Consider the following 288,358-nt stretch of genomic DNA (forward strand, 5'->3'; position numbering starts at 1 on the left):
TGTTTGTTCCAGTGATAGGTGCTCAGGAGTGACATGTTCATGGTTCTTCCTGTTGAATGGAAATGCAACATGCAACCATTTTTGGAGAGGAAATACAGAATCCACCAATGCAGACCCCTTCAGGACACTTCACAAGTTGGAGAAAGGTGAGTTCCAGTGACGGTCTCCGCAGACAGGCGATGGCAGCCGTCCTTTCACTCAAGGCCATAGCAGCTGCTGCAGACAAGTTCCTTTGAAGGTGGAAAGCTGAAATTTGGGAAGTCTACTTCTGCAACAAGCTGGTTACCACCAAAGTGCCAGACTTTGATTTGGAATGGCATTCGTCCTGGCGGAGTAGCCCATGAGAGAAGTCGTCAGTCTGTGAAAACAAAATCAAAATATTGAGGCTGAGTACCCCGAAAAGGAAATACACCGAACAGGGGTTACAAAGGAACATACAAAGTACTTCATTTTATACTGAATCCAGTTACGAAGAACAGAGCAAAATCAGATAGCTATCGGCCCTCAGTGCAACACAACGAACTCCATCGTGGTTCAGTGTGTTCAGTGAGAGACGCTGTACATTAGAATGCATTGGTCTTTTATACTCTTCGTGAGCACGATGTCCAGCCCTACTTCGGGTTAATATTCAGCTAATACATCACTGATCTAGGGTTCTTGCCGAGTTTCGCACATCCACATGTAACTGGTTTGCTCTTAATGCATATATCAATAAGCATATACGGCAACTGTGTATTCTGGGATTTCCCATGCAGGTCTTCTCAAACATTAATACAATGTAGTTTAAACAAATGTTCTATGTTCAGTATTTGAATACATTGTTCTTAACATATGCTCGTGGATTAGTTTCATTGCACGAGTAATCCTTTATACACAGGACAACGAAGGACAAGGTCTCAGTTCACAACATCAACAAGTGGCCTGTAGGCAAGTTACATTTTAGCTATATACAGAGGTCAAGACAGCCATGCTGTATTTCGGAATGACATTGTCCACCATTTTAACTCACAGGGTGACTTTACAAAGCGAACCTAAAATGGCGGATTGACCTAGATTGGCGGCTTACATTGATTTTAAGGTCAGGACCTTGCAACACAGATTTCTTGGCAAGCGACTTGTTAGCAGCTTGGCGTAGGCCAATATACATATATTCATTGTAATAGGAGGCACGATATACTTTCTCATTTGACAAACCCTCCTTTTGGCCTATGCCAAGTGCTAAACTACTTCTGATCTCATTGCAAATAGCTCCATGCATCATTGTCCATGCACCTGAATCACTGTCGGAAATATCTATTGCCATTAAGTCATTTGCTAGAATTTCTTTCAACACATATTCTTTTGAAGTTTTATCTGGGGCATACACTTTATGTCCTGTCGTACCTATCGCTTGTCATGGTTTTGAAGTGCTCTTATCACCTTCTGTTCTAATGTCATATTATAGAGTATGTCCGTGGTCCGGTTGATGGTTCTCTCCAGTACTCCCGCTAGTCTTCTGATATCTTCGGAATTGGCTATCTGCCCCCAAAATGGCACAACTGATTTTGCTATATCTCCCAAGATTTTTGCTGGAGTGTCACCATTCTCGTTCCGTCATGGACAAGCCTTTGAAACTTCTTTTGTACTAGCTATAAACACCTCAGGCAACAGGATCCCTAAATAACAGGTTCCCTGCCAATCCCTGGACTACCATGGGAATGCTATATTACCGCAGACGAAGTAGACAGGTTCGCCTACAAACAAAGGTCTGTTTTCACCAGTCAAATTTGCAACGTTGGCACAACCTAGAAAATCTCCCATTAACTGAGTTCCATGCCTCTGTATGCAAAAAGAAACTGATTCGGGGCTATGATTAACAGTGTAAGAACGAGACAAAGATTGGAAAGGATGAGACAGTCTATCAGAAGGCCTGATAGAAGCAACGTTAAGTTTACTCCTGTTTACTCCTGTTTGCGAAAAGCGAGCATCCAAGGGGAGTCGAAACACGTTTCTCAAAACTATTCAAATTGGTGCCATCAAAGTTCACTGAGATGCTATCATTCCAACGGCCAAAGAACAGTGCTCTAAGAGAAGCATAACAAGCAGTTGTCAAAGGTAAAGGATGGATATACCAACCTAGCCCCTTATCCCCGTGTTGCAGTAAATGTGAGCAGACCGACAGTTAGACTTATTAAAAATGGCATGCGTAGCATTCATGATAAGTAGCAGAGTATTATTGTGGTACCTTTGTCTATGCTGAGAGTCCCTAGGGGACAGAGTATGCAAATGTACAAAGGGAGTAGGGACAGCAGGTACATTTTCAGTGGGCAACAAGGATTCTAAAGGATGCATTTCCTCAAGGTACCACAATCCTAAAACAGTGACTATTAAAAACCCAAATATCATTATAAAAACACAGCAATATGTTTTCGGGGCCCAGGCATATTGTCCATTGTCCCGGTTGGTCACCCCATCATTTACAAGTCCCATACGAGTGGTAGTGGTGGCAGGCATTGTAGTCTTCAAATGGAAACCCCAATGTTCATTGCTGGTGACCTCCCGGCCGCGCGACTTCTTAGTCCTTCCACAGCCTTAGCCAACAGAATCCCCTTTCTCAAATTTGGGCAAAAACAAGCCCTCAATGATCCTTTTCTTCTTTGTATGCACAGCCGAACCATGCCATAAATCTATCAGATGCACAGCAAAACCGTGCCGTATGTCTAATTTCTTGGACGCAGATTGCACCTTGCTTTTCCCGGTACTGATTGATCCGGAAACAATGTGTTGTCACTTCCCGTTGAAAGCAACTTATCAGAGACAAGTGAAGATGTCAAATTTGGAACAGCAGTCTCCGGATGCAAAACTTTTAGAGAGTGTGGAGACAAAAATGTCTGTTTCTCCAAGCCTCACGGTCTCAGAAAGATTCTCTGACACACTCTTGGCGCTATTTACTGCTTTGGGATCGTTGGTTGCAACATTACGAGGGGTTCTGTTTCTTCTGTAACGTGTGGTACTGGGTGAGGAAGTTCTTTTTTCCAGAGACCCGCACTGCTGTTTGGGTGACCAACAGGACCTGGAACGGGCCACGCCAGCGAGGTGCAAGGCAGGAAGAGCGCTCAAATGCCTTGATGAGCACCCAACTTCCAGGCCGTATACTGTGGCCCGGGCCCTCGTATCGCACAGGTAAAGCCTGTCATAACTGGTGATAAATCAAATACAGGTTTTTAGTCAACTGGCTGCAATAATCTGAAAGTAATACATTTTCAACATTTCTTAACAAGTTACACTTACGAAGGTTCCAGATATTGGCAGGTCTCCCCATTACCACCTCAAATGGAGAGAGCCCAGTCTTAGTTTGAGGGGTTGTACTACGCATGGATAATAACACGATCGGTAAGGCGTCCGGCCATTTTAGCTTAGTGCCGGCACACGTCTTAGCAAGCTTGTTCTTGATGATACTGTTGTGTCTTTCTACTAGTCTGGTGCTCTGAGCATGTCTGGCCGAATGGAACCGTTTGTCGATCTATAATGCCGCACAGATCTGCAGAATTACAGCAACGACAAAATGTGGACCATTGTCCGACCAGATAGCTCTTGGTAGCCCAAACCGTGGAAAGTGCTCCTTTAACCTGGTTTTCGCAGTAGTCATGGCTGTAGCATCTTTGACGAAGAAAGCCTCAACCCATTTACTAAAAGCACAGATGACCACCAGCACATATTTCATATTGTTGCACCGCTCCATTTCAATAAAATCAAAGTGGATAACTTCAAAGGGGACAGAGGGTGGCCCAAAACTTCCACTTGGAGTTGCTGTCCCCTTTCCCACATTCTGTTGTAGGCAAATCATGCAATCCTGGACGTAGCGCTGGGCAATTTTTGAAATTTTGTCATTTGCCCAAACTTTCTCTAACATTTTTATAATTTTCTGGGCACATACATGCGTAGGACCATGGGCCATGATGACCATCATCATTATATACGCGTCAGGGAGTAGCCATTTCCCTTCAGCTATGTCCACCCAACACCCGTCTTCATCAAGTTTCCCCAAGCCTTCAGCCCACCTCTTGGATTCTTCTAACGTGGCAGCAGCTTGGATATCCCGTACAGACCCAAAACCCTCATCCATTGCATAAGCATTTACAGTCTCCCTTGAAACAGACATCTCCGTAAGGGGATCGGTAGCAGTTTGTCTAGCTATCTGATCAGCGAAAGCATTCCCTTTCCCTATGTCATCTAAAATCTTTCTTTGTGCTGCAAATTTCATAACTGCTAACTGAGTAGGGAGCGCAAGCGCTGAGGGTAATCGTACTATTAGGGAGCCATTTTTTAGATTTTAGTGCCATGTGAAGTTAAGAACCCTCTCTCTGACCAAAGTCTCCCAAAGTTTTGAACCACCCCACAAAGGCATACTGACTATCAGTATATATGTTTACTGCAAGCCCTTCGGAAAGTTCACAAGCTCGGGTAAATGTTATAATCTCAGCGGCCTGCGCAGAGTTATGCGTGATTCTCTTGGTTTCAACGACCGTGCTTAATGTGGTGATTGCGTAAGCAGCTGTGGGTGTACCATCTGGAAGTTTGAAGCAGGAGCCATCACAGAACAGCTCTCCTTGCGGATTATCCAAAGGAGTGTCTTTCAAATAAATTCTACCCTTTGTTTCTTGTTTGGTAGTATACAGACAGTCATGTGAATCTTCATCGCAGCAAGTAGTATCTTGCGGGAAAGGTAGAAGTTCAGCCGGATTAAGAACACAACACCTCTTAATTTGAATGTGAGGAGCAAACAAGATCAATTCATATCTTGTCAACCGTGCAGAAGTGAGGTGTTGCGTTTGGGTTCGGTTCAGTAGAACATCGACAGAGTGAGGCACCATCAGGTTAGATCATGGCCTAGGACCATTCCCTCACTCTGTTTTACAGACGCAGCAGCAGCAGCGACAGCTCGCAAACATCTTGGCAAAGCGTATGCTACAGGATCAAGGGCGGAAGAAAAGTAACCGCACGGCCTATTCTTCTCCTCCATGTTCCTGCGTTAATACAGCCAAAGCACATCCATCACATTCATGCACAAACAACACAAAGGCCTTTTCATAGTTTGGTGTGCCCAGAAGAGCATAATGCAGTCTTAAGGAAGTCAAATGATTGCTGGTGTTCCACGTTCCACGGCAATGGCGAAGAAATGCCCTTCTTTGTCAAAGCCAACATCGGTTTGATCACTAGTGAAAAATGTGGGATCCACAACCTACAGTAAGAAGCCATACCTATCAAGGCTCTAACTTCCTTCTGTGTATTTGGGACAGACATGCCAGAAATGTGTTTTATTCTTTCAGGTGTCAATCTTCTTTCTTCCTTTGACAGGAGATAGCCTAAATAGGCGACCTCCTGGCAACAATATTGACACTTTTTAAGCAAAGCTTTGTGACCATGCTTAGCTAGATGGATAAGCAATAACACAGTGCCCTCCTTACAGGCGCACTCAGAGTCAGCAGCTAAAAGCAAGTCATCAACGTACTGAAGCAATGTACAAGTAGAGGGCAATTCAAGGGTATCAAGTTGTTCTTTCAAAGCCCTACTATAGATGCTAGGACTCTCTTTGTACCCTTGAGGTGCACAAGTAAATGTGAACGAGCGTCCCCCTAAGGTGAACATGAACAAGTATCTACTATCCTTGTGTATAGGAATACTAAAGAAAGCATTCTTTAGATCCACAACACTAAAGTAAGTAGCTGTAGCTGGAATCATGGTTAAGATTGTCGTCACATCAGGCGCAATTGGAAATTGTGGAGCGACAACTTTATTAATGGCACGTAAATCAATTATGAAATGGAATGGAATTGCATTATCGCCTTTCTTGCGCACAGGTAAAAGCGGACTATTACACAAACTTCCTGAAATTTCTTCAATCACCCCGCGATGCACAAAATCGGAAACAATGCCTTTCAAAGCTCGCTCGCCCTCAACTGAAATCTTATACTGGGGAATGTGTGGCAGCTCAATTCCATGTTTCAAAACTATCTTAACAGGTTCAATCTGTAAAACACCGACATCATTGTCGTCAACACCCCATAAGCTCTCTGGTACATCAATGAATTCTGGTGGCAAAGGTCTAGTCAAGAATTGCGAGACAGAAAATTGCTGTGGTGAAATCGTCAAGCGCACTCCATCAGAAGAACAATAAATCACTGCATTCAATTCTTTTAACAGGTTCAACCTCAGCAAGTTCTCTCCACAATTCGAAGTCAACAGAAATGGACAGTGGTCCATAAAGTGACACAAAGAAATGGGGACCCGCGAAGAAACCGGACAAACAACTGGTGTGCCAGAAAACCCTACAGAAACATTGGTTTGCCCTGACAGTGGAATGTTTGGAACCCGCAAATGATCAATGGAACACTTCTGTGCTCCAGTGTCTATCAAAAACTGTTGTTTCCTATTTCCCACCACCATTTCAACATAGGGACCTTTCTGATTGACGGGAATAGGTGTAGGTTCCAAACCCTGCTTCGTGCAATCCTAACGAAACAGAATGTCATCAAAAGGAAGCTCTTCAGATAAATATGCGCAAGAAGGATGATTAAATGTGTTCCTGGTGTCCACACTCAAAGTCTGATTATCCTGTAAAAAAGGTTGCTGAGGATCCTGTGTAAACTGACCTCTACCAGGGCCCCCTACACCCGGGCGACCTCTGGATCGCCTACCATATTCCCAAACGTGTTGTTCGACCTTTGTCAAAGGACGGGGCATTGTGCACGTCAATGACCCTCTTGATGACAATAGGTGCACTGGTTAATGTTCACAGGACCCAAGGGCACATTGCCTTGCGGGACATACTGACCTCTAATCTGAGAACTACCCCCTCTAGGGCCTCTAACAATTTGCTATATTAGCACTTTAGTCTTCAAATCACTTTTCGTTTTTCAACTCTATCTTTTTCATTATTGTCACGTTTCTTGTAGTACTGAGCCATATGCAGTACTTTCTGATTGGGACTTCGCCTGCCAAGCGTTCTCAGAAGACATCATTTGTGACTGGATGTCAGGCAGCAATCCACGCACAAATTTGTCCACAAATAACCTTTTCCCAGACTCTGTGCCTAGGTCTTGTCCACTGAAATCTGAGAATACCTGTTTGAACCGATTAAAGAACTCGATTAAAGAACTCAGTAGCACCATCAGACTTCCCTTGGACACAGGCCGTAAGTTTGTCCCAAATCATTCTTTTCTCTGGAATTATAGTTTTCAATTTTGCAATGATTCTATCAGGCAAAGTTAGTATCACCTGAGGCGGTCTTTCACCAGCTGGCCTTTCTCCATTGAGTCTAGTTATATTCACCCATGTATCTCCCAACCCTGGCACGTCGTCTATAGTTCTAACTTGTTTCCACAAATCTACGGGCAGGAGTACAGGGAATAACAAATCGATATCGCCTAAGGTGAACACTGAGGATTGCAAGACAGATTTTTCCTAATTCCAGGAATAGATTGCCTAATAGTATTCACTTCCTGTCTTGAGAACGGGACGTGAACGAACTGCAATACATAATGTGCAGGAATGTTCACAGCGACTACATTTGTTGCAGGATCAGCCGCAATCTCAACCTTTGGGACAAATGTCGGAGGAACCTCTCTCATAGGCAACTGAGAAGTCGGTGACTCCGAATGCTTACTAAGCAACAGAGCTAAGTCGAGCGCTAAAGCAGTCTAAGGAGTGTCAAGTGAAAAAGCTCTCTTATAAATACTCAATAACTCTGTGGGACAACTAATCTTTCTTTTTACACAATCATCCTCTAGGTACTCTATCATTACCTGTATCCCTTTCCTCTGCATTTCTGACGTATACTGACTATATGTGTCATATACTTCAACTGGAGTTATCAACATATCTGAAATCCATCTAAGCATGTCCTTCGTACAAATTCATGCTTTATCAGATATCGATTTACGACAAGGAAGGAACCGGTTCTGTACATACATACTTTCCCCCTCGTCATCCTCATTCTGCAACTTTTCCAACTCCTTTCTATACCCAAATAACCTCTCGACATGCTCATTTACTTTCTCCACAGTGTCTCTAGAAAACGCTAAAGTATTTAGATCCCTTAACCCTTGCGGGAGATCTGTATTATTTAATTTTCCCTACATTACACATAAATGAATCCCTAAACCTTCAATAAAAATATTTTTCTCAGGAAAATTATCCATATTACAAAGTGTGGCAAAAACATTAGCTTGATCATCCCTCTCCATACAATGCTTAGCCCATGCAATCAAATCAAGTTTTTTCTCTGGTGGTACAGTATTGCGAGTGACAACCTTCGACCCTGCACCTCGATCGACTACAAGCGGCTCAGGACCACTTGGAAGAGAGGGAGCAGGCAAATTTAATGGAGGTACTGTAACTGGTGCTATAAGAAGAAGTGGAGGAACGGGAGGAAGGGGAACAATAGGAGGAGCAGTAACAATGGGAACAACAGCAGGCAGAGCAGGAATAGCAGGAGGAAGAGGCAAAGCAGCAGGAAGTGAAACATACGGAGCTTGCGCAGAGGCACCAGGCCTTTGTTCATTTAACAATTTCTCTATGAATTCATCGGAAGCATGGAGGTCTTTGGAAGGATAGAATTTCTGAATTCCTAGTGAGAAAGCCCTATCCATATTCCTAGTCGATTCAGAATGTTTATCTTGGTCATACAATAATGCTTTTTCGGCGTTTGTCTTATGACGGCGCGCATGTTTTTCTCTACTTTTAAGTTGCTGCAATGCTTCTTTTTTCCAATTCTACTAAACATCAAATGCTGCAGGTCTAGCCTTTTTCTTTAATAGAATTGACTCTAAATACTCAATACGAGGGATTTCAAAACTACCATTGATTGGCCACTGAAGTTCGGAGGCATGTCTGGTTTGTCTGTGCCAAATGTCATTAAATGCTATACTTCCAATGCCATGCTTACAGTACATAGTACATGCCGGCGACCCCTCCTGTGGTGCGGGACGGCTAAATTCCAAAGATTGTCTATCGCTGCGGAACAACGCCCTGAAGCAGGTAGACAATTTCCCAGGCATATCAAATTATTGGTGTTACCTGGTCAATAGTTGTGTCTGCAGATACAATGCGCCAAATTCAAATTATCAGGAGGTCCGATCGGATTTCAAAGAATCTTACTAATACTTACCTTACTTACCTAACTAATCTTACCTCGTGTATGGTGATTTCGGTAAATCTGCCCACCTCGATAAGTGGAGCCTCATCAAGATGCCGTCTCGGACCACAAGCTAATCGTCCCAGGCCGATATCCTGCGTCAACCTTCAACAATCCGGCATCAATCTTGAGGGTCCCTATTCGGGTGCCAACTGTGAAAACAAAATCAAAATATCCATGCTGAGTACCCCAAAAGGAAATACACCGAACACGGGTTACAAAGGAACATACAAAGTACTTTATTTTATACTGAATACAGTTACGAAGAACAGAGCAAAATCAGATATCTATCGGCCCTCAGTGCAACACAACGAACTCCAGCGTGGTTCAGTGTGTTCATTGAAAGACGCTGTGCATTAGAATGCATTGATCTTTTATACTCTTCGTGAGCACGATGTCCAGCCCTACTTCGGGTTCATATTCCGCTAATACATCACCGATCTAGGGTTCTTGCCGAGTTTCACACATCCACATGTAACTGTGTATTCTGGGATTTCCCATGCAGGTCTTCTCAAACATTAATACAATGTAGTTTAAACAAGTGTTCCATGTTCAGTATTTGAATACATTGTTCTTAACATATGCTTGCTGATTAGTTTCATTGCACGAGTAATCCTTTATACACAGGTCAACGAAGGACAAGGTCTCAGTTCACGACCTCAACAAGTGGCCTGCAGGCAAGTTACATATTAGCTACATACAGAGGTCAAGACAGCAATGTTGTATTTCGGAATGACATCGTCCACCATTTTAACTCACAGGGTGACTTTACAAAGCAAACCTAAAATGGTGGATTGACCTAAAATGGCGGCTTACATTGATTTTAAGGTCAGGACCTTGCAACACGGATTTCTTCGCAAGCGACTTGTTAGCAGCTTGGCGTAGGCCAATATACATATATTCATTGTAATAGGAGGCACCATAGACTTTCTCATTTGACAAGTCACCTACAAAGGCTCTGAAAGGCTGAATCCTCGAGAAGGCCTCAAGACCATTTGGTTCCACTAGTGCAAGGGCTCAAGCACATCTCAGGGTCTTTGTAGGCAAGTCAGAGGAGAAGGGTTTAACCGTGCTGGCTATTAGAAGGGATGCTGGACCCCTTCAGGAGCTGTCTAGATCAAGGGATGTGGATTGGAACTAGACAGTTCCAACCCCCTTCCTGGGCCACACACACATAAAGGCTCATTAGCCCTCAAGATCCGCAGTTTTCCAAGGCAAGTCCATGATCTTATAAGGACTTTCCTGACCTGAGAGGGCAGGAAGAAGGCTAAACTGCAAATGCCCATAGAACAAGCAAAAATCTTGTGGCACAGCCATGTTATAGCACGAGCCATGTTTAGTAGCTATATGCGGTAAACACGAATGTGCACAAGAAAGACATTGGAACACATTTTAAATATGTAACTGCTTCCACTGTCTTGTCTTTAGGCACATGTAAACGTAACCAAAAATCCCATGTTTAAAAAGCTATTAGTGCCATGATACCCCTGTGGTGAACTTGCATTCTAGCAATTAAATTAACATTACACAACTGCACTCTGACGTGATGTGTATAATGTTAAAAAGTACAGTAATTAAAAAGGGAAACATAGTTTGCCAGTACTGAGAGTCTGAACGACTGATAGGTTTCCCCATAATAATGTGCAAAAGGCACAAGAAGGCTTCACTTCCGTCCAAAATGTTACAACAGCATTAAACCAGAGAAACAATAATGGCGTTCCATAAGAAACTGTGGAGAGAAGGTTGCAAAAGGGAAAATCTTTCCAAACAGTGACATTTAGTTCTATTTCCATCTGGACTTTCCCAGTCCACTTCTGAGTCTGATTGACTATTCTGTAGAGGTCTTTGGCAATGTATGCAAATCTCCTTGACTGATATGGTTTACCCCTTCTCTCTTGATCACAATGAAATATGTGTGCTTAAAATTGTGTACAGTCATGAGTTTAAGTATTCTGTGGGACATCCCTAAAGTGCATGATAGAGGCATGTGCACCTCGATAGAGAATGAGATACTTAGGATGATCAGGAGATAGGAAGAAAGGGGAACTGATGTTTTTTGGATGCTGCACACACTAACCAGAGACCTCTCATACTTGGGCAAATTAGAAATAAACAAGAAACAAATTGTAATTTTTCCAAACAAACGCTACCAGAGATAATAGATTCTCAGGTAAGAAAACATCTGTTCATCGGATGGAGATGGACCTGGTTAACCTTTAGCCTGGTCTTTCAGAACCATTACGAATGTGGTGATCTACTGTGCTTAGAGGCATATGGGTGCAAATAGATGAGGTGATATAGTGTGCAGTGATCACTTCTTCAGTCTTTGCATAGCTCCATAATTAACTCACTCCACCCTCTCAATTGAACAATTCCTATCTCCAAATTAACCCACTTTTCAAACTCAATTGACCATTAACTTGAACAAATCTCCCTAGCACGGATAGACACATGTGTGCGCAAGTGTTTCAATGTACCTTTAACAGCAGATTGTGTCATAGCCACCATAAACAATATGCTTTACAGTAAAGTCTGGACCCTGAATCTACTTGCAATGTGCGATGTGATGCTAAATACTGGAGTGTGTACCACCACCAACCGTGAAGCACTCAAGACAGTACTCCTTAAACCTATCACATCTCCTATTTATTGCTTGTCCTACTGGTTACTGTGCCACAGTAATAATGGTAATGAGTCATTAGCAAAACTTCTAGCTGTGTTTCTTTTCCTTACATGCACATGATCCCTGATGATCAATGATCAAGCAAGATTCCACCCAAGATAAACAACAAAGAGCAATGTATGCTGGCTGTATTATTATCTGCATAAGATAGACTCCAATGTGCCAGTGGCCTTGGTGAGCCTGGATGTCAAAAATACATTTGACTGTATAAAGGGCCCTGTCTCATTTCAGATCCTTTAGTATTCACCAGTAGGCAGTTACCATCCAACAGCAGTCCAACTGCTGTATTCTCAGACAATGAGGTGCATGCACACAGTTTGATCTCCCCCTCTTTTTTTGCCATTGCCCTTTGCACTAGCAACTTAACCCTGCCATTCCAAAATACAATAAGAGAAGTGATAATTGTATATGCAGATGACAGTTTACCATCTAGTCAATGAAACCCCAATTAGCGACGAGCTATGTAATGTTGTTGGATTTAATTACTTCTTCCTCATCAGGATAAAACATATGTTGCTGCCCCTAAAATCATGTGTGAGCCTGCCCAGTAAGGTTATTAGGGTCAAAGTATGTAACAATTCCATTTGATATCTGGCTTTTGAATGAGCTCATCCCCCAACATAGATCCCGCAATTTTGGAATAAGTGGACACACCCCAATAGGGAATGAGACCAGGAGATAGTTTTCAAGTTGAACAAAGTTTTTTTGTCAGATAAAAGATGCATGCAGAGAACTCTGCTGCCCGAGAGCGCTCTGCCAAACATTACACAGGCAGCACATTATAAGATTGAAATATGTCACTGCTGATGCTTCGATATAGGTACATAATAAATGAATATTAAAGGCTCAATGTGTGGATACAGTATGGGTACATAGGAGATAGTTGCACTGGATTGGATAAAGCCTTGGGTGTTTGTTGAGCAGCACATGGGTCAGCCGGGCTCATCTTCGTGGGGTGAAGTACAGACACACACACAAACAATGAAACATAGCTAACTAATCTATCTAAGCAAAACAGAAAATGAATGCATTCAACAAAAAACAATTGTAAAAAGTGGACAGTCATGGGGATGCTATGGAGTTCATTCTGTTAGATATTTGATCGATTTTGCCCTTTGAACCTTAGGACTATAAACCCTGACGCCCAGGCTTGGGAATTTTGTTCTGCTTGATGACTCATGATATAAGCAGACATGTGTTAAGTTTACCAGTGAAATACAATGGTAGGGGATGAGATCTGGGGTGGGTGGTTAGCCTGTTCATAAAAATGGGGGTCAGATGTGTATCTGCATCAAGAGAGGTTAGTGGACTGTGGCTTCTCAAGGTGGGGGTTGAGGGACCATAGACATATTTGTGGAGAAAGATGGACACGCAGGCAGAGGTTCTGCTCCAGTCACACACAGGGCATTGAGCTCAGAGGAAGAGAAAGAATACTGTATCTGTTTGCAATAATTTGCGTCTGGGCTTCTGTGAGAAAAGAGCTTGTGCAGTGTAAACAGAGGAGAAGATGGTGGTGGGGGCGGCTGCGCTTGCTGTGTGCGGCACTGGTCAATGCGAGAGATGGCTTTTAGAATTCGTTGTGCGGCCTAGTAAAAAGATGGAGTTTGGGGGTAGTATCAAATTGAGTCTTTAGGTGTCATCCAATGGATCCTGTCCTCTGTCTTCAGGGCACACAATGTGGGGATGTCTCCCAGAATTGGATGAGCATAAGATTCATTTCATACAGAATGTACAGGGGGGTCAAAGGACACTGATAGATCATGTTATGGAACAGGTGGATATCAGCCAACACTAACATTTGTTATTATTTTGCCCTCGGCTCAGGGCATTGACAATTCACTACTTAAAGCAAATCCTAAGTAATGCAGGAATCCATACTATTTCAGAAGCATTTGTGTTCTTCAGACAAACGGAGGAGTGGATATTGTTTGCATTTGCTGTCTTGTTCTTTTTAGTGGCACTTGGGTTAATGTTTATTTTTCATCTAGGGACAATTGACTGTTTTAAATTGATATTGTGTGTGGATTTGAGTTATCTCTCCTCTTGTGCCGTCCGCTAACCTTTCATGCACCTATTTGTTTGATGATTTCATGGTTATTTTAATGACTTTTTATATTGTCAAATCCTTTTTAACAGACACCTTTATATGCAACTAGCAGAACCACACCACCATCCCCACTAAACCACCCTTCAGTACACAAACAATACCAACCACATTCCTCCCCACCTGCAAAATCAGAGACTAGGCTGCCGTACCACCCACCTCTCAGCCTCCTCTAATACCGCCACTACTAAGCACCTCCAACGTTCACTATCACTGACTATCACTCCCACCCCAAAATCATCCAGCAAAACCAACACACCCAATATCATCCCTACTACAACTAAACAAAAAGACAACCAGAAAAAACAGTTCCAATGTGCACTCATCAACGCTTGCTCCCTCGCAGCACACGCCATAGAGAGTCATGATCTCATCACAGATCTAGACCTAGACCTACAAGCTATCTCTGAGACCAAACATTACCACCAGGGTACATCTTCCTATGCCAAGACAGAACATCCAGTGAAGTGGGAGGAGTATTTCTCAAAGAAACCCTCAACGCTAGACAGCTAATAACCTCTGAGGCTGACAACTTTGATTCGCTATCAATAAAAATATCTCCCTCACCAAATTACATTATTACAATACACATTGTCTACCGACCACCAGGCCCAACTCTCGACTTCCAGTCCAACATCACTCACAGCTTAGGCAAAAACCTTAAAACAAACTCAAGAGCCATACTCCCTGGGGACCTCAACCTGGGCTTCAAAGATCCAAAAGTTAAGAAAAGCAAAGCCCTCGCCAAAGCTCTCCATGACCTAGTATTCACACAACGAGGAAACAAACCAACTCATAACAAAGATCGTATTCTGGACAGAAATTGCAGACCACAACTGTGTAGCTGACATGTGCTCTAACACCCCTAGCCCATGGACCGACCAACACCTACTACATTTCTTCACACCTTCAAAAATAGAAGGGAGCCCTAACCTACCCGCACCAGCCACCATGACTAGATCTAAAAAACTGCTCACTGCGGACAGGCCAATGCCTCTCCTGGAAACGTTGGCACTGGTGCATCCCACATCCAAAAACCCCACAACACTAGTGGAGATCTACAACACTACTCTTAAAGATTTAATAGATGTTGTAGCCCCACTGGAAATGAAAAAAGCGAAACACAGACTCCATGCAAACTCCTGTTTCACCCAAGAACTGCAAAACACCCGAACTGCTAAAAGAACAACACTAACCTCCTGGCAAACAAATCCCTCCACTACCACAAGAGACACCTACCTCACAGTCGCTAAACAATATTATAAAAGCCATCGCTATAGCCAAAGCGGCCACTGACAACGCCAGAATTGAGAAAGCTAACTCTCAATCCAAAGAGCTATTCAACATCTATAACAAGCTGACCATCCCCCCACATCCACACAACCTACCGAAAAAGACACAACATGGGGTAACAACATCCAACATGACATGTTAGATAAAATCATAAAACTCCAGAACAAAATCAAATCCCAATTCAACAAACTGCCCAAAACGAATCCACCACCACCACCTAATCCTCCCACCATCATACCAAATGATAAGGCTGCACACAGCACAAACCCACCAATACCCTTCTCATTCAGGGAAGTCACAGTTCCTGAAGTCCTACTAATCATGAAGAAGACCAAACCATCTCTACGCAAAGGAGGCATTTGCCCAGCCAACATAATCAAAGGCTGTGCCACAGCATTGGCCCCTTTTATAACCACTTTCATCAACACCTCATTTGTCACCATCACTGTCCCATTCACCCTTAAGGAAGCATGGGTTCGACCGCTGTTAAAAAAAAACTACCCTGGAGCCTGACTGCCCAAACAAGTACAGTCCAATTACCACCGTGCCGTTCTTGCTGAAGATCCTGGATAATGCTGCATATCATCAGATCCAGACTTACCTGGAAACGCACAACATTCCTGGAAAAAGGCAATCAGGATTCCGTCCCCCACCATGGCACAGAGTCATCCCTACTTGACCTAAAGAACCAACTACTTGAAGCCATGGATAAAGGCAAGACCTCACTCCTCCTACTCCTAGATCTCTCAGCGGCCTTTGACTTGGTTGACATAAGATCCTGTGTAAACACCTCACCAACACAGCACACTTCTCCCAAAAAGCTACCGCCTGGATCACATCTTTCCTGGATGGTCGAGCAATGAGAGTCTTCTCGGACCAGGCATCCGCCCTGCCATCACCCATCAGTTGTGGAGTCCCACAAGGCTCATGCACCTTCCCCACCCTCTACACCTCTCCACTCTCCCCTTATTCAGTGACCTAGAAGACTTCGGCATAGGCTTTACAAACTATGCCGATGACACCCAAATTCTCCTACCTCTAACAGGCAACTATATGCAGGACCTCAAGACCCTCCAAGACAGATATGCACACATCCAGGCCTGTATGGCGGCAAATGTTCTTTGCCTAAATGAGGAAAAAACTGAAATACTGCTGGTAGGCCCCGAAGGTAGGCCTGCAGCATCGAGGACACCGTCATAAAAACCTCAGATACAGTCAAAACTCTCGGAGTCTATCTTGACTCCAACTTATCAGTGAACAGGCAAATCAGCACCATCTCCTCAGCAGCAGCACTCACATCAAAAATTATAAATGCTGTGAAACCCTACCTATCTCCTAATAACTGCCTCAACATCACGAGAACCACAACGGGCGCTAAACCTGACTACTGCAACATCCTACTCCTAGGTACTTCCAATAACAATATCAACAGATTGCAAATTGCACAAAACAGTGCCCTCAGAGTTGCGCTCAGCATACCCAAGAGAGAGCACATTTCCCAAGCAAGGAAAGATGCCCACTGACTCCTGGTCAAAGAGCGTATAACATTCAAAGCTCTCACAATCACACACAGATGCATCGCCCAGATGGACCCAGCATACCAAGTGAAAAGGATACACCAATCACCAGCCCACAGACCAACATGTGACCAATACTCACACCAACTCTCGGTCCCGGCATTCAACAGAGCTAAAGCAGGCGGTTCCAGCTTTGAGGTACTAGCTCCCAAGCTGTTCAACTAGACCGCTTTATATCCTGCACTGTCTCCAACATTATTTCCTCTGTAACCTCGGAACACATCTCCACAATGTCATTCAATGTCTATTCTGTTTCTGTAAACCAATGTATAACTTTTAATATATAACTTGTAATAAGTGAATATCCTGTAAGAGCGCCACGATGGCTCCGGGCCGCTGGGCGCTTTATAAATTCAAATAAATAAATGTACCTGTGCTTCGCGTGGTAATTCCTACTTCATTCCTAGTTTGAAATGTATTTAATGAACTAAACTAATGACTCTTTGAAGACTATATTGCTAGTCTTTCCTGTAGGAGCTAGTGTGAACAAACTTTTTGTTTCTAACTCTGGAAAAAAGCCACATAATGCTGATCATGAGAAAAAGCATGAATCCCGTAAATCAATTCATTCCAGCTGCTTTGAGTTTGAGTGCTGAGATTGCGTAGCAACATTATTGGTGTCCCGATATAGAGTGTGTAGGGCTGAAGCGTGTGAGCTTGAAGTGCCATACCCGTAAGTGTACGGCTGAAGCATGTAAGCTTTGTGCTGTAGTGATGGCATACATTCATCAACTTCTGTGGGAAATTAAGTTTCTGTAATTATCATGAAGTTTGCCACCATGTGACTGACAACATCATTGTGGACACCCTTGAAGAAACATGCACCGTTTCCTCTCACCCGCATTACTCCAAAAGCACAATTTTGTGTCACCTGCATGACTTCAAAAGTGAATGTCTCTAATGTCAGCTAGGATGCTGATACTCTGGTAAGTTTAGGAACAATGAACTGATGAAGTTTTCATGAACTGTTGAATTTTAGGAACTACGGCAGAACTACAGCACACAGAGCCATATGACAGGGGTAAGCAGTGCAGATCGCTTAAAAATAAACAAATCCAAAAAATGTATATTTTATACTTGTTACATTGTCTACATCTGCTCTTCTGCTGTGCTCTGCCTGCTGGAGCTTCCCCCTACACGCGGGACAGGCAGCTCTGCAGATGCTCTTACCTCCCGGGGGGGGAGGGGTTGGGGCTGGTCAGGGCCTGCCTTCTCACCCTCGCTTAGCTGGGCTTCCCAGAACTGACCCAACCCCTGCCCTCTTGCATGCAACTCATACTTGGGAGGGGAGAATCTGATCTCAAGGGCAGATCTCCCAGGGTGAGGCTTACCATTGCACATCGGATTTGCTGACCCCTGCTATGTTCCCAAATGCGGGATACACAACTGCATTATTTCTGGTAGTGGGGGACTGCGTTCGTGCTCTCCCCCTGATTTATTGGTGAAAGAAAAGGTAAAGTGTGCACTAGGCCTGCTAGGTTGCATACTTTAAGATTGTGCTCACATTGCGTTTCTTCGATTAGGTTCACCTTTGGGTGATCGCTTTTCCACATTTTATCTGTTGAATTGAATTATCCTTCTTTCATCACCACAGAAGTAATGTGTATTACAAAGATAAGCTGCCATATGTATTAGGCACACTGCACATGCTCAGGCTGCATCAATCATGCTTTGTACAGGACAATGCTGGCCTAAATTGGGAACAGCCAGCATAAACATGTTGCTACAGGGGCATATTTAGGGTACAACCAGCATGACAATGTGTTACATCAGTGACAGTGCTGTCTTACACTGTGTACACATTGATCATTAAAATGTGTTGTGTTGTAAAATGTTCTTTTCTGCTGTTGGTGACATGGAAATGTCATGTTCCCCTTTAGAACTGATTGTAAACTTATTGCTTTTTTGTTGCCTTTTCTGCTGTAAAATGCACCATTTGAACCCCATATTTGAAAAATAAATCTTGGGGGCAACCCCCAAACCCTTCCTAGAACCTTGAAGCACCCTCGCTACGCTCGGTCGCCTCCACTATTTCAGAAACATATTAACACATAGACACTGAAAGAAATCACAAGCAACTAACCTTTGATCACTGCCCATGACACCAATAGCTATCTTTGGGACTGCATGGCTATCACTGCCTGTGATGCTATTGTGTCAAAGGTCACACAATATCGCTTTTTAATATTCTGCTTTGGGTGAGGTTGTTGACTTTTGGCTCGCCGGCCCACTGGGTGACAAAAACGTAATGCTTCGGCCCCACATTCAAAAAGGTTGGACAAGCCTGGTCTACATCATGGAACCTACTCACATGCCAAATTTCAGGTTTGTATGTCACACAGGGGGTAGCCGCCTGACAAGGTTAAACCATACTATAGATTTGGTATGCCGTTTCTTGTATTAAAGTTGGTGGTGTTATCCTAAATTCACCAATGATTCGTAGTTGTGATGAAATCTAAAACCCCCCCTAAAAGGGTAAAAAAGGCCAATAGATTCAATTATATTGGTGAGCTCTATGTGATTAAGAGCAGCAGTTTTTATTCATAGAAGGTACAATTATATTGCTCATAGCTTCCTGTATCATAAACAGCAAAATAACAAAGTGCAATGTCCTGATATCAAGGAAGGACTAAGAAAACAGGAGCTGTAGACATTAATCTACCATAAATCAAAAACAAATAAATCAAAAAACAAAAATACAGACTAGAAATGCAGTACTAGGATTCTTAAAAACATTTCTACAGTAGAAGAAACTTTACAGAATTAGACAGGGGCATGAATGCTTAGAAATACATTTTCGTTAATTTCAAAACAAGAAAGTGCCCCTTTTCCTGGAGAGTTGTGGCAATTTCGGGTTTGTAGCATGTTAGAACTATGGCATCAGTACAGCGCAAAAAGACATATGCCAAAGGTAAGTATTGCAGACCACTTACAAGTAAGTAAGTCTGGAAAGGGTATATTTTATACTTTTCACATTGTCTACACCATGGAACCTACCCACTTGCCAAATTTCAGGTTTGTAGCATGTTGGGAAGTAAGCGGGACATTTCAAACAGACACACACACATATCCAAGCATTGCAGACTGTTTAAAAAGAAAAACACTTAAAAAAACAAAAAAAGAAAAATGTGTATGATATACCTTTTACATTGTCTACCCATGGACCCTACCCACATGATACATTTCAGGTTGTTAGCATGTTGGGAAGTACGCTGAACATTTCGAACAGAGACACACACACATATCCACAAATGTCCCCTTTATATTGCACGGCCACAGTAGTGGCCGTGTAATTATGGTTAAGTTGCTGTTTCCATAGGAAGAGCACTTTTTGGAAAAAAAGTGTATGGGCCACTGTGAATTTTTTTGCAAAGTTTGGTGATGTTTGGTCCAGGGGGGGAAAAGTTATAGGGGGGTGGTCCCAAAATGTCTTTTTTTCCCATTGACTGAATGGGGGAAAAACTTTGCGCATGCCTACAGCCCAAAACGCTGGACGGATTTTCACCAAATTTACATTAGGAGCGTGGTCCCTAAAGCGTGGTTTTGTAAATTTGGTGCCAATCCGTCCAGTAGTTTTTTTTAAAACAATCAAAAAGTAGGTCTCACTTCCCTGTTCGCTCGGCGGACAATATACCGATTGGCTAATCCGAGGCATCATGTCCGCAGACATGTTACGCCTTCACTGATTGGATGTTGAACAGCGTGAAGTGCGTCAGATTCTTTCGCTGCACCTGCCATTTTTCATTCGTGTTTTGGTGTACGCTGATATTGCCGCTAACACATATAAAACAACACACCACTGCACTTGTTAAAGTTATGAAATACTGTTTTGGAAGGTGAGGTTTAATGAGGCTGGGATGGGAAGTGGCATCAGGAAGTCAAAAAGTGGTGTTTTCTTGTCACCAAAGTCATACGGTAAAATGGAAGTTGCTGCGTCTGTGTTACAATGTATTTAAAATAATATTGCAGTCAGACTGGTGTCCTAGAGTTTGAAATCTGAGGCAGCCACCTTCACTGTTTGATGGCAACAGCAGGTCTGCAAGTGTATGGAAGTAGCAGTTCTCATGAATGCATTCAGATATGTTGTTGCAAAGTCAGAGTGTATTTTCATTCTGAGTGAAGGTCACTTGCTCTGCTTTTTTGTTTGCGAACTCAGTAGGTCCACGCATCTGACTAAACCCACAAGGGTCAATTGTTTTTGACCTTGAGCGAAAGGGAAAATTCGGTAAGAATGCAGGGAGTGAAAGTTTGGAAAAAATACCATTGGATAAGGTTATGTATTCAAAACGTTTGTAAGACACATGTAATATCAGTTCAAGAAGATTCTTTGGTGCAAGTACATTGCTGTCTGAGTTTAACAAAGACAATGGAGATGGTAAATATCGTGTAAGTTTACTTTGGACGACTCTACACCGGAACAAGTTTTAATTTATTATTACCATAACAATAATTTTGGCAATGTAACTGAGGTACTATCTGTCTGTGTAGTTGTCATTTTTTTTTTTTTACTTATGGAGAGTGCAGATTCTCTGCGTTTGTAGGCTATCACTAGATTCACCCATGTTCAATGCTAGTATTTCTTTAAAATGTCATGTATGACCACATCGATTTGTGTATCAGTTTCCACGTTCTTTTTGTCTTTTTTGAAATTGTTTGGTAAAGGTTGGGTATTGATACGTATTTTCTGTTATGTTTTCCGAACAGCTACATTCTGCCATACTTTGATTGCCATGGATTCCTGTTGCCAAGTGATGGCTTCTTTGCACGCCAGATACACGTACTCGTGACCGGCTGCCTAACCTCACTGTTTTATGGGACGACCGGGCTGGCCCCATTTGTCCATATGCTGTAGTGGCCATTAAGAGTAACATAACATTTACGGTGGTGTAGGCCGAAGTTCATGCCGACGTCTTGGAAATGACTGTGCGACCGAAGCGGTTGCTTTATCAAAAACGATTACTTTGTGTATGGGAAAAGAACAACGTGTGCATCGCGATTAACATTTTCGATGACGCCTGAAGAAACAAAGTTACTATTTGATTGAAAATGGGAATAGTCCAATGGTCTAGGATAGTTTATTGTGAAATAAAAGTACTTTACAAATTCTAAAAAGTTAATGTTTTCTTTTAAAAACCAGTTTATTATTTCAAAATGTAACGTGCTACGTTGTATGTCGCTGTGTGTTCATTTTCAGGTTCTGCGTCATGGCACGTAGGTGCTTATGGGTGCATTTGTCTACGATGGAGAGAAACATCATCCAAAAAAGGTGTACAATATCATTAGGATTGGTTATGTGACGAGATGTGGAAGTGTTTTCGTATTACACAAGTGTCGTAATGTAGTTAAAAAATGTAGCGGTATACGTTTATTGACTGAGGGGTAGGCTGCAGCCATGGGGAGTGGGCAGAATGTCAGGGTCATGGTATAAGGTCATGATCCGCACAATGTGGCTACTGGCGATGACCAGAAGGGAGAAAAGATAGGATTACAGTGGCCACGTCCACCTGGGACTGGCTTTGTGGTAAAGTTGTTCAACATTAGGATACATATGAAAGGGTTTGCTTTTTGCAGACTTCCATGGAAAGCGAAGAGGGGCCATGTATGGAACAACCGTCTTCCCTTTCTATGGTGGCGATCTTGGAAAAGGATTTTGTTTTCTAATCTGGGACGCCACAGGCGTCCCGGATTAGAACGACAAATCCTCTTTTTTAGTAGCACACGTTACTGCTTTGCAAATCTAGATTGTTAATGGCATTCATCCCCCTTTGTAGGGGTTGAAGGGGGCGTACTAATCCAGAGATTGCGTTATGCACTCTCGCTTCGATTGGCCTGATAACTTGGCCTGCTGGCCCTTTATTCACCGTTCCAGTCCCTGGAACAGAGGACGAACACTACAATATTCCCATAAGCATAACACAAACTGCAAATGGAAATGTTGAAAAATCTTATTGCGTCTATGTCCTTTGCTCAGAAATATAAAGTAGATGGAGTGTATGTGATTTTTTAAAAAATATTTTTAAACTGTGAAAGGTGGTTTCTTAAAGGAATGTTAACTTTGTTTACGGATGGCTTTTTTTTTGGAAGGACAGCTAAGAAGGAAAGTTGCGGACAGAAATGAGCAAAGAGGCACCAAACAGTAATATGCGGGGGGTAGGCAGACGGGGGAAAATGTTGTGCATATGTTATTTGTAAGGTAGGGGCTGTGTTTCTCATGCTCTTTCATTACATCAGTGTTGCTGTTTCTTGGGGAGGAGGGATGGCCTTAGCTCATGTCGTTTTGAGATAAATAGTACTTTTGCTAAAAGTATGTACTGTGTACTACATTGTCAATGACTGACTACGAATAAGTGTGAAAGGGAAATGTACATCAGTAAAAAATGTATTTCTATACTGTCCACAAGGCATACATCTTATTGTTAAGTGTGTACGGATTTTCAGACACGTCACCGTGCTGTGCGCCAGCATATTGTCATGTGGCATTCTCCACAAGGTGTGCAATGAATTCAGATGTTACTTTACATTATGGTTACTTGCGACTACTAGAAACTGATGAACTTTAGTAAAACAACTTTGTTAAAGGGACGTTATGGTTAAGTTGCGCTACTAAAAACCTATGAAATTCACTAAAAAAACTTTGTTAACGGGACGTTATGGTTCGAAGTAAAACTGAAAAACCCTTGAAATTCGCCAGTTATGGTAAGCTAAGCAACCATAACTCGCCCCACCACCGCGCACTGCTAAGACTAACACCCAGGACATCAAAGATGACATCACAAATTTGATGCAATGTGATGGATCATACCTGTTTTGAGCTAGAGGCTCTAAAGCATGACTGGGTTAAGGCTTCTAGCATTAACTCTTGTCATAGGGATGTGTCTTTTTGACAGGAACTCTTACCCGTAGCTGGGTACGTATAGGTAGGATGGTCTACCCCCATCAGGGAATACTTCATGATGAAATGAGGCACAGAAAAGTTGGAAAGGTGGAGTGTAGATTCCAAAAATACAAACAAATGTGAAGGTGAGTCACCTGCAGGATGGTCAAGAGCAGTGTGCTGGCACTGACAGTCTCTTGGTCTCCTTGCTAGCTAAGGGTCTTTCATAGGAATGTCTTCACTTCTGTCACAGCTAATTGATGGGACAAGGGCAGAAGCACCCATATTTTATTCATTCATATGATTTTAAGGGGTGTCCTTTCAAGTGTAGGGATGAGATGTTATGGATTAACATAGGCACAATGTGAGAGCTGTTTCCTAGAGGGGGATCTCCTGAATCCAGGGAATGTGCAGTCTCACTCATTAACAGCTATTTACACCACAGAAGAGAGGAATGAGGAGAACGGCTGCTGGGCTGTCTCTCTGACATATGCGGGGTGTTGACTGAATTGTGCCTTTACATGTACACCTTTTAAACAATTTGGTAAGATGTCTTAGGAAAATATCAGAGAAGACAGCAGAAAATAGCCCACACTCACTCCTAATGTGAGCAGATGCTGTTTGTGCCCTCTGGGAACAGAAAAACAAGGGTACATTGCCCTCCCTCTCCCTCAGGCTAAATATGTTAAGCAATCATGTTATGTTATGCTACATTGTATATTCTTACATTATGTTGTAATATGTTACATTACATTATATATATTTTTTAATGTTTTGTTACTGTGCATTATTCTGCACGGATTACCACCATAGTAGTTTCAAGTGCCGATCCACACACTTGGTGTATGTTGCCCCTTCTTTACAAAACAAATCTTAGCTTGAAGGAGTGCAAGGAGTAAGAACGAAGGAGAGAATGTTGGAAGGACACTGCAGATGCAGGAAAGGAGTTGGGTGGGAGAAATGCTTTGTATTACCGTGGATACAGACTAGGATACTCTATTTGGACTATTTTCTAAAGAGATTCGGCACATGAAAGTATGTGTTGGGTTAATATGCACATTGCGATAGCAGGGCAGTTTTTGCAGGAATTATAGCTTAGACATTGAGTGGTGTTAGCTATGTGAGGGGCTTGAGAGCATGCTCAAACAATACTGACAGATATGTAGGCTTAAAATACATGTGTATATTTATGGTACTGCAGGTAATTCCTTCAGTGATAATTCTGTGACTGCCAAGCCGACTACAAAATGTGACCTTGTCCAAAACCAGAACATTTAAGAAGCTGAATGTTTTTGGTGATAAAAAGCAAGGAGTGGGATTGACACAATTAGTGAAGTAGAATGTGATTTTCCCTGGCTTCTCGGTGTAAATGTAAATGATGTCCCTGTGCTATCTATTTTGTTCTTCTCAGATGACTTATGTGGCCATGCCTTAATGAACAGGTCCAAGTGTTAGTGGGATTTAGAAATGGATGTTTAGGATCTGCCCTCTATACTGCCTATATCCCAGTGACATGTATATAAATTAGTGATACTTAAGGGAAACAAATCTGAATGAATTCTAACCAGGTCCCTTATTTATATTATTACCTGGTTTTATTTCACAACCTACTTGCAAAGGATGTTCTTCCAATGCTAGGTCAAAAATTGAACTTTTATTTTTACAAAGTGTCCTGTACTGAACAATGGCCCTGTGCTGTACTTATTCGGTTCAATTCCCTAAAAACTGCAACCATTGTCCAGCCGCACTATCCTGATTTGCTAGATGGTGTGATATAATTTGTGCGAATCAGACACCATGGTAGTTTGCATACTGAAAGCAAGTTCTGAATTCAGAAAGGGTGATTTCAGTCTACAATGAACACCCTAACCTTAGAGATATAGCAATCTACTATAGAGAGTAGGGGCCTGATTCACGGAAGTGTTTTATAATGATGCAATCCCATAGGAAAACGTTCCATGAATCAGGCCCTGGATCTGCAATTAGGTGATTTCTTTGTGAAGCAGTTTGGAGGGGAAGCATGTTGCTAATAAAATACGTGTTTGGCTTTGTGATAGGCTTGGGATGTGCACAAGCTGCCCAGCTAACATATGGTGGCTTTTTGACCCAGGTTTTTAAACTACTCCACCAGAATATTCAACCAGGAAAACTCCTTATTAGTAATTCAGGAGTAGCAAATCAGGAGGACAGATGCACCCCAATCTAGGATAACCTGCATGAATGGTGAATGTAGTTGGAAACCATAAGGGTAGGATAGGCAGCTATGGACCTGTGGACACATTCTATGATATGTTGCCTGCTTGGTACAAAGAACGAGGGGGGATCACTTAATGTTCTGATAATATATAGTCAGAGAATACAGTCACTGCACAGCTCAGGGTGCCTTTGCAGGAAAGCTGCAGAGAGATGTATGTGTTGCATGACTGCTCCCATTAAGGCCATGGCATGCTCGCCTGCGTGTCCATTGCTTTATACCACAGTAAGAGCACCCCACATGTCTGAGGAGCAGGCAAGGAATCTTGTTATAATGAATGGTTGCACATCAGAAATGTGGATTCGTAATTGTTTGACTCACTTAAAACTAAGCAAAATGATCATTTTACATTTAGGTACATGTCGGTGTTTTTCTTTTTCTTTCATTTAGGTAACACAGATTTAAACCTATGCCAAATCACTGCCATATTAGTTGCAGAGTGCATAGGTTTGACCTGCTGTGCAAAATGTGCACAGACATAAGCACATGTTTGCCTCAGCAGTGGTCAGATTTTTAAGCATTCCATGGTATGAGGGTGTCAATGGGAACCTGTTCATGTTGAAACTATGCAGATGAAAACAAGAGAAAGAGAATCCCTCCTACTTCACCCCTAGACACTGATAGGTCCAGAATGGTCAGTTTCGACAGACAGTAAAGATGTGTCCTGTGCTTTTGAGTGTGGGTGGGTTTTGAACTGTACAGTTCTTGAAGCCTGCTTGGAAATCTATGGGGATAGTAATGGTGGTGTATGTTGCAGGATTCTGCTTGGACTGATATGCAAAAAAGAAAATCCCATGTGAAAAAAAAATCCTTGGCAGCCATGCAATTAACAATTTCTAATGTGAAATTGTATTTCATTAAATCATTTAAAATGATAGCATGTAAAATGCATCAATGATCAAACGAAATGTGAAACCAAATTCCAACACAGAACACTGTCCCACTCATGTCACAACATCAAACATACTCCCAAATATTACATAGAACAATCTGTGCAAATACAGCAATCTGTGCTAACAGCCAATATATACAATGTTGAAACACGACTCGTGCCAAATTCAGTCTGGTACTATACAAGTAAGCCTCCCATGTGCCACTAGCTTGTATGGCCAGGTAAACAATGAATCTGGCTCAATGTCATTGAGGTGCAACCTACTTTGTGCATTGCCTACTCAAGTTTTGGCCTACAGGGATACATTTCTGCAATGACCCAGCCTTCTTCAGTGCAGTACCAATGATTTATGACCACAGTGGGACATAGCATGCACATTTCTTAAAGTTTCTTCAACTGTGATTCATTGATAGAACGTTATCTCCCAATCATCAAAAGTGGTTGATTGCCGGTGGCCCTCAAGTGCACCACCAGCAGGGACCATGACAGAACTTGTACCAGCCATCAACTCCACTACAACACAAACATTTTATAGTCGGCACTTGATACCTCATTGGGTTACTAAGCATGGAGCCCTCCTTCCTTAACAAACCATGACCCAGATGTACGCAAATATGGTCAAGGAATCACAGAACAACCCTCAGGGCTCCAGAACTCATAAGTGCTGTGCATCCAGAGTATACATCCTCTTGGACTGAGGCTGAGCTCTTCTAGGAGTTAAACTGCTCCATTCCGTATTGGTCTACCCTTAAAAGATGGTATGCACCATTAAAAGATGGAAACACGGATGTGGCTCTTGCTTACCAGCTTAATTTGCATGTCTATTTTTAGAATTATGGCACTAATCATGAACTGAGAGTTGTCTCAAAAGTATAATTTGTTCACGTATTTGTAATATTGAATGGCTATTTGCAATATATTAAAAAAGAAAAATGTTGCTTACTGATTTGTTTTTTAAAAGATAGTGTCATTCAGAGGTACGCACTATATGGCATGCATGTCATATGCAGCCTTTGAGGGAATTAAATGTCCCTCTCCTAGTTACTGAGGTTTGACATTTAAGTTTGTACTGCTTCTGGCTGTGTGATCCCTAAGCTTTAGAGAGTTAAAAAAGCAAGAAGGCAATTAAAACCGGATGACACATCTTCAGTCCCTATGAATATATTGACATATGTGACTGAGGGACAACATTGTCAAACCAAAAGATACAGACATTTCCTTCAATGTAGGCAGCCATTTACTTGAATTAAAGCAAGCAATCACAATATTAGTGAATGAATGTGACTAAAAGAAAAGCCAAATATGTTTCATACATGAAGAATTCATTCACATTAATTACAAATGCCTTTTGGTAGAGTAGTTAAGATTATGAAAACACAATTGTTGTCATGGAACACGATATTGGTTAAACAGAAACATAATTCACTCTTGATAAATAAAACATCACAACATAATACAAAATACATTAGAACAATAGTTGAGTTAGTCAACAGTACAGCACCCCAATTTTTCATAACTGATTGTTGAAAGAAAATGCAATTTAGTAACACATATAAAGTATAGAACACAATGATTGTGTGTAGTTTGGTGTCAGATATGGTGCAGCGTTCTTAAATGTAGCTAGCAATGCCTTTTAATATTCACCCAATCACATCTTCAGAGCTTAAATATTTCTGAGGATGAAAGGGAAGCAATCAACACTTGAAAATGGAGGAATCATTGCATTGATGTCTTGCTGTCCTGGGCACACACCATAGAAACATAGCTTTCATCTTCCACCAGTTGGAAAGGAAATACTGGGATATAAAGTTACTCATTTCAGTGTGTTGTTGAGAACTGTGACCCCAACTATAATGTGTGCACTTTTGTTTTATTGGGAGGAAAGAACAGCAGTCAGCAATGGTAAATTAAAGTACTGATTACAGCACAACAGTGTGGCCATGTTGAAAGAGTATATTGCAAAATCTCGTTTACTCGTGAGTGCAAAGAACATGAATTAGCTTATAGAGTTGAAGGGATTCAATGGAGTGAAGTTCTGTGATACTTGGAGAACAGTGGAATTCGAGATTGTGTGTACCCACAATGGGGATGAATGCAATCAGCAGAACAGTGAGTAAAAGTGTTAGTGGGAATGAATTGCAGTGCAGCCATGCGATATTTTGTGAACAGTATATAAATATGTCTTGTTTTACATCCAAGGGGAGGAATCGAAGTACTCTTTACTGTAAAATGAATGCATGATTGCATAGCAGTCTTGTGATCAAGGGAGAACTGAATATTCGGATCTCCTATGCTCTGTTGTGGAAAATTGGGTACCACACTGCACAAAATGCTTTCAGAGCCCTTTATCTATGTCTGCAAACTGAATAAAAAACAGATTTGAAGTTGCAGATAGCTTCCTCACTGTGGTAAATCTTGGGCTTGTGGGTCATGTCAGTAGCATGTCTTTCTGTTACTCAAAAACAAACATCAACTAATCCATAATGAGGGTAGTACAATTTCTCTAAAGAAAATATAACATTTTTGATAAAGTGTTTATTTTAATATACTTACATAGTTAAAAATAGAGCTATAAACTGATACAATACACCTTCTCTTTTCTAGTTTTTTTTAAAAAAACGGTTTCTGAGGCAAAAGACCCACTTGTCTGTTGGGCGGAAGTGTGATGAATTGCCATCTGGCAAGGGTGCACAGCCTTAGATTTTTTTATTTGTATTAGTAAATAAAGTGATGAAGATAATTCCATCTCTAAAAGGGTAATCTGCTAACCAGATTCCTATTCTTCCTTCAACTCCATGCCAAAAGCAGCCATGCCGCATCAGTAGCCTGATCTGCAGCACCTGATCTACCCGTGGCATAGCGCAGGTTCAAAGGTCATCTAAGATACCAAGATTTGCTCTGCTGTACCAAAACTATGATGATCATAAGAAAACCATGACAGTGGCAGGGTAATCCATCCATTTATATGTATTAACTGAAAGAAATGTGTGGAAGGGACGTTATGGTTAAGTTGCACTAATAAAAACCTATGAAATTCAGTGAAAACACTTTGTTAAAGTGACGTTATGGTTAAGAGTAAAACCGAAAAACCTCAGAAATTCCCCAGTTATGGTAAGCGAGGGTAACCATAACTCGCGCCACCACTGTGCATTGCTAAGACTAACACCCGGGACCTCAAAGATGACATCCCAAATGTCATTGATGGCATCACTGATGACATCACATATCTGGGCCACTTGTTTTTGTTTATTGACATGATTAGGCTAGTTTTTGATTCTTACTGACAATAAGAATTTCCAAAATTTAGAAGGTGCTATATATCTACACATTAAACTTTTTATATGCTCTTAAAGTACTTTCCTTAGAGTTTAATCTGAGTTCATACTGCACATAAATGGGGCAATACGCACACCTGATACACACAATTTGTGTACATGATGATTAACTCTAATGTTATTGTCATTCTTTGGTGCTGTTTTTTCTTTCTTCCTTACTTTAATGTCCCTGTGTGTTCCTCTAATTTGCATTGTGCGTTTTTATATGTATTATTTCTACTAACACAAGGGTCTGGTAGGTTTTCAATTGTTACCTATGTATCCATGTTTAACATTACTCAAAACTAAGGTAGCATTTATTATTTTACTATTCAAAATTACCAGATTAGAAATATTGTACTTCTATTGTGTATGCTGCAGCCATTGCCTATGTTTGTGTATTTTTACGTTCCAGTATTAACAACAATACTCCAATATAAAGTTTTGTTTAGATGAGTACATTCTTTAATGCATTCATTAGTTCGGGATAGGTTTCTCGATCACCCCTAACATCGTGTTACCAACATTATAAACACATCCCCTTGTTGGGACTTTCCATCAGCATTAATTGTACATGTGATGTCATCAGTAATGTCATCAATGATATTTCTTATGTCATATTTGATGTCCTGGGTTTTAGTCTTAGGGGTGCATGGTGGTGGCACGAGTTATGGTTGCTTAGCTTACCATAACTGGTGAATTTATGAGGTTTTTCGGCTTTACTTGTAACCATAACGTCCCTTTAACTTCGTTTTTTCAGTGAATTTCATAGGTTTCTACCAGTACATGCTAATTTCCTACAACTTATTAATATCATACTTAACACAATATAGCAACATTTGTTTCCACTTTACAAAGTTTCACCTTAAAACTCTGCCATGTCCCACCTTCTAGCATGATTTTTAACACTTGTATACACCTTTTGCAACTTTTTCAACAGTTTTTGCATTCGTAATCGTCGTGGAACTTCTGATGTCATCGCAGACTTTTCGGACAGCGTCATGTGACCTTGCGCATGCGTGGCATGATGAGATGTCCACGAACGAGTCCACACTTTGTGATTGGGTTTGTGCTTTGCAAACAGTCCGAATTGCATTTTCTACTGATCTAGGGACTTTCAAGCTCAAAATGTACCCTTGCACAGCTCCTACACCTGTTCTTACTCATTATCCATTAACAATATAGCACAGATTACATACTTGGAAGAATACCTACTAGAACAGTAACCCTACTGCAGCATCATCCTCTATTCGACCCACCCAGGCCCTTTGCGGGGCCCTGGTACCACACTTCACTGCCAAAACACAGGACATCATTTCCTCTCTCTCCAATGCACCCACTAATGCAACATGATCTTCTGGTCCCCCCTCGGCTGCCCCCACCTCCCGCCCATTTCCTCCTGCTTCTCTCCTGTCACACCTGGGGAGGTTTCTAGACAAGTCCGGTCCATGAAAGCCTCCTCCAAACAGGTGGACCCCTGCCCCTCAAAAGCATCAAGGACATCATTGACTCCATACCTCCAGCTTTGGCAGACCTATGGAACCTCATTTGCCAATGGAGTCTTCCCCACTTCACTCAAGCACTCTCTTGTGCACCCTCTGCTAAAAAAAAAAAACCTCTGCCGTCCCATCTATTTCAGCCAACTATCACCCAATCTCCATCACCACTTTCCTGCAAAAACTCCTGAAGAAACTGGCTATCTCTCAATTTACCCTCTACACTGAATCTGTTGGTTGACTCCATGACCATCAGTCTGGCTTTAGAGCATCCAGAGTCATGGAAACTGCTCTTCTGAACACCCGTAAAGACCTGCTCTCAAACCTTGACTCCAACTCACCCTCTGTCCTCATTCTCCTTGACCTCTCCTCTGCTTTTGATAAGGTAAACCAGAATATGCTGATCTCCTATATCCTTGATACCCTGTGCATCTGTCAACTATGATAGGTTTGCTGTCTGAATTCCACCTCCTCCTCACCTGAACTTTTGGAGCTTAGACGGGATGTCTTATTCTGTCCTCTGCTTCTGTAGTCCTTTTTTATGAAGGTAGGGTCTACCTCGAGAGGAAGACACAATGGCCGCCTGTGTGACTAGCAGGCCAGTGACCCCGCTCCATAGATAGCCGGAAGAGGGGGAAAGCCAGGAGCGGCATAAAAAAAACCCTAGCTTCTAGGAGCTCGGAGCAGCCTTGAAGTGTCCAATACAGGAGCAGGTGGTAGTCCGGCTTGAAGCGTTCAACACTGGGGCAGTGGATAATCTTCAACACAAGGTACCCAAAAGGCGAGTAGGATTCCAGGTCTGGTCGTATGAGAAGGGATGCCAAATAGGGAGGTAAAGGATGATATCCCCAGGAAGTAGAGAAACTCCATGAGAAATGCCAAGCGCAATGGAGAAGCAGGTGAGTGGTAACCAAGGGAGTCTGTGATCTCCAGGCAAAAGACTTGCTGGGGTGTCTCAGCCGGGAGAGGTAAAATCAGCAGAGTGGACGAAGGGCGGACCAGGAGACAGAACAGAAGAGAAGCCAAAGGAGAAGGGAAGTAAGCAGAGAGAGAAAGAGAGAGAGAGAGAGAGAGAGAGAGCGAGAGAGAGAGAGAGAGAGAGAGAGAGAGAGCTCTGCTGTGAAACTACAAAGGGAAGGCAGAGTCAACGGTGAGTGAAACCGAGACAGAAAGCCACGCAGGGGTCTGGGACCCAAAGAGTAAAAAACACAGGTTTGCAATGTGCCGACTGCCGGTAGGAAAAGGAATAAGAACGCCCCGGCGTCAGCCATAATGGAAAAACAACTAGACTGCATGAAGCGGCATGAGAAAACATGGAGGGGAAATCAATAGAGGTGAGTCTGCCAACAATTCCACAAGCGCCAGCCATGGAGGCGCGTGACAGTATGCCCCCTCCAGCCCCGGGGGCTGCCCGGGGAGCCGGGATGGGCCCAATGGAACTTGCGAACCAACCCAGGAGCATGAACATAAGTTCTCTGAATTGGGGAAACCTTTCCAGCTCACCAAGTATTCCAATCACCCTCTTCTATACCAAGAATCGCAGATCTGTGATACCTCATTCTCCATGGGCATCTGCAGCGGCTTGATGTGCTGGCAGGGAATCGGAAGGGCGGTCACATTGGTATCCACAGGCCACAAAAGGGAAAAATGGAATACTGGATGAATGCGATCCAGGCTCTTGGGAAGCTTAAGTCAGTAGGCCACTGGGTTGATCTTAGAAAGGATCTCATAAGGTCCCAAAAACCGAGGAGACAACTTGCAAGGGTGAGCCCATCGGGGAAGATATTTTGTGGAAAGCCAGACCTTGGAACCTACCCCCAATCAGGGCCCTTATTGCAATGACGATCAGCCTGAGATTTGTATGTCCTTCTGCAGTCCTGCAGACTGACCTTCGCGGTTTTGTGTGCGTCCGAGATATCAGCCACAGTGGATTCTATAGATTTATTTGATTTATTTATTTTGCATTTTTAAAGTGCTCACACAGCCCGTGGGCATCGAGGCGCTGGTACAGGAATTGTTTTTTTTTTTCAGTTGCATAATTGTTTTTTTTTTCTTAGTTGCGTATTTATAACGCGATTAAACACCCAGAGGTTTCTAAGCGCGGACCCGGGGATCAAACCTGTGTTGCTTCGTGTCGTCTTGCTTCCAAGGCGCGCATGTTGCCATTAAGCTATCATCCCGGGACAAGATAGATGACACGTTGGTAGGCAGTGCAAAAACTGGAAAGATGCTGCGAGAATGCAAGCCATAAGTACAGTAGAACGGCTGAGGCCTAAGGCAGAATCAACATTGTTATTGTAGGAGAACTCTATAGTGGGCACTAGGGAAACCCAGTTATCCTGTTGTTGGTTGATATAACACCGTAGGTATTGTTCCAGGGTACTGTTGAGGGGCTCGGTCTGGCCATTGGTTTGTGGATGAAATACAGAGGACAAAGCCCTCTCAAAACCTAATCTGGAATAGAGAGCCTTCCAGAATTTTGAGGTGTATTGAATCCCTCGCTCCGACACAATCCTTTCCTGTAGTCCCTGGAGGCAGAACACATCTTTAACAAACACCTCTGCCATCACTGAAGTTGATGAGATACCAGAGAGAGGGGAGAAATGTGCTAACTTGGAAAAATAATCCTCTGTTACCATTATGCAGGAGCAACCTTGGGAGCATGGACGGTCAACAATAAAGTCCATTGATATGTGACTCCAGGGTTTGGTTGGCAACGGCCCCTGTTCCAACAGTCCGATGGGTCTTTGAGTGTGATGCTTGCTTCTGGCACAGACTGGGCACACCTTAGTATATTCTTTGACGTCAGTATTCAAACCTGGTCAGTGGAAATTTTGTCTAACCAGCTCCAATGTACTACCTTTGCCACGATGACCAGCAGTTCTGTTGTCATGGCACCAGGACAACACCTTCTGCCATAGGTTCTTCTTAGGTAAGTACAACCGTTGGTTAACAAAAAGAAGACCATCTCTCTTTTCCATGCTGAGGCCGATATTCCTAGGCAACAATGGTTAAAATTGGAGGGTGGCCTCCTTGATTTCTTGAAGAAACAAAGAGACCAGAGTTATTATCTAATTTCTTGGAAAAATTGAATCGGGCTTGGAATCCAAAGACCGCTCCACCGAGTTGCAGCAGCAGCATGCATCAGACAGGCTATTCTGACTCCCAGGCAGGTAGGTGATCGAGAAGTCGTATTGGGCTAAAAATGGGCCCATCTTGCCTGGCAAGAATTGACACATTCCATGCACTGAAGGACTTTTAGGTTCTTATAGTCGGTGCGCATGATAAAGGGGTGTAAACCGCCCTGAAGCAAATGCCTCCATTATTCGCAAGCAATTTCATGGCCAGCAGCTCCTTTTCGATAAGTGAGTAGTTAGCTTGGCTTGTCGTCAGGGTGTTAGAAAAGTACTCCACTGGGTGTAACAAGCCCTCGTATTCTTGTAGCAGGGCCGCCCGCACAGCAGCTGAAGATGCATTGGCTTCAACAATGATCGGCCTGGTCTGATCCGGTTGGCGTAGAATTGGGGCAGAACGAAACAGATTTTTGAGACGCAGTAAAGCAGTCTCTGCATCCTTAGTTCACTGGAATGGCATTGCATTTTTCTTGAGTAGGCTGGTAATGGCCAACATGACATTGGAACATTATTGGATGAACTTGTGATACAAATTTCCAAGACCCAGGAACCTCTGGAATTCTTTCACTGAGGATGGGGTTGACAAATTCAGTATGGCAGAGACTTTTTAAGGATCATCCTTGATCCCTTGTCCAGAAAGAATAAACCCCAAATAGGGGATGGCAGAGGTCCCAAACAAGCACTTCTCAGGTTTAACTAGAAGGTGGTGTGATTGTAGCCATTGGAGGACTGCCTGCAGGTGTGCTGAGTGCTCCTGTTGCGTGGAAGAGCAACATGTCGTCCAAGTAAACGATGATCGAGTGTAACAAGTGTTCAACACTGGAGCAGTGAATGATCTTCACCACAAGGTACCCAATGGGTGAGTAGGATTCCAGGTCTGGTCATATGAGAAGGGATGCCAAGTAGGGAGGCAAAGGTTGAGATCCCTGGGAAGGAGAGAAACACCCTGAGAAATGCCAAGCACAATGGAGAAGCAGGTGAGTGGTAACAAAGTGAGTCCGTGAACTCCAGGGAAAGGACCCGCTGGGGTGCCACAGCTGGGAGATGAAGAATCAACAGAGCAGCTGAAGGGCGGACCGGAAGACAGAACAGAAGAGAACCCGAAGGAGAAAGTAGGTAAGCAGAGAGAGAGAGAGTGAGAGCTCTGCCGTGAAACCGCAAAGCGAAGGCAGAGTCAATGGCGAGCACAACAGAGACAGAAAGCAACAGAGGGGGAATAATGAACGAAAGGGAGCTCAGCAGAGCGCAGAAAAATTACAAGCATGAAACCAAAAGAGGAAAAAATGCAGGGTTGCAACGCGCCAACTGACGCCAACTGACTGACGACCGACTGACGGGAGCAGAAGGAATAAGAACCCCTGGACGGCGGCGATGATGGAAAAACAACTAGTGTGGTGTGCAAGTGGAAGCAGTCATTGCAGTCTCCAGCCTTTTTGACTGAAACTCTGTGCAACAACCTGGTTTGGAGTCATACTTCACTGTCTACTACTTCTGGCTGTGCAGGGGTTAAAAACTCCCAGGACCGCGAAGCGGAGCGAAGTGGTGTGCAAGTGGAAGCAGTCATTGCAGTCTCCAGCCTTTTTGACTGAAACTCTGTGCAACAACCTGGTTTGGAGTCCTACTTCACTGTCTACTACTTCTGGCTGTGCAGGGGTTAAAAACTCCCAGGACCGCGAAGCGGAGCGAAGTGGTGTGCAAGTGGAAGCAGTCATTGCAGTCTCCAGCCTTTTTGACTGAAACTCTGTGCAACAACCTGGTTTGGAGTCCTACTTCACTGTCTACTACTTCTGGCTGTGCAGGGGTTAAAAACTCCCAGGACCGCGAAGCGGAGCAAAGTGGTGTGCAAGTGGAAGCAGTCATTGCAGTCTGTGCTGTCGGCTGAGGCAAGGCGGGGAATCCTGCCGCATTATCCATCTGTTTTATCGAGTAAACCCCCATTGACTCGAACTGTGACTGCTTCATTGACATTCTTGATTGCAATCTGAATCAAGTATAACGGAACTTTTGAGAACCGTCATTGTTCGCCACTGTTTGTAACATTTGGAGCAAGCTTTGGAATACTTTGGTGCTTCCTCTGCACGCTAGTTATAGTTGGGGGAGCCAGCGTGAGTGAGGAGCAAGAAGTACCTCGCGTAACGACGGTGTACTTCATAGCCCTTTTTTAGCCGCGTGTTCTCAGCACATATTCTAGCTCTGCGTGGGAAGCTAGAGAAGGGCTGAGAAGGGCTGAGCGGCGACTGCGGGCTCTGTAGCCTTTGAGCCGCTCAGCTGCAGTGTTGCTCCTCATCATCGTACACGCTGTGGGAGGGGCGCTATTTGGCGTCTGTTGGGGCTCACAATAACTGAGCTGGTCGGCTCCATTGTGAATTGCCTATCTGCTGCAAAAATGGGCGGAGGGTTGAGCAGCGCATTTGAGCAGTGTAGCTTGTGAGCTGCTCTGTCCTAAATACATTTTAGTGCTCACAGGTGGGGTTCGTTTTGATACGTGTAGGAAGACGCAGCTGCTCTCTTCCTTGGTAACTCCTCCTGCCTGAGGATCTCTGAACATTGTAGTGCTCCAGTCTTTGAGTGTGAAGCAGACTCATGAAATTGAGGAGTACCCCACTACAGGATGATCCAAGAGCCCCAGAATGGGAGGACCCAGAACTGAGAAGGATTCAGTTGAACAGTGGCGCTAATTGTCCTATAGATGAGCCTGGTAGGGGCCAAGTGATGGAGGTGGGGGACTCGCGTTTACAAATATAAACGTTAGTGCATATAACCCCATGTCTCCCCCTTGTCTCCATGCCTGTCAGATGTAAGGGGGCCTTGGATCCTGAGCCCACCCTAGCCGATAAGTGGAAAAAAGGTTTAGAATACACAACAACAACGACAAAAATTCAGAAAAAAATAGAAGAGCATTTTGGGGCAAATAAAGTGGTGCCTGATGAATTAACATATGGTCCAAGTAATATATCATCAAGCTCCCTAGAAGATGTTTGTCAACTGGCCAAATGTGTCAGTTGCCACTCAGCTCTGGACACAGGTGATCCAACTCTGAGTCATCTGAATCTTACAAATACAGAAGACAACCAAGAACTCAGAACTCCGGTACAGGCCCGCCAACCGGTCGAATTATCTGTTGCTATCAGTCCAAACGTAACACAGGAAGAAATTCTGGTTGAGGGGTCGGAGTCGAATGTCAACTCATTAACAGCACTCAGTTATGTGTTGAAATCGCTGGTCTCCGTTTTTGAACTTCTGAAATCCGAAGTGCAAATTCAATCTGGAACCATGATGGAATTAACAAAATAAGTAGCCACACTGGACAGCTCCGTAGCAGGCTGCTGCAATGCCGTTAATTCATGTGTATTGCCGAAATTACAGTTGATGCAATTGGAGTGCACTAAACAGGGTTTGGACATTTCTGCAATACAGAGGTCCATTGCAGACATTCACAAATCTGAAGAGGCAGATAGATCCCTTAAACAGGGTCTTTTGGCCCAATTGCAATTGTACAATCATAACTCACAAGAACAGTTGGGAAAAGAGCCTATAGAGGCAGATCTTACAATTGACTGTGAATCATCTCTTTCAGCGTCCACACTGGAAGAATTCATGAGACTGGCAAATGTGAATGTGGATCCCTTCCATGGAGTCGCAATGGAGAAGTCTTCAGCAACTAATACCAGCAGTCAGCTGGACTCCCAAGATACTGCATTAGAAGAAGTGGGTGTCTCAAGTCCACACCAAGACAGGAAAATATGAGAAAGAGGGCAGCAAGACGGGCCAAAAGAATCAAAGAAATTAAATCTCAAAGGAAAAAGGGTAACTTGGAGAAAAAGTCAAAAAATCAGAGTGGAACAAAGCAAAATAACTCGGCCACCAACTCATTCTTAAAGAAAATTGGAAATAACAATCCGACTCTGATAGAGGATGATATGGAAATCATGGAAATAACATCCCCCAACAGCTCATCTGTTAAGAGGGGGGACCCACAGAGGAATTGCAATCACATAAAATCCTCTCAACTCACCGATGAACACAAAAAAAAAGCAGGCATCACTAAAAAGAAGGTCGACCAAAGTATGTTCACGAAAGGATCCCAAACAGAAAAGATCCCTGACAAACCAGAGATGGCCCAAATACTGTCCAAACCAAAGAAGTCAATTCCTTTGGCCCCTATCTTTCTGAAAGCTAAACAAAAGACGAGAGGAAATGTGTCACTGAATGATAATGATCCTACGGTGTTGAGGAATCATAACATTAAGATTGCTCCTATCTTCTTGAAAAAAAAAAATAGCCCCCAACAGAACTTTACAGCACCCAGCGAATGTGAGTCAAATGACAATACAAATGTGAACAAGCGAGTCAGAGCCCAACCATATTCACCTCTAGACACCTTGGTAAAATAAATCTCTCATAGTGAGCTACAGGGATCACAGCGTCTGGAGGCAAATTTGGCAGTTGAAAAGAGCAACACATGTGACATTATGGATGCGAGCTGGAATAGTGGGGAGGATGTAAGAGCCCACAGATCTGAAATCAGGAGAGCAGTAGATGCTTACATGCAAGGCCTTTCTATTCCTCTACTCATAGATCCAGTGTCATCAACCACCCATTGCAAACTACTTAATGGTGTTGACAAAATCACGGGGAGTGCGAAACAAGCCCAGAAGGGGCCGGAGATGGGAGGGTCTGTCCCTATGATTCAAGCAACAGTAACATCTGTGACTCCAGCCGCAAGTTTGGATGTAAACACCCCTAGGGTGCCCACCCCTGTGGCCCGCTCTGATCTATCTTCACCCCCACAATTGAGCCTACCCATTGATTTTACAAAGGATGTATTGGCGCTGATTCAAGATGCTTTAGGGGATTTGGCACCCAACCTGAAAGAGAAAAGAAATAATGTGACCTCCACCAAGGGCATTAAAACACAAGGGACTGTGGAAATGGGGAAGGTTACTCGTCGAGTGGCACTGTGTTCCATGATTTTGAAATGTAGACCTGCTCCATGTACTCAATACGATCTGAACCGAAGAGCAATATTAGCCATCTTTTCGGATATACCATTGCTGGAAGATATATCTTCAGCTGACTTGACTTTGGTAGAATTCACATCCAATCAGAATTTAAATTCAGTACGGGTGTGGATGCAATCTAGAGCAATTCGTAATCTGATATGGCAAGTGTCATGATGCCTACCCCCGGAGCACCAGGCCAGGCCCAGCACCCCCAGGAGCAGGCATCACGCCCCCGGGTAAAAGCCCAGCGGCCCTTTATAGGGGCTCTTTGGACTCTGTCCTGACGCCAGTGGCGCCAGGCTCATGTTGGACATCAGTCCTGGCGCCATAGGCGCCCGGCTCATAAGGGGAAGTGTTTGGTGCACTTACCTGAAGCAGACCATGCTGCACACTCACTTGATGCAGACCATGCTGCATGAAGAACCAAGCCAAATGAGGCTTAGGAGGGACTATTTTTCTGAAGGAACTATTTTGTGACTTGGGTGGGGCTGTGGAAGAATACTCACCTGGAACTTCTTCCAAAGCTATTTAAGCCACGCCCGGACAGCCACACGTGCTTCGCATTGTTCTGCATCCCAGCAGCTGAACGCTCACCGTGTCTGCTCCTGCACCTGGACTCCAGCCACGCCCGCCTCGAACCTGGAACACCTGTAAGGGAATAAGAGAAGAGAAAGGTGAAAACCAAGAACTTATTCAACCTTCTTACCTGCATCCGGAATCTTCACGCCAGCATTCCTGAAAGAAGACTTCCATTTAAAAGAACCGCGTTGCTCGCTGCAGTGCCGCGCTTCACTCACCTGTTCCCGAGACGCAGCCCGGCTCCATCGCGGCTCTCAGCACTGGTCGCCACATCTCTGCACCCAGGGGAGAGAAGAAGAGACAAAAGGTGAGCAAGGGAACACAAGAGGAAAGCCGAATTTTCAGCCATATTACTTACCGGCTTTTCTTGGTGAACCATTCCACATCTCGGGTCGGCGCCGCACCTTTGGCAGGTACCGCACCCCGGCCCCTATGGGGAAAGGACAAAAGACATTACTGGGAAATGATAAAGAAAACAAAAGATACAAATGAATAGGTCCAAGGATGCTAGGCTCAGAACAACACCTCCACATGTATTATCAAACTCTGCATTGCTAAGGAAGGAATCACTCTTCAATAGTATGTTGTAGAGATACATCTCATTTTTTTATATTAGAGTTGTGTGCAAAAAGACATAAATCCAACATTTAGAGAAATTAAGACATCAAAATGGTTTGCTAAAACAGAACAATCAGACAAAAAAACAGAAAGATATTTACAACACACAGTGCCAAAAAAACATTTTTTGGAACAATCTCCAAATTGTGTGTGTGCAACAAACCAGACTCCTATTAGGATTTGCCAAGAAATTCACATATTACAGTGTACATATTCAAGTCAACATTTGTGGAAAACACATAGAACAATGGTGGGTACACAAAATTATTTTTCTTGCGTAAACAACATTAATGTGCTGTAGTTTTGGGGGGAGTAGTGCGTCTATACCAGGTGTTTCAGCCGTTTCTAGGTGGGCTAGGTGTGCCTCATCTTTAACACGGCCTTCATCAGGACGGAGTTCTGTGTAGATTGACGTCTGTGCTGCAGGGGAAGGAGACTACAGTCAGGGGGTTGTCTGAGCCAAAATTATTTAGTTTGAGTGAATCGCGTGTGGTTGATGTAAAATCAAAAAGCACATAGCTTACCTATGGGTTAATAGATTTCACATGCGCTAAATTTGAGATATGCTAGCCGCATGGGCTGGTCTCTGTATGATCCTGTTGCAAATAACAGAGAACGAGAGAAGCAAAGGGAGGTTGAAGCTAAACATGTCCCCGTTTAAAAAGGCATGAAAAAAAGTGGCTGTGGGCATCGACCGACCCATAACAAGGTCAAAATCTAGCTATAGTAAAATAAATTTCCATCTGTCATCTATGGATAACGTCAACGTAGTCTCGTATACCGATGACTATTTTAAACAACTTCTAGGGACCACCTCCACACTACGAAACGAGGAGGGTGTGCTCACTAGAGGTTTGTCTGAGGACCAATTAGAAATACTCAATCAAAAGAAAAAAAGAATAATTCGAACAGAGCTACATGGCAAGTTCATGCTCGAATACTTGAGGGCCGGCATAATACCGAAAGGCCTCCAGGTACGGAACATCCCCAGGGTATTTACAGATAACCCTAAGTTCACAAAAAACTTTAGTGGGGTTGGAAATAAATGCAGCCGCGATTGGTTGATTCTGGTTATAGACACGGCTAAAGAGGAATGTGAAAAACAAGGCGCTGAATTAATCGATTTGGAAAAAAAGTTTCTCGAAGACAAATCCATTCAGGATGCTAAGGATAAGCTGGATAAATTGGAGTTGGAAATCACCAAGTTCAAAAATCTGACACTGGACAGGAAGGTGGACAAGTTCAAAAAAGACCTAGCGAACTATTCAGAAGAAAAAACCTATCCTTTTCTCAGACCTACATACTACACAGATTTACAAGCAAGCCAAAACTACAATCGGAGAAATAGATCAGTCAATTTCGCAGGGACCTCCTCCAGTGGGAGTGGAAGTACCTCAAGCCTACCGGGATCTACAGCACAACAGCAACCACAACCTTTTTTTCCCTGGGGCGGACAAAGAGGAAGACCCAGGAGACGACCGACGCAACCAGGACAGCGAATGAGAACGCGCCAGTGGTACCAAAACCAAGGACAGAACCAGGGATACCAGTCTTCATCTTATCCACCCGCTTTATGACCCCACCAGAATTAAGGCTCCTCGCCAAGGGTTTATCCTTCGTCCCTGCCCAAAAGGCACGACCTTTTGAGATTGAATTAGAACTGCGGAAATTCTTCAGAAATGTACGTTTGAAACATTTTTTTGAAGTTTACTTACCTTCGTGCAGAGACACTGGACAACAACAACCACAGAATAAGTCAGACAACACCACAGGTTTAAAAGAACAATCCAAGTTCTATCCTCCACCTGGCTCGACTCCCGTCGAGATCATAACTTTTGAGAAGATAGTCACCAAGACCATACTAGCTGGTTTTAAAAAAGACAACTTCTACAGCGATAACCTTGACAAAGAAGAAAGGATTGCTATGAGAAATTTGGAAACCGACAGATCAATCACAATCAAGCCCGCAGACAAAGGGGGCGGCATAGTCGTTTGGGATACCTCTGATTACAACATTGAGTGCCTACGACTACTGGGCGATCGAGAAGCTTACCTACCTTTGGAATATAACCCTACCAAGGTCCTCCAAGACGAAATTGCAAGCCTCACTCAACTCGACCTCACGCAAGGTTGGATATGTGAAGATGAGAAGATGTTCTTGAACAAAACCAACCCACGCATCCCAGCCTTGTATATCATCCCAAAGATGCATAAAAATTCAGAAAAACCGTCCGGTAGACCGATTGTATTGGCGTGCGAATCCCTCCTGGAACCTTTGTCCCTTTACACAGACTATTTTCTAAAACCTTTTGTAATCAAAATGCCCTCCTACCTAAAGGATACCACAAACACTATTAACTTACTTGACGACATCATCCTCACCACCGATAGCCTCCTTGTCACAATGGATGTTGAGGCTCTATATACATCGATACCACAACAAGAAGGTCTAGAAGCCATTCGTGACATCCTGAACACCAGAAAAGACTTAGATTCTACCCCCACAAATTTCATCCTTGAGTGCACTAGATTGGCAATGTCTGAAAATTTCTTCCTGTTTCAGAACCAAATCTACAAGCAAACTAAAGGTGTGAGTATGGGCGCTACTTTCGCCCCAGACATTGCCAATCTATATATGGCCCGCTACGAAAAGAACCATGTCTTCACGCCAGACAACCCCTTCCTAGGAAACATCTCATTATGGAAGAGATACATTGACGACGTGATTATTACATGGCAGGGGACACCTTTGGAACTACAACAGTTCCACAGTTGGATCAACTTAAGAAATACTCACATTAATTTTACCATGCATTGAGACCACCACCAAATAGATTTCTTGGATCTGCATATCTACAAGACCGGGGATCGACTAAAAACTGAGTTGTTTCGAAAACCCACGGACCGCAACACTTTGTTGCACTTCCAAAGTTATCATCCGATGGGATTAAAGTACAATTTACCTTACGGACAATTTTTGCGTATACGAAGAAATTGTTCAGACCTGGCAAAATTCCATCAACATGCGGAAGGACTAACCCAACGACTTGCAGAGAGAGGCTATCCAAAAAAGGCCATCAACCAAGCCAAAAAGAGAGCCAAACATACACCTAGAGAAATCTGTTTGGAAAACAAACCAAAAAAAGATTTGGGAAGACTGGTATGTGTCACCACTTTTGGACCCTTGAGCCTATTGATCCAGAAAACCATCAAGAAGAACTGGCATTTGGTGAAACACCCCGGCACTCTGCACAATGTGCCATGTTTTGCTTTCAAGAAAAACAGAAATCTAAGAGACGCTCTAGTACACACCTTCATAGAGCCACCCCCACAAACACAGAACACACTTTGGGATTTACCTCCGATAGTTGGACATCACAAATGTGGTCAATGTGTGGCATGCACTTTGACCCTACAAAAGAAATCTTTCGAACATGCACAAGTTAAATGGATAATGAAAGATTTTACAAACTGCAACACAAAGGGTGTCATATATGTAATACAATGCCCTTGCAAACTCCGCTACATAGGAAAAACCACACGTGCCATCACAATGCGCATCTCTGAACATCGTTCCTGTATCAGGAAAAAGGTAGCAGACAAGCCCCTAGTAGAGCATTTTATCAGTAAGAACCATAGTGATACTGATTTAAGATGGTTTGTCCTCCAAAAAGTGAAACCAGCAAAGCGTGGGGGGAATCTGAACAAAACGCTGACCCAATTAGAACAACGGTGGGTCCACAGACTTAACTCCGTTCAGGCTGGTCTAAATGTGTCAGTTGAATGGAAGTCTTTCCTGTAATGACATGTGCCCAATGATTGAGTATGAGCTATGAACTTCTTAACACTATGATCATTTTTCATTTCATGAAATGCAGAAGTCAGTAGACATTATGGCAGTGTGTGTGTTTTTTTGGTCAATGTATGAAATCACCTACATGAAAAACTATACTTTCTTTGTTAATTCCAAATGTTTTCTGTCATTATGAAACTATGTATTAAGTTTCCAGGCGACACGCCCTAATTCTCACCCTCTCGGGCTGTTACAATACAAACTGTCCACTTACTTAATTATGGTTTTTCTCTGCTGAGGTTCCTGAGACACATAAACATTTTGTGATCCATGCCACAACATATTGAAATTAAGTATTTTCGGTAATCACAACCTCATGGGGCCATTAGCTATGTTGTTTCAGAGTATAAAAAACCAATGCCACTCCGCAATGCTTACGGTTGCCATGACAACCGTTTGTCAACAATATTGTCTAAATTAACTTTTTAGACACGCGTTGACACTAATCACACCTATAATTGATTGAGCTTTTTTTGTGCCCCCCGGATGGAGCAGAATCCATCATTTTGTTTCCCACTCGATCCTAGGGCCATTCCAAGATGGCTGACATATAAATAACTACAGGGACATAGCAACAGCGTTACCAACGCTTTGCAGTCAGGCCCCTGCAGTCTCATCTGTGACTCAGCAGCCTGAGGAGCTCCAGCTCGTACTTTTTTGCAGACAAGCTGCCCATGCTGCAACCCTCACAGGTACTTTAAAATAAACCCTGCACTTACTGCTATATATATGAGACAGTTGTTACTACCACACTCACCTTGAGCCATATATATTTTTTAGCTGTGCAAGCCGTGTCTGTTTCCCACTGATACCACCCTGGATCAGCATTTTTCGATCTCCACCGAGAGGTAAGACTTTTTTCCCTGAACTTTTTTTCATGCCTTTTTAAACAGGGACATGTTTAGCTTCAACCTCCCTTTGCTTCTCTCGTTCTCTGTTATTTGCAACAGGATCATACAGAGACCAGCCCATGCGGCTAGCAGATCTCAAATTTAGCGCCTGTGAAATCTATTAACCCATAGGTAAGCTATGTGCTTTTTGATTTTACATCAACCACACGTGATTCACTCAAACTAAATAATTTTGGCTCAGACACCCCCCTGACTGTAGTCTCCTTCCCCTGCAGCACAGACGTCAATCTACACAGAACTCCGTCCTGATGAAGGCCGTGTTAAAGATGAGGCACACCTAGCCCACCTAGAAACGGCTGAAACACCTGGTGTAGACGCACTACTCCCCCCAAAACTACAGCACATTAATGCTGTTTACGCAAGAAAAATAGTTTTGTGTACCCACCATTGTTCTATGTGTTTTCCACAAATGTTGACTTGAATATGTACACTGTAATATGTGAATTTCTTGGCAAATCCTAATAGGAGTTGGGTTTGTTGCACACACACAATTTGGAGATTGTCCCAAAAAATGTTTTTTTGGCACTGTGTGTTGTAAATATCTTTCTGTTTTTTTGTCTGATTGTTCTGTTTTAGCAAACCATTTTGATGTCTTAATTTCTCTAAATGTTGGATTTATGTCTTTTTGCACACAACTCTAATATAAAAAAATGAGATTTATCTCTACAACATACTATTGAAGAGTGATTCATTCCTTAGCAATGCAGAGTTTGATAATACATGTGGAGGTGTTGTTCTGAGCCTAGCATCCTTGGACCTATTCATTTGTATCTTTTGTTTTCCTAGTTAACCCTCCTGGGTAGAATAGGTTCCACATCAGGAGCCCTATTTTTTGATTCTTGGGAAATGATAAAGACATTTAGAGGGGTCGCCCTCATCACTAACTCACCTGATTTTACCACCGGCAATTTAACCCCTCAACGCATCGCCTTTGTTCTGCACCTGAAATGAAGGACAGAAAAAACAACATAAAAGGAGGCTCACACTTGAACTTTTGCATCTTCATACTTATGGCGTATTGCTCAGAAAAGTCAAGTGGATGTGCCAGCGCCATTCTGAAAACCAGTGAAGTAACTGGACGAACGCGCGCCCCTGCACCAGAAGCAGGATGGAGAGTTCATCCTTCCAAATCATAAGGTGAGCTTAAACCGGGGGTTTTGGAGGAAGTCAAAGAAGAACGAAGGGGGGAAGGGGGGAGCAAGCACACTATTCAGCAGACAGTTAATCACTTTCTCATCTGCAGAAGGATATTCCTACGGGCCAGACAAGCAAGATTTGGGGGTCCTGTTCAATCGGTGGTCCGAATTCTGCACATCACGCTTGAAGAGGCCACAGCAACCCAGACCAGACCAGTGCCTCCGTGGGAGCCAGGTGAGCGTTACAGCAAGCGAAAAACTCATTATTTGATTTGGGCTTTCTGCTCGACTTAGAAATCGACAGTGTTTTGGAGTCTGAGTTGTCAAGCAATATGGAATCTATGCCAAGGGCAAAAATTGTCACAGCGAATTGTCAAGATTTAAAGCAGCCATTGAAGGATAGGACTTCGTGTGCATGCAACTGCAGCAGTAATTCGAACTAGCTATCTAACCTGGCAAAGTTAACCCCTCTTACCTTGGTCAGCTGGAATTCGCAGGGTTTCAAACATTTGCTAAACAATGATGAGAGTGGCCTAGGCAAATTTCATATAATTCTTCTGCAAGAGACTTGGCTGCTAAGCCCCATAGTCTGGTCAGGTTATCAAATACACTTGAATCCAGCTCGGAAGCCCGCAATAGGCAGACCCTCTGCGGGTCTATTGGTGGCGCTGAAAGACGAACCGGGATCATCATCACAGGTGTGGGCCATGCCGAATGCATACATGCTACTTGTAAGGGCGGTAATTAATGGTGACAACTATGCAATTTTGAATATATACTGGAACCCAGTAGCCATCACAACTGAGTGTTTCTTTAGGGATTTGAATAAATTATTTGACATAGTATCTGCGGATGATAAGATTTTGTACTTCATCTTAGCAGGTGACTTGAATATGAATTGCTTAGCAACAAATGGGGCACAAAAGAGTGAAAAGCTGGTACAATGGAACACAATGGTCACTCACAAGAACTTGCAAATGTTGAATGGAGCATTTAATACAGACATCCCTCCTGCACCAACTTGGAAAAGAGGAAATTCTGTATCCACAATTGATTTCATCTATGTAAATTGTGCCTTATGGTCAGCAATGTGCTCCTTCTGTGTGTCTCCATCTGTAACAAGAGATCATAACATGTTGTATGCCACTTGGCAAGTAATGGCAAATGCGAATGATATCAAACATAAGATAATTGAAGGTGGTTGCTTTGTGGTAAATGGCGGCAAGAACAGACCCTGATGGTCGCAGAACGCCCTGTGGCATTTTAATCAAATTTTATATGACTCAAACACCTCAACTAACTGGCAAGCATCAGACATAGGTTTAACATATTCCAATACAATGCAATTATATAGCCACCAGAAGGCTGTGAATTCCAAAAGAAAAAGGCACATCCATGTTTTTGATAGCTCTATATCCATTAGGAAGAGAGCATATCGTGCTGAAGTGAGAAGTCTGGCAAAGCTTCCTCTCACCATTAGATTGACTCTCATAAAAAAAGTCCGCCTGAATTACAATAACTGGGTCAAAGGACATCGAGCCAATCTATATCAAAAAGATGGTGCAATTATGTTGTCGACTTTGGCTGACAAAAATATCAAAAAATGTGGGCAATAATAAATCAAACTAATAACACCCGCCAATTAAACCTTCAGACATCGACAGTTGAGGTACATCAGTGGGTAGATTACTTCCGATCCCTATATGCGTCACCCGTAAACACGGTCTCGACATTAAATACACGAGAGGTGCTGAGGTTCTGGCTACATACTGACCAAAAGGAAATAAAACACCTAATTATGACATCAAGCAACTCGAGTGCAGTAGGGCCTGATGGGATTTCAAACTCTCTGATGAAAAAACACCCTGAAGTCTGGAGCTCAATTCTCTACAAGATATTTTCTGCAATAAACAACCATCAAAAATTACCAAAAACATGGACGGATGCAATTACAATTCCGATTTATAAAAAGGGTGACCGTCAATTACCAACGAGTTACCGACCAATTTCTCTATTGGATGCACCTGCGAAAATATTTTGTAGAATAATATTAAAGGAGCTCAATGAGTGGGTAGATCAAAATAGTCTAAGAGACCCATTCCAGTCAGGCTTTGTAAGGGGCATGGACACAATACCGAATATCTTAGCACTCTCAATGATACAATCAGAGCACGTTGATGGTGGACTCCCCTTATATTTGGGGTTTATTGACTTTAAATCCGCCTTCGACTACATTGATAGAGATATGCTTATAGCTAAGCTAAGGCAAGATCAGTGCCCAATGTCCCTTATAAAGTTAGTGATCTTACTACACTCCTCTACCTCTATGCGAGTTAAACTAAACATGGGCGGAAGATTATCACCAGCTATCCAAACATATAGAGGAGTGAAGCAGGGCTGTGCTCTTGCCTCATTCTTATTTAACTTCTTTATTTTTGATCTAGGCCCTGAACTAATGAACTGCGTAGCTGATGCGCCTCGTATAGGATCTCAAAAGGTTGCTTACTTACTATACGCAGATGATTTGGTATTACTATCCCGCACTGCCAAAGGCCTACAAAACATGCTACACCAATTAGGTTCATATGCAACATCAAATAACCTTGTGATCAACACAGCCAAATCCCAGATTTTAGTGTGTAATAATAATTTTACAAAAAATTATCATCTGGAGTGGTCCCTTCAAAATTGTGTACTAACTAAAGTTGCCAGATATAAGTATCTCGGAGTATATATTGAGCACAAGAAAACCCTAAGCACCATGACAGCTGAAATTAGGGTTAAACTTAGTTCTTTGATCTCACAATCTAAAATCATGTTAAGAAGATATGGGAAGTTCACCGTGAAACACATTGTGCTCTTTTATAAGGCCAAAATAATTCCAATTCTGCTATATGTTGTCGAGGCTTTGGTACCATAAAACCACAAATTCTGGGATAGCTTACAAGCTAGATTTAGGAAAAAAGTTCTATCACTCTCCCCAGGTAAACCACTGGCCATGCTGCGATATGAACTGGGTTTGGTCTCCTTATATGCCCATGTATTATGGAAGCAGTGTGCGCTTCTACTGAAAATGTTGGATGGTTTAGGGAGGCCTACCTTTCTAAATGTACTAGCCCAAAATCTATTAACTGCAAAAGTTGGTATGTCAAGGATGTGGAGAAGTCACACGCTTAATGCGGCTGCTGATGCCTCAGTATCGATTGAGCTTCTTTTGACTAATCCGGATCATCCCAAAAATAAAATTTATCAAGCAGACTGGATTTTCAACATGGAACTTTGCACAAAACTTAAAGACTTTAACCTCGAAGCTTTTGGCATCAAAAGGTATGGGGTAATAGCAGAGTATCTGCTGAAATTCCCGTCACATGCATGCCGGCAGAAATATCTAAGATTCAGATTCAATCAATATGAGACAAATGAGATCCTGTCTAGAAGAAAGGTAATATCGAAGGATCAGAATCTCTGTCGTCACTGTAAAGTTAATGGACAATGTGATGCCCCACATTACATGACATCAGAGTGAAATGCTTCGGGGGAAAGTTGTCGGTTCAGAGTGGCACCAGTTCTGTGCAAATATGGAATCGTCTGTTTTCTAATCCAAGAATGACTATAAAACTTGCAATTGTGCAATTTCTTAATATAATTTTCCCCGGCTCGAATTCTGCATAAATTAATTCAAAGTGAATGATGATTGTCAGTTCTAAGTAATTTCAAGGAGGGCTCTCACTTTCACTTTGTATCATTCTGTTTATTTTGTTTTATGTGGTTTTATTATGTTTACTTGTTTCATATTTGCCTATAATGGGATGTAAATATTCGTTGTAAAGTATAAGATGTTTAAGTATGCTAAATGATAATGTGTATAAAAATTTGAAAAGTTGGTTTACCAGCTATAACAAATAAAAAAATAAAAAAAAAAAGGAAAAACAACTAGACCGCATGAAGCGGCATGAGAAAATGTGGCGGGGAAATCAATGGAGGCGAATCGGAGGCGAGACCGCCAACGATTCGACAAGTGCCATCCATTAAAGCGTGTGACAGGATCACCGATCAGGTCCTGGCAAGGCTTGTGTCCTTTCTCTCTGATCGTCCTTCCCAGGTGGAACTTCGCTATTACCCTCTTTACTTGTGGTGTCCGCCAGGGATATAATCTATCCTCCTGGTTTTTCAATGTCTACATGGCCCATTTGGCCCACAATATCTCTGCTTTCACCTCCAACTTTCATTGCTATGCGAATGACACACAGCTCTCTTTCCGGATACCCTTGGCTTCTTCCTCCTCCATGCTCTTTCCTGACTGTCTGTCCTCAAGTCAGTCCTGGTGTGCAGCTAACAACCTCTGCCTTAATGCCAGCAAGATAGAGATCATCCTTATTGGGACCCCTGCTCACACCTCCCCACTCTCATTCTGGACAGCCTCACTTGGTCCTGCGCCCCTACCCACTAGTGAGGCAAAATACCTGGGGGGTCATCTTCAACTCTACTCTTTTCTTCTCTTCTCACATCTTGAACATGTCCAAAAAATCCCACTACCAGTTACACCTCCTCAGAGGTATTCTGCCTTTTCTCAACTTCAGGCAGAGGGTCACTGTCTCCAGAGCCCTGGTTCTCGCCAGATTCGCCTACTGCAACAGTCTGCAGCAGTTTCTTTCTCAATCTGCCTACTTTTACTCTCCAACCTCTTCAACTGATCCAGAACAGAACCCCAAGACCTTTCTTTGCCCACAAGCCCATTGCCCACAAGGTGAGAGGGAGAGCCTACAGACCAGACACTCAAAGAAAGAGTAGGTCTGAGTGGGAATGGCAGTCACCAGGATCAACTCAGGGAAGGTCACTGCTGCTCCCACTGTATTATTTGCTCTAAGCACAGAGAGTATCTTGTAGCCTTCAGGGAGGAGTGTGTCAAAACTCATTACAGAGCTGTCCTTGAACCAGGTTTTGGTGTGGGCAAGGACATGGAGATCCAGGAGTTCAAGGAGGTTGCAGATGTCGGAGGTGTGTTTGACAGCAGAGTGAGAGATGCGTGTGGCAATGTCAAGCAGATTGCCATCTTTGAAGGACTTACAGGAGGGAGGAGGGAACAGTGGTCCCCCCCATAAGCGGCGCAAGTGCCTGGGGGATCGAGGTAGATGGAGGGAGAGTTGCAGAGGTCCAGAGAGCCCCAGGTGGTGGTGTTAATAGGTGTCAGGTGCACCACAGAAGAGGAGGAAGACACAGTTGTCAATGATGGTTGTGTCAGCACGGAAGCTGAGGAGTGGGCAGGAAGATGGTCGGGCGGTGGCGGGGAATCCAAGGTTGGGACGGTTGGCAAGGCAGTGGGAAATGCTAAAGGAGCACAAGGCAGAGGAGCTGGTGCAGAGGAAGGAAGGTGGATAATGCAATGGAGGAGCTTATCAAAGAATAGGAGGTTGGGTTGAGGACCCCATACCAAGATGGTCCCATTTCCGATAAGCATTGATGATGATCCTGGAGTTTGGGAGAAAGGTAAGAAGGACCTCCCAGCAGGTGCCACCATTAATGGGTGAGGAAGAGAAAGGAGAGAGAAGTGCGATCATGTGGAGGGTCCATAGATAAGGAGAGGGAACGACAAAGAGGATGTTGGTGAGTGTCTCTCTGGCAGAAGCAGTGACGTAGATGTCAGCAATAGGAAGGCTTTGGTTGTAGCCTTCGTCAGTTCTTCCTGCCAGACTTAGTAAGAGGTGAAGGATAGGAGATAGTGAAGCAGTTTGAGAAGATAGGCGAGATACAGAGTGCCATAGCAAGTGGCCGAGAGTGAGGTACACTTATCCAGGTTGAGGCAACTGGGCATGGGAAACTAATAAGAATATGTGGAGACAGCATACAGGGTTGGGAAAAAAAACACTGGGAACTGGGCAGGGCAAGGAAGCAGATAAAAACAGTCAATGCCTTCCAGCAAGGCAGGATGTGCACACACCAAAACGATTTTAAAATGGTAGCAACAATGCAGGATGTGCACAAACCAAAGAGCACTTTTTGTGGGTAATAGATATTACAGTAGGGCCAGTCAGAGGTGTAGGCAGTTGGGTTTTATGGTAGGAAGGTAGAATTAGTTTGATATAGGGCTTAGATGCTAGGAGAGATACCCTTAGAGGTGGATTATTTAAACATGTGAGTAATGGAACTCTCGCATGCCGGTAGGTAGCGGGCCGCACATACGCGATTGGCAAGTTGGGTCACGTAGGCCACAGGCACATGATGGCGTGCTGTCCTCCTGATGCATGATGGTGATGAGATGTTGCAAGGGGGGGCCCAGGGCCCTGCCAGGACAGAAACAGACAGAGCCTTAAGTTGTGGGCCTTCGGTTGCTGGTGTCAGCTCCCGCCTCCCAGTGACCCGGATTGGCAGAAGTAGGAAAAGATTGGCCAACCACAGTGGGCCTGGGGCTATACAAGGCAAACATCCCACCCTGAGTGCTGGAGCGGCCATCCTGGAGAGTGGTATGCAACAGAGAAAAAAACATGGCGTCCCACCAACAAAGTTTGAAATCTGCCTTTGGAACAGGATGTGCCAGAAGAGGCACCTAGTGTTATGCTGCAGAAAACAATTTGAAAGTGCCCATCAAATTCCTCACGTGTTGCACACAGAGATCAATAATTGTGCAGCTGACTCTAATTACAGCACGATTACGGCACTTCTCTTCTGTACTGGTTTTAATCTTGACATGGTATCAAAAAGTTTATTACGTGCAGCAGATTGCTTTCCTAGGGCCTGATGGCCTTGCCTTCAGTGTTGTATGAGTGCAGTCTTCATAGAGGTCAATGCATACCACACTACTCAGTTTGCCTCCTAGTGAATGTGAAGAAGGACTACCTCCATGGCCTAGGTGTGGGCCTTCGGGTGCTGGTGCCGGCTCCCCCATTCCAGCCACAATGGGGGAAGAAGGCCATTAGCACGCAGCGTTGCCAAAATGGTAGCCCAGGGTGCTAAAACAAAATAGGATTTTCCTTCCTACAGCGGGTTGCACATGGCGTCCTGCTGTTGGATGGAAAATTATTTTTCCAAGTTGTCCACCACGGAGCCCCTCTTCCCTTTTCATGGCGACCTGTGGGAGACAAACAGAAGGAGCATATGCTTCGGGGGCACCCGTTGCCGCCAAAATAATGTAAGTAGAGGGGGTGGGGTGTGAAAAAATAAATATAAAATGTCACGGAGGGCGGGGAGGAAGATGGCGCTGGGGACAGCCGGCTGTCAGGCAGCTTGAAAAGTGAACCCATTCCTAGCCACCTGATTGGCTGCCTCCCCTGCCCAGAGTGCTAATGTTCAATGTATGTTAAAGAAAAATATAAAACAACAGAAACAATTGTCTATACCAAATACTTTTCTTTAGGATACAATAAGGAGCATACTCAATGAACATGTATAGCTATCCATGGTTTCTACAGTCCCCTTTCCACACCATGGATCATTAAAATACCTGGATGGCATGTGCACACCATAGCACAGGGCAGCCCTTCTACCATTTTTAATTGTATATTTGTAACACTCCCTCAATGTCCCCTTTCAAACAGTCACACATTCATCCACCAATCACTTTCAAAAACTGTACAAATAACGCTATGAACATATTTAGCTTCCACACACCACTGCCACTCAACAATCTTTTACAAATCTTTTGCATCTGCATTTTCCTTACTTATACAAAGAAATTGTACACAATACTCCTATAAATGCACATATGCATTGTGCAGTGAGAGAAGTGCATACGTAGAATGGGCAGCAGTACAGATGGGCAAATGCTCATGAAAACCCCGGAGGTAAATGCCAACATATGCCATAGTAGGACACCACTGAGTAACTACTGAAGCAGAGGAGTTCCCAGGGTGGGCTGTTTCTTAACTATAACATCCCTTTAACACATTTTATTCTCTCAATTTAAGAGGTTTTTATAAGTGAAAAAGCACTATATGTAAGTTAATAATAATTCCTCTTTTCACACATATGAAAGAACTATAAACCTCCTTTAAGAAACATATTGTTTGCAACACGTACTTATGTCTGTCGTTATCAGCAGCGCATCCTGGGGATGGAAATCATTTCTCAATTGCCAACGGCATAAGGCTCCACAGTGTCCCCAGCCGAAACAAACCACCCCTATTATTCACTGCACCTACCCTGCATCCTAGCTCAGCTTCCGCTGTACCCTAATAATATAACCAATGGCCAGTGGTCATGGCTTGCAACCATGGCCAGTCTCCAAATCCATGGGGCATAGGCTTTGGCCATGCCACGTTCCCCACGTTCTCTCTCCACAGCAGGGGCCTCCCTCTGGAACAGCCTTCCTGCCTCCCTGAAACTTGAGGAGAACCATCTCCGGTTCCGGAAGCACCTCAAAACCTTCCTCTTTGCTTCTGCTTTCTCTCCCCCTCTCCCCTGCTAAATCACTGAAACTGTACTGAATCAGCAATTGGGCCATTCACCAATCTCGGTCCTTGGCCCAGCCACTCTCCCCTGCACTGCCTCCCTGGCAACCCCTGCACTGCGGGACTGTCTCTGTATCCCTACAGCCCCAGCACTTGTCTGCACTTATACTGCACTTGCCACCAGCTGGCCCTTACTATTTATCTTGTATTTTACTAATCACTTTGTACTGCACTTTCCCCTCTCCCTTTCCCCCTTGCACTTTTTCCCGTCCCCTCTACCCATGCACTTGCGTGATCTGAATGACACCTGGCCTAGTAGGATCGTTTGTCTGTCTCCCCTTGTTCCCCCCTCCCTGCCTCGTCGCGCCTTGAAACACTTGTGTATAGGCGCGTTACAAATGCCATATCATATCATATCATATCATATCATGTCATATCAATGAGCAAATCAGAGTACACATTTGTGTTTGCCAAGGACCAGGCCCACTACCCAGACACCAAATATATATAACTAGTTTTTCTACTTTCATTCTTACACTTTTGCAAAATAAAACATGTGACATATTTCCAAAAACATGATTTCAGGTCCTTACTAATACTCATCTCGCAAGTTTCTTATAGTCTAGTCCACCACTTCGGGCTTTAACCGCAAGCAGAATATTTTTTTCCCTTTCAAGCGTACAGCTTTGGCTATGCTGCATGCCCCAATAGGCAAATTACAGCACATGTATCTCCTTGCTGACAGCCAGGCCCCTTGCCCAGACACCAATGGTTTATCACTATGTTGTGTACTTACAATTTACACTTTAAAACAAATAAAACACAGGACGTATTTGCAAAACCATACATTCCCTTCTTGCTGACCCCCATCATGCATATTTGCTGCAATCCCATCCAGTGCGTCAACCTGTACCCACAAGCACATTTTCTTCCCCTTTCAAGCCTATCCCGATTTTAAAAAACGTTACCACATAGCAGGTCCCTTGTGGCCATGCTCCCTTTTACCCCATTGCGGGTCCCTCGTAGTCATGGCCAGTAGCCATATTTTCCGGGTCCTGGCATTAGGCCAGGACCCGGACAATCTGGCCACTACCAATGGCCACAGACTATACCTCAGTCACCAAAGGTAGATCACTATTTTTTGTATCTACATTATGGCACTTTTCCAAAAATAAAACATGGAAACATTTGCAAAACCATGCTTTTAGGTACTTGCCAATGCTCCTTACACGAGTTTGCTGCAAATCCGCCCATGTTTTATTTTTTCAAAAGTGTCAACCTGTACATTCATGCAATATTCATCTAACTTAGACCCCACTTGACAAAATCCATTCAGACTTTGCAAAAATATTCAAGGTTGGGTTTATAATTATTCTGAAAACTTTTGTTGACATTAGTCAAATGGCCACAAAGTTATAAGCCATTTAACATGTTGAGACTCCCCTGTAATTTTGCCCCCTCTTGACAAAATCCCACAAAACTCTGCAAAACCATTCATATCTAGATGTAAAATCTGTTTGCAAACTTTTGTGCAGATTCGAAACCTTCCACCCATCACTTTTGTGGTCAGTTTGTTTCTCCTTGTGAGAGAGGGTATGCCCAGACGTGGGTCCCTTGCTCGCTGCGCCACAGGGAACCAGGCTGCACCTCACTGAGGAGGTCCAACAAGGCCGAAACATGTCTGGGGTTGCTTGGTTTTCTGTGCAGAGGGGACTTGGCCTAGCAGTTTGGGCTGGGCTGCTACCTTTGGTGGCGGCAGCTGCTGACTGATTTGCACATGGCTGGTCCCCTTTTGCAATGGCGCAGACGGGCTAAAAAACGGTGGTGTGGAAGGTTGCCCAGAGCAATTGTAAGTGGTTTAGATTCATTTGAAACCTTCCACCCATCACTTTTGTAGTCAGTTTGTTTCTCCTTGTGAGAGAGGGTATGTCCAGACGTGGGTCCCTTGCTCGCTGCGCCACAGGGAACCAGGCTGCACCTCACTGAGGAGGTCCAACAAGGCCGAAACATGTCTGGGGTTGCTTGGTTTTCTGTGCAGAGGGGACCTGGCCTAGCAGTTTGGGCTGGGCTGCTACCTTCGGTGGCGGCAGCTGCTGACTGATTTGCACATGGCTGGTCCCCTTTTGCAATGGCTCAGACGGGCTAAAAAACGGTGGTGTGGAAGGTTGCCCAGAGCAATTGCCAGTGGTTTAGATTCATTCGAAACCTTCCACCCATCACTTTTGTGGTCAGTTTGTTTCTCCTTGTGAGAGAGGGTATGCCCAGACGTGGGTTCCTTGCTCGCTGCGCCACAGGGAACCAGGCTGCACCTCACTGAGGAGGTCCAACAAGGCCGAAACATGTCTGGGGTTGCTTGGTTTTCTGTGTAGAGGGGACCTGGCCTAGCAGTTCAGGCTGGGCTGCTACCTTCAGTGGCGGCAGCTGCTGACTGATTTGCACATGGCTGGTCCCCTTTTGCAATGGCGCAGACGGGCTAAAAAACGGTGGTGTGGAAGGTTGCCCAGAGCAATTGCCAGTGGTTTAGATTCATTTGAAACCTTCCACCCATCACTTTTGTGGTCAGTTTGTTTCTCCTTGTGAGAGAGGGTATGCCCAGACGTGGGTCCCTTGCTCGCTGCGCCACAGGGAACCAGGCTGCACCTCACTGAGGAGGTCCAAATAGGCTGAAACATGTCTGGGGTTGCTTGGTTTTCTGTGCAGAGGGGACCTGGCCTAGCAGTTCGGGCTGGGCCGCTACCTTCGGTGGCGGCAGCTGCTGACTGATTTGCACATGGCTGGTCCCCTTTTGCAATGGCGCAGATGGGCTAAAAAACGGTGGTGTGGAAGGTTGCCCAGAGCAATTGCCAGTGGTTTAGATTCATTCGAAACCTTCGACCCTTCACTTTTGTGGTCAGATTCGTCAAATGGCATCACGTTTATAAGCCTTTACAATATTTTGGGACCCCCGCTCTAATTTTGCTCCATCTTGACAAAACAGCACCACAGTAGAAATAAATTCCAACATGTCATGCAGTTTCATTAAGTGGCTCCAAAGTTATAAGCCATCCAAAAACTGCGTTTCACCAACCCTGTAATGCAGAAATAAGCATAGATGTCATTGAACACCCCAAGACTGCCTCAGACTGTTCACTGACATCGGAAGTACAAAAACGGCGTTCTTTTCGTTTTTTGGCTTTTTATGGCCATATTCTATCCCATCCTCATCACCCCTCACCTCCCCAGAGATTGTTTCATTAGTTTGACAAGTGCAATGTTGTGTTTTTGAATTATTTTTACTGTGATGTTCACGGACACCGGCGGCAGTCCATGAATCCAACATGACGGGCGTTTCCAAAAAATATGACGCACCTCACGCTTTTCACCATAAAGTCAGCGGGTGCGTTCTATGTTCAAGGACCTCATGCCAGCCCCTGGACCAATCTGAGGCCCGTCCGTGGACCAAATAGGGAAGTGAGTCCTCGGACTGAACTCAGATATCACAAATGTATTTTTTTCCTACTTTTTGGTCGTTTTAAAAAAGACCACTTGATGGATTTACACCAAATTTACAAAAGCATGCTTCCAGGACCAAGCCGCTGCTCCTGCCATAAATTTGGTGAAAATCCGTCCAGCAGTTTGGGCAGTAGTCGTGAGCAAATATTTTCTTTCCATTGCATCTATGGGAAAAAAAAAATGTGGGACCCCCCCTTTGACTTTGACCCCCCTGCATGAAACATTACCAAACTTCGAATAATCAAACTGATCGGGACATATACTTTTTTTGCAAGGTTTCCTGAGGGTTCGTCCATGGGGACAAAGTTATAAGCCACCCAAAAAGGGCTCTGCCTATGGGTTGAGCAACTTAACAATAATTACAGGGCATTGCTGCAGGCACTGTAATAAAAGTGAACATGTGTGGGTTTGATTGTGGCGTGATGAATCATTGTTCCGTATACAAATCCATACTGTTTTGCCATTCTTTACCAAATTTTGAATAGTTACCTGTTAGGACCCTCTGGACAATACTTGCTACATGAAATTTGAACACCCCACCCTGTGCCCCAGATTTCAGCAAAAGTGACAATTTGTTTGTGGGTTTGTGAGTTGGCAAAGGGTTGTTCCTTATACAATTCCACACCGTTTCACCAATCTGCACCACATTTTACCTTTTAGGGCACTCCGGACATTACTGGCTAACATGACATTTGGACAGCCCACCTCTTTCCCTGAATTTCAGTACCTTCATACATGAGATGGTTGCATGAAATCGGCGAAACATTAATGTGGTCGTAAAAGGACCGGTCTCAACGCGAGGAACAAGACTAGAGTTCCCTATCCGACCTTGTAAAACACATTTCAATGGCGTATAATACATGGTTTCTGGGACATTTGCACCTCAATGCACTGGAACAAAATGCACCACGCTAGTGTAAGGCAATAGGTGGGGAGAGGGCACAGTAGGTCCCAGTATGCAGCAGCAGACCAACTCTCGCCTGCCCCCAACGTCTGCTCATGGGTATCTTAGCCAGCCGCACAAAACTCTCCTCAATTCAGAGTGCAAAGCACATGAGGTAATAAGCAAATTAGAATAGGGATTTACAGGATCATTGATTTTCAAAAATTGTTGAGAGTGTTGTCATGTCTATCGACAGAACCCATTCGGAGAACAGGTACTTTTTGCTAGTTTCTAATATGATAAAAGGCCTGCGATTCTGCATTGTGCATGACAATACCTATGATCATAGTAACCCATCCCAATTGATATTGCACATGTGTCAGCTCCTGTGAGACAGTTCTGCTGTGAAAGGTGATGTACATTATGGTCAGCCAGGTGTAGACTGTCAAATGACAGGACAGCAATCTGGAGGACTGGGACTCTTCTTTGATCTTTTTGTTAGGGCAGGTAATGCCCTCCGCTGATGACAGTCACACAGCAGGCATCTGTCTTGTGACCGGCCTTTAAAGGAGCACACCCATTCAAAAAGAGTAGACTAACAACAGAGTCCTGCATCTTCAAAAGCCTTTGTTCTTAGTGAGAAGGGCAGGGAGTGGAATTAGAGTAGGAAGGAGTGTCCTGGTCAATGGTGGGAGACCTCTGCAAATGTTTGTTTTCTCTCTCTCTCTCTTTCCTGTCCCATCCACTTCCTGTGGAGCGAAGCGCATGAGTGTGACATCAGAAGGGCAACGTCCACTCCATTCAAGAGCAGGGATTGGACCTCTAAGGCAGGCTACCTTTAATCCAAAAACTGAGGACTTGCACCATTATAAGAAGGGGTATTCTACTCCTTCAGCAGATTCGCTCAGGAATCATTAGGCATCTGCACTAGAACCACACCTGAAAAGAGCTCATTGGACATCCCTTTGTAAAGTTTTACTTTCCAAAGTCCTCAGGCTGACGTGAAAAAGGAGACATCCAATGCTGAAAAGGGACCTACTCCCAGGGCACATCGGGAGTAAACTTTGCTGTGGACCAGGACCTGTCACTCTGCACCAGAATCTTCTAAAGCTGGGAGAGCAGACCCTTCATGGAACCTTCCAGCCCGAGTCCCTCTGAGAAGACCACACAGCAGCCACAAGACCAGACGAGCTGAAGCTCCCTGTTCTGCCGCACTGACCCATTCACTCTGTGTTCACTGTACCTTGAACTTGAGGGAAGATGCCGGTGCTGGCTTTTGCTCTCCTCCACCAATCTGAACTTGTGCATGTACTTCAACTAGCTCGATAGTGCATCATGTCCTAGAAGAGCCCTTCCCTTGTCAGGCCAAAATACAATACTCGATGCCAGGACTCAATCTGAGCCACAGAAAAGTAACACGTTGTCATGAGTAGCCGTATTCAGCCTTTCTAGACTTCATGGTCCATGATGCACCACGACATAAACACTGTAACTCATCCAAGATGGCCGACAAGTCAGAACCGTTGCAGTCTAGCCTTTGCATGCAGTCGCCATCTTCATAGAAAACCGGCACGCCCCAGGGGCTCCGCGCGTCTCAACTCTACCCCTACGAGTTACTAGACATTGTTCGAGTTCTCTCTCTGCTTTGTCGGAATTTCTAACTTCCTTCTTTGTTCCTGGAACCCTCACCCTTCCAATCCTTACTTTCCAATACATTCCTTCCTTCCTGGATTCATTGACTGTTGTTCCTGGAAATCGAAAACTACTGTCTTGGCAGCCGGCTTCCACGCTGGAACCCGAGGACTCGCGTTCCAGTCTGTACAAGTCACGGTCGGTGAAAAAGAAAGAAACCTTGTCCCGGAAGAACACAAGCAAGGAGAAAAAGGTGAGAAAGAAAGAGGCTTTTGACAGATTGAGTCACCCACAACCTGATATGGAAACAGATATGGAAGCGGCAGTCCAACAACTTATGCGGGGTATGCAGGAATTAACTACCGAGGTTCAAAATCTCAAAGCCGAAAATGCAGCTTTAAAACAGCTGGTCTTATCCCGGGATTCCGCAGTCAAAGAAAGCATTTTGGTAGGAGGTGTTGTGGACAAGTATGGTGGATCCACCAGGTCCCTGCGATCATTCCTAGATTCATGCTTAGTACACTTCACTTTCAAACCCTTCTATTTTTCTACACCACGAGCAAAGGTCGGATTCATGATTTCACACTTAACGGGCAATGCATTAACCTGGGCAACTCCGTTAGTTAATTCGGGAGATCAGCTCTTGGATGACTACGAAGGATTTGTGGAGGCCCTAAAGGCCATGTTCGATCGACCAGAGCTTGTCTACAGCGCACAAGAAAAACTTCTTGAATTTAAACAAGGGAGTCAGGATATGCTCACTTATGTGACTCGCTTCAAGCAGCTAGCTAAGGAAGCAGATTGGTCACAAGAAGCCAGTTTCACTCTCTTCAGAAGGGGGTTAAATGATGAAGTAAAGGATGAGCTAGCCAGAGTAGCACGTCCAGGAACCTTCCAGGCCCTTATGGATCTTTCCTTGCAGATAGATTTTAGGATCCAGGAGAGAAAGGCTGAGAAAAGAAAGGTGAAAACATTCCCAAAGACAACTACTGAATACCCAGTACCAAAGAGAGTGCTGCTCCATGTACCCCGGAACCCGAACCCATGCAACTAGGCGCTTTCAGGGGTCCAATTTCTCCACAAGAAAGGCTCCGTAGAATCGATACGGGACTCTGCATGTACTGTGCCTCTGACAAACATCTAGTTAGAGAATGTCATATAGCACCACCCCGGCATTCGGGAAATGCCAGCTCCCGATCCTAAGCGGAGCACAGCTTCGGGAGAAAGATGCCTGCCCTGCATCCATTCCTTCCTTGAATACTCCAGGACAGAATACCTTAATGATTCTACAAACTGTCCTGACATCCACCAAGAATGAATCTTTTCCCATCCTGGCTCTCGTGGACTGCGGTGCCATGGGGATTTTCATGGATCACGAATGGGCCACCACTCATAACATCCCTAGAGAGCTCAAAGAAGTGATACAACCCGTGGAAGGAATCGACGGTAGACCGTTGTCTTCAGGTCCCATTACTCACCAAACAAAATAATTGCAACTATCTATAAACAACCACCAGGAAAGGATATGATTTGACATCATAAAGACTGCCCACTACCCCATGGTTTTAGGCATGCCCTGGTTACAGAAGCACATCCCATACATCAATTGGACAGCAGGTTCATTGTTCCTTGGCTCAGAGTTTTGTATGTCTCACTGTCTGTGTTAGAACACGTCCTGGATTCTTCCAGTAAACTCCCAGAACCACAAGCCATCCTCCTTGAGCGTTTCCAACATTATCCATGTACCGGAACCATACCAGACATACTCCGATGTGTTTTCAACAGATATTGTTCAAGCTCTTCCACCCCACAGACCTGAGGACTGCGCCATAGAAACAGAGTCTTCCACCGTGATTCCATTTGGGAGAATGTTCATATTATCCGAACCTGAAAAGAGGGCTCTACGTGATTACCTGGATACCAACTTGGCAAATGGAACTATCCGGCCTTCAAAGTCTCCCGCCGGGGCCTCCTTGTTTTTTGTTCACAAGAAAAACACAAAAGAGCTACGACCCTGTTTGGACTACTGTGGTCTTAACCAATGTACCCTCAAGGACCGCTATCCGTTACCACTCATTTCTGATATTTTGGAAGCTGTGCAAGGAGCTGTTATTTTCACCAAACTCGACCTCAGGGGTGTTTACCATATCATTCGTTCAAGGAAGGTGACGAATGGAAGACTGCCTTTAGAACCCCTTTTGGCCACTTCGAATATCTGGTCATGCCCTTCGGTCTTGCCAACGCTCCCGCGGTTTTTCCAAGATTCATGGACAGGGTCTTCTCGGATATGTTGTTCCTTTTTGTTATCGTAAACCTGTATAATATACTGATTTATTCTAAAGATCCCCAGATCCATCAAGAACATGTTAAGGCAGTTCTGCTATGATTATGTGAAAACAAACTCCTGCCCAAGCCTGAAAAGTGTCTATTTCATGCTCAGACCGTTCATTACCTTGGATTTGTGCTCAGCCCTAATGAAATAGGAATGGATCCGGCAAGATAGATTCCATACTTTCCTGGCCTGCGCCTACCACAGTGAAACAGATACAATCCTTCCTAGGACTTGCAGATTTTTACAGAAAATTTATTCTGACATTTTCTGAAATTGTACATCCCATTGTGGCACTTCTAAAGAAGGATACACCATTTATTTGGTCTACAGAACAAGAGAAGGCTTTTCAACAACTGAAATTAAAATTCACTGACGGTCCAATCCTGGCTCAACCTGATACAGATCGAACCTTCCTGGTGGAAACAGATGCTTCTGACTATGCCATTGGGGCAGTCTTAAAACAAGAATTTGAGGACAAGATGGAACATCCTATTTCCTCCCTATCCCGCACCTTGACACCTAGTGAATGCCATTATTCCGTCCTGGAAAAGGAGCTACAGGCTATCCGACAAGCATTCACTGACTGGCGTCATTTACTCCTGGGAGCTAAATATCCAGTGCAAGTACGTACAGACCATCGAAACTTGCAAGTACTACAATCCCTGGAATGCAGAAACAGTCGCCAGGCCCGTTGGGCCTTCTTTTTCGCTCAGTACCATTTTCAAATTAACCACCTTCCTGGAATCAATAACGTCGTTGCAGATGCCTTATGCAGACGTCCTGACTACGAATCTGTTGAGGTCAGGGCCTTTCCCAAGATTTTTCCTAAAACCGTGTTTGTGGCACAAGCTAAATTTCTCCTGGAAGACATTCATATTCCTACCCCTTCCTCTGATCTCTGGTAAGATTACACCCAGAACAATCAATGGAACTTTAACACTAAGGATGGTTATCTCTTCAAGGACAAATGACTAGTCATCCCTACACAAGAACGGAGAAACAAAATCATGAATCTCTGTCATGACACCTTTCATGCAGGACATCGAGACATTACCACTACCCTTCATCTTATACAGAGGCAATTCTGGTGGCCAAAAATGGTTACTGACATAAAAACCTACATCCAATCCTGTGCTGTGTGCAATCAAAACAAACATGACAATAGAAAACCTGCCGGTCTTCTGCATCAACCTACATTACCGACACGTCCTTGGGAGATCATCGCCATAGATTTTATAGTGGAATTACCCCCATCCCGGGGATATACGACTATAATGGTTACCATTGACTTGTTTACACATACAGCACATTTCACACCGCTGTTTAAATTACCCTCCTCACTTGAACTTGCTGGGATATTTATCGAACACATATTTAGGCTCCATGGATTACCTTCCAAGATCATCTCCGATTCATGGACAGGGTCTTCTCGGATATGTTGTTCCTTTTTGTTATCGTAAACCTGTATACTATACTGATTTATTCTAAAGATCCCCAGATCCATCAAGAGCATGTTAAGGCAGTTCTGCAACGATTATGTGAAAACAAACTCCTGCCCAAGCCTGAAAAGTGTCTATTTCATGCTCAGACCGTTCATTACCTTGGATTTGTGCTCAGCCCTAATGAAATAGGAATGGATCCGGCAAGATAGATTCCATACTTTCCTGGCCTGCGCCTACCACAGTGAAACAGATACAATCCTTCCTAGGACTTGCAGATTTTTACAGAAAATTTATTCTGACATTTTCTGAAATTGTACATCCCATTGTGGCACTTCTAAAGAAGGATACACCATTTATTTGGTCTACAGAACAAGAGAAGGCTTTTCAACAACTAAAATGAAAATTCACTGACGGTCCAAACCTGGCTCAACCTGATACAGATCGAACCTTCCTGGTGGAAACAGATGCTTCTGACTATGCCATTGGGGCAGTCTTAAAACAAGAATTTGAGGACAAGATGGAACATCCTATTCCCTACCTATCCCGCACCTTGACACCTAGTGAATGCCATTATTCCGTCCTGGAAAAGGAGCTACAGGCTATCCGACAAGCATTCACTGACTGGCGTCATTTACTCCTGGGAGCTAAATATCCAGTGCAAGTACGTACAGACCATCGAAACTTGCAAGTACTACAATCCCTGGAATGCAGAAACAGTCGCCAGGCCCGTTGGGCCTTCTTTTTCACTCAGTACCATTTTCAAATTAACCACCTTCCTGGAATCAATAACGTCGTTGCAGATGCCTTATGCAGACGTCCTGACTACGAATCTGTTGAGGTCAGGGCCTTTCCCAAGATTTTTCCTAAAACCGTGTTTGTGGCACAAGCTAAATTTCTCCTGGAAGACATTCATATTCCTACCCCTTCCTCTGATCTCTGGTAAGATTACACCCAGAACAATCAATGGAACTTCAACACTAAGGATGGTTATCTCTTCAAGGACAAATGACTAGTCATCCCTACACAAGAACTGAGAAACAAAATTATGAATCTCTGTCATGACACCTTTCATGCAGGACATCGAGACATTACCACTACCCTTCATCTTATACAGAGGCAATTCTGGTGGCCAAAAATGGTTACTGACATAAAAACCTACATCCAATTCTGTGCTGTGTGCAATCAAAACAAACATGACAATAGAAAACCTGCCGGTCTTCTGCATCAACCTACATTACCGACACGTCCTTGGGAGATCATCGCCATGGATTTTATAGTGGAATTACCCCCATCCCGGGGATATACGACTATAATGGTTACCATTGACTTGTTTACACATACAGCACATTTCACACCGCTGTTTAAATTACCCTCCTCACTTGAACTTGCTGGGATATTTATCGAACACATATTTAGGCTCCATGGATTACCTTCCAAGATCATCTCCGATAGAGGTCCTCAGTATATTTCCCAGTTCTGGAAACAACTATGCCGAATACTAGGCATTCAGCGGGCATTGTCTTCAAGTTACCATGCCCAAACCAACGGAATCACCGAAAGAATCAACAAGACTATTGAACAGTATCTCCGCTGTTTTGCGAGCAAGGTCCAGGATGATTGGTCACTATTGATTCCTGTGGCCGAATTCGCTTACAACAATTCAGATCATTCGGCCATCAAGACAAGTCCATTCTTCTGCAGTCAAGGATTCCATCCTTCAGTTTTACCATCAGTTTTACCACATCCAACCCCGGACCCTGCAGTTGATTCCTGGATTGAAACGTTGGTAAACATTCATAGGGATGCCAAGGAACATCTGTAAAAGGCCAGGATAGCTGTTAAATGATATGCAGATGCCAAGCCGAGACCTAGCCCTTCTTATTCAATAGGGGATGAAGTCTGGCTATCCTCCAAACTCCTTCCTTGACATCTACGGGCCAATAAACTGGCTCCCAAGTACTACGGACCTTTCACCATCAAAGAAATCATTAACCCAGTGGCATATCGACTTCAGCTCCCAGAAGCCTGGAAAAGAATTAATCTGGTTTTTCACACCTCTTTATTGAAGCCATATATAGAATCCAATCAGACTATTCTTAGACCTAATCCTGTGCTCATCAATGATCAGGTTGAATTCGAAGTCTCCAGGATATGTGATTCCAGATATAGACGAGGCCAACTACAATATTTGGTAGAGTGGAAGGGTTACCCCCCCAGCAAGCGTACATGGGAACCAGTCTCTAACATGAATGCTCCTCGTCTACTGCAGAGGTTTCATCGAATACACCAGAGCAAACTAGGTGGGTCCGAGCTCAGGAGGAGGCATACAGTCATGAATAGCCGGATTCGATCCTTCTGGCCTTCATAGTCCATGATGCACCGCGGCATAAACACTGTAACTCATCCAAGATGGCCGACAAGTCAGAACCGTTGCGGTCTAGCCTTTGCGTGCAGTCGCCAGCTTCCCAGAAAACCGCCATGCCCCCGCGGCTCTGCGTGTCTCAACTCAACCACTACAAGTTACTAGACCTTGTTCGAGTTTGCTCTCTGCATTGTCGGAATTTCTAACTTCCTTCTTTGTTCCTGGAACCCTCACCCTTCCAATCCTTACCTTCCGATACCTTCCTTCCTGGATTCATTGACTGTTGTTCCTAGAAATCGAACGCTACCGGCTTGGCAGCCGGCTTCCACGCTGGAACCCGAGGACTCGCGTTCCAGTCTGTACAAGTCACGGTCAGTGAAAAAGAAAGAAACCTCGTCCCGGAAGAACACAAGCAAGGAGAAAAAGGTGAGAAAGAAAGAGGCTTTTGACACACGTCAACACTCATCAGGGTATGTTAATACGCTCCACTCAGCTAGCCCTCGAAGGGTTGCCTCACCAACGTGCACATCAATGCCCCCAAGATAACTACTTTGATGACCATCACTTGGTGACTCTAAATGCTGTAGTGTCACACATTGACCCATTCAAGCTACAAGAAGCTGGACTCAGCCTGGCCCAACTGTAAAGAGATCCTGAAACTGCCCCGAACCGCATCCTTGGGAATCCCCCTTTAACCGCACAGAGCAACTGCATTTGCGCCTACTTGACACCTGTTGCTGCTTGGGCCCACATGATCCAACGTGCCTGAACTGAGCTTGATCCACTTGCGTCAACATTCGACACCAGGTTCGACATCTGTTAACCCCACAAAGAACCGAAAGCAGGCACTGTTGACCACAAACTGCCACATTAGCCCACTGGAACCCTAGAAACTGGTTGGATCACCGCAGCACCGTCTTTCACCAAAGTCATATCCTTATGTGGTTTGTATTTGCCTATCACCTTTGTTCTCATGCTCAGAGAATGGGAAAGACCAAAACAGACTGGCCCTCATTACGACCCTGGCGGAATTCGGAAAACGATGGCGGAAATGCAATACCGCCATCGAATAGCGCTCGGTGCGACTATGACCCGTCACCGCAAAGTACGAAGCCATTAGCGACACCGTAGTGAACGCCAACGCTAACTGCACCAAGCACGCGCGCGCGCCATGCCAAACCGTAAACACCACCATGGCGCAAGGGTACGCTAATTCCGACCCTAGCGGACATGTACCTAACGCCATCAAGCATGGCGGAATGTACCATTCCGCCATGGTGAGAAGTACGGCATCGCGAATCAACCGTAAACCGCCCCACTGAGTGCCTGTACACCGCTCCCTGCCCACAAAGTACAACTCCCCGTAGGTGCAATGAAGTCACAATGCAACCAGTGAAATGTACAAGTCACCCATGCATGCCAACGAACAAAAGAAACACAAGAGGGGCCAATGGGAGCTGCAGGGCACAGATGGCACGAATACAGAAGCCAATCCAATGGACATGACCACAGTCCCCCCCCCGAAACGCACGCAAACACAGGCACCTGTGACCAGCAATATTCCGAAAATCACATCATGCCACCAGTCCACCTGGCTGACCGGCATCTGTTACACAAAACCCAATCCCCCGCCCCTGAGCATGACAACATTCAAACAGTCATATTGGCAGCCCCCATCCCTGACCTCACTGGGCTTCGTAGGCAAACGCGCCCAGTACAGTACCACGCAACTAAACTCTGAAGCTGGAACCCAATGCAGATCTCCTCACAATACATCGCTCCCCAAATAGGAATATGCCACATCACTTGCAAAGAAGAACGCTACACGGGCCAAATCAGAATAGAAATTTAATGCACAACAAAATCACCAAGCCCATACAGCCATTAGGCCATGAACTCCAAAACACATTTCACCATTGTGGGCTGCATCCGCAAGAAATGACCAGCCACTACTTGTGTGACGCCCTGTTCCATCATGGTACACAGAGCCACATTCACGTACGAAAAGGCAACATGGAAGCGCACAGAACCTCAGGGCCGTCCCAATGGGGAGGCACTAGTCCAGCTGAAAGGCCGAAATGTTGCTCCGAGCCACCAGTACTGCGTAAGGGCATGTGGCCCATTGGCGATCGTCCCATAAGATCGTAATGCTGCTCCACTGATTAACACGAAGCAGCAGGTGTCGGGAGTAAAAGCCATCTGCAGGAGTGGCATACAGATGGCAGTGGCAAAAGGGGAGGAGATACCTGTCAACCAAAAGAAAAGAAAAAGAATAGAATGGCCATCAGAACTACATTCGAACAACTCACTTCAATGATCACGCTAAATCCACAGCCATATGCATGCTAGCCCACTCCAAAGGATCGTCACCACCCAAAAACCACTTGCGACTCATAACTATCTATATCGAGGTGTAAACACCATCACAAACGAGTGTACCTGTGCATGCGTCTGTCAAAACAGAATCCATCAGATGGGATTGGTAACGTGCATGGACACAAGTGTCTGAGGGCGCGTCGAGACAGGGAGGGCTCAACAAGGCCAGATAGACGATGGTCCCACTATGGCAGCCCTGCATCACATAGCGCAGGGGAGGCGGATAGATTCCAAGAAGCCCTGTACATGGCAAACTCTGTATCAAATCACCTGCCCATGCATCCATTCATCATTCCCTCATCCCGGGATTAAAACGCCTGAATATTTACTCACATAACATTAGAAATATCCATTGAGTCTGTGCGTTATGCAGCCTGCAAAATCCACAGTGCCCCAGCCCGTAATTCCAGTGTAGTGAAGTAACATGTATTTGGGAACGTCCGGCCTCATCGCCCACGTCGCTATTGCGCATCCCAAACCATTCATATCAATCATTGCATCCTCGCCATGGCCCCTGTCTCAAGGACATTGAACAATAGAACGTTATATTTGCAGTCAGACCTGTGGGCATTTCCTCGCCGCTAGCTGAAAACCGAAAGCGCCGCCCTTCGAATTCCTCATTTGCAACATCACGTCGAAGAGGCATCTGTGGCCGTTTTAAATCACAAATTAATCCATCTAGTGCGGCTGTGTGTGAAAATGGCAACTGCCTTCACCCACAAATGGGACGCCCCGCCCGTCGTTGCAACTCGGTACAGTGATGCATGAGGGCCCACCGTTACTCGAGTACTACGTACCACTGACCCTTCACAAGTCTGTTCGCGACTGCACAGATAGTATGTGAAACAATGGGACCACAGCAGAATGAACATATCAACCAATGTTACACGGCCATCGGGTACAAATACATGATTGCAATAGCAAGATGCCATTCCTCGAATTGCAGCGTTGTGTGCGGGACGTGCTCGGCCAAAGGGGAGAGCAGTTTGCACAGGTGGAATGAATCACCACAGGTGGAGGCCATACAGCCTGAAAACACATAAATTGCGCACCCAGTCTCCTCCCACAACCACACCCACTCCGAAATGCTACCGGCAGGACTCGCGATGTTGGCCCTGGGGGACCTGATAGCACTGCAAGTACTCCAACTCCAAGAAGAAGACGAACACCAACTACAACCGGCCGCACGGAGGAGACGCAGGAGGAGGAGGAGGGCAAGGCAGGGCCAGCAAGGGCCGCCAGCACAGCCACTACCACCACGCAGGCAGCCCGCAATCCCACGCCTCCGAGCACATCCGTTCAACCTCACTGATGAGCAGATCCACACCCTCTACCGTCTGGACCGGGACACCATAGCCGCCATTGTGGACATGACACAGGCTGACCTTGTCAGCATGATAGATAGCCCAACCGCCATCCCACCCCTACTGAAGGTGGTGTCTGTACTACACTTCCTGGCCACAGGCACCTACCAGCACACAGTCGGACAGTTGCATGGCATTTCTCAGCCACTGTTCTCACGGACACTATTGCAAGTGCTCGATGCCCTCCTGCAGCACGCAGACGACTACATCTCTCTACCACGCTCGGAGCAGGAAATTACCAACACAAAAGTGGGATTCCATGCACTTGCCGGCATACCGGGTTGCATTGGTGCCATCGACTGCACCCATGTGGAATTGGTCGTCCCACATGCCATGGAGGCCCAGTACCGCAACCGAAAACAATTTCATTCCCTGAATGTACAACTGGTGTGTGACTCCAACAGGATCATTACACATTGTTGTGCCCGATTCCCTGGATCAACCCATGATTCTATGGTCTTGAGGAACTCTACAATACCACGCTACATGGAGCGACACGCAGGGAACAGATCCTGGCTACTCGGTGAGTCTCATTACATGCATGATAATGTGGGGTATGTGATTCGGCAATGACCTGGCAGGAAGGGGGGGGGGTGTGCGTACGTAGCAATGGCATTCCACATCATACGTTTATCGTCCACATACAGGTGATGCTGGATATCCACTGAAGAGATGGCTCCTCACACCAGTCCGGAACCCACGGGACCAGCATGAGGAGGACTACAACCATGCCCACTCACGTACCCGTGTAGTCATTGAACAGGCATTCGGCCTACTGAAGGGTCGTTTCCGCTGCCTCAGCAGGTCTGGCGGGGCACTCCTGTACCGCCATGAGAAGGTTGCAAAGATGGTCATGGCATGTGTCATGCTCCACAACATGTGCGTACGTAGAAATGTGCCCATGCCCCCTGACACAGAACTGCAAGCACCTGATGATGGTCATGATGAGGGTGGGGATGTGGCAGCACCTCAAGGAGTCTGCGAGGCACCGGAGGGCCGTGACATTCGTCAGCATCTCATAGATGCATGCTTCTAGCACTCACGCCTGGTGGCTGATACATGGACACGGGACTCGTGGCACTGTGTGTGTCTGGGACATGCACAATATGGACTGTACGCCTATGATGGCCTAGTACACAAAGATCAATGTCCACACATCTCATTGGTTGATCGTGCACTGTTTATGGCATATGTGATATCATGTTGAACACCCTATCGACCCGCCACCCAAGTGAGCCCAACACAGCCCCTCCACCCTCCTACCTCCCCCCCGAACACCAGTGTCCAAAGATGCTCATTGTCAGTGGGCAGTCGCTATTGCAAGCCCCCTCTGCGGGTGTCAGGGGCACCCCTGCCTGTGGAGCGCAGGTTCCTCCCAGATCTACGTTGGGGGCTGCCCTGGACGGAACTTGCAACGGATGATGACTCTGCCTGCTCACGTCCATGCATGTCCCTGAGGGTTTGCGAGAGCTCAGTGAGCACACGGCGCACTGCGGCAAGTTCGGCACATACGTCTTTGGACGTCGCATGCAGTTCCCCCCTCAGGCTCTCGGTGCTTCTCTCCATTTGTGCCCTTAGTGTCTCTGTACCTCTCTCCATTTCTGCCCTAAGTGTCTCAGTTGATGTTTCTATGTCTGCCTTAGTGCCCCCACATTCATCGGCATGGTCCTTGAGGAGCGTGGCCAGTTGCTGCTGTTGCACGATTAACTGGTCGAGGGACTGTTGCCTCTGCTGGGCCATGGCCATTTGCGGGGGTGTCACAGAGGGGCTGTGGACCTCGTGTTGCCTTGCCACAGGGCTTGTGGGGGATGGCCAGTCGTCGTCTTGTGGGTGCCCCTGCGTGGCATCCTCATGTTGTACGGGATGGGACAGACAGGGGGATTGGGACAGGTCATGGATGGATCTGACTTCGACATCCCCGTCTTCTGTGTCGGAGCATGCTGCCATCAATGGGGTGTCACCTATGGTGCTGCTGCCACCAGAGGCAGTGCCTTCTGTGGCATCCGTTGGGGGGACCTGTGGTGGTGGTGTTGTGGGCATGCTGGCTGCTGGGGTGCCTGTTGATGTTCCCTCCTCTGTGCTGCCACCTGATTTGTGCTGCTGCCGTGTCTTGATGCGTGCAGCTGAGGTGGAGGGTCTTTGGCCGTTGGTCTTGGCCCTCTTTGCAGGTGTGCTGGTAGGGGTGTCCTGATGCTCGTCGTTTGGATCGGACCCTGTGGTGGAGTAAAGGAGGGCGAGGGTTATTGATGGGTCTGTGGGAATTGGAATGGCATTGTATCACATGCATTGGGGTGGTACCTGAGGGTGATTTGGTTCGGGGCCTTGGAGGTGGTTTCATTTGTGTGTGGAGTGAGGGTGCAGTTGTTTGGCAGCCTGCAGTTAGGGTGTGCCTGCTGCACGTGTAGTGCGTGTTTTAGGGGTTTTTAATTAATTATGTATTTATTGTGGGTTTTAACGTGCGCTATCAGGCCGATGTGTGTGGACGTTCTCCTGGACATGTGTTTCTGTTGCACTATGTGGACACATGGTACTTCACATGAATGGACTTTGTGGATTTGGCATTGTTTTATCTGGCCCACCTACCTGAATCTTCGGATGTCTGCACTCCTTTCTCCATCCCTCCGACTCCCTCTATGCTCTCCATTCCGATGGTGGAGGCACAGATTTCTTCCCAGGGGGTCAACTTGATGGGTGATTCAGGACCTCCCCGGGTGGCTGTGGCAATGTTGCGGTTGGCAGAGAGTATGCTGCGGACGCGTATCCGCAGGTCGTCCCATCGCTTTCGGCATTGCTGTGGGTTGCGGGGTGCGGTCCCCACCGCACTTACCCGCTGTGCCACCAGAGCCCATATGGCCTTCTTGTTTGCAAGTGCCGTCCTGGTCATTTGCGTGGAGAAGATGACGGCTGCATTCTCCTGGAGGGTCTCTGTTAGCACGGTGAGTTCCTCACGGGAGAAGTGGACCTGCCGCTTGCGGTCGCACGCTTTCTTCGCTACTTTTCCCATTTTTCTTGGTTTCGCTAGGGTGGATGACGGGTTGGGGTGTGTCTCAGGGTAGTGTTTTTGGTGGTTGTGTGGTTTTAGTGGTTTTATAGGTGTACGGCGGGATGTTTCCCGTTCCGGGCCCATGTTTTTACTTCCGTTTCCGTATATTTCCGGTCACCGTACTTTCCGGTAGGCGCACACTGCGGTGTCCGCTGTGATGGGTGGCGGTATTGCACCTAGGGCGCCGTACGGCGGCGGTGTGGGCCGTTTTGGGGTCATTTCCGCCATCGCGGACTTTGCACTTCCGCCATGCCGTGGTGCTCGTGCCCGATGGGTCGGAATGGGCCGCACTTTGCTCCTTCGTGCAATGGCGGAAACGCTATTTACGCTGTGGCGGTCCGGTCAGTCACTTTCCGCCAGGGTCGTAATGAGGGCCACTGAATATAAAAGACTGAATGGGACATTGGGTCGAATTTCAGCCGAACAAAAATTTCAAACGCCTGAAAAAATCGACCAAATGCCCCATTCAGTGTCATTATAGTGAACACGGAAGCAGGGGCTGCAGGGATGTCCCCTGCACCCTTGTTCACTATAATGTGAATGGGGGCTGTGGGGGTGTCCCCTGTATCCATTCACGTAAAGTAAAATAACAATTAAACGAAAAAAGAAAAGGACCCTGCGCTGCCGGTTCCCGATCACAGAAGTGAATGGGAACACGCATTGCAGGGACACAGTGAGTCGGCTGCACACAGCCGAGTGTGCTGCTGACGGGTAAGTAAGAGGGTGGGTGGGATCGAGGTATACAAATGGCTGCAGGAGGAAACACCTAATGTTATTTTCGTACAAATATAATTCAGTCATTTCTTCCCCCGTCATTTCGATTGCAACCAATTCAGCAAAATTCTCATTGAGCTACTTTCTTCAGTCTGTTACTTCCTCTATGTTCTTCCACAGGGGTGGACTATTGTGTTCTGTTGCAGGTGATGGGTTTAATTAAGTATATTTTTTTTACAGAACCTTGATTGGACATTTGCTTTATTTTGGACTCTGTTACTGTGTTTTTGGGTCACTACTGGATCACATTCGCACCCCTTGTAAGAGCAAAGCGAAGGAGGTATATCTCTTAACTGTCCCTGTTTTATCTTTATGAATGCTTTAGGTTTTGGTTTGTAGAAGTGTGAGGACTGAGCCGGCCATTTTACCCCTACTCATACTTGTACTCCTGTTGAGCAGAATCAAATTCTTCACATGAAGATAGAAGGAATATACGATTAATGTCTGCCTTTGACAGTAGCACCAGTTCATATTTAGGTAGCAATATTTCTGGAAGATGCCATCATTCAGTGAATACGTTTTTTTTCACTCAACACTGTCCATTCAAACAATTCTTTGTTATACATTTTATCTGAAAGTAGAGCATGATTTACAAGAAGAAAGTAGAGGAGTCATGAGTATTCAAGTGCTTGATTTCTCAAACACTCAGTAATCTGGCAGGCATTGTGAAGCGGAAACATTTGGAATTCTCTCCAATGGCACACCTGCGATATGAAACATTGCTGAATCCAATAGATGTGACTTTGGAAATGTGGAGTGGATATGTGTCTTGTGGTAGCTTTAAAGACACAAGTTACTCGCTACATTTTTTTTAAGTCAGGCCTACTGGCTTTTCCAATTCATGTTTAACCAATGGGCATCAATTTCAAGAGACTTATGAGAGGTTGTGGTAGATATATAAGAATACAAATGCATAAGGACGCATGGGAACGCACAGATAGTTACCAAAGGGGCAATAGTGGCACCACGCCTTCCGTATTCTAAGACGGTACTATCATTCATAGGAAAGAATTTTAGTGTTGGTGCAAAATGGCCATGTAGTTTTGTTAGTGTTATGTTTCATAGAGTGTCCACAAAATTAATCATAAAACATTGCTTAAAATACGTTTTGCTTCCAGAATATAAAACAGAGCTAATTCTAGCAATGTTATTATCTGCAACCATTCAGAGCATGGCGGGTGGCCAGCACGGCACTCTGAGGATGTTCCTTCATCTTTCCCTCCATCTGGCGATTCCTCTATGGCTCCCTGGCTGCACAGTTTCCATCTGTAAATACTATGGCTTAATCATACATGCTACATTCTTCTCGAGACTGCTGAATTCAGTATGTCAAAATGTGCAGCTATAATATAACAGCAGGAACTCCCTTCGGAACGATGCTCCTTGTTCTGTCCATCTGCTTCCAAAACATGATTTGCTATAAGCAATGCTTCCTTTTAGCTGGACACCTACAACTGAATGACACTACTCCTGGATAATCATAATTACAAATACTCCTCTGAACAGCTCTGAGCTTTGCAATGCATGTGTCACCCCATCATTGAAATGCGCTTTCTGCCCTTTATGTGTGTATACATTCTAATTCCAAGTCCTTTTATTCATTGAAATATTGAACGGGGTAAAGCAGGACTTGCAATTTGCAAAAGCAGAATCATTCAAAAGCAGTTTCTGTCATTTATATTGTTTTATTTATTTAGTGTGTTTCAGTTCTATTGAACGTTTCACACATTACATTCATATCGTATTCCTCTTTAAATACTTGATATCAGTACATAACATCCAGGCAAAATCCAACCGTTAATTTTCAGTTCTCATTTAACAATTAAAAAGAAAATACAGAGTTTCCTATTGCACCCATTTAAAAAAAAATCCATCAAGAAATCAATTTAAACTATTCCACCGTTGTCTGACAATACTCCCACCTGCAATATTATATTCACTATATGACTTAGTCTACACCTGAGTGGTAATATTATACACAATTTAATTTCTTCTATCGTTAATGGCAAGTGGGTGCCTGATAAACCTCTCTTCCAGAATCATAATGATTTAAAATAGTCTAGATTGTGGACACATTTCCCCAAACAGGATACATATTCATGCGCCAGTGTAATCCATTCGATAAGTAATAAACAAGGGTGGTCCTGGGAGTTCCTCTGCCGGACATTAGTCCCGGTTACAAGAGCCATCCCCCCTTGTTTTTTGCATAACTTAAGTAACTTTGGGTCTCACCCTAAGTTACTAGGGGAATCCAGACGTGGACCCCTTGCACACTATTCTTAGCGAGGCACAGCTCAACCCTACTGACAAAACCAGTCCAAAACATGTGTCTGGGGTTGCTGTTGGTACTCTTGTTCAGAGGAGAATTGCATAGCATTTCAGTGCTGGACTTCCCCAGGACAAAGACTGATATGTATTGGATAGCTCTCCTATGTGAAATATAGTGAGCTAAAGAATCTGGGTAAGGCTCTTGTTACTGGGACTAATGTCCGGCAGAGGGACTCCCAGGAACCTACTTCATTTTGCATAATTTGTGTAACTTTGGGTCTCACCCTAAATTACTAGGGGAATCCTGACGTGGACTGCTTGCTCACTATTCTTAGAGAGGCGCAGCTCCACCCTACTGATGAGGTCCAACCAGATTGAAACATGTGTCTGGGGTTGCTGTTGGTAATCTTGCTCAGAGGAGAATTGCCTAGCACTTTGGTGCTGGACTGCCCCAGGGCAGGGCAAAGACCGATATGTTTTGGATATTTATCCTCAATGAAAGATAGTGAGCTAAAAAAATCTGGAAAAGCCTCTCTTAACCGTGACTAATGTCTGGCAGAGAGACCCCCCAGTACACCCTTGTTTTTTTCATAATTGAAGTAACTTTGGGTCTCACCCTAAGTTACTAGGGGAATCCAGACATGTACCCCTTGCTCACCATTCTTAGAGAGGCACAGCTCCACCCACCTGATGAGTTCCAACAAGCCCGAAACACATGACTGGGGGTGCTGTTGGAACTCTTGTTCAGAGGAGAATTGCCTAGCAGGTTGGTGCTGGAAAGTCCCAGGGCAGGACAAAGACTTATATGTTGTGGATAGTTCTCCTCTGTGAAAGATAGTGAGCTAAAGTATCTGCATATGGCTCTCATATCCGGGACTAATGTCTCGCAGAGGGACCCACAGGAGCCCTCTTATATTGAATATAATTTAAGTAACTTTGGGTCTCGCCCTAAGTTACTAGGGGAATCCAGACTAGGACCCCTTGCTCACTATTCTTAGAGAGGCACAGCTCCACCCTACTGATTATGTCAAACCAGATCGAAACAAGTGTTTGGCTTTGCTGTTGGTGCTCTTGTTTTGAGGAGAATTGCATAGCATTTTGGTGGTGGACTGCCCCAGGGCAGGGCAACGATGGATATGTTTTAGATATTTATCCTGAGTGAAAGATGGTGAGCTAAAGAATCTGGGAAAGGTTCTCATAACCGTGACTAATGTCCGGCAGAGGGAACCCCAGGATCCCCTTGTTTTTTTCATAATTTAAGTAACTTTGTGTCTCACCCCAAGTTACTAGGGGAATCTAGCCATGGACCCCTTGCTCACTATTCTTAGAGAGGCACAGCTCCACCCTACTGATGAGTTCCAACAAGCCCGAAACATGTGGCTGGGGATGCTGTTGGTACTCTTGTTCAGAGGAGAATTACCTAGCATTTCGGTGTGGGCCTGCCCCAGAGCAGGACAAAGACTGATATTTTTTGGATATTTCTCCTCTGTGAAAGATAGTGAGCTAAAGAATCTGGGTAAGGCTCTCGTAATTGGGATGAATGTCTGGCAGAGGGACCCCCAGCACCCCTCTTGTTTTTTGCATAATTTCAGTAATTTTGGGTCTCACCCTAAGTTACTAGGCGAATCCAGATGTGGACCCCTTGCTCATAATTATTAGAATGGCACAGATCCACCCTACTGATGAGGTCCAACCAGACCAAAACATGTGTCTGGGGTTGTTTTTGGTGCTCTTGTTCAGAGGAGAATTGCCTAACATTTCAGTGCTGGACTGCCAAGGGCAGGACAAAGACTGATATGTTTTCAATATTTCTCCTCTGTGAAAGATAGTAGCTAAAGAATCTGGGTAAGGCTCTTGTAACTAGGACTAATGTCCAGCAGTGGGACCCCCAGGACACCCTTGTTTTTTGAATTACTTACGTAATTTTGGGACTCACCCTAAGTTACTTGGGGAATCCATATGTGGAACCCTTGATCACTATTCTTAGAGGCACAGCTCCATCATAATGATGAGGTCCAAGCAGTGGTCGAAGTGTACGAAAAGAAGTAGTGGAACCATGTTCCCTACTGGTCTGCACCGCTCCACGCAAACCCCATTGCCACACCCCTCCCATGCACAATACAAACCCCAAAACCCATGCACTTGCTGTTTAAGGGCACGTCGAGTGCAGTGCACTGAAAGTGCAAGTTTCAACTTCTTCCCGCACATTTATTTGAAAACGAAACCGCTCCGGATCGGTTTCTTTTTAAAATAAAAGTATTGGAATGGTAAAACTTAATTAAAATAAGTATAAGAGCACCGCTCCTGACCGCTCACGCTCACTTCGACCTCTGGGTCCAACCAGACAGAAACACATGTCTGGGGCTACTGTTGATACTCTTGTTCAGAGGAGAATTGCCTAGCATTTCGGTCCTGGACTGCCCCAGGGCAGGACAAGGACTGATATGTTTTAGATATTTATCCTCTGTGAATGATAGTGAGCTAAAGAATGTGGGCAAGGCTCTCATGACTGGGACCAATGTCCAGCAGAGGGACCCCTAGCAATCCCCATCTTTTTTGCATAATTTAAGTAACTTTGGGTCTCACCCTAAGTTACTAGTGGAATCCAGACGTGGATCCCTGGCTCACTATTCTTAGAGAGGTACAGCTCCACCCTACTGATGAGGTCCAACCAGACCGAAACACGTGTATGGGGTTGTTGTTTGTACGCTTCTTCAGATGAGAATTGCCTAGCATTTCAGTGCTGGACTGTCCCAGGGCAGGACAAAGACTGATATTTTTTGGATAGTTCTCCTCATTGAAGGATAGTGAGCTAAAGAATCTGGGCAACGCTCTCATAACAAGGACTGATGTCCAGCAGAGGGACCTGTAAGGATATTTGGCGTGTTACAGTACAGAGTACAGTAATACTGCACAAGTAGCACATTTTTTTTTTTGCAGCACCACCACAAGGGTGCGGTGCATTGCTATATGGGTTGCCAGATTAACAAGGAAAGACAGACTATTCAGTCAAAAACGATTTTAACATATAAGATGCAAATCTATTTTTACAGTTAAAAGCACACGTGCTCATTTAAAAATGCACACTATTTTTACCTGAAATGCCTATATTGCTAGAGACACATTTGAAAATTAACAGCTAACCTATTAACAATTAACCTGACTAATAAAACCTTATTTAACATAACCCACTAATAAAATGTGTTCTCCACTGCAGAATTAGGCATACTCTGAAAACCATTTAAATGTGTGTGCAGATTTTTTTTTCTCTTCTCTTCTCTGCCTGATTCTCCGTGTTTTTGTGCACAGTAACTGCAGGAAGAAGGAAGTCAGATTTGCAACAATTGCAAATGTATAAGCGAAGCTATTGTTGAAGAGTAGGAGGATGAGAGATGATGGATTTCATTGGGACACGTCATACAGAGGGCTGAGAGGAAAGTTTTAGTGGGCAGTAACGGGGAAAATTCCAGGCAGACATTTTTCTGCACTACTGGGGAGAAGACCTGGCTGTGGGGTACTGACTGAATGCAGATTCCTGTGTCCTGCTGCAGTCGAGATTGGGGAGAGCTGAAAGAAAAACCTTTCCACTGGCTGAGGCATTCCTATCTGAAAAAGCTGAGAATTCCAGGCAATGACCCCGGCTTGAGAAGGCAAGCGTTCCTTTTTGCTGGAGTTAATCCAAGAGAGCCACATTCACAAAGAGAACAACTAAAAAGATAAGGTAATGAGAAGTGTGGGAGCTGAGTGTGTACGGTAATATGCAGTCAGTGTAGGATTCCTGTGCGTGTCTTAATCAAGTGCTAATGTTGCAATTTGAGTTCTGTTCTCCGCCACTCTCTTTGCAGAGTGTCACAGACAATGCTTTAACTGTACCATTTTATTTCTGTAAAGAATGAGATCGTTTTTAAATACAACTTTTATAATACAGAAAAATATTTGAAAACAGACGGGTGATGTTTATTGTTTACCATTACAATGCTGATGATGTGGGGAGATTTTTAAACAGTGCAATGGTCATTTTAAGACAGATGTGTGCATGTCAAAATCAGTATGAATAATTGTGAGTGACTGTAGCATAGCTTGTTGGAGGTACATGAGCCAACGGGAAGAGAGACTCTCTGAACATAGCTCCCTACCGTATATAAGGTAGTGGAAATTACCACAAGACTACCACATATAGCTCTCTGTCGTAAATAAGTCAGTGAGTTCGCCCATGGTGGCACACCAACACTATCACAGGAAAATGTGGTCTTCCTAGAATGCAGGTCTGAGGTCTCTCTAGTGATCACACGAAAAATCTAAGCAAAGATAAGGGATTCTGGACATTGGGGCCACAAATAAAACAAGGGAATTATGCTCACCAAAATACCACCAACCACGTATACCAAATATGCAGGTCTGGGTGCTGAAATAATGCATGTCCATTGTATTATTGTTGCACATGGCCAAATCTGAATACAAAGAGTGATTATTGCTAAGTTATTTTTCGGCGGTAATAAAATACCGTCAGGCCCCAAATCTCCACAAAATACCCTACAGACCCACGCCCCCTGTTTTATAAATTCAGTAAGTACATGCCTATTTGACTCTGAATTACTCTGCAGGTTACAAAGTTGACACATTCTTAGCTCTCTAGTAATGCTCTCGTAAACGTTTTTTTTTAATTATAATGACCATCTCAAAGTTTTTTTTTTTGTTTTTTTTTGTTTTGAATTTACACCGTCAGGTCATTTTCTTTTGTATCAAAACATCCAAGCACCAATGGGACATTCCCCCTCGGCATTATAATGCAGGTCATGTGCACGATTGCAGAATCAACGTCTAATCTTTTTATGGATGCGGACATCAAAGTGGTGTTGTTGCATGTTTTGAACATTCCTTTAACAATGTTTATACTGAATATCAATGTTTTATGATATACATTATCCTATCCACAGTACCTCTGGGCACGTTAACTGCGGCAAGACATTTGGCCTAACCCAATGAATTCCAACCACCCCATAGGCCCATTGTTCACTTTGACCTGGGCAGAGACTTCAGGCCTGGCCCTGGATCATCCAAAGTACTGATTCATGCCCAGTCGATAATTTGACCAGGACAAGAGCATTGACCCATCGGCCCAAACCTGTCCATGGTCTGTTGTTGCCATGGCCAGTATTCTCCCCTTGTTACTTTTGAGCCATTCTCTGGCTCCTGGATAGCCACACAAAAGTGATTTTAAGAGAGGATTAATTAACATGTATTAACCTCTATGAATGGTACTTCTGTGATAGAACTCTTTACGAAATAATGGTATGAAATATGTGTTATTCTCTGTCTTTTCCAGTTGGAACAATTGTTGTTGTTGTTACTCCTGAGTACCACACTGATGCGCGAGATCCCTGTATTGTTATATGTTAATGAGAGGGCACTGGTCATTTACCTGTAGCCATGGACAGGTTTGATTGCAGCTGTGATTGGGATAAAGGACCTGCTCTGGTCAAGGTAGATACCGGGCATGACCACGGGTCATCCCCAGTGGTCCAATCAGTGTTTTGGGAGTTCTTGGGGCAGTGAAGCTCCATCCAGCTAAAAGTAATTATTGAGCGTATGCCCCTGTGGCTAGGCCAAGTGGCCATGTTTTCCACCTTAGTGGATTGCAGGTCATCCATAAACATTACCAAAGGGTCATACTTGGTGCATGCACCAAGGCACGCTCCAAGAACATCCACTGGCTAGGTCTTGCATCCATGGTCATTGCTAAGTTGTTCAAGTGTATGGCCCTTGGACATGTCTTGGACCCACCTAAAATCATGTAGTACTCCCCTGGTCATGGCTGCCACTTTGCTCCGAAAATGCTTGGTGAATTGCCATGCTCTGTCCAAGTTCTGTGAGGTGGCTATTAGGTAAGGCTTGCAGACAAACAAAAGGTCCACTTTGCTCCCACTGAGTGTCTGTGAGCCACCGGCCATGCTTTGCAGGCATGGCCATTGGCTGCTATGCCACCCTCATCAAGCCTCGCAAAATAGCCACTAAGAATTGCCTGCACGTACTCCCAGTTGCCCCCATTTCTGGTGTGCAGGCCAGAGTGTATATTCATGTATTTATTTATTCATTTGGTGCTTTGTAACTCACCACTAATATACACAACAATCCAGAGTGCACACAGAGAAATTGGGATTTGGGAGAGAAAAAGGGTTTGATAAAATACTCGATAGGGGAGCGCATTTAGAGTGTGTCATCTGGTTCAGCTCCATCTTCAGATGCTCCCCCTTTTTGTCCTGCGCTGCCCTTATCACTCTTGCTTGCTCTCATCTTCGTGTCTGCAGGTGAATGGCCACTAAAGCTAGGTGTGCCCCTTGCAACCACCATCTTGCTCTGTTGGATAGGCAGAATGTGCTGCATTGCTCTCATGCCATTTCCGCTGCATCCATTGTGGCATATATTTCCAGCTGTATTTCCGAGGATTTTGTGGAGTAATCAGTGCTCCTTATTGGCAGGTTCCAGTATGTCTATTCCGTCTGCGTTGTGGCCGCGCCCATGGCGGATTGTCATTGGTTATGTAAGCATACATTATACCAGTTTCACTGGACTTGTGTACAGCAGAAAGAAAGTGATTTCTCAAAAAACACTATTGCAACAGTTTTTTGGCAGATATGTGGCGGAAATGCACTTTCCGCCGCACTCTAAATGAGCTCCAAAGTGTTCAACAATACAAATCTTTCAAGGCTTTTCAATGATAGGTGAGATAGAAAAGTCTGGACTTTGTCATGTCTTTTTGCATAGCAGTACAGCATACTAAGGAGGTCCTTTTCGAATGTCCCGGAGTGTAAAGGTAACGTGAAACATGGTGTAATGCTTTACATATATGCTCCTGCACATTTTGCTGCCGTTCCCAAGCATTGGAGGGCAGCAAAGTGGACATTCCATCTCTGCCCTGCTTTCCTCCTCTGGCTCAGAAGAGCATTTGTTTTCTTTTCTGCCTGCATGAGATTTGCATGCAGGTGTAAACCCAAAGGATTCTAATGTAATGCTCCTCAAAGTAGCACCTGCTAATGAGGAGGTGGATTCCATTGGAATCCATTATTCATTTCATTTTCATTTTATGAATGAATTAATGGAATCCACTATAAAACGCAGCCTGCAAAACAAAACGGAATTGCAGGCAGAGTTTTATTTCTCCCAAAGCAGAGTGTAAAGATGAAGAGTAAAGACAGTTTCTCCATCGTTAACTCTTTATTTTTACTCTAAGCGTTGGGTGTGTTTAAAATTGCATGGAGGGAACCAGCAACACACACGTGTATGCATTGGTGGTCCTCTGCATGAAATTACAATTTGCTTAAGAAAAGGACCCGCTGAGCATTCTGATAAGGAGCAGGTGCTGCTGAACCACTCCTTATAAGATGTTGGGTTAACGCTTTCAAAAACAATAGTATTTTGAACCTTTCCGGAATTTTAGGTGGTCTGGTAATAGTCTCAGATCCTGTGCATTCCACACCTTATGACCTACTTCTGCCAGCCTCCTAAAACAACCCAAAAGGTGTCCTTTTGGGAAAGTCAAGCTTTTCCGTGCAGGGATGACCTTGCATTTGTGATTCCAATGGGTTTTCCAAAGGGTTGAACCATAAAAGGGGTCTCAAAGCAGGTTTTGTGGCTGGACATCTTACTATTCTGAAACATGTTTGATGGCCTTTAAAAAGCCCAGATTACATTGTGCTTAATTATTGAGATTTGATTGTTGTTGGAGTTAAGTAATGACATGACAGACTGAGCAATTGGTGCTTTGGAGGAGTCTTGACATGTCTTTGGTGGTTTAAAGATAGTTTTCGAGGAGTTCTTAGGAATGTGTTAATTTGTTGTCATTTTGTTGTTTTTTGATCCCTGCTGTGTCCTCTTTTGTATGTATGTTTGTGTGTGTTCTTTAGAAACCCTCTCTAAACATACCCTTACTTTCTTGTTAAGCATAGTAATAATTAAAACAATAATCTGAAACTTCCCCATTCCTTTTTCCTTGTTCCACTCCAAAAATGAAATACAAGATTTCTTATCACCATTCCTATATTTGTACAGAAAATAGTGTGTGTGCACCCAAGATATATTTATGTGATCTGCTCAGACCCTTTTTTCAGTGTTTCGAGAACCCTTCCTCGTTATCTGAGTATGCTGTCAATCCCTTAATTTGTCTTTGTCACTTAGTCTGTGTTTTACACTTTGATACTTTGGGCACGTTGGGCACATTTGTGTTTTACAACACATGGAGACCTTAGGCAAAATATCCTTTTACATTGACGTAGTATTAGGTGAGAAAATAAGGAGCTGGACTACTCCTCAACCATCATGTCAAAAGTAAAGGTAACCAGCCAGGATCCTGAAAGTGCCTGAGAAGGGGCAAATAGGTTTATATGGAGAATGTGGTGGGGGAGAAAGTGTTTGAGTATGGGGAGACAGTGGATATGGGGCAGGCAGAGTGTGTCGGTGAGCATGTGGCTACCAGTCAGGAAATCGTTATGGCAGATGCAGGGTCATTCAAGGAGTACCTGCAGGCAGCACAGGAGTATCTGGACCTTGGATTTGATAGGGTTGAAGTGATACTGTGGGATCAGCTGGGAGAGGTAGCCATAGACTTGCAGTGGGACGGGGTCATACATGCTGAGGGGAGAGGAGTAGATGGTGATACTGCAGGAGATAAAAGAGCATCTGGCAGAGGTGTTGGAGATGTTTCCCCTCAGATGGCATAAGGAGAGGAGATTCAGGTGTTCAGGTGGAGAGGGCAAGGCGGGTTCAGGCATTCCTCCAGATAATTAAGTCGGGTTAGAAGACATCCTGATCCATACAATCACCGATCACATGCTCATGAGTGGGGTAATTTTTGGGCTTTCCAAATGAAATTACTGTCTGAAGGAAGGGAAGCCATGCATTTTGAAAACTATGCAAGAAGGCAGTTCATGAGGGTAGACAAAATAGGTGATCCTTGTGCACATCTCTGATGTTAAAGCACTGTCAGCTGTTGCACAGTGATGTGTTTAAGGAGTGCACATCAAATGTCACAGACACAGCCAAAGCAGCATCTTCCTGCAGCAGTATTGTGGCCTCAAAGAACTCTTAGGTGGTACTCCAGCTAATTGATGGTACCCTCTAGCAAGTGAACCCCCATTCCACCTTGATTCTGGACCAGCCCATGCATCTTGTTGACCCCCAAATATGTTCCAGCAGAGCCTGATTCATAGGCAACATTGATTATAGGGGTCATTTAATCACTGCTAATATCATCTTGTGGATGGTGGTAGAATTCAAGGTTTAGCAGGAAATGTGAGACAGAGTGATGGGAAATGTAGGCCAATACTGCATTCATTGCCCTAACCTCTGTCTTTTGGGGAAGGTGGAATCTGGGTCAATGGTGGATGCCATTGAGAGGTCAATTCAGTCAGGTCTGATCCTGATTAGATGTAGGATTCTGTTTTACTTGACATGCGAGGCAATTAATAAATAGTTGGCGTACTATCATTAAAATGTATGCATTCGCCTGGCTCCACTAGTTGCTAGATCCAAATAAATAGAGGTGGAACCTCGAGGTTGTAAGTGCATTATTAGCATGTATAGAGTATCTCCTCTTGGTGGTAGGTTATATTGTATTGAGGCAGAACCTCCAGATTGAAGAGAGGTGATAAACTGGGACGTAGAGCCAAATAAGTGTTTTATTTATTGCTTTCTTTGTACTTATGGAGCCTACAGAAGAATGACATGTCATTTCGAACACAAAAAATGACTTACTAAGTAGGCAATAATTCCGAATGAAGGCAGTCCTATGGTAGAGTGCCTTAACAAAAGAGAATCATTTGAGGGACTGCCGAATACAGGGTTTTGAGAGGGTAAGAGTGACAGCTAATACCAGGGCCAGGGGCTGGAGAACATACACATACTTTTTAACATTGACACCTCACTCCTGCATTTACAGTTTTAGAAATTATCTAGAGTGACCCCAAGGGTCTGAGGATAGGTGCATTGGATGGTTAGTTTGGATTCAAATGTTGAAGGGCCTCAGGGGGTTCCTTCTATCAATAGCAAATGGAGTTTGAGATATGTTTTGGCTAGTTCCATTGCAGATATTGCTGTAATCAGTGGGTGGGGAGCTGACCAGAGAGGTAAGTGTAGGGTATTTTGTGGAGATTTGGGGCCTGACGGTATTTTCTTACCGCCGAAAAATAACTTACCAACAATCACCCCTTGTATTCAGATTGGGCCATGTACAACAATAATACAGTGGACATGCATTATTTCAGCACACAGACATGCGTATTTGGTATGCGTGGTTGGTATGCGTGGTTGGTGGTATTTTGGTGAGCATAATTCCCTTGTTTTATTTGTGGCCCCAATATCCAGAACCCCTTATTTGTGTTTAGATTTTTCGTGTAATCACTAGAGAGACCTTAGGCTTGCATTTCAAGAACACCACATTTTCATTTTTAGTGTGCCACCATGGGCAATTTCTCTCTGTCTTATCTGCGGCAGCGAGCTATCATGTGGTATTTTCACTATCTTATATACGGTATGATATGATATGATATGATATGGTATTTGTAACGCGCCTATACACGAGTGTTTCAAGGCGCGACGAGGCAGGGAGGGGGGGAAACAAGGGGAAGACAGACAAACGATCCTACTAGGCCAGGTGTCATTCAGATCGCGCAAGTGCAGAGGTAATGGGAAAAGGAGAAGTGCAGGGGGAGGAGGTGGGGGGGAAAGTGCAATACAGGGTAAGTAGCGTAATAAAATAATAAATAATAAATAAAAGGGCCAGCTGGTGGCAAGTGCGAGGTAAGTGCAGAGCAAGTGCTGGGAAGGCGGCTGTAGGGATGCAGTGACAGTCCCGCAGTGCAGGCGGAGCCAGGGAGGCAGTGCAAGTGGAGAGTGGCTGGGCCCTGGGCCGAGGTCACAGAGTGGCCCAGATGCAGGTTAAGTGCAGACTTCGAAGGGGAGTTAAGCAGGTTTAGCAGGGGAGAGGGAGAGAGAAGGCAGAAGCGAAGAGGAAGGTTTTGAGGTGCTTCCGGAACCGGAGATGGTTCTCCTCAAGTTTCAGGGAGGCAGGAAGGCTGTTCCAGAGGGAGGCCCCTGCTGCGGAGAGAGATCTGCCCCCAGCTCGTTGCTTCGAGAAGCGGCTGACCATGAGAGAGTTGGAGACGGATGAGCGAAGGGCTCGTGAAGGCAGATATTTAGGAAGAGAGAGTTGAAGGTATTGTGGCCCCAGGCCCCAGAAGGCCTTGTGGACAATGCAGAGGGTTTTGAACTTAATCCTCGCAGCCACTGGGAGCCAGTGAAGAGATTTCAGTCCTGGAGAGATACGGTCCCTGGGCTTAAGGCCAAGGACAAGTCTCGCAGTTCTGTTCTGGATAAGTTGCAGAGGGCGGAGAGTGGAGGCAGGCAGATTAAGATAGAGGCTATTACAGTAGTCCAGCCTTGAGAGAACCAGGGCTCGGGAGACAGTGAGCTTCTGGGGGAAGGAGAGGAAGGGAAGAATACCTCTGAGGAGGTGAAGCTGGTAATGTGACTTCTTAGAGACGTCGGAAATATGAGGAGAGAAGGAGAGTGTGGAGTCGAAGATGACCCCGAGGTTTTTAGCTTTGCAGGTAGTGGCAGGAAGGGGGCCAAGGGAGGCCGGCCAGAGAGCTGCAGGAAAGGAGGGAGTGGGTGTGCCGATGAGTAGAATCTCAGTCTTACTGGCGTTAAGGCAGAGGTCATTGGCGGCACACCATTCCTGGATAGAAGACAGACAGTCGGAGATGAGGGAAGGAGAGGAGGAGGCCGAGGGTAGTGAACTATGCCCTGTGCCTCCCTTTTTGCCGACTCATAGACCTCTGACAAACTACAACACACACAGTTAGTTATAATTGCTCATACTGAATTACATTGTGCACACGGCTGCAGCCAAATTTGATGTTTAGCTACCTTGAAAATGACAATTGCACTGTCTAAACATCTCCCCACATCATCAGCACTGTGTTGGTAAATATAAAACACACCACCCGTCTGCTTTCAAATATTATTGTGTATTATAAAAGTTGCATTTAAACACGATCTCTCTTTTTACAGAAATAAATAAAATAGCACAGTAACAGCATTGTCTGTGATACACTGAAAAGAGAGTGGCGGAGACAAGAACTCAATTTGCAACATTAAACATGTGAGTAAAGCACAGGAATCTCTTTTCCTACACTGACTGAATATTCTCGTACACACTCAGCCCCCACACTTCTGTAATTACCTTATCTGTACAGCATGAGTTTTCTCTAGCTGTTCTCTTTCTGAATTTGGCTCCCTTGAAGATTAACCCCAGTGAAAACAAGCGTCTTTCGTTCTCAAACCGGGGTTATTGCCTGGAATTCTCAGCTTTTGCAGCAGGAATGCTTCAGCCAGGAAACAAGTCCTTCTCCCAGCTCTGCCAAATCTCGATTGTCCTCCCCCTCTCCTCAAGCTCCCCCAGCAAAACTCTAATCACTGCCTCTAGCATGATACTTGCTATGACGCTGCTCCAATCAGAATCAATCATGCCATCTCCTCCCTCACTACACAATTGCTCATTTCTAAAGTAACCATTTGTAACCAACTGATTTCCTGTTCCTTCGAGTCCTTTGCTTCCTGTAGTTATGTGGACAGAGCAGCAGAGAAAAAGAAAAAAAATGAATGTGCGTTTAAAAGTTCACTTTCAGAGTAGGCCTAATTCTGCAGTGGAGACACATTTTTATTAGTGGATTATGTTAAATGCAGTTTTATTAGTCTGGTTAGTTATTAATAAGGTTAGTTATTAATTTTCAAATGTGTCTCTTGCACCATAGGCATTTCAGGTGAAAAATAGTGTGCATTTTTGAATGTGCACGTGTGCTTTTAACTGTAAAAATAGATTTGCATCTTATATGTTAAAATCGTTTTTGACTGAATAGCCTGTCTTTACTTATATGTCCATGTTAATCTGGCAACACATATAGCAATGCACCAAACCCATGTGGTGGTGCTGCATCAAAAAAAAAAATTGCTACCTGTGCAGTAGTGCTGTACTCTGTGATGTAACACGCCAAATATCCTTACAGGTAAGTACAGCTTTCTGTATTATATGTATTCATCTGTAACTAAATCATAAATTCAGCTCCCAGTTACCTCAGGTTAGGCACGTGTTACAAATAAACAAGCTAAAATAAAACTAAACTATGTTGTGATAGGGAGCAAACGTGCACATGGTGTGGAGAACTGAAAGGTTATGAAGAGAGAAGGAGCAAAGATGATGAGAGGAAGAGTGCAGTGAGATACAGTCGGCAAGGCAATGGTGGGCAAGATCATTGATGGATTTATCGACGAGTAGCACATATTGAAAGAGAAAGTGATTTTGAATTGATGGCCATGCGGCACATTAAAGGTAGAGGAAAAGCTGGAAAGATTGAAAGGGTGTGTGACTCAAAAGATGAGGACGTTGTTAAAAAGAGCATACAAGCAGATGGTTGGACCAAGAAGTAGACATGCATAGTAGCCCAGTTTCCTGAGCACATGATAGCCTGTTGGGTGAATTTTACCTCATGAAATGTGATATTGTCTTATTTCATATGAATTAGCTGCGTTCCCTACTATTAATTCTGATTGATTTTAAATCAATCAGTTATAAATTGCTCACTCTACTAAATTGATTCATTAAATTCATAGGGGTGGATTTCACTTGTCTATCCTGCTTCAGTGGTCTTTTGACCCCAGGACATATGCTTGCACTTTCACGTTAGATTAATTACTTTTCAAATAAATTTGATGTGGGAATTAGAATGTGCACGTAAAATAGGGACGCTGGGCTTTTTGCAACATTAAGAAGTGCCCCTCAGGCTTGACTAACTCGTGACAGTGAAACATGCTCACTCAAAGCCTGTTTAGCTTGTTTTGCCTGGTGAGGTTGTTGGACTGTGGCATCTATATTTCCCACTTGTTTACTTTTGGGAGTGCTGCTTGATTGTATTGACTGTTGAAGTGGATCTGGGAATGGGAGAAAAGAAACTGTATGCCGGCTTTGGAGACTTCTCTAAGGCCTTCGATAACGTGTCTCGTGATCGCCTATGGGCTAAATTGATAAACTGGGGCATTGACCCCAGGTTATTATATCTGATCAGAGAACTCTAAACAAATAATTCAGTGATGGTGCATGTAAATCAAGCCGGTTTACTCTCCAGGCGCATTTCTATTAACTACGGTATGAAGCACGGTTGTGTGCTCACTCCTTTATTCTATAACCTATATACGTCTGACATGGCCGCAGTTCTTGATAAGGGCAGACATTTTCCTCCAAAACTGGGTGGAACCCCAGTGCCCTGGCTCGGCTATGCAGATGATAGGGTTTTGTTGGACCGCACTCCCATTGGCCGGCAACGTTCAATCACAGCCTTGTCCACCTATGCCGAAAAGAATAACCGCATCATCAATATTGACAAAACTAAAATGTTTACCTTTGGCACTAAAAGGAGGAAAAAAATAACACCCTTTGTTTAGGGGAGAAGTGACATTGGAGGTAGTTCCATGCTATGTATACCTTGGCTTCCCTGTTAAAGACCATCCCAATAACACACACTATGAAGATTGCACTATGGCCAAGGTTCTAAAACAACGGTGGACTCTCAGAAAATGGTTTGGAAGGAAAGGTGGCTATAAAACCGAGGGCATGATTTCCATCTATAGATGAAAATGAAATGGTTGGAGACCCTGGAGGCAAACATTCTCCTCTCTATTCTGGGGGTCCCCAACTCAGTCCCGATTGAAGCACTGCAACTGGAACCTGGCCTAATCTCACTAATAGCACAATGGTATTTTTCGCACTGTACATTCTTACTATCACTCTTGTTTACCAATCTTAACACAGATTCTCCGAAGGGTATCATTGAGTGCCACTGTAACCAAAAAAATACCAATCCTTACCTAGGGGACTGGGGAGCTTCCACTACCAATTTCTTGAGAGAGATCAACAGGTATCACAGACATCGACTCCCCTACAGGTATTGTAAAACTCAAAAGACACACTGCATTCTGGGCTACCGACTTCACACTATGCAGCTGCAGACCAACACAACACTTTATGAATTTTCTAGACATGGATTTAAATATAACACACCTCACACATACCTAGTTAAGCCCTGCCTCTACCAATTTAGAAGATTTATCACGTATATGTGCTTCAACATTCTCCCTAACAGAGCGGCTCTTGGTCGCCGGACTGGGTCTCTATATGTGAACAGGCTCTGTCGTTTTTGCTACAGCAAAGTTGAAACTAAATGGCACCTAGTCACTACCTGTCCCAAGCTACTAAACCGATACATCAAGGGTTACTCTAGCATGATTTCCAATATTGAATCCCTGAATAAAGACCAGTTCTGGAGCTATTTATATAGTGCGGAATCCCATGTATGTACTGCAGCCACATTCCATTTCTGGAAGTAAATTCTAGTCAGCACTATTTGATTTCTCACTAGAATAATTACTCTACCTATGGAGAATTTTGACACGGTTCTTTAAGGAAAAGGAAATACTTGAAATGGCTTGTCTGATTTTTACTCTTTTTATGAAGAAGTAAGGCAATAATTTGAATGGGTTTTAACATGTCGGATCTTTGTGATTTATTTTTAGCCATGTATGTAGTGCTACATAGGAATTCATGTATGTGCTTAAGGTTTATCATTTTGTTTAACCAAATTCACAGTAAATACAAAATAAAAAAATTATGTATTTAGTCATTGGGCCTCATTACAACCCTGGCGGTATCCGTGCCTATAAAACAGGCACGACTGCTGCCGGAGTTGCATTTTTGTTTCTGGCGCCCAGAAATGGGCAATTACGGGTCATTACGGCCTTGCCATTCCCAGCATATACTTTTTTCCCCCCATTCCCATTTGAGCCGCATAGGGCTCAATGGGAATGGAGAAACCGGATGCTGTGCTCGCGTCTGCCTTTCATTTCGCCAGGTAAGATCTGGTGGAATGAAAGGCACCCGCGAGCACAACTCTAAGTTTGCCCGTCCGGATACAACGGTACTGGCAAGCTTACCAGTACTGTTGTATCCGGACCGGCAAGCTTGTAATGAGGCCCATTATCTTTTTTCCGAACTTTACAAACATGTACAGTTTGATGGTATGGAGGATCCTACCTCATGTGTTTCAGTCATTCTGAATAAATATATGGAATTGTGTAGTAAGGAAGCTTCTCGTTCGGCCACTACTTACACATCAGATTATGCAAACTTTGAATCTATATGTTGGAACTCTTGGTAAGGTCTCTATTATGCCCTTGGAGACACATGTGCATTGTCCACAAGGACAAAGTCAGAAGAATGCCTACAGCTCTCCTCTTCACGAACAAAAGCAAAACCCCATGCCTGTTCATTTAGATAACTTCCAGGGTTCGCAATACCAACGGTGTGTGCCCTTTGCTGTAGCAGTTCCCTCTATTTAAAAGGATTCCCAAGCCAGAGAGCACCTGAAACTTAACTTCTGAGACAATTATTAATAATCTTTACATGGAAAAAGAAAGTTCACACTCAATGAGGCTATCAGCCGAATTAGAGACTCAGCACACGGGTGTCTCTAAACCTGATATTTCAACTCAGGACTTGGTAGCGAATGGAATTTACTGAATATATGTTCTGTCCCATTTCACTCAAGTGAATTGTATATTATTTTTTTTTCCAAGTAATTTATATTATTTTCTATAACAATACAAACCAACTCACAACTGTCTCCCTCCCCCCTAACTCTCCCTCACCCTTCCCCTTTGGTGGCTGTGGGGGTACAGGCATTTATAAAGTCATTCTCATGGTGCTTCAGAGAATGTTCCAAATGTGCATCTTGTGTGGACACCATTGGTGCATGTACTCACTTTGAAGATATTGCAGTCTATCCCCCCAGATCGCCTGAACGTCCTCTCGGGAGCCCTGTATCTTGTATGTCATCCATTCTAGTGCAACAAAGCTCCTTACCTTCGGGAGCCATTGAAACTGCATAGGGGTATCCTTCTTTTTCCAGCATTGCGCTATTGTCAACCAAGCAGCTATGATGAGGGCCATTATCCCCTTCCGTTGACGCCTGGTGTGTGTTCGCCGCTCCTGGTCCCAAATGCCCACCAACCACACGCTTTCCTCTAATTCTTCTGCTCCTTGGACCATTCTCCAGGTTTGTGTATTGATGTCCATCCAAAAGGCCGTGAGTGCTGGACACTCCCACCAGACATGCTTCCAATCTCCCCGTTGTTGACAACCTCACCAGCATGTCCCATCAGTGTTTGGGTAGACTGTCTGCATCTTCGCTGGGGTTAGATGCCATTGCAGGAGGACTATTTGCCACATTCCCCACAACTAGGTAGACCAAATGAGTTTCAGGATCTCTCACCAGACTTCTTGCCACAGGGAGCTTGGTATTGCTCTCCCTAGTGTTTGCTCCCACCTCTTCATATAAGCCCAACAGACGTCCTCTCCTTGTTCATTCTGGAGGTTATACAAATTTGAAATCAGCTGGTTGGATCCCGAATTGGTTGTCAGGAACGTCTCGAATTTTGTTAGTGGCCTTGTCCCTGCTTCCTTGTATGGGGGAGACGACAACCAGTGAACTAGCTGCACATGTTGAAATTTCTCTTTAGACAGTATGCCAAAGTCGCGAGAACAGTCCTCGAATGACCTTATAGCTTGGCTTTCAAACATGTCTTTGATCTTGGAAAAGCCTGCCTGCCTCCAGGCAGAGTATACATTGGGATTCAGACCTGGGAGAAAGTCTGGGTTCTCAAACAGCGAAAATCAAACGATGATGGGATTGTGGTTATATTTCCTTTCCAGACAGCCGAGACCCAGGCATCCAAGGTTGCCCTTATGACTACACTGACTTTGGTGTTTGGGTGCCTGAGACTCTTTTCATTCCATAGGAGGTTGGCGAGCGGGGCGCCCGCCACGGCGACATCTTGCCTGGTCCATATTTGTTGAGGGGAGTTTGCAACCCATTCCTTCAATATCCTCAGTTGTGATGCTTTGTGGTATCTCCGGAAGTGCGGCAGTGCCATCCCTCCATCCCGTGTGTGGGCTGTCATCGTTGTCATGCCCACTCTCGGCTTCTTGCGTTGCCAGACGTAGGTGGTTGTCATTTTATTCAAAGGAGTTTGGCGGTGTCAGCAGGAGAGCTTGGAAGTACTAAAGGATTTTTGGTAGGTTGGTCATCTTGACCACGGATATCCTCCTCCACCAAGACGTGTTGAGTGGGTTCCATTTTTCTAAGAGATGTTGCGGATGGGTGAGCAGAGCTGGAAAGTTAGCTGCATAGAGTCTGTTTACAGATGGGGTCAATTTGATGCCCAAGTAGGGAATGCAATCTTGTGCTATCTTCATCCCGAACGTCTGGGATAGCGTGGAGACAAACCCTGGATCGGCCGAGAGGTTTAGGATTTCTGACTTATTCTTGCTTATTTTGAGGCCCGAGACGTTCCCAAACTCCTCGAGTTCTTGAACTAATACAGGCAGGGATTGTTCTGGATTAGTGAGGGCTTTCAGCATGTCATCTGTGAAGGCCATTGCTTTATGTACTTTGTCGCCCATTGGGATCCCTTTGATAAGATGGTGCAACCTTATCCATGCTAAGAAGGGTTCCAGGAAGAGGACATAGAAAAGGGGCGACAGGGGACAGCCCTGTTTTCTGCCTCTAGATTGTGCCACTGCAGATGTAAGTACTCTGTTTAATGAGATTCTTATCATGGGGCTCCTGTAGTTTGCTGTAACCATTTGCATAACCCTCCTCCCGTACCCCATGCGTTCCATCGTAAGGAAGAGCTGTGACCACTTGACCCTACCAAACGCTTTCTCTGCATCCAAAGCGACAAGTGTTGCTTGTATCTTTGAGTGTTCGGCATTCTCGATCAGATGGCACACCCGCCTTCTATTATCTGCTGCATGCTGTGTGGGGATGAAGCCCGCTTGATCTGGGTCCACTAGAGCCTGGTTGCCAATATCTTAGTGTACAGTTTAGCGTCCAAATTGATCAGGGTAATCGGGTGGTAGGAACCTGGTTGAGATGGGTCTTTACCCAGCTTGAGAAAAGTATTCGTTTTTCTTTGTTCATGGATGGTGTTATGTTGCCTTGAGTCCTGAACGTATTGTACAATGCGGTGAGTCTGGGGATTAGGGATGTCTGGAATTTCTTATAGAATGCTTCTGCGTAGCCATCAGGTCCCGGGGCTTTGTTTTTGGGGAGTTTCTTAATGGCCTCCGCGACTTCTTCCGATTCGATTTCCCTATCTAGCAAGGTTCTGGTCTCCTCCGACAGTTGGGGTAGGGCTATCTGATCTAGATATGCCATCTGCTCCTCCCTGATTGGGTTCACTGTGCTATAAAGAGTCTGGTAATAGTCCTTCAGTACTTCCCCCTTTCTTCATTCGATGTTACTATGTCTCTGTGTGCATTTTTTTATGCTAAAATTGTCCCTTTACAAGTTTTTTCGCGGAGCTGCTGCGCCAGGAGTTTATCGGCCTTGTTGGCATACATGCAGTACTTTTGCTTCATTTTGAGCAGGGCCGTCTTAGCCTTTCTCGTTTGCAATAGGTTTAGTTGCCCCTGTAAATGTTTCATCACTCTTTTCGATGATCTGCTTGGGTTACTCACCACCAACCCTCCTTGCTTCATCTAATTTCTGCTCCAGGTCCTCTTCCCATTGCGAAAGTTGTTTATCCCTTCTTGCTTTGAGTTCTATTAGCTCCCCCTTAAGACCGCCTTGAAAGCATCCCATATCACGCCCTGCGGTATCTCCCCCGTGTCGTTCTCGCTGAAATAAGTTTTTTATTTTCTCATCTATCCCTTCCACCACCGTTTCATCTTCATCTTCAGGTAACCTCCAAGCCCACAGCCGTGCCTCGCGGGTCCCCAGGCCTATTGTCGCAAATAGCAGGGCATGATCAGAGAAGGAAATCTGGCTGTGGAGTATCTCTTTTGTTTCCCCAACTAACCTAGTTAAGGTCCAAATGTAATCTATTGATGAAATCATGAGAGAAAGATGTGTAACCCCGTTTGTTTCCTTTTTTGGCTTGCCAGAGGTCGTTTAGGGACAATGTCTCAAATGCTTTTCTCAAGGACTTTGATGGGGCCTTGGTATCGTACCCAGTTGTGGCACTCCTATCCAGACTGGGGATCCATGTCAGGTTCAGGTTGCCACTGAGGATTATGTCTCCTGACGCAAACTCTTCCAGGCAGGCCAATGTTTCCTTAAGGAAGCTTTCCTGACGCCTGTTGGGGACGTATACTGACGCCAATGTGATTTGCCTTCCCCCTAGTTGAGCGTTCAGAAAAATATATCTTCCCTCTTTGTCTTCCTTGTGTTCCTGGATCTTCATGGTGAGTGTGTCGCGCACCACTATAAGGACTCCTGCCCTCTTCCCATCCACGTTGGATTAATATATTTTAACGTATCCCCTTATTTTGACCTTTGCTCTCTCGCTTCTCTTTACGTGTGTTTCTTAATACAGGAGAACAGCCGCCTTCCATCTCTTAGCTTGACTATCCAACTTGGCTCTTTTCGCTGGTGTATTCATACCTCTATTGTTTTTAGATAGAATTATTACTTGATCCATGAGGACCCTGTTATGCGCTGCTCTATTGTCTCCAGGCCTTTGCCGCTGCTCCCTTCTGATACTTTCAATACCTTAACCTGCTCCCCCTTCGCCCCCAAAGCCCACCCGCTACCCCTTTCCCTGACATAACTATTCTTCGAGGTGGGTGTGGGGTGCTATTTGCACTTGGATGGATTGTCCAGAGCTCCCGGTCCCTTTTCCTCCTCGGGTAAAGGTTGTGGGGGATCCTAAACCCCACTAGTGATTCTAGACTTTCTGTTCTGCCCATCGTCCGGGCCTGCTAATGTTGTGTCGGTTGAGTCTCCTAAAATTGTGCTTACTGGATTGGGTTTCATGTCACACCCCCTTATTGTCCTCCATTCTGGAAGCGAGATATTGGGAGGTCTTCGCTTTATTTGTGGTTTCCACCTTTGCCTTTTTTCTGTACCGTTGTCCAACTTTCTTATATGTTTGGACCCCACACTTTTCTTTGTGGGAGGGAATGTGCTCCAGTTGTTCCATCTTGTATTCCCAGGATCTTTTCTCCCTCTTCACACGTGGTTTTTCTGTGTTGTGAGTCGTCCCAGTTGAACAAGAGGCAAAAAGGGAACGTCCACCTATATTTCACTTTGTGGTTTATCAAGTGTTGAACAACCAGTCCCATCTTCCATCTCTTGAGCAGGGTAGATTGAGCGAGACCCTGATAGAGATGTACCTCCTGACCATTTATTCTTGTAGGAGCTGCGAGCCGTGCCTTGCGCAGTATCTGCTCCTTTTGGATATAGGACGTCATAGCCGCAAGGACATCCCGTGGTCTAGTTCCCTGCTCAGTCGACCTTTAAGGACACACTCTGTGAAGTCCATCAATTTTCAATTGCTGTTCCGAGTTTTCTGCCAGGATCTTAGTGAATAGCTGTCAGACTGCCCCATGAGGTCACTGTCCGCTATTGATTCAGGTAAGTTATTAATCCTTACGTTGGACCTTCTTGATCTATTTTCTAAATTCTCACACTGAGTTTCGAGATAGGTGGTGGCCTGAGCTATTTGGTCAAGCGTTTCATCTGACTTGTGTGAGACCTCCTCTATCTGCTGAACTTGCCTCTGCAGGGTGTCCGTCCGTTCCTCCAGTTTTGCTATATCTTGTTTAATTTCCTGGATGGACTGTTTCATGTCATCCCAAGGCATTTTGAACTGAGTTTGTACTGAGCTGATTAATTGCGCTTGAAGCTCCTTGAAGCATTCCTGCATTTCCACCCTGTTCCTTGTATTCCCAGCCATGCCTTCTTGAAGAGGATCGGAAGGTGCGGCCAACGCTTCTTCTGATGTGGTGTTTAGGGAGTCCTGCATGGACCACAGCTGTCTGAGGTTTCTGTTTTGTTTCCGAGGGGGCGGGGAGTGCGCCGGGGCTTTCGTCCTCAACTTGAACATCAATGCCTGCCTCGTTTTGGGCTCGATCAGGCTACCAATGATGACCCGAGGATTACTCTACACTAGCGCGGGGTCGGGTTGTCGATGGAATATATAGTCCGGCCCTCTACCGTGGGAGCATTGGGGGGGGGTCCCCACCGGCCCAGTTATGGGGTTGTGTAGTGACCTAGGCCTTCACTTGCTGCACCCAGGGGGACCTGCACTGAATGTAAGCTGCCTTATGTATCTGGTCCCGCCCTGGCCCCCTCTATATTTGCACACTTGATGCTGGAAGCAGTTGTTGGGTTCTTGTCCTCGGGGGGCGATGACCGCCGAATCATGGGCCGCTTGAAGGTTGCCTCAGAAGGCGACCCGCCCCCTCCTCCTTACCTCCCGGGCCATGCTGCGAAGTTCCTTTCTCCCCCTGTCCCCCTGGGACCACCACTTGATGTCTGTGGCTCCACCTTCGCTCCTGCTGGTGGTGTGCTCAAAGAGAGTGATTGAGCCTCTGAAGCTCTCTCTCCCACTCCCCAACTGTCTGTTACACTTATGTGGGGGGGCTGCTCTTCCCGCAGGTGGTGTGCTGCTGGGGATGCCCTTGGGAGTGACCTCCAATGTTGTGGCCGTTGGGGGGGTGGGGACATATCCGCTCCTGGGCCCCCTCCTGGTGTGCTGCCGGCGCCCACCGGGAGATCTCTCCATTTCTACTGCTGCTACTGATGACTCCTGGCCTGCCGGCTCTGCCCACGGGGGACCGACCTGATAACACTGATCCCACCCCCACCGGGGAGGCCGGGCGTCTGCCAGGGGTCCTTCCCGGGCCGCGCTCCCCAGCCCTGACGTTCCCACACCCGCCGGTCCTCTCTCCCCAGTGCCAAGTGGGGGGATGAGCAGTCTCTTCTGCGGTTGGCCATAGCACTGGGCTGCCGGCTGCCGGTGCCCTCCGATGTCCGCTCGGACAGCATTGCCTCACAGAAGTGGCACTTCTCCACCGGGGGCCCCGCCATTGCAGGGGGCCACTCTACACTGGTCTCCGCTGGGTGCTCGTCCCGTTCGGGCCTTTCTTTTATGGAGCCCTGCCCCCTGGATCTTCTGTCCTCACTCCCACGCTGTATTTCAGCCCTGGAAATCACCCCCAGCACCCGTCATGCTCCGCTCATGATGCTTCCTGCTCGCGGTCTTCTTTGTCAGATTGCTGGCCTGTGCTCGACCAAACTGCTTCATTGATGTGCTTTAGTTGCGATGCCCTACCGGGAGAGACACTCACGCACGTCCTCCTGTGCCGGTCGCCATCTTGGAATCATATATATTATTTATTTTTATACTTTAATATTGATACCTGCGCTATCACTAAAATGTGGCTCGGGGACTTCTCACAACCTTTTCCGCAAAGGTACCTGAAGGTTACTCTGGCAAGCAGGGTTGCTTTGATTCACCGCGATTCACAGAGAATTATTCCTGCACCTGGTCTTGAAATTCTAAATGGGGACATAATAAAATCCCTGATCTGCCCTCACCTATCTCTTATAATTGATTTAATCATAATTTATTGTCTACAAATGTGACCCCTTGTCTGTGGATGTGATATATTGACAGATTAAGAGTCTGATTTACAAAGCCTTTTTCAATTGGGCTTTCCCATTCAAAAGTGTTTTTGTATATCAGGCCCCATGTGTTCTAATCCACTTTTAATTGTGGGGGATTTTAACATAGATATTCATAATCACAGAGACAAACTAGCATTACTGCTTAATCAAGATTTGTTGACCTAGGTTTCCCTTACTACACCCCCATTTCAAGGGCCACTTCCTAGACATTGTGTTTGCCCATAATATTAATCTAGGAAAAGGTTCTCTCTTTTGGGTAGATTTGACACATGATGCTGCCCTGTCCTCTTTAACTTCATTGCAGCGCCTGCCAACCCCAGGCTCAAGGACAATGGCTGGAAATATAGTTATTCAGTATAGAGATAAGCACAAACTTGCAGCGGATGTTCTGAGTGCCATACTTTCGAACGTTAATATTATTCCAGCCACTCCAGTGGACTTGGAAGAAGAGGATATAGTGCAGATCTAAAATAATGGGATCTCCAAGACTATAAATTTGAATGTGCCTATCAAAAATAACGTCCTAAAAAACAAAACCATTGCAGCAAACTTTAGAAGACAATAACAAGGAAATATGATGGATAGAGCACACATAGAGAATAGCTCACAGCCAATCAAATTGCCTGAGACTGAAGTGTTTGTGAACAAATTACAAAACTGATCTAATTGAAAAAAAAGAAAAGTCTTAGAAGATCTCAAGTTTGTATAAATCCACAAAAGATTAGTTAAATTTCATATAGGAGCAAAGGTTTGAAAAACAATGTCTCTATGAACGGTTGAAGCAAATTCAACTGGCTTTCAATACTTAAATAAAAAAACATAAGGAACAGAATTTTAGATTTTTACACTAGATCAGAATATCCAAACAATACAGAGATTGTTAAAGATAACAATCCATATGAAACCTGTTCTAACACAGATGTCTTTAAGATTTTGACACGTTAAATGTTAAATGTTAAAGGTATTTATACCACGCATCGTCACCAACAGAGTTGGTCCCCAGGCACTCTGGCGGAACTGCAAACAAGAAGGTGGGATGGGTTAGTAGGTGAAGCGGGAGTAGGATGGTGAGAGGACTGGTGTTCTGTTGGCAGTTTCAACTCGGTATACACCGGGTGCTGAGCTTTGGAGCGAGTATCGGATCAATGTTAGTCCTTGTGTGCTGTTGGTGCAGTTTATGCGTTGTTGCAGTGTTGTAAAGTGCATGCGGGTTGTTGTGCGAGAGATGGTTATGTGAGATTTTTGAGTGGGAAAAGTCTGCAGAAATGCTGAGGTTTTTTTTCGTGGGTTGTATGAAGTTTAACATGCTAACATTCAGAACTCTGTCCAAGTGTGTCGCTCGCTAATCCTCCCATCAGGATGGGCGAAGGGGTTACGCCTATATACACGTGTATAATTAAGTCCTAGTGCTGTGACTTCCAATAGCTTGAAAGCTCTGGTTTCTAGGGATCTTTTTTATTCAAACACAAAAATACTGATTTTGAGTATAAAACTCACAAACTGCCCAGGAAACCTTCTAAAATAACTGACAGTGTAAACAAGTTTTGAGTTACCTCGCTGCTAAAAAAAAGCCACCTTTACACCCAAATAATCTATCTAGGTAACTATAGATCAATCACAAATGTTCCTTTTGAATAAAAGTGCTGGACAAGACAATAAATATTCAGCTCCAGGATTACCTGGAAACTCAGTTGATTCTGGGGAATAGGAAATCTGGATGTAAGCCTTATAAAAGCACCAAAAGGGCCCTTCTAGATGTCAAAGATGAACTCTTAAAAATCTCGAATGAAAGGCATGCAGGTTGATGGAGGCTTCTTGATTTATCTGCAGTATTTGCTTAGATGACACTATTTTAATACATGCTTTATGGGTGTCAACCGTGGTATCAGAAGACTCTGGGTAGATTTGAAAGTATGACAAGGATTAGAACAAAGGAATGTATGTCTGGCCCCGGGGATTTGACCTGCAGAGTAACGCAATGCTCATGTGTCTTACCCTTATTTTTCTGAATGTATGTTAGGCCATTGCATAATACATTATTTGATCTGAGGATCACATTTAGGAATTATGCTGATGACACCTAGATCATTTTCCAGCTCGCTGGTTCTTACAATAACAATGCTGCTTTCATCCATTCCATGTTTCAGACCATTGCGGGCTGATGCACCGGCTGCCAAATTAACAGCATAATGAGCTCAACTCATGTCTAACGGATTACTTTGCAACAAATAATGCTGTTTCTATCTGACACTTACTGTGGCAGTATACCACTGTCAATTTTAGGGGCTAAACTAGACCAATGTAATTGTTTCTCTACAGGTTTGACCAAGCGCTCCAGCTGACATCTACAAATGCTACTGAATGCGGCAGCCCACATAGTAGCAAATAGTAGTAGATACGCACATATGTCTCTAGTATTGAAATTGTTGCATTGGTTTCCTATTTAAAATAGGATCAAGTTTCAATTCTTGACCCTTATCCAGAAGACTATTTATGGCACTAGTCCATTGTATATGAAACAGTGATTTGCGTGGCCTAACCTTAAAAGACATTTAGGATCATACCTCAGTCTTAAGTTAAAGGTCCCTATGTTTAACAGAGTGTGAGACTATGGAAGGTACAATACTTTAACTGGTTTTGAAATCTAGAATAACATTCAGTATGTTGTATTTATATTTATTTATTTAGTAATTAAAATTACAGGGAAAGCAATACATGTTTAACACAGAAACGATTACAAAATGTAACATTGATAACAGAATGGAGAGATCAAGGGACTTTACAATGGGGTCAGAGAATGTGATTTGAAGACCAATGTTGCAGGGGAAGGTGGAAACATAAACCAGGGACGAGCACAGAACAGAATGGCATTGGATATGTTAAATTAAGGGTGGAGGGTTGACAGAAAAGTGTTGTAGGGTTGTCTGTGAAGGGTAGGTGAGAGGAAAACAGGGGATACAATTGTGTAGAGTGCTAGGAAACATATTTTTCAGAATGACGGAGGGCTTTGAGTCTGGTTCTAATAGTGGTAGATTTGGAGTAGTAGGGGGGATGACAAGCATTTCAGAGTAGGGGAGCAAAGGGGGAGAGCGGAAATTAGAGGAAGCACAGGAGGCTTGAGAGGTTGAAACGAGGTGAGCTTTGGGTGATCATAATGAGTGAGGCAGAGAATAGGAAGTGAGATGACAAGATAGGTAGGGTGGGACGATTCCAGGTATAGTTTTGAACATGATGAGAAGAAGTATATATTTAGCCCTTTGTTTCATAGATAGCCAGCCAATGTGTTGATGGGCAGTGGAGGCAGAGGCAAAGCAAGAAAGGTTGTAAAGTATGCAGATGATGAAGTTCACAACTTTGTCCAGAAGTGAAAATGCATAATTAGGAAGACCATAGAGAAGACTGGTATAGTATACAGATCTAGAAACAACCGAGTGGGAGATTATGTGTTTAGCAGTATTGAAAGGAAGAAGTGAACAGATTTTTCTTAAATTGAGGAAGGTGAGTCTGGCTGCAGTGGCTGATTTGGAGATGAAGAGTGAAAAGCTGTGTAATGGGTAGAAGATAACACCAAGGTTAGAAGTGGAAGCAGAATAAGGAAGGTAGTCAGGAAAGAAAAGGAGAAGAGTGGGAGAGGAAAATACCATCTCATGGAGTCCCATGAGATGGCAAAAAGTGGCCATAGAGATAGTTGGCCACACAGTCATGTGTAGTGATCTTGAAACCAAGGAGGGAAAGAGTTTGAGGAGGGCGGTATAAGAACACTACTGTTCAATTCCAATTGATAGATTGCCATTTCTCCTTTCCTCTCGTCTGTCTTCTTTTCTTTGTCAAGTGCTGATGGCTACAGCACCTGTCTGCACTGTTGTAAGAAATAGAGATAGGTGTTTCAGTGGTCATTGGTGCATCCGGTAGAGGCAGATTTTTATAAGTTAAGGCAGTTGAGTTTGAGAGTGGTGGAAGTGGCCATTATGAACTGGAAGAGTTTGTGTTTGTCTTCATTGATAACCACACATATGTGAGCCATGATTAAGGAGCTGAGGAGGTCAGGACCGAAAGTGATGGGAGAAGGGAAAGTGTGGTTGTTGTTGGAGACAGGGAGAAAGATGACTTCTGTCTTTGAGTTGAGCTTCAGGAAGTTTAGAGCTGCATAATAGTGAATATCAGGCAAGCAGTTGGTTATGCATTCAGAGGTTTCATGGGTGAAGGTTGGGAAGTAGAAGACAATCTGAGTATCATAAGCAAAGAGGTGAAACTTAAATAAAAAGATCACAATCTTTGTAGAAGGAGTGTGTATGGTGAAGAGAGGTGGGCTTAGTATTTAGCCTTGAGGAACACCCACTAGGATAGATAGGAGGACATCCAGTCATGTGTAATGTTCTAGAAATGAAGGAGGAAACATTTTTGAAGGAGAGAGGCATGGCCCGCAGTTTCAAATACTGTAGAAAAGTCTAGAAGGTTGAGCATGGAAGTGAAGTCACATTGGTGGACATTGGGCACAGCATTGGTGACTTCGATGAAAGCAGTCTCAGTGTAGTATTTAAGCAACATCTATATTTAAAAGGTTACAAGTGGGTTTATCTCATGATAGTTGACTATACAGTTAGTGGAATGGAAAGGTTTCCATCAATGGAATGTGTTCGTGAAAGGAAGAGAGAGCTTTGAAGGAAGGTGTTGACTTGATTGAGGTGTGGGTATCATGGAGTCAGGCTTTCATTTGCATTTACTGATAGTGGAAGGTTTGGAATGTGTGAGTAGGGTAGCAATACAAATTGTGACATAAATGACAGAGTGGTCAGAGTATGAGGATCAATTGTGTGAGCAGATGAGGCCTGGTTGTATGGTAGGAATATGAGTTTGAGAGAGTTGCTTTGAAGATTACAGATGTTGAATACTGATTTGTTGGAGAAAAGTATAATCTTTTCACATATTGGAGAAGTTGATGCTGCCCATTATGACAGCAGGAACATAAACTGGGAGCATTTCCAGTAAAAGATCAAGATCAGAAGAAAAAAAGTATGGTTGCGTTAGTTGGGCACTAGATGAGAGGAATAGTTAGATGGATGGGAGCAAGGAGTTGGACTGAGATGTACTCAAAGGACAAAGCAGTGAAATCAAAGAGGGAACAGGGTGCCATTTCTGTGTTCTTATTAATCACTGGACAAATGTCAGTGCCTTTTTGGAGATATGAGTAATGTGCGAGAAAGAGGCAAAGTCAGTGTGAAAGGCTGCTAACATGTCAATGCTGTTGGGGGAAATCCAGGTTTCAAGTGTAGTCATCACCAAGAGTTTGGTGTGATGGGTGCTCAAATCATAAGTGTGAAAGAATGCTTTTGCAGAGAGATTGCAAATCCAAAGGCTCAGAGTCAGATCAATGTGGAGGGCATAATTAGAGGAAGTAGTTTCTGGAAGAGATGGAGCGAGGTGGCTAGGATAGATGAGGTTGGCGTGGGAGGGGATAGGATGTGGAGAAAAGGTGGCCCGTGAGAGGTGTTTGGTAGGAGACTGAAGGACACGGATGGGGAGATAAGGTTGGGGAGTAAATGGAAGTGATTGGGGTTGTGTAGAGTCCATGGCAGAGAGAGATACAAGGAACAGCAGGACAATGGGGCATAATTGGCATAAACATGGCAAGCATGGGAAACTGGGGAAGATGTAGGTGGTACACATGTTCCTGTGTGATAGAAATATCAATAAAAAAATCTGGGTGATAAGTGACGCAAATTGGAATTTTAAAAGAACAGCATCGTATGTGTCCAAACATGCTATATTAATTAAAAAACGTGTTCCTTGGCAACTAAAAACATAATTTAAAATAAAACACAAGATCCAAAGAGAACAAACCTAATAAATACATCACAGACCAGAAATGCAGTTTACCAAAACATAGGGTCCATGGTGATCAAAAATGCAATTTAACAAAATGCAGTGTCACTGGTGAACAAAAATACAATTCATATAAAGGATTTTAAATTAAAACAAGATCCTGCGTGACCACAAATGCAATTTAGAAATATAGCACCTGGTCAACAGTGATAAAAAATTACATTTAAAAAAGGATACAGGATCCCAGTTGATCAGAAATGCTATTTAAAACAATAAATAAATAGCAAGTCCTCGATGACCAACAATACAATTTAAAATACAACACTGTGTCATAGGGAATTAAAAATGCCATTTATAAGTTACAGTTAAGTATGCATTTGTTGCAGTTCTTAATAATGATCATGCAGGTGTAGGACGTTTGACTCACCTTGGAGTTCTGCCTGCATGTGAACGTGGAAAAAAGGTGGGAAACAGGGTAGAATGGTTGGCCCTAGCATCTACCAGGACTAGCAGGGCTGAAAAGAAATTGCCCTTTGCTTTAAAGACCTTCAGTGAGACATCAGTCGTTGTAAAATTTGAGGCAGAATTTCCAGATTGTGAGTTTGGTATGATATGATATGATATGATATGGCATTTGTAACGCGCCGATACACAAGTGTTTCAAGGCGCAATAAGGCAGGGAGGGGGGAACAAGGGGAAGACAGACAACGATCCTACTAGGCCAGGTATCATTCAGACCGCGCAAGTGCAGGGGTAGGGGACGGGAAAAGTGCAAGGGGGAGGGGGAAGTGCAGTACAAGTAAGTACAATAAAAAAAAAAAAATAGGGCCAGCTGGTGGCAAGTGCAAGGTAAGTGCAGACAAGTGCTGGGAAGGGGGGGCTGTAGGGATACAGAGACAGTCCCGCAGTGCAGGGGATGCCAGGGAGGCAGTGCAAGTGGAGAGTGGCTGGGCCCAGGACCGAGGTCGGTGAGAGTGGCCCAGTTGCAGATTCAGTGCAATTTCAGTGTAGAATTTAGCAGGGGAGAGGGACAGAGAAAGCAGAAGCAAAGGGGAAGGTTTTGAGGTGCTTCCAGAACCGGAGATGGTTCTCCTCAAGTTTCAGGGAGGCAGGAAGGCTGTTCCAGAGGGAGGCCCCCGCCGCATAGAGAGATCTACCCCCAGCTCGTTGCTTTGAGAAGCGGCTGACCCTGAGGGAGTTGGAGACGGATGAGCGAAGGGCTCGGGAAGGAAGATATTTAGAAAGAGAGAGTTGAAGGTATTTTGGCCACAGGCCCCAGAAGGCCTTGTGGATAATGCAGAGGGTTTTGAACTTAATCCTCGCAGCCACTGGGAGCCAGTGTAGAGATTTCAGTCCTGGAGAGATACGGTCCCTGGGCTTGAGGCCAAGGACAAGTCTCGCAGTTCTGTTCTGGATGAGTTGCAGAGGGCGGAGAGTGGAGGCAGGCAGATTAAGATAGAGGCTGTTACAGTAGTCCAGCTTCGAGAGAACCAGGTACTAGGATTCAGAGTGGCAGCACTGGTTGGTAAAGCCCAATACTACCAGATTGTGAATGTAATACTATAACATAGAGCCAACAAAATTGCTAATGACGAAAAACGAAACCTTTAGTTTTGCAATGCACTTAACCCCCCTACTGTCAGATCCAAAGTTCCCACCACCTTTCCCCATGCCACTCGACCCACCTGGAGGTAGGTGGCTTGCACACAAATCCCCATCATCTGAAGACTCTCTTGATTGTCCTTCCACGACAAGGGCCTGGGTTTTCCAGATACGATGCTTGTTCATTTGTATGACTGTTAGTTCAGGCATAGGTGTGTCATTGAGACATATCCTGTGGTCTGAGACAATCGCCTTAGCAGAGCTAAAAACCCTTCCTAACTGCACGCTACCTGGGAGCATTTTACGATTCCTAGAGTTTATGAAACCAGTTCAGATGACCACACTGTCCACTTCCTAAGATAAATTAGCGGTGCATTTCCATCAATTATTACGGAACGGGCCTTTTGTGAGGCCATAGAAAGCAATATCTCTTTGGCTCAAGGCTGCTAAATGGTCTCGGGGACCCTGATACACACAGAAAGCCTGCTATGATGTTCCCTTCTTCAAATGCTTGCCATGGTGTTGGCAGATCTAGTGTCAGAAGTTGAGCAGAATGTGTATGCACTGTCCCTAAATCTCTTTGCAGTGTTTGAGTCCCACACTGGGCAGTTGATCGTTCATAGTGGGTGTTCTTTTCTTGCTCCAAACAGCTTTTAAACATCTCTTCAGTGGATCCTTACAAATGGATAGCATGTCTTCTTGCTAATGGCAATTAACTGTGTTTCCTTAAATCTATTCACATGCTGTGTAAAGGTTTGCACATTGACAGTGAATTAGGAAAAGATGCCAGTATGTACTTCATATTCCACTTCATCCAAATAATGTGTAGGTACTTTTGGGTAGTTAAGTGCAGATCCACAGCCAATTGCCCTGATTGTGTATTTCCAAAAGATTCATATTTTATTTTGGATAGCTCTAATTCTACCAGATACATGAATGTCAGCCCACTGTTTTGTCAGATAGTATAAAGGCTAATCCACCAGGTGGCCTCTACAAAAGAATGCAACAAAGAACAAACACTGTCCAGCATTTGACGCCTTTAGGTTTTAAGTAGTCATCATCAATTTGCCAGTATTCAGTCATGCATTGCAGTGTTATCCCATATGAATCAGCATTGGGAGGATTCAATACCACCAAGTCATCATTGCAGCTTTCAACTAGTTCTAAGGGACCTGTTGGAGGGAACTGAATCTTTCCTAACATATTATGGACGTTGTATGAGAAGCTAAAGTTGTCTCAGACCTGCTGAAGCTCACTAATCGTAACATCTATTGGTGGCTTCAAGCTTATGAAGCTGATAACCACAAGATGGAGGACGTGGGCAATGGAGGACATGTGCATAGTTTGCCTATGCTCACTGTTTCTACACAATTAGATGTTTTGGTTAATTGCCAGCAATCCCACTGGTAAAACCGTGAACAGTGAACCAATGTGCCACGACTGCCTGTATTTCCCCTTTAAGTTCCATTCCTATGCGACCCGCTGTCAAATTGTTCCTTACACAAGGTGGCCTGCTTGCATATGCAAATGCCATTTTGCAGTTGCTGTCTTGCAATTTTATGATGTAATATTTGAGGGAAAATGACACAGTGGGCCTCATTCTAAGTCTGGCGGTAACTGTGCCGGACCTGGAATTAATTACTGGCTTTGTGCTTGCATTACAGCCCCGGTATCCGGTAATTCTGGAGCCGGCATTCTATCATTCCCCATTCCCATAGGACTCCACGGGAAAGGGGAAGTGCAAAACTGGGCACCATGCATTAATGGTGCCGGTGTTTCCGCGTCTGTCTGGCGTTACTCCCACCAGGTCAGACCTGTCGGGCGTGACACCACCTGCCTGCAGAACTCGTAGTTGGCCGGTCTGGAAACAACAGTGGTGGCGAGTTTCCGGACCGGCAAACTCTGAATGAGGCCCAGTATCTGGCAATGGGCATTAAACATGTGGATTGAGCACTGATTCACATGTTTATTTTAAGTTGGATTTTCTTACCTTGACAGTGGTTAGTCCCATTACCACTGTTCTCAGAATATGGTTCTAGAGCCATCGTACTGGCATTTGCATAAAGTATTGCTGCCTTGGAAATCTTGGCTGGGATAAATGAAATTAAGTAGATCATCTGAAGCCATGGTGTTCTGTAAATAAATGGGTCAGTAAATCTATTGCTAACACTAGGACCAAGTTGCCATTAAATAGCCTAAATATGAGCTTTTTGTGTCTTTTTTAATATTTTATGACACAACTCAAATCCTGAAAAATGATGGGCCGGCTCATTGAGGGGTAAATGGGTCGGGTTTATGAAGTGGGATCTGAAGGGACAGATAGTGCTCCAACAGGGCATGTGAACATCTGTAAAGCAGCAACATTCTACAGTGTAATGGCGTGTGCACATTGCCAGCAGTTGAGCAGTGGTATATTTCCCTGTCGCCCTTTCTGTTTTTCAAGCATGTGGATACTGCCTCGTATGTGATCCCGCAGGGACGAGGTCCCCAAATAGGTAGCAGGATTCCATCAGAAGTGATTTCTCTTTGCAAACATGGCAAGTAGCAAGATGTGCTGGTTGCTTTTGTACCAAAAACATAACATACTCTTTGACTTTTTGGAGGATGGGAATGTTCCATAGCCTCTCCTACTTCTGTGTCTGTTCAACATACTTTGCAGTGTATGCTGCTTGGCTGCTGTTGTGCTGTTGTCTGAGGAGCCAATGCTGTTGCTATGACTGTCTCCAAATTGTTACTTCAGTAACATGTTTTTTTAAACTGTTTAAGGTTGCCAATTGGCATATGGGAGAGTGTCTGAAGTTTGCTCTTGACACTGTGGGCCTCATTACACGGTAGGCGGTAAGGGTTTACCGGTACCAGTATTTTACCGGTACCGGTAAGCCCTTACCGCCTTACTACGAGGTCCCTTTGCGGGTTGGGGAATTTAACGCCTGCTTTTTGCAGGCGTTAAAAACCAACCCGCAAAGGGACCAGGGAGCTAATTACGGTACCGCAATTTGCGTTACCGCAATTAGCGCCTTCCCCATTCCCATAGAGCCCTATGGGGCAAAAATGGGAATGGGGAAGGGCAATGGGGGAAGAGGGAATTACCGCCCCACCAACCTTGGAATAGGGCGGTAATTCCCCTTTCCACCAAGGCGGTGCCGGTATTTTACTGGCATGGACCAAGGTGCTAATAGCACCTTGGTCCACCGCCATCCGTGTAATGAGGCCCTGTATCTGTTTTTCAATGTGTGTTCCCTCTTGCTCCGTCTATTAATCTCTTTTCCCTCTACACTTGTAATATTGTGAAAATAGAGGTGTATGAGTTTTGATGATTATTCAGGGATTGGAGTCTAATCTTTGTCATGTTCTTCATTGCCATCTGCATCCAAGCATATCAGAAATGGAGAATTGACAGTACTCACCTCATCTACATCGCCCATGGCTGGCTCTCTTTGTTGCTGAACTGCTGTCATCTCTTCTATGTCTTCTGCCCCAGTTGGAAAGGACTCAAATTCCTCCTACTCCACAGCTCGATCCATATGCATTTTAAAAGGTATGTGAGGCACAACAACATTGCTTTCTGAAGCACCAGTTTTTTAAACAGATACTCCTGTTCTCGGCACATGAAGGGATCTGCAGCTAAAGACTAAAATGAAAGCCCCTCAGAGAGACCCACATATTAACTAATTTGCTCAAATCAAATGAAAACAGCTGGTGTACTAGCAGGTGAAAAATACTCAACAGGTATATTCGTCCACAGATCCAGACCACGAGTCCTATCAATTTTGATTGCTGAAGCATTTTCAGATATATTAGCACAATTCAGCCCTTCCCTTTAATAAATACAGATCAGATCACGGATCTTTGGTCTCCACCTACTAAATGTACATGGGCCTCTTAGGGCTTTGACCTACTAAATGCACCAGGGTTTCTTATTTTTTCTGTCCTTCCCTTGTTCCTACTAAGTGCATGTGGAGTACTCGGTGCTTTGGCTTTCTCCTCCACCTACAAATTCACCTCAGATTCATATTGCTTTGACCTTCTCCTTGTAAAAGCAAATACAATATGCAACATGTGGGCTATAGTAGCAGTGGTGACAGAATCAGCTGCCCAGAAACTGATAGGAAAACTGGGAGTATATCCCAGTCCCAAACAATGGCATGCCCACGTACTAATTCATCACCCTTTTACAGGGTTTTAGGCAATGTAAAGCATATATTGATGTGATACTTCAGTTAGTTACATGTACTGCAATCCCATTGGAACATGCTCCGTGAATCAGGCCCTATGCCTCTATCTTTTAAAGTTGAGCACAACATTATCAAAATTAAATCTCCTGCTTTTACATCTCAGCCTCTCCTACCCACATGACTGAACCCTTTTGCCTCAGTTGTTTTGCACAATTATAAGTAAGCATCTGCTTCTTGTTTACCCCTAATACACGTGACAAATGTGCCATTCTTAGAGCAAGGATGTCCCTCAATCTGGTGTCTGATGCTACACATACCTGTATGGGGTTAAGGTGTGTTTCAAACAGGGTCTTTCTTCTAAGGTGCAAAATCTTATTATCAGTATCGTTTCTGTCCTAAGCAATTATGGGCTTTAGAGGTGATGATGCATGGCTGCAGTGGGTTCCTATCCAGGACGTGCAACAGCTCTGTCATGTGAAAATCAAAAAAACGTGATTTCATTTTCTACAGTCCCTTCTTTTGTGATTCTGCAAAGCAGAACATATGTTTTTAATATGTTCTTAATTTCAGCTGCCCCTCACTATACTCTTCATCAGGAGCATTCCTCAACAGAGAGTACGAAAACAAAAGAAAAACAACACATTGGGCCTCATTACAACAAGGGCGGCGGCGGAATGAATGGTGCCGGTAAGAGACCAGCACCGTTCATTCCAGGCCGCCACATTATGATTTCTGCAGTGGGTCCCGCTCTGGACGCCTAGCCAGACCAGACGTGCATTGTTAGCATTCTCCCCATTCCCATTGAGCCCTATGGGGGCTCAAATGGGAACGGGGACGTACTGGATCCAGGTCCCGCGAAAGGGAATTACCAGGCCCTCCAAGGTCGGAATAGCCCGGTAAGTCCCCTTTTGCGGGACCCGGTACCCGGTTTGGGGTGGCCATGCCGCTTAAAATGGCATGGCTACCTCCAAACTCGTAATGAGGCCCATTGTATTATCTATCATTATGTGTCCACCAAAGTAAAGATTTCTTTCAGTCATTTCTTCTTTTTTCTTCCTTGCCTACTAACCATCTATTATATTAGGCAGTGTTCTAACATTATGAATATGTAGTGCTTCTTTGGGACACCTTGTGAAAAACCTACAGCAACAGAAACACATAATGAGCCTCATTACAGGTCTGACGGTGTGGGAAAAAGTAGCAATAATTCTATTACCACCACTTTACCGGCACCAGTATTACTGGTCCCGATAATACTGGCAATTCCCTCCAAGGTATCCTATGGGATGGGGAATACCCACCCTTACCGCCACTTATATTATTCCAGTATAACTGGCAGACCAAGTGCCTGTAATGGTAATACCATTTTGTGGTATCCCGTTGGAAACCTATAATGAGGCCCATAATCATTGCGGCTGCTATAACAATTACATTAACACCCCACACATATTGTTGTGAATGGGCAATGTCTTGGGAGATGAAACAGTATCTTTTGAAGTACATAGAATGGACATTCTGTAAGCTACTTTAAAAGTGTTTTCAAGTATTACAAATAACTTGCCAAATGTATATTTCTTTTTTCAATACCAACGCTTTCTTGCATGTGAGGCAACCGTTCTACTAATTTATCAAATTGCTGAAGAATTGGGGATAACCAGTCAAAGGGAATTTCAAAGTGCAAGGTTCCATGGATGTTTTGTTCTGCAGGCTAATAAATATCTGATTTTCACTTTGGATAACAAACACACAACATATATCTTGCAACAGTCTATTGACAAGATATGTGCAGCTGTTGTTATCCCTGAAAAGTCTTGTTTGATTCATCAGCAGTCCTTTAGTATCTCCTTCCCAGCAAACCCTCCATCCAGATTCCTTACCTGTTTTGAGTACTCTCATGTACTGGAGAAGAGGTGGCTCCATAAGCCACAAAGTCCATTCAGTTCTGATTCTGAACCACATATCAGGGATCACTCCTAATCCCGATTGCATCCAGTCCACATCCTGGCCTGGATTGGGGAGGTAAACCCAAGTTCCATGACTGGGTCCATATGTAAGGAAGCATCACTGCGAGTGTAGCCATTGAGTTTAGCCATTGACAGGGTTCAGGTTGCACACTATTAGCTTCAGTAAGTATTCCAGGATAGGATTGATGTGCAATGTCTTCTCAGATAGTTATCTACTGAGCACTAATGTAGTCTTGGATCTCCAATCAAGTGACATTCCATTTCAAATACATACAACTCTCCCAGACTTACATCTATATTTGGCAGCTGGATTCCTGTTATCCATCCTTTAACTCTCTCTCTATCTGTCCAACTCTATCTTCATGGGCTTGCCCCTACTATATAGTGCAAGGTGAGGCCATAGTATTAATACCTGTTTGCGGTCTAAATAGTGTGCACCCAGAAGCCTGAGATGCAAAAGGCCACACACAGAAGCAAGACGTGCAATGTGTCTGGCTTACAGGTTCAGGCTCTTTAGTCTATAAAGGGATGGAGCCGCACCCTGCAGCAGATAAGTGGATGGAAGCCTGTGGATTGTGGTGCCTAGGAGGACAATGAAGTGGAGGAGAGGTTCAGTGTATGGACCTCTCATCATAGACTGTTTGACAGTGTGAGGAACCTGAAGGTGTCTCACCCGTTAGTCCCTGGGCATCTGTCAACCAGGTGGCCAGGATACAGCTACTGCTATTGTATCCAGTTCCTGGGGGAGGATGAGTGCGGGAAGATCACCTGGATGTGGGGTCCTTGGGGAGTGGAAGTGGGACACTGAATGTTGAGATGTGGTACCCCCTTCCTTATGACACCTTTTCCCCATCCTACACCATAGGAGATTAAGGGGGTAATTCATAGAAACCAGCGCACAAGTGGCGCACGCGGCTGGCGCACAGTGTGCGCGTGCGAATCCCTGCGCCAGCCATGTGCGCTAAAATCCAATTCCGCGCACAGCGTATTCATGGATTCCAGCCACCAAAACCAGCCGTGGCGCACAGTGGCGCAGCGACCCTGCAGCAGCGCCAGTTACGCCCCCAAGAACGCCTCTTGCGCAGGGAAAAGCCATCAATATACCCAATCCAGCGCAAAGGGCTGCGCTAACCCTGTACCAGCACAGCAAGCGGGCTACGTGTATCACTGGGGTGCGCGGGAAGTACCTCACGCAATTCCATCAGGGTACGTGTATTTCGGGGTGCGCATGAAGTTCCACACGCGATATCAGCAGGGTACGTGTATTTCAGGGTGCAGGGGAAGTTACACACGCAATTCCATCAGGGTACGTGTATCTCAGGGGTGCGCGGGAATTTCCACACGCGATTGGGCCTGTGCGAGCAGGGTACGCGTATCTCAGGGGTGCGCGGGAAGTTCCACACGTGATTCCATCAGGATACGTGTATTACAGGGTGCGGGGGAAGTCTCACACGCGAAATCAGCAGGGTACGTGTATACCAGGGGTGCGCGGGAAGTTCGACACGCAATTTCATCAGGGTACGTGTATTCCGGGGTGCGCGTGAAGTTCCACACGCGATATCAGCAGGGTACGTGTATTTCAGGGTGCAGGGGAAGTCTCACACGCGATTACAGCAGGGTACGTGTATTCCAGGGGTGCGTGGGAAGTTCCACACGCGATATCAGCAGGGTACATGTATTTCAGGGTGCAGGGGAAGTTACACACGCGATTACAGCAGGGTACGTGTATTCCAGGGGTGCGCGGGAAGTTCCACACGCGATTCCATCGGGGTACATGTATTTCAGAGGTGCGCGGGAATTTCCACACGCGATTGGGCCCGTGCGAGCATGGTACGCGTATCTCAGGGGTGCGCGGGAAGTTCCACACGCGATTCCATCAGGGTACGTGTATTTCGGGGTGCGCGTGAAGTTCCACACGCGATATCAGCAGGGTACGTGTATTTCAGGGGTGCGCGGGAATTTCCACACGCGATTGGGCCCGTGCGAGCAGGGTACGCGTATCTCAGGGGTGCGCGGGGAGCACCACACGTGAATTGCACGTGTGGGTCCTCCCAGGTGTTCCCTCTACACCCTCCACGGCCCCTGCAGGTGGCTCACACCACAGGGGCCTACCCTGCACATGTCCTGCAGGCACCCCATCCACCATGGCCATGCCCCCCAGCCAACCCACATGTCAACTTGCACTACTGCCCACCAACGCATGTCCCCCTGCACCCCCAGCCACCAGGGGCACCCTCCACAGGCCCCCACCCATGTCTCCCAGCACCCCCACCCCCCAGCAGTGCAGGAGCACCTACCACCAGGCCCCCACCCATGTCTCCCACACCCCCACCCCCAGCCACCAGGGGCAGCCTCCACCAGGCCCCCCACCCATGTCTCCCAGCACCCCCACCCCCCAGCCACCAGGGGCAGCCTCCACCAGGCCCCCACCCATGTCTCCCAGCACCCCCACCCCCCAGCAGTGCAGGGGCACCCTCCACCAGGCCCCCACTCATGTCTCCCACCCCCCACCCCCTCCAGCACTGAGGGGCACCCTCCACCAGGCCCCCACTCATGTCTCCCACCCCCCTGATCCCCCAGCACTGTGGGGCACCCTCCACCAGGCCAGGCCCCCACTCATGTTTCCCATCACCCCCACCCCCGAGCCACCAGGGGCAGCCTCCACCAGGCCCCCACCCATGTCTCCCAGCACCCCCAGCCCCCAGCACTGTGGGGCACCTGCCAGCAGGCCCCCACCCATGTCTCCCAGCACCCCCACCACCAGCACTGTGGGGCACCTGACAGCAGGCCCCCACCCATGTCTCCCAGCACCCCCACCCCCCAGCAATGTGGGGCACCTGCCAGCACCCCCACCCATGTCCAACTCATGTTCCCCACCCCCCCACCCCCCAGCACTGTGGGGCACCTGCCAGCAGGCCCCCACCCATGTCCAACTCATGTTCCCCACCCCTCCCCCACCCCCCAGCACTGTGGGGCACCTGCCAGCAGGCCCCCACCCATGTCCAACTCATGTTCCCCACCCGCCCACCCCCCAGCACTGTGGGGCACCTGCCAGCAGGCCCCCACCCATGTCCAACTCATGTTCCCCACCCCCCCCACCCCCCAGCACTGTGGGGCACCTGCCAGCAGGCCCCCACCCATGTCCAACTCATGTTCCCCACCCCCCCACCCCACCCCCCAGCACTGTGGGGCACCTGCCACCAGGCCCCCACCCATGTCTCCCACCACCCCCACCCCCCCAGTCACCAGGGGCAGCCTCCACCAGGCCCCCACTCATGTCCCCCTGCACCCAGGTCCTCACAATCCCCAATCATGTGCGTTATGGTCAGCCTCCACAGCCAAAAGGCCCTACCAATAACCCATTCACCCACATGGAAATGGAAATTACATGTTACACCCCCAATGTTCATAAAGCAAATGAACCCATGTCCGTCACACACAATGGTTGCAAATGAATGGGAAAACACCCAACATGACATGCAGGAAACCAATGAGATGATACCACACAGTGAAGTATGAAAACAAAATTGTATTAAAAAAAATTGAATGCAAATGAAATGAAACAAACTACAATGGCAATGAAAAAAAGATAAGCTGCATGTCCGTCCAAAAAAATCAAAACTACAAATCCAAATCCAAAAAAAGTTGTTCAAAGTCAAATTAAAAATCAAATCAATCCAATGAAGAACTATGTACAAAGCATCCAAGGGTCCATGAGCCCAACTGAACAAAGGAAACCTACAAAAAACCCTAACTAAAATGCAACTATATACAAAAAGTGGAGCTGTGTCCGTCGACTCCAAATCATAAGAAGAAACAAATTAAACCTAAAACTAAAGAACTATATACAAAGGCGGCGGGCAAGTCCAGCGGCTCACTTCGTGGTGTTCTGGGCCAGGGCATCATCAAACTCCTCGTCTATGTCCCGGAGGCGGTCCTGTTCCATGGCCCCGAGGGTCCGCAGGGACGACGCCATCTGCTCCTCCAACCCCCTGCGGATTGCCTCGAGGCACTCGGCCCGCCTCAGGGCCCTCCGCATGGAGTTCTCCGCCCTGACCATTGTGAGCCGCGTCTCTTCCGCCCGCCGCCGCTCCGCACCTATATGCTGGCCCAACCGCTGCCACACGGAAGACACTTCCCGCCCTGGGTCCTCCTGCCCTCCGGCCGATGCCTGCCCCTCCGATGTTGATAGCCCCGAGCCATGATGCCTCCCACGTTGACTCCGCTGCTGCCTCCGACGCCACTGCCTCTGCCAGCACGACGGCATCCAGGCTGATGGAATCCACCGACGCCGTCGTGCACGTGCCCTGCCTGATGATGCCGGCACATCCTCCATCTGCTGGGGTACAGTTGCTGTGGTGTCCACCCCTGCTGGACCTCTGACTCCCGACTGTGGCAGGGATGGGATCCCCACTGAGCTGGCTGCATTGGTCAGGGCAGGTCCACAGGGGGCCCTGGTGGCATCTGGGCCGGAAGACGGAAAGGAGAACGACTGGCGTATAATCTCCACAGAGGAGGAGAGGGCCGCCAGATTGGCCGACACATGCAGGAAACCCCCGAACATGGACGATCCCAATTGGGCCACGTCGGCACAGTGCTCTTCGTAATGACGTGCGTGCTCCTCCTGGGAAGCACGCACGGCATCACGAATCACAGCCCTGCGCATCGCGACCCCAATCAGGACCTTCTCCATACGGCCAGGGGTCCCCTTGTCTGCAGGTGGAGGGGAGTCAGATGACATGGACATCCCCTCTACCTGCGGACGGGCCTGGGACAGGGCATCCCTGCTGGTGCATGGTGGTGCACCCACAGGGTCAGGGACAGCGACATGCACAGGCCCCTCCACGGTGACCTGTGCTGCCTCCTGCCCCTGGACTGCACCACTTGCACCAGCAGGGATGCCCCCACCAGGCCCCATGTGCGCCTCAGTGGCGGCCTCCTCCTCCTCTGTGGAAACCACCAACCTGGATGGCTCCTCACCGTCTTCCGCCGTAGCAGGCCCCTGTGGGGGCTCACCCACCCCTTCCGCTGCAGCCGTGGGGGCATCCCCGCCGCCTTGCTCCACAGCGCCGTCTCCGCCCTCTTCTTCACTAGCCGCTGCGTAGAGGGAGACATAGAACACAAGCATCAGGGTACAGTACAATGGTCCCCTAGACAGGAAGCAATAGCAGATGAGAGCCACTGTCAAAGTACACTTCCATCATGTCCCTCCACAACACATGTGTCAGTCCAGGCAAAACACACACAGTGACAGTCATGGTGCATGCCATGGACATTTCCATACATGTCCAATGGACTCTCGAAACATACAATGTAATGGAACTCACATGCATCATGGGTCATGCCTATCACATGCACACACTTCACCTCAGTCACATCCATCTGGCCCCGTACACCCCAATCACAGTGGATACAAGGATGACTAGGCTGCATCAGTGAAGCTGTACATTGTCACAGACATGTGTCATGCATCCATGGCATCCACAAGTCACAGACACGCAGGTCAGGCACACAGACATGGACACCATATATGTACCTGGCATCAGCACCCATCCCCCACCCCCACCCATGTCCAGGAACAGAGACTGCCATGCTCTCATGTGTACAATCTGCATAGGGCTCCCCATGTCCCATTTAAACACATGCAACAACCGTGCGGTTCACACATTACTGGTCGCACATGCATTACCATGATGTCCCTGCACACATACATGCGTACATGGCCTATGTCACACATACAGGCAAGTATCAGACAACCAGCACACTGCAACATGCCCTGTCTCACACAGCAATGCTTGGCCACTTACCGCTCAACTCCAGACGGGTCTCCCTCTCAAGGACCTGGGCGTGGAGCGCTGGGTGTGCGCGTTCCAGGACCCCCATCTGGATGGAACTCATGCGGCCCAGGCCCCCCTCCACGAGGCGCCTGGCCTTCATGAGGGTCCTGGACCTCATGTCTTCCCCGCGCTTCTTGACCTTCTGGATGGTGCGGGTTGCCACCCCCTCCGCGTTGATGGCAACCACACAGTCGGCCCAGATCCTCTCCCGTCCTTCCTTGTTGGCGCAGGACGATCCGAAGAGGGCATCATACTGCCCCAGGACTTGCTCCACCAGGACACCAACTTTGGTGGCAGTGAAGCTGGTGCCCCTCTGCCCCTCTGGCTGGGGGTTGCCACTGGTGCCAGATGTGGATGTGCCCGACATGGCAACCCCAGGGGCAGGAGTGGGTGGGCAACTGGGTCCTGGGGCTGGGCTGTGGAGAGATGTTATCTGAGTAGGGAGTCTTCTGTTCCAGCAGGGGTGGACACAGCAACTGGACCCCTGCAGATGGCTGATGTGCAGGCACCAAATGGCAGGGCACGGTGGCAGCAGGCAGGCAGGCAGGCAGCAGCAGATGGCACGTGGGAGGCTGCTCGGGGCACTGGGGGGCAGTAATTCAGGCTTCTGGGCAGGAGCGTGGTCTTCCGTGTGTTTTCGCGTGGCCAGCTTGATACGGAGTGATTTGGCACGTGAAAATCCTGCACGTCAGCGTGAAAATCGAGGAAAGGCCCTTAGCGTGTAAGCGCGTCAGCACGCGTATGCGATTTCATTGGACCAAAGGCGCACAGGCGTTGACCTGGCAGGGCTTGGAGATCCCACGTGCCTTTACACTGTTCTGTACGTGCTTTTCGTGCGGTGCGTGTGTTTTCCATCCGTTGGGGTTCACACGCTATTACTTCACAGCGGGTGTTGGCTACGCGTTCTTCTACACGCAAGGCAGACGGTGAGTGGTACCCCGCTCCCCCAGGCCCGATTGCGTAAAAAACTTCACGCGAACCCCTGAAATACACGTAGCCCGCTCCCCCAGGCCCGAACCCCTGAAATACATGTAGCCCGCTCCCCCAGGCCCGATCGCGTGAAAAAGTTCACGCGAACCCCTGAAATACACGTAGCCCGCGCCCCCAGGCCCGATCGCGTGAAAAAGTTCACGCGAACCCCTGAAGTACACGTAGCCCGCTCCCCCAGGCCCGATCGCGTGAAAAAGTTCACGCGAACCCCTGTTGTACACGTAGCCCGCTCCCCCAGGCCCGATCGCGTGAAAAAGTTCACGCGAACCCCTGAAATACACGTAGCCCGCTCCCCCAGGCCCGATCGCGTGAAAAAGGTCACGCGAACCCCTGAAATACAAATAGCCCTCTCCCCCAGGCCCGATCGCGTAAAAAAATGCACGCGAACCCCTGAAATACACATAGTCCGCTCCCCCAGGCCCGATCGCGTGAAAAAGTTCACGCGAACCCCTGAAATACACGTAGCGCGCTCGCACAGGCCCAATTGCTGTATGTTGCCACTTTTGTAATGCGCAGGGACGCTACCGCCTGCCTTCGTGTGGCGGACGTGTTTCGGCTTGTGCGTGTCTTTGGCTGTGCGTGGCTTTGCCCTATTCGATTCCATGAATACGTGTGGTTCGAGTGCGTGTGGACGTTCCGTCTGCTTCCCTGCAGTACATCCCCAGTTACGCCCTTATTTTCGCGCGTTGTTCCCCATTCCGCGCGTTACGACCCATGTCCCGCCCACTTTCTGGTGTATGCGCCGAGGTTGTGCGCTTTCACTGTGCGCGTCGCGCACGCCTTTCGGGATGTTGCTGTCACTTGTGCGCCATGCACGGGTTTGGCGCACATCCCGGGGTGTACACGCGCAGGGACTTCCATGAATCGCACGCGTGCACGTGCGCCTGTTTTTTTCCGCTTGTGCCTGCTTGCGCCTGCTTGCCCCTGCATGCGCGTAGATTTTCGGCGCACGTTTGTTCCATGAATCGGCCCCTTAGAAACTCTACCACTCCTCCCCCTTTTCTGACATGAACACTTTCCCACACTGAAAAACAACGGACTAACAGTAGAGCCAATTACCTGACATGTCCCAACACAAGGGTCAGGCAGAGTCAGGCAATTGCCGATAACTACACACACCTGACAGCCCTTTTCCTTCCCCACTGGGATAAAAGGCAGAGCAAGAGAGCAAACTTTGAGCAAGGCCGAACGCACGGGGAACCAGCTAATCCAGGACGGCAGTTCAAATGGAGGAGAAAGGCAGTGGAAAATGAAAGGACGGCAAGGAGGGAATTGCCCTTGCCATTTTCAACCCAGAGCTGCAAAGACTTTGATAAAAGAAAAGTAAGACTGGGGATTGCAGCTGGCGATTGGTGTGGCAGATGTCAACGGTACACTGGGCCCTCCTGCACTGATAGCCAGTGCAGGGAAAAGAGCTTACAACTGTGGTACCGTCCTTGACTCCAGCGAAGAAAAGCCAATGAGTTCAGCACAGCCTGTGAGTCAGAGGAAATTGATAGTGGCCCGGACTGTGTTAAGCTCAAAGTTGCAGTGGCAACATTTGCGTAAAAGAAAATCAGATAATAATACAAAGGTCTTTTGTGAGCAACCGAGGAATTAAAGTTAGAGTGGTCCAGGGCCGCATGGGTGCTCATTCGAAAGGCTCTAATGAATGCTGTGCTCCTGAAAAAGGAGGATATGCTGAATTGAGAAAACTACAAGAACCAAGAGGCCCTAGTTCAGGCCAGCGAGAGATGTCAAAGTGGTCATAAAATGGTCAAGTCAATACCCCTAGTACAGTTGAAAGTCTTTGACACGTTGTGAATTGAAAAGCTAAGTGAACTGCATTGTGGTGATAAACCTGACCCCGATTGAGGGATGTCCACAGTGGGTTGTTGGTCTGGGCCCGATTGAGGGAGGCTGACGTTGTGAAGGGGATCGGAGCCGGCTGAGGGGGATCCTCAGGTGAAGAGTAATCGTCCGACTTCAAGATTAATAGAAGGAACTTTTGTTTGCTGTTTATGATACATCAGCTTCTCTGAAGCAAGAGAATTTGCATACAAGAGACTTGGGGCACAGAAGGCTCTGATATTGGAAAATGGAACTATAAACTCAGGCCAGAGAAGCCCAGAAGTGTGCTGTGCTCGAGAGTCCCGTCGTGTCGCGTACTTCAAACGTGGGTAAGGGAGACCTTGACCATGACATCCTGACTTATCATTTGAGAACACTTCTTTCTTTCTTTTTGAACATTATCCCACACTATTTTGTAGCATAACGGTAATGATTGGCAATAGGTCTTTCTTAGTATGGGCCCTTTTTATTTGACTAGACTCCACTAGCACTGTATTATTATTATGTGATGGTCGGGGCTTGCTCCCATCTTACATTTAGGTTTAGATTAGGCGTTTATCACAATCATACAATGGCCAGCAACAAAAGGTTGACTCTGTGAATGCAGCATTTTTGATCTGGAATCTGGCCATTTTTTGCTGCCCTTCTTGTATAGATCCTTAATACTATCCCAAATGCAACCTTAGATGTTTCTTTCATTCTGTTACCCATTTTTATATGTTTATGTTCTGCTAGATGACTATCAGTTACTGCAGAACAGTAGGAAAAAAAATAGATGCAATTTGGAATCTTGATAAAAGAAGGAACTATTACACAGTGCCTAATGTTGCAGTTAACAGTTCTCAATAATCTTGCAATAATTTTTCTGTAAGTAACAATGAATGCCAGAGCTTCATCTATAATTGTGAATTTCCCTAAATGATCAGTTTTTGAAATGTGGTAAAGAACATGCTGAAAGAACATACATATCATGTAGGAGATTGGCAGCAGTTCTAGGCATGAAATATCATTTCTATAGTCTTTACAATGATAGTTTTGTTCTGTATTGAGTATGTGACCTCACCACGTTGGTTCTCTCCGTTTGGTAACCACAACACTGGTACTGTCATTGTGTCAATTTCTCTTATTAGTACAGTATTATAAACATGAGATACCCATTGTGACAGCCTCATGAGATGTAGCTATTTTTGTTCAAATCGTATGATTTGAATTTGTAGTTAGTTATTTACACTTTCAGCTGGTGTAGCCTTTTGTGACAGAAAATAAAAAAAAATACAGTATTCAGATAAAACACAGCAAGAAAACTCCAATAAATACATTATATATAATTCACCTAAAAAAACACAAGTTAAAATGCTTCAAATTGTATTGTTCAATCTGATGCCCACTTGATAATGTTTTGATGTATCTTTCAATGTTCTGTAAAATATAGCTTTTTGTAGAAAAATGAGATGGCAGGTCATTCATTTGTGTTGATCTTGGCAACTGATATTCTCTTATGTGTGGAATAACAACCTTAATAGGGACCATAGATTGAGCTGGGGCCTTCCTTTTACTATATTATGTAGCTTTAAATGTTGCTTTGGAAAGAGAGTTCCTGTTATTAAATAACCAGATTGGTAGAGCATTTACCAGCTCATGGGCACATGGCCATTCGCATAAGGAGCTGCCCAGTTTCTTTATCCACATTCATTAAGTCCTTAAGGTAAAAAAACATTGACTGATCAAGAGTGGAATGCACCTTTCTCCAAAATGATAATATCCTCCAATAAAACCAGGCCTCTCATGAAATCAATGCCACTTCAAAACGAACAGAGGCCATTGGTAAAAGTAATGGGAAATTAAAAAGCTTTTCCGAAATTCTTCCTTCAAGATGTACCCAATTTAAGCCATAACAATGTGATTGGATTTCCGTACCTTAAAAGATTGAAGGAACCACTGTGACCCTATAGAAATCTATCCAGGGTGTAATCGAGAACCTGCAAAGCTTTTTTAAAATTCTCTGCATAATCAACTTTAGCTTGCAATCTTGTCAAAATCAAATTCTGATTCGGAGAGGCAGATATCTCAAAGTCCCATGTATATAACTTCCTTTATTGGAATCTCTTCTGCTGACTTCAGCTGCCATATAAACCCATAGAGCTCACCTGGGTTTTTAGGGAAGCAAATAATATGCAATTTTTTGGCATTTATGATAAGGTAATTGGCAGCAGCATACTATGCTATAGCATTCAAGAAAGGAGGTCAAATCTATTAGAGCCCCATTGTCAGCAAGGCCAGCCAACTTATTTTCAGAGAGGCGATCTTTGGACTTACAAAAGCAGACTTTTTCAGAAAGTCACCAGAAAGTCACTCTGTAAACATCATCTCCATCTATCACCTGCCTGGTCCCACTGGACCATTTTTTGATGTTCTTGGGAAAGTCCTTGCTTCTCTTCCACTAAACATCACCTCATTCTCTTAGGTGACTTTAACCTTCCCTCTCCAACAGCTTCTCATAAATCTGAATTCCAGTCTTTTCTTAGTGATCACACTCTCCACTCTATCCATAAGCTACCTACGTACACAGGGGGTAACTCCTTTGAGCTCTTACTCATCTACGCCTCTCTCTCAGACCCTAAATCTATTGTCACACCATCCGTATCTGATCACTCAATTGTTTCCACCATCATCTCCTTTCCACCCCCTGACCTGTCCTCACAACTTTCTTCATCTATTACTAAAAGGAAATGTAAACCTTCTGCCATTCCCCCCTTTCTCTCAGACCTAAAGTTCTAATTTTTTTCCTTCATTTCCGATATCTCTTCCACCAACACTGCCTTCCCCCAGCTTTCAATCCCTACCCTCACTTCCCACTGCTTACTTTCACCCCTAAGTCTCAGCATCCTCAACTATGTGTCACCCCATTCATATGCTCTCTCAGCAGAGACATGCATTGGCTGCTGTGCTAATTGAGAGTGCTAATTGAGACATACCCACGTGCATGAGGACCTGTAACTCTACCTCTCTGTCCTGAACTCTCTCAAGTAAACTCTTGATAGAGCTAAAAGGGTCCTCATCTAGTCAAGCCTATTTCCCCTATATTGGCATCTCACCAGGCTGAACTCATCAACCTATCCTTCGACTCTGATTGCTTTCCCCTCTGTTTTTAAAACAGCCATAGTCATCCCTCTCCTATAAAAGCAAGGGGCTGACCCAAACCTATCACTAACTTTTGCCTTGTGTCTCTCCTTCTGTAATACTCTAAAGTGTTCCAAGTGCTGTGTTCAACCGTATTATCAATTTCTCATAGATTCACAACATTCGAGACCCGCTACATGCAAGTTTCCGCTCCTGTCACACCACGAAAACTCCTCTCATGAATGTATCCTACTTCATTGCCTCTGCTAAGCACTCATACCTATCCTCAATTCTAATTCTCCTTGACCTGAATGCTGCCTTTGACACTGGTGATCACTCTGATCTCCTCAATACGCTCTTTCTTTTTGGGGTTCACGGTCAAGCCCTTGCCTGGACTGCATCCTATCTGAGACCTCGCCAATTCTCTGTCTGCTAGAGCAACAATACCTCTCAACTCACTCCTCTAACTGTTGGTGTTTCACAAGGCTCTGTCTTGGGTCCACTCCTCTTTACACTCTACACTTCTGCTCCTGGGGCACTAATTTCCTCCTTTGGGTTCTCGTACCAACTCTTCATGGATGAAACCCAAATCTTCTTCTATTTTCCTGAGCTCTTCTCTGATCTCTCTATCAAAATTTCCAAATTTCCCTCTGCCATTAAATAATGGATGGTGTTGCACTCTCTGATGTTAAACTCTACCAAAACAGAGGTACTCTTCTTCCCTGCTGCCAAAAGCTCCCTCTCATCATTTCCTCTGCCTATCCAGTTCCCACCTGATACCGGGGGTGGCCTGGGAACCAAAAGAGGTCCTGGAAATAATGTTCAAAGTGGCCCCATATTTCACATTTTCAGCAAGCCCAACCCTTATCCTATGGGAACATTTCTAAATATCAAACAAAAGAGGCCCAGGCTGCATAGGCCTACCAGGAAATCTTCAGAGTTCCCTATAGGCCAGTCCGCCTCCGCCTGACACTCTCCCCTTGTCTTCCACAGATTGAAACCTCTGCGTCATTTATGACCCTTCCCACATCTTTTCTACTTTCATCACCAAAACTGGAACAGCAGCTCGCCTCAGCCTCTTAAATATTATGAAAATCAGGCACCTCCTTCCTTTCAACGCCACCAAGCATCTCTTAACCACTCGCGTCTTCTCTAAACTGTACTACTATGCCAGCATCTTCATTGTTCTCCCCTACTATGCATTCTGTCCTCTTGACAAGATCATTAACTTTGCTACCAGTAATCTCTTTGAACTCCCTCACTTCACACCCACTTTATTGTACCATCCCCATGCTGGATGGCTGATGATGCTAAACAGGGCCAGATTTAAATTTCTATAAGCCTTCTCATAATCTCTGCTCTGCTTCCTCGATGACCATTGTGGCTCCTCACCCTCCCTGTGCTTTCTCTTGCTTCTGCTCTTTCTCTCTTCTTGCTCCACTTGCATGGAATTCTCTTCCCCCAGACAACCGAGAAACAGTCCACGTGGACTCCTTGTGTCTGAGTTACCATATTAACCTTCCTTTCATCTGCCTGCTAGCTAACATTGTTCCCTCTCCTCTAACCTTCCTCTGTCTCTCACTTCCTCTGGCTCCATTCTAGGACTTCACTCATCATGGTCACCCCCCGATAACCGTTCATTGTAAGAAGCGCACTGCTGCCTGTCAAATCTGATTTCTTATCTATTGTACTTTTTTGAGATCAAAAGAGCATTGCTCCTACTTTATATAAATAAATAACATAAAATAAATAAATAAAAAATACGGCCACGGGCCATGGCCAGAGCCTGCTACGGTTGGGTTGTGGGCTGCACTGCAGAATCAGTGGGGACTTCAGGTAGCTTGGTAGGGCGTGGTCATGGCCACACGCGTTGTACCAAGGTAACTCGACACTGGCCATACACAATAGAACATGTATTCACAATTGGGATGGGACATGGCCGCAGGTCACACTTGTTGCTAATTTGGGAGGTTTAGTCCCACAGCATACCTGGATATCATGACCCAAAGAAGTGGCTAGTGGCATGTTGACCCAAAATGGGGACCAAGTGGCCCTGTAGCCTCACCGAATGGCGGGACAGTTTGTCACCTGATGTAGTTTTGGTTTGGCATTAGCTTTTCCTCAAGGCCACAAGTAATGGTTTAGGCCCGAGGATGCGTTATGGGAAAACAGTGACTTATGAGTCTGGAGGCAGGGCAGGACCTCTGAGCACTTTGTGCAGATTGAAGGGTATTGGGAATTGCCAAATCACTTGCCCCAAGCACTGTGGTCTGCAGGCCATAGGGATTGCATACATCGGGTGGCTTGGGTGGTCATAGTGGTGATAGCTGCAGGCCATGTCCAGAGGGCCAATCGGAGGATTAATGTGTGCATGGGGCAGGGGAAAAAGGCACTGGTTCATGGCTGGTGGCCATTGGACATGCCTACATGTCATGTCCAGTAGGATCATCTGGTGGCTGGGAAATGGAGAAATACTGCCCTGTGCCGTGTGGTTACTGCAAATTGATGCAAGCAATACACTAATGACTCATCAAGTGTCTCAGGGGGTCCCTAGGTCATTGCATGAGGCCCTAGCATGAGGACATGACATCACTGTGCATGGTTGTTGGCTATGCCCAGTAAGCAAACCTGTTGACTTGAGCTGCTGACCCTGCCCTAGTCAAAATGCCCTGTAGTCAGATCTGTGAACCCTGTGATCAAACAGGATTGTTTGGGTATTTCCTTGGCCTACCTTAGATATACATGCAAAGCCTTGTAGGCCTCAAAGCATAACCAAAGACAATGTCAACTTTTCATACAGTACATATTGTGTGTCTTGCCCTTAGATCATGCTCCAGGCAAGGTGCCCATTGAACCTGGTTTTAGGCTACACCCATTTAACATTGTAAATAGGAAAGTTTATATCATTAAACAAAAACAAATAATGCAGTGAAACAGTTTTGGTTAAAAGGAAGTTATGGTTAAGTTTGCCTTAAGCAACACATTTAAATTCAGTGCAGCACCCATGATTCCCAAGGTAGCAATAGCCCTCTTTATGAGTTATCTGGAACGATGCCGGGGATACCGTCAATCCGGAAATACTGGTTACGGCTACAGGAGTGACAAAATCACTGGCATATGTGCTGACGCATGCACGCCGCTATTCTGGAAACGCTGTTACTGCCGTGATGGTAACACCAGCAAAAGAGGGAAATGCCAGTACTGTTGTGATAAAACATGCTGCTAGCACCCAATCCTGATGGAAACAGCGGAAATGTTGCTCCCAATACCGGAAACACCAGAAACGGTAACACCGGCCCCAGAAACAGCATCATTGCAAGAACTGGAAGGTCACTGTTGGCCATTTTGGAAAACCCAATGCATTTTAAATTGAGCATTTCCTGTTGACATTCATTGACAGAAACACCGGAAAGATGCCTGGAGGGTCACAGGTCAAGGATGTCTGAGTTCCGCCTCCACAAGACCCACTTCAAAGAGGCAGAATTTACGACCCTAACAGATCACATTGTGGCCAATGCAGAAGCGCTGTATGGGCGAGACAACAACCGCACAAGTCAGGGGCGCTAGACAACCATATGGGAGGAGGGGACTTAAAAAGTCACTGCAGTGGGGTCCGTCCCCCGAACCCTCAAAGACTGCCACAAAAGGTGGGCTGACCTGAATCTGCGAGTGTGCAACCTTTTGACAGCACACCATCAGGAATCCCTGGCCACATTATGATGGTCTCTCCCTTTCTCTCCCCTCAAGCTGATGCTGTGGGAAGACAGATGCAGTTCCATCATGCATCTTGAGGGGATTGAGAGCGTTGTATCTGCTGAGGCTGAAGCAGGGACCCAAGGAGATGGCACTGAGTACAACAAGACACACCAGAATGCGCAGCATGACACACATTTTGAACACTCCCAACAGATCAGGGAAATGTGTCTAAGGAAAGGGGTACTAAATGTAACGTCAACGTAAAAGGTCACTGTGCACACATAGATGGCAGGGGTTGGGGTAAAAGTAAGCCAAACATATGCATGGTATACCAAAAGCATCCATGCACATTTGCACTGGCCATGTACACAATGGCACGACTGGACAATTATCACATACCGAATGCATAGATGACAACAAGCCACCATGCCATAACTACCAACAAGATGGACTCACACCACACCTGTATGCATGAACACATCAGTGCACAATTGACCCCCAGACCTCATGTCCAGGTCTGGGAACATGCAATGTGGTATTTGTGTAATGCAACTGCATCAATGTAACACACGGGTATCTACCAATTTCCTTAACTCACCCTAACAGGCACATCCATTGACAGAGACACCGCTAGACCCTCCACAGCATGTACAAGATCTAGCAGAGCTGGCCAATTGCCCACCCCACCACATGGCTGACAATGCCTGCTCCACCAACCCAGCCAGCATCACAGGCTGAACAGCCACCACCACCAACTCTGCCAGTGGCCCAGGCTGAACAGCCACCAACACCAACTCAGCCATGGCACAGCCAAGATGCACATACTATGTGCACATTACACATCTTCTTCAGCCAGGTGGCGCGGGCAGGAGTCCCCACCTTCCACTGGCCAGGATCAGCTCATCAGAGCTGCAGCACCGTGCTACGAGGCATGTAGAGGACAGCTGTGCATCCAGGCCCCCACGAGCCCCTACCAGCACCTTTGTGCTGCCCCCCCCTCCCAGAGGAACTTTTCACCTCCCTACTGGCCACCCCTTACCCAGAAGCGGCCCGGGGTGCGCTCCAGCAACACGCCGAAATTTGAAAAAAAAAAAGAAAAAAAAAATCAAAACAAAATGTCGGGCGCGATGCGGCGCCAGAGCGAGGCTCAGCATCCTGGTTGCTAAACAACCGTGCTTCTTAGCACCGAACATCCGCCGGCAGGCGGAAGAGCCGGCCACACTCAAAGGCCACTCTAAGGCCCTGTTTGCCCCTCTGCATCCAGTCTTCTTCAGCCAGGTGGCGCGGGCAGGAGCCCCCACCTTCCACTGGCCAGGATCAGCTCATCAGAGCTGCAGCACCGTGCTACGAGGCACGTAGAGGACAGCTGTGCATCCAGGCCCCCACGAGCCCCTACCAGCACCTTTGTGCTGCCCCCCCCTCCCAGAGGAACTTTTCACCTCCCTACTGGCCACCCCTTACCCAGAAGCGGCCCGGGGTGCGCTCCAGCAACACGCCGAAATTTGAAAAAAAAAAAGAAAAAAAAAATCAAAACAAAATGTCGGGCGCGATGCGGCGCCAGAGCGAGGCTCGGCATCCTGGTTGCTAAACAACCGTGCTTCTTAGCACCGAACATCCGTCCGGCAGGCGGAAGAGCCGGCCACACTCAAAGGCCACTCTAAGGCCCTGTTTGCCCCTGTTCGCCGCTAACGGCGCGTGGCGAGTTCCCCTACTATTCACTCACGAACCTCTGATGCCCCATGTCAATACATTGGCTTACACTGGGGAACGCAGCGGCTAAGTAGGTGCTCACGACACGGCAGAAGCAGCGGACCTGGCCTGGAAACCTTCCGGGAACAAATACCTGGTAAGCGCGGCCACATTGCGCTACTTTCTAACTCTGTTTTTGTGTTGGTCTGCCAGACTCAATTTTGCTTCATTTGGTATAAAGGCACACAAGTGCTCCGAGTTGCCCCATAAAGGCCTAGGCAACGTACACATGCATGCCCCTCAGCCTCTGTATCACTCTCATGCTTATTGCCTTACTCTGCACCCACCTTGCCACCCTCTTACCCTCCACATATAGCCACGTACTCAAATACTTTGACGCACTCCAGCCAACACACAACCGTATCGTATATGAGGTGTGTTGTGCCTTATGGTCGCCCCAGACCACATTTGAACTGTGTTGTGCCTCATGGTCGCCCCTGACCACATTTGAACTGTGTTGTGCCCTATGGTCGCCCCTGACCACATTTGAACTGTGTTGTGCCCTATGGTCGCCCCAGACCACATTTGAACTGTGTTGTGCCTTATGGTCGCCCCTGACCACATTTGAACTGTGTTGTGCCTTATGGTCGCCCCTGACCACATTTGAACTGTGTTGTGCCTTATGGTCGCCCCTGACCACATTTGAACTGTGTTGTGCCTTATGGTCGCCCCTGACCACATTTGAACTGTGTTGTGCCCTATGGTCGCCCCAGAACACATTTGAACTGTGTTGTGCCTTATGGTCGCCCCTGACCACATTGAACTATGTTGTGCCTTATGGGCGCCCCAGTCCACATTTGATCTGTGTTGTGCCTTATGGTCGCCCCTGACCACATTTGAACCGTGTTGTGCCCTATGGTCGCCCCTGACCACATTGAACTATGTTGTGCCTTATGGTCGCCCCAGACTACTTTTGAACTGTGCTGTGCCCTATGGTCGCCCCAGACTACATTGCCTGTCCCTGACTGTATTTAGCCTACATATGATTGCTCCATCTAGCCTAGAGATACCTGACTCTTGCAAACCAACAGCCTAAAACCAGGCCACAATGATACTAACTTTTATTTACCTGTCAGCCCTTTGGACCACAATGCCTAAAGTAAACCACTATCCGAGGCCCACACTACAGGGCATACCGCCTGTAGATGAAGGACTCTTAACTCCCCCCCTAGAGCCCAGCCATCAACTTTCACACTCACTTATTACCCACCAATCACTAACACACCTTCCCTGTGACATCGCAAATAGAAACGCAAAACTACGCTCGAGACTACCTAAAATTTACGAACCATTAGCCAGACTCAATACCTCCTGCAATAGAAGTAACGCTAACATCCGAAACACTCCCCCTGTAAAAATTGACCTCCATCGCAACAACCGCCTAAATAAGCAGCCCAACACCAACAATAGCATACCAAAAAAGAAAAGTAATGCTACCCAGGCCACAGTAAAGCCGAACATCCAACTGAAGTGCGCCCTTATTAATGCCAGGTCACTAATAGCACACGCTACTGAAATTGCGGATCTCATTCAAATAGGAGACTATGTCATCTTCGCCATAACAGAAACTTGGCTGCACAAAGCTGCAGGACCTGCCCTAATGCTTGCCTTACCCCATAATTACACCATACTTAGAGAAGACAGAGTCAACTCTCGAGGAGGTGGCCTAGCTATTATTGCTAAAAATAATCTCACCCTAAAAATTAACTCAAGTTCAACAACTAACTCCTGCGAATCATTAACTGCTAAACTCCTCGCATCTCCCTCTCAAACTATTACTATTCACCTTATCTATAGACCACCTGGCCCTATTGGCACGTTCGAGGAGGACATTTCCACAATCCTCTCAAACAACCTAAAAACTTCATCCCAAGCTATCCTTCTGGGAGACCTAAACCTAGGCTACAATGACCCTAAAGACCTGCAAGCAACTAATATCACTAATGTCATCTCAGAACTAGGCTTCTCCCAAAAAATCCTACAACCCACACACGAAAAAGGCCGTATACTTGACTGGGTTGCTGACTATAACTGCAATACAACGATTGTCGATATCACCCCACAAATCTGGACTGATCATGCACTGATAACTTTCCTCCTAAATGTTAACTTGGCCCTACCTATTGAAAATGCTCTGGCTCCCCCCTTGCCAACTAGAAACAAAAAACTTATAACTACAGAAAAACTGCTACCACTCATCCTCCCTAGATTAAACTCTCAACCTGACTCATTGGACACTTCATCACTAGTAAATGAATTCAACTCTTCTATGGCTACAGCTCTAGATACTATTGCCCCACTGAAACTGAGAAAGAGCAAGCCTAGAGCTCACCTAAACACCTGGTTTACTCCTCACCTTAAATCTCTAAGACTTGAAAAACGTAAATGCGAATCTGCTTGGCGACTAACCCCAACAGAGACAAACAAAATTACACTCATCAATGCCTCTAAGATCTACAAAAATGAAATAAAGAAAGCAAAAAGAGAAAACTTCAACAACAGAATACTGCAGGCCAAATCTGGAACGAAAGAACTATTCCTTATACTAAAGGAATTAGAAAACCCCATTCCTGTCCAAGATAATTGCGACAAAAATAAAATATGGTGCTCGAACATCCAACAAGCGCTAAATGACAAAATTGCCACACTCCAAACAAAAATTGAGATAAAGAAACAGAATATCCCACCCTCAACTAACCCAAGAGGCAAACCTCCAACCAGCACTAAACTAGACTATAAATTTAACTTCTCGAAAGTAACTATACTCGAGACTGAAAAGATAATACTCTCACTCAAGCCATCCAATTGCCGAGGCGACCTATGCCCAGCCCAACTAATAAAGGAAGCGGCCAGAGACCTCTCCCCATTCATTTCTAAGCTTATTAATGCCTCCTTTGCTTCAGGCACAATACCAGATAACCTCAAGCAATCCTGGGTCCTCCCCCTCCTAAAAAAACAAACACTGGACCCATCCATCCCGACTAACTACAGGCCTATCACAACGGTACCCTTCCTATTAAAAATCCTAGACAGGGTAGCCTACCTACAGATCCAAAAACATCTGGAGCTGCACCACCTTTTAGGCACAAGACAATCAGGCTTCAGACCCCAGCACGGAACTGAAACCGCGCTCATCGATCTTAAAACTCAGGTTGATGAGCTGAGAGACTCTGGAAAGATGGCCCTACTCCTCTTACTGGACCTCTCTGCAGCCTTCGACCTGGTGGATCATGATGTGCTCTGCACCCACCTAGAAACAGCTGCCCATTTCTCCACACATGCCATCGCATGGATCAAATCATTCCTAACCGGTAGAACTATGAGAGTCTTCTCTACTTCTGCTGCTGCCGACCCTGTATCCATCACATGTGGAGTCCCACAAGGTTCTTGTGTCTCCCCCACTATGTACAACATCTTCACGAAGCCATTGTTCGATGATCTAGATGATCTGGGTGTTACCTACACTAACTATGCGGATGACACTCAGATTCTCATACCACTTTCAGGGGATTATGAACAAGATTTGGCCTTGGTGAACAAGATTTATCTCATCATTCAGGCATGGATGGCCACCCACGGGCTATGCCTGAATGATGACAAAACGGAACTTATCATACTGGGGAACAAACAAAACATCAATAGATTAAAAGAAGAATACTCCTCCTTCATCATAGACGGCAATATTATCAAGGTGGCAAAAGAAGTAAAAACATTAGGGTTTTACCTTGATTCCCACCTCTCCCTAACCAAACAGGTGAACGCAATGGCATCCAGCACCGCATATACCTGCAAGCTGATTAGAGCCGCAAAACCATACCTATCCACTGCCAACTGCCTAACCCTTGCTCGAGCATTAGTGCTGTCGAAATTGGACTATTGCAACGCACTATACTTAGGAGCCAATAAACATACGTTGCAAAAAATTCAAACACTACAGAACAATGCTCTTAGAGCAGCCTTAGGAATTCCAAGAAGGGAGCATATTTCAGAAGCTAGAAGACAATCCAACTGGCTCTCCACAGTGGACAAAATCAAACTCAAGACAGTTTCTCTAACTTTCAAAAGTATCAACCATCTAGCACCCAAATACCTAGCCGCCAGATTCAACAGAAAAATCTCCACTAGACCCACTAGAGAAGCATACTCTAACCAGTTAGTGATCCCCCCATTCAAACTAAGTACGGCCGGAGGAAATAGCTTCCCGGTCAAAGCTGCCCAGCTTTGGAACTCCCTCCCGCCCGGCCTGAGATCTACCCAATCCTACGCCCTCTTCAGATCCAACTGTATCAACTGGATCAAAGAAAATGACCGATAGTCCCGCCCTACACTAATATAACTACTGTCCTACAGTCGTACTATGTACATAACTAAATACTCTCTATCTTCCTGCTGCATATTTCCTGTATATATTATGTTATATGTTTATATTATGCACAATGTATACTCTCCCTATTGCCCTGCATTATGTAATTTCTACTATGTATAACCACCATTTGTAAGCATGCGTAACCTGTAAAGTTTAAAGTATCCTTGAACAACGCGCCCGGTTACCCTCGGGTTTGGTGCGCGCTATAAATAATAAACAAACAAACAAACATCAGCCCCCGCCCTATCACAGCACCACCTCTGATGAGGCCGAGGCAGTGGATGGAGGGGAAGGCACTGATGCCTCACCAAACTGCATCCCATATCCCATCCCCACCATTTGTCCCTCAACCCTCCACAGATCTCCATGCCCACTAATGCCCAGAATAAGGGAAATGGACAAATGGATCTGTCCCATGGAGGCCCGTCATGAAAAAAGGGTGGACATTGTATGGCAGCAACTAACTGAACTCTAGCTGATACAGGAGTCTGTCCAAGCCAACCGCCAGCTCCGTGTCTGTGCCTTGGGCTGCCTAACATCAGCCCTTCTACTCCTCCACAGAGGATCCGGGATGGCAACGAGGGTGTGTCTGCTCTTGCACAGTCTGCATCACTCTCCCTGCAGGCCAACCTGGAGTGCATGGGGGTTCAGGGTTCTGAAACCACATCAAGTGCCAACACCCCTGCTACCTTAGTCCAGAGAAGTCCAAGGAATCACTTGGGGTGACTTAGAGGCACACACAACCATGGCTTGGGCCGTGGCATGAAAAGGCGGAGGCAGTGACATTGTGGACAAGCACCCCAGACACTTTGTTTTTGGAGTGTGTGGAGAGGGGGAGGTGGGTATGTGTGAGGGGAGGTGGGTGTGTGGAGAGGGGGAGGTGGGGAAAGGGTGTTCTCTGTAGATGGTATTTCAATACATGTCATTCAACACCTGCAGCAGTGAGTGGACAGTCCTTATTAATCTGTTGTTATTTATTGAGTGAGCACATTGAATGCAGTAATGTGGCATGAGTAGTGCACATTGTGGGGGCCTCAGAAGACAATGTCTATGATTTCTTCTCAGACAATACACCTATCCCTGGCTTCCATGTGCATGTGCCTGTGCCTGTGCCTGTATGGTCTTGCCTCACCATCATCATCAGCATCATCATCATCATCATCATCATCTGAGAGTGTTCCCATTGGGACCCCTGCTCCCTCTTTTGCCCCAATCTCTGGCCTCCTCCATTGGTTCTCCCCCTGCTCCTTCATCTGAAGGCAGAAAACTCAGAGTCATCTTTGACTCCTCTCTCTTCCTCCTTGCTCACACTCAGGACATTGCCAAGAAGTACCACTTTCAACTCTTCCTTCTTAAACGAATCCTCCCTTTTCTCACTTTCACCCAGATACTCAATGTCACCCAGCCCTGGTTCTCCCTAGGCTTAGCTATTGCTAAAGCCTTCTCCTGAATTTGCCTTCTTCTGATCTATGACCCCTCCAGCTAATCCAGAATAGGGCCGCAAGAGTTATCCTTGGCCTTAAGCCCAGTGACCAGATCTCTCCCGCCCTAAAAGCTCTTCACTGGCTCCCGGTTGCTGCATGGATTACATTTAAATCCCTCTGCATCATCCAAAAGGCTGTCTGAGGCCCGGACCAAGCTATTTGCAACTTATTCTTACTAATTGCTCTCCCTCTAGACCTCTACGCTCCTCTGGCACCAACTCTTTGTTTGTAAAGCGTTTTGCCAAACAGAGAGTTGGAGGCCGTTCTCTTTCTTCAGCTGGCTCCCTCCTAGGAAACAGCCTCCCCTTCCTCTTCTTATTGAGCAGGACTTTCTCAAATTTCAAAAGCTCCTCAATACTTACCTCTTCACCTCCTCCTTCCCTTCTTCTTTCCCCTGCTGATGTCAGAGTTTCTGTGATTGGAGATTAGGGCCCTTATGTATCCTCGGGGTCCTGGCCTTCTACACGCAACCGCCCATCGCCCCAGCCTCTGCCTACTTTGCAGCACTTGCCTTGGCACCCACCGATCTTTGTCCTGTAGGTTGCACTCATCCACCCAATGCTGGTCCTGGCTGCATAGTACTTACAATATTATGCACTTCTTCTGCTGCTCACCTATAAGCACGAACATTCCAGCACTTACCCCCACTCCCACTTCCCCTCTTCTTCACTGCACTTGCACATTCTGAATACTCACAAGGCATAGTAGGTTTGTCTTCTCCTCCACTGTATTTATTGCTATTTCTTTTCCCATGTACCCGCCCTGTTGCCCTGTTAGTGCTTTGAAACTGAATTGACTTACTGTATAAGCACCTAACAAACGCACAATAAATAAATGCAATAAATAAATAATATTATTTATGCCACTCAATGAATGTAGCTAGAAAACAAAATAAAACAACAATAATACGAGTAACACAATGCCCACAATAATGTGGTATCTTGAACTATACTATCTCAGTAGCATTACAGGCCCTCTAAATACATATGAACCAAATGAATTGCTCTGTTGCTGTTGTTTTGTAGTATAATTTAGCGTGTTTTGGAGTGCACCGCCACTGCATGAGATCATATTATTACTGTGATGTGGTACAGCAAGCCATGTGTTGCCAGGGTAACACATGGACATGTATATGAAGACAGGCTATCTATTTTAAAAGCACACCATTGTTTTGTTTCTTCTCACTTGAAATGCCTCACCTACAGGAGACACATTAGATACATGATTAATTAACTTAACTAACAAATACTAACACAAATCTAACTCCTTAACATTATAATGTGTTCTCCATGTGCAAAATGAGGCAGGCTGAGATTCATTGTTTAAACGTGCAATTTTTCTTTGCCCTGTTCACTGTCTTTGCAGGAAGCAAAATTCGAATGCCAGGAAATCAGTTAGATACAGATACTTTCTCTAAAAGTGAGCTATTGTTGAGGAAGGAGGAGGCATACTATGAATTTTGATTGGTGCTACATAAACTTAGGGGAGGTAACAGAGGTTTTTTGGAATAGCTCGGACAGAATTACAAGGAGAAGACATTTTGCAGAGTTGCAGTGAGGTCGCCTTCGTTCTGCTGCTGTGAGGAGCTGGACTAATGACCTCCAGAGACTGGGGTTTCCTAGTCACTTGGCACCGGCTTGAGAACTGCAGATTGTAGATTGAACTGCATGTTCTCGCTACGTGCTTTAAAGAAATAAAAAAAGTGAGCCCTGGGTCACTGCTCAGAGACGACAAGCCAGGAGATTTTGCGTGCTGAAAAGCTACAAATAGCTGGCAAATATACAAATGGAGTGAGATTACTGTGTCTGCCGGACGAATGATCTACTATTAGGAAGGCAGTGTAGCGATAGGGAATTCTCCTGTGTTTAACTGCCATGTTACAATGTTGCAAGACAAATGATGTAATCTTTCTTTTTCTTGTTGAAAATGTAAAATGAAATTCGTGGTATTATTAGATTTGTTTCTCTTATGTTTATTTCAGAAAGGATCGTCTCACCAGAGTGGTAATGTATCATTTTGAAATGAAATTGTGATAACACACAGTCTGCCTAAGAGTGTTCTTGCTTCTGTTCTTCATTTGTTGTCTCTAAAGAAAATATTCTGGAAGAGAGGGAATGATGTTTAATGTGCCAAGTTTCCTATACAGATGAAGCAATTTCATGAGCCATTATAAATAGTTGTGCGCGTGATTCCACTCAGGGTATGTGTCTGTGGCTTCTGAGTGGAATATAATGCAATAGTCTGCTGAGCATATATGAATCAGCAGAGAGAGGCCTATGGAAACATAGTCTCACTAATGTAAATAAATTAATGATAATACCACATGTTATTGTGAATAATTTATGGAAACATAGCTCACTGGTGTAGATAAATCAGTGATAACGGCCATAGGTGGCACTCCATATGAAAATGTGGTGTTTCTGAATAATGTAGAAGTCTGAGGCCTCTAGAGATCACAAGAATAGTCTAAACAAAATAAGGGGGTTTTGTATGTTGGGGCCACAAATAAAACAAAGAAATTATGCTCACCAAAATACCACCAACAAAATGTATTCCACTATAAAGCCAAACCCAATCTGAATGCAAGGAATAGTCATTGTCAAATTACCATTGTTTTTGGCGGTAAGAAAATACTGCCAAGCCCCAAGTTTATACAAAATACCCTACAGTTTACACATAAAAACCCAATTACTTTCATTGGAGCATTCCCCATCATGGCCTACGTAGTACACCATAATATATCAGTGTTCAGAATTATACTCAAAATGATTACTGCTTCCCTATCTTGTTTTTATACATTGGTTTCTTTCCCAGTTTCTATTTGCACAGATCCATGTCACTTAATCATCTACATTTGCCACTTACTATTGGAACTATAATAACTTGTCAACTAATCATCTACATGTGCCACTTATTATTGGAACGTTTCGCCCTTTTATGTTACACACTTTGTTGGGCATAAGCTTCATTTCTGTATGTTTCAATCACAATACCCTGGCGTATTAGTGAGACTAGCCTACATATATGTTCAGAAATCCAGACCATAGCTCCATTTCCTCTTAGGTCAAATCTTCAAGTAAACCAAAGGGGGGTGGGGTGGTTATTGGTCAATTAACTTGTATGTTTGTGTGTTTTTTAATTAAAGGAATGGTTCGGTCACATTTTTTTATTGCCCCTACGGGTCGGCCATGTGTTTTTAAGCCTAAGTCGCTCGATTTTAAAAAAAATTTCCTATGGACCTTACCTGAGTTTTCGTCCATTAAACGCACGCGAAAACAGGCATCAGGGAGCTGCCATTTTGTGATAATCCTATCATTTCCCCCATCACCCTGGCTGACCTGCTTTTGCGGCACTAAATCATATCCCCCGCCCCTGAGCCTGTCATCAGCAGACGCGTACCGCCCATTTCGCAACGCCAAAGCACGTCTGGTGTCAACATTCGCTGCGCTTCAGCTAATGACGTGTCGCGATGGAAATGGCAGGACGCCTCTTTCCTCAATAAGTATAAACAGACCGTTTCACAACACACAGCAGCAGATTTTCGATTCCATTCCTCTCTCTGTGTTACTTTGAGTATTCTGTGACTCGTTTCTGTGCTCTGGTCAGCTACCTTCATTACTTGTAGCCCGTGTGAACAGATACCAGACCACCGCTATCAATTATTTTAGTTTGTTTAACACACAATGGCTACAATAATGCCCTACATGTACGAGCCCGAGTATACCGAGGAGGAACTACTGGAAAGGGAAACACGCGAAAACGATGGGTCTTCGGACGGCAGTTGGGAGGATGATTCAACAGCTGAAGAGCCTGGACCTAGTCGCATGGACGGTGTTTCCACCTGGTGCACATGCAATCGGTGCGAGCTAATGCCAACCGAGGATGAGAACTGCTGCTGCTGTGAAAACTCGGGATGCGTGGCCTACATTTCTGAAGGCGAGCCACGACCGCAATGCATCACGAGCTGCCAGACTTCAGGGCAGCCTGCCTCACACGGTCCGTGTTGAGGATAATGATGGTGCTTATGCACGAACTTCGCGCAACTGTTCGTCCTCGTAATCCGAGTAAGTATACTCTGCTTGTCATGCCACTCCTATTTCATGGTCTTCTACTATATCCAAAATTACATATACATATCATTGTAACGAACGAAAGTCTTTCAATAGTGTGTAGTGTCTAGATAGCATTTGTCCGAGCAGAATGCCATTAGTTACAAGAATTGTCATTGACAACAAACGTTTATTAAACTTATCTTGGTCATTTAAAAACAGTTTGTTTCATTCCTTTTCACATGTGGTACAGGCTGGTGGCCTATCGTTCCTTTACATGGTGGCTTCACGGGAGGCTTGGACATCGCGTCCGAAGAGTGATCCCCGCCTGTGCCATTCGTGCCATAAGAGAAACGTTCCCGAGTGACAGTGGTCAGTACAGGGGATTTTCTCTCGCTGTGCTGCAACCTGAACTGTACAATGTGTAAAGTTTTGTATTTTTGTGTCATCAAAATAAGATACAAAATAAAACACCACATATATTTTAACAATGGTTGTTTCGATTTTTTTAAATGAATCAAGTGTGTCTCCATTCAAGGATGGACGTCAGATATCTGTGCTCGCAATGGGTGAAGTTCAGGTCACTGTGAAGCGGGGTGGTCACTATCTAAGCTAACATAATCTATTATCAATAATGCATGCACTAAATAACACTTGTTCAAAGTCTTTCAGTCGGTTATGTCTCTATAAAAGTCACACATATATCTATACTATCAATTAACATTGGATTATACAGGCCTTAGGTCAAGGGTCTTGACCACTATAATACACTGTTTAAAGTGTGGGTCTGTGCTCACAAGAATCTCCGATATGTGGCATTTGTTATTGATAGGCAACGATATACTGCAGTAGGGGTCTAATGTTAGTTGGGGATCTGCTAGGTGGGCATCATGGAGTGGTCAGTGGTCTGGCAAATGAAGAGTATACCTTGCAGGGACACAGGGTCAGAATGGCAGTAAGTTTCCACTGGCGAGGGTGCGTGGGCAAGGACACGTTTGTGGAGATGAACAAGCTATGTGCTTGGTTCAGGCCGGTTCACATGCAGGACCGTGATCTCAGAGAGTGATGTGTTACATTTATTAGCTGTTGCAAATACCTCTGGAGATTTCCAGTCAGAGTGGGAACAAGGGTGTGGGAAATGTGCTCTGCGCGCTGTACTATCGCAGTGAGGCCTGGTCACCAAGATGGAGTGGAAAGGGGGTACACAAATGGATGCCCCGTGTCCTGCTCAGTGTTCCCACGCGAATGTCATCCAAAGTTAACATCACATAAGGGCAAGGGGCGAACCCACTACTGGAGGCACTTGGTACAAGTTTCTACTGAGAAGTAAAGGATGAGAGGGGCCTGATGACCCCTTGCTCCCACACACTTGCCTGCACGCCCCAGGCCCTCTATCAAAGGCGGTTCGCACCCGGGGATGAGCGCTGGCATGGGGGGCTGTCACGGGTGCAAACAGCCAAGGTGTCAAACAGCACTTCAAAATGTATCCCACGCCCAGGGGCCATCGCTCACATGGCCTCCTTAGACCCTGTGTCTCCAGGCAGGCCTCCCCTGAGGCAGGCCGCCCCCCTGCGATAAACATAATACCATGACGTACACACGTCATTCATTCAGAAACACACCCCTGTTTCTAATACTTTATAAACCCCTTGATATGTCTCATGAGAACATCTTTGTGCTTTGCAAGTCAACTCCTGAACCTTCTACCTGAGAAGCACTGACATCTATGCTAATCTGCTCGTCGCCATGCTATCTGTGACCGCTTCGAGCAAACTCGTCAGTGTGCTACCTGTGGCCATCTACCTGTTCTCCTGCAACATACTGCTCGGCCTGCTGAATCCAACTGTTTGTTGGTCAAGGTAAGGCCATGTATCCTAGTCATATTTCAGTCATTTTTAAATTTCAATCTATTTGCTATTACAGTATCCAATAGAGCTATGGTCATTGGTCTCATTGCTATTGACTTGAGTTTCAATTGTTATGCTATCAATAGATCTATTTATTTTCATCTCTCTCAATTGTCATCGAATTGCATCCTTCGGGGGTCCAGTCTATAATGTAAGCATGGTTCCTTTTCGTGCAAGACAGAACATCCAAGGGACGAGTCACATAATTTATAAAATGTCTGTAACTTATGCAAATACTAAGCTGCACATGATGAACTGGTATAGTTCCGGCGACCAAAACAAACCTTGCATTGAGCATGGTATGTTTCATTTATTTTTTTATGACATTTTCATTCATCAAGGTTTTATAATAATCTTGATATTTACTTTTCAGAATTTTCAACAATGCCTGCCTGTTTGATTAGTGGTTGCCCTTCGAAGACCCATGCTAATTCTGAAGGCACTAAAATGCATGTATTCCCGAAAACTGTTGATCGAATAAGAGAATGGGTCAGACATTGCGGATATCCACTGGATGAGCTGGAAAGTAGAGTCCAACAAGTCTTTGAGGACAAGAGGGGTGATCGATACCGCATCTGCAGCCGGCACTTTCCCTCGAACATGTACACCACATCTTGGGTAACAAAGAAGAATAAACGGCGATCGACACGAAAACTGCTCGCAAACGCTATTCCCACTCTATTCGTCCACAATCCGCCACTCGTGAGTCAAGTGTCTGTTTTTAGCTTTAGGCCTTGCGGTAGTGTGTAGGTAGCCAAATGGATTCATTGATATTTTGATGTTTCCAATTTGTAATACTTTCGACATTGATATGAGTGTATAGCTTTTTGAATAATGACATTTATCAATATATTATTTTTAGATTTCACAACCCACAAACAGAAATCTATATATGGGCACAGGGAACGGTGCTATATTGCGCATTACTGAAGTATTCTGTCTCCTTACATGGCAATTTTAAAAGTTGGCTTTTTATTATCAAACAATTTACCTTTACAACTTCTTGACTATCCCTTGAATCTGAAGCAAGAACATTCTACTTCCGTCACGTGCTCGCAGTTATCAACCACTTCTAGCGCATATCAGGTAATCATACTTGGCTATTCCGCTACAGACTTGTTTTATGCATGTCAAGTAAGAGTTTGTATCTATCGTGTGATTATTTTACCAATTGTTTGGTTAGTGCTTTCCAATTGATATACACCTTAGTTGTCGTCCCCTGGTGTTTGTTTTCAGTTATAATTAGTGTTATCCATACTAATGCAAGTACTGTCTTTCAGGGAGATGCTGAAGCGTCCACCACATTGACAACAGCCCTAGATGTTCTTCAGCAGCACGAGGTATGGATACTGACAGCTCAATCGACAGTGATCATCAGGACTGGAACACTTGTCGTTTGATTGTTCTACACCATGTTTCATTCGTGGTTAGCCGTTGATATGTACCTGTGCGGTCGACCGCAGGAGTGTGTTGTGTTTTCAATATTGTAATCTTTACTAATGCAAATACTATGTTTCAGGCAGTTGTTGAATCGTCAACCCACGCACTTGATGCAGAGCCTGACATTCAAGTAATTCCGGTGGAAGCGGGACCATGCGGATACGAATTGGCACAACAGCTTTCGGAAGTGCGCACCACATTGACAACAGCCCTAGATATTCTTCAGCAGCACGAGGTATGGATACTGACAGCTCCATCGAGCGTGATCATATAACATGATTCCATTTGCTATACTTTCTTCCCTATTAACGCAAGTACTGTGTTTCAGGGAGACGATGGAGCTTCCACTACAATCACAAGATGATGCAGATGTAAAGAAATCGGAGAAATAAGTCGATTAAATCTGATCATATTTAAATATTCCTTGATTCTTTTAGACAATGCAACATTTGTGTTTATCTCTTTAAATGTACCTGTGCCGTCGACCCCAAGTGTGTGTTATGTTTACAATATTGAAACCATACTAACACAAGTACTGTGTATCAGGGAGTTGCTGATGCCTCCTCTCCAATACAAGCATTCATGGCAGTCCATGCAGAGCCAGAGTTATGGATACTGACAGTTCCATTGAACTAGGTCATCAGAGCTCAAATACTTGTCGTTTGATTGTTCTACACAATGTTTAATTCGTGTTGAGCTATTGAGATGTACCTGTGTGTTCGTCCTCACGTGTGTTTTATGCTAACAATATGTTGATACACAGTAATGAAAATACTATGTTTCAGGGAAACAATGGAGCCTCATTCCGTGCTGTCTATGCGGATACAGAAAATATAGTCGTTGCAGTGCAAGAGGAAGGGGAGACATGCAGATACGTATCGGAGCAACAGCGTGCAGATGTTGAAGGTCAAGTCAAAAAAGTTGCAAGGAAAAGAAACAAAAATAAGGTTAGTTACAAACAGTTCATAACTTTAGAATTGTTTTTGTGCTGGGGACTATTTTATGTTTTTTTCAAGTCAACTGTACTATACTTTATCTTGTGTTTGAACTGAACATCCCTTTTCCAATCTGTCCTCTAGTTACCCGTGGGTCTACGAACTATACATACACAGACAGTGAAGCGAATGAGAGATGTTGCTTGCCAGACCATTTACACTATGGAGGAACTATTAATTCAGACGCGGCGTGTTGAGACTAGGGATGCTCATGTCCAATGGCCAGAACATGAAATGAATGTGTCCGGAGAATCCAGCAAAGTTGTATTGGACCATTGCTACAGTACGACCGCACCACCACAACAACATGATACTGGATGTATTGAAGATAGCTCTGAAGTAGTCGCAGATCAATTCACACAATCTACACCCGCCAAAAAATTGCCACCAAAAAAGCTGTCGACATTGTTGTGTTCTCCCATCAATGTTGAGGTAGCAGATGTTGAAATGACAGAGAATGAACCAGCAGCAGCATTCACCGACGCATCAGAACTTGATAGCAGCGATATTTCTTTCAAATGTGGTGATATGTCCTCAACGTCACAGGCCGAAACAACTTTGACATAGGATGACAGTCTAATGAAAGAGGGCAAATACATAGTATTCGACAGTTGTTTGATGGATATTATAGGTATGCTGAAATGTGGGCATTCCGTCAGAGGGACAGTATGTGGGAAGCCATTAATTCATGTGACTCGTCAAAAACAAGGCAGTAACGTCACAATACATGCCACGTGTAGATTACATCATACGTTCGCATGGTCTGCACAACCGATGCTGGGGAAACTGCCAGCAGGCAATCTACTGTGTGCAGCTGCATCACTTTTTTATGGCTCCAGTTTTAGAAAGTTAGAGTCTTTTTTTTCAGTTTGTGGGACTCCGTTTCATTTAAAATACGCAGTACTACAAATACCGACATGATTATCTGTTTCCGGCCATTAGTGATGCTTGGAAAATTGAACAATTGTCTCTAGCACGTACATTCGAAGGCAAACGATTCAGGCTAGCCGGCGATGGTCAGTACGACAGCCCTGGATTTTCTGCCAAGTACTGCACCTACCACTTTCAGGACATGGATAGTAAGAAAATTGTGAGTTCGGTGGTCGTGCAGGTAACACAATGTACATCCTCAGTGGCCATGGAGAAACTAGGATTTATAAAATCAGTGGAATATCTACAATCGAGGGGAATGCACATCGACCTCATAGCCACGGACAGACACGTTTCAATTGCCAAGACAATGAGAGAGCAGTTCCCACATATTAAACATCAATTTGACGTATGGCATCTTGCTAAATCAATCAATAAGAAAATCTCGGCTGCAGGGAAAAAAAAGGTTTGGAAAGTATTTCAGAGTGGTCCCAGTCTATCAGCAACCATCTTTGGTGGAGCTCCAAAAGTTGTGAAGGGTCAGTGTAAATACTACTTAAAAAATGGTGGTCACTGATGCACCACTGTACCAACGTGCACCGCTGGTCAGAAAACCTACATTTCCACCAATGTGAACATGGCCCTTTGTCCCCAGTGGAGGCACAGAAGAAGAAATGGTTGAATCCATCTTCACCGACACACAAAGCCATTGAGAAGATTGTTTTCGATAAAACTCTTTCAAGAGATTTGAGGGGACTGACAGAATTCTGTCACACAGGAGGTTTGGTGGTGTTCCACAATATGTGCCTAAAGTACAGGCCAAAGTGCTTGCATTTCAGTATACAGGGCATGAGACATAGGACTCTACTTACCGTCTTGGCCCATAACGAGAATCTCGGCCGTGAACAATCTAGGACTACGGGTAATGTAAGGATGCCTCGCTACACTAAGGCCTTTTCAAAAAGAAGTCAGCTTTTCAAAGCAGTCTATGAGGAAATGGAGTTTGACTTTGTCAAAAGCCTTATTGTTGCTGTATTAGAGAAGCACAGATATTGAATTTTGAACGTTTCCGTGCAGAGAACTGATCCATTGCCACCCAACATTGCCACTGTGCCATGTCCACCCAAAGGAGAGCTGGTTGTGAAGTACCAATCCCTGTTTAAATAATTGTAATATGATTGTCTTTTTGTAAATAAATGTTATTGTACAGTGTGCATACAAAGTACGCTAACCCTAGCCCCTACCTTCACCATCCTGGGTGCCGAACAACCTCGGTGTCATCTTTGAATTCTCTCTCTGTTCACCTCATATTGCTGACCTTGTCTATATGTGTATGTATATATTTTTGTTGATGTAACTAATTTTCGCAATCTCTTCTAAATACTGGGCACTGTTAACCGAGGGGAGGCTTGCGTATTGCAAATAATAAAACAAACAAACAATAAATCTCACTTTCAACTCAACTCCTCGGGTACTTTATACTTTCCCTGACCTGCCCCAAAAAATTAAAAGTCTCAATAGTTATGGTTCTTTAGGGCTTCAAAGCTCGCAGAAAACGAGGACAAAATTGGGGGCCTTAGAACGCGCTAAGTGAGCCGTTGCAGATGGGAGAGAAGCCAGTTCGCATTTGCACATTGAGGCGCAGTACATAGATGGATTCGAACCTTCAAGTTCTCACAGATGGCTTTACTACGGGATGTTGCAAAGAAAGAATGTATGCTCATTTCTAGTGAAGGTCAGCGGCTTTGATTTTCAGCTTGCGCCCTGAAGAGGCCCACAACTCGCACTGGCAGTATAAGGTTCTATTGTTTTTTTACCTTGAGAAACAGGGAACATGCCGAAGAAATTCATTTGAAGTGGGGATGGGGGGTGCAAAAACGTAATCGATGATAAGGCAGAAAATTCTTAAACTAGACCGAGTTTCATGTTAGTTCAGTATACGAAAAATCGTTGTCAAGAGCACAGTGGGATTTACGGACTGCATTACGCAGAGACACAATGGAAATTGCCAATATAATGTAAGTAACTCTTTAGATGCTTTTATACCGGAATGAAGAATTAATGAATGGATGCATGAATAAATGAATGAATGAAGAGCTTTGAAAACGTTTGTGGGATCGTCCTTGTAGCGGGCACATGGGCATGCAGGTCCACATTCCACACGCATGTAGACAAAAAGTAGTTTCTCATTGTGTACTAACCTCGATTTATTTCATTAGTTTTCGCATTGATTTTAGAGCCGAACATACTCCATTGCACTATCCTTGAAAGCAAATAGTTTCAGCTCGGCCGTAATAAATAAAATGAATAATATTAATATAGATCGGCTGGCGAGACTAATTATAAATTTTATGTTTTCAAAACAGGTATATACTTCCCTTTTGCCACTGCCACCAGTTTCAAACACCGGCAGATGGTTTTTAATGTAAACAACTGCACCATTCTGATGATCTTATGGGACGATCACCAAGGGCCCATATGCCCTTACACTGTACTAGCGGCTAGAAGCAACATATCAACCTTTACGCTGGCCTAGTGCCTACTTGATGGAACAGCCTTGCGGTTCAACGTGTGACAAAAGTGCTTCTTTGAACAAAACCAACACCCTGTGTACCATAAAGGAACAGTGCGTGACTCACGATAAACTTTTACGGATTTGCAGATAGAGATAAAATAAAATAAATGACTTTCGGAGTTCATATGGCAATTGCTGAATATTCTATAAACATTTAATGTCAAATAAATGTACTTTACCAAATTTACCGTGTTGATGTTTGATTTTAAAGTACAGTTTCATATTCCGAATTGTGGCGTGCTGTGTTGTGAGCTTATCTGTGTTGGTTTCCGGGTTCTGTGTGAAGTCGCGTAGAAGACGACTGAGCGCGTTTGCCTACGCAGCACAGAAACGTCACAGAGAGAGGTGGGGAATATGAATGTTTTGATAATGTCAGGCTCAGGGGCGGGGGATATGATTTAGTGCCGCAAAAGCAAGTCAGCCAGGGTGATGGGGGAAATGATAGGATTATCACAAAATGGCAGCTCCCTGATGCCTGTTTTTGCTTGCGTTTAATGGACAAAAACTCGGGTAAGGTCCTTAGGAAATGATTCTAAAATCGAGTGACATAGGCTTAAAAACACATGGCTGACCCGCAGGGGCAAAAAAAATGTTGACCGAACCATTCCTTTAAATATATAAAGCTTTATAGACCTCCAGCGAGGGCCATACCGGGCGTTATGGGCCCTGAAGACCGAATTAATGGCCCAAGCGAAGCAAGGACCTTTAACGAGGTATGAGGGACTATAACACCCGGTGCGGGCCTAGCTGCAGGTCTATGAAGCCTTTAGAACACCCTCAGGTGCTGATTCCTGTAATTTGTGCGCCAAAAACAGGGATTTGTGCGCCATTCTGCCTGCAAATCCCCATTTGTTAAACAGGGATTTGTGGGCAGAATGGCGCACAAATTCCCGTTTTTTTTGGCACAAATTCCATGAATCAGCCCCTCAGTGTTTAATTAAATTAGAAAAAAGACCAATGACACATAAATACTGCAGAAATACATTTTTATTGGGAAAAGGGATAGCATTGAGGGGGTGGGGTTTAATTATGGAAAGCAACTGCAGGTGTGAGTTTTTTCTTTCGCAGGCAGGGAAATGCAGGGGTAAAGTTGCTTGTTTTAAAAGTTAATATGATATTAAATTATTTCAACCACAAACACAAGTGCATTTTTAACTTTCAGTTGGTGGGCACTACATAATGATTATTTACTTTTGTTCGCACATTTTTTTGTTCCCTTGTTTGCAGCGTTTGTATTGCACTGTTCTGGAGCGCAAAAGAAAGGTTTTGAGGGGCAGGGATACGTGAAATATGCTGGCAAGGCAGTGCTGTATATAAAATGTTGCCTGAGTTAATAAGAAAGTGTTAATATTGTTAGCTTTTGTGAGGGGGCTGAGCTATGTTGTGTATCCTCACACGGCAAAATGGCAGCTAAAGAGTATCCCAGTTCATTACAAAGCTTTCATTTTGTTAGGGCTAAGCTACTTTACTTATGCTCACACAGCAATGTCACTTAAATTGGTTGCAGGAACTTCAATGTTTAGCAATGAGCTTTAATTCACAGAGCTTCCTTGAGGGGGCGGGCCGCATGATGTACGCTGCTGCATTAGCAGAGCAACTTATAAGGTGAACTGTTTCAGGTGCTGAATGGGACGCGGGTGGAATAGTATTGCAGGGTAGATTTCTTTCCAGGCTGTCCCCAGTGGCGGAGGTAATCAAAGTAATTACCTTCCGGGCTATATTCAATCTGTGGGCTATACCAGTTTGTATAGCTGGCAGATTGACCAATCACGTCCATGGAAACACCACAAGGGTGTTCTAATATGGGATATGGAGCGATATCTTCACTCTGTGGATTGGGACTTTCCAGTGAGCTTCTGGCTTGTAATGGCCTCTATTCACAGAGTCTCCACATGACTGCGCTTGAATAGTGAAGGAAGAAAGGACCTTATTTTCCGTATGTTGCTTATTTTCGCTTCCAGTAGAAGACATAGTCATTGTTCGCCTTTTTCTCAAATTGGTATCTGGGTTATTCAGGAAGAAAAGGTGTTCTCGCCGTTCTGCTTTGATTTTATGGGGTATGAGGCTCATTAAAAATGCATCACAAATGACTGTAAATTATAATGTTTGGCATCACATAGGTCAGCAATATAACATTATTGACAACATTTAAAAAGTGGGCATTCGACCGAAATAAGTACACTTGGTAGCAGGCAGCAATCTAAAAGTCATTAAGTAGAATGCACGTGCCATCAACTGCACAGATATGTTAGAAGGATGAGAGAAAAAAAACAATCAGACGAGCTAATAAGGGTAAATGTTGTGAAACTATGAACCTGTCGTACGGATGTCATATGTTCTTATTGAGATGTTGTTTTTAATATCATTTTATTATAAATGCATCAAAAGATGTAAATCAGAATGCCGTATTTTGGAAGGTATATCCATTTCCGACTATTTACATATGTTGCAAGAATAGCAGTTACAGTACTAAGATAATGCATTGTAATGTGTTTACAGCATAGACAATGCAACACATTATAATGAGTTAATGGTACCTGCACACGACAAAAGCCTATCCCCCATATTATAGACCTGCCACTTTGCTCAGTATACTGAGAATTGAATCAATGTAATATCATCGCATTTGTTTGTTTTCGTGGCTTTATAGTAGACTGCAAGACATTCGCAATAAAGTGTAACACCCCCATGGGCCATACAGTAAGAATTAATTAGGCATTGTATCTTCTTTTGGACACATTCCGTGTCTGTCACAGTGAACGTCCTGTAAAAGCGGAAATCAGTAAGCATAATGGAAAAGAAATGTAAACTGTGGGAGCCAACAGGAGGCAGATGTTAATGCCTGTCCACTCTTTCGCGTGTGGTAATGTTTAATGATTGCCCTCCATTGATCTTTATGAACAGTCCGCGTGCTCGCTGCACTGGCTGATCAGCCTCAAACATGCTGTGTTTAAAAGGTCGAGTTGTTGATAAACGTTGAACTTATTCATCATGTTTTGTCCCTGTGTAGCATGCAGACGTGCTTTCCTCTTCAATCATACGAGATCCACTAAGTGTGCCATTATATATTAGGAAATTGTAGCGCAAAGCCCCCCCAACCGTCTCAATTGTATAGATCTCCCGGAATCTCTTTATGCTGTGTGCCATTTAAAAAAATATAAATTATTTTTAAAATAATTGACATTTTTAAAGGCATGTTACATCAACTGTAAAAGTATGGTATTACTAACTGTGTTACATTTAAATAACGCACATTGTTCCTTCTAAGGTTTATGATTGATTCACAGAGAAAATCCATTATTGCACATATGAAAGCACATAATACCCTTGAGCAGATTGTAGGCAGTCAGCCCCTGGCCCGAAATCTCGAAATATAGCGTATTCATTGAATATTAGCTCCAGACTCTATTCAAAGGGGTTATGTAATGTGATGTTCCTTCGGTTGTGTATAGGCTCCTGTGGGTAAGAGAGAGTTGGGGTGGTATTACACAGGTGTCAGTGCAATTAGCACTAGGGCAAACATTGTCCCAGTACAAAAAACATTCTGTCAATGTGTTTTTGCTCCAGCGTGAAGTGCTAGGACTAGTGCAAACAGTGCCCTATGTAAGGAAGGCATGGTATCAAACAGTACGACAGAGGCAAGTGATCACAGTTCAAGGGTCTTTATTGAACGTCAACTGGGTTTGAAAAAACACCTATCTAATCCTAAATCTAAAGATGGGAGCAAGCTACCACCATCAAATAATAATAATGCATTCCTTTTCGAGTCTGTCAAAATCAAAAGGGCCTATACGAATAAACCTATTACCAATCCTTACTTCTAAATACAGTGTGGGAAACAATGTTATGCAAAAGAAAGTGTTCAAAAAATGATATGTCAGGATATTCAAGCCCTTGTTTCCCTTCCCCACGTTTTCTGCACAGGGCTGCAGTTCAACACCTCAACATCAGGGCCTTCTGTGCCAAAGACTGTTTGCTTTTCAAAGGGCCTGATCACGACCTCGGCGGTAACGCTAACGCTATTAGCGCGGGGGCTATTAGCGCGACCGCCATAGCCCCCGGCGCTAATAGCGCGGGATCACGAGTTGGGCGGACTTGGAAGTCCCCATTCCCCATTGAGCCCATTCGGGAATGCCCCATTCCCCATTGGGCTCAATGGGGAAAATTTGGATTTCCCGCCAGCAGTAATAGCGCACATTTTCAGAGGATTTCCCCCCAGCCAAGAGCGGGGGCGAAATCTGCCGAAGCCCTGATTCGGCGGACCCTTAAATCCGGCGGTAATAGCGCTACCACCGGATTTAAGGGTTACCGCCGAGGTCGTGATCAGGCCTAAATTCTCTTATTTCAGAGGGCCTGATGCAACACGACACACATTAAAGTTCCCTTCTTCTTCGGGTTTCACATATACAACTTCTCGGGTGATTTACTGTTCACCACGGTCTCTCTCTGCCAGCCTCGGACCAAATGTAGCTACTTTTACCAAACTTTCTCTAATTCATCAAAATTGAAGACATTTGACTGTGCGTGGGATTATGCTTGACCTGTCACAGGACCACGTTCATTCAAAATGACTTGTTTTCTTCTTGATATAACTTTTTTCTTACTTTCACTTTTGTCACTTCTCAGCTGGATACCTTACAGAGACCTTCGATTGAGCACCCACACAGTGCTGGACCACTCTGTCAATGGTATTGGATCTTGCTTTTAAAATTCAATCACTTATCAGCAGTTCAACTTCTCTAATCACACGCGTTTTAAAAATGTTCATTGCAGCACTCGCCATACGATGTTGCTGATTGCAACCATGGCTTCAACACAGACTGGTCTCCCCAACTCAAGGGATGTGTTGATTTTACTGATGTTGCTTTGTTCTTGGAGCCAAGAACGGTACCACGGTGGCTGCTGCTTCTCCCCGCCTTGATTATTGACACAGGATGGCCCTGGGTATGTCCAACACAAAATGCAGGATTCTTCAGCCTAGTTTCCTGGTTTTATGCTTTCTCGAGGTTTCTGGAAAGTAACGGTTCCTTGTCGAAAAAGTCAAGGGATCTTCCATCCTTGTGACCACTTTCTGTTTTGCCATATTTCTTCTCTCGTTCAACTGCCATCTCAAAACTGTTGTTTCCTTATGTGCTTTCATGCTCTGCGTTTATTCATGTGGGGAAGCTTAATGAAAGTCAGGTGTGTGTGATGGTCAGTAATTACCTGACCTTTAATGACCATTGTATTGGGACATATCAGATATACAGGAAAACAATTTGGCAGAGAAAGTCACGGTCCACAGCGCTTGTATCTGGACAGTTAGGAAAAAGGCAACAAGGCTGCAGGTGTCTGGGAAGTGTGGATATACTGCCAGTATAATTCCACTGAGGTAAGTTTAAATTAAACACGAGCAGGTCCCAGTCACACTGCGCCAAGGAAGTATGCAAATGAGGGCTTGTAGTCCAAAAGATTTATTCAACATAGGACCAGCCTGACACATGTTTCGAGCCTGAACTAGCTCTTCATCTGAGGATAAGTCTTGACTTGACTTGAATAAGGACCAGGTAATTGGGATGTGTGGATAGTGTCAAGAAACCTCTCAATGCTTCGCAATTGTGGTAGTGCTGGACGGCCGTAAGCGAATAATAGCAAGAAGTGAGTTTACGGCCATCCAGCACTACTAAAAGGCTTGTGTTACATTATGTCACTATAGGTTGACTGCTGCAGTCAGTCACCCCCTTCGCAGTATTTTATGGTCTGTCTTTGGTGGTGCCGGCACCCATCAATAGGACTGGCTGAAGGGGTCTTTGGAGTGCTGGTAGCAGGGCTGGTTACAGAGCTGGTTGCACTGGGGCCTGGCTCCTCCTATGGGTGGTTCCACATGGTGGATGGGGCTACCCTGAAGAAAGCAGGGAAATGCGCTCCACTCAGGCTTGATCGGGTGAAGAGGGGATGGAAGAAGTCCTCTGGGCAGCCATGGTGATGAAAAGCGCAAGGCTGCCTCCTATGAAAGGGCACAGCAAACATGCAATTGTAAAGGGGTGCTGAGTACATCATCCGGAAAGGTCTTTCGAAAATTGGATTACTATTTGGGTACTGGGAAGAGGAATGATTAAGCTAAGCATGAGGAAAGGGGTAATGGGGTATATCTACATCAAATAGGGATTCTGGGATAATGAAATCTAAAGGTTGCTGAGATGAGGAAGATGGAAGGGAGGGTAATGCAATGGATTACTCATGGGGTATTCGGATGAGGAGCAGAAAGGGGGCTCAATGGAGTACTGGGAGGAGGAAGTGGGAAGCAGTGGGAATGCAACTAATTACTAATGGGGACTTTGAATGCAGAGAGTGTGGCAAAGGTAATGTAACAGATTACTAACGGGCTACTGGAATGAAGATGATTGAGGCATGGCATTGCCGTACTGCAATTAGGAAGAGTGGGAAGTAGCAATGTGGTACTCAGGTTAGGAGGAGTGAGGTCTTGTACTGGGTACCAGGATGTGAAGGGGGGCAGTGGGGGCAATGTAACAGATTTCTTAGGGGGTGCTGGGGCAAGGAAAAGGGATTTAAAAGTGATAAAACATGGGCACAAGAAAGTGTGTGGTGGGTTTAATGGGGTACTGGAATGAGGAAGAAGGAGGCAGGGATAATGAAACAGATTACTAATTGGGTACTGGACAAGTAAGAGGGAGGCAGGGTAATGGGGTAATCAGATGATGGAAATTGGGAACTGGGACAAGGACATTTGATAAAGGGTAATGGGTACTAGAAGATGGAAGACTGAGACATGGGTAATTGGGTTCTGGGGTGAGGAAGAGTGAGGCAGGGTAATACAGTGAGGGAAAAGAAAGGGATTCTGCTGTTATGCAACATATTAGTAATAGGGTACTGAGACAGAAAGAGTGATGTGATCTAAGTGGGTACTAAAATAAGGAAGAGTGAGGTGGGGTAATGGGGTAATCAGATGAGTGAGGTGACAGTTTTTGGGAACAGGAACAATGAAGAAGCAGGCAGAGGTAATACTAATGAGGCACTGGGAAGAGGAAGAGTGATATTAGAGTAATGGGGTCATTAGACACAAAATAATGAGGTGTGGTATTGAGGTACTGAGGCAAGCTAGATTCAAGCATGTAATGCAACAATGCAACAAATCAATAATGAACTACTCAGATAGGGAAGAGTAATGTGATGTTAATTTCGAACTGGGATGAGGAAGAGTGAGAAAGGGTAATGGGTGCTAGAAGATGGAAGACTGAGACATGGGTAATTGGGTTCTGGGGTGAGAAAGAGTGACATGGTAATGGGGTACTAGGATGAGGAAGAGTGAGGTGGGGTAAGAAGGTGAGGGACAAGAAAGAAGTAGTCTGCTGTTATGCAACATATTAGTCATAGGGTATTGAGACAGGAAGAGTGAGGTGATCTATTTGGGTATGGGGATGTGGCAGAGCCAGGCATAAGTAATGCAATAGATTATAAATGGGGTACTGGGACGTGGAACATTGAGGTTAGGCTAATGGTGTATTCAGGAAGAGTGATGAGGAGTTAAAAGTGTACTTAGACAAGTACTTGGACAAGGAAGAGTGAGGAACTGGTAAGTGTGTAGTGGGATGAGAAAGAGTGAGACATGAGCGATGTGGTGCTGGGAAAAGGAAAATGGCAGGGGTAATGCAACATATTGCTAATGGGCTACTGGAATAAGGAAACAGAGTTGGGTGATGGGGAACTAGGAGACAAAGAACGGAGAGGTGAGGATAATGGGTTGAGGACGAGTGAGGTGGGTAATGCAGTAGATTACTTATGGGCTACTGGGGAGAGGAAAAATTGAAGCTGGGGTAATTGTGTACCTGCATGATGAAGAGTGAGACGGCTAAAGCAACAGATTACTAATAGGGTACTTGGGTGAGGAAATATGAAGAGGTGGTAGTAATTGTGTACTGGGATGAGTAAGAGTGAGACATGGCAATGTTGCATTTGAACGAGAATGAGTAAGGCAGGGGTAATGGGGTACTGCGACAATGAAGGAGAAGGTGGGTATAATACAACCAATTACTATTGCTGTATTGGTACAAGAAATAGTGAGCTGGTATAATTGAGTACTAGGAGAAGAAAGTACTTGGACATGCAAGATTGAGCATGGGATAATGCATCAGAGTATGCATGGGGTACTGGGATGAATAAGAGGGAGTCAGGGTTATGCAAAGGCATACTAGGATGAGGAAGAGTGCCATAAGGGTAATAGCGTTTGGGTACACAAAAGAGGGGAGCATTGTAATATGATGAATAACTAACAAAGTACTCAGAAGAGGAACACTAAGGCAGTGTTAATGCGGTACTGGCACGAGTAAGAGGGTGGTAGGGGGAATGCAACTGATTACTAATGGGGTACTGGAATGCTAAAGAGTGTGGTTGAGGTAATGTAACAGATTACTCGTGGGGTACTAATTTAATGTACGTGGTTTTGTATAGGACCCGGCTGCCAATATTGGGGCCTTGTTGCGCTTGGCTCTGTAAAAAAAAAAAAAAGGGACAAGTGGGGCATTTTATTTTTATTGGGACAGTCTGAAAGGCAGATTCAAAACCAGTGGTGTAGTTCAGAAGTACCAGTTCCTCAGTTCCAATCTGCTTTATATGGGTTTGGTGGAGAAACACAGTAGTTTGTTCACCATAGGGAAGTGCCCAAGATCTGATAGACTACAAAGCCTTCGGTCTGGTTAGCCACTGATGGAGAGAGTGGCAGGGCTAAAGAGGGGAGCTTAGTTGTTGCTTGGGTGGTGTTGGTGTGCTAACGGCTAGGCAAGTGAGGGCCTTCTGTTTGGAGTTGGTGTGTTTCGTGTAAGGTGGCTGGATATTTTAGAGGGGAAGTTGGTTAGTTAGGAGAATGAGAAAGTAGGTCTTACAAGGCAAAAAGACATGAAATCCTGCACTCGCAAAACTGGCCTCTTGAATACAGGTCCACGCTTAGAAACCTTTGGGTATTAAGCATGTAATAAATAACCTATCATATCATATCATTTCACTAGCTCACTTTGTCACTGTCAATCTCCATCTATGTCTCTCTCTCTCTCTTGCTCTCTCTCTCGCTCTCTCTCTCTCTCTCTCTGGGCCTCATTACGGGTTCGTCTGTACAAATAGAAAAATACTGGCATGCCGGTGCTACCGTATTCATGTAGCACTGCTGCCGGAATCGACAGATGATTCTGAGTCAGCGTGCGTGCACATAGCAGCATGTCAGAAACGCTAGCACCGGCATGCCGGTAACAACATCAGATGGCCCCAAAAATCCCCCTACCGGCATCCTCACTGATGCTGACTCCGTTAACAGCTTCGACCGGAAATAACGTCATTGCCGGAACAGGAAATGTACAGCCGGCCATTATAAAAGCACAATCCATTGCAATCCTCAGTGCACAAGAGTGTGAAGCAAAAACTGAACACCTACTAATTTTGAGAGACATGTCCACAAGAGTACCTGCAGTAGATAGGCTCAAGCCAAGGTTCAGTTAACCTGAACTGAGCATGCTTGTGGACACACTTGTTGAGCAATCTGCCGAAGTGTTCTGCACCAACCTACGGTGGCAAACACAAAATAGAAAGAAGGCCATCAGGGAGGAGGTTGCCCAGAAGGTGTCAGTGGTGGGCACTACACCCAGGACAGTGTGGGTCTCCAAAAAGAGGTGGGACGATCTACGTCTCCGTGTGCACAACCTCCTTGCTGCACAGCGCTCCTAGGGCACGGCCACAGGAGGAGGACCACCATCCCCAATTAAACTGCAGGCATGGGAGCAAACGTGCAGCAGTATTATGCACATGGAGGCGTTAGAGGGAGTCGGAGATGCAGAGGCTGGAGATGTGTCATCCAACGATGCCGGTGAGTCCCTCTAAACCCAAAGTCACATCACACACCTTGTCGCCCCAATGAAAATGGGTAGGCCAATACGGCAAGTATGTTGAACCTGAGGACAGTATATCCCTGCTGGCATTCCACCCACCCTCAACCTCTTTGCACACATGCACATTGTACTTGATACAACCCCCACCCATACACAACTCACACATCACACAGGTCCCCTGAATTGCCCCCACAAGTTGCATCTGCATGCACTCAAACACATATCCCCCCTGACAATGAAAAACTGCTGTCGTCACCACCGTTCTACCACATGCCCTAAGTCATGTCAGTGGCACTTACCCCCACCACCATTAGATTACAAGATGCACACATCAATGATACATGTTGTACACCTGTCTCATCAACCAATTCCCATCACGCAAAATCACCATCAATGCAGCAACTGCAATAGGCAGCAGTTACATGTGAAACATATCCGTTTCACAATCAGACACAACATGACACACAGCTTGTGTGCGACACCCATAACACCCAAACCGGGAAACACCAGTACCCCAGGCAACAGACAGTGCTCACACCATGTCAGCACACCACACATGCACCCACACTGCATCCCTGACACATGCATGTGTGCACCATGCCATGACCGCCACCATGTCCATGCCAATGCACATCAATTTGTAAGTACTAGCATTGATGTCTGTTGGATGGATCCACAGCCATCACTGATGGCCTGCCTTACTGTCCCACACAGGCACATCATCTGACAATGATGGGGAAGAACCAAACACATCTAGTCCCACTAGGGCACAGCCCCGCCGCAGGAGAACCACCACCTCCAGCCAGGATACCAGCACATCCACCAGCAGATGGGAGTGGACAACAACACATGTGGCCCAGCCCCCCCCCGTCAGCACGAGGCACCTGCTGCCCAGCCCCCCACCAGCAGGAGGCACCTTCAGCCCAGCCCCCCCACCAACTGGAGGCACCTGCGGCCCAGCCCCCCCTACCAGCAGGAGGCACCTGTGGCCCAGCCCCCCCACCAGCAGGAGTCCCCTGCGGCCCAGCCCCCCCCCACCAGCAGAAGGCACCTGCGGCCCAGCCCCCCTGCCAACAGGAGGGACCTGCACCCCTTCCACAAGGGGGTGGACAGGAAAACATTGGGGATGATGGTGGAGTGGAAAACATACCCAGCGACAGGGGTGTTGCTAGGTCTGGAAAAGACCAGGGGCTATGCTGATGTCGGAAGTGTCGGGACTGGGGGCTAGCAAGCCTTTTGGTTGTAGCTCCTGAGATTTTATCCGGGAATACAACCAAAAGATCAGGGGCTATAGCCCCCTTAGCCACCCCCTAGCAACGCCACTCAATGCCTCTGCCCAGCGACCAGAGCTATGGGGATGCTGCTGGATTCAGTCCTCAGGGCCCTCGGAGCACACAACCCATACAACCAACACCACTACATAATGCACGTGACATTGATGGGCAACTCTCAAGAATGACGGAACGTCAACCAACCAATGCAGACAATGGTGCAGCAATACCTTGCTGAGGCCCAGCTCATGCAGCAGACAATGCAGGACACCGCCAGGAACACCACACACATGCTGGGCAGAGCCACAGACGGAGTGTACTATCTTGCACAGCGTGTGAGGAAGGGAAATTGATCAATTTCATCCTTGGTGGAGTCGATTGATATGTTGGTTCAGGCAATTGCCGAACAACGGCACATAACCACGCCACTGGGAGCATCCTCCAGTATGACACCCACAAGTTCCTGGCAAAGCAGTCCTCTGCTTAGATCGCATTGGCTCACTCGCCCTGCAGAGGGGCCCACCCCTCCGACAAAAAGGGGGCATAAATAGGACAATGATGGGGTGTGTGTGGGGAGTGACAGTTGTGTAGGGAGTGTGGGGGGATAGTTGGGTAGAGGGTGTGGGGGGATAGTTGGGGAGCGGGTGTGAGGATGTTAGTTGGGGAAGGGGTGCGGGGGATATTTGGGGAGGGTGTGTGGGGATAGTAGGATGGGATTGTAGTGGTATGTAAGGACATTCACATTTGTACATAGTTTATCTTGTCACAATATATCTGGTGCTGCAAAAAGAGAACCTGACAGGACATTGCTCTGTCAGTGTGAGTGCATTTATTCATGTACAGTGTCCAGTGCCCAGTGTAATCCATGTCTAGTGCCCAGTGTGATCCATGTCCAGTGCCCAATGTGCTTGATGTTCAGTGCTGTGTCTGTTATAGTTGCTCAAAAGGAGTGGTGAATTAGTTCTCGCCATGTGGCACGTCCATAATTGCCATCATGGCACGGTGCATTATCCTCATCATCATCATCATCATCATCATCATCATCCTCATCCTCATCCTCTGGTGGAAGCATGTCCATTTTGGGGGTGATTGGGACGTTGCGCTGGATGCACATGTTGTGCAACATGCCACATGCTTGCACAATTTTGCCCACCTTTTCTGGGCTGTACATGAGGGCTCCCCCAGATCTGCTTAGGCAGAGGAACCTTGCCTTCAACAGGCTAAACGTCTGCTCAATAGTGCAGCAAGTGCGTACATGGGCACAGTTGTACGCCTGTTTGTGCCTGTTCTGGGGTTGCCTGATGGGGGTCATGAGCCATGGTATCAGGAGATACCCAGCATCACCTGCATGGGAGCAAGAGAAAGAGTACATGTCAATTACCTGGTAATTTAATGTTGGCACAGGTTGTATTGTGTTCAATTGAGAAGTCTGACATGCACAGGCAATCATTCATTTACATAGCATAAGTTATTTTTTGTGTACCCCAAGAGACCTTAGCCAGGATGTGTGTGGGGCATGTTTTGTGCAGTTGGTTTCACATGGACCATTCACAGGCAACTTGCCCTCTGAGCATTTCCGTACAACTGACACCAATGGATGTAAGTTTCATTAATGTGTTACAAATGAAAGTGGACTGTCCATGTACAATGCTACTTTTTATATTTACATGATTGGCATTTGTGATTTGGTGGTACTAACGGTATGCAGTCTCTATTTACAAACCTTCATCAGGACATCCTTATATATTGTAACCCATATGAGAAGAACAGATATTGATCCGTTATATGTGTGAGGGGTAAAGGTTAGATGACGGGGGAGGAGTGTATTTAGGGATGAAAACCACAGCATTGGGCGATGCCACAAACCAAGAATCATGTATTAGTGGTAGTCAAGGATTTCATCTTTCTGAAAGATCTGGAATAACACATTCAATTGAAAGTTGTCCCTTAAGGAGATATGACAAGGGTGTTAACAGGCAGTATACCTGTGAAATGTGTGTGCAGTCACACATTATTTCAGTGCAGTGGCTACTGAATTTCCTGGCTGAGCATCATGACTTGTGTGTTTCCTTGACTATGTTTTTGCTAGTCATTTATTGTGACTATGGTGTGGTGCATTCTGGTACATGTGGTTTATGTTTTCTGCTGGCCCAAAAACATGTAGTTATGTATGCACTGTATGTTTTACATGCAAGGAGACACAGCTCTCAATGCATTGCACTTTGACATTCTACTACTGTGTTGCACCTTCAGTTAGACCTACACACTTGCAAATGTAATGCACTTGCAACGCTATGTATGGGTATGTAACGTTATATGTGTGAGGTTTGTTAATGTGTAGATTGTGGGTAATAAGGTTCCTTGGTCTTATTCCTCATGTACCTCTGCCTTTTGATGAACTATCCAGCCTCTGTGCACTTTCACAGGGGTTTGGTAAAGGTTATAGGATATTGCAGTAGAGGTAATGATTGAACAATACATACAGTGTGCACATCAACTGGTTATGCATCTCATGCTGGGCCATATTTCAACAGTCCACATGGCCTTGTAGTTAGACTCACACAGCAGCCAGGTTGCCTATGCTCATTACTGGCCCCACCGTTCAACAGTCCACATGGCCATGTAGTTAGACTCACCAAGCAGCCAGGTTGCCTATGCTAATTACTGCCCCCCCCATCATTCAACAGTCCACATGGTCTTGTAGTTAGAGTCACCCAGCAGCCAGGTTGCATATGATCAATACTGTCCGCCACCCCAATTCAACAGTCCACATGGCCTTTAAGTTAGGCTCACCCAACAGCCAGGTACGATGTCCAGCGTGTCATGCCATGTGGCTGGGCAGCATAGAGTTGCGCAGCACCATGGAGTGATGTGTAGAGCCAGGGAATCTTGCACAGCAATGTGTGATTAGTTGGCGAGCATCGCACACCATCTGTACGTTGAGGGAATGGTACAGCTTCCTGTTGTGGTACACTACCTCCACAGCATACCTGACCACCAGCTCCACATGTGTGCAGTTGACCGCACCAATATCATTAGGCATGTCTGCTAGTGCATGAAAAGCAATTTTTGTTGCATTCACCTCTTCTGCAGTCCGTGGTAAGATGATGTGGTTGCATACGTAGAACAGAAGTGCATCTAGCACATGGAAGAGCATACAGGAGAAACAGGGTTGGGATATTCCATGCAGCTACCCCACTGTTTGCTGATGTGTGCCTGTGGCAAGGAAGTGTAGCACAGGCACTACCTTCAGCAAGGTGGGGATGGCTGTCTGGATGTATATGTGGCTCACCAGGTCATCATGTATCAGGTCCACTATAGTGGTGATGGTGTCCCTGTCTAGGCGGAACAGGGTGTGAATCTGAGCAGGGGTGAGATTGAATGGGGTAGCCATTAGGGAAGGGATTGTTTTCTGCATGCGGGGTACAACCTGCTGCACAATGGGGATTTGCTGGGCCATGATGGCCATCCTTCTCCTCATGTGCCTCCACTGTGTCCTTCAATCAGTAGCTCTGCAGGCATGTCCTCCAGCTCCAGTACTGCTAGTGCTAATGGTAGCATTGTGGTTTTGGAAGGGGTGTGGGGTGTGGAGGTGGTCCTTTTGTGCTGTTGCAAAGCCCATTGGGCCCACCTGTGCTAATTAAGTGCACCTGTGGCATGTTTCTACAGATCAGATTCCACTTAATGCCTGGTCTGCGATGCAAGTTTTTCCGGCATCACTTTCATGTTATTACTGGCATATCCATGCCGGTGGTTGTGTGTCCGTACATCTCTGAATGTAACCTTACTTACGCCATGCCGGTATCACTGGCACGGCTGCCGCGTGTCTCTGCAGATACCGCCAACAGTGTTGCCGGGCGTGACGGGTCCCTGCCAATGCTGGTGTTACCGGCTTCGCGACTTGGACTACACCGGTCCGGAAAATGGTGCCGGTACAAATATACCAGCAATGCTATTTCCAGACCGGCATGCTTGTAATGAGACCCAATCTCTCGCTTCCTCTCCCTCTCGCACACACACACACACCTATACATTGTATCTGATCAGCAACAAAACATGTATCTGTGAGTTGGCATATGAAGGGGAATGGGCAGCCTGTAAACTCCAGTCAATTTCCATAGAATAAAGTTAGAATCCCTGCTCATTTTGCACCCCAGAGGTCTAGGCTACTGTCTCCATCAAGTCCCAAACTCTTCTCATACAGCCCAACATGAAATCCCTCCTCCACTGACTGCCACAGACACAAAATTACCAGGATTTGATGTGGCACCAGCCTTTGGATAAGAGTGGTGCTGCAATACTGCAAACGATCCTTCACAATGAAACTCAAAGCAGAAAATAGGGAGGATGGACGATGGATTCCTAAAGAATGTGAAGCATCTTGGCCTAAAAAAGGGAATGAGGAGGTGCGAAGGCATCAGTTTGGTTAAGAGCAGTGGGGTGACATTGACAGACGGGGGGTTTGGGGTGGAGGACTATGATGGATATTCCCATAACACTGCAATCTCGAGTTTGCAGTCCCTCAAGCCCCTTTCTAGTTAAGGATCTCAGGGGATTTTCCCTACTTGTGAAGTAGCTTACTGATGGGGCCAGAGCACAAATATCCCTGCCTAATTGATCCAAATGTTATGTGTCCCCCGCTTTCAAGCAGGTGAGGAGAAAATAAAGATATCCAAAAAAAGGAACACGGAGCACCAGTTTCTGCCCATGCAAGTGAAGGGAACTGGCATCTCAGGGAGACAGGGGTGTCGGCGGCACACGATGAAGTGTGCCTTCAAAAGGTAAGTAGGGGGTCGGGTAAGGGGATGTGGGGAAACAAATGCGTGTTTATACTGTTGCACACTTTTCGAATTTGACATTTTCAAATTTGTAATTTTTGCACTGCAGTGTAATCACAAACATCCGATACTGCCACCCGGTGGAGAGAAACCCAGATGGCCAAGCCTCTCTTTGATGCTCTTTGTTAGGAATAGTAGCACTATCTCCCAGAGGCTGACACACAGCAAGCCACAGCCCTGGGCTCAGGTATCAAAGAAGCACACCCATTCAGGAGGATTAGCCTCACTCCGGGGTGCTGCATATCTAAAGGTCTTTTGTTGTCAGTAGGAGATAATGGGGGCAGAAGTGATCTGGACAATGAAAGAACCCTTTCAACATCTTGTTTCTCACTGTCTCTCATTCCCTTTCCTGTCTCCTGCACTTCCCCTGGAGCAGAGCACTTTGAGTGCAAGATCAAGAGGGCAAAGTCCACCCCCACCAGCAGCAGGGTTTGGTCCATTAAAGCAGGCTAGCTTTACACCAATCACCTGAGAACTTATGCCCTTAAAAGAAGGAGGCTTGCATCCCTTCAACAGAATACCTTCAGTTCCTCAAGGGTCCTTTAAGGCCAAAGAAACGTTCTGGGGACTCTCACTTGGACTTCCTTTGGAACAGTTGCACTGCCCAAGGCACTCTGTTAGGGTTGTGAAAGGGGCTATCCAAGACAAAAGGAATATCTGTCCCATAATCACTCCCAGAGATTATCATGAGTGTCCAATGTTGTGGACCAATCTGCAATGGATCTTCTGTTCCAGAAGAGCAGACCCTGAAGGGGAGTATCCTGTATGTGAGCCCTTTGCAACAGCCTCACAGCAACCCAGAAGGCAAGACCAGCCAAGCTCCATGTTTACCCATACCAAACTGGTTGCTTCATGTTCCCTGCATCCTGTCTGAGAGGGAAGGTGCTGGTGCTGGTTTCTATGTTCCTTCAACAAGCCAAATGATTGCAGTGCATCTCCATAAGCCCAACAGAGAATCCCATTATAGCAGAGCCCATCAACTGCCAGGCCCAAAGCATCTACTCAGTGCTGGAAACTGAACCCAATCCCTGGAGGGTCACTCGCTGATCCTACCTGGAGGTTACCAGGCAACTTACCCCAGCAAGCCCAACAATCACTCCCTCATTGCTTATACCTCAATACCCCATTGATCACCACTTCACGACTGCCGCGTGCAGACTCAGCCTGTTGGAGCGGCACTCGCCGACCTCTGCCAACGGCTAAAGCCCAACTCGGCCGGGCCAATGTTGAAGTGTTCTTGGGACCACCCTGAGCTACAGCACTCGAACCATGACTTTTTGACTGCACCGATACCCCACATTTGCCCCGGCTTGAGACCCGCTTTCTGCCAATACTACGTGCCCGACTGAGCCTGATCAGCTTGCATCAACTTTCAACGTAGGTCTGATGAGTCAGCCTGCCAAGAACCAAATTCAGGTATTGTGACACTGGGTCCTCTTGGGCGCTAAAGATTGGTTAGGTCGAGATCATCCCTGCCTTTACCAAGATATCCCTTGTGGTAGTACCTTACCCAACACCCCTGCAACTAAGCTCAAAGTGCTACTTTCTTCATTCTGTCGCATCATCTCTGTCTTTCCTCTGGGTGTTTTGTGTTTTACAGTAATCTTTTCTAGTACTACTTGCCGATGGAGTTTTTTATTAAAGTTTTTCATATTTTCATATAACTTGAATGGGCATTCCCTTTATTTTTGACTGTGGTACTGTGTTGTTTGGATCACTACTGGTTCACCTTCACACCCTCTTAGAAGTATAGCCTTCCCTCTACCCATTTTATCACCACTTCATGACCAATCAAATTCAAGACCCACTGCATCATTCACAAGAACTTCTGGGGCTTGGCACCATGCTATCTGCAATTTACCCTCAGTTAATACTCCCCTGCTTGAGCCATACATTCCTCTAACTCCAACTGTCTGACTGTCAAACACTTCTCCAAGCAGAGAGTGGGGGGCAGGTCATTCTCCTCAGCTGCTGCCTCCCTTTGGAATATCCTCCCTGCCCCTCTCAGACTTGAGTTGGACTTCCTTAAGTTCCAGAAACTGCTCAAAACTCTGCTGTTCTCTACCTCGTTCTCATTTTCCCTTCACCGCTAATCACCCCACTGCCGCTGTGACTGGGGGCCTAATGCTCATGAATCTCACAGGATCCCAGGTCCTTCCTACCAGTCAATATGAGACCCCTTCCCACTCCCACTGCACTGCTCTCCGGGCCCTGTGCATAGTGGCTCCACATTCCACATTGAGAGTCACCTGTACTAGCACTTAGCCTCAGGTCCTCCTCCTTGGCTCCCCTTAGCACTTCCCTCCTGGGCCCTCCTTCAGCACCTGTCGACTCCCCTGTTCCTCCTTCCTACTCCATCCTCTGCACTTCTCCTCAATGCATGAGCACGTCCGGATACCACAAGGCCTAGTAGGCACATGACTGTATATTAACTGCTTTTGCCATTGCTATTATTTGCCCTGTTCCCTTCCCATTTAGCCTCGTGGCACTTTGAAACACAATTATGTTGTACAAAGTGCCTTACAAATGCTCATTAAAATAAATCACAGAAGGCAAAGGAGGTATACCTCTTAACTGTGCCTCTTTTACCTTCATGATTGGGTTTTGTTTTGGTTTGTAGAAGTGTGAGGGATGAGTGAGCCGTGTTGTCCCTGCTCAGCCTTGTACACCTGCGAGGCAGATTCCAATTTGTCCCACAGAGAATGGGAGCGTAGGTCTTGCAGAGCAAAAAAACATGCAAACCTGCACTCGCAAAACTAGCCTCTTGAATACAGTTACCATTTCAGTAGCTCACTTTGTCACTGTACATCTCTCTCTCTTGTATCCCATAAGAAACTAAACAAGTATCTGTGAGTTGACTTATGGAGGGGAAAGCGCAGTCTGTAAACTCCAGTCAATTTTCCCAAACTACAGACAATGGTAATGCGAAGCAAATGGGGTACTGGGATGAGGAAGATTATGGTGGGGTAGTGGGTCCTGGGATGAGGAAGAGGAAGGTGTAATAGTTCACTGTGTTACTAATTGGGTACTGGGATGAAGACGAGAGAGCAGGTATTATTGTAGTACCGGAACAAGGTAAAAATGAGGCAGTGAGAACACAATAGATTGTTAAGAGGGTACTCATATGAGTGAGGTGTGGTAATCTAAAGGATTACTAATTGGGTTCTAGGTTGAGAAAGAGTGAGGCACAGAAACGTGGAACTGGAATGAGGATGTGTGAAGAAGGGGTAATGGACCACTGACACTAGGAAGTGAGAGGCAGGGGTATTGCAAAATATTCCTAATGGGGTAGAGTGAGGTAATGGTAATTGGGTACTTTGAATAGGAGGATTGAGGCAATAGTACTGGGGTACTGTGTGGAGGTGGGGGTAATGCAGTGTTTTACTAATTGGGTTGTGTACTTTATTGGGTTGTGGACAAGGACGAGGGAGTTGGAATAAATGGGTTATGGGAGTTGAAAGAGAAAGGAGGGGGTCATTGTGTACTACCAAAATAAAAGGGAAGACAGGAGTAATGCAACAGATTATTAGTGTGGTAACTGGATGAGGAAGAGTGAGGTAGGGAAATGAGTTACTGTGAGTAGGATGAGTGAGCAGGCCTATATGGGGTACTGGGACTAGGAAAAGGGATGCTTGAGTAATGACACAGATTACTAATGAAGTACTGGGAAGAGGAAGGGTGAGGCAGATTTAATGGGGGACTTGATGGGAAACAGAGATGCTGGGGTAATGAGGTGCTGGCATGAGGTAGAGTGATGTGTGGTAATGTAGCAGGTTGTTAATAGAGTCGTGGGATGAGAAAGTGGGATGCAGCATATTACAACAATATACAAATGGGGTACTTGGACAAGGAAGAGTGAGGCATGGGTAATGTAACAGATTGCTAATGGGGAGATGGGGAAGTAGGAGTTAGGAATCAAATTGCGTGTTCCCTATGGAATACATGGAAGAAATGCCATCCATTCAGCTATCAACATCACTCAAGATGGAAGTTTCTACATGCCATTTGACAAGCATTCTAGTCTTTCTCAAGATGGCGTCAGACCGCTAATACTATATCTCTCATGAAGTCAATCCAGCCGGCGCGGTACTATGTTTATGCTCTTGCATTTTCTCGCTGCTGCAACGACTTCTGTCATTGTTCTGCTCCGCTCCACATAATTCCGTTTCAAAGAGAGGGTTGTGCTCTTTCTCCCTTCTTTCGCTTCATTCTACTAATACTCATCTCCCCTTATTTTTTGCTTCCGTGGTCCTGTCCTTGCGGGTTACTTTCCATGTCTTCCCATGCATTGCCACCTGACTTTGGTTGCCTTTTTCTTATCTTCTTATTCCTTTACACTTCCGTGCACTCGAGGTTCCAGCTCGTTTCCACCTTACCTTCCTGATTCTTCCACGACTCGCAGTTCCAGCTCCTTTCTACGTACCTTCCAGATTCTTTCAAAACTTGCAGCTCCAGCTCCCGTCTGTCTTTCCTTTTCATTTTCCTTTCGCCCGTACCTGGCAGTCTATTCTCACTTCTGTCCTCATCCTCATCCGCCTTACTTCCTTCCTTACTCCTCCTTCCTCGGGAGAATCCTGATACTATTACCTGTTACTATTTTTCAGACATTCCCTTGGATCACCATCATTTCCGTAGATTATAAATATCCTCTTCTGGATTACAAACTCCCGGATTATTTTCATAACCTTCTACTCTTGGAATACATACACATTCCACAGTCTTCTATAAGAACTACAAGGCTATATTTACAACCCCATCATCAAGTTTTTGTTCCCCACAAGGCTTTCCCGAGGGTTTTGCACATCGGGTACACAGAGTCTGTTTTCCATAGAATCTGGATGCCTTGTGGGATTCTCGCTACAGTCATCACGCTCTGCTGCAACAAACCGTGAGTAGTGACATAAACAATGTAACAGTAGAAGGTGGGGGTAATGCAATGGATTACCAATAAAGTACAGGGATAATGAAGAGAGTGACAGAGGTAAATCAATGGGATGATAATAGGCCACTGGGACAAGTTGGGGGAAATGCAATTGGTTACTAATGGGCTACTGGGTCTCAGAATAGTGAGGCATTCTAATTGGGTACTGGACAAGGAAGATGTAGAGGAGGATAAGGGAGAGTGATGATGGATTTTTGGGGTACTTAAATGATGAAGAGTGAGGCATGGGTAATACAACATATTTTTAATGACATGCTATTACAATAACGAGTACATTGGGGCAATGTGACACATTAATAATGGATTACATGGGTGAGGATGCAGGAGGTGGGGTTGATTAAACAATTTATGGGATACTGGGATGAGAAAGATGAAGATGTGTGTAATGGGGTATTGGGACAAGTATGGGGTAGGCAGGACTAATGGGTACTAGGACAAGGATGAGGACACAGATGAGGGATGTGGGGGTAGTTCATGGCTCACTAATAGGGAATGGGGTACTGAGATGAGGAAGGCAATGGATTTCTAAAGAAGTAGCAGGACAACAAATAGGGAGGCTTGGGTCCTGCAAAGTACTACTAATGGAGTACATATACACGGAAGTGGGAGACAAGTGTGATTAAACAGATTTTTAATGGGATACTGGGGTGAGGAATAGAGACTCATGTGCAACGTGGTTCTTCAACAAGAAAGGTAGTGCAGGTGGCATTGCAAGAGAAAGAGGGAGGGGGATAATGTAAATTCTCACTAATGAGGCACTGGGGCAAGGACGAGTGAGGCAGTGTAATGGGGTATCAGGATGAAGAAGAGGGTGTTGAGGGTAATGCAAAGTATCACTAATTGGGTACTGGGACAATGAAGTATCAATGTGACTTCCTCCCAAAAAGGTGTTTGAGGCTCAATTGCTTAAATTTGTTTGTAACAAATATGTGGTGGCGCCCCTCCAACAGCCCTACAAATCCCCTTCCTTTCTAAATACCTTAACCCAACACCCCATCTACATTTTGCAGTAACATTTGGTCAAATACTTTTGAGTATATGGGCTTTGAGCCAACTGGCCTTCGAGGGAGGAAATGGGGTAGTTCTTAATCTGAGAATCCATACCCATCCCTCGAAGCAGATGGAAAACATCAAAAAGTAATATTTTGACAAGTCTAAAACTCATGGCAATAGCAAAGAGCAGCAACTGCAGTGAACATACAATAGACACGCCGACCATACAGCGAGAAAGCAGAAAAGACCTAATTAGAATCAATACAGGGAAGTCAAACCCAAGCTATTATTGGGACAATAGTTTTAAAGTAGCAAATGGTACATCATACTAAAAGGCATGCAAATCATTGTAGTAAGGCAAACCAGGGACTATCAAAAGGGACCCCCCAGTACATATGCACCTATAGAAAAATGCCCATTCTGAATGATAAACAAACCAAAGAGTTTGTCACAGAATGCTACACTATTTAATGTCCTGAGTTACACATTGAAGGAGCTCAGCAAGGCTATATGAAACAACGCCTTGCATGGTTAATAGATGAAATAGAGCAAGGAAGAGTGAACATGGACCATAATAGGTTCATACAAAGGATCAAAATAATTGTATTGCATTATTTGTTTTTGCGTCTATATAGAATAAGCCTAGCTAGGGAGCAATGGATTGATGTGCGCGTAAGTTGTGGTTAACAGAGGTCAGTGGAAGGGGAGGTTACAGGTTGTATTAGCTTATGCAAAACATTTTAAATGTATTATGGTAGCCTGTTATAAATGGAACCTCCTAGAGTGTATCCGGAAACAAAGCAAAGTTGTCCACCATGGAGCGACAATCAAAATAGGTCTGCCAATGTAGACACACCCTACTGCCTTCTCAAACTGGACAACCATCACCGAAAAGACCTGGCCTAGATCATTGAGGAACAAAAAGGAAGAGAGTGGGTAATTACCTACATTGCTTCTGAATCAAAGAGGGGCACAATAGTTCCTCGTCAGGCATTCAGCATTTCACACAAGAACATTAAGCAGGTCATTAGACAACAAGGTGCCTATAACAAAAGCATCTGGTACTACATGTTACCCAAAAGCTAAATAATTTGCACACCATGTGAGTAACCAAACAAACCAGCTATTCGGCTGGACTGAGCATATTTCTGACATTATAAAGGGTGGAAATATATGCTTGGATCAGGTGGATGTTATAGTAAGTGAGGGTACAAAGTGCCAAGACCAAAAAGTGATGCAAAACATGTACTGTTGCACTTCCCCCTACGCCACAAGGGGGAATACTTAGCACATTTCTCATCCTTGAGTTTTAATCACATCTCCTTATCCCATGTGGACAATGTGCCCTTTCCTGTTTATCGTTAAACTCATTGGCTTCCCGATTAACCTTATGTCGGTATTTTGTTGTAAACCCATCTTTAATTTTCCATGTATAAACATTGTTTTGTTTTAACTCTGTCACGAAATGCCCCTGACAGAAAGTGTTTCAATAAATCGTGTACATTTGGAAAGACAGACGTCTCCCACTTCTTCCTCTGCCACTGCACAGTGAGCTCTTCCCAATGCATGGTTGAGTGAATGCAACTCTTCTTTGGAGCAAAATCCTTCAACCAAGAAATGTGTTGGCAGAGAGCGAAGACTAGTTTAACTCTGGGCCAGACCAAAGCAAAACAGGCAACAGTTTTGCCTCATGGACATATTTATGATTCCTTTTCAGGCATCGCTCCAGCCTCATTACATCGTTTTCCTTTCACCTGCCATTTTTAACCACCTTCACCTCACACATGTTCTTCAAGATTTTATCTCCAGTGATAAGAAAGACATGCTGGTGGGAATTTATTTTTATTTTTAATTCAATACGAAATGAGTGCGAGTCCACAAGTTAAAGTGCACTATATCACCTCTGAGTACGTTTTTCAGTCTATAATACATCGCATCATCATAATCTCCATGAGTTTGAAACATAGAGGCATTTATATTATCATTTTCATCACATAAACCATATGGCGTTAAAAACATGACTATCTTAATGATACAGAGCCAAACATATTCCTTAAAAAAAGTAATGACATGTCCAGACTTGCCTGCTCATCTCATGTCATAATGGCTAAAGATACATACGGGTGGCTTCAAAGGTTTAGGCCACAGCAGATTATTACCACATCATGGAATATTCATGTTGATTTTCGCTTTGCTCTTGTAGTACAATGCTGCCACATGTTACAGTCTTAAACTTCCCTGGGAAAAATGCAATATCCTTTGCTGTGAAGGCTCCTTCATGCTATTCAACTAAAGGACTTCATTTAAAAATAATTGTTCAAAGCAATTAAGACAACGTCCTCATTTCATTAACACACTTACTAATTATAACCTACAAATTGCAGGTTGTAACAATGCTTCATTAGCTTTGATTTATTCATTAATAGACATGTATATCTTGCGTTTCTGTTATCGGGTCAGTTTCATAATGTTGTAATCAATGATGTGGGTGGACCCAGCACAAATGACAAGACATTATAAAAACGGGACTCAGCAAAAAACAAAGCCATTTGACTTAAGTGGGTTTAATGTGAACTCATTTTAAAACAGTTTTTAGGGGGAGGTTGGACACAAAGGACCCGATTCATGGAATCTTTTGCACTGTTCAAAGTGAGTTTGCACTGTTGAAAAATGACTTCGCACTGCAGACACAAACCTTGATTCATGAACTGTGCAAAGTGTATTGTTTCTGCAAAATAACTTTCTACTGACTTTGCACTCACTTAGCAATCAGGGTTTGTGCCATGCAAAGTTCAAGAAATTCCATGAATCGGGCCCAAAGTGTGCATTTGGAAAAACATGCTTATATTTTAAGGCTCTCGAAAGCTATTCAATGTCAGGGATTGTATTTATTATGCAATAAACATGTACTCTTTCTATCTGTATCACTTTTGTCTGTTCTGAAAAAAATCCATGCATTAAATTACTTGTTCTTGAACATTAGTCTTTTATACACACTCCGCATCATTTTGCAGTTAATGATAAGCACATGCAGTGGACCACCAAAGTTAGTACTTATGTGCTTTAGTGTCCCCTGCATTCAATTTTAAACCTGTGCGAGGTGGAGGTAAAAAGGAAAGAGTAAAGGGAGGTGAACCTACTTTTGTTATTTCATTTTTCGCTTCATCTCATGAACAAGTTCACATTGTCTGCATATTATGCAATGGAGACAATGCCTCATTATGAGTGTTCCAGTCCGGAAAACAGCGTTGCCGGTAAACTCACTGGCACTATTGTTTCTGGACCGGCACACTAGAACTCTGCACCAGGGTCAGATCTGATGGGTGAAACAGCACCTGCCCACAGAGTTTCATGAAAGCACTGGCACCGTTATTAACCGGTGCTTCCGTGGTCCCCATTCCCATGGGGTGCAATGGCACTCCATGGGAATTGGGACTTACTGGCACCTGACTTCCCGGCCGCCGGGTTGGGAATACCAAAGTGTTACCGGGAAGTCAGGCGCTGGTAATTTATTACGGGTCCAGCGGCAACCTGCTGGTTTTACCGGCATGGTTACCGCCAGACACGTAATGAGGGCAGGTGTTTAGTGATGGGTTCCTATGGAATCCACCTTGTATTGAGCAGATGTAAAATCGAGTTAGAGTCCATAGGAGTTCATTTGACTTATGCATGCATGAATATCATGCAAGTGTTAAACAAAACATAGAGATGAGAAGGAGGACTTCAGCACGGCTCAGATCTTATCTCCTTTACGTGGCCCTGCTCTGCCTAGTTACTGGTCAAACATTGGGTGAAGCAGGAAATGGAGACGTACAAGCATTACACCTCGCTGTTACACTTCTTTTTCTCAATCCATCATCTCAATGTAAATGGAACTCAAAACTATTTCTCTAAAGAAAACTAAGCAAACAAATGCCCCAAGAAATGAGGACTGTGCTGCTCCTTTTTTGTATGAGGCAGATGGCTAAATGTAGGGAGAACTAAAGACCAACGGAGACTGTTTAATTTCTAAAAGTGTTAAGAGGCCTGATCTGTCAAAAATATAATCCTGTTAATCGGCAAACAGAGCCTATGTTACAGACATTTTAAATGATGACATTCCAGTGGTAGGATGTTGTCAAGCTTTCTGAATAGCGTGCCCATGCATTTCCCACTGTAGATGAATTTAAAGAGATTTAGCATTCATTCAGAGCCTTTTAATGTAATGTTTCATTTTATTTCTCCAGCAACTGTCAGATTATTGTACAACACCTATAACAATGTAGTGGGTTTAAATAATATTCTACAGTATAAATGTGTGTAAAAACAGTGATTCTGTTGTGTTGATTTGAATAATATTGATGTTTGATTCAGCCTTATACTGCGCTGACTTCAAGTTGACCTGGGTTTCAATGAGGAGTCAGCTACCACTCCCACATTTTGGAGTCTCCCAGGGGAGATTGTCAGAAAAATACTCTAACATGCCAGGAAACTAGAATCTGTGGACTTTGTAGAGATTAACACCATGGGTCAACAGATGGTTGGATTTACAACCCCACTTCAAAGGAAGATTACCCCCTTAAAGGTGACACTTTTGAACTGTGGCTGACAATGAAACTGGCCATTTGGAAGCTAATGCAGTGAGAACAGAAGAATCTGTCTTCTATGCCGAATCAACACTCCCTGATCCTATTAAAACGTTTTGTTTTCAAGTGTCATGTGTAGAAGCACAGGATCTTATTCCACAGTTTAAATGGAATGCAGGATTCAAATATTCCCCTTCACATAGAAAAACAAATGATAACCTTAATGCTGTATCCATCGAAAAACTGCAGGATGTTTTCTAAAGCTAAGAGTCTCCTCTTTGCATTACCTATGATTTATAATAAAATGACAAAACTCTAAAAAGCAATATGCCAAATAGCTGTGTAGCATATCATAGTGTGTGTCTGCAAACACATATTATAATATATTTTTTTATTACTTTGCATATTGCCGTCATCAATTATGGAAGAAAATCAAATGTACTGTCAAAAGTATTAGGAGTCGTTTTTGGCCCCATCTTTTCTGATCACAAGTGTTGAAATATGAACATCCAATGAACATGGAGGCAGTGTATTCAATGGGAGTGTCTGACAGTATAGTATGGAAGGATCAGGCCAATAAAATAGTGTAATATAATTATGACATAAGATTGCAATTTCTGACACTTTAATCAGGGAAGGTTCCTGTTCAAGGTGATGATTCCTGTCCTAAAGTGAACATGTAGAGGGGGATGTGATGACTGCTGAGACCCCCTGGGGAATGCATGGCAGTTTCCCCTGCCCCTTGACTCTAAAGAGTATGATATTTAAAAGGAATGACATATGCTCTCTAAACCTATGTTCTTGACAAGTCCCAGAAAAGGGGTGTGTTGGGAAGGTGTTATTAAAATATATTGATTTTAATGGGAAATAAACAGTCCAAAATCAATGTATGTAAATGTAAATGGGATTTCAATTCAACCCTATTTAAAATACCTTTCTGAGTTGTGTGCTCAATGATATAGATAGTGTATAGTGTGGCCAGGCTCATCCAGCATTCAGCCCAGATAAAATCAAAGAACAATTGGGCCCATCAGAAACTCTAAGCCACAAGAACAGAGGACTCAGCCACAGGGCAACATTACCATCATTTATTAGCAAACAAACAAAACAGGGATTAAAAACAGAAAAAACAACTTCATCCAGAACTCTCAGCTTCTAAGAATGTGTCACTCTGTTTTATTCCGGTGTGACGTAACAAATCCATGTTACCTCATGGAAACCTATAGAACATTTGTATTGGTCAGTTTGGGTAAGATATATATTAAGAATGTATAGGATAGTTTAGGGTTTCGCTGGCCATATCCAGTGGCCCCTCCTAGCACCACCTCTAAGAGCACCCATCTACTATGTCGCAGGGTCATCAAAAGACCATTGCCATTGCAACAAATTATATCCCCATGCTAAAGGGGAATTTGGATTTGACAGAGTGTGTCCCCCCAACTCTGCAAGCCCAAACAGTTATCAGACTGAATCTACCTCTTCAAGGTAATGGCAAAGAACATGGAGGTGCAACGTGTTCTCTAATGTTTAACGCTCACCTGATTCCCGTAGAGGCGCCGGTCTTGACTGGGCGTATACCGTATCTTCACAGGTGATGTGTAACACACGGCTGGCTCTTTGGGCTGGACCTCTGTGCACGGTATATCTGACACGAAGGGTAAGATGTCTTAGGTAAGTGAACGCCGTGCTCTCCATCTGCCTTGGGGCAGGGTGCTGTAACCAGTTTCTTCACTGGATAAGGGGAGCAGGCCTCTTGACTTCAGAGGACTGCTGTCCGTTGTTTACTGCACGAACGGTAAGTTTCAAGTAATTCTAATGTCTTTAAAGTCTTTAGTAATGATGTTTCTTGTTTTGCAGGGTTCCGGCGATGGCGGATGACGGGCTGAAGTGAGTTGAAGATGGAGCCCGTGTGATGAATAGAAGCGCCTGGAAGCACGTAAGTAAGCACTTGTTGCCTGCTTCACGATGCGCTCTAACTGTCTTTTTATTTTGCAGGTATAAGTTCGGAGCGGCTGCAGGGTGCCGGAATACCCACTGGGTTATATGTGGAAAGGAGTAATGGCACGTGAGTATTAAAGTTCCCCAATGTCTTTAAACGCACCTTGTTTTGTCTTTCAGATGCGGGATGCAGCGCCGAAGGCCTCCGGAGCGTGCGAAGAGTTGGTAAGCTTTTGTCTTTCAGATGCCGGAATGCAGTGTGAAGACCTCCGGAGCGCACGAAGAGTAGGTAAGCCTTTGTCTTTCAGATGCCGAAATGCAGCGCGAGGCGTTGGTGACAGCCGATGGACCAGGTAAGTGAAGAGCTGTCACTGAAGACCGTAATGCTAACCTGTTCTTTCTTGTCTTTATAGGTGTTGCTGAAGACTGGATTCAGGATGGTAAGCCTTTTTCCTTAGGCCCAGGATCAGATGCAGAAGACACGATGAGCGTCATGCTGCAGAGGATGCAGAATAACGCAAAGCAAGATTCATCCATCGGGTGTGGTTTAAATAGCCTCCTGTAGTGCTTAGGTGTCTCCTTCCACAGCCACGCCTAGGTAAGAAAAGAGTTCCTGCTTTCCAGAAGAGTTCCAGTGTTCTGAATCTAGGGAGTGGCTCCTGCCCCACCCAACAGGAAAAGTAGTTCCAAACAGAAGAGGATCAGAGGCTCAACTGGCAGGCAAGTAAGCAGCATGGTCTGCTGCAGGTAAGTCCACCCAAGCATTATGAGCCCGGCGCTTCCAGCGCTGGGACTGGGCATATTTATGAGCCTGGTGCCACTGGCGCCAGGACTGGGTCCAAAAGGTCCCAATTGGGACTGGTTGGCATTCGGAACCTGGGTTATGGATCTGCTTCCAAGGGAGTTGGGAAAACCCTGACCTTTTGGAAGCAGAGATCATGACAGTACCCCCCCTCAAGGCCCCTCCCAAACCGGGCTTCTCCGGGGGTTTTGGTTTGTCAGGAAATGTTCGGTGAAATCTTTTGATTAGGCGAGGAGCGTGGACGTATTCAGCAGGTTCCCAGGATCTCTCTTGGGGGCCGTAGCCTTTCCAGTCAATTAGGTAAAATAGTTTAGATTTGGAGATCTTGGAGTCCAGAATGCTTTTGACTTCAAACTCGAGTTCTCCATCAACTAGGATAGGTTTTGGAGATTTAGTTATTCGGGTTTGAGGTTGCACGGGTTTTAATAGAGAGACGTGGAAGACCGGATGTATCTTCATGTGCGGGGGCAAGTCCAACTTGACCGCTACTGGGTTTACTATGGTAGTGATGGAATAGGGACCAAGGTATCTTGGGTTGAATATGCGTGGCCCTTTTAGAGGTAGATATTTGGTGGATAACCAGACTTGATCCCCTACTTGATATTGAGGGGCTTCCTTCCGATGTTGATCTGCTCCTTTCTTGTATTGTTCTTTAGCCCTTTGAAGGTGAGAAACATCTTCCTTAAAGGCTTGGGTGATTGTAGAATGCAGGTAGTCTACTGCTGGTGTTTCAAGATCTTGGAGGGGATCCAACTCCGAGGTTTGAGGGTGACTGCCGTACAAAAGAAAAAACGGGGTTTTCCCAGTTCCCGAATGGACAGAGTTATTGTAGGCATATTCGGCTATCCAAAGGATGTCTTTCCAAGTTTTTTCAGTTTGTTGCAGCATGCAGCGTAAATACTGTTCCAGAGTTTGATTGGTCCTCTCGGTTTGTCCATCGGTCTGAGGGTGGTGACTGGTCGATAGTCTCACATCAATTTGAGCCGACCGACAGCAACTTCGCCAAAAATGAGAAATAAATTGACTACCTCGATCCGAAATTAGAACCGAAGGAAAACCGTGCAGTCGGACGATGTTTTCGAGAAATTCTCGGGCCAGCGTTGCTGCTGTTGGCAAGCCTTTGAGCGGAATGAAATGCGCCATCTTGGAGAATAAGTCCACGATTACTAGAATCGTATTGTATCCGGAGCATGGAGGTAGATCGGTGATGAAGTCCATAGAAAGCGTATGCCAAGGGCGAGGTGGGATGTCAATAGGGCGTAAGAGGCCTGCTGGTCTTTCCTTTTGACTCTTGTTTTGGGCGCATACTCCACAGGACATTATAAAGTCTCTGATATCTTTTTTCCAAGACGGCCACCAGAAGTAGCGCTTGATCTTTTCTGAGGTCTTGGCCATACCGGGATGTCCTTCCATTAAAGAATCGTGATAACAAGAGATTACTTTTTTCTGTAAATCTGTGCTGGGTAGGTATAATCGTTCTTGGAAATACAATAAGTTGTCCTTTACTGCAAAGTCCTTTCCCTGCAGATGCCAATTCTGTATGTCTGCTGGAGTTACAAGTTGCCTGGCTTTATCCTTAACTTCCTCTATGGATTCTGTGGCGATTACACCCAGAATTCTTTGTTCGGGAATGATTGATACAGGTTTAGGGTTGATCAAGTGTTCTTCCACTCCCATCCGAGAAAGGGCATCAGCTTTACCGTTCTTTGTACCAGGTCGATAGGTAATTATGAAGTCAAACTTGGCAAAGAATAATGCCCAACGGAGTTGCCTAGAGGATTGGGCTTTTGCGGTTTTCAAATATTGCAGGTTTCGGTGATCCGTAATCACAGTAACGGTGTGTCGGGCCCCCAGCAGATAATGCCGCCAAGCCTTAAAGGCAGATTTGATAGCCAGAAGTTCCTTGTCAGTAATCGTGTAATTGATTTCAGGAGGCGAGAATTTGCGGGACCAAAATGCCACGGGATGCAACTGATTGGTTACCGGGTCCTTTTGTGATAGAACTGCCCCCATGGCAAGGCTTGAAGCATCAGTTTCCACGATGTAGGGGAGTTCGGGGCGAGGGTGTTTTAAGATTGGTGCAGAGATAAATTTAGTCTTCAAATCCTGGAAAGCTTGTTCCGCCTCGGTAGACCATTCAAAACGTTTGCTTTTCTTTAACAAGGCAGTGATGGGCTGGACTATTCGAGAGAATTCGGGGATAAACCTGCGGTAAAAGTTAGCGAAGCCTAACATGCTTTGCACACCTTTTACGGAGGATGGTGATGGCCATTTGAGAACTGCATCGACCTTCTTTGAATCCATACGCACTCCGCCAGGTGATAATATGAATCCCAAGAATTCAACTTCAGTCACGTTGAAAACACATTTTTCCAACTTAGCGAAAAGTTTGTGTTGACGCAATCTTTCGAGGACCATTTTCACGTGTTTCCGATGTTCAGATTCCGATGAAGAATAAACGAGGATGTCGTCAATGTAAACAACAACACACACATCTATGAGCTCTCTGAGGACATCGTTCATAAAATATTGAAAGGCGGCCGGGGCATTGCAAAGTCCGAAGGGCATGACCTGATATTCAAATAGCCCATACTTGGTGCGGAAGGCCGTCTTCCATTCATCGCCCTCTTTTACTCGTACCAAGTGGTAAGCTCCTCTAAGATCCAGCTTTGTATATATGCATGCTTTTCTGACTTGGTCCAGGAGTTCAGGGATCAAAGGTAACGGATATCTATTCTTAACGGTGATCTGGTTCAGGGAGCGATAATCTATACAAGTTCTAAGGTCTCCTTCCTTTTTTGGAACGAAGAACAAAGCCGAAGAAGCAGGGGACTTGGAAGGACGAATAAACCCATTTGCCAGGTATTGATCCAGGTATTGTCGAAGGTGAAGGTTCTCAGGTTCGGTGAGGGCATAAATTCTGCTACAAGGAGGAGTAGATCCAGGTATCAGGTCTATCTGGCAGTCATAAGACCTATGAGGAGGTAGAGAGTTAGCCTGATCCTTCCGGAAAACATCTTGGTATTCTAGGTATTCGGGAGGTAACTGGGGAGTCTCTGAAGAAATTGCTGCCAGTGCAACACCAGGTGGAGGGTGACAAGTAGAGACACATTCTGGAAACTGGACCGTTCTTGCTCGCCAATCGATCAGAGGGTTGTGTTTCTCTAACCAAGGTATTCCTAGAATAATCTGAAACTGAGGGGCCTTGATCACATCGAACACGATCTTCTCATGGTGTCCATCTTGACTTACTAGCGTCACCTCTTGAGTGGTATGCGTTACTGGCCCGGAGGCTATCTCCGTACCATCCACCGTAGTAATGACGTCCTTTACAGCCTTGGGACAAAGAGTTAGATTCATCCTCAAAACCATTTCATGATCCACATAATTGCCGATGGCACCGCTGTCGACGTAAGCTTCAATTGCATGTAATCGATCCGGATTATCAGGGCTAATGAGGACCATAGGTATCACGAAATGCGAGGTCACGGAACTGGTTTTCACGCTCGGCAAGAGGACCTCTATTCTTGTCGGGCGAGGTCGTTTCCCTGCTCAGAGTTTGTAACTTTGGTAACTGCAGCTCCTACTGCCTTCTTGGCAGGTTTCACCGGACAGTCTCGAAGAAAGTGCCCTGAGTTTCCGCAATAGAGGCATAATTGCAACTGTTTTCTCCTTTCCCGCTCCTTTTGTGTTAGAGGACCTTTCAGACCCCCTATTTGCATGGGTTCCCCGGAGTCTACTCCTTTGGAAGGAGTTGGCGGTTTGGAAAATACTCGAGCATCAAACTTGGAACGATCGGCCTTCCTGTTCTGCAGTCTGTGATCTATTTGAACGACTAAGTCTATATAGTCCGAACAATCTTGTGGGGGATTCACTACTTGGGCTAACACATCTTTGAGCTCTCCACGTAGACCTCTATAAAACAGCGTAATCCTTTTGTCCTCAGGCCATTGAGTTTCCACTATCAGTCTGTTGAAAGACGCAATATAAGCCAAAAGGTCTTGATTACCCTGTCGCAACGAAAGAAGCTCATTGTCCAAGGCCTGCCCCTGTGAATGTCTTGCGAACAGTTTTTCCATACTGAGCTGAAAAGCTTGAAAATCATGGAGGACCGGATCATCTTGATTCACTAGAGGGATCGACCAGTCTGCCGCATTGCCACTAAAGTACGAAAGCACGAAAGCTACTTTAGCTTGATCAGTTGGAAAGGCTGCTGGCCGGCATAAGAAATGCAACCGGCACTGATTGATGAATACTGCAAACCTCTTTGGGTCACCAGAAAATCTTTCTGGCGGAGCCAGAGGTACATTCCCAGGTAGGTTGATCTGCACTGGATTCATAGAGGATGTAGAAGGAAGATTTCCCCCAGATGCGGGTAACGGGGTCTGTCCGGCTTGTGACTGTAGCAATTGTCTAGCGAGAACATCTGTTCGCTCCTTGGAAATAATCAGTTCCCTTCTTAGAGCGTTCGTTTCCTGACGGGCTGCATGCACGTCTGCCCTTAGTTCCCCAAGTAACTGGGCTAGCTGGTCGGTATCCGAGGTTTCCATAGCGCCTGGACGGGAGTTTTGTGGTAGGCTTTGCGTTCTGTAACGCTCACCTGATTCCCCTAGAGGCGCCGGTCTTGACTGGGCGTATACCGTATCTTCACAGGTGATGTGTAACACACGGCTGGCTCTTTGGGCTGGACCTCTGTGCACGGTATATCTGACACGAAGGGTAAGATGTCTTAGGTAAGTGAACGCCGTGCTCTCCATCTGCCTTGGGGCAGGGTGCTGTAACCAGTTTCTTCACTGGATAAGGGGAGCAGGCCTCTTGACTTCAGAGGACTGCTGTCCGTTGTTTACTGCACGAACGGTAAGTTTCAAGTAATTCTAATGTCTTTAAAGTCTTTAGTAATGATGTTTCTTGTTTTGCAGGGTTCCGGCGATGGCGGATGACGGGCTGAAGTGAGTTGAAGATGGAGCCCGTGTGATGAATAGAAGCGCCTGGAAGCACGTAAGTAAGCGCTTGTTGCCTGCTTCACGATGCGCTCTAACTGTCTTTTTATTTTGCAGGTATAAGTTTGGAGCGGCTGCAGGGTGCCGGAATACCCACTGGGTTATATGTGGAAAGGAGTAATGGCACGTGAGTATTAAAGTTCCCCAATGTCTTTAAACGCACCTTGTTTTGTCTTTCAGATGCGGGATGCAGCGCCGAAGGCCTCCGGAGCGTGCGAAGAGTTGGTAAGCTTTTGTCTTTCAGATGCCGGAATGCAGTGTGAAGACCTCCGGAGCGCACGAAGAGTAGGTAAGCCTTTGTCTTTCAGATGCCGAAATGCAGCGCGAGGCGTTGGTGACAGCCGATGGACCAGGTAAGTGAAGAGCTGTCACTGAAGACCGTAATGCTAACCTGTTCTTTCTTGTCTTTATAGGTGTTGCTGAAGACTGGATTCAGGATGGTAAGCCTTTTTCCTTAGGCCCAGGATCAGATGCAGAAGACACGATGAGCGTCATGCTGCAGAGGATGCAGAATAACGCAAAGCAAGATTCATCCATCGGGTGTGGTTTAAATAGCCTCCTGTAGTGCTTAGGTGTCTCCTTCCACAGCCACGCCTAGGTAAGAAAAGAGTTCCTGCTTTCCAGAAGAGTGCCAGTGTTCTGAATCTAGGGAGTGGCTCCTGCCCCACCCAACAGGAAAAGTAGTTCCAAACAGAAGAGGATCAGAGGCTCAACTGGCAGGCAAGTAAGCAGCATGGTCTGCTGCAGGTAAGTCCACCCAAGCATTATGAGCCCGGCGCTTCCAGCGCTGGGACTGGGCATATTTATGAGCCTGGTGCCACTGGCGCCAGGACTGGGTCCAAAAGGTCCCAATTGGGACTGGTTGGCACTCGGAACCTGGGTTATGGATCTGCTTCCAAGGGAGTTGGGAAAACCCTGACCTTTTGGAAGCAGAGATCATGACAAATGTTGCTATTATCTGACTGCCCTAGCCTGTGAGAGTGCAGTCAGTTAACTAAACATGGGCAACACTTGTATCTTCTTTTCTCTGGCACTCTGGGAACAGTCTTCTATGCCTGGGTCAAGTGTGTCAAGACCATGAAATTAAGCCCTCTCACCTATTATTATGAGTACTTTAGCCTGAAGTTCTGCAGGTGGCTCACTATCTTGGCAACTGGAATTGTTCTGCTTTCCCCTCATCCTTGACTGGGTGTCCTGTTTCTGCTTACCTCGAACTGCGGCAATCATGTCAGCCTGTCTGTATTTCTTGAACTTGTCTCTTTTATTGCTGGGTCTGGTGGCCTATAACTTTTATAATGTTCCTTATGGCTTCTCCATGTTAGTAGCAGTTTAAGCATATGCAAGCTATATATATGAATTCTCTGCATCTTGCAGTTTCAGCTTTGGCGAAACATATGAATATAGAAATATGTATGTGTCTTCGTCCTCTGCCTAAGTGGGTCATAAGCATGTGGTTTGTGCCTATATGCAATAAACTAGTGCAGCTTTGTGTAGCTTCATGAATGGATGGTATCTACTTCATGTATAAGCGCGGCTCTGTCGTGATGCCAGTGATTACGTCATTGGTTTCTTGTTTTCCAGTCAGTCAACCTGATCTATCAATGTCAATTCCATGTTGTCCAAATCATGGATTGGTTATGGTCTGCAACATTGTCTAAGAGAGTACCGTTTTTCACACCTGTGATACATCGATGACTGCAATGATAGGCCTGAGAGGGAGGCACATCTATTATTTCTCTGTCTTTGTGTAGAGAGTTGGGCGGGGTCATGAGAGTCAGATTTGGCCCCTGATCTACAATAGCACTTCGGTGCATTTGGTGCACCACTGTTTAAAAATCAAAATTTTATGAAATGTTATCCAAAGTGTTTTTGCAGAAATAGTTAACATTGAGCTGTGATATTCAGACATCCATAGCAACGCCTAACAAGGATGTTTCTTGATAATGTGTGTCGTGCGATGGCCATAACTATTTAATAAGGGATCAGAAAGGACAGCATCTTTAATTGAGTCATTTCTTCTTTCCTATAAATGCAAATGTGAAACCCATATACACCTAGTTCTTAAAACTGCACAGTGGAACTCTATCAGAGAAGTAAGAGGGTGGGGACACCTATATCTATGTACTAACAGTCTAAAACCCTGTGTCCTTGTTGGGTAGGTGGGCTGAAATTGTGTGCGTTCTGAATCGATAACATAGTTCCCGAAAGCAAAACCGGCAGAATTCAAATACAAGTTATTGTAAGCCTATTTTGAACAGCAAACTGTGATTAATCAATAACGATTCCCCCCAAAACCTCAACCTGGTACCTTCCTCTAGTGGCCAGTTGAAGGCAGACACTTCATGATGGTGACCTTGGGGGTGGTATTCTGTTGGAGGATCATATGGGGCAGGAAACAGGTCAGGGGGAGAGGGAAACTCCCCTGTTCAACTTTCCCACAAACCCTAGACTTTATATTAGCTTATTGCAAAGTAGAAAGAGTTAGAAAAACTAACTTTGTTGCCAGGGACTTGAAGTCCCATAATTCCCTCAGTACTGGGACAAGGAAGAGGGGTGTAGAGAAGAACTACTGTGGGAGTGGTCTCCTAATTAGTCTAGATGACCTACACCAGAAGGGGGCTGAGAGACTTAAAAAGCCCCCTTAGGTGCAGGCAAAAAGAAAGGAGTAGAGCAGCAGAACAGGAAGAAGCAATTCAGGCTATAGCTTCAGCTGAGAGGACGAGAAGACGCAGGGACAATGTAAACACTTGAATCAGTGGTGGGTCCTGAGAGAGGCTTTGCCTTCAACTCTCCCTGTTGGAGAGGCCACACAGCAGGAAGAGTAAGGAAGAGACGATTGCCCAATAATAATTTATTGTGCAGAGTTTGCACAGAGGGAAGCAGCAGTAGCGAGGGAAGTGTGCCCTCTTTGGAGGTACCAGGTATCAGGGTTGCACCCTGCACTCTCTGTGGCAGAATAAGATTAATTCTTCAGTGGATTGAGCAGAGGAGGACCAGAGGAGGATGTCCACCCGACCGCAATGAGCCACAAGTACCGAAGACCTGCGAACACCGACCTTACCCGGTGAGTTCATAATTTGCGAGTGACTCCAGAGTGCTCCAATGAGTGCTCCTACAGCTCTCCTACAGCACTCCTACAGCCCCCAAAAATCGGGACACTGCTCACTTGATATATCTAGGCAAGTTATTTTTGTTCACTGACAGTGAGAATGCGAACATTCAAATGTGCTACATATCTAGACATTAACATTGTCGAAAGTTCCTAAAGTACTTTCCATAGGGTTTGGCTTCAGCTCATTGTGCACACACATGGGGCAATAAGCATGCCTCCAATACACAATTCATGTGTATACAGTCGTCATTCACTGGTGCAGCCTCCTTCTTTTTTCTGGAAGTTGAGGAAATGTTGGGCTCAAAAGCAGAAGGCACCATGTATTCTTGCTCCTGCTTAATTTGACTTGACTGCAGTGTCAGATTACGCAGAATTTACGTGAGCTTTTATTGCAGTGCTTAGGCAGAATTTTAAGATTTTTTGATTGCTTTAACTTTTTCGTCTCGCACACATCCTAAGAACTACCTGTCCAAACCACCTCTAGTGAAAGACGGGATTGTAATGTAACAGTTTTACCAGCACCTAGTGACTGAGGTGAGTCACTAAACAGAGATTCATGCATCACTTTTGACAATGTCTGGTGTGTGTTTGTCAAGACTGGCAAAAATTCATCCCCTAGTCACATGAATACATACCAACCATACATCCACCACAGTACCAACTAGCCTAGCACCATATACATTCAGAAAAACTCCAAAAAAACTCATTTTAGCACAGACCTAGTTAAGAGTCACTCTTCCCATATCTCATAATGTAAAGTATTGTACCCTGTATCCATGAATTTGGTATAAGTGACAGTACTAGGAAGGAAAAGGCATGTACAACTTGCTTGGCAGAGTACAAGATGAATCCCCCTAATCCCACTGTTGTCCGACATGTATTTGTGTCCACGGACAAGGACAGTGAACACGGACATGGTGGCAACAGCACCGTTTATTTCACCATTACAACAGTTCCTTGACAACTTTATTACACTCCCCTACCCTTTCAAATCACTATTTCAGCTGAAAATGGGGGTGAGGAGGGAAAATGATGAGAGGGCAAGTAAGTCATGAGCATTTGTCCTCTATGTGGCAAGACTGTTTGCAATCCTGAACACTGGTACAGTTGTTTTCCCCTGATTGTGACTGCTTTTCAAGGCACCATTAAAGGACACATTGGGGTGGACAGTGTAACCTTTTACAGAGGGTGGATGCATAGATGGTTGTCATGTTCCTAGTGCAGACCATTACCCACAATACACATCTAAGTGTCCTGGCAGGAAACAATTTTATAATGGAAACTAACTCCTATCATTTTGCACAGCTTAAATGGTATGAGCTCCAAGTTCCATTTTTTCAAACTTGTCCTGGTATTCTAATTTATACTCCAGGATTCCTTCTTAGAAATTGGATGAACCAAACATATATATGTCAGTAACATGTTCTTCCTTGTAACTGACAAGGCATTTATTATATATAAATATAACACATAAAGTTAAAACCTATTCACAAATGTACAACACAAAACCACGATCACAATTCTACATATAATGGAAAAAATAGATACAAAGAGAGGCAGAGGTTACCTGCAGAGAATGGCCTTTACCCTCAAGACCACAAGTGCTTGTTTCATATTGGGATTTTGTTTTCCACTAACTATTTCACTACAGATTGCTGGGTTTAAAAGGTGAGCACCTTTTATATTTTGCCAGCATATTTATTGGAATATTTCCTCTCTCATGTTATTTATTCTGGTATAAGTCCAGTGCTATTTTGTCTTGCGCATTTTCTTCTAAGGAGAAAGACAATTGAACTACATTTGTATGTTTCGCTTTAAAATGTATGGTCACTTCCTGTGCGTATATTCATGGGTGCCAGCTTTTGATTTTTACTATGGGTGTAGAAGGAACCTGGAAATATGTTATTCTTGCAGCACATCATTTTCTTCCTGTTCCGTGCTGCTTAGATGTGGTTAGTTGGGGTTGTGCGATGTATCACAAAAGTCAGCAAGAGACTGGCCGTAAAACAAGGGATTTGGGGCACGCTGCTTAACCAAAGTTTGTGATTCATGGCAAATCATTTAATCTCACTGCGCATTGCCTAAAAACATTGTGAGTTCTCAAAGCCTGCAATATTTTATACATAACAATACCACTGTCAACACAGGACAAAATCAGTTTGTGATTGATGAACGTCTTTGAGCGATGGGTTGCAAGTGTTTTAAAATGTAGAGTGGCCATGCCCAATGGCCATGGCAAAAGGGTATGGCTAGTTGTCTGGTAGTGTTCGTCTGTCCCCACCAGCCAGTGGTCTGGTAGCATTTGTGATGTCATCTTTGATGTCCTGGGTGTTAGTCTTAGCAGTGCACGGTGCTGGTGCAAGTTATGGTTGCTTAGTTTACCATAACTGGTGTATTTCTGGGGGTTTTATTTGTAACAATAAAGTTCTTTTAACAACATTCTTTCACTGTATTTGTGCAACTTAACCATAACCAAGGGTGTTGCTAGGTTTGCAAAAAATCTGGGGCTACGCTAATGTCGGCACTGTCGGGACTCGGGGTTAGCTACCCTTTTGAATATAGCCCGTGAGCTTCTATCTGGGGCTACAACCAAAAGATCAGGGGCTATAGCCTGCTCTGCCATCCCCTAGCAATGCCTCTGACCATAACGTCCCTTTAACAAAGTTTTCTCTGTGAATTTCAAAGTGTTTTAGAAGTGGAAATGTTTAATGATGTTACATAATTATATATAAGTTATTAATAATTCCTCTTTTAACGTATGTGTAAGAACTGTAAACCACCTTTAACAAACATATTTTTTGCAACACATACTGATGTTGGTCGTTATCAGCAGTGCATTCTGGGGATGCAAATCATGGTTGAATTGTCCAGGGCATGAGGCTTGACTATTACCCCAGCCCCACCAAACCAACCCCGTTATCCACTGCACCTACCCTGCTTCCAAGTTCAGTGTCCACTGTGCCCTCATAATGTGACCAATGGCCAGTGCTCATTGCTTGCAGCCATGGCCAGTCTCCACAATCCATGGGGCATGGGCTTGGGCCATGCTGCATACCCCAATACTGAAATAAGAGTAGACAGTGTGCATGCCAAAGGCCAGGCCCAATGCCCACGTAGCAAAGTTTTATCACTATTTTTTAAAATACTTTTTGACACTTTCCAAAAAGTAAATTTAAGGTCCTTGCTGATGCTCCTCATGCAAGTTTGCGGCAATCCCGTCCAGCACTTAGGGCTGATGCCGCAAGCAGATTTTTTTTCCCATTTAAACCTAGGGATTCAGCTGTGCCGCATGCCCCAAAAAGTTAATTAGAGTAGGCATGTGTCCTTGCAAAGGGCCAGGGCCACTGTCCATGCACCAAAGTTATATCACAATTTATTGTACTTATATTTTGACACTTTGGAATAATAAAACACAAGACACTCCTCGTGCAAGTTTGCTGCAATCCTGTTCAGCACTTCGGGCTGTAGCCACAAGTAGAATATTTGTTCCCATTCAAACCAATCCCAATTTTGAAAAACATTATCACATATCCGGTCCCTGGTGGCCATGCCCACTTTAACCCCATTGCTGGTGCTTGTGGCCATGACCCGTAGCCAGATTGTCTGGGCCATGGCCTTTGGCCATTTGCCGATGTCCACAGGCTATACCTCAGTCACCAAAGGTATATCACTATTTTCTGTACCTACATTACGACACTTTTAATACAATAAAACACTGACACATTTGCAAAACCATGCTTTCGGGTCCCTGCCAATGCTCCTTGCATGAGTTTGCTGCAAATCCGTCTTTTTGAAAAGTGTAAAAAAAGTATGTAGAAAAAATAGTCATATAATTTACCCCCCACTTGACAAAAGTCCATTCAGACTTTGCACATTCAAGGTTGCATCTATAATCTTTCTGAAGGCCTTTGTGCAGGTTTGTCAAACAGCAATAAAGTAACAAGCCATCTATATTTGTTGCCCCAGCCTCTAATTTTGCCCCTTCTAGAATAAATACCACCACCGTTTGCAAAAACATTCAAATCTGGGTCTAGAACCTTTCAAATATTTTGGGACCCTCCCTCTAATTTTTCCCCCTCTTGGTATCAAACTTTGCAGAATCATTCACGATCAGGTCTACAATGATATTGCAACATTCCATGCAGTTTCCAAAGTTATAAGCCATCAAAAAAACGCTTTTCACCGATCCTAAAATGCAGAAATATGCATGTATGTAAAAGAAAAACACCAGATTTATGGCTTTTTATGGCCATAACCCATCCCATCCTCAGTAGCCTTCTTACCCCAGAAATTGTTTCATTAGTTTAACAAAAGGAATGTTGTGTATTTAAATGTGTTTTTACTGCAATGTCCGCGGACTACGGGTGCAGTTAGCGAATCCAAATGGTGTCCGTTTCAAAAGTTTTGATGCACCTCACATTTTTATTTGACCAATCAGCAAGCACGTAAGATGTCCGCCAATGTCACGGTCCTCTCTAATTTGTCTTGTGGCGTCCACAAAATGAGTCCGTGGACCGACCCAGATATTACTAATTTTTTAAAACATCTTTGTTGGCCATTTAAATTAAAACTACTGGATGAATTTACACCTAATTTTCAAAAGCACACCTTTGTGCTCAAGCTGCTGTTCATCACAAATGTTTGGTGCAAGTCCGTTCACTGGTTTGGGCATTAGGCACAAGCACATGTTTTTTTCCATTGTATCTATGAGGATTTCACATTCTTTTGGACCCTCAAAATAACTTTCCCCTCTTGGATGAAACAACACCAAATTTTGCATAATCATTCCAACATTGCTAGATATGTTTTTGACATAGTTTACTGAGGATTCGTCAGACTGCCCCAAAGTTATAAGCCACCCAAAAAGTGTTCTTTCTATGAGTTGAGCAACTTAACCATAACTACAGGGCCTCTATTGCAGGCCATGTAATATACCAAACTCATGAACTGTCCAATCATTATCATTGCAGCGACACGTAAGAGAACAAATCCATTCCAAGCCACACAGTTTCAAAGTGCAAAAAAGGTGTACCAATTTGTTTCTTTAAAAAATCATCCATCTCAAAATAAATGCATTGATTTACATCAGAGCTCTGATCTGAAGACAGATCAATTCATGCCACACATTTGCCCCCATGCTGGGGATTTGTGGTGTATGTACTGATGCTGGTTTTTCCCAGCTGTTTTTTCCTCTAATGATAAACTAAATCACATTTCAGCAAGATAGTTTTGCTAATGCCGGGGATGTATATGCACAATGGCTCTTCTGTTTTTTTTTCAGTAACATCTGTCCCAGTAATACAAGCAATATGTGCTGGTTTGGTGGTGGAATTACCTCCAGCTCTTCACTGTTGGTGATTCCTGCCACTCCACTGGCAAACTTGGAGTATGCAGGTGCAGAAACGTGCCAAGTAAATGGAATAACCGGCACGTTACCTCTGCACCAGAATACTCATAATGAGACCCAAAATTTACTATATCTTTCTGTTCCACAAATGATAATTTTGGATTTTGAATAATGAATGAATACGTTATTACATTCAGCAAATCGGGTTTGTCTGCAGTTTATAACAGGTGGTGGCTTTTATTCCTTGAGCGATCAAGTCTGTGCTTTTGGTACTCATTAAATTTATCTCAAATTTTAGTGGATGTTTAAAAAAAAAGTTTTGCATCCACCGTTTTTATGATAATGTTATTTGTTTTGGATCTCATCGATGGATGCAGTCCATTCCAGAGCTTTGCGTTTGCCCCATGTCTTTTCATTTCAACATTTCATATAGGCGAGATTCCTTCAACCATGGATACTTTAGTTATGGGCATGTTGGGAAATAAATGAAGTAGAGACGCAGCTAACTTTATAGTCTTAGATCAACATGGGTATAATTGCATACATCTGAACTATAAGGTGTTGGCCCTATGTGCGCATTAAATGTCATGCTTGATGGTGTGATGTACTGAAGGGTGTGATGGTGACCACTGGCATAGTAGTTCAAGTTGTTCGCTCAGGGTCTTGCGCTAACAAACACTTGGCTTCTTTTTGAACTTCTCCTCACTGAGCTGGCTTCCATTCATGCCTCTGGGGCTCATGCTACTTTATTAATGTTATAATTAGGGATCTACTGAACAAGGAGCTAGCTTTGAGAAGCAACAGAACACATTACAAACATAAGGGGAAGAACATGTTGAGGGAAGCAGAGAAACACAGGGTGGGGAGCTAACAACAAGGAAGGGCAGAGGAGGGTAAATTGTCAGAAAGAGATCTACAAGCAACCATGGGCGGAAACAGTGGGATCTGATCACCCAGTCTCAGTATATGGTGGTGAGTGGAGGTTGTTTGGACCTAGATGTTAGGAAGGATACATTCCTTGAAGATGTGGGTCTTGAGATTCTTTCTGAACTGTAGAAGCAAATGGACAAGTCTGATGGTGACAGGGGAGGTTCCAGGGTCTTTGTGCATAGAGAACAGGCCTTTCATCTTGTTCTTTCCTTCATACACTGGCAGAATTCAAGTAGCCACATGTCCTTACTTTTGGTGAATCCTAAGCCTCCAGAGATGATGAGTTTCTCAGTGAGACAGCCTCAGGACTTCAGTCTGACATCCTTGTAGATGATGAAGCAGGATTTGCAGATGATACATACTTGCAGTGGATGAGCGTGCAATTGGATGAATTGTTGGCTAACCTCCTCACATTCTTCTGCATGGTTGTTCATCCTACCACTTTGCCCCACCAACAATCTGTGTCCTGCTCCTTGTCCTGCAAGCCCAACTCTTCCAATATCCTGATTCATCCTGCATCTCCATATACTCCTCAACCACAAACTTCTCCTACACCTTCAAATCTGCCTCTACCTCCAGCTCCTCCTATTCATCACTATCTCTGCTTCTCCTTCCACTTCTCTGTTATCTAAGTTCCCACACTAGACTATTCCCTGCAGAGGCCTCTATGGGGGCTTCTTCCCTCACCCTTGGATGTGCTTAAAGTAAGGATTTGCATTTGAATGTAGTAATATGCCAATTATAGTCTGAAAATGTATCTGTGCTCATTTTCCATGCCTCTTCTCCTCTGCTGACCTTGACTCTAAAATGCAGGGCTAGTATCTTGGAATTTGCCAGCTCTCTCATGTGCACTTGTATACCAACATTGACATGCACAGCATAGTTTACTGGACCCATTTCTTTTCTGTGGTCCAATGCTCCTTCAGAAACCGAGTGGTGACTCTGTCATGAGTGGGTTGCAAACTAGTGAGCTGCTACTGCATAGTCACACAGCCCAAGCACTGCATCGCCCACGGTACCAGGTCTGTAAATATTATTGAAAACTCCAGAATCTGATATTTTAAATGGTCCTCTACCCCAGGTCATGAAAGTTGTGGGTTGGACCAGGGGACACAACCCTACTGTTTCTGCACACAAAATCAACTAGCAGGTGATTTGTCTCGCCACCTGAGTCTTTCCTCACAGACCTTAAAAGCCAAGCAGTGGACATTGTTGCAGAAACCAACAAAATGTATGTGCTACTGAGTTTAACAGAAAGGTTCAGATATCATTGTTTTTATTACAATTCTTTACAGACTACTCACCAGCCAATGGAAACAAAACAATTTTTACAGATAAAACACACAATCTCCTCACTTCATTTTTTACTCTATGGTACGGTGCACCACAACAACTTTAAAATCAACTGGAAACATGGTCAGGGATATCGGGGATGGCCCTAATGAAAACAACCTTTTCTTTCCATCAAAGTAAGCACATTAAAATTGTCTAAAAAAATATTCAACAATCAGCACACGCAGGGTGCTACAATCCAGCACAGTATCCCCATTCCTCTATTTAGAATGTACATATAGCCCTATCCCCAGTCAATATCACTGATCAATTGAACATCAATCCACCGCAAGCTGGAGCAGGGACCGACTGAGGGGTAAAGTTGCTGAATGGTTGAAGCAAGTATAATTGTCTTTTCCAAATTTGAACAAAAATAGACATTCTGTTGCTGGCAGTCTTACAACGGAATACTTTCCCCTCACAAAAACTATAGGTGTTGGGAACTAGTTTTTGTTGACAATTTGTTGACCAGCAACTCTCCTTCGCACCACAGAGCAATATACTGTGAAAAACACAACCCGGATGCTGAATTTGGACCACTTCTATGATCAAAACATTGTATAGATTTAATTTGAGTATTTGTCTGAGCTCTCATAGACTAATGCAACATCGTTGCTGCAGGTGCCCAAAAGTAAAACAAAATAGTAATGTACACAGGTGAGAGGAAGTTAGTGGAGGTAACCACAGGAGGGGATGTGCTTGCACCCCTTTATTCTAATCCTCACCTCTGCCTTGTTCTGCTGCTGCAAAGCAGACAAGAATGAAAAGTGATACCAATACTGTTTAAATTTTTTGTGCCCCCTCTGCTCGATATCCTTCCACATCCCCACACCTCCTCTACCAACACTGACATTGTGAGAGAGAGGAGACATGGGGCCTCATTCTGAGTATGGTGGTAGTCATGGTGCTATTTGCGCCATGACTACCTCCCATACCGGTACCGACTCTGACCTGGTTCAATGGTGACTTACCGGTGTAGTCCGACCTTTGCGGGACCGGTAAATCCCCATTGAAAAATCCATTCCCATTCCCATTTGAGACCCCATAGGGTGAATGAGGTTGAAAAGGTGCTCATTCTGACTTTCTGAGCACCACGCTCACAAGGCAGGACCTTCGGCAGACAAAGGTATAACTGGGAGGATAGCTCAGGGGCAACGTGCTCTCCTTGGAAGCAAGACGGTACGGAGCAACACATGTTTGATCCCCGGGTCCGCACTTAGAAACTTCTGGGTATTAATGGCTTTATAAATAACCAATCATATCATATCATAAAGGTACCCTCCCGGCTCTAGGCCTGAATATTGTTTGATTTCCTTGCACCGCACCACTCCTCAAGCAGCCCTTGGGCCATGACCCAGCCTTTCCTCCCACCTCCCTCAGCATGCCCTCACTGTCTCTGATTGGTGCTCTGGGCCATGAGACCCAAAAAACTAAAATAAATGGTGACGGAGGTTGGAAACATACTCATTCAGACTTCCTGAGCATCACACTCACAAGGCAGGATCTCTAGCAGGGAAAGGTCCCATGCCCCATACAGGCATGAATATTATTCAATTTCCTTGCACCACATCGCTCCTCGTAGTGGCCCTTGGCCAATGACCCAGACTTTCACCCACCTCCCTTAGCTCGCGTTCTGTCTCGTCACCATCTCTGATTGGTGCTCTGGGACCAAAAAGACACCGTGAAGGAGGTCGGAAAGGTGCTCATTCAGCCTTTCTTAGCACTTCGCTCACAAGACAGGATGTCCAGCAGACAAAGGTACCCTATGCGGTCCAGGCCTGAATATTATTTGATTTCCCTGACTGCAGTGTTCCCTCGCTGTCTCAAATACGTGCTCTGGGTCACAAGACCCAGAACACCGATTTGAGCCTTCTTCACAGGACAGCCTTTACCGGGGCAACTCCATCACCTGTTTGCCTGTTCACCCTGAGCGACCCTGCCCTGCTCAACCTCACTGTCTCTGATTGGTGCTCTGGGCCATGAGACCCAAAAAACTAAAATAAATGGTGACGGAGGTTGGAAACATACTCATTCAGACTTCCTGAGCATCACACTCACAAGGCAGGATCTCTAGCAGGGAAAGGTCCCATGCCCCATACAGGCATGAATATTATTCAATTTCCTTGCACCACATCGCTCCTCGTAGTGGCCCTTGGCCAATGACCCAGACTTTCACCCACCTCCCTTAGCTCGCGTTCTGTCTCGTCACCATCTCTGATTGGTGCTCTGGGACCAAAAAGACACCGTGAAGGAGGTCGGAAAGGTGCTCATTCAGCCTTTCTTAGCACTGCGCTCACAAGACAGGATGTCCAGCAGACAAAGGTACCCTATGCGGTCCAGGCCTGAATATTATTTGATTTCCCTGACTGCAGTGTTCCCTCGCTGTCTCAAATACGTGCTCTGGGTCACAAGACCCAGAACACCGATTTGAGCCTTCTTCACAGGACAGCCTTTACCGGGGCAACTCCATCACCTGTTTGCCTGTTCACCCTAAGCGACCCTGCCCTGCTCAACCTCTGTCTGCTGAACAGCGATTTGTATACTACTAGAAATGTTGTAGGCTTGAATTTTGCACCAAGCAGTATTTTAAATCTAGCTGTAATTTGTTTCTAGCTATTGTGTTGGCCCAAAACCCTGTGTCTTTTCCCAAAGGGATAATGCCATAAGCCTGTATTTTGCATCTAGCATTATTTTGCACCATCCGCTTTTTGAACCTAGCTGCAATTTGTTTCTATGCATTGTGTTGTGCCCCTACCCTGCAGGTTTGCACAAAGGGAGAGTGCCATGGGCCTGTATTTTGCATCTATCTGTATTTTGCACACATCAGTATTTTATATCTAGCTGTAATTTTTTCGTAGCCATTGTGTTGTACCACTACCCTGCATCTTTTCCCACAAGGCGAGTGCCTGTATTTTGGATCTAGCAGTATTTTGCATCCAGCAGTATTTGGAATCTAACTGTAAACTAATTCTAGCCACTGTGTTTTACCCTACGCTGAACCTTTTCCCCAGAGAGAGTGTTGCAGGCTCGCTCCTTAGACCTGCAGGAGCACAACAATGTTTCTACCATCTCACATTCCAGCTCTCTGCCCCAACCTGCTCAGTACCCCATAAGAGAGCTGCATGCACCCGCTTCTAGCCTTCGATGACATTGTACGCATCAGCAGCCGATCTCAGTTCTTGCCTCCCTCACATACCCCTTCCATTAAGTGGGTGCTGCAGGTCCTACATCACGCCACCCCTACTTACAACCTCTCCCTCCTCAACTTGGACACCCCAGTAGTACACATCTGATCCCCTGACCTTCACAGACCAACCCACCCGCAGCATCTACCCAGGCCACCTAGCACGCTCTCCTGTGCCACTGGATTTCACCGGGTGCCTTCCAGATCTCTCCTCCTCTAGACCTCCCATCCCCTCCCACTTACCCTCCGCTCATCATTGCCATGACCCACACTTTGCATCTTGAAACTCTCCTCAGGCTATCCTAGCAACAATCCCTCCCTCTCTGCCCTTCTGACCCTCACACACAACCCCTCCCAAAATCTCCTAAAAAATAGAAACTGCACTAGCTGTGCACTTTCCTCACTGCACACCTCACTCTACATCTCTTCCAGACCCATGACATCCCCCCTCGCATACACCCTTACGGCCTCCCCTAAGTCACTCAAATGCAGGGAAATTCCTCGTCAACCCACCATACAACACTCTTTGCACCAACACCAACCACCCTCCCCTTCTCCTCTAGAACCCAGTAATCTGACCCTGTCACAGACCTTAGAAGTCATTCACCTGACCTCTTCCTTGCAACAGGAAATCAGAAAAGCCTGCCTAGTCACAGCCCAGCTCACCTGTCCACCTCCTCCCAACACCACGTACCTGCCCACACCTCAGAACAGGGTCTCCACCCTGTATCCCTCTCACTGATTTCATCATGCTTTAACCACCACATCCGCTAATACCCAAAGGAACCTAACCTTGTGAACTATATTCACACATGCATCGTTAATACACTCAGACTCCCCTACCACTCCTGCAAACATAGACAACAGGCCCACCACTATAATCCACTCACCTACCTTTAACTACCAGGCACTAGTCCACTGTGCCCCCTCAAATCCCCCTTCACATCACACCCCTGCCACCCTCAACTGCCCAAGTAGATCTCAGTTACAGCCTTCCCTTACCCCAAGCACACTTCACCTTTGCACCCACTACTGCAGACTGTTACCAATTCCCCCCAAGTCCTCCCCTTAATCCTCTTCTCTTCGCAGCTAACCCACATCCTATCAAAAGACTAACATGCATCCTAATCAATTCCAGATCTGTTTCAAACAAATTCCACAACATCTATGACCTAATACCCTCTGAAAGCCCTGACTTCCTCTTCATCACATAAACCTGGTTCTCTCAGGACTTCCGGACTATTGAGCACACAGCCTTCCCAACAGGCTACTCTCTTATAGGGCACAACAGGACCAGCATGGCTGGTGGAATTTCTGTCCTTCACAAATCTTGACTCTCCATTTAAACACTGAGGAGCATGCCTGTCATTCTGATTGCTAATCCGTCCTAGTGAATTTCCTCATCACTCCTAGACATACTCACAGCTTCTTACAATATTACAGACCCCTGGGCCACAACAGACATGTTGCTAAAAACTTCAGCAACTCATTAATGACCAATATTGGTTACTCACCCCTCCTTCACCTTGCGAGGAGACTTCGATATAGGGTTTGACATCCCGCAAAACTCCATGACACGACCCATCCTGGACAACCTGGAATCCCTTCATCTGACACAACTAGTTTCCTGTCCCACACATTGGGCAGGCCACACCCTTGATGAAATCTTCAACTCTCCTGTACTGATCTCCATGCTCCGACCGTGGCCACTAATCTGGACGGATCATGCTGCCATCCTCTTCACCCCCTCTACTGTTGACCCTGAGTCCTCCTCACCCTCCACAAGATCCTCCGCCTGCTCCCCTCATGGCACAAGGTCAAAGTAACCCCTAACTTGGCTAACACCCTGCTTGTTTCCCTACTCTCTCTCCCACTCCAGTCAGGTCAGCTCTCCATCAGCCAATTTGAACAATGGCTCGCTGAAGCTCTTAGCCCTCTCACTCCTATCAGACCCTTCTCCGCCAAACAAGGCTTCTCCCCCAGAATGTTCACCCTTGTGCTCAAATCCCTCAAAAACCAAATACAACATCCTAGAACGCAGATGGCGGGTGGACCCTTCAATACAGAATAGAAACTTGTATGCCCAGCAGATCAAAGCATACAGGGAAGAAACTCACAAGGCCCAATAATCCTTCTATTGGAACAGAATCACAAACGCCTGAAACACCTACAGGGAACTCCCCAAGATCATCTTTGATTCCAAGGCTCTTCTTTGCACCACTCACTGGCCATTCCACACCCAAGATCTCTGTGACTTCCTCTCTGACTACTTGACTATACAAAATAGACCTGGAAAGAAATCACCATTGGCTCTAAAACAGCTTTTCTCCCACCCCAATCATTTGGATCCCTTTTTGGAGTCTCAGACCCGCCAACCGCCTGATAATCTGAAGTCATGTTCCGCAGGAAGACTGCCCTCTTCCCCAAGCCCAACCTTTGCCCATTTCCCACTACCTCCACCACAGCAAACAACCTTGAATGCACCATAAACACATTACCGACACTATCAACTCAGTGTCAAAATCCTGCTATATACACCTATGCATACATCAAGGCATCTTCCCTTATCTGACCTTCCCACAGAGAGTTGTTGCAATCACGGCCATCATCTTGTCATGCCTAGACTATACTAACACGATATACATGGGTGCCCCTGCATCGCAACTCTCAAAACACCAATGGGTCCAAAACACTGCTGCTAGGCTCCTTCTAGCCCTAGGCTCTAGAGAACAAATCACACCCTCTCTATGTGTCCTTCACTAAATAGCGATTGAGCATCACTCCACCTTCAAAGCTATGTACATAAACCGCTGTGCTTTACACAACACTGGCACAGAATATCTACAATACAAGCTTAACCCTACAAGCCCAACAGAAACTTGAGATGATGCACAGATCTCCTCCTTTTCAACACATTCGCCAAATCGACCAGAGTAGGGGAATCCCCCTGCTCCTTCCAAGCACCCACCATCTGGAACTCTGTCCCCCTTAGTATTCACCGAATTTAGGATCACCTCGCCTTTCAGAAGGCACTCGAGAGCTGACTCTTCCCTTCAGCATATTCACTGACCTGGTCCACTTCAGAAATGAACTATCACCCTCTGACAGGCAGGTGGGAGTTTCAATGAGCCATGTGAGGAGGCACATCACATCAGGAGACATCAAGAGAGTATGCAAAGAAATGACTCCAGTCGATGTGCATGATGTGATCAACATTGACACATGAAACATATAACACTCCATCTCGATGAAAATAGCTGCATCCCTCCTCGGGCACGGCCACAGAAATCTGCATTAATCCACTACTCAAACTCACATTGCACATCACCTCTGTCACTAAAATGCAGCTTAGTCCCATGAAAAGTTGGATCTAGCTGGGCACATAGTCAATCTACTACAGGCGCATACTCTCCAGACAGCCGACCACACCACCCTTCCACTAGCCCAATCTCCTTGGGGCACTAGAAGAGACACCCCCATCTACCATCGTAATGGCTAAAATGCTCACATGCATTTAAAACCCTCATCAATTCTCATACCTCAACATCAGTCCTGCAAGGGTGTTAACCCACAGTGCTTTGAGGTCATACCAATGGCACTAGGTGCTATACAAATGTCATATAACACAACATAACACTTACAATTGTAACACATGAGTCACTTTTCTTTTATGAATTTCCACAATGCACTTTGTTCTTTAAACCGGGCATTATAAAATGTTTGCAAATAGATTCCTAACTTTAAACATTTAGGCCCTCATTACAAGTTATGCAGGTAGCCATGCCGCAATTTGCGGCATGGCTGCCGGCAAAACCGCATCCATGCCCGTGTCCTCGGAATGAGGACTTACCGGACCATTCCGAGTCCGGATGGCCCGGTAATTCCTCACTCGAGGACACGGACACGGTTCATCCCCATTCCCATTTCAGCCCCCATAGGGCTGAATGGGAATGGGAGAGGGAGTAAACAACGGGCCATTACGAGATGGCCCGTTGTTTGCTCCCTCTTCCCCTCGCGGGACCCGGTATGCACGCCTGGTTTTCCCAGGCGTGCTTAACGTGTCCCGCGAGGGGAACTTGTAATGTGGCGGAACGGGTTGAACGGCGCCGCAGCCTTTTACGGCGCCGTTTAACCCGTTCCGCCAGGGTCGTAATGAGGCCCTTACACTTTAAGACTGTGTAGGTTTAATTGTATAAGGATGATTATCTGTCTTGTAAAGAAGAAAGCATAAAGTATGCAAAACCCAATTTGATTTTCACTTGTCTATGAAATTGTGTGCTTTATCAACCCAGATGGCCTGTTCGCCATTTAATTAAGATTGCTGTATACTTTCATGTAACTGAAAAAATGTATTTTTGGGGCTTGCCACCTACCAATACACTTTTGTTGGAGATGGGCCACTGATATCACAATAGTTCCTTGCAATATGTCCTTGTTTATGTTTTTTTTTGTCAAATGCTTTACTCTGAATGCAGATAATATATTTATTTTTACATGTACAATTTTCACTTGCAACCTTTTCAATTGTATATATGTTCCTACACTTCCTAGGAGCAGCATGGCCTCCACATCTCAAATGCACTTACATTAATGTAAGACAATTGATGGAATTTCCCTTCAAAGAGTTCTTGGAAATGTGCATCTCAGGACTAAGGATAAAATAGGATGATCAAAGAAAGAACAAAGGACAATGGATGTTGAAGGCTCACTGGCGAGAAGGATAACTAGATGCTGAGACCGCCATGTCTACAGAGTCATGAACCCCCGGTTTGGGAGGATTCCCCCTAAAAATCCCTTCTGTCAGCAACTTTGCTGTCATTTAGCCCTTTACATTAGGCCCATGCCTCCAAAGGTCCACACTACAGCTAGGAACGCCTGTAAACCCCAATTTATTTTCTGTACATTTACCTGTTGTTTTCTTTTAAGAATTGTTATATATTTTCTTTCAATTGTCACTCTCCACCTTGTAGTGTATATAGCCCTTCTTGCAAATGCTAAACATCTTTTAAGAACTGCCATATGTCCTGTTATGGAATTGCTTATCCACCAGAACTACGGTTTTCCTTTGCTGCATCGTCACGCCAATGCTTGGAATCTTTGTACTGTTTACTGGAACATCCATACTTTTATCTGAGCCACTGCGTAGTCCCACTCTCTGAGTATCCTCTTTATCTCACTCCCTGAGTTTGTCTATGGTCTTATTTGTTGATCCTGTGTTCTGTACTATTTATTGAGACTACTTGCTGTCTTTTACCACACTTCCTCAATAGTTACTGCTGTGTTCCACTTCCCGAGTTAGTGTTCATTCAGTTTCCTGTGCATTTTTGCTGTTCCTTTTCTGGAGCATGTGCAATTTCCATTTCTTGAGGTTGTGCACTTTCCACTTCTAGAACTTGCATGTTGCCAACTTCGTGACCATTTGCACTGACCCACTGTTTGAGCATTTGCTCTCCCACTTCTTCAGCTTGTAAAACTTTCCCCTTTTTTGAGCATATGTTCTGTCCAATATCATGAGCTTGTTTCCTGGTGTGTTTTTGTATTTAAATTGTACTAGTGTGTTATGCAGTGCAAAGTTAGCACAGGGCAGTGAAGTGCTGCTATAAATGCATTAGGAAGCACACGATTTGTACTTTTGCATAGATCATAAACCCCACTTAGGAATGCTCTAAAAAGTAAGGTTATTTTCTGAAATGCAGGAAAATTGGAGGGATCTAAATCACAAGCAATTGGTATTCCACTGTGGGGAATAACAGGAGAAAGACTGTTTCCTGGGCTTCTCTCTCCATTTAAGATTCAATTCAAGCTTCGTGATAATCTGACTCCTGGAGGAACATATGCTGCCAGAGGTGCTATGCTTGGCAGCAAGACAGGCAGGCACTCCAGTGGTATTTGCCCTGTGTGTGATACAGGCAATTTTGAAGAGAGTCATGGTGGTGACAGGTCACCATGGTACATCACCCAAAATGGGGTCGAATTTCATGGAACCTCTTATGAGGTGCAAAGCACTGTGATGAACTGCCTTTATCAGGTTCAAGATAGATGACAGAGAGCCCATAAGTAATTTACAACAAACATCAATGGACATACGCTCATTCTCTCAGTGATTTCCACAAAACATACACATATAAACTGCTTTATACATCAGAATAACATCTTCCTATGTGGCAATAGTGTAAAACCTATCAAGGATTGGGATTGGTTAAGGGACACATGTAGATATACAATCCTATTAGAGCTAGGTTTGTTATTGGCTGCCAAATATCAGGTGGCCAATTTATGCCTACCTCTTCATACGTGTCATTTAAGAAGAATCAGTTACAAAGTATTTCATTGGTTTTCCAGGCTATAAGGTCCTTTGTTATATGATCTAATACATGGCATGGTTTGGCATGCTTGTGCCATGCCTGAAACATTGACTTCAATTGGCAGCATGTAAGCCAATACCTAGATGCAAGTAGATAGGACATGATGTTGCCCTACCACCCAATTAGCCCAACATCGCCCATCAGCCATGCCTTCTGCCATGAAATTATCTTTGTATTTGGCCTTGCAGAGTGTTCTTGCCCTAGGAATGCAATGGGAGTGAGGACACTCGCTATCGTGTCTGGACCTCCATGTTCAAGGCCTATTTTCAGCCTCGACTCACGTGACAAGAGACCATGATTTTGTTAATTCTTCAAGCTTTTAAATGTTTTAATGACTGGAGACTTGGCATTCTCTGTGGTCTTTTTTGCCCGTTAATGTGAGAGGATTCATCCTTCGCAAAGATGTTCCTTTTCAGCGTAGATAGCTTACCTCGACTTCTTAGTTCTTGACTTCAGGCCAGACAGCCTCTCAACACTGCTCCAACACTCGGTTATTCTACTGCGACACAGTCTTTCATTTTCTATCCATGGTTCTTTTGCTTATTTATTTCATGATACCAATGTCCAGCTTCTGTACAAGGGCCTACACTGTGGTCCAGAGGTCCCGTGGCCTGAACTGATACCAAGTACTTAAAGCAATCATGTTAACATACTTGTGAAAATAGATGTTACTCTCTCCACTAAATCTGATGGATTTGGCAGAGGGGGTGAATTGAAGAGTGAACAAATCCAAGTGTTTGTCATTCAGACATCCTGGGTTGTATTTCTATTTGGATACATGGGATAGAATAGCATCTGTGCAGTAGTCAATCCTGACCTTTTTTGATCTTTATAACAGAGAATGAGGCTGGTAATTCTGCCTAAGAAAGTGAGCTCTTCTAATCAGGTTCCCTTTCATAATGTTGCATGTTAAAAAAGTAATTGTGCAAACAAATACCTCTGGTGGGAGTGTCTACTCACACACCCCTGCAGCTGCCCTGTTATGACATTGCAGGTAAAATTGCCATTACTATAATCATCTGCTGAAATCCAAAATTCCAACAGTCAGAAACTGCTCTTAATCTTCAGCAAACCTGAACCAAATTATATAAATGTACATACCTAACACCAGATAGCAGATGAATTCAAAATTAATAAATGTATACAACATCTGGTTTGATATAGTGGTCCTGAAAATATACATTTGTACCGTCCAACACATTGTTGATGGCATTTTGTTGTCAACCTGGTTTCTAGTGACTCATTCAACTATCAGAGTTTTAAGTAGAACCGTTGGGGTTGAGTTTCCATAAACAAACCATTTGGGATCAGACCTCGAAGCTCTAAAGAATATCCTTCAACTTGAATGTCAGTGATGATAATATTGCCATTATTTCCTGTCTTCTGAAGTGGAGTGTCATCTTCATCCAAACGGCTGTATATTTTATTTGTCTTCCTTTTCAAGGGTGGGTTGTTAAGGTTTTTATTAGAGTGCATTTTTCGTTTAATTGAAGACTTCTGTTTTTATTGTATATACTTGAGGGAATCCATTACTCTGGGCGGGGCCAGGGTGGTAATATAGCCAGAAACAGGAAAGTGCCCCACCAGGAAATCTTTTTGAATATCTAGAAATACATTCTGACAGATTCTTTAGTGTGGTGGTGGCGGAATACTAAATGTAATTCTGCTGAAAGCTACCTGTCCCAATCAAAGGTAGGCAAACTCCAACTTAATGCAGAACAATAAAGGGGCAACTTAATCCTTTTCTCCCTTGCAAATTGTAGGTTTATTTATTTCAAACAATAGCTACTCACTTCAAACAAATATACAAACATGTACATTTTATTTAGAGTGAATAGTACTATAGATAAACACAAAGTGATCAATGAATATTGAAAACAAACATTTGACTGGTTTTGTAAGAGCAAAGGTAGTAGATGCAAGAGATGAACCCATTAGCCAACAGGTTGGTCTTGAATGAACACTCTATATCCTATCACTAAAATCCTTACTAGCTGACTAAACCTCTATAACAGCCACTGAAGATCCGGAGGTCCGGTTGACCTAGTCATGGAACAGGGGTCTACGTATAACAAAGTTAAAAAATTTGCAACTGTGTAGCCACACTGCTGTGTTCCAAAAGTGCTCCACAGATACCTGTACATTTCCGTGGTTAGTTGTTTGTGCTCTGCCTTCCTCGGGACCAAGAAAATTAATAAAAGTGACACTATCTGTACTGTAAGGAGTGCTTCTTTGTGAATGAGAGGGTTATAGACTTCTCTAGAGATGAATATGGGTACCAGCATGGCACTCAATATGTCCAGGACATGGTTTAAATTATGTGCTATTGAGCATTGGGGAAAGGGTTAGACAATTCGTTTTTCTGTATGCAGTAACTTTGCCTGGTGCAGATAATTGGCACTCTTTAATTGCTTCTCTATCAAGAGGCCGCAGCATCTCATGCGCTTCTCCTGCTATATATTTTTTATAGAACACTAGCAAAAAGTACTTGTTCTCCCAATGGGTTCTGCAGACAGACATGACAACACCTGCATCAATTGCTGAAAACCATTGATCCTGCAGGTTGCTGTTCCGATTCGTTTATCGCTTGATGTGCTTTGCACTCTGAAGTTAATTGCATAGCGAATGGTCGTATGTGGCTGGCTGACATATCCTGGAACAAACGTTGGGGGGAGGCTAAAGTTGGTGTTCTGCTGCATACTGGGACCTACTGTGCTCTATTCCGACCTGTTGCCTCACCTTCGAATGGTGCATTTCATTGTGGTGCATTGCGGGACACATTTCCCAGAAACTGTGCATTCTAGAGTTGAGGACCGCTCCTTCTATGACCATATTTATGTTTCACAGATTTCAGGCAACCGTCTCATGTGTGAAGGTCCTGAAAGTCCTGAAATCCAGGGAAAGTGGTGAGGTGTCCAAATGTTATGTAACCAATAATGTGTGGAGGTAAATATGCAAAATGTGGTGCAGAGTGGTGAAACACCGCGGAATTGTATAAGGAAAAACGCTATGCCAAGCCACAAACCCACAAACATATTTAAAGTGTTTCTTGAATCCGGGGAAAGGGATGTGGTGTCCAAATCTCATGTAGCCAGTAATATCCGGAGTGTCATAACAGGTAACATTGCAAAATGTGGTGCAGATTGGTGAGACAGGCCAAGCCACACACACATTTTGGCTTGTGCTGAAATGTATGGAACAGTGTGGTTGTCCACATGTGATGTAGTCAGTAATGGCTGGAGGGTCCCAACAGGTATGCAACATTTGGTGCAGATTGGTGCAACAGTGTGAAATTGTATAAGCATCTCCAAGCCACAAACCCACAAACAAATGATTGACCTTTGCTGAAATCCGGGGAACGGGTGGATTGTCCAAATGTCATGTAGCCAGTATTGTCTAGAGGGTCCTAACAGGTAACCATGCATAATTTGGTGAATGGGGTGAAACAGTGTGAAATTGTATAAGGAACAGCGATTCTCCATGCCACAAACAAACCCACACATGTTTACTTTTATAAATATGGATTGATTGGATATTTCATTTATTTTGGTAGCACTGTAATGTTGTTGTGTGGATGCATGCTCCGATCTAGCTCAATCCCCTCCTTGACACTATAGAATCCCCTAGGCCCACTTTACCACAAGAGGAAAAGGAGGCATGCCTGTCAAGTTGTGCCTGTTTTAGCCTTATGGATAGGATCACTGCTGGTTTTGTACTAACGTGAAGTTGAGTAGGAAATTATGAACCACTACTCATCCTTGCATTGCTGCAGAGCAATAGTATTTTTTTTCGCACAATTGATGACTGTGGAGAACAGTTTTTTTAATTTAAAAAAAAAAAAATTGTTCAGCTTTAGGTGTGCTCTTGTCATTCACATTTCAACAGTGGCAAGGCAGTTCTGATGTTTTTGCTGTCATGCGTGGAGTTCAATGTGAGGTAAAGCTGGGTATCATTTGCTTATTGGTATAGAGCAATGTGAAGGCTGAAAATCATTGGTGAGAGTATTGAGCACTGTGTAACTCCACAGATACCTGGTGGAAGTGAGACGTGAAGATGCCCATCTGAACAGCTTGGTGTCTGTCTACTTTTTTAGGTACGAGGGGAGCCAATAGAAAACCATGCCTGGGAACCTCATTATTTAAATAAGGAGGCTGGTCAGAGTGTGGTGTTGGACAGTATCAAAGGCAGTGGGCAGGTCCAGAAGGCAAACGCCCTATTTGGCCATAATCTGGTTGTTACTGTCAGTCAACTGGATAGCAGCTGTTTCTGTGTTGCATTTGAGACAGAACCCAGATTGGCAATCACGGAGCATGCCTTGGTGGCAGAGCTCCTCATGGAGCTGACTGGCATCTTCCTTCTCAATGATATTACTAATAAATGGGAGGTTGATGAATGGCCAGTAGTTGTAATGCTCCTCTTGCTCCCAAGTGCGCTTTTGAGGCACTGCAGATTAAGTTTGTTTTAAGGCTACAGACTGGGTGGGCCATTTTCTATTGGGTAGAGAGCATTGAGGGTGGGTCTTGTGATATGTTTTAATATGGAAGAAGGCATGACATTGTCACTGTAATAAGATGTCTTAAGTGAGGCAAGAGTTTTTGCAGGAGCCTTGAGAGTGAGGGAATTGAAAGCTGTCCAGAGTTGGCACACATTAGGTGAAACTATTATCGAAATTGTGACAAATGTAGGTTCATCAATGTGTTTTCTAATTAAGATGATTTTAATAATAACAACATTATTAATGGAATTGCATTTCTCAAAGGCCTCTGGTATTTCTTTGTCTGGTATGAGGTGGGGCAGGGTTTGACTGTGGCAAGAATGGTTTTGTTCTTTTTTAGACGCTGTCAGAATGTGTATGAAGTACTAAGATGTTTGCCCACCCTATAGTACATTGTGCCTTAAGGTTGTGTCTTGCTTCCTAGACCTGTATGTAGTCCTCTGACCTTGTGTGCTGTTACTTTTCTGAACCCATGCACCACCATTTATCTGAATCATCCACTCCCCTCTTCTATGAGACTGTGTGCTGTCCACCATTCCCAGTTTGTGTGTCAACCATTTATGTTAGATGCTGTTCCTAACTGAGTCTCTGTGACGTCCCTTTCCTTGCCTTGTTTGTTCCCCAGAGACCAGTGGGTTACATGGCATTCCCTCCTTAGTCTGTGACCTATCTCCATTCTGGAATCATGCATTCTGCCGCTTCAGAGACCTTTTTAGAGACTTTTCCCTAAATCCCTAAATCATGGTTGTTTGTCTTAGGAAGGAAGTTATTAACTCCCAATGTGTGCATTGTTAAATGTCAATGTACATTTAATTGGGTATGTATCCCTTGCCTGGTACTGAAGTCCTCATGGCCAAATGTGTTTAATAACAATGAAATGACTTGGGTGCAGTGACCAAAATCCAAATTGTATTGCAAGTAATTACTTAATCAGTGTTGTGTTATAATTTAGGGGGGCAGGTCCTTCCCGGTTTTAGCATATGCTGATGACACGGTGCTGATGGCCAGAACCCCCAGGGCCTTGCAGGCTTTGGTTGATGCTTATGTCTCCTTTATGACCAGCCTAGGTCTCAAAATTAATTCCACCAAATTAGCGGTGATGAGCTGCAGTGGAGGTATAAAGCTCATTAAGATGTGTCCCATAGTCAGCAAGGGGGAAGTTATCCAAAGAGTGACTGAGTACGATTACTCAGGGTTCCGATTTTCGGAGCCCCTAACAGGTATGGTACACATAAAAAAACAATCTCTGAAAATGTACAAATACCTCTGGGGTCAGTCCCGTTTTTCTGCCAAATTTAAGGGACAACACTTGAAATCGGCTGTCAAGGTTTATACTATGCAAGAAAGGGCAGCCATGCAATATGGAGCAGTCTTATGGGGGTATTGTAAGCCTGGGGACATGCAGGCCAAGGACCATTGTTTCTTCAAAAAGCTTTTGGGACTTCCTTGCTCCTCTTCGTGTGTCTCTGGCTTCCAACCTGTGCATTCTACCGAGACAGCTCTACTCAATGTCAGCAACTTCATCTCTTCCTCTCTGCATGTACACCTTTAATTTATTCTTATTCACAATGATTGATGAAATGTATTAAAAAGTTATTAATTTAACTATAAAATAATATTTAAAAAAATAAAAATGCGTATTCTTCTTGACCTCTCTGCTGCCTTCGATAGTGTCAACCATTCTGACCTTCTCTTTACATTATCTCAAGATATTGGAGTGAAGCATTGATTTCCTTGTCCTTACATAAGAAGGCTGATGGGTCAAAATGCCTGGACCATAGAATGGTCTCCTTATGGTATTAGCAGAAATTGGAGATGGCCTTCTGGTAGGATGATTGGGCAGTTGCTCCAAGCATTTTATGGCTAAGAATATAGGGAATTAAATGCGCAACATTATGTCACTTTATAATTAAAGCTACGTGGAATAGGGACATATGGCATAAAATATGCTGGTTGAGGTCCATAAAGGAGCTAATGTGTAAGGGGAATGTGCTGGTCGAGCTACCTTCTACTGTGATGTTACTGCAGCAGGAAGTAAGATTTTTCAATGAAGCAGTAACTAGGGAAATTGTGGCTAAATGTACAAATGTTGTACAGGTGTCACAAGCAGATAGCTTTCATCAGTTTATAAGTGGGATGCCCACCGTTCAGCCGTACATTGTCTGGGCCAGGGAAAAACACCAAAGTTGGCTCATAACAAGGGCACATTTTGATTGTTTACGGTTGAGAGGTAATACTGTGAAATGGGCAGGTTACCCAGTTGATCCAAGCTGCCCCATGCGTGGTAACCCGAATGAAAACGTTAGCCACGTTATTCTGTTTTGCCCAGGATATGCGAAAACAAGAAAACGGACTGTTTTGCAAGTTTTAAAAAGTACAGACGTGCATCAGTACAGGCCAGCCATGACTTTTTTTTATGAATGACGGAAACCAAATTGACAGCCTGGGCCCTGCTGTTCTATTTGAAAGCAACCATGCATCAAAGAAGTTTTTTTTTGCAACATGCTGCATTTTAGTATCACATATGATGTGTGTTTTTATTGTCATATTTTTTCTGGATTTTTCCTAAAATGTAATAGTGATTGATTAAATTAATATGCCTCAATGGATTATGTCTCAATTGTGTGATATGTTATGTGTATGTGTTTGATGAATATTTTTATTCGAATAAACGTTTACTGAATAAATGAATGAATGATAATTATAATTACAAATAAAATTATTTCCAAAAAGAGTTAGTTCCAATGGTTATCTGTTTCACACCATGCACAGCTCTGTTTCTCTTCATAGTGAGAAGTACCTTTTGTCTCTGGCTTCCAACCTCTGCATTCTACCGAGACAGCTCTTCTCAATGTCAGCAACGTCATTTCTTCCACGTCATTTCTTCCTCTCTGCATGAACACCTTTAATCTATTCCTATTCACTATGATTGATGAAATGTATTAAAACATTATTAATTTAAGTAAAATAAAACTTCTTATTCTTCTTGACCTTTTGCTGCCTTCGATACAATCAACCATTCTGACCTTCTCTTTACATTATTTCAAGATATCGGAGTGAAGCGTTGATTTCCTTGTCCTTAAATAAGAAGGCTGTTGGTTCAAAATCCCTGGACCGGGAAATGGTCTCCTTATGGTATTAGCAGGATGTGCAATCACAATGAGAAAGGCATGGTCAAAAGAGAATAAAATGCATGTGAAGAAGCCCAATAAAGGACTCACTATAAGGGAGGCGAGTGAGGAAAACCAGTAGACTGGAGCCAGTCTCACCTTATGTAATTTTGGGTACCACAGGAAATCAGTGGCAAAGCGTGAATGGTGGAGGCCTGCTTGAAGCTGACAGATGCAGCAATAACAATAATAATGTAACATTGAATCCATTAGTGGCGTAAGCCTGAGCCTCAAACAAAGGTGTGGTATACTTGTCTTGGGAAGCGAAAGCATGGACATTGTTGGGCAACGTGGCAAGCCTCATCTTCAGAAGACAGTGCCTGCTCTATAACCGTCATTGCACTCTCACCAGCGAGTTGCCTTGAGAGCTAAGAAGCCATGCCATAGGTGTGTGCTTTTCATATTTCACTGCTTTTAGACAGAAGGACGACACGTTGCAAGTGGACACAACTAAGCATCAACCTTTATTTGGTCAAAGTCTATTATTTTAAACAGGGCACTTGAAGAACCGATAGTGTATGACCCATTTGTAGGGATTTGAAAAAGCTTTTAGGCTGATTCAAAAAAGCAAAGTTTGGTTCCAAAATCACATAAACTCACTGACGACGTGCAATGTAAGCCTGGGTAAAATGAGTGGTTCCCACCTGTGTGATTTAGATGAATTGGGTCCACAGTACTCATGTTACACCTCTAAAGTGGGTACATGTTCCTTTGGGAGTAACCTTTCCTTTGGTGGGTCGGTCTCTGCACATACCAATGTCTGAATGTCAGCAATAAAATGACACTTTCCATGAAGTGTGTTTGTTCCCTCGTCCTTTCTTACCACATTCTTCGATTATGTAGGGATGTTTGTGGATAAACGGTGTTCTACCTCCAGGCTCCCGTGATCATGCCTTCATGGTTTGTTATTTTTGTGCTGACTGTGAGGATGTTATTCAATATATGTTTTATCAATTCCTAAGTTCAACATTTCTTTGCAAAATGTCACTTGGTTTAGATTAGGTGGGACTTTAAAAATTGAAACAGCTGAAAACATTCTATGTCACTGTGAGCGTCCTGATACTCTAAGACTGAAATATTTGAAGGCCTATGATCATTCCTGTGACGTTGTATATGTGAATGAAAGGTGGGGAAACCTTTAAAAGGACATGATGTAAACCTAATTTTTCATATGATGACTTTTTATGACCTATGACTGCACATTGTTTGCCAATTATGGCACATTTTATCACTAGCCCCTTTTAGCTGTGTTGTTTTATTTAGAGTAGGGGGGCTGTTTCTACCTTGACTAGGTTTTATTGTTGTCTTTTGTTAAGATATATGTAAAGCCTGTGTTGGCTAAATGCATTTGAATAAATAAACAGATACATACATAAAATGTCACTTTTAAATAATGGGATACCTATTCAAACTTCACAACCCACACAAGGTTTACTCCGAACTTCCATCTATGTGCTTTGATTGGTAGTTTATTTATTCGATTGTGCTTAGTATATGCTGTTGTACAGTACCCTGAATACATTTTGTTTTTAAAAAAAAACATCAAATAAATGAATATCCGTGCACATATAATGATGCCTACATTAGGACCAAGCATGACAGACTCTTGCTGTGTTGATTAATGAGTGTAAATTGAAAAGATGTCTTCGCCCCCTGTTTTTAAGAGTGATTTTGTTATGCTTGATTGTTTTCAAACAGGTTTGGCATGGAACTTGCGACTTGCAATATGCATATTGCTGTAGTTGTTCATTTCCAGCATATGTCAAATTGAAATATTACACTATGTGTCATGCTGCAACCTGCCTTTCTATTCGGTTTGCGAATTGAAATAGTTCATGATGTTCTTACTGTGGGGTTTATTCTGTTACCAATGTAAAATGGTTCACCTGTATTGTGAGCTGCATTTATTGAATTGGAAAGAGCACGGTTGCAAAACTAAATTAATCCTTCACTGATGCTCACAGGTCAGACCTCACTGAATTAGAAAGTGTGAATCACAAATAATTGCAATCTGTAATTCATCATCTGCCCTACTTTGCTGAACTAATTTATCACATTGTTAGTACACAAAAAGGTAAAACAATGCAGTGGTTCAAAGGTCAATAAATGTGCCACAATACAAGGTCAGCAGCACTGAGAGCAACTGTGAAATGATTAATGAAGCATTCCACACTATGGAAGTATAGGCTCAACAGAGCATTAACAGAGACCTAACTTTTATGCACCCTTGTAGATGAGATCACATGGGAGAATCACACGCTTTTTCTGAAAAGAGTCTAGAGGGTTTAGGACGCCATAACATTGAAAATATTGAGTCACAGTGAGGCCAGAGTAAATGTTCTTATGATCCTTCTTGGTATCATTAAGGACCTAAAAAAGTGGTCCAATTTCTGCGGATATGAGAAAGGATGTCTGTTCTCACAGCTGGCCAAAGAAGGAAGGGAAATGTAACACACCAAGTTCACCTAGACATCCATCCTAGAACACGTGAAACTGGTTTAAGGACTTCCTGGAATGTATACATCAGAAGTGAAACATTTTGCTATGCCACAATACCAGGTTATTCCACTGCCATCTTAATGCCCAAAAGGTCAATGTGCACTGCTAACAAGTGAACCCATCTAATTTGTTACTACTGCTGCCACTGCAGGTTTAAGAGTTGTACAACACTCTACTTTTAGCCATCTACATTAGTGTTTTCTAAAATCACCAGACATTTTTGTACAGGTCTTCGAAGTGCAATAATTAAGCTTTGTAGACATAGCCCAAGAGCTGTACCTGGAGGTATGGGCCATGAAGACTGACTAAACGAAGATTTGTTTTTCAGTTAGGGAGAGGCCGAGCTATCCAACTTCCACCTCAGTAAGAAAAGGAGTTTGGGTGGAGTGGGTTTGGTGCCCAGGCCATGTCTGTCAGATGAGGCTCAGGGGAGGTGTGCCACTTCTCTCAGGGCTCTTGGTGCAGCTCTCCTTCTGATCACGGTAGCTCTCCACTGAAAACCCCTGTACTTTCAGCAGGGTCTAGGTGTGGCGCTCCTATGACAACATGGAGTGCTGTGCTGATAGCACTGAGAGAGAGGCACTGACAGCAGGGTTCTCAGATTGGCACTCTTGTGATCAGAGGGAGTGCTGCACCAAGGGAACTGCTGCAATGCACCCCCATCTAGGGGAATGATGCAGCATCGCCATATTGGGCACTTTTTGCGCATGCAGAATTTTAAAGTTACACCAGCTCATAACGCCCTAAAATTGGCAAATGGAGGAGTGCTACATCACTCCCCAGGATATAAAGATTGATATAACCTAAACTGGCAGCTGGGGACACATTTGGCATGGATCCGATTTTCAGCAATCCAATTGTGTGTGTTTAGAAATGCAGTGATCTTGGAAGGATGCAGTACTTGCAGGTTATGCCACTACATGATAAACAAACAAGCTAACAATGTCAACACGCCCATCATTCAGAATGTAACATTATTCACCTTTAGAGTGTCTTTCACATCTAGTATGTCCCGTTGTACAGCCCTGTTTCTTTTCAGTGATCAAATAGCTAGGGAGACCGAGACTTATGACTGTATGTTTTTTTCAAAGTACAGGCATTTCTAATACAATTCTACAATACTCATCTTTGTCTACCCAAGTCTAAGAACATGTTTCAAATATTTTATTTATTTATTTATTTATTTGTTACACGCCCAGACCCTTGGGTATCACGGCGCGGTTACAGACAGTTTTGGCAATAATCGTACAAGGTTACAGTACACAAAAATTAAAAACAGAATATTATAGAGTAAACAAAAATTTGTAACAATGGAATATTATACATCATAATCAGTCATTATATACAGGTTTCGCTAGGAGGTTAGAAGTAGCAAGAGAGAATCAGCTACAAATCTTAGTATTATTTGAATAACCACGTTTTGAGTTGTTTTTTTAAAGCCTGAGAGGGAGGAATCATTTTTGATATCTCAAGGCATTCATATCCAGAAATAATCAGTAAAAAAAAAGTAATAGTAATTGTAACAGCATTGCAATTTATGAGCTTAAAAGTTGGCCATATAGAAACATAAAGACAGGTTTTCATTGTTGTGCTAGTCGCAATATGGCAAGGGTCGCAAGCTGAGTATTGACATACAGAAATGTGAAATATAAATTGAAAAGCAGGGGTGCTGCAATGTGCCCTTGTCGTGCCCCTATATGAAAGAACAAGGGTTCGTGCACCCCCATAGTGACTAGAACGCCCTGGTCTCTTTGCATTGCCAACAGTGCAATCATTGAAGCCCTAGACACATGTAACCAGGGCAGGCCATGAGCAATTACCACATTCAAATGAACTTTAGAGTTCCAGGAATGAGAGATACACCCCTTATGCACTTCCGTCAATATCCCTGCAGATCAATAGGTGCAGTTTAAGGTATTGTTCTATGGCCCCCAGAACTTTAAAAAATAAATAATGAAATCTCTAAAATCCCCAATAAATGTAGTGGCCCAGTTCAGATCCTGCTTGTTGATAATCTGTGCACACATCTCGGATGTGAACAGAGGAAGTTGCATTGAAGCCACAGCAACACAGACCAGCCCAATCCCGACTTTTGACAATTGAAAACAATTGTGCTTTTTTTCCACCTGCATGCCATATAGACAGTAATACAGACATTGATGAGGATAGGAGACTACACGGTTCATAAACACGCATCCAATTGATATTTACAACCATCTAAAATAATCAATTATAGATTATTATTGGTATACTCCAGAAATGGGAATTTCATTACAGAAAAACGACACAATTTAGAATATTATATCTGCCAAGTAATGCTATCAAAATGTAAAATTAGCAAAGCTGTAGTTCCACTTTTCCCTCATTTCCTAGAAACAGTAAACCAAATATATAAGCGTTCATTGGCCTTTACAGCCCTGATTAACTACTTCCGTTCTACTGCATTAGCTTCCTTCTTCACTCTGATCAATGCAGTTTAGGGTTTTATTCTCTTTTCTGCACATGCAGAACAGTGTAAGGAAAACAAGTAACTGCAAACAGAGCAGTTTCGTTTTGCCTGCTTAAAATCAAAATTGCCCACTTGCGTGTTGCATCGTGGGTCTCCCTTGCTTCCCTCCTCCACGAATGCCTGTGAGACAGTGTGCCTGCTGGAATCATTCACTCTGGAATGTTGTGTCTGAAGTAAAAACTAAATTACAAAACGAAAATGGAGGGTGAAGTAGCAGAGCAGCGCTGGCCAGAGATCACTGTGCAGAAAGAAAAGGAAGAAAGTGTTAACATAGTGAGGTTCCCTGGGACATATGCAGCACTGCTGGTACCATTGCAAGACTTGCGAGTTAAAATCTACTTTTGATAGATGCTCTGCAATCCATGTTTACTGAACTGTGTGGGGCATTGCATTCCTTAATTTATTTACAGAGCAAGGAAATGTGTTTCATGTCAGCGAGGCAATGGTACTTTTAGCTTCTGGGTACAGTTGTATTGTTAGTGCATTGTCATGTAAGGCCTGATTAATTATTTTTGGCTGTGTTTGTTCCATGATGGTATGTTTTGTTTTTGGACTCGAGTTTCGGCATGGTGTCCATGACCTCTGTAATTTCTGTTTGCCAAAACGTAAGAGACAATTAGCTATTAGCATCATGGCTGCCTCCAAATTCGGTCTGGTCCGGGTTCCTTGAATGGGGACTTACCGGGTCATTCCAACCTAGGAGGACCCAGTAAGTTCCCATTAAAAAAAAACAATCCCCATTTCCATTTGAGCCCCCATAGGGCTCAATGGGAATGGGGAGGGAGCTAATAACGGGCCTGCTAATAGTGGGTCCGTTCTTTGCTCCCTGTTCCCTTAGCCGCCCTTAGAAGGACCCGCTAGGGGACCTCGTAATAGGGCGGTAGGGGGTTAACAGCACCAGCATCCTTACCGGTGCCGTTAACCCTACCGCCAGTGTCGGAATGACCCCCAATATCAGAAATTCATACATTCTGGCATAAATGTATGTATAATGTTTGTTTCATTTCTATACGCCATTGGACTTGATTAGAGTAAGAATTGCTCTCAATTACCATGCCTGTTAATGCTCAATTTGCCTACACTTGTGTGTAGAGGCGTGTACGTTGTAGGTTGTATGTATTGTGTTGTAAACCCTGGCCGCTGAAGTAGCAAACCACAGGCCTGGGTTTGTGTTGGCCCAACATCTGTGTTTGTGTGAGTTTGCAGTACAGTGTCCGCTGTGGACCTTGACCTGTCTGCTCGTTGGTGGTGCTGTGTCTACTACCGGAGCTCGACATGGTCAAGGCCGTCCAAGGTGTTAGACACCTGGGCACGTTTTAGATGGGTCTAGGACCTGTGCCTGTGTTTTGTGGGTGTGGTATTTCTGGGAGGGTTACTTGTTTCCCTCTGATACACCGGTTGAGACAGCCGGTACACTTGTGGGGGCAGTCTATGGTATCTTGGGTGTTTATGGCCTCCTGTTGCCCGGTTTTTGGGTGGTGGAGTTGCTGGTGTGTTGACTAGGTTTGTAGACTTTTGTTGTTGGAGAAGGGACCGTGTTTGCAGTGCACTGAGTCTAATTGGTGATGTGATGAGGAGAGGGTTTCTAGTTTTTGTTTTGTGGTCTGGTGTGAGATATGGTGCTGGTTCTGGTGCCCTTGTTGGTGTGTCCAGCTGCAGGGCCTGCATGCTTGGACCTAGTTGGTTTTAGGTTAGTTGAGTGTTGTTTTCTGCAGGTTTTGAAGGATGTTGTTGTTTGGGAACACTGCTCCTTGTTCCTAGGGTGGAATGGAGTGTAAGGGTATGGAGGTGTTTGGCTTCATGTTGGTGGGGATCTGAAGTGGGAGTTCTTGTATTGATTTTAGGTCACTATTTTCAGATGGTCCCCTGTTCTCTGTTCCGCACGCTTTGGTCCTGTGTTTTTTTTGAAGAAGGAGATGTGTAATGTCTTGGGTCTCCCTTACTTCCCCCCTACATGAATGCCTGTGAGACAGTGTGCCTGCTGGAATCATTTGCTCTGGAATGTTGTGTTGTGAAAGACCCTAGAGATTCTATGCTTGTTAGTTGAAGTGAGTCTGGCCTAGAGTGAAGGGGCTAGTGGATGTTTCTCCCATGGATTTACCTACTTGTGTGTTCCTTCCAAGCTTTAACCTGTATAAGTGATACCTGAAAGAGTGTGAGGCAAGTGGTGTATGCTGTGGTTGGATCTGGTACTCTGCACCTTTAACCACATTACCCAATGTGCTGTGCTGCACTAACCAACTGGAAGAGGCAGGACATAAAACGTGCATGCTCCGCAAAGCGGAGTGAAGTGGAGGCAAGTGGTGTTTGCTGGTGTTGATGAGTGGCAACCGAGATCCCTTGACTGGCATCAGCAATAGCAATTCACCAGGATATGGCGGAGAACATTCAAAGCCCAACGGGAGTGAGCGCCCGGCAGCAGGTAAGGCAGTGTGCCCCCCTTAGAATTAAACCTTAACTCGGTGGACCCAGCAGCTCCTAGCAATATGAAAAGTACCGCGAACGGCCGCTGGTGCTTCAGTGAATCCACTGAAAACCGGCTATAAAAGACTGAGGGACAGTCACTACAACCGATGGAAATGGAAATGGAAATGGGGAAATGGTAAATACCACCATGGGGTGGGGGGACAGAACCAGCCCAGCACCTCCCATGGTGAGTGAGATGCAAACTATGAAAATACTGGAAATAGGCAAGTACAGGCACCAAGGGAGATCGACTCAGGAGATGCAGAAGGAGCAAAGGATCTGGAAGATCTGCTGAACCGTCGGGAAACTATTCCTGACGTAGTATTTATACAAACAAATGGGGAAACTGTGACCCTGGAACTTCAGAGGTTGGATGAAAAAATGGGTGCAACCAGGGGGAGCCAAAATAGGAGCCACTATAATGTGAAAATAGAAAGCGCACAAGAAGAGGAAAAAGCGCTAAATGCCAGGCAGCAGAACGATCTAAGGTGCCAAACCAGGATAAGGAGCCTGCCACCTGTCCACCAAGCAAAGAGCTACGAAAGTCAGATCTGGTGCACGGCTTGCAAAGGATTTATTGGACTTAACAGAAAAAAGAAACTTGCAAAACCGAAAGCGCATATCCACCATAAGTGACCGATTGGCAGCATTGAACTATGAAATGCCAACTGCAGAAAAGAGTACTGTAAATATAGAGCTCACAGTTCCCTTAAAAACCCCATTGAGAATAAAGAGCACAGGAACCCAGGAATCAAATCAACGGAAACCCCATTATGACAACAGAATCTGGCATAATCCATCAAAATCACACCTTGAAAGACCCCAAATGACTGGGGATGAGGATGTGTGGAAGGGTGCGCCGGAGGACACAAAGACTAACAGAAATTTCACCCCGCCGTGATCTGAAGGAGATAAACTCTTATGAGAAAATAGTTTGTTTAGCATTAGAGCGCCAGGGGACCAATTCCGTTGGAGATGGTGCACTATATAAGTACCTTTCAACATAACATAACATAACATTAGCAGCTCTTTATCCTCCATGAGGAGAATACAGTAGGACCCCTGCTACGAGAGAAGACATCAGCAGAGGGAAAAAATACCAATGAGAGAAGAGGTGACCCACATTCAGCACATGGTGATGGCAGGGTTGCCCATCTTGCTAGCCCATGTCAATAAATGATATGACTCTATGAATAATTCACTGCAAGACCAGGACACTTTAGAAGCAATGGCTCACGCAAAAATGACAATAATGGAAAGCTTTGTTAATAAGGCCGAAGAGAGACTGAACAAATAAGCAGATGCCTCAATCAAATGGTAAAACCATCTATGTGACATGGCAAGAAGAGAGAGACCAGACAAAACCCTATAAATGGAAGCAATCGTGGAAGATTGTAAATGGATGCAGAGCCAATGGAAAAAGGATCATGAAAGGAGAAAGAAGAACTATGGGACGGGGAGATCGGAACAGAATTGCAATGAGAATAAAGTTAACAGAGACCTAAAGCTTTGGATAAATCCCCCCGGGGATGGCCAGAGACGAAGACAGACTGAATATCTAGAAAGTAATTGTGAAATGTGAGAGAGAAATGCAATAAAGGTGCAAAATCTAGAAATGTTTACACTGAACTAAGCCTAAATCAGAAAGGAGAGGAGGTGTTAGAAAGCAAAAGAGGGCATCAAGGCCCAGTCAAAGAAGCAAATACCTTCTCGATATTCCAACAAACACAAGCTCTGGGAGGTCCAGAGGGGAAAGCCCCAAATCATGCACAAATGGATAAAAAGGGGGGAAAAAACAAAAAATATAAAAACTGAGGGAAATAAAGTCCAATGGATTGAGGGTTTTCTAAAGGAACTTAAGAACCTCCCCACCATTTGATAAAACATAATTACCAAAATGCCCCATAAGAGAATTGGCGATGCCCCAGGAGGAATCTCCACCAAAATCCATGGGCGTGGCAAATACCCTCTTGGACGTCCAGTGGAGATTGAGGAGATTGACTCTTACTCAGAGACCTGTTTAAGTGATCTGATTGAAACAATGGAAAGGGAAGAAGATGATTAGGAGTGAAATAATCTAAGCTGCTCTGATTGAGCTGAGATTGAGCATCAGGTGAAGCGAATAACAACAGACTCAATCTTGATGCAGACTACCTCACACGCAGAGAAAGAAAAATCATGCTTGTTAACAAAAAAATACCCTGACTTTAAAACATTGGAAGAAAAAAGATTAGCCCTGGGAGAGGTGCTAAAGCAAGAGCTCTGACAAATGGCCGGGGGAAAAACCAAATTGAAGAACATCATGGTGAGCAAACAAAGCATGCATAAAAGAAATGCCAAAAAAAGGAAGTGAACTTTCAACCTGAAAACAAAGATAAAAGAGTATGCCTGGAGAGAATAATACTTGGATCAAGTGCCGCTATCCTAAATTGCAGGAATGTGATGAAGCTCCTACAACAAATAGTCCAACGATGAGATATACATATCAATGGAAGACATCCAGGTAGTAGAGTTTGTGAAAGAGAATAGCATAGATTGGCTCATACTTCACCTCGAATCCCATCTATTCAAAGAAGCTCTACTGGAATCCAGTGACAAACTCCTAAATGTGGGATATGTATTAAGTGATCATAAGGAGAGTGACACATGCCTACCTTTGGGATGTCAGCTAATTGACCATAAGGCGACTGACACATTAAGTATGATGAAGGTGGCAGCTGGAAGAGACATTGAGGCAAATACCACGAATAGCTCATCAAATACAAAATGGATGGATGGTGAGTATAACACACACAGAAAAAATTAGCAAATAACCATATAACCTCTCAAATGTACTTTTGATAACTCATCTCAAAACAAGAGGAATCTTCCAGCACCCCATTTTCACCAACAACAAATGGATGATTTAACTGGGATTGGCTAGCAGGGGCGCTAGGAAACCCTAAACAACAATCGATCTGCACGAAAGACGGGTATAAAGGCCTCTGCATTGGCTCATGGAATACAAGAGGTTTTAAATCCCTGTTCTCAAAAGAAGTTGGAAACCTTGCCCAATTTGATATTCTCTGCTTCCAAGAGACTTGGATGAGAATAAAGCCATCATTTGGAGGTTTTGAGACACACGTGTATCCAGCTGGTAAAGACTTAGCAGGGAGACCCTACTGATCAAGGTGGACAAAGGGTTGATGGTTGACAGCATATTAAATCCAAACCCATTTGTTCAGATGGTGAAACTGAGCAGCGGGATTGCCAAACTGAAAATCCAAATCCTTTTTATAAATGCATACTGGAGCATCAACCAGTGCCAAGAAGAGGTTTTCATTAAATCAATAATAAGCCAGGTTGATGAGGCCATGACTGAAATTAAAAAAACCCTGAAACATTTTTTTATAGAGATTTGAACATTCGACTACTTGGTAAGGATGGACAGCCACAAAAAGAAGCGTTACTTGAGAAAAGAGCTTGAAGGTGGGTTATCGAGACAGAGGCCCGGGATTTGAAAATGCTTAATGGTCAGACTAAAGGCGATAGACCACGCACGTGCACATGGGGAAGAGGAGCCTATAGAAACTGTTGGGACTACTGCTTTGTCTCTGGAAACATCGCTGCTGCAGAAGAACATTTTGAAATAGAGAAACAGAGCCTAGGCAATAATATGGCCTCATTACGAAGTGGGCGGAATGGGTTTTAAGTCACCGGTAATGTTGCCTGTGCCGGTAAACTCATTTCGACCTATTAACAAGTTCCCTTGCGGGACCAGCTCAGAACATCTGGTCTGCCAATAACAAAAGGCATTTGTGGGATCTAATCAACAATGGGGAGTATTTTATACCAGTACACATGATGGGACAGGAATTAGAAGAACGATGGGCAGCACATTATACAACCCTATTCGCCGAAAGAGGCAAACCAAGCAAAATGAGTGAATTGAGGGAAAGAGCTGGTATTTTGAATTTGATGAGGAGGATGCAAGAATAATGATTGGGAAACTTAGTTCCTCCAGAGCAGCTGGTCCTTATGGTCTCTCAAATAAGGTTCTAAAGGGAAATGTAAATGCTTGGGGGGACCTAGTAGTAACATTGTTTAGACAGATTATGCAGACTAAGAAAGTCCCAATCTCATGGTGCAAGGCAACAGTGGTCCCTATTATTAAGAAGGGTGACCGAGGCGATCTGAAGAATTATTGGCCAATCGCCCTTTTGGATGCCTTAGGGAAACTATTCAGAGACCTGAATGCAGAGGCTATTAAAGCAGGTCGAATAGACCCTAGACAGACAGGTTTTGTAAAGGGCGTCGGGACCTCGTTTAACCTGTTTGTCCTAATTCTGCTAAAACAGAAGGCTTTGGAAACAAAGAGCACAGTCTACCTGGAATGCATGGGCCTGGAGCAGGCATTTGACGGGGTAAACATAGAGCACCTATGGTCTAAACTCAAAGAATGGAAGGGCCCAGCAGATATTATAGAGGCAATTGAATCCTTGTATAAAGACTCATCAACCAAAGTGAGACTATCAGCAGAGGGGGGTCTGTCAAGCTCTTTAGCTTTTACATGTCGGACTTGAAGGAATCACAAAAAGAGATCCAAGCTTTCCCCCCAAGGACAAACTCCTCTGAAATCCAATGGATACTGTACGCAGATTACTTATTCTTTATTGACCAGGCACCTACTGGTCTGCAGCGATGGTTAGATGCATTCAATGGCTATTTAAAAGAAAATGACATGACAGTTAATGTGAGGAAATCCAAAATTGTATCATGTTGTCTGCGTACAGAAAACAGAAAGAAACCTTTGCTTGGAGGGTGGAAAATCAAAAATTGGAGACAGTAAATTCCATGATCTATAAAGGTAGTGAAATATACATTTTGATGAAAAAGATCAATACCAAATGCTAAGAAATAGGCTGGGAAAGCTCACAACAGGGGATAACCCTCCACAGAAGATACAGAGGTTATTCAACCCTCCCACTCCTGACTTTCAATGAATAGAAGGTGGTTTAGATTTTACCACATGGAGCAGAATCCCTGCTAAATCTGTCATGGAAAGTATGGGGACTATTAGAGGGGATCTTGTGGCAGAAGACCTTGAGATTACCAAACTCGCTGGCAGGATATGCATTAGATATGATCTGCGGCTCCAATCGCTGACTTCAATTGTATTGTGAAAAACAATATCACTATAAAGGAAATGCCTGATTGAGTGGAATCCGGTTCCTTTTACCATTCTAAACTCACAAGAGACAGTGCAAGAAAATGGATTGACACATAGGAAGAATAGATGTGAGGCTTACCTTGAAAGCTGTAACATCACACTGGACCTACTTTTATCTGATCCAAGCAAAGTGAAAAAAAAGCTACAACCTCTTGATTGGATAGAAACTTTGGAAGCAAGAAGCAGTGATACATTGAGGCCTAGCCTGAGCTTGGAGCGGAAAAGTGTAAATCAACTGCCAAGCTACCTCCAAAAATTACCCTTGCCCCATTATAGAGACCTTTTGATGAGATGTCGGCTGAATATCCTGGCAACTAGGGAAGTAAAACTGCCAAGAAAACAAATATCCAAGCTAAATTCACACTGTAGATACGGTGGAGACACCACAAATGTGAAAACACTCTACCACTTAATGACCTCCTGTAAGGCCCTTACAGAGGCAAGATCAATATTCCTGAAGGGACATGTAAAACAAACACTCACGTTCATGTTAGAAGAATGGTGGGAGAGGGATTTGATTGGGGAAAAGGTCAGTCTGGTTTTAGCAGCAACGACATGTGAGGAATATGTACTGAAGGAAAAAGAGTAACTGATTGATGGACTGGGTAATTGGTAAATTTAGGCACTGACTTGAGATGTAATTTCAAAATGAATGGAGAATTAAGGAGATGAGATGACTTGGCCTTGGCTAGATTAGTGCTATATTGAGATGTTAACGGGAGTAGATAGTGGAGGAGGAGTCTCATCTATTCTCGGTCTGATTTCAGTATGACTGATTGAAATTTGAGGACATGAGAAGATTGTAAATGTGATTGAAATGGAAATGATGCAAAAGGTTTAAACTGTAAATAACCAATAAAAATAAAAAAGTAAAGTGTGTAATCCTACCTGAGACTGCTGGCTCATCATTTTCCTTAAGATCACTTTTTGACACTGTGCTAATCATAGAATGTGATCTCCCTGTTGTAATAATTGTGTACTTTATATAAAACATCTTGGAAGTATCTACAGAAGCACATATAGATATGTCCTATGCAACAATTTCTATACTTTTAGGAGGAATTGATTTGTGTAAATAGAAGACCACCTTTAACACATCACCAATCTCAATTACAATTATGACCTTTTTTGACAAAGTAGCATCAGCAATAGAGTAAAAATGATAGCCTTGTCAATTCAAGGTTGTTTTCTCAACTTTATATCCAGAATCCTGTACTAATGTACTGTCTGGGACAGCATCTTATTGGTATTACTGCTCCCCAAAGTTTACCTACAAGTAATATGACAATATGTTATCAGAATTCATTAATTGATTGTACAACCTTTCCACATAGAAATAAATTAAACCTTTTTTTTTAAAGTTATCAATACAGTGAGTTTTTTTTAATTTAATTTCAGCTCTTTCATGGTGTTCAAACACATTGTTAACCAGATTGATAATCATTATTAGTTACACCTTTATTGTTGATTTTAGTTTCAATCACAATATATCAATTGTATCTCTCCAAATGTGTTGTTCCTTATAGAAACATCAACATCAAAAAACCCTGGCATTCGGGACAAGAGTGGTAACCACCAACCAGCCCGAGTCAGGCAGGCCACACTGAAGTGAATACCACTCGTGGAGCTCACTGCCATTTCGGGCACTGTCTGCCACTGATTGCAGATATCATTATTAGCACCCCTGAGCTTACACCCAGGGTGGTAATAGAGATTGTTTGCCTTTCTCTTTACATTTTCTATCATGAGATCAGTAACGGGAAGGAGAGTAGTGGCAAGATGGATATAGAGCACTTTGGTGTATAGTTTACGGGATTGGGAGAGGGATATACCAGACTTGTGTTTAGATGATAATGCAATTAGGGTGGGGTGAGAAAGAGAAAAAAGACATGTTTGGATCACCGGCCATAAAACAAGACAATGATATGGCGAGTCACATAGAGAGAACACAGGCGGTTACAGTCAGATCCCTCCTATATTCCCAGCTGCCTGACTAGCCAGATGGTTTACTCTGGGTTCTAATGTTTGAGCCACATGAAAAACCAACAAGTACACTGTCTTTGAATGTCTGTATTATACATTCAGTACTCCATGTCAGCTGACATATCCTAAAATGATGAGTGACCTTCAAATCCAGGAAAGTTTCCAGGTCTAAGGAAGCCATTGAAGTGGGCTGCCACACTGTTAATCAATAGTATCTTTGTCGTGTAACTTATCCATTTTGTAATCATGGCAAATCTTAAAGGCTCATTCAGAGGACTCAAAATTATGAAAAGCCTCCATCTGAAGGTATGTATGATAGAAAAAAGTGTATTTCCATGTGTGCCTTGGTTGAGTATTTCTAACTGGGCAAATAAAATAGTCCAGTGGTCAAATTGAAAGCGTTCATGATATGATATAACTCCCAAGGGTATGTTCATCCAATCCAAAGCCATTCATAGCAGGGTAAAGAATTTAAAGTCTCTTTCTATGGGCCTAAATATACTCTTGATGGAAATGCTGAAAACAGTAACTTCGCCTACAGGAAGTGCAATTCTGAGATTAAAGCTTTACCACTGTTTCAGTGGAAAAGGAAATGGTAATAATGGAATAACCCTAGAGATTTTCCAGAAAAAAGCACATCCTTGTTTACCCTCTATTTGAGTTGTATCACTTGAACGTATTTGGGTAGGGTATATTATTTTCAATGATTTGAAGGTGCTCATATACCTAACTAAAATCAATGTTACATACCACAACATTTATGGCTGCTCTCACACCCAAATCCTCCATTAAAACAAAGGGATAACGAGATTACTAAACCACAGATCACATGTGTTAGTCCACCCACTGATTAAAATAGGCACATTTTCTGAATTGAAAGGCTTTGAACTAAGATGTTCCTTAATGATGCTTGTTTCCACTAGTCACTGACAAGGTGGTTCCAAGCCTTTCTTTCAAAATCTCATGTGACATCAAAACATGCCGGTGTGTCCTAAGTATGGATGGAATAGTATTAGATTTAATATAAAAACACTAATCACCCTGATCTTTTCAGATTTTTTAGGGGGCCCTCTCTTTTTATCCCTCTCTTTTATTTGTGACTAAAAGTACTTCTTCTCTATTCTTGTTCTTTATCTTTAAAGATATGCCTATATGATTTTACTAGAATAGCCCCTCTGATCAAATCTGTTAGCTGTTACCTTTGATTGCTTTAGAAAAGCGGCCTCTTATGACCAATTGTGTCTTATACATTTAATATTCCTATAAGGGATACTATACTTTAAATTCATTGGATGTCTGCTGGGCTTGACAAAGTGAATTGGAACTAGTGGGTTTTCTAAAATCATCACAGACTATAGTTCTCCATCATTCACAATTATTACATCAGGTAATTACATTGTTTCCTGCTATGTGCTTGAGTGAAATTCAGATTTAATGAATTTGTATTCAGTATGTTCATGAATATATTCCATGCTGAATCACCACCTGTCCAAATTAAGAAAAGGTCATCAATATACCTTACCCAAATTGTTATCATCTGTGTATGTTCACTGTTACTGTTTGTCCACTGAACATTTTCTTCCCACCAATCCATCATAAGAAGTGGCAAAACGTGCGCCCATGGCTGTACCTTTCATTTGTTAATAATATTATTTTTCAGAGTGTGAGCATTTCAATTATCATTCCTGAATGTTCCAGAAAATTGACAATCTAAATCTGAAAAAATATTTGCATTCCTAAATACCTTTCTGGTGATCAACAGAGATATATGCAGATGCCACATCCATAGTGATTAACATATGGTATCTTCCCAAGAAATATGTTTAATGTGGCTCCACAGATCAATTGTCTCTTTGAGATATGATGACAGGTGAGTAATGAGTAAAGGACCTCACCAATGTGTTTACTCATGTTTTTTTTTAATTTTATTTTTTATTTTTTTTATAAGAGAAACATTTTGAAGCCACTATTGGCCTTTTGGAAAATCTGTAGCACTTGGCCATAAAAAATATTGTTAGTATTACAGTGTAATAATTCTTCAGAAAATTGTTTTCAACATCATCAAGCAACCCTCTATTGTGCCAATAATTCAACATCCTATCGAATGCAGTGGGGGATCTTCCTATATTTTTGAATAACTATTGTTGTCTATGAACTGTCTGTGTGTTTCTTTCACATAGTCTGCAGTATCCATAATTATTAAACTATCTTGCTTGTCTAATAGCTTGAAAATCACATTCTTATCAGCCTTCAAGTTGCTAAGTATTTCACAAACTTCTTTAGATATATAGGTAGCCATCGCTGCTTTGTATGTCTTTCTCTTTTTTTTCAATTCATTAGTGTTTAAATCTTGATTTGTTTCAATACAACGATATGCAGATGCCAGAGGATGGAAAGATTGTTTTCTTTCAAGTTTGCCTTTACACGGCCAGAAGGGATCTGTCTTTTTTAACCCTGTAGGTATGGCTAAGTAGGCTTTCCATAGTAAGAACACTTGTTGGGCTACTTAGATATTTGGTGATACTAGGCTAATCTACACAAAACTCAGTTGCTCAGCCCACCACCAGTTTTCATGCCTTACATGTAGCTTCATACGGACTCCAGGCAAGCTCCAGGAAGAGTGCATTGAGGAGACTGCTAGTCATGTGACCAGGCCCTGCCACTCACTTGCTCCAACCGCCACCTATTTAACCAGTCCTCCCTAGATGTCCTCATCGCCGGTGTTCTCAGCAAAGGACAGATTAAGAAAAGGATGTCCCCTGTTGGGCCTGTTCGGGCTTGCTAGGGCCAATGGCCAGACCAGCTAATCTGCATTTCACTTACAAAGCAGACTCTACTGCTAGTACACACAAAAATACATCACTATTTTTCTCCTCCCTACACAGCCTATGTCCACCCTCACTTGGTTTGGAATGGCCACAAGCCCTAGGCAGAACAAACAATGCTACGCTAGCAAACCTTATCAATATCACCCTTGCCCTCATTCAACACCCTCAACCCACATGGACATGCCCCCCCATGCTGATCAATGCTCGCTCAGCAGACACACATCCCGCAGAGATTGCCAGCCTCATCTCATAAAACAATCTTGATGTCCTCTTTGTCACTGAAACATAGTTTACCCCATCCTCCCCCATGTTTTTGATGTCCCCCTCTACCTAGTCTACTGCATCCAACATGCTGACCGCCCAGAAAGTGGAAGAAGCAGAATGGAAATCATCCACAGGAGCGAATGGCCATGTTCCATCATTCACTCTGCCAGAACAAGCTCATTGGAATAACTCGTCTACAGGTTCCCTTTATCTCACAAGGAATCCATGACCTTTCCCTTCTTCAACAGACCACCTTACAGAAGTGACTCTTTCACTGCTTACATCTCCAAGTTACTCTCCTCTGCCAGACCTGCACACACTAATACTGTCTTTCACAGTGATTTTAATGTGCAAATTAATTTTCAATGATTTGAAAGTGATGTTGGACTTACCAGATCCATGGGCCTTATCCCACTTAACTGGTGTGAACATGCTGTAATCCCAGTGCCTATCACCCACCTGACCATGGCCCACAAGGCTCATGCTTAATGCCCCCTGTGCTCGAAGTACATTTTGCAGACTTCACCAGCACAGAGAAGGCCTTTGCCCTTCTAGCATTAATCTGCTATGAGCCTGGTGGACACTCATGCCCCCTAAAACCAAAAAACTGAACGATCCATTGGTACACATCTGACCTCACCTCAAACAAATGCTCAATCAGAACACTAGAAAAACAGTGCGCAATAACCAAAACCCTTGGGATCTCACCAATCTCAAATCTCTCTGCGCCAAATATAGGATTCGGATTACTGAAGCCAAACATGCTTACTACTCCACCACCATTGCAGCACCTTCTAACAGGAGCAAAGCCCTCTTTGAAGTCACAAAGCATTGTACCACAACATCATGCAATGCCAAGGCGCAAGCAACTCACGAAAAATGCAACAGAATCAACAACAATTTTATTGAAAAAAATACTATATCTGAGAGATTATTGAATCTACATTCTACATTCCACAGCATTACCCCCCACCCCCTTCACTCCAGTGGGCACATTGCCTCTCTGGACCGAATTATCTCCTCTCTCACAAACCTCCATAAATTGATCACCACTCTCAAACCTATGTCCTACTCTGATGATATCATCCAGTCCTTCGTTGTTAAACAATTGATGGGTTGGAAGCTCAGTGCACTACTGCGTCATTAATGCCTCCCCCACAGAAGGGTAGTTTCCGGACTCCCTCAAGAGTGGTCTAATACAGCCCTTTTAATAAAAAATGACCATAGAGCCAAACGACCTGGACAACCACTGGCAAATTATGGACCTCCTGTTTATTGGAAAAATCTTGGAAAAAGGAGTCACTACACTGATGACTATTAGCGTTCCATGTAGAATCGAGACAGCCACCTTCCAGGTGGTGTAAGATGCCCTTCAAATCATGGATAAGAGACTCTTGCCTACTCTTCCTCTTCACCTCTCGGCTGAATTTGACACAGTCGACCACTGTATATTCCTCTCCCTGCTTGCCGACAGGATGGTATCCTCTGACACTGTCCTCAATTGGTTTCCCTTCTACCTCTTTGGCAGACACTGGGCCATCCAGATCAACATGCTGTGTTCTAACAAACTCCCAGTCTCCTGCGGAGTCCCCCAAGGCTCCATACTCTCACCAATCCATGTTAACCATTACATGGAGCCTCTGGAACAATTCTCACAGACCCTGATGTAGTCATCCACCAATAGACAGGCAATATTCTGTTGTACATGAGAATATAAAGCCCATGGGCCATTCTTCATCTCCACGATTACCTAGCCATCATCCAGTCCTGGATGTTGGCTGCCTACCTCAGACTTAACCCAGCCAAGACTTATTTTGTTCATCATTGGTCCCACTACTAAACAACAACTTGTCCAACAATGGCTCAAGGATCTGCGTCTAGAAGGAATTAATCTACAACACTCAAATTCAGCTAAATCCTACGGTTTCACCATTTATCGCAACCTATCCTACTGGAAACACATAGACGAGAAGGCCAAAACAGCCTGGCTCCAAATCTCCACCCTTTGCAAAATCAAACCCTTCACCCTGCCACAGGACTTCAGGACAGTAGTGCAGGCCTTGTGGTCTGGCACATCGATAGGGAAAATGGCCTCCCGACAGGGCTCCCAGCCATCCCCTTAGCTCCTCTAAAAGCAGTCCACCACGCTGAAGCACATCTTATTATGGGTGTGCAGAAATGTGACCAAATTACCCCCTCCTACGCGAACTACATTGGCTTCCTATCCAGGCCAGAATACTGTTCAAGACTGCATGTATCATCTACAAAGAAGTCACAAGCAGCACACCGGAATACCTGGCAGCTAGGCTCCACATATCTGCTGGCACAGGCTCCTTACACAGCAAATTGATCAAGCAGCTCGAATCACAACTAACCCGCAAAGGGAGGACCTGTAAACAATCCTTGTCACGCACCCACCTTCTGGAACTTGATCCAATTATCAATGCAGAATGCCCCCACAATTCTCCAATTTTGCAAATCTATCAAAACCTGGGTTTTTCATTAGTACCTGACCTCAGACTAATCCCAATGGATGCACTAAATGCAACTAACAGTACTGTGCTACTATTCAAATATGCCAGCTCAAACGCTGGCTACTCAAAATGTGTACAGTGCTCAAATGATCTTGAGCTCGGTCTGCACTTTAAACAATAAGATACAATTAAAATAAACTTAGGAAACCACATTAAGACCCTACTCTGAACTGCACTTGTATCAATCTCTGCCTCGATGCTAGCAGGTCAGATATCCTCCCCACTGGGACACCTACTCCCTCTTTCTTCTCCTCACTCTGGCCATCTTCTATGGGCTCTCCCCATTCTCCTTTATCTGAAGCTAGAAACCTGGGAGTCATCTTTGATTTCTCTCTTTCCTTTCTCCCTCACATTCTGGACTTTGCCAAGAGGTCCCACTTTCAACTCTACCTCCTCAAATGAATTCTTCCTTTTCTCACTTTCCCCCAGATGTTCAATATCTGCAGAGTTCTGGTCCTCTCTAGGCTAGACTACTGCAATAGCCCCTTCTTAACCTACCATCTTCATCTCCACGCACCCTCCAGCTAATCCAGAATAGGGCTGCAAGACATATCCCTGGCCTCAAACCCAGGGACCGCATTTCTCCAGTCTGAACAACTCTCCACTGGCTCCCAGTTACTGCAAGGATCAAATTCAAATCCCTCTGAATCATCCATAAGGCTGTCCGGGGCCGGGTGGCAACCACGCTATCTACAACTTGCTCTAACTAAATATTCTCCCTCCAGATTTGTATGTTACTCCAGCACCAACTCCCCGCTTTCAAGCGCTTTGCTAAACAGCAAGCTGGTGGCCGATCTCTTTCCTTTGCAGGCTACCTCCTGTGGAACAGCATCCCTCTCTCTTTGTCATCAGCTGGATCTCCTTAAATTCCAGACTTTCCTTTTCACCTCCTCCTTCCCTAATTCCCTCCTCTGCTAAACGTAACAGTTGCTGAGATTGGTGACCTGGGCCTTTATGTGTCCTCTTGGGCCCTAGACTCCCACACCCAATCACCTTTCACCTGACCCCAGCACTTGCCTCGACACCCACTGTCCTATGCCATTTCAGACTCACACTTATTTCTTGGCAGCTGACCGCTCACCTAGACACTTACAGCTGCTAACTCCCTAGCACTTCCCTCCTGTTACATCTTGCACTTATGGCCCCAACAACCTCGTCCCTTCTCTCTCTATCCCTACACTTGCACGTTCTGAATGCTCAAAAGGCCTAGTAGGTTTGCTTCTGTCTTTCATTGTTATATCTGACTTGTATTCCCATGATCCCTCCCTGTTGCCCTGTGGGCATTTTGAAACACAGTTTACATGTTGTATATGCACCTTACAAAAGCACAATAAATACATTAAAAAAGTAGAACATTTTGCAACGATTTATGTGGTTTCATCAAGGAAGGGCAAAGTTAATAGGGGGGTCCTAAAATTTGGACGAATTTTAAAGAAAACATATGTGAAGAGTGCTTTTACAAAAGTGTTGTCATTTGTTATTTTGTAGATCAGACTTTTGTTTTTTTTTAAAGTCCAAAGAATACACAAAAAAAATCACTGAGCTCTCGGTCCAGTCCACAGACTCACTCCCTGATTCAGTGTCCCTGTACGCTTTCCGACCAATGAGGGAGCCTCATAAAGTTTTTGTTTACCACACAAGGGCGCTCATCGGTTAACTAAGAAATGTGAGGTGCATCAAATGGGTGCAATGTTAGGTTTGCGGATTGTGTATCAAGAAGCAAATGGTGTTAGGTCCAGATGATATAGCATGAGTATGAATCGTTCCCACTGACCTTTGGGACATTTTAAGATATTCTTCTCTGCCCATCTTGGTTTATCGTCTCTGAAAAACACCTATTTAATATGAAAGACATTTAAAAGCACTAAGAGGTCTGTGGCATTTGTGTTTACAGTCAGTCGTGTTATGATGGGTTGTGCAAAGAGAGGTGTCGCAGAGCATGTAGGAGTGATGCAGAAAGTGCTACTTCATCTGAAGCGCTCTAATTTCGAGTGGCCTTGTGTGCACTGCCTAAAGCTGAACTCTGAATATTGACACGAGTGATTGTGCAAGGGATGGTGATGAATGATGGTGCAGGATCACTGAAAGTGAATGCGGCGGCGTGATTCCGTGAGTGATATGTGAGTGCCAGTTAATACCACTGCGAAGGGCTGGGTGAAAGGTGCCGTATGGAGAGAAGGCAATGGGTTAAGAAAAGATCACATGTTGCAGAGCTTTACAGACGTTGTAATAGTTTGATTCTGATTTTGGAAGTATGGAAGATTGAGCAGAGCCAAACAGCCAATGAACACTGCATTAGATAGTGGTGCAAGCTGAACATAGAACTCTTGAAGAGTCCCAAAGGGGCAGCAAAGGTGGATGATGGGTTCTTGGCATTAAGTGCTGCATCAGGCCTCTTGCAGACGAGGGCAGGAAAACAGAGCCACCAATAAATGCGTCAGTCCTAAGGAGGGCCATGTAAGGAGTCTTTTGAAGGTGATGCCAAGTCAGAGACCCTGTGCATCTGCTTCTGTCAGTGGCTTGTCTGGTTAATATATCTTTTAACTGTTTCCTTTACAGTGTCAATTATATTGTGAATTATGGTCATGACGCATGTATTTCTGACGAAAAACGAGGATCATTTTGAATGTGCCATGCCAAATACATAAAGGTTTTTCAGCCAATTCAATTGTTCTAAAGAATAATGGATTCGGATTACATACGACACATGTTTGCTTCTTTAGAGTAATGTTAAATAATGGCTTTGTTTTTAGGTTATTATCTAGTTGGAATTCCATACATATTCTTGTTGCCACATTTACAAAATGGAAGCGCTGTTTTTTCAATCGATAAGTGAAATAGCATGAATTAGTACCCCAGCGAGAGACAAAATGAATGCAACAAGCATTCTGATTGGCTCTCGCCAGGTCCCTGCCCGGCCGGGAATCCCTCTGTCGGGATTCCACGGCCTTTGTCCCCGGCGGGGGGCATGGCAGCCCCTCAGCCAATGAGGAGGCTTGAAGCGGGGCCATCCCCGCTCCGAGCCTCCCCGTGGCTGAGAGGCTGCCTTCGCCCCCCACCGGGGACTCAGGTAAGTCTTTTATTTTTTTTATTTTTTTTTCCCTTCCCTCCCTAAAACCCGCCCCCCCCAACTTACCTTCTTGATTTTGCGTCCCCGGCGGAGGACGAGGAAAGCCTCCAGCCGTGTGGAGACTCGGAGCGGGTCCTCCGCAGCCTCCGCAGCGTTTCGGAACAGAAAAAAATTGCTTTTAGTACCCGGTCACACAAATTTTGCGGGCCGCGTTACCAATAGCAATAGAACCCTTGCAGCGGGGGCATTACCGACTCACTCGGGTCCTTACCTATGGGCCCCGGGGCATTACCTGAGTCGGTAATGCCCCCGCTGCTCGGGTTCTATTGCTTAATTAGTGCACCCCAGGATGCCGTGTGGTGTGCCAATTTACTAATCTGCAAGCTTTACGAACTTGCAGAGAAGGCACAGCCAGGGTTGGACTGAGCCATAAAATTGCCTCGGACACCAATGAAAAAGTGTCCCACAGTTGCAAATGGCTATTCATTCCTTTTGTGACACTGCTTGAATAGTACCCTATGTGGAGTTTTTGTTCCTAGTATGTGATGTACATTGTGCATTTTAAAGAATATTTATTCAGCAACATTTGTCAAAACTACTAGCCGCATAGTGAAGTAACTCATCAAACTGGTCCACGCTGGCCAAAAACGTGTCTCTCTTTCACCCAAAAAACTGCCCCACACCAGCATTTTGTGGTTTTAGTTGGGCCATGGGCCTTTTGCCCTATAGGCCACTCCAAGCCTGGGCCCAGCTGACAGAGGGTGCGCTGCCTGTCTTCACAGGAGTGCCGCGCTGAAAGAATATGGGGCAGCAGGCACAGCTGTCACCACTGCGCTCCCTGTCTTTATGGTAGAGTGTGTTGAAAAAACCTGGAGCAGGGGACTGATCTATCAGGACAACACAGGACGCTTTAATATGGAAACTATCACCTGGTTGCAATCTTTCCTCTCTAATCGCAATAAAAGAGTCTGTTGGGGAGATGCCTCCTCCTCTCAAGCTCCTATTCTCCATGGTGTCCCTCAAGGAGCCTGTATGTCCTCACTCTTGTTTAAACTCTATTCTAAACCTCGTTGTGACCTCTTAGAAGAGTCTGAAACCTTCATTACCAACTATGCTGATGATACTCAGCTGGCCCTTGAAATCTGCGGCAACTACAAACAGGAATCGGCAACCCTAGAGCAGGTATACCCACTGGTGGAGTCCTGGATGAATCACAACTGGATGTGCCTGAATGGCTATAAGACAGAGCTATTGATTTTTGGTTCCCCACAGGCACGTGCAAAACCTGATCCCAGATTTCAGTCATTTAAAATCCAAGGCTGTAGCATTTCAGTGTCGAAAAAAGTCAAGACCTTAAGTTTCCACCTTGAAGCGTCAGGTAGCTCTGATGCTCACGCCAAACAAGTTGCTGCAAACTGTTCCTACTATCTCCGCTTCATGATAAATATCCGCCATATCCTCTCCGATCCCCATTGTGCTACTATTGCACGGGTGATAATACGACCCAGGCTCGACTACGGCAATGCCCTACTGATAGGTGCCAGTGAGAAGTGGTTCAATACGACAAGGTATGCATTGTTAAAAGGAAAACCAGGAAAGAACACATTACTAGCTGCCGCAAAGCCATGCACTGGCTTCCAATTCTCGCACAGGTCCAATTGAAATCAGCAATGTTAGTACACAAATGCCTATATGGCAATGCTCCTTCATACCTTAAAAAGAGTACATTCCCGTATGAGCCCCCTAGGACACTCCGCTCCTCCACATTGTGTTTGATAAAACACCTGCAGCTATAAATGCTCAAATGGCCTTGGAAGATCTTTTCCTGTTGCCTTGGCAAAACTGTAGCACTCGCTGACCCCAAAGCTCAGACAAAGGAGCGATCGTAATACAACAGAACATGCTGCGATTTGCTTAACTCTCCACTCTGCTATTTCTGCTCCCTGTGTCCCGTCTTGCAGATTTACTGTTGAGTCTTTGTGTGGGCTCTGGCACTATATAAATAAATAAAATGAAATAAGAAATCAGTGCACACTCCCTATCTTAATGGCAGTGTCATGTTTGGAGCAGACAAAGCCACTGGCAGATTCATCAGTGAAGCACGCTCTCTCTTAATGGTAGCACCCTGCTGGCAGCAGCTCCGATGCCTAAACCGCTCACCTCATCATTCACCGACATTTTCCCATGTACTGATCGAAGTTGCCCAGGAACTTGAAAATCCACCCCAACCACCTTCTGATCCTACGTTGTGGTTGTCTACCCCACCCACAAACCACCACAGAATTCACTGACGGCACTCCGGATGCGGTTCTGCTCAGCCATTAAAAGGCGATGGGAACAGGGTCTGGAGGGACAAATGCGGCCCGGGTGTAGAACTCTTGAACTCTTGCAGAGTAGCAATGCCACCAAAAACTAGTGGCATTGCTAAATGTAAAATAGCATGTCACCTTAACTGACACCAAATGCTGCAACCAAAGAATACAACTCACATAAGGTGCTGCATCATCCATGTAGCTGCTATCAAGCACCACAGTTATTTATTTATTTTTTCAAGGCACAGCATTGCTAGCAACATTACAAAGACATCAGCAAACAGAGATGCACGTGCCTTTCATGGAGGAATGTTCAATTCAAAACAGACCAAACTCATGGCTCAAATCAAGTTCATCCTCCTTGGAAGCTGCAATGTTGATCCATTTTTAGAAAACGATGACTGCTAGACAAAATCCTGACAAACCATGAGACACGAATCTATCTTAAAGTGTCATCTAAATCCAATGGAATTAATAGAAATTAAGCTAACACGCAGCAGCAACAAAGTAGATGAAAGACATTTTTAAAAGCTGATTGTCTGAAACAAGCTTTCAGAATGTAGCTGCCACTGTTTTAAATGCCTTTTGAACAATACTCTATACTGAAGTGTCCAATTACTCTGGAGAAAATTACCATCCTACCAGCCTACTAGATGGTAGGATGGCAACCAGCCTACTAGCAATGTGTACAGGTCTAAACTGGCATATTAACAATCCACCTCACTCACATCACCTAAATTTCCTGCACAGTGCAGTCTTCCAAAATGAAAATACCATTTGTCTTGCAATGATAAATAAAAAAATGGTTTAAAAAGACCAAAACCAAACTCGAATCCAAAATCTCAAGGAGCAATATACAAAAACTAAAAAGACAGGCATCTTCAACACGGATCACCCCACAACACTACAACTAAAAGGTTGATATGACATTCAGTTGCAGTTTTCCAGACGAGGAAGGTCAACGATCACTACCCACAAATGCCCTCACAATATGCACAAGAGAAAATGGCAAAAAATATGCCACAATTACCTCCAATGAAGCAACCAAGAAACACCAATACATTTCAGGAAAAAACAGGTGCGTTTAAAGGAACCATATTTGAGGTTGCCGGAGATTCCATGTGTCATGTCCTTTGCCAGGAACTCTAAAATCAACTCATCCCTTACCATGTGCCCTGCTTCTTTCTACATTCTAAAGAAAATGACTTCACAGTATAAAGTGGAATCCCTATGGTACACTAACAGAACACTTGGAAAAAAAACCTATATGATACATGGTGTAAACAATCAATCAATCAATCAAAACAAATGTATTCAGATGTATAAAAACAACCATTAAACGACAAATCAACACATTATAGCACAAATCCAAAATACAAATTCTTAAAATTACAATTCATAAAACTAAAGTCAATATACATTTCCACGGACAACATACAGATACAATTAATTATCAGATGGTTAACTCATCAAAGGCTATTTAAAAAAAAATAGTTGAGTAAGGGATCATACAAAAAGCAATACAGGAACCTTTGTCCCATTACTGGTGCTATTAGGCTTTATTACAGACCTTCACCCCCTTGCAGTTTTAGAATACTATTTCTGAAATACATTGCTCTTTTCAAGAACGTCAAAAGAGCCCATGCTGTATATACAGTTTCGGCACTCAAAAAGACACAAGAGCAGCCCTATGAGTGCGGATCAACGTCTTCTTAAGAGCTGGAATCAGTCTCAGTTTTCGAATACCAACATACCCAGTACAGAAGAACAGCAAATGAGAGAGATCCTCTCTACAGTGTCCAGAGACTGGGCAACCCGCTGTGTCTGGGAAACCCTTCCAATTATGGGTGTTACCTTGCAGCCGAAGGCAATCAAACCTTGCCCTCAGCAAAAAGGCATAACTGAGCAGAATAAATACCAACCGGTGTCTACGTGTTACAGCTGTTCAAACATTAGGAAATGCTGTTCTCCAGTCTCATAAAATGATGTCTGTCACTGGTCACTGATACAAAGTCTTCATGCACAGCTAAATGCACGGTCTGCCATTCTCCACAATGTTAGCAAACCCCAACAACTCCTTAACATCTTCCACCAATATAACCAACACCAATACAGAAGTGGGCATCACCAACCGATTTTCTTAAGGCCAATTTATAAACTGTACACTACATTTTAATGGGAATGCACGATTACACCTTAACTGAATTCCCTTAATTACTACTCCGCAAAAGGAAGTCTGCTCAGTGTCTAATGTTTACTTTTTATTGGGTGAGGGGTGCACTAGTAGCATTATAGACCATACTCTCGGGTCATACCAAGAGCTATGGGCTGGTAAACATCCTTAAACAATCTCACAGTGCTCGGACGCTCGGTTTTTTACAGGCCATAACTCCTCATACAGCCCTTTAGCTAGGACATAAGGCTTAATTATAACATTTGGAGTGCCGATAAAGCATTGTTATCAGATGTGCCTTCTGGGCTTTGGGTGTATAGCTAAATTTACCAACATCCAAATATAAGACAACAAACCTATTATTTCTGCTGAACATCAGTAATTGGCATGCCGACCGAAGCTAGGCTTCACAGAACCTAACATAAAAGTATGCATTGTCAGAAATGGTCACACATCGTTTTGCATGTGGCCATTTCTGTCTGTGCATACTTTTATGTTAATAACAGTTTCTCATGTAGGTTTAATTTCCAAAGCATAGTAGACACGAAGGAAACCCCTTCACATCATACATCTTACTATTATACATCACAACTTACTAATCAGGTATTATAGGGTAAAGGAAAGTATGGTGAGCAATAACAGACAGTGTGCTAAAATTAAATTCATCTTTAAAAATACCAAGGTTCCATTTTAGAAAGTGCCCAGCCTCTTTGTTCACAAAAAGGTGTAAACCTATTTTTGTTTGATGATCCTGCTACAAAACAAGGGTTTGCAGCCTCAAATTAAAAGGGAAAATTCATGGTTGCTTTCAGATGGTGCCCTCCAAACAATTTCTTACTGCCATGCATGCGTGAAACCAAAGTTATTCTAAATTTCGCATTGGCCTTTTTGGAATAAAAATAGCAATTCCTATGAAAGTAAACAGGCAGGATTCCATTGTTAACTGTACATCCCAAGGCCTCATGGTAGTTTAGTTAAATATACATATCAATTCATATCTGGTGTTTGATATAGTGGCCCATGAGGAGATAGTTATGAATGCCAAAAACCTCCAGATTTCATTATATTGTCAAAATGGATTTCACCCAAAACAAACTGTTGGTTCCAGCCTTTGAAGCTTCCAGTTAAACCCTGCCAATATACCACGAAAGTCAAACCTGGGAGATTAGGACTGGCATCTCTTTGATGTCAGGCAGATATGGTTGGGGAATTGGCGTAGCATAGCCCAGGAGAGAAGTTACAATCAAATAACAACCAAGAGAAGGGTTTCACTATTTTGTTTTTTTTTAGATAACACACACTGCCTCTTCCCCACTTTCTTCAGACAAGTCACTCTGGGAGATGATACCAGATTGCAAAAACAGTTGATACAACAACTGAGATTTGCCCATAACAGAACAAGTGTTATTAGCCTCAAAATAAGAAGGAACATTGCTGACTACATGGCAATGAGTTCCCCCTTTCTGCCTTTATCAAGGCTTTATCAAGGCTGTATAATCACAATTCACCAATATATATATATATATCCAGTAAAAAAACTTTGTTAAAGGGACTTAATGTTTAAGTTGCGCTACTAAAAACCTATGAAATTCAGTAAAAAAACTGCGTTAAAGGGACGTTATGGTTAAGTTGCGCTACTAAAAACCTATCAGATTCAGTAAAAAAACATTGTTAAAGGGACGCTATGGTTCCAAGTAAAACCGAAAAACCCCAGAAATTCGCCAGTTATGGTAAGCTAAGCAACCATAACTTGCGCCACCACCGTGCACTGCTAAGACTAACAACCAGGACATCACAAATCTGATAGGTTTTTAGTATATATCATAACATAGGAACATTTAACAAATTCACAAAGCAGCACACATACAAAGTATATGTAGTAATACTTATATGTAACACACTAACCATTCATTTAAATACAATATGTTCTAAAATGGAATATACCAAAAGAAGATAAAGTGGCTTCCAACATAATTACCTCACAGACACTCCACCACTAAGAGCAAGACCAGACGTACAGACTACTCATCACATATCTTACCTGAAATAATAAGTGCACTTCATTGTACTCATATATTTATAAACTTTCTGTATTAGATAAAAAAATATATTACTTTTTTGTTTTCTCACAGAAACGTGTAGTACTCTGGAGTGGCTAGAGGAGCATTTCCCACGAGAGGAAATGTCAGAAGATAGTGCACCTAATGGTACACACTTTTCTATATAAACCAATTAATACATATTATTTTTTATACATTTAACATATACTTTTTTTTTGTACAGACCATACAAAAATTGAAACTACTACATAAAAAGAAGTGGTGGATAACACTCTGGAACACATAAACGAAAAAATGGACTAACTTATGGCAAATTTTACCAATTTAAAAAACTTTGTGGAAGATCACTTAAAACTAACAACAAGATACCATTGTCCCACCTGTACTTGTCCCCCCTCACCATATCCCACTCATTTAACCCCAAACCCTCTCCATGGACCAAAACGTTTTGATGACATTTCCATCCCTTCTTCACCTGATCCCAATTATGTTGAAATCCCTAATTCTCCTGTTTTTGTTTCCGTTTCTGCCCCAACTTCTCAGTCATAAACGGTTAATATATGTCAAATAAAGTTACTTTTTTATATTGTGTTGTCATTAGTTTCAGTTCTTTTTGTTAAAACCAATTTAGGTGTCCACGGACAGCACGGTTGTTCGGAAATGTTCGTAAATAGACGAAAATATAAGTGTCCTGAGGACAGTGTCCGTAATGTTCTCATGCAAGTTTAAACTGTTCTAAGAACACTCGTAGTGTCCTGAAATGTTTGCAAATAAACGAAAATGGAGGTGTGCTTAAGAACACTATGCCTGTTCGTAGTGTTCGCTAGCAAGTTGAAACTGTTCTAAGAACACTCGTGGTGTCCTGAATTATTCATAAATAAACAAAAATGGAGGTGTGCTTGGGACGCTATGTCTGTCCGTATTGTTCGCAAGTAAGTTAAACTGTGCTAAGAACAAACGGCTGTCCGTAACTGTTCGTTTTACGTGTGACGCACTTTTAATTAGTTCAGGACCCGAACACTGTCCGTAGAACATCAACGTGCATGTGCAAAAGCAATGTCCGTACATTGAGTGTCCTGCGGACGGCCGCTTCCTTAGCGAACATGCTCACAAAGCAATCATGTGACCGCGCCCGCGCTGATTGTGTGTTCTGAATGCAGACACTGTTCGTGTCTCTGAACAGTTTAAAAGTACATTTCCAAGTAATCCACAATATTTCTCATTAAAAACTCACCATACCACAAATCCCACATACTAATCCTAAATTTCCACATAGTGTTTGTGACTTTTTGAACCTTTTTTGGTGTTTGATCCGTCTTGCGGACGGCGTGCATGTCCGCAAACCGTGTACAAGCACCCCTATAAAAGACCACACCCTAGAGCTCATTCTCATTGTGTTTCTGGCTATTCAACAGAGCACACTGCATTTTGCTGCATACTTTTCAGATTTTGAGATTTCCATCTCCAAGCCGATGATATCCATGGCTCCACTATTGCCACCTGGTGCTACATCTGCCTCAGCACCACCCCCACCCCCTCCACCACCACCATCTCCCCAAGGGCCTGAAGAGGGGAACAGGAGTGAGGATACAGAGGAGGAGGAAGAGGATGATGAGAATGAGGTAGAGGAAATCCCTACTACCCGCCCTCGGCGTGATTCTTGGGTGTGGCGGTTGTTTACCGTTCATGGGAATGGTCCTAAGGCTTGTGTGAACCGTGTCACCTGCAATCAGTGCAAAATGCTACTCAGTCACAAGAGGCATGGTTCGTACAGCTTTGGGACCACTACCATGAAGCGACACCTCAACTCATTCCACACTGGGGCCATTCGCCAGGTTGTAACTTGCGAAGAGCATAGTAGGTTGATTGACTCTACGTTATCCTCCGTTTCTGATCGTGTCACCACAAGGAACACCTCTGTGGGACAGCGTCTTCCTCGAGATGCCTCACAGGCCATTCAGAATTCTGATGACCCTTACCTTCCGAGGGTCACAGTTGTATGTATGTACTGTGACACAGTACTCTGCAGGGGGGAGCGGCTTCGAAGTGCTTTTGAGACTATCGTCTCACAGCATGAGAAGACCTGCTCACTACCCAAATAAAACCCACTCTACATCTTCCTCTCTCAGCTCCCCCTTTCTTATCCCTGTGGTTGGTGTCCCCCCTTTACCCTCCTTTCCCCTCCTCTCCTAGTGTGTCGTGTATAAAAAAAACAAAAAAAATACAAAATAACAAAAATCAAAAAAAATAAGGCTCTTTTCAGAGACGCCTTTCACAGATAAAAAATAGAAGTGAAGATAAATAAAGCAGGGCCCTTTATATTTCTTGAAAGTCCGCAGACAGTTCGCGAACATAAAAAAATGTGTGGTACTACCCTATTGTAACCATTTCATTTTTCTCTGGGAGGAAGTGGTGGCTCTGAAAAGAGCCTTTGGGAGGTGTTTGTATGTCAAAAATTATAAATACTTAAAACCTACTTCAAAATGGATTCTGTATTTCTAAAAAAGGTCGCAATGCATTTTGTACATTTCTCAGAAAAATCTGATTGCCAGCATAAGTAAGATGGACTCCAGCTCTGCAAAAAATGTATGTAATACGAAACATAATATTTTCATGGTGAAAAGAGGACAGGCCAAAATCTCTTAGGAAGGCACAAACAGCCTTATTAACATTACGCCTTGCTTTCTCCATTTGTGGACCACATGAGAAAGAACGAAGCCACATTTGTCTCAATCCGTGAAAAAATTACTTTGGAGTTTGGAAACATGTCCATGATCTTCTAAAGTCCTTCTTTCATTACAAATTGCAAAGAAATTCCAGACACATGTCCTAAACTGTTCCCTCCACAATGAATTATAATTATGTCTGGATGTTCCTCTATCTTCAAAGTTGCACAGAGAGGTAGCAAGTCCAACCACTTCATTCCACGCACTCCATGCCAGTGCACTTCCACATGTGCGAATCCAAGATCTATAGATACTCCACAGCTTTCTGCGTGCACCTTCAACCAATGTATCCACGAGTCTCCCAAAATCCACAGAATTTGTTTTTTTAAACACTCAGCCATAGCTATCTGTTTTTCTCTCAGCAAAAAGAATATCTGAGAAAACCTCTCCTAGCACAACACACTCACTAAACTTTACTGACCAATCCCTTGCTACATTCAATCTCATTTGCACGCCTCCCCACCCCAAATTCCCCGGATGTAATACGCGGTGTCCTAGAACTACCGCCATGTCTGCGAACATATCGTAACATGGACAGCCTTCTACCATTTCTACTTCACTCTCTGTGCCATTCCCTCATTGGATGTAGCTAAGAAATCACATGACCATCCACCAATCAAATCCAAGACCTCTACATGTAACTACATCATAATAGATCAGCACTGCAAATGTACAGTGAATCTCTCGGAGTACAAGTCTCATACCATTGGCAAGCACGATCCACGAGAAATACTATACAAGTCTCCAAGATTTCTACTTGCAGCTTCGTCCATATCCATATGCATGAACACAAACTACAGGTATGCATATTTTCTATACAGTAGATGAACACATTTTCGAACCGACTTTTACCTTGTATAATCTGTAAAATGAATCTACGATCATTTTTTCATTGTCCTAAAATGAACTGTGACTTACAAACCTTTATACCGTTTAATTTCTTCATACACACACACAGACGCAAATAATGTTAAACTAACATTTTTTAAATAAAATATATAGACTACATATAATCAAACAAAATTACACGCACACTCTATGATCAAATCTCAAACAATAATATTTGTACAAACACATAATTGGTTTTAATGTTTTTAATTTATATAATTACTTACATTTATATAGGACAAGCAGGCTATGACATTGACTCACTATTACGTGGAAAAGCAGGCTATGACATTGACTCACTATTACGTGGAAAAGCTTAGTTACAGGAATAGTGGTATACAATGGTACATTATGAATTTCACAAGCCATAGTAAAGATATTTTCTTTCCTAGGGTTAGTCATAAGATAGTTTTAATGGTTTTGAGGAGGGCGCTGAGCATTTCAATTTAAAACATCTATGTCTAAATTAAAAACAGTGCTATATACAAACCAAATGACTAATTTCTTTCTTTTACAATTGCAGTGAAGACCATTCTCCTGAAAAGAAGCAGCCGAATTTGAAGTACAAATAACAACTAAGAAGCAAACTGCTCATTTTAGAAAAAAAGTAAGTAGAATGTTACCATAATATTTGAATTATTACTCAAACACACTGTAATGTTAATTCATGCTATTTCTGTGCCTGGAAATAGAGATTCTGCACCATTCTGACCAAAAATCCCCCCGTCTTAAACAGTGATTTACTGGCAGAATGGCCCACAAATTCCTATTTTTCGATACTCAAATTACACAACTCAGCTGCTACAATTTAGATGTTGTAGAACAAACAGCTGTTTTAATTGTATAGCTTTAGATATACTTTTTATACTTCTCCACACTACTGGCTTACTTTTTTCTGTCATCTGAACCCCAGTTTAGTAAAACATTAATTCAAGAATACCCATCCCTAGTAGTTGAACTTTCCAATGTACAATCACACACCATTACATGCATCTTTATCATCTTACTCAAACACTCATGCGCACAACACACATGCATTGCAGAACACCCCAACCCATACCTTCTGTGTTTTTTCAACAGACCCTAAAGAATGCCTACCAAAAAGCAACTCCGTAGAAACGAACGCAGAAGTAGAGCAAATGAAAAGAAAAGTCTCCAACAAAAACATACACCTATAGCAGAATTTGTAAAAAAAAAGTTGAAACAGAACAACTAATACAGTCATGTAGTGAAACAGAAGAAGTTTCTAGTACAAAAACTTTGCCTCCTCTATCAAAAAGTAAAACAACCCAAAAAACAATTAACAGAAAATCAACTATCACTACAAATACAACTTCTTCTATAAATCTTGATGTAGTACAAAGTAAGCATACCAAGAAAAGTATTTTAGCCAAAATGTTCCCTCATAAAGTCCTTCAAAATCTTATAATTTATGGAGAGAAACCAGGTTCAACACTTCAAACCTATCGTAGGAAAGTAATCTTAGAAGAGTTGATAGACAGTGCAATTCTTCTCAAAAGAAAGTTATTTATTTTAATGTTAAACAGAATGAAACCACTAACAAAACTAATAACTAAATTACAAAAAAGACTTCTCAGTAAAGGAAATGTCAACAGAAATAACTTCTTAAATATCTGTGGAGGTGAATGGAGTCACACTACAAACACAGAACCATACTTTAATGAAGAAGCGTACAAACAAAGCCAAACAAATACAATTGCCATACATAGCAGTGGTTGAGGTTATGAAAAAGTTGATAATACCATAATGGAACAAGAAGTACGCCTTACAAAAATATGCCCTGAAAACATAGATTTACCCCTCCATTCAACTGAATCAGTACATCTAGTGTACAAATGGCCATGCAGTGTAACATTCCCAAAAAAAATGTCAAGTCTTTACGCCAATTCCTCAATCAATATGTGAAAAGCAAAGACAAAATCAAAATTAAACTACGGCAAAATATGGATGCTTGTCCAGTACGCAAGTACACAGGACTACAAGGACATTCATTGGCCTGCATTACCGGACCTACTTGCAAAACAACCTTCCATGATATCAAAAGGATATCAACACATCATGCAAGTATAAGAAATCTAGTTTATAAACTGTACTATGCTAAAAGTCCTGCTTTAGCACTAGCCAATTTAAATAACATTCTTCTACATGGTACAGCAAAAGACCTACTAGAAGAAATCGACTATATCCAGACAAAATATTTTGGAAGTGGAACCCACTTACAAGATGAATTAGCTGAAAACCAACTTCGTAACAATTCTGCACATGGCAACCTTTCACTACACACATACAAAAAAGAAATACTATAATGTGAAAGTACTTCAGCTGAAGTACCAAACCACGTGTGTGTATGTTGCCGCAGAACTTTTTATAAAAGTAACACAAAAACTGTAGACCTATCATACAAAATAGAAGACAATGAAGATTCTGAATGGTTTGAATTAGCTCTCTACCTTATAGCAGAAAACAAATACAAAATAACTGACCCCATAATACTTTGCAGTTACTGCACTATAAAACTTGACAACAACCAAACTCCTTCAAGTGCTATCACAAACAACTTGGAATTATATCCACTACCAAAAGCCCTTCAACAACTTAATTTATATGAGAGCATCATAATTCAAACAGTGCACCCATTTCAAGCAATAATACGCCTTCAACCAAAAACTGCAAAATTACCTCCCTCTGAATTAGTGAAAGGTATTCATGGAAAAGTAGTGTATTTACCATTAGATCTAAAAGAAAATATGCACACTCTCGGAGTGCAACGTCCAATGCAACAATGTTTAATTATCTTGGTAAATGGAGTACCTACAAAAGACAAAAAAAATTGGCAACAACTGGTAGATTTGCATAAAGTTAGAGAAGCCCTGCAATATCTTAAAGAGAATAATGAATATTACAAAGAAACTAATATTGAAGAAAACTTGAAAGATACAACTGAAATAATTCAAGAGACACAAGAAGCTGGTCAATTTGAGCTCCTAGATCCTGCTACAATATCAAATACTTTAGACCATTATACAATTCATCCATTGCACTCTAATGACACCATAGAAGATGCACTGGAAACGTTCCAAATGCGTCAAACAAAAGGATCACCAATCAGCATATGAGAAAAAAGTATAGAAGCACCTGCTTTAGCTCTACTCTTTCCTACTGGCAAAGGAGGAAGATACGATGATAGACCTATTCAAATATCAGCATCAGAATATTGCTCATTACGAATGTATTCTGAAGATCCCAGATTTCGACAAAATGTGGAATACATATTCCACCTGCTCTTTGAAAGTGAACCAGCAACTTTATGTTACGGAGTTGCTCACATATTAAAATCAGGATCACACTTTCAAAATATGACAGCTACACAATTATTACAAAAAGTTCAACAAAAAGATGAGGTTTTACAAGAAAATCTTACAAATATATTAGCAAATATGCATGGTACTAAAGAGTACTGGTTCCGATGTCATGGAGATGTACGCTGTATGATCAGAAACCTTGGCCCACCCACTTGGTTTGTTACATTAAGTTGTGCAGAATATGCTGGGAAGATTTACATGCTTTCCTATGCATATCAAACGAAAACAAAACAAACATAGATATACTAACACCTGGAGAACTTTGTTCTCAGGATCCTGTTAATGTTTCAAGATATTTTCACCATTGCTTCATTGCTTTGCTACATTTTATTTGTAATAAAACTGTTCCTCCTCTCGGAGAAGTGCAACACTTCTTTTGGAGAAAAGAATACCAAGCCAGAGGAGAACCACATGTCCACATGCTTTTATGGATTAAAGATGCTACTAAATTTGGTCAAGACAGTGATGCCACTGTTTTACAGTTTATTGAAAAATATGTCACTTGTGAAATTGCATCAGAATCCACAAATAGTGATCTTCATGCAAAAATGTTACAATTCCAAAGACACAAATGTGGCAAATACTGTCATCGCAAATACAACAACAAAGGGAAATACTACACCAAATGCCGATTTGGTTTGCCTAGACCAGTTACAAATACAGGTCAAGTGAACAACCTCATGTCTTCAGTTAGACATAGTGTTAAAGGTAAGTCACCTAAAAATAAAAAGAAGAAGAAAAATATATCAATGATTACAATGCAATCATTGCCCACTTATGAAATGCAAACATAAATGTGCAGTACATTGCAGACAATTCTACTGCAGTTGCACGATATGTCACAGCATACTTAACCAAATCAGAAAAGGCAGAGCTCCAAGGCCTCTGAAATGACCTGTCATCAGATAAAACAGTGTCTCAGAAATTATACAGCTTGGTCATAAAAATGCTGTCCCGTAGAGAATGTGAATCCTATGAAGCAGCTGATCGATTAACTGGTACTGCATTGTATGGTAAATCTGAAAATATAGTATGGCTAAGTCTTGGTCCAGTTAAATCTAGAAAAAGAGTTCTAAAATCATACGAAGATATAGAAACAATAGCCAAACATGATCCCAAAAGCCAAGACATTTTAAAAAACAATTTATTGGACACATACTACCCAAACAGGAGTACCACTTTGGAAACCATGTGTCTATACCACATCGCCCAAAACTACACATACAAAAATAATATAAAACCTGATGAAAAAAAACGTAAATACAAAGTGACAAACTGTGAAGGCAGCTTAGTAAAACTCACTAAACCAAAGGTAATTAATCATATCAAATTGTCATTAAAGACTCTTCAACATAAAGAAGTATATTACATGTCCCTGCTACAACTCTTTAAACCATGGAGAAAAGAAGAAGAAATACTAGATAACTATGACTCATATGACGACGCTTTCAAAGCAAATGAAAGCAGTATAACTGATGTAAACTTTGCACAGTACAAAACAATGTTGCCCAATGAACAGCAACATGAAGAAGAACTCCAGGCCCAACTAGATAAGGACACTCCTGACAGTAGTCAACCTTCTGTCACAGGAAGCCAAGAACCACTGGGAGACCCACTAATAACAAATGAGGCAGAATTAGCTATGATAGAAGTAGAAAACTCCATGTGTCAGTATGAAGATAAAGAAGACTTATCTATACTACAATCAAAGCTAAACAATGAGCAATGTAGCATTTTTCAAGAATTAACAAAAGAAATTGCACATGGTGTACAACATGAAAACAAAGAATGCACCTGTCAAAATTACAAACCTATACTATTGTATGTCAGTGGTGAAGCTGGTTCTGGCAAAACATTCCTAATCCAAATCATCAGTAAGTTCTTTCAACAATTGACAAGCAACAAACTGTCAGCTGTTGTCACTGTCCCCACAGGTTTAGCTGCCTACAACATAGGTGGTGTCACCTTACACTGATTAATACTCCTGCCAGTAGAACACCAACACAAATTAGATTATTACAAACGTTCTGCAGAAGCTGCAATGGAACTATGCAGAGTATTGAAACAAATGAAAATGCTACTAATATATCAAGTGAGCATGGTGTCCAACCTAATGTTGGCTTTGATTCACCTCAGATTACAAGAAGTACTCAAAACAAACTATGAAGAGGACTTTGCGGGAAAACACATTATTGTTTTCGGAGATCTTCTTCAATTGACACTAGTAAAAGGTGAGCCTATTTTTAAAACATTAGGAGACAAACTCTGCTGTAAAACTGTTGGCAGCATTGGAAATGTCAACCTTTGGCAAAATGTCCAATACAGAGAATTAACAGAAAACATGTGCCAATCTGCAGATCTCACTTATGCCAACTTCTTAAAAAAGTATCAGAGTTGGTATACTTTCTAAAGAAGCAGAAGCAATATTGAAAACCCGCCACATTCATGCACTTTATGGTGATAATGCATGTGCTACAGATGTTATGGAACAATTAGCCCACAAAAATGTCAATTGTATGGCCTTAATGCCAACTCTTGCAAGTTGTTTCAAATTCAATGAAATAATGTTAAGTAAAGAAATGCAACCAATAATGGAAATTAGCGCCACAGACAAACTAGACGTACATGGAATGACACTACCCAAGTGTGACCAAGCCACAACAAGACTAAATAGTTTAGAAAAATCAATCTCAAACACAGCAGGCTTGGAAAAGATATTAAAATGATCCTTAAATTGCAGAGTAATGCTGAAACGTAACCTTGACGTGGACCAAGGACTAGTTAATGGAGTACTGGGTACAGTTGTTGGCTTTCAAACATACCCACGTGACAACAAAATTCAGTTTGTCAATATTCTCTTTGACAAACTTTCAGAACTAAAAAGAATAGGACGCTCAACAGCTTGATTCCTTCTCTTCAAAGACATGTATGTACGCAGAGAACAATTTTCCCTAACTCTTGCATACGCAGTCACCATTCATAAATCACAAGGTCTTACCGTAGACAAAGCAATGATAGACATTGGTAACACAGTCTTTAAAGAAGGCATGAGCTACGTAGCACTATCACGCTTACGTACACTTGAGGGTCTATTTCTAATCAACTTTGATACAAGTAAAACAAACGCTTACATTCCTTGCATTTTAGAATACAATAGACTTTGTTCACTATACACTCCCCATCTAAACACATATTCTGTTCCACAAAAAGTAAAACATTATAAAAGAAAAATAAATCAGACAGAAAAGCAACAGGATGTCACTGCAAATCCTCCAAAGAGAGTACAAGAAAGTAATACTTCATCAAGTGCCACAAGCAAAAAAGAATCAATTAGGGAAAGTAAACCAGGTACTTCTTCAAAGAAGGAAGACAAACTCCAAAAAAAGCAGTCAGATACAGAACTACCTGGTCCATTTAAACTCTCAAATTTAGTTGGTGTAAGTTGCTATGCAAATGTAGCAATGAATATTCTATTTCAATTACCACCTATTGTTGAGAACATTTACTTACACAGTACAGACCCATTGTGTTTGCAAATGTTAGTACTTCACAGAAATGCAGCAAACAATCCTGACAACACGTTTAGTGTTTATGGGATAAGACAACAATTGGACTACTGTGCTGGAATGGTGAAATTCACTATAAACTCACAGGAAGATCCACAAGAATTTCTAATGTACTTACTATTAGTACTGGAAAACAAAAACATACCTATAAATGTAATCTTCCAGATGTCATACATGTGGAAACATACATGCACTCTCTGCAACAATGTGACACAAGAACAAATCCCCAATGAACGCTTTGTGTATATATCAATACCTAATTGTGAATCCGTTACATTTCAGCAACTTTTACAAAATGCAAACCATAGGAGATTATGTTCGACTTGCAATTCAGATAATCGCTCCACGTTAGTAATACAAACACGTAGTAAATACGTAATACTAATGCTTCTACGTTACAATGCAGATGGTACCAAAAATAACTGCAAGCTGACTGGATTCACACATGGTCAAATATCACTTGGTAGGAAAACCTTCACAACAATAGGTATAATCTACCACGCAGGAGCCACAACCAATTCAGGGCACTACACTGCATATATAAAAAAGAAATGTGGATGGTTTGAATGTAATGATAGTACCATTACACTAAAGCAGAGATTATAAGCAAATCTTACAAACGCTTATTTAAGGTTCTTAAAACCAAAATTTGATAACTAAACTGTACTTAAACCTTAAGTACACTTGTAGTAAAAAATATAAACTGTCACAATATTCCAAAAGCTATCTAACTGCCCAAAGATGCTACAACAATTAATCAGATAAATTAATACCACTCAAATAGAGAAAAAAAATAGACAGTTAGTAGAATATGCCAATTGGTATCTAACTGTCCCAAAATTTAGAAATATCCAAACAGATAAATCAATACCACAAAATTATATAAAAAAATAAACAGTTAGAATACGCCTACTGGTATCTAACTGCTCCAAAATTTTACAATATCCAAACAAATACCTAATATCTTATTGCTCCCAAAAACTAGAACAATCCAATGTATAAAGCATTAGCCAGAAACAACAGGTAAACACTGAAAAAAAAAAAACAAATAAACTGTAGCATAACAGAAAAAGGTTTTTTTTTAATCCACCATGGATTTTTTTTCTCCCACAGACCCAATGATTTTTGCAACAAACACAGAAACTGAGCAAATTGCACAGTACTCTGGTTTGTCATCTACTAAATATGAGGGTCAATAAAAAGAAGAAAATGTTGATTGTACAATGTAATAAGTCTTTATAAAATACTAATACTAACATGCTATTTTCTGTTATTACAGAAATGAACAAGAAAAACATGGACTCCCGTTCCTAAACCAAATAGTAAGTATAACCTGATGAATATATCCATCGCAGCATATCATACCCATACTGGCTTATAACATTGTTCCTTATAAATTTGTTTTTGACCCAAAGTTATAAGCCACTATGAGTGTGATATGCTGCGGTGCTTGTGGCCAGGGCATAGACTCTTGGGTGCATGGCATATAAGTGTGATATGCTGCAGTGGTTGTGGCCAGGGCATAGAGTCTTCGGAGCACACCCATAGATTCAAGCATTGCAACCATTTTAATGTCCGCGGACACATGGAAGTTCCTAGAACACATTGTAAGCGACTTCAATTCAACACTACAGCTAAGTCAATGCCTAGTCTGGGATGCTGATGGAAGCCCTTATTGATGTATTTTTATGTCCAGTTTGTTTACTCTGGATGACAACCCTTGTATAACACCCCGCTCTCAGAATCCCCCTGACCCCGCTGAGCCAAGAAGTAGGTTTGTTTTGCAAATTTAAAAGGTTTATTTGAAAATTAAACAATATATATCTATCACACTTTTATAGTAAATTAATATTTGATAGCACACTTGTGAAGATGATAGTGATCAACAATGGATAATGTTACAGTGGAACACTCTTTTTGATGGCTTAGAAGTGAGATAGAGAGGATAAAGTAGCTGAGAATGCTTTTATGGCTTCAAGGACAATGCAACGATGAATGAAAATGCAGTACAGAAAATAAACATGATATTACTTCAACCAAAACAATGTAATCACTTTTCCCCCTGGTAGCAATTCACCCCCTCCCCCCTTTATGCAATGTAAAGAGATGGAAGAAAAGCATACAGTTCTCAGGATTGCAATCAAATATAATTCAGTCCCCCCCTAGCAAGCTTAGAGCAACAGGGATGATTTTAAAATATGCTTAAATGATTTTAATTCCCTCTAGAGGTGCAGGGTGGGTGACAGCTACTTTGTATTAGTTCAGGATCACTTTAGCAATGCTCTATGAATGATTGTCAGGTTGCAAACGAATTTCAGCAAAGGAAAGCAAGGACAAATCTTTTTACACATGGCTGAAATTAAGCAAAATGTCAAATCGCAGCAAATTTAGTCGCGTGCGTCGAGCGCAATTACGGAGGGAGTAGCAGGAGTAGCAAGTCGGTTCAGAGCTTGTTGGAAAGCTTAGAATCTCAGCTTCAAAATAAAAGTCCCGCTTCTATCACAAATGGTTCCGGAGATACGGTCGATTTAGTAAAGGTCGTTTTTCGGATTTGAAATTTTAAAGCTCAGAATGACAGATGACAGTTTTCAGGTTTAAAGATGACAGAATGACACGATTCTAGGAGGCAGTTCTAAATAGGTTAAAATAGTTTGGATTAGATTATTTTAAACTAAGAGATTGGTTTTGGCACAGTGAGTACTCACACTATATTTTTGAAATAAGCCGTCAAGGTCTGGTCAGGTTGGACGGGACTTCCGGCGGGTGGTTCTGAAGTCCCGGCTATCTGGGTCAGCTCTGCTCTCTGGGTCTGTCAGGCACCGGTTCTGCTCACAACGGTCTGGTCTGTGGTTCTCGCTGGTTCCGGATACAGCACTGCTTTCTGGATACTGCTACAGGTTCTTGCAAAAGTTCTTGGCAAAGAATTCAAACAGCTCGTCCGGCTGTTGAATAGTTTGGTTGGTTTTGAGGCCTGCTGAAGAGAACTCAGCTTGTGGGTTAGGCCTTTGCTTTGAGTTCTGGAGTCAGAGTTCTAGGTTCTGGTCTCTGTCTAGCTGGAGTCAATCGAGGTCTCTGGAGTTTTGGATGTGAATTCGTCCGTCAGCGTGCTCCGCAGAAAATGGGAATTGAGTGTCTCTACCTGTCCCAGCAGTCTCTTTTTATGTGTTCTACAAGTGGGTGTGTGCATGGACATAACTGAGCCGGCCCCTTGCAATCTATCATTGGCCACGTCCTCCTCTCTCCCTTGATTGGGGAGCTGGGTTGTGTGTCATCTTTATGGCTTACAGAAAGACACTCCCCTTGTCAATGTGCACACAAATCTATTTCTGATCCAAATACATATTTCCCAGATACACAATTTGTTGAAATTACATGTACATATTACAGATTCCTTATGGTCCATGCTTGTTCGACTCTGATCTTCCTGGGGGCTTGCATTAAAAAATGACAACTTAATTTCATTTTTAATTGGTTTACCAATGTTAAATCTGTATCAAAAATTACACCAATGTACACCCTCCTTCTACACACATTCCAGTAATTTACTAGGTTTCTAGCATAAACCTAGTGTCTGTAATATCAATAAATAGCGGAATTTCGCCTCAGAACATGGTACAAAGTTGAATCAAGCCTTGAATTGTGGGTACATTTCTTAGATTGAGGTTCTCCAAATTGCACATTTTTGTAAGCTTAATACAATATTTTAGAAGCATTTAACTTAAACATATATTTGCTGCAATATGATTCCACAAAAGTGTCTGGGTCCACCCCCAGAAACTTGGGAGTACCACATGTCTCTCTTCTCCCAGGCAGGACTCTGTTTACAGTTCACACTGAAAATCAACATACCCCATTCAATTGCAAGGGTCTAATGTGTCGGCTGAGGTCAGCAGTCCAGGGGTCCACTCTGCATTTGGTTAGCATGAACCTGTGATTTCCTGGGCTGTTGTGTGGGTCTCTGAAGTGAGAAGGTTTCCCAGCCTCTTGGCCTGTTAATGCAATCAGATTGTCTCTGGGAACAGCAGGTGGTTAAGAGTTTTAATTAACCAGCGGGCCTTTGAAGGTTTCCAGCTGCCTCAGGAGGCTAATTAGCTTCTGAAATAGCAGTTCTCCTGTCAGAGTTTAGACCGCTAGTGCCGGTTTGTGGACAAAGCTGGTACTGCACCCATTTTTGGGATCTGTCTTGAATTAATGCATTTCAATAGAGTGGTCTTTTGCTTGATAGAATAGGATCCTTGCTGAATGCTTGTTTTGATGGCATCCTTACAGTAGAGTGGTGATGTGGAACCCCCCACAAGAAGGTTGTATCTTTAGAGTGGTCTTGTGCCCATGATTTTAGCAACTTTTTGACATCAATAAAAATTGATTTTGGACAGTACCATCTTTCTTTGCACTGGTGGGTGGCAGATTAGGTGACCATTTTGGTGTGCGCAAACTGCGCGGTTCTCCTGGATTCTGGCGTGAATGTGGGCGGCAACAGCTCATCCCCACATCTACCCAGTCTATTGATTTAGTTTGTTCTGGGATAGAATAATGTGCGGTGACAGCTCATCCCCAGATCTAACCCAGTCTATTGATTCAACATGGGTCAAAACCCTTGACAAGCCCCCCCGCCCGACTGCGCTTTGATTTGGAGTCGAGGGGAAGTCGGGTGCAAAGGATGTTTTTGATCCATGCGATGGTATGTCCGCATCATCTTCTTCCAATTCCGTAGATGGCACAGTTCAGCATCTTTTCCTCCATCCGGTTGGATCGATCGGTTTTCCTCGTCGGTCCTGATGGGAATATTGGGCGGTACCCCGGGCCCCTCGGATCTCTGCTCCCGGTCCCCGGATCGTTCTCCTTGGTCAGCCTCCATGGTTTCATCTCTCCTAGAATGATAAAGCAAAAGCGGCAATACCTATTCGTAGACATTTCTCCCCCACTATTTATATAGTGGGGCGGCATGTACATTTTATAAATCAAGAGACATAGCATTCTTATTTTGAAAAACAAGATATAATTCAAAGACAGTTGCCTACACGTATGGGGAATATTTTAGGGTTGGAACCAAACTAATCTGGAGCGATCCCCTCTGGTATTGCAGAGGACTCCTCCAGTTGTTGCAGAGTGTGCCTGGGATGGCAACACTTTAGCTGATTAATATGGACCCACTTGTCTTCCCCTTCCGCCGATCTACCTTTGGGGATGCGGATCTTGTAGGCTACAGGGGAGATTTTGTCTATAATTTCAAACGGTCCCTTCCATGTAAGCAAACATTTTCGCTGTTTGGCCTGTTCCTTTGGAAATTGTATAGATAGACCCGGTCTCCCACAGTATATTCCTTCCTGGTGGTCTTCAGGTCGTAGTGGGTTTTCATGCTATCAGCTGATCTTTCTAGATTCCGCTGCGCATAGGCAAAAGCATGCTGAAGGTTTTTCCTTAAATTCTCCCCATACTCATGAGTTTTGGAGGCATTTATCAGTGTCTGTTCTTGGGTCCTGTAGAGCAAATGTTGGGGAAGCACCATCTTGCGTCTGGTAATCAGCTCAAATGGTGACATTTTAGTTGCAGATGACGGGGTAGATCTGATGGCCATTAGGACCAGAGGTAATCGGACATCCCAACTTGGCCCAGAATCTGCCACAAACGTTTTTAATATGCTCACAATGGTTTGGTTGTATCTCTCTACTGCTCCAGAAGAAGCTGGCCTGTAAGCAATGTGTAGCTTCCTTTTAACCCCCAGTATCTCCCACATCTTTGTCATTACCTCGCTGGTGAAATGGCTACCTCTGTCTGACTCAATCCTTTGAGGTAGACCAAAACGGGAAAAGATGTGGTTAATCATCAGGGCAGCTGCTGTTTCTGCCTTGCAATTTGGGGCCAGGAGACATTCCACCCACTTGGTAAACAAGCATGTGACGGTCAACATGTACTTGTTTCCTCTAGACGAGCGAATTACAGGGCCTACAAAGTCGATTTGCAAATATGACCATGGCAGTGTCATCCCCCTCTTTTGGAGAGGCGCCCGGTGTGTGAGGGATGTTGGCTGAAATTGTGCACATACAAGACACCCCTTCAAGTATTGGTCGAGATCCTGCCCCATTTGTGGCCAGTATGCAACCGCTCTTAAGATTTCCAGTGTTGTATGAAATCCCCTATGACCGGCGGTGGCCGCATCATGGGCGTGACTCAACATCAGGCTTCGGAATGAGGTAGAAACCACCCACTGATCATAGCCAGCTTGGAATTTCCTTACCAACAAACCGTCTTGGATTCGGAACATCTTTGGACATTTCATCAACACTCTAAGGTCCTCCTTCCCAATGTAATCGGTATCCGTCAGGGGAAAGTTCTCAGGGTCCTCAATTTGTTGGTAAAACTTACCAATTATTGCATCCGCCTTTTGAGCCGTAATTAAATCAGCATCAGGGGTCTCCTTACTCCATTGTGCAGTTGAAAGATCATTGTGAGCATTTGTCTGGGACTTAGTGATAGTAGTGACCTGGATTTCCCCCAACAGGGACTCTATTTCTATCAGATCCCCTTGGATGGCCCCGGTTTTGGCCAGATGAACAGCTAAGTCATTTCCAGTTTTGTCTGGTCCCTCTACTTTGGAATGACCCTTGATCTTTTTCCAGTAGATGGTCATCCCATTCCAGGTGACCAGATCATCAATGTTTTGGATTAACTTCCCATGTTTCAAAGGTTTGTTATTAGCACATAGCATGCCTCTGGTTTTCCACTTAACCAGGTGCTCCACAAACCCGTTCTGTACATAATCTGAATCTGTGATTATGACCAGTTTGTGGAGTTGATGTTGGACAGCAGTGAGGATGGCTTGATGCACAGCCATCAATTCTGCCACCTGACTACTTCGGGGACCAATTTTGTACCCAGCGGAGGGTTCTGGAAACTCCTTCAGCCAAGCTTTCCCTACGCCGGCCACCAGTTCTTTCTCCCCGTTGTTGTCAACATGGTACGAGCATCCATCCACATAGACAGTGGGCATTCCCTCACACTTGTCTTCTTCAAAGACTTTGTGTGGGGAATTAAGGCATGCATCCATGTTGTCCTTGATTTTTAGACTTTCGTCCTCAAGACAGTTTTCTCTGGCACAATCATGCAAGTCAGCCAGGCCTTGCGCGAGGGGACTCTTCTTGTTTTGGCCATATCTGACCTCCACAGGAAAGCCTTGCATTGACAGAATCCAGGAAGTAATTCGGGAATTACTCACATTTCTGGGCCGGATTCTGTCACTTTGGAGATATGGCAGAGGCTGGTGTGGAGTCTCCACTATGATGTGTTCCCCCTGGATCAACAGGCGGTAATTCTTCAATGCCCACACCATTGCCAGGAGTGCCTTCTCACAATCATTGAATTTTTCCTCCACAGAGGATAAAGTTTTGCTCGCATAGGAGATTACTTTATTGACCTTGTCATGGTTTTGGTATAATACTGCCATCAAGCACGTATTAGAGAACCCTGTCTCCAGGAAGAACTCCTTGTTTCTGACAGGTTAAGCTAGGCAAGGCGCTTGTGAGAGGCTTCTCTTGAGTTGTCTTACTGCCTCGGATTGTTCTGGACCCCATTCCCACTTGACACCCCCCTTCAAGAGATGAATCAGGGGTCTAGTGATCTCTGCGTAGCCTTCAATGAACTTTCTGCTGTAATTAGTCAGTCCAAGGAGGCTCCTTAGTTCCTGCAGAGTTGTGGGATCCTTCAGTTTCTGGAGTGCTTCCACTTTCTTTTCTTGGGGACAGAGACCCTGAGGAGTAATCTCATGCCCCAAGAAATTAACACGGGTTCTACACCACTGTGCTTTCTGAAAGGAAAGTTGTGCTCCGGCGGCCCTCAACTGCGTCAGAACATAACGGATCTCCGCTATGTATTCCTCCACAGATGAACTTTTGATGAGGACATCATCTACATAAGCCAGGTTACCCCTCGCACCCAGGTCGGGCATGGACTTATGTAGGAAAATGTTGAATTCATTGCCGGAGTTGAGGTATCCGAAGGGAGTCCGGGTCCAGGTGTACTGCTGGCCCCCAAAGGTAAAAGCCACTTTGTATTGGTCCTCCCTACTGACAGGCACGGTCCAGTATCCATTGGTCAGGTCTATTGCTGTGAATACCTGTGACCCCTGAATCTGGGCCAGCCCTTGGTCAATGTAGGGCAGAGGGCATCGGGAAGTATGGACCCATTTGTTGAGCTCCCTAAGGTCGCCACAGAATCTCCACTGGCCATTTGGCTTCAATATTCCCAGCACCGGATTATTGAAGGTGCTGTGTACTGGACGGATTATTCCCCGGGACTCAAGGTTCTTAATTATTTCAGTAAGGGACTCCATGGATGCGAGAGGCAAACAAAATTGCTTCACAAACACTGAAGTCATGCCAGGGTCCGTGGGAATTGTTGTTGTGTGGATGTCGGTGCGACCACAGTCATATGAGTCTACCGCAAAGAGATCTTGGAAATTTCTGTCAAAACAGTCCTTGGGGATTTGTCCTAACAGTTAATTTCCTAAATCAATGGAGAAATGTCGGTCATCAACCGCCATTCCAATGATGGTGCCTGCGGCTAGAGTAATACTCTGTAAGTCGCTGTTCTCCACCTCTATTGGAATGGTGTCATGTTCTATGTTGACTAATGGTGTTGGGTTTACCCCTAACACATGTTGTTGGAGCGAAGCATTTAGATGAATATAAGCATCAGGGTTTTTCAATTTTTGTCCTCTTTTAACATTCACTTCCAGGGAGAATTGTCGGGTGCTTTCCTGGATGGTGACTTCCTATTTAATCTGAATTTCAACTGCATAAGGTAGCAATTGAGCTGACCTAAATGCTTTTTCTGGATCATCAAAGCCCATGGGATTATCCGCTAATCGGGACCCAGCTTTGAAGTTTATTAGGTCCAAACTAATGGCAAAGCGATTGAGAATGTCACTGCCTAAGTAAAAGGCGGCAGTGACGTCTCGCACAACCCAACAATTATGAACTATGCTCTTGCTACCAATGGAGATTTTGAGCATACACCTGCTTGGCAGGAGATGTTTCGAATTGGGTGTTTCCAGATCCATTTCCCATTTGTCTATCAGTTTGAATGTGAGAATGGCTGGATCTTTTGGGAGTTGGCGGAACATGGCTTCGCTGATGAAGCTCTTACCGTTGTTCACACACACTCGGGCGAGAACAGAGTCCTTCCCATCATTTAACTGAACAGTGATGAACACTGATCTCCAATTTGCTGAGTATCAGCCAGGCTCTGAGCTGATTTCACATTTTACTGGACTATAGGAGTGGGAGTTTCTGATTGTGGATTAGTAAAGAATTTCAGAGTGTTTCCTTCCAGTGTGGAATACCACCTTAAACTGGAAGGAAGGTTGATTTTCAGAAATAGAGAGCACCCCCTATCACCAGTCTGTTGTCCTACTGCTATTACTGTCACGTCTGGAATTTGGTCTTTCTGGAAGTGAAATTCTACTTGGTCAGATTTTTGTTCAACTATGTGGCAGGTGACATTTAAACTAACATGGTTGACACTCTGTTTTAATTTTATTGGTCGGCTAGTCTGGGTCCAGAGGACCTTGTTTATGTAATCTATTAGGGGTGACAACCTTCTCAGGAGGTCATTCCCTAGTAAACAAGGGGTGCCCTCTGGAGTTACTACTATGACCGGGTGTTTCACCTTGTGTCGCCCAATTTTAATGTCCAACTCTGCAGTCCCCTCGACGGGAATGCCCTTCCCGTCAAAGTTCTGAAGTTGTCCAGGAAGAGAGGTGAGGGGAATTTGGTACTTCTCCCCCCTACCTGAATTCAGTTCATCAAAGGCCCTTCTGGACAGAAGGGTGGCTTGAGATCCAGTGTCCACCAGCGCCAAGATTGTACCCTGCCCCTGTACTTGTACCGGGGCATAATATCTTCCCTCCTTCTCCTCAAGGGGGCACAGATAATGCTCATTTTTGGACAACTGGTGGGCTAACTTTCTGGTTTTGGACATGGTGAGAGAAGAGATTTGGGCAGAATTCTGTGAAGAGCCTGGGGAATCTGAAATGGTTTCGGGTTCTGGGCTGCCCCCCCCTTTTGGAGGCAGTCATCAGGATGGGTTTGACCCATGGGATTTTGGTATGGTTGGTTCTGGGATAGAATGATGGGTGGCGACAGCTCAATCCCCACATCTACCCAGCCTATTGATTCGGTTTTAGGTTCCCCTGGTTCCGGTTCTGGGCCGCCCCTGCCCTTTGGGAGGCAGTCACCAGGATGGGTTTGAACAAGGGGTTTTTGGTTTTGTTGGTTCTGGGATAGGATGATGGGTGGCGACAGCTCAATCCCCACATCTACCCAGTATGGATTGGAATCTCTTGGGACCCATTTTTACTTGGGAGGAGTTCCCCATCTCTGAAGGAGAAGATCCTTTTCCCAGGATCCTCTGAGGATCCCTCTCCCTCAAATTGGAAGACCTGTACCTCCTCCACAAAGTGGGTCTGTTTGGGTCCTTTGTTTCTCCTACCCCCCCTCTGTTCCTTGGGAGGCAGTCTTTCAGGGGCAGGAGATTTTGTTTCCAGTTCCTGGTTTTCCAGGGGCTGTTTACAAGTTGGGAAGGAAGCTTCCTCCAAGGCTTTACACCCCTCTTCCCCTTGTGCCTCCTCCCTGGGAACCGGTGGGTTATCGGGTGCTGCTCCCGTCATTTTTCTGGAGCACCAGGTCCAGAGTTTGGGGCATTCTGCGGTGGCATGCTCATCTGAGGGTTCTGTTGTGCCCTCAGTATGTGACCCAGATCCCGTGCCATATTTTGGACCTGGCGCTCAAGTTGGGAAACCCGCTCAGGTTGATGCAGGGTTCTGTTTTCTCCCCTGGGCTGATCCCGGAAGGGTAGCTATCCCTTCTCTGGCAATACCCCGGGTTGGGAAGATTTGGGTACCCCTCCACCCTTGGCCTCCCCTCTTCTGGATTAGGTTGTCTGGGCTCAGGGAATTGGGGAAAGAAGGATGGATGAGTTTGGTGCTGGAAACCTTGTGGATACCTGGGGAAAACCTTTGGCCCAGGGTTTGGTGAATTTCTGCCCTCCTGTGGGAAGTTTGGAGGGAAGTTCTCTGGATTAGGTGCTTGACTGGATCCCCCCCTTGGGCTGGAGGAGTCCACACATAACCCAGGATGGGTCGGTTTCCCTTGTAGCGGGGACTTACATAATGAGGGGAGCGAGGGACCCCATTTGTGGGACTACCTCCTTGACTCCCTGCCTGTGACTAGCCCGAGGGCCTTCTGGGCTGTGAATTATTTGGCACAGGCAGGTTTTTAGGCCCCCCATCTCCAAATCTAAAACGGGGGAAACCTTTACCTCCGCCACCTTGGCAGCAGCAGGGGTGCTGTTGGGTTTGGGGTTTTTCTGCGCACTACTTTTATTTTCTATGGGCTTCTGCACCTCATAGATCCGGGTGGCTTGCTCAATGACCCAGTCTAAAGATCTTTTCTCGTGAAAATCTCTCACGAGCTGGGTCATTATGCACATGGGAAGAGCATGGAAAAATGTGTTGATAAATTCTCTGCTGTCAGTGCGCACCCTTCTGGTGGTCTGCGCAAAGGCACGCTTCAATTCTTGCACAAATTCTTGTGGGGCCTGAACCTCCCCACATTGCAAATTGTAGGCTGCCTTGCGAGCCTCTTGGGGATTTCTATGTACAGAAAAATGTTTCAAGATGGCCGCCCTATATGTGGACCATCTTGAATGGTTTTGGTCCTCCAGCCCCGCAAAATGACTGGAGTATTCAGGGGAGAATGTCCATTTGACGTACTGTATGTAGCTACTGCTGTCCTTCAAATGGAAAGTCTCCATCATTTGCTCATTGAGCTCCAAGTGTTCCCAAACAGAATACTTGGCATTCTTATGATAAGGCGTGATGACACTCCTGATTGCCTTAATCTGTTTTAAGGGGTCCTTAAGCAAGGCCCTTTTCACCTTATTGGCCTTTTTGGTTCCGGTAACCCTGGTCCATTCATCCTCTGATTCAGAAGAACTGCTCCCAGAGGTGCCCGTCTGATCTTCCAGGTTTTCCCGGATTCTGCGAGCCTGGGAATAGCTGGCAGAATGTGGGGACCTGGTCTCCTGTGTCCTGTGATGCTCAGAGGAGTCTTCAGATCCCTCCTTGCTACCAGGATTTGATGGGTACCCCCCCACTGACCTAACTGGGCAGAGGTCTTCAGGATGCCCTTAGTGGGCCTACTCTCCTGGGGTTCCCAACTAAATTGCACTGTACTTAGGTGCCCATGCCCGGATGCCCGCCCATCCATTCCTGGGTGGTACTGGCCTATGAGCCCCATACTTTTGGCTGGATAGTAATCTGCCATCCCTGTGGCCCTGTGCTCATGTGCGCCAGGGGACATGGGGATGGCAGATTCCAGGAACTAGGAGAGATGAAGGCCTCTGGTACTTGGGCTCCTGAGGTTATGCTCAGGCGTTTCCCTTTCCCAGCGAACCTCATCTCTATCAGCCCCTGCTCCCTGTTGCAATGCAAGAGCCTGCGCTTTCACTTCCTCATTTAAGGCATTACTAGACTCTATTAGTCTCTCCTGCATGGCTACCTGTTGCTGGAGCCTATCATTGTGCTGGCAGAGAGCCTCATTCTCTCTCTGTGCCTCCTGATTGGTCCTGGAGTACTGGGCCAGTCTTTGCTGCAGGAGGGTTACCTCCTGAGTCCCATCCCTACTGGCCTGCTCCTTTCTTGCCGGTGCCTCTTCCACCCTCCTGGTGTGCTCTAACAAGTTCTGATGCTCTTTTTGGAGGTCACCCAGCCCCTGGAGGTCCAAGTGATTTTCTTCAGTTTTTTCTTTTTAAATGGCAGACTTCCTGGCCTAAGGTGTCTCTTTCCTGACTAAGAGTCTGCATCTGTGGCGCCAAGTCGTCCCTTTGCCTTTGAAAGGCACCAGCTTTCTGGCGCTCCTGATCAAACTCTGCTTGGGTATCCAGGTCTTTCAGGATCAGTTTATTGCTCTCTGCCTTTTCCCTATCTAGGTGGCTTTGCAGGGTGACTACCTGCTCAGCACATGCCCTATTGAAATCTAATTGTTGCTCCAGGTTTTTTCTGGCTCTGCAGTAGGGAGTCCAAACCTTCTTGGTACTCCTTCTGCAAGGCTAGAAATCTGGTATCCTGGTCAGACTTTACCTGTTGCAGGATACACATGTCCTCTTTGATTTTAATGAGATACTGTCTGCTCTCATTTTCTGACTCCTGGCTTCTGTGCATCCTCTGCTCAGAAGAGACGAGGTCAGATTGGGCATTCTCTAACGCGATCTGTTGCCTATTTGCCAGATCTTGGCCTTCAGCACATTTGTCCTGCATGGCTCCCATATATAGATACAAATATGCCGCTATCCTAACCATCTTGTCGTGTTCATCTTTAGCTTTAGGAGCCATGTATAGTTCACTCAGGGCCACATGTAAGGGACCCTGATCTCTCCAGAAATCTAACCCAGTTGCATTGACTGTTGTGTGATTGCCTGCAACCATGCATCCTGGTCCTGCTCAGTCCATTCACCTCTCACAAATATCTTATGTAAGAAGTGCTCTCTGGCTATTTTGATGTCTACCAGTGTCGTCATTCTGGAATTTAAGTTCCTTCCTGACTTACAGAAGTTTGTATTTTATTTTGCAAAACAGACCGTTTCCTTAGAGCGTTCCTTTGAGGGTGCTTTCACAGTGTAAAACAGCGTGGTGATCTAACCGGATACGTGTATCCGGTCAGTTGGCACACTGTATTAAGCTGCACAAGTGGTAAGTCTAATCCAGAATCCCAGGCGAGCCCCCACTTTGTAAGCAACTTCAATTCAACTCTAAAGCTAAGTCAATGCCTAGTCTGGGATGCTGATGGAAGCCCTTATTGATGTATTTTTATGTCCAGTTCGTTTACTCTGGATGACAACCCTTATATAACACCCCTCTCTCAGAATTCCCCTGACCCCGCTGAGCCAAGAAGTAGGTTTGTTTTGCAAATTTAAAAGGTTTATTTGAAAACTAAACAATATATATCTATCACACTTTTATAGTAAATTAATATTTGATAGCACACTTGTGAAGAGGATAGTGATCAACAATGGATGATGTTACAGTGGTACACTCTTTTTGATGGCTTAGAAGTGAGATAGAGAGGAAAAAGTAGCTGAGAATGCTTTTATGGCTTCAAGGACAATGCAACGATGAATGAAAATGCAGTACAGAAAATAAACATGATATTACTTCAACCAAAACAATGTAATTACTTTTCCCCCTGGTAGCAATTCACCCCCCCTTTATGCAATGTAAAGAGATGGAAGAAAAGCACACAGTTCTCAGGAATGCAATCAAATATAATTCAGTTCCCCCCCTAGCAAGCTTAGAACAACAGGGATGATTTTAAACACAGGCAAAGTACTTAAAGGTGGTATGCAAAGAAGTGAAAAATATGCTAAAATGATTTTAATTCTCTCTAGAGGTTCAGGGTGGGTGACAGCTACTTTGTATTAGTTAAGGATCACTTTAGCAATGCTCTATGAATAATTGTCAGGTTGCAAACGAATTTCAGCAAAGGAAAGCACGGACAAATCTTTTTACACGTGGCTGAAATTAAGCAAAATGTCAAATCGTGGCAAATTTAGTCGCGTGCGTCGAGCGCAATTACGGAGGGAGTATGAGGAGTAGCAAGTCGGTTGAGAGCTTGTTGGAAAGTTTAGAATCTCAGCTTCAAAATAAAAGTCCTGTTTCTATCACAAACGGTTCCGGAGATACGGCCGATTTAGTAAAGGTAGTTTTTCGGAATTTAAATTTTAAAGCTCAGAATGACAGATGACAGTTTTCAGGTTTAAAGATGACAGAATGACATGATTCTAGGAGGCAGTTCTAAATGGGTTAAAATAGTTTGGATTAGATTATTTTAAACTAAGAGATTGGTTTTGGCACAGTGAGTACTCACACTATATTTTTGAAATAAGCCGTCAAGGTCTGGTCAGGTTGGACGGGACTTCCGGCGGGTGGTTCTGAAGTCCCGGCTATCTGGGTCAGCTCTGATCTCTGGGTCTGTCAGGCACTGGTTCTGCTCGAAAACGGTCTGGTCTGTGGTTCTCTCTGGTTCCGGATACAGCACTGCTTTCTGGATACTGCTACAGGTTCTTGCAAAAGTTCTTGGCAAAGATTTCAAACAGCTCGCCCGGTTGTTGAATAGTTTGGTTGGTTTTGAGGCCTGCTGAAGAGAACTCAGCTTGTGGTTTAGGCCTTTGCTTTGAGTTCTGGAGTCAGAGTTCTAGGTTCTGGTCTCTGCCTATCTGGAGTCAGTCTAGGTCTTTGGAGTTCTGGATGTGAATTCGTCTGTCAGCGTGCTCCACAGAAAATGGGAATTGAGTGTCTCTACCTGTCCCAGCAGTCTCTTTTTATGTGTTCTACAAGTGGGTGTGTGCATGGACATAACTGAGCCGGCCCTTTGCAATCTACCATTGGCCACGTCCTCCTCTCTCCCTTGATTGGGGAGGTGGGTTGTGTGTCATCTTTATGGCTTACAGAAAGACACTCCCCTTGTCAATTTGCACACAAATCTATTTCTGATCCAAATACATATTTCCCAGATACACAATTTGTTGAAATTACATGTACATATTACAAATTCCTTATGGTCCATGCTTCCTGGGGTCTTGCATTAAAAAATGACAACTTAATTTCATTTTTAATTGGTTTACCAATGTTAAATCTGTATCAAAAATTACACCAATGTACACCCTCCTTCTACACACATTCCAGTAATTTACTAGGTTTCTAGCATAAACCTGGTGTCTGTAATATCAATAAATAGCGTGGTTTCGCCTCAGAACATGGTACAAAGTTGAATCAAGTCTTGAATTGTGGGTACATTTCTTAGATTGAGGTTCTCCAAATTGCACATTTTTGTAAGCTTAATACAATATTTTAGAAGCATTTAACTTAAACATATATTTGCTGCAATATGATTCCACAAAAGTGTCTGGTGTCTGGGTCCACCCCCAGAAACTTGGGAGTACCACATGTCTCTCCTCTCCCAGGCAGGGCTCTGTTTACAGTTCACACTGAAAATCAACATACCCCTTTCAATTGCAAGAGTCTATTGGGTCGGCTGAGGACAGCAGGCCAGGGAGCCACTCTGCATTTGGTTAGCATGAACCTGTGATTACCTGGGCTGTTGTGTGGGTCTCTGAGGTGAGAAGGTTCCCCAGCCTCTTGGACTATTAATGGAATCAGATTGTCTCTGGGAACAGCAGGTGGTTAAGAGTTTTAATTAACCAGCGGGCCTTTGAAGGTTTCCAGCTGCCTCAGGAGGCTGATTTGCTTCTGAAGTAGCAGTTCTCCTGTCAGAGTTTAGACCGCTAGCGCCGGTTTGTGGACAAAGCTGGTACTGCACCCATTTTGGGATCTGTCTTGAATTAATGCATTTCAATAGAGTGGTCTTTTGCTTGATAGTATAGGATCCTTGCTTAACATTGTTTTGATGGCATCCTTACAGTAGAGTGGTGATGTGGAACCCCCCACAAGAAGGTTGTATCTTTAGAGTGGTCTTGTGCCCATGATTTTAGCAACTTTTTGACATCATTAAAAACGGATTTTGAACAGAACCGTCTTTCTTTGCACTGGTGGATGGCAGATTAGGTGACCATTTTGGTGTGCGCAAACTGCGCGGTTCTCCTGGATTCTGGCGTGAATGTGGGCGGCGACAGCTCATCCCCATATCTACCCAGTCTATTGATTTAGTTTGTTCTGGGATAGAATAATGGGCGGCGACAGCTCATCCCCACATCTACCCAGTCTATTGATTCAACATGGGTCAAAACCCTTGACAACATTCAACTTGCCAGAGGACGATACGGACCGCGTCCTCAGGACACCCCCATTTTCTTTATGTACGAACATTTCAGGACACCGCAAGTGTTCTTAGAGCACTTTCAGCTTGCCAAAGAACAATACAGACAATGTCTTCAGGACACCCCCTGCAAACATTCCAGGACCCCACCAGTGTTCTTAGAACACTTTCAACTTGACACCTAATCCATTCTGTTTATTTACAAACATTTCAGAACAGCCATGTTGTCCGCAGACAAATCGAACACAACAAAAGCGTCTAGCACATAAAAAGCATACAACCTTGCACCTATCTCATACTCCCCCACCCTCCCCAAACACTCTTACACACCAACACACTCCACTAAATACAATTTTTAAACCAAGTTTCACCTCGCTGTCCGCTGTCGTCCGCGAATGCAAGATGTAGGGCGCTACCAAAAATCTGACGCGCTCCACGCCCCACGCCGTCGAATCAGCGAACACGTTAGATGTCTGCGGACATCGCACAAGCCGCTCGGCCAATCAGGGCACTGTCCGCGGAGAGAACCGAGAAGTCCATCCGCAGAGCGAACAGAGATATCACTAATTTTTTTGCCTTACATTTTGGTCATTTTAAAAAAAAACTACTGGACGGATTTACACCAAATTTGCAAAAGCACACTTTCGGGACCAAGCCCCCGCTCCTGCCACAAATTTGGTGTAAATCCTTCCAGCGGTTTGGGCTGTAGGCGTGCACATTATGTCTATGGGAAAAAACAAAAGTTTGGGGATCCCCCCTCTAACCTCTCCAAACATTGCAGCAGAATTCAGAGTGGGTCATATACTTTTTTTGCAAAGTTTGGTGAGGATTTGTCCATAGGGAGCGAAGTTATAAGCCACCCAATAAATGTTCTTCCTATGGAAATACCAACTTAACCATAACAACATGGACGTTGATGTTTTACAAGCAAATCTTACAAATCTATTAGCAAATATGCGTGGTACTAAAGAGTACTGGTTTGGACGTCATGGAGATGTACGTGTATGATCAGAAACCTTGGCCCACCCACTTGGTTTGTTACATTAAGTTGTGCAGAATATGCATGGGAAGATTTACATGCTTTCCTACGCATATCAAACGAAAACAAAACAAACATAGATATACTAAGACCTGGAGAACTTTGTTCACAGGATCCTGTCAATGTTTCAAGATATTTTCACCATCGCTTCATTGCTATGCTACATTTTATTTGTAAAAAAACTGTTCCTCCCCTTGGAGAAGTGCAACACTTCTTTTGGAGAAAAGAATACCAAGCCAGAGGAGTCCACATGTCTACATGCTTTTATGGATTCAAGATACTTCTAAATTTGGTCAAGACAGTGATGCCACTGTTTTACAGTTTATTGAAAAATATGTCACTTGTGAAATTCCATCAGAATCCGCAAATAGTGATCTTCATGCAAAGATTTTACAATTCCAAAGACACAAATGTGGCAAATATAGTTGTCGCAAATACAAAAATAAAGGGAAATACTACACCAAATGCCGATTTGGTTTCCCTAGACCAGTTACAAATACAGGTCAAGTGAATAACCTCATGTCTTCAGTTAGACATAGGGCCTCATTACGACCCAGGCGTTAAGGGTTAACGCCGTCGTTAACCCTTAACGCCTATTCTGATTTTAACGCCTGCTTTTAGCAGCCGTTAAAATCCATGCCGCTAACCTGCCATGATGCTAATTACGCCACCGTAATTTACGGTGGCGTAATTAGCGCCTTCCCCACTCCCATTATGCCCTATGGGGCAAAAATGGGAATGGGGAAGGGAAAATGGGAAATGGGGATTTACCGCCCCACTCACCTTGGAATGGGGCGGTAAATCCGCCATCCACCATGGTGTAAACGTAGTTTACACCATGGTGGTAAAGTTGGCGCAATTAGCGCCTGGGTTGTAATTACCCCCATAGTGTTAAAGGTAAGTCACCTAAAAATACATATTGCATAAAAACAAAAGAAGAAGAAAAATATATCAATGATTACAATGCAATCATTGCGCACTTATGGAATGCAAACATAGATGTGCAGTACATTGCAGACAATTCTACTGGAGTTGCAAGATATGTCACAGCATACTTAACCAAATCAGAAAAGACAGAGCTCCAAGACCTCTGGAATGAAGTATCATCAGATAAAACAGTGTCTCAGAAATTATACAGCTTGAACATAAAAATGCTGTCCCATAGAGAATGTGGATCCTATGAAGTACCAAACCACGTGTGTGTATGTTGCCGCAGAACTTTTTTATAAAAGTAACGCAAAAACTGTAGAGCTAACTGACCCCATAACACTTTGCAGTTACTGTACTTCAAAACTTGACAACAACCAAACTCCTACACGTGCTATCACAAATAATTTGGAATTATATCCACTACCAAAACCCCTTCAACAACTTAATTTATATGAGAGCATCATAATTCAAACAGTGCACCCATTTCAAGCAATAATACGCCATCAACCGAAAACTGCAAAATTACCTCCCTCTGAATTAGTAAAAGGTATTTGTGGAAAAGTAGTGTATTTACCATTAGATCTAAAAAAAAATGTGCACAATCTAGGAGTGCAACGTCCAATGCAGCAATCTTTAATTATCTTGGTAAATGGAGTACCTACAAAAGAAAAAAAAAATGTCAACAACTGGTAGATTTACATAAAGTTAGAGAAGCCCTGCAATATCTTAAAGAGAATAATGAATATTACAAAGAAATTAATATTGAAGAAAACTTGAAAGATACAACTGAAATAATTCAAGAGACCCAAGAAGCTGGTCAATTTGAGCTCCTAGATCCTGCAACAATATGAAACACTTTAGACCATTATACAATTCATCCATTGCACTCTAATGACACCATAGAAGATGCACTGGACACGTACCAAATGTGTCAAACAAAAGGATCACCAATCAGCATATGGGAAAAAAGTATAGAAGCACGTGCTTTTCCTCTATTCTTTCCTACTGGCAAAGGAGGAAGATACGATGATAGACCTATTCAAATATCAGCATCAGAATATCGCTCATTACGAATGTATTCTGAAGATCCCAGATTTTGACAAAATGTGGAATACATATTTCACCTACTCTTTGAAAGTGAACTAGCAACTTTATGATACAGAGTTGCACACATATTAAAATCAGGATCACACTTTCAAAATATGACAGCTACACAATTATTACAAAAAAGTTCAACAAAAAGATGATGTTTTACAAGCAAATCTTACAAATCTATTAGCAAATATGCGTGGTACTAAAGAGTACTGGTTTGGACGTCATGGAGATGTACGTGTATGATCAGAAACCTTGGCCCACCCACTTGGTTTGTTACATTAAGTTGTGCAGAATATGCTTGGGAAGATTTACATGCTTTCCTACGCATATCAAAGGAAAACAAAACAAACATAGATATACTAAGACCTGGAGAACTTTGTTCACAGGATCCTGTTAATGTTTCAAGATATTTTCACCATCGCTTCATTGCTTTGCTACATTTTATTTGTAACAAAACTGTTCCTCCCCTTGGAGACGTGCAACACTTCTTTTGGAGAAAAGTATACCAAGCCAGAGGAGCACCACATGTCTACATGCTTTTATGGATTCAAGATGCTTCTAAATTTGGTCAAGACAGTAATGCCACTGTTTTACAGTTTATTGAAAAATATGTCACTTGTGAAATTCCATCAGAATCCGCAAATAGTGATCTTCATGCAAACATTTTACAATTCCACAGACACAAATGTGACAAATATTGTCGTCGCAAATACAAAAACAAAGGGAAATACTACACCAAATGCCGATTTGGTTTCCCTAAACCAGTTACAAATTCAAGTCAAGTGAATAACCTCATGTCTTCAGTTAGACATAGTGTTAAAGGTAAGTCACCTAAAAATACATATTGCATAAAAACAAAAGAAGAAGAAAAATATATCAATGATTACAATGCAATCATTGCGCACTTATGGAATGCCAACATTGACGTGCAGTACATTGCAGACAATTCTACTGCAGTTGCACGATATGTCACAGCATACTTAACCAAATCAGAAAAGACAGAGCTCCAAGACCTCTGGAATGAAGTATCATCAGATAAAACAGTGTCTCAGAAATTATAAAGCTTGAGCATAAAAATGCTGTCCCATAGAGAATGTGGATCCTATGAAGCAGCTGATCGATTAACTGGTATATAAATAGTATGGCTAAGTCTTGGTCCACTAAATCTAGAAAAAGAGTACTAAAATCATACGAAGATATATAAACAATAGCCAAACAAGATCCCAACAATCAAGACCTTTTAAAAAACAATTTACTTGACACATACTACCCAAACAGAAGTACCACTTTGGAAACCATGAGCCTATACAACATAGCCCAAAACTACACATACAAAAATAATATCAAACCTGATGAACAAAACGTTAAATACAAAGTGACAAACTGTGAAGGCAGCTTAGTAAAACTCCCCAAACCAAATGTAATTAATCATATCAAATTGCCATTAAAGACTCCTCAACATAAAGAAGTATATTAAATGTCCCTGCTACAACTCTTTAAACCATGGAGAGAAGAAGAAGAAATACTAGACAACTATGACTCATATGAAGACGCTTTCAGAGCAAATGAAAGCAGTATAACTGATGTAAACTTTGCACAGTACAAAACAATGTTGCACAATGAACAGCAACATGAACAAGAACTCAGGCCCAAATAGATAATGACACTCCTGACAGTAGTCAACCTTCTATCACAGGAAGCCAAGAACCACTGGGAGACCCACTAATAACAAATGAGGAAGAAATATCTATGATAGAAGTAGAAAACACCATGTGTCAGTATGAAGAAAAAGAAGACTTAACTATACTACAATCAAAGCTAAATAATGAGCAACGTAGCATTTTTCAAGAAGTAACAAAAGAAATTGCACAAGGTATACAACATGAAAACAAAGAATGCAGCTGTCAAAATTACAAACATATACTATTGTATGTCAGTGGGGACGCTGGTTCTGGCAAAACATTCCTAATCAAAATCATCAGTAAGTTCCTTCAACAATTGACAAACAAAAAACTGTCAGCTGTTGTCACTGCCCCCAAAGGTTTAGCTGCCTACAACATAGGTGGTGTCACTTTACACCGATTACTACTCCTGCCAGTAGAACACCAAAACAAATTAGATTATTACAAACTTTCTGCAGAAGCTGCAATGGAACTACGCAGAGTATTGAAACAAATTAAAATGCTACTAATAGATGAAGTGAGCATCGTGTCCAACCTAATTTTGGCTTTGATTCACCTCAGATTACAAGAAGTACTCAAAACAAACTATGAAGAGCTCTTTGCAGGAAAACACATTATTGTTTTCGGAGATCTTCTTCAATTGACACCAGTAAAAGGTGAGCCTATTTTTAATACATTAGGACACAAACTCTGCCGTAAAACTGTTGGCAGCATTGGAAATGTCAACCTTTGGCAAAATTTCCAATACAGAGAATTAACAGAAAACATGCGCCAATCTGCAGATCTCACTTATGCCAGCATCTTAAAAAGTATCAGAGATGGCATACTTTCTAAAGAAGCAGAAGCAATATTGAAAACCCGGCACATTCATGCACTTTATGGTGATAATGCTTGTGCTACAGATGTTATGGAACAATTAGCCCACACAAATGTCAATTGTATGGCCTTAATGCCAACTCTTGCAAGCTGTTTCAAATTCAATGAAATAATGTTAAGTAAAGAAATGCAACCAATAATGGAAATTAGCGCCACAGACAAACTAGATGTGCATGGAATGACACTACCCATGTGTGACCAAGCCACAACAAGACTAAATAGTTTAGAAAAATTAATCTCAAACACAGCAGGTTTGGAAAGGATATTAAAATTATCCTTAAATTGCAGAGTAATGTTGAAACGTAACCTTGACGTGGACCAAGGGCTAGTTAATGGAGCACTGGGTACAGTTGTTGGCTTTCAAACATACCCACGTGACAACAAAATTCAGTTTGTCAATATTCTCTTTGACAAACTTTCAGAAGTAAAAAGAATAGGACGCTCAACAGCTCAATTCCTTCTCCTCAAAGACATGTATGTACGCAGAGAACAATTTTCTCTAACTCTTGCATACGCAGTCACCATTCATAAATCACAAGGCCTTACCCTAGACAAAGCAATGATAGACATTGGTAAAACAGTCTTTAAAGAAGGCATGAGCTACGTAGCACTATCACGCTTACGTACACTTGAGGGTCTATTTCTAATCAACTTTGATGCAAGTAAAATAAACGCTGATATTTCTTGCATTTTAGAACACAATAGACATCGTTCACTATACACTCCCCATCTAAACACATATTCTGTTCCACAAAAAGTAAAACATTGTAAAAGAAAAATAAATCGAACAGAAAATCAACAGGATGTCACTGCAAATCCTCCAAAGAGAGTAAAATAAAGTAATACTTCATCAAGTGCCACAAGCAAAAAAGAATCAATTAGGGAAAGTAAACCAGGTACTTCTTCAAAGAACGAAGACACTTTCCAAAAAAAGTCGTCATATACAGAACTACCTGGTCCATTTAAACTCTCAAATATAGTTGGTGGAAGTTGCTACGCAAATGTAGCAATGAATATTCTATTTCAATTATCACCAATTGTTGAGAACATTTACTTACACAGTACAGACCCATTGTGTTTGCAAATGTTATTACTTCACAGAAATGCAGCAAATAATCCTGACAACACGTATAGTGTTTATGGAATAAGACAACAATTGGACTACTGTGCTGGAATGGTGAAATTCACTATAAACTCACAGGAAGATACACAAGAATTTCTAATGTACTTACTATTAGTACTGGAAAACAAAAATATACCTATAAATGAAATCTTCCAGATTTCATACTTGTGGAAACATACATGCACTCTCTGCAACAATGTGACACAAGAACAAATCCCCAATGAGCGCTTTGTGTATATATCAATACCTAATTGTGAATCTGTTCCATTTCAGCAACTTGTACAAAATGCAAACCACGGTAGATTATGTTCCAGCTGCAATTCAGATAATCGCTCCACGTTAGTAATACAAACACATAGTAAATATGTAATACTAATGCTTCTACGTTACAATACAGATGGTACAAAAAAGAACTGCAAGCTGACTGGATTCACACATGGTCAAATATCACTTGGTAGGAAAACCTTCACAACAATAGGTATAATCTACCACACACGAACCACAACCAACTCAGGGCACTACACTGCATATATAAAAAAGAAATGTGGATGGTTTGAATGTAATGATAGTACCGTTACTCTAAAGCAGAGATTACCAGAAAATCGTACAAACACTTATTTAATGTTCTTAAAACCAAAATTTTATAACTAAACTGTACTTAAACCTTAAGTACACTTGTAGTAAAAAAATATAAACTGTCACCATATTTCAAAAGCTATCTAACTGCCCAAAGATGCTACAACAACTAATCAGATAAATTAATACCACTCAAACAGAGCAAAAAATAGACAGTTAGTAGAATACGCCAATTGGTATCTAACTGTCCCAATATTTAGAAATATCCAAATAAGAGCAAAAAATAGACAGTTAGAATACGCCAATTGGTATCTAACTGTCCCAAAATTTAGAAATATCCAAATAGATAAAGAAATACCACGTAATTATATAAAAAAATAAACAGTTAGATTATGCCTACTGGTATCTAACTACTCCAACATTTTACAATATCCAAACAAATACCTAATAGCTTACTGCTCCCAAAAACTGGAACAATCCAATGTATAAAGTATTAACCAGAAACAACAAGTAAATACTGAAAACAAACAAACAAATAAACTGTAGCATAACAGAAAAAGGTTTCTTTTTAATCCAACATGGATTTTATTTCTCCCACAGACCCAATGATTTTAGCAACAAACACAGAAACTGAGCAATTTGCACAGAACTCTGGTTTGTCATCTACTAAATATGAGGGTAAACAAAAAGAAGAAATTGTGATTGTACAATGTAATAAGTCTTTATAAAATACTAATACTAACATGCTATTTTCTTTTATCACAGAAATGAACAAGAAAAACATGGACTCCTGTTACTAAACCAAATAGTAAGTATAACATGATAAATACAACCATCGCAGCATATCACACCCTTACTGGCTTATAACATTGCTCCTTACAAATTTGTTTTTGATCCAAAGTTATAAGCCACTATGAGTGTGAAATGCTGCGGTGCTTGTGGCCAGGGCATAGACTCTTGGGTACATGGCATATGAGTGTGATATGTTGCGGTGGTTGTGGCCAGGGCATAGAGTCTTGGGTGCATGGCCAAATGGCCGTGCACCCAACATTCTATACCCTGGCCACAACCACCGCAGCATATCACTCCTATAGATTTAAGCATTTGAACCATTTTAATGTGCGCGGACACAAGGAAGTTCCTAGTACACATTCAAATTGCCAGAGGACGATATGGACAGCGTCATCAGGACACCCCCATTTTCTTTATGTACGAACATTTCAGGACACCGCAAGTGTTCTTAGAACACTTTCAGCTTGCCAACGAACAATACAGACAACGTCTTCAGGACACCCCTGGCGAACATTCCAGGACCCCATGCGTCTTCTTAGAACACTTTCAACTTGACACCGATTCCATTCTATTTATTTACGAACATTTCAGAACAGCCATGTTGTCCGCAGACAAATCGAACACAACAAAAGCGTCTAGCACATAAAAAAATACAACATTGCACCTATCTCATACTCCCCCACCCTCCCCAAACACTCTTACACACCAACACACTCCACTAAATACAATTTTTAAACCAAGTTTCACCTCACTGTCCGCGATCGTCCGCGAATGCAAGATGGCGGGCGCCACCAAAAATCTGACGCGCTCCACGCCCCATGCCGTCCAATCAGCGAACACGTCGGATGTCCGCAGACATCGCGCAAGCCGCTCGGCCAATCAGGGCACTGTCCGTGGAGCGAACAGGGAAGTCTGTCCGCAAAGCGTACGGAGATATCACTAATTTTTTTGCCTTACATTTTGGTCATTTAAAAAAAAAACTACTGGACAGATTTACACCAAACTTGCAAAAGCACGCTTTCGGGACCAAGCCCCCGCTCCTGCCGCAAATTTGGTGTAAATCAGTCCAGCAGTAGGCGTGCGCAAAGTTTTTTCCCATTATGTCTATGGGAAAAAACTAAAGTTTTGGGACCCCGCATATAACTTTGCCCCCCCTGGCCCAAACCTCTCCAAACATTGCACAAAAAAATTCAGAGTGGGCCATATACTTTTTTTGCAACGTTTGGTGAGGATTCGTCCAGAGGGAGCAAAGTTATAAGCCACCCAAAACATGCTCTTCCTATGGAAACACCAACTTAACCATAACTACATGGACGCTACTGCGTCCATGTAATATATAATTCTTGTGGTCTAATAGTCATTCCAACTGTAACAAAAAATGAGGTGAATCCTCAAGTCTAATCAAGGCATTGACTCAGTGGAACGGAACTTAAGGAAAAACACAATAACACAAGTCCAAGCCATACATTTCACATAAATGTACACATAAGAAACACAGACTTGTACAAACTCAGCACAGAACAATACATAAGTCATGGCCATATGTATAATAAAGACAAATGTACTAATTGTGCAAACATGTTAAAATGCCGAACAAACTTATCTGCAATGCAAAAACACCTAACCAGCCAACCCGTGACCAAATCCACAAGCATCCATCTGCAATCAACACAAAATGAATCAACAACAGTCACACTCTTTCATCACATATAGACATTGTAAAACAAACCCATAAACAGGGAAGAGAGTGGAACACAGAAACTGCCCACCTGGAACCAACTTCACTAATACTGTGTGCCACTACTCTGTACCACTAGGTATACAATACTTTGACACCTATGTGAAATTAATTAATTTAATCAGAAAATCATAACAGATATATATCTGTGGCATATTCTGCAACAGACAATTGCCAACTAGAGATTTGGCTCTTTAGGTCAGTAGTTGATTGTATAGGACACAGCCTTCTTCAGGGCACAAAAACATCAACAAGTTCCCGAACCATGTTAGTCGGTGTCTCTTACTCCAAAACAAACTCAAACTGGTTTCTATTGATTTATACTGTCAGAGTTTTGCTGCATACAACTGGCTGGGGCTGAATTGCACCCAAAACACATTTGGGTCCAATCTTTGAATCTCCCTTTGCTTTCACCTTGGAAGGATTCATACCCTCCCAGGAGGACAGGATATATCCCGGGTGGTGAGGAGGGGACCAGTGATTCAAGTGAAAACCCGCCAGTACATGAGGAAAGTCAAATCTGGGAGATTATGACTGGCATCTCTTTTATGAAAGGCAGACAATGGTGGGGATGATGAGTGTAGTTCAGGAGAGAGGTACGACCAAGAGAGGGCTTCCACTATCTTGGGTTTTCTCAGCTCATACACATTGGACATTATTATAAGTATGGCGGTAAGCCAACAACGGTGCCGTACCCTACCAGCAACGTTGCTACCGTACCGCCATACTACGAGCTGTGCTCGCGGGTGCCTGTCAGCCCGTCAGGACTGACCTGGTGGGCAGTGTGGCACCTGTGACCACAGCATATCGGATGCACCAGCACCATTGTAAACGCTGCCGGTGCATCCGACAGGCTCAAATGGGAATGGGGAGGTACCGGGCCTGGCACCCGCGAAAGGGCAATTACCGAGTCTGGCTGGGCTGGCATAGCCTGGTAATTGCCCATTCGTGGGTACCAGACCTGGGTGAGAGTTGGAGGTAGCCTTGCCGCTTTTACCAGCAAGGCTACCTCCAACCTTGTAATGAGGCCCATTGCCTCTGTCCCATCCCCATGATCTGTAGACAAGGCTAATACCATGAGGTGAAACTGTTGTTACAACAGCTGAGATTTGACCCTCACAGAAAGCATGCAATGATATGATATGATGTGGCATTTGTAACGCGCCTATACACAAGTGTTTCAAGGCGCGACGACAAATCTACTGTGGCAAAATGAGCATATGAGAGGGGTGCAAGCCCCCTAAATTTAAACTTCTATGGACATCAGAACAAGAATGATTTTACTACAGTATTGGTTTACAGTCTCGCCGTATCCTGTAGAAATTGAGGTGATGGTAATGTTTTCCGAGAAGGAATCAACACCATCCTCAAAGCCAGTGCATTGGAACATTTGTAGTGACCTGATGTTTGGAGAAGACCTGATGGTTGCTTGGACACTGGAGGCACGGTTCTGCCTGCGGAAGTGGTAAGCTCTGTAGTATCCCTGGAAACATTCCTGTCTGGGAAGGGCAGAAGGACTCACATTCCCTCAGAGAACCTGCACAGGGTCTCAGAGCACACCAAGGGCCTGCTGCTGGAACAATCCTGCCTTCTGCTTCATCACTGGTACACAGGACTCTGCCTGATGAATTTGCAAACCCTGCAAGTATCCATAATCAGGTTCCTGGCTCGGAAGGGCAGAAGAAGGACTCATCCTCACTCAGAGACCACGGGAAAGTGCCAGGAAATAGTGGCTGAGATCCAGGAACATGACTTCAAGGTATTTGTAGGGGGGCTGTCCCCTGTCCTGGTCCAAAGGGACATAGTGGCACTTAAGACCCCACTCTTTGCCTTTTTAAAGACACATTTTTGAATGTGTACATTGCTGCAAAGAGGAATTCCTGGGAGATGCCTAACCTCACAACCAAAGTGCCTCTTTGCATTGACAAATCTTCCTCTTCTGTGTATTCCATGACTGAGGTGGTTATTAGTGCTTTTAAATGTTTGTTTGTATTTGTAGTTTAAAGACACCTTTTTGTATAGCACCCTGAAGGTATTTCTTATTTTTATTCTGGTACCACAGTACTATTTTTGTGTATGTTTCCTTGCTGGCTCGAACCTGTCTTGAATAGCATATCTTGTCTTTGCCACTTGCTACCTTCAAGAAGAGAGAGATTTGTACTACTCATTCTGTGCCTGTTTAGCCTTTAAAAATGAGATCAATTGTCTATTGATGGTTCTACAGGTACATTCCAGAATAATATTTCTGATGTTTTTAAAGCAACTTCGAATGTGACGGGTGAATGTTGGTGGTAACACAATACAAGGGAGTGGGATATAACTTGCAGACAAGGTCAAACCAGTTGATATACCACATACATATACGAGATACTCAAGTCTTCCCAACATTTGAAATGGTTTATCTCTCCATCAAGGCCCATTTGGTCTAAGCTGATACCATCTTTATATAGTTTTTCTATTCTCAATGCAAAGATTGAAAGGGGTCAGCAAAAGATCATGGTCACTTCACCAACTGGAAGTTGACCAATTTTGAGCAAGATTCCATATTCAAGCACTCACGATCCATGAGGGAAATCCGAATAGGAGAGATGAATGTGCACATTGCACGAGAATCTAGGGGTGTACAAACATTGAGTGCTCTTTTTCTGAATTTAAACAAATGTCTCAAAAAATGTTGCCCATGAGGGTTTGTATTCTCAAGAGATGGCATCATTCTGATATTATCCACCTATCCTCTTCCTAGATTTAAACCTCTACGACTTCGTCAGCCATTAGCAAAATAAAAGTTGAGATGTCTGGTTTTGTAGTGTTGGGTCATCAGAAGGCAGGAAGGACTCAATGAACTCCAGGACCACGTGAGTACAAAAGGAAGAAGTATTATGTTCTATTTCATGTATCAGGCTAATAGGTAAGAGGGAGAAGAGGTGATAGGCATCTTCCCAGCTTAGCTCCTATGATCTGGATGAGCAACCGCCACTCATTCCAGCCCAGGTAGCTGGTAGCTGGTAGCAGGTGGCTGGCAAGGGCACCATACTACAGGATAGTATGAATGTGTTAAATGAATGATAATAAACGACAGAAATTCTATTGTGTTTTATATTGTTTTCTAAAATCACTGTGTCGGATGTCATTACTTTTTCATAACTACAAATTTAAGTAAACGTTGTGATTTTATCATTGTAGGTGTGACAAAATTATTTCAAAATGAGAGATTTATAAAACTGATATGATATCTGAATTACATTAACATTTTATGTTTATGTATTTTGGTTGAAGTTGAAATTGATGCAGATGCCATGGTTGAGATGTGTTTTAAGTTTTCCAGTGAGCCACAGACGCGTAATATTTCAAGGAAGTAGTGTGCTCTGCCCAGAAGTGAAATTATATCACAGCTGTATGAGACTGCAATACAGTGCCTTACAGACAGGACAAGGAGGCTGTTCAAGTGCTGGTCTACAATAGGCCCCTTAGTTGCATCTTTCATCATGGAGGGATGCCAAGTGTCTGCACAAGCTAACAATCACTGAGAGTGAACGCCTGCAATGTTCTTTCTTTTCAAAGTTCAACTGTCACTACTTTTCCTTTTCATGAACATGACAATGCACGCAGTGGAACAGGAAAATCATTGAGTTGTGAATTCAATACAAAGTGAATGAATTTACAGTAGATGCACAGATGAAACATTGGAGCCAATATTGCAGTGTTCTGGGTCTTGAAATAAAATGATTGAAGCCTCTGTGTACGATGGGGGCTCAGCTCACCTCACAAGATTTGAATTGTTTCTAGCTCAAAATGATTTGAAACTTTCAAACCAGAATTCGAAATAGTTGTAAATATAGGAGTTTTTGATGGTTCAAATTTGCTCGAATGGAGCTCTCTTGTAACACCGAATTTTAGGAGAATGCACCAGTATCCTAGAACTCAGTGTTATTTGTGGCTAAGTAAATGATACAATAGAGACATACCAATTAGCACACATGAAAAAAATAGCAGAGGATGCGCTTTTTCATTTTCGTTCATAGAAATGCACGGATCACCTTATCTACAAATGTGACCTGTTCTTTTCAGGAGGGCAAGGGTGCGGGGTGGGGGAGGGAGGCCCTGAAGCAGATCAAGTAGTGAAATGGTCAGTTCACTTGCATACTTTACTATCAGGGGCACCCTCCAAATATTAATGTATGACGGAATCCCAGCACAAATATAGGTGCTGAGAAAGCATTTCACAATGAAAGGCCCTACTGTCCCATTTGCATGCCAGTAAGAAATGACACTGTCCTGCATTATGCATATGCTTTCTTCATATTCCAAAAAGGCACACGAGGATGGGAGTACTTTCTGAACATTCGTGGAGGGGATGGGGGGGTGAGGGTACTGTAATACAGAGAAATGCCTCATTATATTCCTGCATTTGAACAGGGGTATCTGCATGTGCCCACCTTTGATGCACACATGCATATGCCATTTTCCAACAGGACACGCAGTTTTAGCATAAGAGATGAGGTCTGCATGCGCATCTCATCACCTGCGAAAAACGATCACCGTATGTGCAAAGGTGATCTGTTCATTCCGGGGGGCTGTGTGGCAACGAAAATCATGTGCTGCCCAGCGTAGCATATATCCGAGTTGGGGACATGCTCCAGCACCCACCCAGGACCTGAAAGCACATTTTAGTCTCCATGTCACTTGTATGCTTTGCACTCTCCAAGCTAGGCTTATCAGCCACCCATCCACCCTGCTTCCCTCTGTGTTATATGTTTGGCCACACCTGCGCTCTCTCTTACTCCATGCACTCTGGCCAGTCGCAAAGCTACACATGCCCCTGCCTTCCCCCTGCAGCAGACCTTGATCTGACGCTACCCGACTGCATCCGAGGCCAACCCTGAAAAGTAAACACACTTCTAACCTAACAGCTTCCACATTTTGAGCGAAAGCTCCTGACACGGGATTTACTTTGAAATGTTATGCAAAATGCATTCAAGCCATCACATAGGTACATACTCACCTGCTCATTGGCTGATTGACTCACGCTGTCACTGTTCACGCACTCACTATTGCCACTTTTGGAGGGTGGAATCTCCAAGCAGACGCCCTTGCTTCTGTTAGTGTCATTTCTCTCTTTCTCTCAATCTCTCTCTCTCTCTCTCCCTCTCTCTCTCTCCCCGAATGCAGCCTTTGTATTCCACTCTGGGATGCTCGTGGGCAAACCTAAAGCATATTTACCAACATGCACCATGGCATTCGGAAAATTACCTTAGAGGTCCGCTTTTCTTTTGGCAGTGTGAGACTTGGAGTCCTGGGTGTATCATGGAAAATGCAAAACTATAAGTCTTGTTATTAAAACACAGTCATCGGTCAATGGCTGCTGTCCTGACCATTGTCTCCACTGGCGAAACGAGGGGACGGTTTGGAGTACTTTGACAATCACCACTAATCAAATAACCACTGTGTTATGGCATGTGCTCTTCTACTGAAATGCAGAGCTTAAAGAGAAGCTAACGGTATAAGATTTATCACTCGCAGAAGCATGGCGTGAATAGTAACTTAGCAGTGCCAAACGCACAGTTTGCAAGAAACATGTGGGATATACAAATGAAAACCAACCACACGATAACACCTGGACAATGTCAGACTGAGACATTCGGTGAAAAGCATGTTGTCATTAATAAGTCAATGTCCCCGCGGTGCTGACATTTTGGACAGAGGATCCGGCAATTAGATTCAAAGTTTACTTCATGCGTCATTTTGTTGGAGGACCTCTCTGACTGACAGCAGTAGTATGTTTCACATGACCTTAATTCAGCATGGAAAGTAAAGAGGTGTCCGCGCCAGCTATTATGTATATGGGGTATAGCTGGGGCAGAGAATCCTGTGGGACACTGCAACAGCAAACATCGAAGGTCCCTTTGTGAGACAGGGCATGACTACAAGTGCCATTGATCTGATGAGAGGTGGTTTGGTGTCTTGAGAAGGTCCCTCTTGAAATGTTTCATATTGCAGTGCCATAGCTGCCCAAAGTGCTGTAGAGAAAATGTGGGACATCCTTGGATGAATCAAAGTACCCACACTGTTGCTTAATGACAAAAGTAAGGTGTCATGTTCAGTTGCAAAAGCAAACCAAATCATTATGTGGAAGGTGGGGTTAGAGTGGGGGGGGGGATTCAAGGGAAGGGAAGTGACGAGGGGAAAGGGACTGACCATAGCAGTGGGAGCTTCCGTGAGAGACATCCTCTACAAATGAGCTGATGAGGAAAAGGCCACAACCAGGAAATTTGTGAAGCACTTGAAACATTCTAAGCACCACACACCAACATGGACTACGAGAGACATCATTTTCATACACCTATGCAGGAGCGAGGGGAAACCATGGATAATTATGTCATGCGGCCTTGCATCCGAATGAAGCACTTTCCATTGTTACCCAAATGATGAAGCACTACACTCCCAAGTCATAGTGGGGTGCGACTCTGCAGATTTCAAAAGGAAACTGCTTCATAACCAGCGGACCCTCGACAAAATCCTAGCGATGGCCCACACTGACTGAGCGGTCACGCAGCAGGTGGTTGGCCTGGGTGGAGTGCTGGAAATTTCGAATACTCTGCGTCTGCTTGTTACTAATGTAAAGTGGCGTGCTGCAGAAGCAATGAATGCTGAAGGTCAGCAGGGCTCGAAGAGCTAGATGCTGTAGATGGTTCTTTCGTCTACTCTGACGTGTGTGGAAAATAGTGGCACTGTACCGTGCATTTCGTAACTGTACAGATGACAGTCCGCCTCATTCTTAGCTCGAGACGCCAAGATATATTAGATGACAAGTAACATCCACTTCTAAACGTGTTTGACGGCTATCTCCCACTGCCTGTAGCCCCAGCGTCCTGTGGAAAGTACAGAGGATTTCTCAAACCCGCGCAATATCAGAAAGTACCTTTCTATATGAACTCTGAACTGGAAACACACAATAGTGTCGACAGTAGAAATGTGCTGGCATTGTTTACAGTACATGTAATCACCTTTGTGTTACTACCATCACCTTTTTAGAACGACATGTTCACTAATTGTGAATTTAAGTCATATGTTTGTCTCTGTTTTTATCAAGACATTTCATTTAGAATAAATTTTGTTTTAACAGCATTATAACTCGTTATATTGATCATGAATGGCTAATGGAAATATACATTAACTGCCTGTAGGTTGTTTTGTACTACCTGTGCGTTAAAGGATGGTGTAGCTTTGTCTCATTCCTTTTTCCTTGTTGAAACTGATATAACCATGAAAACTATGGCCCTCCAACAAAAAAAAAGAGGGCTTCCTCCCATTTCTTTATTTCTTTAATCTCTTTTATAAATACAGTCAATTTGAACAGGTGCCAATACTTCAGGATTAATTTATTTAAGCTTCTGGAATATTTGGAGAAGGTTGTAGCATATACCATTCTATCTTTTTTTCTCCTTATTTTGTTCTTTAGGTAGTAACATCTCCCTATTAGTATAACAGAGCTACTTAATTTCTTGTTGACCTAACTGCCTTGGATAACTAATATCCTTTAATTTGAGTTGCTTCAAGCTAGTTTGTGAAACAAGTAATCTATCTTCGTACAGTTCCTCCCAAGTCTGAAAAATAGTCTAACATGGGTGTTATCTTTTGAACCCTCATGTAGTGGAGGCTGGTGTAAAGTTCAGATTCTTTGCACTTCAATGTAATCACTAATTACGCTGCTTAACATAGATAAACAGATCTAACAGCATTTAATAGTAAAAGTTAAGGAACTGAATTACAAAAATGTTTTCAATGGGACTTTCCCATGTTAAAACATTTTTGTAATTCAGGCCCTAAGTTGTGATCCAGGGTGTACAGCCAATCCAAAAACGGGCTCACATATTTCTCATAGCCTCTACGGATGACTAAACTATCATTCTTGTGCATTGTCTATGCTCTCACTGGCTGGCCATCTTTCTTCTTAGGAAAGTATGAGAGGTAGGATGCAATCTTATTTTTGGTGCCCTTATATTAGCAGTTACTTGTGCATTTGTTTCAGATTTAACATTCATAAAATGACTTGGGAAATAGGATCAAAGCAGTTAGCGGCTCACACCTGATTTTGGGCTTATCAGTTTCAGTAGGGCTTGCTAGGTATTGCACAATATGGTTTTAATCCACATTTGTGGAGGTTTGGAGTACAATGATATCTGCATTGCCAAGGATTTTTAATGCAAGTGGACATATGCTAACATATAGCTTTTTGTAATCCAAACCTACCTTCACCAAGTAATTTGTGGTTATTTAAAGTTGTAATTTTTCCTCAAAATTTCTCTTCAGATTCAACATTAATTCTATTATAGCTCCTTACTCTGCCACTGTTCCGCTGGTATCACTGATCTAAAAATATTAGTGGAGCTTCATGAGTGAAAACGGGATATTCTCCGAAGTGTCCATTGTTTGCTATTCTTTGCTGCTTTAAACCTCTACAAGAGTCTGGAATGTCTCTTATCTGTGGGGTTAGCTATGAATTAGTCTTATCACTGCTCTGTCGTCCCGGAAACATAATATTGATGGTAAATAGAGATACAGGAATTCAGATTATCATACTTCTTGGTGCTGCAATTTCGATGCAATCTTTCATATCCTTTGCTTTTGATTTGACACCCAGAGTGGGACGGGTATACCCAGACGTGGGTCCTATGCCTGCTGGGTCTAGAAACCCAAGCTACTCCTCAATGATGAAGCCCAATGACTCGTAACATGTCTGGGGATGCTTGTGGTCTTGTGCAGTAGAGATGTGACTTTTCAGGCTGGGCTGCCCCGTTGGGATTGGGACCAAGCCTGATTTGCATATGGTCTTTCCCCTTTAGGAAATGGGTTGGCATGCAAGGAGCGAAGGTCTGTATAGTTGCCCTAAGCAATTGCCAGAGGTTTAAGATAAATTCAAAATCTTCCATGCATCACCTCTTTGTTTTTGCTTAGACACTGCAACACGCAGAGCCAGCGGGACATTAACTGAGTCCCCTATCCTTGCAACCTGCCCCTCTGTCCGTACACCCTTCACTGTTGATTCCTACCTGCATTGTCCCCTCCACCCATCCTTGAGTTCACCTCGCCCCCTTCCATTATTGTCTCCCCCCCAATGTCTTCTCACTGCATGGTTCCCCCGCAATCCCTGATCACATGCTCTCTGTGCTGCTTCCAACCTTGCCTGTTCGCGCCGATCATCTGCCAATTCCATCCTTGCCTGTTCACACTGCACGTAGATGGACCACGTGGTCCCTCTCAATCCTTGATCGTGTGTGCTTTTGGTCCTTCCTTCCTTGGCTATGATTGCCCCTAAGGATCCTCAGCCCACGTGGTCGATTGAAACCCCTGATTGTGTGCATGGTCCGCCGCTTCCATCATTGCCTGTTTGCGCTGTGCATCCTTGGTCTGTGTGAGACCTTGCAATCCTTGATCGCATGTGCTTCCATGCCCCTTACATCCTTGGCTTTGGTCGCACATGCCCATCCCCAGCCTGCGTTGTCCCTCGCAATCCTTGATTGCATCTGCTTCCATGCCCCTTCCATCCTTGGCAACACTTGCGCCTGTACGTCCTCAGCCTGCGTAGTTCCTCGCAATCCTTGGCTGCTTGTGCTCTGTGCCCCATCAACCCTTTGCTAAGCTCACACCTGTGTGTCCCCAGTCTGTGTGGTCCCTCGCAATCTTTGATCGTGTGGCTCAGTGCCCGTTCCATCCATAGTTACGCTCGCACCTTTGCAGCCTTCACCCAAGCGG

General features: G+C 44.0%; 1 non-coding gene across 1 annotated transcript; it reads left to right on the forward strand.

Annotated features, from left to right (window-relative positions):
* Positions 1–18,103: 18,103 nt before the first annotated feature.
* On the forward strand, positions 18,104–18,264 carry LOC138481826 (U1 spliceosomal RNA). Its single transcript, XR_011274435.1, has one exon. It is a non-coding gene; the product is annotated as a U1 spliceosomal RNA (small nuclear RNA).
* Positions 18,265–288,358: the final 270,094 nt, after the last annotated feature.

Source organism: Ambystoma mexicanum, chromosome 5p (genome assembly GCF_040938575.1).
Source record: "Ambystoma mexicanum isolate Mex_15411 chromosome 5p, UKY_AmexF1_1, whole genome shotgun sequence".
Lineage (NCBI taxonomy): Eukaryota > Metazoa > Chordata > Amphibia > Caudata > Ambystomatidae > Ambystoma > Ambystoma mexicanum.